The 288358-nt window shown below is 42.1% G+C and overlaps 1 protein-coding gene across 1 annotated transcript; it reads left to right on the top strand.

Annotated features, from left to right (window-relative positions):
* Nucleotides 1-66934: 66934 nt before the first annotated feature.
* On the top strand, nucleotides 66935-281258 carry AKAP6 (A-kinase anchoring protein 6). The gene is made up of 13 exons (XM_035109758.2): nucleotides 66935-66980; nucleotides 70410-70761; nucleotides 105443-105694; nucleotides 111465-113279; nucleotides 119838-119960; nucleotides 128740-128836; nucleotides 130540-130703; nucleotides 188963-189111; nucleotides 199940-200060; nucleotides 234523-234669; nucleotides 240715-240939; nucleotides 252641-252856; nucleotides 274577-281258. Exons 1-13 carry the CDS (start codon nucleotides 66958-66960, stop codon nucleotides 277904-277906), a joined length of 7014 nt encoding a protein of 2337 aa, XP_034965649.2. The 5' UTR covers nucleotides 66935-66957; the 3' UTR covers nucleotides 277907-281258.
* Nucleotides 281259-288358: the final 7100 nt, after the last annotated feature.

The following is a 288358-nucleotide window of genomic DNA, read 5'->3' as shown; positions in this document are numbered from 1 at the left end:
ACTTTCTTCAGCACCGGTAGTTGGTGCATAAACTTGGATTACTGTGATGTTAAAAGGTCTGCCTTGGATTCGTATCGAGATCATTCTGTCATTTTTGAGATTGCATCCCATTACAGCTTTTGCCACTCTTTTGTTGACTATGAGGGCCACTCCATTTCTTCTACAGGATTCTTGCCCACAGTAGTAGATATGATAGTCACCCGAACTGAATTCACCCATTCCCTTCCATTTTAGTTCACTGATGCCCAGGATGTCGATATTTATTCTTGTCATCTCATTTTTGACCACATCCAGCTTACCTCTATTCATGGTTCTTACATTCCAGGTTCCTATGCAATATTTTTCTTTACAGCATCGGACTTTCCTTTCGCTTCCAGGCATATCCGCAACTGAGCGTCCTTTCGGCTTTGGCCCAGCCGCTTCATCAGCTATGAATCTACTTGTACTTGTCCTCCGCTCTTCCTCAGTAGCATGTTGGACGCCTTCCGACCTGAGGGGCTCATCTTCCAGCGTCATAACTTTTATATGCCTGTTGTCTTTGTCCATGGAGTTTTCTTGGCAGGGATACTGGAGTGGCTTGCCAGTTCCTTCTCCAGGTGGATCACGTTTAGTCAAAACTCTCCACTATGACCTGTCCATCTTGGGTGGCCCTGCATGGCATAGCTCATAGCTTCTCTGAGTTATTCAAGCCCCTTCGCCACGACAAGGCATTGATCCATGAAGGGGCCAAGCTGAATAGGCATCATTATTTAAACTTTTGTATGTCATCTTTCTCCCTTATGTTTGCATGGATTCCTTTCATTCTGTTTTCCTGCAGCAAGAAGATATTTGTGTGGGTGTGTTTTCTTTGGAAACCCTGCTGCTAAGCATGTGCCAGTAGTTTTTAAAACAACAACAACAAATGTCACTATCAAAGACTTTACTCCACAAACTACCCCACCCAAATCATGACTGGGGCGCTATTTCAGACACTGATTTTCTGTTTGCTTAATCCTCCCTCTGCTAAGGGCTTGTCTCTTTTTGCCTTTCATTTTTAAAGGGCTTGAAAGCTATGGAAGGTTTAATTTGTGTGCCAATAGACAGGGCTTTTTCACAGGCTTGCTGGCGACGAACCAAATGGCAAACTGAGAATATGTAATGGATTTCCCTTTTCTATCTGCCTGAGAAAGAAAATTACAATTTCTTTTGTAGGAATCCAAACATCCCTACCGTAATTTCTGAAAGGAGCTGGAAGCCTGGAAAAGTGCGTTGATTTAATCCAGTTTCGTGTTCCCCTCCCTGCAATATGCATAGAACACTCATAATAAGGAAATAATGTACTTCGAACCAGCATTTGGCTGGTGTTTCTGGTCAATTTGACATCATGTTGTTACAGTACAAAATGTATATGTTTTGGCACATTTTTGTAGTGGCCGATCTCATTGTGGAAATAACTTTGGTTTTTCTATATGCCAAAGTGGCGAAATTACCTGGAGGCTTTTCCAGTGCTTTGGCTGCCCATTTCCTGCACCTGTTCATTCATTTATTTAATGTTTATTTATGAGTTTTTTGAGAGGTCATTCTGGATGGTACCCTGGGTCCCTTCCAATTCTTGGGATCTTGTATCACACCAGTTCCTATGTCAAGTTAATGGATTTGGTTTATTAGTTAACTACCGTGACAGCATAAGAAAAAGAAGAGTTTAGATTTGATATCCTGCTTTATCACTACCCTAAGGAGTCTCAAAGCGGCTAACATTCTCCTTTCCCTTTCTCCCCTACAACAAACACTCTGTGAGGTGAGTGGGGCTGAGAGACTTCAGAGAAGTGTGACTAGCCCAAGGTCACCCAGCAGCTGCATGTGAAGGAGTGGAGAACTCGGTTCCCCAGATTACGAGTCTACCGCTCTTAACCACTACACCACACTGGCTCTATAATCAAATAAGTTGCTCTGTGCTGTAGTAGAACAAATAGGAGGGCTTTTCACATGTGAGAGAAAATTCCCCTTTAGGGTTCAGTATGGAGGCTCACACCAAATTCCCAATTAGTCAGATTTTTATTCAGCAACGCCTTACTGGAAAGAGTCCAAAAGGGTCTGTGAGAGCATATCCATTAATATACACCCTATATAGGAAATATACCTGCTTCATCCTCTAGGCAGCCACCCCAGCACATCACAATCTCTTCATCCAACCACAGTCCTTAAAAACACTTACTCAACCTACTTTTTGGCTGTGCATACAAAGCCCTCCTTGCTCCTTACCTGGAGTTGTTTTTCATTAGGCCTCCTCCTAAACTGGCCCTTACCAGTTTTGTGGTCAGGCCACACTCTTGCATATGTGACACTGGCCTCATTGATAATGGGTTTTGCAGAATTTCATTCCACTTGCCTCACCAAGTTCATCAGGAGAGAGGGAAATAAGTTGGATTAATATAATTACATTTTTGTGGCATTAAGTGCCAGTGGTGAAGGAACAAGGGTGTTTCCCCAGATTTCTGAGATGGTTCTTGAAGTGAGGACTGAGTTTTGGTTTGCACAAAGCTTCAGAGGAGAAGCTAAGCTTTCTGCCAATTTGCCCCAAATTTGGTGCTCAGCAGAGATGCCTTCAACCCTACAGAATGCAAGATTTCTCAAGCCCCCAATACAGAGGTTTTCAATCTTTTTGAGTCTATGGCTCGCTTGACCAAGCACATTCTTTCTGTGGCACCCCTGTGGGATTCAGGAGCCCAGTTATGTCACCTCTGGTCTGAAGAGCTGGCAGCCTCTCTCTTTTTTGAACACCCGCCTCTTGTGGAGTGTCTCCCCAGCCTCCTCCTCTCCTGCTGCTGCTCCACCACCACCCCAAGAGAGGTTCCTCCCAGAGGCACCATTTGCCTGTGGAGCTTATAGCCAGGGCTGCTACAATAAACAGCTGTGCAAGACTTCGGGAGGCAGAGAAGTGTGAGGGCATCAGAGGCAGGAGGAAAGGAAAGGCAGACAGCAGCTAGTGTTGCCCACGGCACCCCTGACCATCATTCAAGGCACCCCAGGGTGCCACAGCACACTGGTTGAAAACCACTGCCGCAATGTATTCTCCAATACATTTCAGGATTTCACATCAAAGGCCTGCCTTGCCTGAAGCATCAAGTGGATAGACCTCCCCCCATCAAACAAAAGTTCTGGGTGCTCTATCCAGTTCTATGATTCTTGGGTGTATCTCAGTTTAGGTAGACTAGTATGTCTGCTGTTTAGTCTGTGCCTGCTAATTAAGTTCTTATGTCCGTATCCTCCTTGGCCAAAGAAAACCATGCCTCAGTAGCAGTGAGCAGTGTAATGCTTAGAAAGCATTTGATCAAAGCGATTTGCAATACTTGGTTTGTATTTTTAGAAGTGTTTGAGTTTGCTGTCTTCGTTAACTAAACAGATCAGGTCTGTATCTCATTAACAGATGGCTAAAGTTCAAGGTATTAGTGGATTTCAGAGATCCTTCTTCTTGACAGGATGTTGTCCAAGCCTCTTTTGTATGGTATATTTAGCTACTCTTCTAAAGGTCAGCAAATGCATACTGTCCCATAAGGTTAGTTAACAAGCAATTAACTTTTTTCTTTCTCTTTTTTTAGCCAGTGCATTATTGCAATTCTGTTGAATAGATTTTTCTTATTTATCTATTCCATTTAGCATTTCAGACCACAACAGCTAATGAGATAATAGATGAGGTCAGGCAGATTTCATGTGTACTACCAAAATAACTAGCCCACAATTTCTTCTGGAATTTAGTTGACCTCTTCCTCACCCCCAGATGGCAATCCTGCAGTTCAGAAACTATTTCTAATCAAATATAAGGCCATCCATGGCTTCTGCCGGTTATGATGGCTATATACAACCTACAGGATCAAAGGCAGTGGGCTTCTCATAGGCATCTGGTTGGTCATTGCAGCGTCATGAGTTTGGGGGGGGGGTCAGTTTGGATGGAACTGTTGGATCCCTTCCAGGCCTGTGATCCTGTATCTGCTAAGGGTTAGAAACTAGTAAAGGAAGTTGCTGAAGTGATCAAAAAAAGTTTCTTTATAATACAATGGTCTTAGCTGGCTACTTAAGTGTATCTCAGCATCTCAATTAATGAGCTAAGTGATTGTGCTCTCCAGCAAAGGAGTTATGCATTTCGTCTTCTCACCTGGCTGGTGGCTTTGTGATATTAGGCAGAAGAACAATAGGCAGAGATTTTGTGTTGGTATGAACGGAAAAGCTAGATACACAGAGACATGTTTTGCTCTGTTCTGAGCTTATGGTGGACTTTGGAGGATTGTCTGGAAACTTAAAGGGGAAGCAAGATCTATGAAGCTGCTAATGCTAGTTACAGGTAGGTAGCCGTGTTGGTCTGAGTCGAAGCAAAATAGAAAAAAAATCTGAAGAAGTATGCATGCACACGAAAGCTCATACCAAAATAAAAACTTAGTTGGTCTTTAAGCTGCTAATGCTGTGAGCCTCTCCATCCTATGTTCAGGTTGTATATATGTGAATAAAACCGAATAGCTTAAGGACACCCCAGTCTTTACAATTAAGGCACATGAATTCCCTCAAAGGATCTTGGGAACTGTAGTTTACCCTACAGTTACAATTCCCAGAACCCTTAAAAACTCCTCCTTGGGGAAAGCTATGTGCTTTAAATTTATGGTGTGGATGTGATGTCTCTGAGTCTGACCAGCACATTCTTGATGTTCTTAAATATTTGTGAGAGAGAGCAAACAGTGAGTTTTTTATGACAGCAAAGGAAAAACAGTGACATTTGAAACCTTTACCTCATTTCCTTGCAAAGATGGCAATGTACTGTAGATAAAATGTTGACAGGGATGCTTCCATTGGTTGGGGTCTGTCTGTTTCAGGCATGTTTCATTGCAGCTGGGCGCCGTATTGTGCCACTGCAGAAACACCATGGCGTTTCTTCTCTCTATGCTCCTCCCAGTGATCATTCCTTCACTGGTCACTGCTAGGGGTGCACCAGAACTGAGGGGGAAAGTTTATAATTCCTTGTGGCATGCCTATGGTAAATTCATCTTCTTGTGGAATCTAAACTTTATAGGCTGCATTTAGGTTCAAATGGACTGGGTTTGCAAGGCACACATGCTGTCCTCCTGATAGCCATTGGGCATGTGGTTAATCACATAAATATACCTTCTAAAACCTTGCCGACAAAGGTCCGTATAGTTAAAGCTATGGTTTTCCCAGTAGTGATGTATGGAAGTGAGAGCTGGACCATAAAGAAGGCTGATCGCCGAAGAATTGATGCTTTTGAATTATGGTGCTGGAGGAGACTCTTGAGAGTCCCATGGACTGCAAGAAGATCAAACCTATCCATTCTGAAGGAAATCAGCCCTGAGTGCTCCCTGGAAGGACAGATCGTGAAGCTGAGGCTCCAATACTTTGGCCACCTCATGAGAAGAGAAGAATCCTTGGAAAAGACCCTGATGTTGGGAAAGATTGAGGGCACTAGGAGAAGGGGACGACAGAGGACAAGATGGCTGGACAGTGTTCTCGAAGCTACGAACATGAGTTTGACCAAACTGCGGGAGGCAGTGCAAGACAGAAGTGCCTGGCGTGCTATGGTCCATGGGGTCACGAAGAGTCGGACACGACTAAACAACAACAACATACCTTCTAAAACATCACATGAAAATAGAGATGCTATTGTATATTTCTAATACACTATTAACTAAGCTTCCACACCCAAATTAAATAAAGCTGTTTTCCATTGCATTTCTCCTAGTATCCTAGTTTCCTGTTTCCTAGTTCTGCTGGATCTCCCAGCGGCCTTTGATACCATTGACCATAAAATCCTTCTGGACCGTCTAGAGGGGTTGGGAGCTGGGGGCACTGTCATACAGTGGTTCGGCTCCTTCCTCCTGGGCCATGTCCAGAAAGTGGTGTTGGGGGATGAGTGTTCAGACCCCTGGGCTCTCACTTGTGGGGTGCCTCAGGGTTCCGTCCTCTCCCCCATGCTATTCAACATCTACATTAAGCCGCTGGGAGAGATCATGAGGGGGTATGGGCTGGGTATGTAGATGATACCCAGTTCTACCTCTCTTTCAAATCGGAACCAGTGGAGGCGGTTGAAGGTTGGATGGCAGCTAATGGATTGAGGTTGAATCCTGACAACACAGAAGTATTGTTTTGGGGGAAAGGGAGCAGGTAGGTGGGGAGGATTCCCTGGTCCTGAATGGGGTAACTGTGCCCCTGAAGAACCAGGTGCGCAGCCTGGGAGTCATTTTGGATGCATAGCTGTCCATGGAGGCACAGGTCAATTTTGTGTCCAGGCAGCTGTCTACCAGCTCCATCTGGTATGCTGACTGAGACCCTACGTGCCTGCAGACTGTCTTGCCAGACTGGTGCATGCTCTAGTTATCTCCCACTTCGACTACTGCAATATGCTCTACGTGGGGCTAATCCAGAATGCGGCAGCTAGACTGGTGACTGGGAGCAGCCGCCGAGACCACATAACACCAGTCTTGAAATACCTACATGGGCTCCCAGTACATTTCCGAGCACAATTCAAAGTGTTGGTGCTCTTTAAAGCCCTAAACTGCCTCGGTCCAGTATACCTGAAGGAGCATCTCCACCCCCATCATTCAACCCAGACACTGAGGTCCAGCGCCGAGGGTCTTCTGGCGGTTCCCTCACTGTGGGAAGTGAGGTTACAGGGAACCGGCCTTATCGGTAGTGGTGCCTGCCCTGTGGAACACTGTCCCATCAAATGTCAAAGATAATAATAATCATAATCATAATCATAATCATAATAATTTATTTATACCCCGCCCATCTGGCTGGGTTTCCCCAGCCACTCTGGGCGGCTTCCAACAGAAACATTAAAATACACTAATTTCTTAAACATTAAAAGCCTCCCTAAACAGGGCTGCCTTCAGATGTCTTCTAAAAATCTGGTAGCTGTTTTCCTTTTTGACATCTGATGGGAGGGCGTTCCACAGGGCAGGCGCCACCACCGAGAAGGCCCTCTGCCTGGTTCCCTGCAACTTGGCTTCTCGCAATGAGGGAACCGCAAGAAGGCCCTCGGAGCTGGACCTCAGTGTCCGGCCAGAACGATGGGGGTGGAGATGCTCCTTTAGGTATACTGGGCCAAGGCCGTTTAGGGCTTTAAAGGTCAGCACCAACACTTTGAACTGTGCTTGGAAACGTACTGGGAGCCAATGTACATATGTATCTGACACTTAGAAGACATCTGATGGGTGGGGTATAAAATAATAATAATAATAATAATAATAATAATAATAATAATAATAATACCATTGCATTTCTTCTTCCTTTGGGATTTAACATGGATACGTGGCAGAGGAGAGTGGGCTGGAGAGTGGCCATTCTGGTGCATATGCATGCACCCTGTCTTTTTCTTTTAATGGCTGATTACTCCCCCCCCCCCCGGCCTAAAAATGGTTTTAGTTTGGCACTGGGGTCTCTCTCTAACAGTATCTGAACATAGGGATTCACACAACCATCTATTTTCACTTCATGTCACTTTCAGACTATTATTCATTCTATATTAATCTGCAAATCCTTTGTTAAGTTGGCATGGAAATTCACATTTTAATACATTTTAAATGTTTATTTTAATTGTTTTTCTCTCAACGTATGTTTCTAAATGTATTTATAAAAATAGATGTTGGTTGTTGTTGTTTTTAACTGAAAACAAAGCTGCAAACTGCAAAATCAGTCGGGAAAGCTATATTTCAATGTGCCTGTGAGATTCAGCTGGTGTCTGAAGTTACAAATTAATCAAACATCGCTACCTGAAGATTTCTAATCCACGGGTCTGCAGCGATACTAAAAACTTCAGTAGAATAAATGTATTCTGGGTCTGTATCAATGTGATAAAATTGTGCAAGTATTCAAATCAAATAATTCCTAGTTTCTTGTTTTTGTTTCTTTTATTTCAGAATGCCACCGGGACTCTACCTAGAGCCGGTCCTGGATATTTATTCAAGATATACTTGCCTTGTTACAACTATTCCACTACTTCAGAGGACTGCTGAGCTGTGCTACAAATAATGAAAATGTTGATACGTGTTTGAAACTTTGATATACACTGTCTCAATACTTTTATAACAATCCTGTAAGGGAAGCCAGTACTATCCCAACACTGCAATTGAGGAGAGAAGTCTATGGTGGGCCTTTTTGGGATGAGAGGTGGCAGCAGAGGTGATATTTCAATCAGAGACTCCATAATTTTACGGCCTTAAACTGCTACACCAGCTGAACATTTCTGGGTAGGGACGGAAATATGTAAAAGAAGAAGAAGGGGAACGTTTTGATTAAAGGAAAAGTATTATTGAATTAGGCATTGTTTGTTTGACAATGAAACTGGAAGTCTTCAATACTTCTCCATCTCTCTTTCTCTCTGTTAAGAGATGTGTACCAGGAATAAAAAACAGAGACAGCAGTGCACAGGCTTGCTGCTGTCAGGTGCTAATCTGGCACCTTTTAATGCTGGAAGACAAAGGGTTTCTTTAGCTAAAAATAACCACTTCTTTCCTCCTTTTCCTAATCTTCCTCCCTTGCTGCAGATTCATTATGTGTGCTCAGCACCCAGCAGGATTTACTGAAGATTTAATGACATCATAGATTAGAAACCAGCCTCTGTTGCGATGATTCTTGTGTGCTTAGCTCATACCTGCCAAGTTGCTGTCAGAGAAATAAGGGACCGGGCCGGAAATAGCAGACCGGAAGTAGCGCTGCCGCCATTTTGGAACTGGGCAGAGCAGCATCAAAAGTCGCTTCTGAGAATTCTCCACCCAGTTCCAAAATGGCCGCCGCGCCAGAATAAACCGGGAAAAAACAAAAAAAATTCGTTTTTTCAGCTAGGAACAGCTGGAAAAACAGGGATTTCTGGGGGAAAACGGAAGACTTGGCAGCTATGGCTTAGCTGTTCGTTTGTTATCATATGCAGCTAAATAAGGAAATAATGTGTTTTTCACATGTGAATGGCAGAATAAGTGATTGAAGCCTAAAAAAAATACCTCTGTGCATTTTGTGTTAAGTAATGTCTCCCCAGGATATTATATGCTTCACCTATTTGGCTCGAGAGTGCCTGGAATACATTTCCCACAGAGGTCAGAGGTTGAGGGCAAAAATGAGCTGCGAATTGAAAGTAGAAGTTACTGGCAAAAAGTGGGATCTAGATTGGATGTTCTGCAAATGGCACCAGTGGACTTTCCCAGGAACTAAGGTGTTGTTCAACTAATTCCACCTCCTCCTTGCAGCCCCAGGGTCCTAGATACCCCCTATCTTCTTCCTAAAGCTGGAAAAGTGCTAACTAGGCTTTGGGAGGGAGGTGGGAGGACTCTAGGACCCTGTCAGAGCCTACACTGCCTTCCCAAAGCCCAGCTCATCACTTACGTGACTTTGGGAAGGCAGCATGAGGGCTGCAACAACAACAAAGCCTTGAGGGGTGTGGGGGTGTAGGACCACCTTGATGTAGACCATTGCTCCCACAGTCCAGAATACCACTAAATCTTAAACACAAGAAGAGCCCTGGCAAATGCTCATCTAGTTCAGCACTTTATTCTTGCTGTGAATACCGGAAGACTGCAAACAGGCCTTAAGTGCAGCAGCCCTCTTCATTTCACGTATAGTACAGGTTCAGCCTTGAAAAAGCACCTTCATATGAGAAGGGCTTGCTTTCAAAAGCCTGTATGTTTCCTTGCAAAAACATGCGGTTGATTTTCTTCATCTGGAACATGAGAATAAATGCCAGTATTTCAAGGATTTCCCTTTAGGTATTGCCTTTAACAACACACACACACACACATTCCATTTGTTAGGAAGTTGCTGGGCAACAGTAATATACCTGAGAAAGAGAGAGAGAGAATTAGCTTCCCTTCTTCCACTGAGTTCCAAGCAGAGTGGAAGGGTTACTCTGGGACATAGCCTTGATGATCAAATAGCTCAGAAAAGATCAAGTCTCTGAGATTCTTGACAATGATGAACCAGAGTGTTATCCTGAGTAGGTATGATTCTAAATGACAGCTTGCCTTGGCATGAGAGGCGGAGACAGCACAAATATTAATTTCCTTTGCTGAGAGTGGGTGAATTATTTAAGCTAACACTGATATGGAAAATGACGAAACAAGCCTTGAGGGTTCTTTCGCACTTCAGCAGAGTGAGCACATTTTTATCTTTGCTGGAGTCAATCTTTCTGATGCACTTATGCCAATTAGCTATAATACCCCTTCCAGAATATTTCCCATTGTGCATTTTAAAATGCATTCAGTTGAAGATAATGTGCTCGCAGAGAGACTTCCATGGATTATAGAGGATTCTTTAAAGCTTGAGTGAAAAGCCTTCTGCATGCAGAAGGGGCTGGGTTCAGTCCCAGGCATCTTCAGGGGGTAAAATATAAAAGTGTCAGGTATCAGAGATTGGAAGGACAGCATTGGAGAGCTGCTGCCAATCAAGGTAACATAAAAGTAAAGATGATAATGGGCTAGATCAGGGGTATCCAATTCAGGTGCCATCTAGACATTGATGGAGTCCAACTCCCATCATCCCCCATCGTTGGTCATGTTGGTTGGGGCTGATGGGAATTGTGGTCCAACCTACCAAGCCAGGTTCAAGGTCCCTGAATTAATTTACAAAGCTCAGAAGTAATTAGGTCTAGGGAAGTTTAGGGACTGCCTGAACCCTTATAGCCCACCTTGATCACTGAGATAATCTGCAGGGTCTTCTTCTGGTTGTCCGTTGAGCTGGTGAGGCTTATTTGGCAACGACACGAAACCAAGCCTTTACTGTAGTGTCATTGGCCCGGCCCTGCGGAATGCTCTTCGAACTGACTGACCTTTGCTGAAAATGTTTCTTTGCCTCCATGCTTATGCAAATTACAGTGGTACCTTGGTTTGCGAAAGTCTGGTTTGCATACATTTTGGATTACAAACATTTCAAACTCAGAAGCGCATGTCCTGGTTTGTGAACTTTTTTTAGATTACAACCCCCCCCCCTTTTTTGGATTACGAACAAATATTTTTTGGAGGCCCCATTGGCGAAAGCGCGCCTTGGGTTACAACCTGCTTTGGTTTATGAACGGACGTCCGGAATGGATTATAGTTGTTATTATTATTTCCTCTAATAGTTCCCCCCCCTCTCTCTCTCTCGGTGTGTGGGTGTGTGGTGGTGTGTGGTGTGTGTGTGTGTATCTTAGTGGATAGATCATGAGACTTATCTCAGGGTTGTGGGTTCGAGCCTCATGTTGGACAAAAGATTCCTGCAATGGGTTTAGACCCATGTTCCATGTTTGGGTTTTTTTTTTAAATAAAAAAATGACATAGTATTTCTATGAAATAAATATTTTATTCTTTATTCTCTATTATATTTGTATCCTGCCTTTCCTATCAAAGGAACTCAGGGTAGCAAACACCAAGAAGTTAAAGCAATACAAATTAAACGTAAAAAAAATATTTGAAACCCTGTATGACCTCATGATTAATTATTTCAAGGGTGCCAGGTATCTTTCAGCTACCAAATGCCCCAGTAAACAAGGATGTGTTTAGTTTCCTCCTGAACTTTAATAATAAGAGAGAGACACCTTACCAAAGAGGGCATTCCACAAAAGTGCGTAGAGGGCACCAACTGGCTATGCTGGGCCAGATGGGTCTGTTGTCTAACTATGTAACGAATGCTTAATTTTATGTAGGACTTCAAAATCACCTGCAAAAAATTGTGTGTTCCAAGAGACTGCGATCTACTCACAGAGTTAAAAACTGGCAGTGATCTACCCCCTTTGGGGGGGGGGGTTTCGGGTCGAGGTTGTTGAGCTTTTTTTTTTAGGAAGGAAAGCCATCCATGTTTTGGGGGGCTTCAGGGCAAAGATGTAGAGCTTTTTTGGGGAAGCCAAAGTTGCTGAGCTTCTTTGGGGGGAGCCAGTGATCTACCACAGACGTACAGTGATCTATTAGTAGATCATGACCTACCTGTTGGACATGCCTGCTTTATAGCAATGAAGGGGTGCTGGCCCTTTAAGGCTGAAAGAGAAAACGGAGACATCCACCCTTTCTAACACACATCTTTTAAGAGCACATCGCACAGTGGCTGCCCAAACAGCTTGTATGATAAAAGACACAAAGGAGGGAGGACAATTGGGGAAGATATAACGCCATTGCATTCCGTGCCTTCCAAGCCTCCTTATGCAAAACCTCATTATTGCTGGAGGTTTCATTAAACTGATAAAGATCCCCCCTCCCCAAGGACAAGAGTAAAAGATGTGGTGCCGACCATTTGCTACCTGAAACAAGGAAACAAATTGTATCTTAAATACCGGCACAGGAGCTTTGGAAGGCTCGCCCTGTCCAGCCTCCTCTCTGAGAGAGAGAGAGAGAGAGAGAAGGAAAAGGGGGCTTGGGAGAGAAATGGGATAGGCGGGGGTGGGGCAAAAAAGCAACGCTCTTCTCTTCAATCCTTCAGCAGCCTCACATTCTCTCTCTCTCCCCCCCTCCCTCCCACCCACCGCGATCCCTTAGGGGAACATGAGAGTGGGTGTGGTGTTTCTTAATCCACACCCCAGCTCTTCCAATTCTGGTTCTCCATTCCCCCCTCCGTGTTTGCTCTAGGAAGAGCAGCAGCAGAATGAGCTGAACGAGTGAAGGCTGTGGGGAGGCAGCCCTGGCGAGCTCCAGCAGGAGGGTGTTGCGCTCTCTCCCCCCCTCTCCCTCGCTGCGTCCTTGTTTTGCTTCTAGGGAGGGGCAGCTGCCCCCCTGCCCCGTGCTGGGTACGCCCTAGCCTAGTAGTCTGGCACCATTGATGGGGAAATGTCCAGTTGGCAGAGCCTCCGGCTTACAAGATTATGGCTCCCAAGTTGATAGTCATGTGGAAATGTGTGTGATTCTGGTCAGAGAGAATCAAAATGGTGTCAGTCAGGCCTGTCTTCCTGTGCTGCTTCAGACATATGCCTGTACATTCATGTACTTGTTTATGAACAATATATATAAACTTAAAATTTAAAACATAGTCAAAACAAAATTTAAAAAATCCTTCCAGTAGCAAGTGGGGATGTGGGCAGGGCCACGGAGCCCAGGTGAAACTGACTCTGGTCTAATGACACCCAAAGGGGTAAAATCCAGGGAAATAATAAGGCGGATCAGAGAAAGGTCAGGACAAGCAGCTATAAAAAGGGACATTCTCAATGAGCCTGCTGAGGACCAGCTGTGGTTACGCAAGAGCAAGGACAAGGCATATCCCATACGCACATGGGCACTCATATTATGAATGAACAGCATCCTTCGCCAGCCTGGCACCTTCCACGTGCTTTGGACCACAACTGCGCTGCCAGAGGCAGATGGGAATTGTAGTTCAAAGCACATGGAGGGGAATCAGCTTAGCAAAGCCTGCTGTACAGAAATAAATTAAAGTTTGCCTGCTTTTGCCTTATCCCGTCTTTTGCCTTATCCCATTCTGGGCTGCATCAATAGGAGTATAGCATCTAGATCAAGGGAAGTAATAGTACCACTGTATTCTGCTCTGGTCAGACCTCACCTGGAGTACTGTGATTCTATGATTCTATGAAAGGTATTGAGGGAATGGGGGGGCAAACTGCAAGTTTTAATATTGTTCCATGCCACCCCAATATCCACAACAGTGAGATTCCAGGAGCCCAGGCACTTCCCCAGGGTTCATATTTCCACAGTGGAGACAGTGGTGTCTTTAGGATGTATTGCTTATTTACACATATTTATAAGCTGAGCCTACAATACAGGCACTACATAATTATACTTTGTCCATAATAATTTTCACACACCCATCTTAAGAAATCAATCTATGCCTAGGTAAGCCTGTATAGGATAGCAATCTGAAGCACAGAAACTATCTACAGCCACTCCTTTCACTTGAACCCCTCACAGAAGTCCTGTAGAGCTGGCCTGAAAGGGACCCCCAAGGTCATCTAGTCCAACCCCCCGGCAATGCAGGAATCCTGCCCACAGCGAGAACGACCCCTTTCATACGTCCGGGTTCCTATAAGCCTAGCAAGCCGAATACACCAAGGTCCAGACTCTTCTGCCCTGTGAAACGCAACCCAATTGTCTGAATGGCGGACAATGTCAGCAAAACAAAAAGACAAGTTTGAAGACATGGCAAACAGTGACAAAGTTCGTTATGAGAGGGAGATGGAAAGTTATATTCCTCCTAAAGGGGAGAAGAAGAAGTAAAAGGACTCCAATTCCCCCAAAAGTCCACCATCTGCTTTCTTCCTGTTTTGTTCTGAGCATCGCCCAAAGATAAAAAGCGACCACCCAGGTTTTTCTATTGGTGAGACAGCAAAGAAACTAAAAACCGTAATACATAACAACATAAAAAATATCTGTTGCCAATGCCAACATACCATTGCTTCCAGTGAAGCTACATGCAGACTCTTTATAGCAGGGGTGGCCAACTATTTCCCTGGATTTCCCCCCTTTTGGTGTCATTAGACCGGAGTCAGTTTCACCTGGGCTCCGTGGCCCCGCCCACATCCCCACTTTGTGGCCCCTCCCCTCCCGTGCCTTGGCCCTTCCCCTCCCATGCCTTGGGCCCCCCTTGCCCCCCCAGTTTTGATCCTGGGTACGCCCCTGCTACTAGCCATCTCATTCAGAATGGAAGACTCCTCCGAACAAAAGATAGTGATCAACTTTTAGGAGACTGTTAATTTCTCTATGTGTTTAGGAATTCACACCTGGGAGGGGTGAGAGGCGGACTAGGAGAGGTGTCAAAGGTGCTTAGATTTCTACCTTGAACCCTCCCTTTTTGTGAGGTATTGACGTAGCTGTGATGTAGGAATGATGTATTTTGGGGGTGTTTCTTGGTGATGGGAAAACTGATAAAAGTGAGGTTCTCTTTTGTTCTGGGTTCCTTCCTTGTTCTCCTGCGTGAGGGGAAGGACCCTGTTGCAACAGCAAAAATAAAGGCTTTGTTTCTCAAAATTCTCTGGTTGGCCTCTGTTATATTCTCCGACCGATGGAGAACCCAATAAGGGAATAAGAGCAGATTTTTGCTTATTACAACTACGTCAGACCAACACGACTACCTACCTGTATGTAATATAAAGTGTGTGCACTACTCATAAGACAGCAAAGTCTATGCAGATGAAGAGGACATTCCAAGACCTTGCAACTCCTTTAAACTCTTGTTTTATTGCATTTTATTGGAATTCTTTTCCTCGGTTCATCCTTACATTCCATTAATTTTGCAATGGAAAATGGCTTCAAAAGTTTCACAGCACAGATAATTTCTTTACAGACACTTTCTGTAAAGACTGGCTGGCTGCAACAACGATCATTTGCTGACCATGTGGTCTTTCTGCCACCTTGTGGAGAAGTGTCACTTAACTCCTAAAAATTAGCAGGAAATGTAACGAATGATAGCATGAGCTGCTGCTATTCCTGTTGATCCAGTGAACCTCCCTCCCTCGCTGCAAATACATAGTCAACATTCCTTTCTAACAGCTTGTTCCATATGCACACTGGAATTCTTGCAAAGCACAGAATGCTTTTGATCAAAAAAATAAGGAACTTCCCCCCTCTAGCATAGCTGTTTTCCCTCCTTTCAGTGGAAGAGAACAACTACAATGTATATAACGCAAATGAGATTCTCTGTGAGTTGAGTCCCCTCCTCACAGTGTCTTTTCAATGGAGCCTGCAAAGTCATCTGTGCTTTGTCAATGTCAACTGTAATGAAAATCTAATGTAATTGTATGCGCATGTCTGAACCAAAGTAGGCATAGAAAGTGGGGAGTGGTTGTCTAAGGAGCAAAAGGGATTCACAGGTAAGTATTGCAGACTCTCCCCCTGTAGCTACAGCTTATCTCCTTGCAGTTCCTCTGCTCGGGCATTTTAGGCAACCAGGGCTCTGAAGAAGATGTGGAAAAAACAGCCCCTGAGAAGTGCTGAAAAGAGGCGAATCTAGTTCTGCTGGTGTTGAATCCTATTTCTCCCTATTGCAAATGAGTGCTTTCCATGCTGACTGGAGCTGGCTGGAGTTGTTGTCTCAAACATTTGGAGGGCACCAGGTTGGGGAAGCCTGTACTGATGGAAAGCAGTCTTTGATAGCAGCCTTAGTTCCCACTTACAATCAGACTTCTTGTTGAACCCAGCACTTTGTTCTTTCCTGTCACTCAATTTTGGATGATACAAATATTATGTGCGTCTACCATAAAATTTGGTCCTGATTCCATTTCAGTCCTTCAATCTGAATTTACTCAGACCAATCTGGAGGTAACCCGATTTGACTTGGACTTCAAAATGTACTTTATTCCATTGTGTCCCCCCCCCCCCTCATTTGAAAATTTAAAAATAGCTTAATTTTTTTCCCTTTTGGCAGAAGTGGGTGAAATTTGTGGGCCTTGTGGCCTAGAAGATACATTCAGCAAAATCATAGGCAAGCAGGCACAGGGGCTTTTGTGCTGGTCACCTTACAAATATTCATTTGTTTATTTAAAAGAAATATTTTTGGCAGAATTGGATGGATTTGCAGGTAAGAGCATGCTTCCAAAGCATGAATCTTGCCAAAATTCACAAGGTTGGATGCACTGGTTTTCCTGAAAAGGTAGTCATTACCATTTTAGAGTCAGTTATAAAGGAATTATTTAATCTTCCCTAGAGTTTTGTGGGCAATTGGATGGAAATTTCAGAAATGAGAGAAGTGTCCATGGGTAAGAAACTGGCCACATTGCAGACACATAGGTCCAGGGACTTGTGTGGGAGTAAGTAATAGGGATCTGTCTTCCAGGTAAAAATCACTGGATTTCGTTCAATAGTTATCATAAAGCTACCTGATGAGCAAAATTGAGTTCAGTGCCACTGCGTAAATAATGTTTATTGTAAAAGGAGTGCAGGATATGACCTGGGGATGTGTGGTCTGGTTGTTGTTTTTAAATAAAACTTGTTATATACCCAGACGAATCTTGAAAGTTGTTGCAACAAATCTAATGCCTGCAATACAATAAGTGTTTCTCTTTTCATGTTTTGTCTAGTTGTTTTCCTTATAAGGGAGTAGTGCTAGAGAACAAGCAAGATCTACAGGAAAAGGATATTTAAGTGGCCTGTTGTTAACATCTCTGTGCTCTTCTAGATGGATGCACAACGTATCTTCAGGGAATGGAGTGCCCTTTGCTGCTTTTTCCGTCTAGTAGTAAAGAAAAGAGTAGTGTATAGGCATAGATAAAAGAGATAAAAGCTAAGGAGCATCTTAGGATTGGGAACGTAATTGCTACTGAAAATGGTATTATTGTGTCAAGTTCTCCTCCTCCTATAATGCGTAAAACCCCTTTATACTATTCTGGGGTGTTATCAGCCAGTCTCAGCCCCCTTCAGCAGTAACCAACGAGAGGATGCCATTTCCCACTCATTTGCAATCAGGAGGAGAATTGAGTAGCGCAATACAAGGCCTCCTTTCTCAGTTGCATCATGGTCCTTATTTTCTAGGAACCAAATGGCATGTTTTTTGCATCGTCTTTCCAAAACTGTTTGATATGTTTGTGGTTTTTTACTTGATCAGACTTATTTAGAATATTTATGCGTCACTTTTCACTCAGGGAAGAACGTCCCCAAGCAACATAAACCATAAAATACATTTTAAAACCCTGTATAAAACTGTCATAAAGCACGGGGCCTAAACATGTTCATGCAAAAATATTTATTAAATGGCAATCCTGCTAACCCTACTAAAAGATGTGCACTAAAACAGGCTCAACACCCCTCACCCTTATCTCACTACTCTCCAGATTAGTAGCCAAAGGCCTGAATTAGACTGGCACCTAAAAGCAGATGATCATGGCAGTAGGAGGTGTGTTTCTCTAGAGAGAGGATTCCGTAAATGGGGAGCCAGCACTGAGAAGGCCTGTTTTCATGTTCCTATCCCCTACACTTCCCTCAGTGGGGGCACATGGAGAAGGGTCCCTAATGATGAAAGCAGTGTCCAGGTGGGTTGTCATGGTGAGAGGTGGTCCATAAGCTACTAGAGTTTGCAGCTGCAGAAGTAGGGTTGCCATATGTCCAAAATTTCCCGGACATACCCGGAATACTATAGTTGGAAGCAGTGTCTAGGCAGACATTGTCTGGGAAAATGCGGATATATGGCAAGCCATGTTGTCATTTTTGCCAATTTTCCTTTAAAAATAGCTCAAAATAGCTCAAGAGCAGCAAACAGCAACAACTTTCGTGTGTCCGGATTTTCACTTTTTGAAATATGACAACCTTAGCATAAGGCTTTAATGGTCAAGACCAGCACTATGAATTGAGTTTAAAAACTAATTTGTAGGCAGGATATATGTGCCAAAATTGGTGTTATATGCTCAGATTACCTTATCTGGTCACTAAATTCTTGACTACCTGCACTAGGTGAAGAATCTGAACCATCTTCAAAGGCAACCCCATGGATGACACATTGCAGTAAACTGACTTAGAGGTAACCAGAGCACAGGCAACAGAAATTAGGTGATCTCTGTCCAGATTGAATTGCAACTATGCTACCAACCAAAGCTTCTGGAAGGCACTCTATGCTACCAAGGCCACTTGTGGTTTGAACAATAGCAACAGATGCAGAAGTACCCCCAAGACAGGCACCTTTCCATTTATGGGGAGTGTGACCCTTTTCAGAACAGGTTGAACCACATCCCTCTGGTCTAGGAAACCACCTATTATCATCAGATAATGTTTTGTTACTTTTACACTCCTGGTTTTCTCTGATGGCATTAGATTTATATGGATAATGGATTTATTGAGGTGTCTCTCATTTGGCTGCTGCTGCATGTGAGACATATTTCACCCTGTTCTCCTTTTGCCACATTCTTCAAGATTTAATTTGCCATATATGTAAAATACCACCTCCTTATTCTAACCATTATTTATTTTGGTGATTTGGGGGACCAGTTGAGGGTGACTTCCAAATACTCAGCTGCCCCATGTTGGTGGCAGCTGTTAAAGCCACGGAATTGTACTGTCACCGAGAAGGAACACATTGATTGTACATGCAAATGTCAGCAAATCTTCACCCTTAGAAAGGGCTGAGTGTGCAGTTGGCTGTTGCTGCTTGCAAGAACCAAGGATGCTATTGGCCAGCTGGCATTTGTAGAGAGAAAGAGAGAGAAAAGTCGAAACGTATAAATAATTTTATCGGACAGATATGTAAAGTGCCTCTACTTCTAATCATTATCGTTGTTATAATGGTGAATGTATGTAACGAAATATATCATCTTGCCTAGTAATTTTTTATGGCAGTCTAGCAGGGGGCATTGAATATGCTTTCGAAAGCTTTCTGATAAAATGCTTGAATACTTTAAAAGCCAATGTGAATAATGCATTAAAGGCCCCATAAGGACTGGATTTGCCTTGCATACTTTTTGTTGTTGGTTACTTTTTTTCAGGAGGTCCAGTTTCTGAGTTCTCAAAACTCGTCCTTCTCAGTAGTGGCCCCTGATTTTGGAAATTCCCTCCAGGAGTCACATGCAGCTGCTTCACTGTATACGGTAGTTCTAGGTGACCTATCAAAATATTTATGTCCCATGAAGCTTTTGATATTTTTTCTATCGGTTCAGCCTGGCTGTGTCTTTTTCAACTTCTCTGTGTTGCTCCCCGTTAGTGGAGATTGTATATGATTTTGTTTTGAAATCTGAAATATTGTTAACTTGTTGATTTTTAATGGGTTTTTAAAATTGTACTGTACATCACATTGTGTACACTTTGTTGTATGATAAATCACTTTGCAGATTTTTTTTAAAAAAGGTGATCTCTACATTTTAACTAAGAAGTAGTTTTAATACTTGCTATTAACCACAGCCTTGTATCCAGCATTGCTTGGGGACTCTAAAAACACACAAAAAATCAGTGCAGTTCTGAGATCAAGGGTTAAAATCAGTACCGATTTCAAAGGTTCAGTCTGCCATCTTAATTAAAGATGCCACTCAATTGTATCCAAACATAGATGAAAACCTGCTCCTTGATCTCAGGAAGCATCATGACAAATTTGGTTATCATATCTTAATAGGTGTTCAAATGCATAGCAAGCAGGCAAACAGCTTTCCAAAATATAAACTGCACCCCAACAGTTAGGTGCTGCGTAGTAATTCAATGTTCATGTCTTTTTCTCTTTTGTGTTTAAGCATATGGCACAGTTGCCAGTGTTACTCGAAGGGCCTCATTTGAATAGTTTAATAAACAGTTTGCATGGTCTGCTGAGTCAATTAATCTTTGAGACAAGTGGCTGATCTGTAAGAAGGATCAACACTGTTTGCTCAACGGCAATCCCTGAAGGATTCTTGAGTTGTGACTTATTCCTCTCACCCTTCTTGCCATTGTCTGCGGCTGTGGATGCTGATGCTGATTCAGCTGCTTATTGAGCATCTTGAATGAATTCCACATGCTGCCTTTCCTAAGGTCTAGAGAGAAAACACAGCACCAGCAACTGTGCATCGTTCCGTCTGGATGTGCAGGCACTTTGGACAGAAATTGACTACACAGTGGAGCTGCTAAAAGCACGCACTCTGGGTTGGGATACATCCTCAGTTCTCTCCCAATAACTGGGCCTCAAGGAAGACATTGTCAGCAGAGTCCTGCTTCGTATAATGGATAAGCTACTGGACATTTGATACTCTCTCTGTGTGCATGTGCTGCTGCTATTGCAATGCTGTGCATATAGAGCAGGAATGGGGAACCTGACACCCTCCAGATGTTGATGGATTAAAACTTCCATCCTCTCCACCCACTGGCCTTGTTGGCTGGGGCTGATGGGAGTGGGAATCCCACATCTGGAAGGCTCCAAGTTCCTTTCCCTTGATAAATATTGTGAGCTTTCAGCAAGTTATTGGGCTAGCATTCTCTGCCCGCTCCAACTTCCCTTGCTTCCATGTCTCTTTATTTTACATCCAACCTGTGTCTGCATAATGTAAGCAGGAGTGAGGAGCAGAATGCCCTTCTTCTTATTTTCGTTTTTGCAGAACACACACCCTTATTTATGCAAGGAACATTATACAAAAAAGGATAAGCAGATACATTACAAAACAGTAGGTCAAATATCATTTTGTCAGTGAGGCTATCTTTCTCTGTTTCAGATGTTTTTCAGAATTTTACAGGGATCAGTGTTGCCTTGTGTCAAAAGGCATTCAGTTTGTGTTATCTAGATCTCCAATTTTTGGGATGGAGGTTGCAGCCAGCCAAGACCAAGTCTTTGTTCTGCCACTGGTGTCTGCAAAAGTACTGCTTGCCAGTATTGTACCTACTATGGTACAGTACCTGCAAAAGTAATATCCCCTCAAAAATCCACAGTTGGTAAGAGAGTGTTTGCTGTTTCTGTTCAATTCAAGTTTGCACTGGCTCAGCATGCTCCACTTTGAACAGATCTCCTCAAACATGTTCACATTTCAGTGGATGCCAGGATTAGATACCAAGCCTTGCTTCTGTTCTGAACAGTAGCTTGGACTACTGCAATACGCTCTACGTGGGGCCACCTTTGAAGATGACCCAGAAACTACAACTAATCCAGAATGCGGCAGCTAGGCTGGTGACTGGGACGTCAAAGAAATAAACAACTATCTGACTTTTAGGGAACATCTGAAGGCAGCCCTGTTAAGGGAAGTTTTTAATGTTTGATGTTTTGTCGTGTTTTTAATATTCTGTTTGGAGCTGCCCACAATGGCTGGGGAGACCCAGCCTGATGGGCAGGGAATGATTTATTATTATTATTATTAACAACTGCAACAGGGGATAATGTAGCTGTTCTTTTCCCCACTGATGGAAAGAGTGCCATCTGTGGTGTCTTATGCAAGATCCCCCAAAGCAGCCATGTTGTGTCGTGTCACACCCTCACAGCAGCCATTTTGTGTTATACCATAGCCCCATGGCAGCCATTTTGTGACAGGCATCCATAGCATTTTACCTAAATTCCAAATGTGCCCACATATTGGGGACATGGCATTGGGGAAAGGAATTGGACCTTACTCCAGCACTAGGGCCCCAATCTGAGTTAAGACCCCCCTCAGTGGTGGCATTTAGCTATTTAGAAACAATCTTCCATCGACTTGTTGAGTTTGGACATGAGGAAAGGCCAAACAATGGTAACACTCCCATGTAACACTAAATTGTGATTTAGTGCTATACAGATGAGCTAGAATGAGTCTGAGCAAGGTGTTGAGCTTTCACACCTCTCCTTCCCCCCTCTTCTCATGCATTGCTGGGATAAGTTTAGTTTCATTTTCTTTTTCTTTTTTTCTTTTTAAAAATCTATTTATTGTTGTTGTTGTTGTTTAGTCATTTAGTCATGTCCGACTCTTCGTGACCCCATGGACCATAGCACGCCAGGCACTCCTGTCTTGCACTGCCTCCTGCAGCTTGGTCAAACTCATGTTCGTAGCTTCAAGAACACTGTCCAACCATCTCGTCCTCTGTCGTCCCCTTCTCCTAGTGCCCCTTCATGGATCAATGCCTTGTCGTGGCGAAGGGGCTTGAATAACTCAGAGAAGCTATGAGCTATGCCATGCAGGGCCACCCAAGATGGACAGGTCATAGTGGAGAGTTTTGACTAAACGTGATCCACCTGGAGAAGGAACTGGCAAGCCACTCCAGTATCCCTGCCAAGAAAACTCCATGGACAAAGACAACAGGCAAATCTATTTATTAATTTTTCCAATTAAAACACAATTATATCACATCAATTATTTCCATTATTTCAAATTATACAAATACATATCAATTGAACCAAATGTTATGCCGAATCATAATTTTTTTTGGCTTCCCATGCTTCAAAATCTGGGGATTCTAGATAAACGTCTGCACTGCCGTCTTTATTCTGATGTCCAAATCTTCAAACTTGCAGTCCATAATAGTCCCGATCTTTTCCAACAGTCACTCAAAGTCCACAATAATCCCGATCTTTTCCAACAACCCCTCTAGATGTTTTCTTTCTTTCAATTTTGCCACAGCTGGTGAGATAAGCATAAAATGAGATTTAACACATATTCATTCTCCTGTGTGAATTTTATCCAGTCCGACCTCCCCATAAATCTCTCTTTATCTGGAGTGCCTCTCCTGCTGCGTCGGCCGTCCAGCGCAGAAAAGCACCATCTTGCATGACTCAGATCGTTTTCCACCTTCTTCTCAAACTTCTTAAACTGTCCATCTATCGCAAAATTACAGCTTTATCAGGCAAGGCACAGCCGGTTCAAATTATGCACAGTCTCTTAATAGATTTATGGCTCTCCTTGCCCTTTAGCTGCACTTTGCTTCAGACCGCTGTTCAAATTCAATGTGCATCACACCTCGTAAATCCACCCGACAGCTCCAGGCACACTCCAACAACATACCCGATTGGGGAGGTTTTTTCCTCCAACAGCTTTACGCAAACAGCTTCTAAAAACATACTAAATAGCAATCCTCTAATTATATAAAGTCCGATAATCACACAGGTCGTTTCCATTTCTCATTTGTTCCAAATACCAGGGCAGTCCGTCCGGGAAGGTGGTAAGTACCTCTTAAAGTATATATATAAAAATTCACTTCCCTTTTCGTTCCGTCCCAATCAATCTTTCTTCTTGATGAAATACTCCCTCAACTCCTCTCGCTCAGCAGCTGAAAATTCCTTGGCAGTATCTTCTCCCCCTTCTTTTGAAGCATTTCCATGAATTTAATTCCAATTATCCTCTTTAATCATGGAGATCTCGCTCACACAGGGTGGCCTCCGGGAGTTCCAGCCCCCATGGGTGCTCGGCCCAGGCCCCCCCCACCCCTCAAAGAGTCGGGGTGGATTGGGGGGCATCCGCGGGCCAGCGGCCCCCCCGTCAAAACCCGGGGTGGGTGGGGAGCCGCCAAATTCCCCATGAAGGTCGGAGAGGTGGAACAGGGTCAGCCATCTTCCCCCACGAGCGAAACCGGAAGCTCAAGTTTAGTTTCATTTTCAAAGTATCCCAGCCTAGTGTTGCATTAAAACCAGGGATCCTAGTTTGCAACACTCAATGGCTAGTTTAACAAGCCAGCTTCATAACCCATGGTTAGAAATTGGCTTGTTATGAAACTAACCATAGTTTGCAGCCATGATCTCTGGTCTGATTGTGCTAAGTGCTAAGTGAGGATCCTTTAAAGGTGAAACTAAACTCTGCCAAAGCATTTGATACAGATCATGACATAAACCATAGTAGCATTCATAGTGTGTGCGCTAAACCATAGCTTAGTGTTGCATTCAGAGAAGGTCTTTGTCAATGTCCCACTGTTCAGGAAAGCTAGCATGAAGTGGTGATGTGGGATAATCCCTTCACTGTAGGGACACCCTGCATATGATACACATCACAATGCTATTGTTGGGATTAAGGCAGTCATTAAACATACATCACCAGGGTATGTCCTGATGGCAAGTCTGCTACATTAGAAACAGGTGGTTCTACACTTTGATATTAGTTCATGGCAGAGTACAATGAAACTGTACTTGTTGATGGTTCTTACTACAGTGGTACCTCGGTTTAAGTACACAATTGGTTCCGGAAGTCTGTACTTAACCTGAAGCGAACTTCCCCATTGAAAGTACAGTGGAACCTCGGTTTATGAACACCTCGGTTTATGAATTTTCGGTTTATGAACACCGCGGACCCATCTGGAACGGATTAATTCACTTTCCATTACTTTTAATGGGAAAGTTCGCTTCAGTTTATGAACGCTTCAGTTTATGAACAGACTTCCGGAACCAATTACACCCATGTTTCAGTTTATGAACGCTTCAGTTTAAGTACTTCGCGGACCCGTCTGGAACGGATTAATCCACTTTCCATTACTTTCAATGGGAAAGTTCGCTTCAGTTTATGAACGGTTACTCCGTGGACCGTCTGGAACGGATTAATCCACTTTCCATTACTTTCAATGGGAAAGTTTGCTTCAGTTTATGAACGCTTCAGTTTATGAATGGACTTCCGGAACCAATTGTGTTCATAAACCGAGGTACCACTGTAATGGAAAGTGGATTAATCCGTTCCAGACGGGTCCATGGAGTACTTAAACTGAAAGTACTCAATCCGAAGCGTATTTAAACCAAGGTATGACTGTACTATTGTTAACTCTCATGAACTGGCAGGACTTTCGGGAGGGGAAAGAGGAGGAAGAGATCCCCACAAGGGGTATAGCCAGGAATGGAACATACCGGGGCAAGGAAAGAGAGGTTGGTGTTGGAAGTACTCGAGGGGTGAAGGAGGATGGCAAGGAGATGGGGTGTGTGTGTGTGTCAGTGCACAGGAACTGGAGCAGCAGGATCTATCAGCAGAGCCACAAACATGGCAGGCTCTGAGGCATAGGGAGCAGTGGGCAGGGCACTCCAGGAGGCTGAGGCAGGCAAGGGCTCACAGCCCAGTTCATTGGTTGGCCAGGTGGGGCTCGCTAGTTCTGAGGGGGGGGGTATGTGATTCCTCAGTTGCAGTAGGCTTGGATCAGGTGAGGGTCACTTGCCTCATTAAGGCCAGATGCTGCAATCAGCAGGCAAAAGGGCAGCAGGGCTGATGTACTGATATGGTCAACTGCCCATGTTGAAAGACCTCTGTTTGGATGTTCCAAGATATCTGTGGGACTGTGCTTCACTTTGAATTTTGGACCCTGAACTTTGAATTTTGGACTTTTGAATTGGATACATGGATTGATCCTGGACTGGGGGCTTGGCATACCGACTTGCTGCCAGGTAGACCAGGGATTCAGGGCACTCTCGGCTTAACCTACCTCCTGGGGTTGTTTTGAGCATTAAATGAGAATGATGTACACTACCTTGAGCTCTGTGGAGGAAAGGTGGGATATAAATGAAAATACATAAATAATTTTCTTTTGTTCCTGACTTTTACGCAATATTTTATACACAAAATATAGTTCATAGTTCATTTAAAGTAGAGAAGAATCCTTCTGTGTAAATGAAAATTGTTCTTACGTTGTTTGAGTTCTTTGGCTATAACCTTTAAAGGAAGATATAGCCACAAACCAACACCCACACCGTCAATCTGTAAGGAGTTTGGCTACAACATTGCTTTTGGCCATAAAACAGCACCAGAGGTGTCCAGCCTGATTCTGTCAAGATCTTATCTGCTCCCAACAGTTTCTCTTAAACCTTGATAGTGCTCTTAAATGTGTCCTGACTACTAAATGTATCCTAATCTTATACCCCCATTACTTCACAAGTAATGAAAATCCCAGTGAAGTTACTCTTTCAAGCTTATGCTGGAAAATTTGCATTTTAGTTGCAAATTGAGGACACACAGACACACACACAAATTTAGTATGCAGGAGTACAAGTGCTCAAGGGTTGTAGACATTGGTGCATTAACTTATGTGGCATCCTTCAGTCTCAGAGGCTCTCTAGACCTTTTGTTTTCTCTTGGGCATATGCCTATGAAGCCTACAAAATCCAGAGCTTTTCTGTTGTGTTGAAAGGGGGTTTTCATGCATGGGAAAAGCACTTTTGCCAAAAACCTCTCTAATCTAAGTAGCGCTGGCAAAAAGCCAGAAATGTGTCATCTTTGTTTAAGTGTGAATTGTCACACTGCTGTATTTTAATTGTGCCTAACACAGCCAGCATGAGTTGCATTCCCCTCTATGTTCAGATGGAAGATAGACTCCAGGTGCTGAAAGTAATGGGTCTCTCTCGACCCCCCCACCAATCACGAACCACAACAATTAAAAAGGAAGGTCTGTTTACTGTACTCCTGCTTGGCCTGTGGCACTGTGGCCCAGAAGGCACACAGATTGCTTGCAGCCTCCCTTGAATCTTCATTTATGTGTCTGTCTGGTAGACAGATGAAAGGCAGGCTACTCAGCATGCAGATGATATTGCAGGTTAGCTCACAGCTGAGAAATGATGGGGCATTTTTTTTTGTTTTTATCCCTTGACTGGCTAGAAAGCTCTCATCTTGTAGGGGGGGGCAGCTTTCTTCTCCCTCCCCCTGCCCCCATTTTTAAAAGAGCTTCACAAAATTGCTGGCACAGAATAGCTGGCAAATGTATGTTGCAGTTTCCACACAAACACACTCTGCCAAGCAGACACTGGCAAATAGAATTTCTAAGAAGCATCAAAGTTTAGGAACTAATTTTGGTAGGGCAGGATTTAAAAGACCTTGGTTCATGTTAAGGGCCTTCAACACTGTAAAAAGTGTTCCACAAATTGGCTTCCACAACTTATGCACGGTGTGATGTTTAGAAGATGATTTTCATAAGCCATGCTGAATTAATATGTGGATTTTATGTTTTCCTCCATAAAAAAATAATGTGGTGGATTAGTTTGTATAGATCATAAATGCAATTAATGCAATTGAAAACATTTTTATATATAAAAAAATCTGTTGAATATGTATGCATGTACATAGCTTGCGACTGTCACAGAGAGAGAAATGCTCAGGCAATATTTTCCCCGAATAAAAAATATATTGTTACGATACTTAGGTTAAAAATAATAATAGTGACACTGCACTTTCCCAATACTCCCTTGCATTTCCTTTTTCTTATTACTGTCTCTTTAAAAACCTTCAGTATTGTCTTGGGCTCCCCTGGAAATGCAGTAAGGATTCCTATCACATCTCGGTTGCCATGGCAACAGCAGCCTTTCCCATAATGAGCTGCATCATCTGAACTGATGTCACAGCATCATGCAGCAGGTCAAACAAGGCACCTCCTAGTATTGCATCCTACAGATTGTGCTGTAAACATCAAAAGAGGATGGTGTGAGCAGGAGATGGTGAGTGTTAAACATCCGCCTATTCTTATTTGTGTCTGCCGCTTGCCATATCTGTGTGAGGCTCTCCTATTTTTAGAGTGTCTCAGTTTTGCCTCCTGAGGATGGGTTTGGAAGAAAGATGCTGCATGTCTAAATATAATTTTTCAGGCAGAAAGGCTTAGACAAAGGCCTACAAGAGCCTCACGGAGCCCAAAATATTAGTAACTGGCCTTGCTGCTTTCCGGAAGTGGCCCACAATATATGTAAATTGCACACCTAAATTTGTGGTGCACCTTTTCCAATAGGTTTTGTATAAGGAAGCGATAGCTTATTCCTATATTGTGGATTCAAAAATGAGAAAATGCCTGTAAATGAGAAATGAGCATCTACCGGTATATTCTTAATCTTTGGAAATCTTTTGGCATTTTGCAGAATCATTATTTACCTCCGGTGGGCTTTGATAGGAGGAGAGGAGGTTAAAAAAAATGCTAACCAGTGCTGAATAAGCACTTGGCACTGCGCTGGCTTTAAATGGGATTTTCTGCTGCTATTTTTTAATGGCTTATAAACTATAAGGCATGAAAACTCCCCATCCGTGGAGGAGAATGGGGGGGGGTCCCTCCCCCCATCTAAGAATGTTGTTGTGAACCTGTAGAAGGGAATATTTAGTGAATCTTGGGTATACTCCTTAGAGGAAAGAAAGCAAGTCTTCCACTGCAATTGCAGTAAAGGAGTAGCCAGCAAAGCCAGGTCCCCACTTGGTACTGCTGGTCTTACCTAAATACAGTAAGTATACACTATGGTTGTATTAATTGGCTCTTAACCAAGGGTTAAAAAAAATCTCTTTGAATGTCAGTTGTGTGTTTAACATCAGGGTGGTATCAGGGTGGTTTCGAGTCCTTATTGATGGCGTCTAAATGTTTTTGCTTCGTAATCATCCCCCCCCCCTTCCTGGTAGCCAAAACATGGGCTTCATTTAGCTTTCAATAGGACCTGGGTGGGTGAGATACAGCAATTCATTGTCTCCCAATGTTTAGATGAGTCATTGTTTTATCTATTGCTGTTAAAAGTAAAGAAAATACCAGACACGTGTTGGTTTAGCTGACCAATATGTCCACTATGAATTAGGGAGTGGTCTCCATTTCTGCTTTGCTTATTATAGTTCTTATTTATTTTTTTAAAGAATAGACATTGCTGGTAGTTTTGTTGTTTGATCAAACAGCCGAAAGTGCAAGAGGACACTAATATAAAGCTTAAGCGAGAAAACGCAGGAAAGAGCTAATTGTTTTTCATAATCGTCATAAGCACAAAGGCCTCATCTGGCATTATCTGTAATGGAGCTTTTTGATCTTAATTGGGTAGCCTGCACTGTAACCTCCAAGCATTTTATGGCATGGTCTAAGTATACATCTGTCCTTTTAAACCAGGAAAACGACATCAGGGAGTGCTTTATTTACTGTGACAGTTTAAAAGGGACATTGTACTGTCCTAAGAAAGGAAGTCTCTGGAGTCTACCGGGTGATCACCAGCTATGCAAAAAAGGCATGAGTTAGCAAGACAGTGAATGTCTGGCTACTGACTGGGTTATGTACCCCAGGCAAATAAGTTATTATTTGAGATTTGGCTCCTAGAACAGATGCACCTGCTCAGAAGAAGCACTCTTGTTGTCTGGGTCCCACAGCATTTGGCAGCAGTGGATGTGCATCTCTGGGACAGAGGAAAAACATGACACATGCAAGTAGCAGACATTGTCTAGAGAAAAGCAAGCCTGGGTACATCCAGTTTTATGAAGCTTTTTGGTTAAAAGACTGAGAATCATTTCAGGCAAGATGGAACGATTAACTAGGATGCCCAGTGCATGCTACCGGTACTTAGTACTGGAATTCTACTAAGCAAAGTAAGACTAGATGGGGATGGTCAGAAACAGAACATCCCCACAAAATCCCCGCAAGCTGCATTTTCCAGAAATATAAATTTGGTCCCCATAGCAGAGATAGAGTGTGAGAGTACCAGAGTGCATCCATTGTGAAGTACTGTACCTTGTAGCCAAATGGACAGGGGTCATAGGTCAGTGGTAGGGCATGCACTTTGCATTCAGAAGATCCCAGATGCAATCTCTGGCATCTCTAGGCAAGGCAGGAAAGGGTTTCTGTAAACAAGGAGCACACAAGTCAGTGTAGAGAATACTGAACTAGTTGGACCTAGCTTCCTGTATCCCTACTTTGATAGACTCAAAGTAGAGTTGCATGTTTGCATGAAGGACCTTATTGCTACCTAATGCCACTACACTTAGTTATTTGACTCAATTCACTAGAAACTTTATAGAAGACTGTGATAAAATGGCCAACCGTCTTCACTACACATTTTCCAAGCATTATCTTTCTCTTGGCGTTGCTTCCCATTGACAATACCCACCGTTAAAATAACTTCAAGACATCATACCCAGTATTGAGCCAGGTATTTTAATTTCCCTGTCTATTTTAAAACAAACATTTGTTTTTATTTAAACTGATTGCTGACCACTTTCTGCAGAAAGTTTCTAGAAATAACATGATACTGCCTGCTGTTGGGGTGGGGCATAATGACAGGGTCTGAACAATAACTGGCTCTTATTTGGAGCAATTAGCCTGGCATCCATCAAGCAGTCTTACACAATGATCTCAATGATATCCTGTCCTTTCCTATCATTTACTGGTCCTGACGGTAGCACTTTTCTTCTTCATACAGCTGTATTTGATCTTACGCAATTTCTTTTACACATGGAAAGACTCAGGTGGTCAGTAGTAAAGCTTGAGGTGTAGCATAAAAATATTATAGAATGAGTTGCTTTTGTGGCTATTCAAACTTTGCTTTGCAAAGAACGTTATCAGTAATTTTAATTAAAATAAATGTTATGAGTCCTATGGCCAAATAAGAAGAATTCAGATAAGCTCAAGATGAAAGATGTGCTAATTTCTAGAAATGGGAGCCTGTCTTTGTAGGTATTTAGTTAACATATGTTAGCAGATCCAAAAGGACTAATCATCACAATTAGTATTAATCACAAGCTAAAAGTGTGGGTTTTAATTGGAATTTCCTCTGAGCTGGGAGAAGCTATTCTATCCTGATGGAACTATGTGATGCACATCTGTTGACTAAATATATAGAAGATTGTATGTGTCTTCTCTGCCCAAAAAAAGAATTATAAGAGAATTATCTTCTTTAAAAATCATCATCATATCACCTGTATTAAGATATAGCACTGTTTTATTTTAATCATTTTTTTAACCAATTAATTAAAAGGAAAGGAGAAAATTGCCTAAATGCTTTAATCTCTTCATCTGGCAGCTATCAGCATGAAAGCAACACAGTGATGCTCTGAAATACCTGTAAGAGGCCAACTTGCAGCTTCCTCTGTTAACTTTAAAAAAACTTGTTTACTAGGAATTTATTTCTTGGATTACCGGTCCAGAGAACTATCATCTTCTCTAGACTGGGCATGTCCAGCTAGAAACTATTTTCTATTAAATGGAAATCTGCAAGCATATGACTCACCAGAACAAACACAGCCTATTGACCATGCATTTTGTCCTGCCTGGGACATGACTATCCTCCCAGTTTTTTGCATTTCCAGAGTGTTGGCAAAAAGCAGGTGTTTTACGTAAGCAGCCATATATTTTGATGGGCGTCATTTAGCTAGTCAAGTTTTGTAGGCCTTCAGTAATGAAAATTACAATTACAAAAAAAGATGCAAGGATATATAGCAGAACTGGAATTTTCTAGCTCATTCCATTAGCATTCTTTACATAACATCTATTTACTGTTTCCCTTAAAGATACATTGTTCCTTAGGGATGTCCGATGCCTTTACAGTATCTTAGTTTAGCCATAACAGCAAAGCATACTATATTCCTCTGTATCATCCAAGTCAGGTTTAAATAAATACAGTTATGAGAACTAGCAACAGTTCAGTTCACATGTTGCTCTTCAACTTCTTTTTCTTTCATGTACATGGAGGAAATCGTAAGCTTCTGCTTTTAGTTTGTAGCAAACTGTGGTTTGTAGTTTTCAAAGTTTGGTTTGCTCCAAACTAAAGGTGGAACCTGCTACCCCAGGCATCCCCAAACTGCGGCCCTTCAGAGATTTTGGCCTACAACTCCCATGATCCCTAACTAACAGGACCACTGGTCGGGGAAGATGGGAATTGTAGTCCAAAACATCTGGAGTGCCGAAGTTTGGGGATGCCTGTGCTACCCTGTAGATCAGGCTTAGGCAACCTTGGCTCTCCAGATGTTTTGGAACTACAACTTCCACGATCCCTAGCTAACAGGGCCAGTGGTCAGGGATCATGGGAGTTGTAGTTCCAAAACATCTGGAGAGCCAAGGTTGCCTATGGCTGCTGTAGATGCTGTTTAACGTCATCAACCCCAGCCAGCATGCAGAGGAGGCCAGGGCTAGATGGGCATGTTGATGTCAGTGGTGGGAACACAGCATACAATCCTGTACTCCCTTCCAAGCATTGAGAGGGCATCTGAACTGGGCAGTCAACTCATGGTGAAGTGTGTCTTTCATAGGATCTCCTGGCTTGCATTGTATGACCCCCTAACTACTTTCAATCTGCTGAAAGTTGTGGAAAGCCTCTTCCTTTCCCCCCACTCCTGCATTGATTTATGGCCTATGCCAGGCACCCCCAAACTGCGGCCCTCCAGATGTTTTGGCCTACAACTCCCATGATCCCTAGCTAACAGGACCAGTGGTCAGGGAAGATGGGAATTGTAGTCCAAAACATCTGGAGGGCCGAAGTTTGGCGATGCCTGGCCTATGCTGACTTGTGTTTGGATCCAAACTGCTAATTTAAGGCCTACTACAGTTCATTATATGGGACTATAATCTGCCAGATGAGATTAATATACTTAAAACATTTTGCAGTCCCATTTATGGACAGGCTGCTCCTGGCAGAAGAGGCAGATAATTCTCCCCCTCCCCCTGCACCTCTCCTGCTGCTTCGGAGGGTCAATCTCCAAAACAGATTTGGATGAAAGTTACCTATTTTCTTCCACCACCAGCAGCATCACAGGAGCAGAATTCTACTCAGAAGACGGCCTTGCCAACAGCAGCAAACTCAGGATCCCAACAATCAATAAAATCAAAACAAAAGCAAATAAGCAATAAAAGTGAGAATGCATGAAAGGAGATTGGAAGTACATGCTTGTAAGCCCTCGTAACTCCACTGTCAGTTTTGCTCCCAGGGCTTTCGGGCTTCCATCATGTGGAAACTTCCCTATACAGGATTGAATTAAGACAGCTCAGGGGTCGGATAACTCCATACCCTCCAAAATTTATCCAATGAAAACAGGGACATTTTAAGGGAAAGGGGGACATTTTGGGATCAAATCAGAAACTGGTGGCTTCTCTAAACTGGAAAATAGGGACACTTAGAGGGTCTGTCATAGTTACAGGGCCACACCCACACAGCCTCTGAGCAGTGGTAGTTCTGGTATTCAGTTTTCTCTGGATGGCAGGTGATGCTTTGTAATGTTTGTGTTCTTTACAAATTTACAAGTGCAGTGGTACCTTGGTCTACAAACAGTCCTGTTTACGAATGATTCGGTTTACGAACTCCGCAAAACCAGAAATAGTGTCGCAGTTTGCAAACTTTACCTCAGTCTAAGAATGGAATCAGAACAGTGAAAGGGCACCGACGGCGGGAGGCCTCATTAGGGATAGCACGCCTCTGTTCAAGAACGGTTTCAGTTTAAAAATGGACTTCCGGAACGGATTAAGTTCGTAAACCGAGGTACCACTCTAGACCATAATGGGAGCAAACGGGTACTTCTTCACCAGGCAGCAGATCATCTAAAAATTTATGCGCTCCTCCTAAGGTTACAGCCTCAGTGCCAGCTGATTCCAGCCTTTTCTCTGTTCCAAAAGTTGTCACCTACTGTGTTTTCCTCTGTTCTCATTCATACATGTGCATATGCACACACAGAGACACATTAGCAGCAGCTGTGGCTTAGTCTGGCTAATCAACTTCTGGGAGAGAATCCCAAAGTACTTTCCTTGTTCCTCTTTCATGTAATGATGAAATACTTCTCTTTCCTGGACAGTTTCAATCTTAGCAAAGCTGACTCAGCCCTTTATCATTCAAAGGTCCAAGAATGAGCTCGTAAGTTAGAACAAGCTACCCGGCAGACAATGTCTGGATCTTGTCTCTTAGACAAGATGGTTACAAACACTGTCTGTTTTGCATAGATATGGTATGTTTTTCAGACAAAACTCTTCCTCTTTCTCCCTTCCCTATTTTCCCAATTGTGATGTGCTTTAATTCTAAATACAGGACTGGGGGAGAGAACAAAACAGCAATATGGTAATTACATGTTTAATAAAAGTAAAATGTACACGCCCCAAATCTTGCTAATATCACACTGTGTTTCTCCATCATGGCTATCATGGTGATTTTTCATATAGTATTGCAGTGTTTTCTCATGCTTTCAGAAAACTGAAAATTAAAGTTTTGGAATCCCTGTAGACCCAGGGGTTGCCAACCTGGCACCCATGGGTGCCACGATGCCTATGAAGGGTTTTCCTGATTTCCCTGGACAGGTGCCTAAGACACTGAGCTTGCTTCCTCTTTCCTTCCTTCCTTCCTTCCTTCCTTCCTTCCTTCCTTCCTTCCTTAAGCAAGTCTATAGCTCCCCTGCACAGAAAGTTATTGTGCAAAATATGTAAGCATTTCTTTGACACGAGAGTGGGTGTGGCGTGGCCTCCTTGTAAATCCTCCCCCAGCAGGATAATGGGAAACATACATGTTGTTACACACACTGAACGTTTGAGGATAAATGGGGCTTTTTTCCAGCTAGAACTCACTGGAACTCAGTTCCGGCACCCCTCAGGTGGGCGCCATTGGCATTATAAGAGAACAAGGGAGGTGTTCATGGTGAGTTACAATACCTCTTATTCTAGAAAAATCCAGACAAAACATAACTATTCCTCCACACTCACAATTGCACACCTTTGGGAAAATTGAGAATTTATATTGTTCATTTTGACCCCTGGCCCAATGTTTGGCTCAAATTAGGAACACAGGAAGCTGCCTTATACAAAGTCGGACTCTGGGTCCATCCAGCTTAATACTGTCTACAGTGACTGTAACAGGCTCGGCAGGGTTTCAGCAGGCTTCTTTCCCATTCTTGCCTGGAGATGCCAAGGATTAAACCTGGGGCTTTCTTTATGCAGAGCAAATGCTCTGCCACTGAGCTACAGTCCTTTCCCATAAAGATACCCATAGCATTTTGCCTTAAAAGAAACACTAGGTAGATATGCAGTTGAAGTAGGGTCATATGGCTTAGGTTGCTGAAGAAAAGGTGGAGCGGACCTCATACATCCGCTGCCCTGATCATGCATATCTCGTATCTGACTAGTGCACCTAGTAGTTTCCTCCTTTGGCTGGGCTGCAGTTGAGACATTTAAAACATGCAGAAGCAGATGCCTCAGCTATGTAGTCAATCCACTAGAAATTTCTTCAACTCTCTGTCTTTGGTAGCTGAAGGCGCTGGGCTGGGCTCAAAAGAATGCAGCACAGCTGGAACAGCAGCATTAGTGCAGAGCCTGTGTGGAAGTTGCTCCTTCAACTTGCAGCATATTTCTTTTGATCCGTCTGCAGTTGCAATGGTTTCATTTCAAGCTCTTGCTTCAATAGGCCTCCACCCATTCTACTTGGCCTGTGTTCAAAAGGACAGAAAGGCTATATGGTCAAAGGCTTGGAAATGATGCCTTATGAGGAATGGCTTAGAGAGCTGGGTATGTTTAGCCTGGAGAAGAGAAGGTTAAGGGGTGATATGATAGCCATGTTCAAATATATAAAAGGATGTCATACCGTATAGAGGAGGGAGAAAGGTTGTTTTCTGCTGCTCCAGAGAAGCGGACACGGAGCAATGGATTCAAACTTCAAGAAAGAAGATTCCACCTAAACATTAGGAAGAACTTCCTGACAGTAAGAGCTGTTTGACAGTGGAATTTGCTACCAAGGAGTGTGGTGGAGTCTCCTTCTTTGGAGGTCTTTAAGCAGAGGCTTGACAGGCATATGTCAAGAATGCTTTGATGGTGTTTCCTGCTTGGCAGCGGGTTGGACTGGATGGCCCTTGTGGTCTCTTCCAACTCTATGATTCTATGCTTCTTGGAGAACAGTATAATGCTTCACCCATAAAACCATTGTCCTCATTTTAGAAACAGCTGCTGAGTAGTTTTCTCACCTCCCAGGAGCTTAGTGGGAGTTCACAGTCTTTAAAAAGAGGGATTCTGTAGTATCTAATTCTAATGACAATGTTAACATTTGCCTGAAGGAGCTTTTAGCCTAGAGCACTAGCCCAGACTTCCTGTAACCTGATTCTCGACTCTTTACCTGGAAGTGATTCATGCTAATTTCTTACATTTACTCTTCATCCATAGTAGCTTGTTTTACACTGCAAATTAAAAAATATCACAATCTGAACATCTTGAAATTTTCCCTCCTTGGTTATTAATTTGGAGCTCAGTGAGCTATTATTATTATTATTATTATTATTATTATTATTATTATTATTACTATTACTATTTTTATTAGTATTAAATTTATTACTTGTCCTTCACCAGCAGGTCACAACAATTTAAAATTCACAATTTAATACAATTAAAAGAAATTACAAGCACAGGAATAGGCTGGGCCCTGAAGATGCACATCTCAGGTGTCAAAGGCCAGGGTAAAGAGATGCATCTTCAGCATTTGCCAAAAGCTATATAGTGAAGATGCCAGGTGCACCATTGTGGGGAGGAAATTCCAGAGAATTGCTTGCAAAAATATGCACATTAGTAAAAAGCTGTATACAAAAATGTTCATTGGGAGAAGTTAAAGGAAAATGCTTTTCATGAGGATATTTAAAAGGCGCAATCATAGAATTGTTGCAGAAATGTGGAGAAATGAATTTAAGGTTTGAAAAATATGAAACTTGGAGAACTGAAATTGACAAATTTGCCCATCCCAAAGTGAAGCATTAGCAATACAAATGGACATTGCAAAGACCATTGCTTGTAACTGCATTTCGCAAGTGCATCTGGGCACAGTCTAGAAACCACACAGGTAACATACTCCCACAGGGGTGCCAACTTGAATAAAATATTGGTGGGGGAGGGTTAAATAAGTGGGGTGGGCCCCGGACAATTGATCACATGCCATGACACACATACCCCATTTGAATGGTGATGCCCATCAACTTTGGGTGGGGGCGGGCGGCCCCGTCTAATATTTTATTGGGGGGCCTGAAGGGACCTTGGCCCCTAGGAGTTGGCTCCTATGTACTCCCATTAATTCTAGAAGGATTTAAGCGCATTAATTGTACATTAAATTTCATCACTTAAACTTCTTCCCTTTCCTTGAGTTGTTCTGTATTTCTGTTTTGCTCATCTGATCTATAGAATTCTCTAGAAAACCCTTGGGTGACTATCTCTACTCCTGAAACATTCAGTGGTCACACTTGGATCCTTAACATCTACTTTGTTCCTACTTTTGTCTGGTCCATTACCTTGTAAAGCTTTGAATGGGATGAGATTGCATACATTGTCTGAAAGCTGAAACAGAGCGTGGTCCAAGTTTTATTCTGGGAACTTCTCCAGTCCAGGAGTTGAAGCTGCAAATGCTGCTTATTTGCAAAGATGCAAATGAACACATACACTATTGAATACCTCACATGTTCCTGTCTTCTAAACTAGTTCTAGTGGTGAGGATGTAAATGTACACCTTGTCCATCCTAACAATTGGATTCAAGTTTAGCATCATGTCTAGACAGGCACCCTAGACTGGAGTGAGATCCAGATCTACTGTCAGATCACTGGTTGATTTGAAGTAGATCAGCAAGGATTTCTGATTCTCTAGTTGTTTAACAATGACAACAACAAAACATCTTCCTTAATTATACTTCTAAAATGAAGTGTGTGTGGAGGGGTGTGTGTGTTTATGTGGGCAGATAATCAAATTCATGGGCTCCAGATTATTCTAAATGTATGTCTTTTGCTACAGACGCTCTTTGGCGAGTCTCAGTATTCTGATAAACAAGACAAAGTAGATCCCAAAAGACTCAAGTCTGCCTGTCCATGCCCTATACTAGTCTTGTTCTCAAGAGGCTCTCAATTTCTAGTGCTATTACATCAATAGTCAGAAGATTTGACTGAGTGGGTCTCATTTGTGCCAGATGGCTATAAAATGAGAGTCCGAGAATCATCAGTATCAACATCAGCATAGGAACAGATGTAAAGTGCTATTAAGTGCCAATTTTAATGCATATGTGACAGAGAGAACAGGAAAGCAAATGACTTAAAAATAAAACGCAAAAATATATACAGCAAGTTTCACCCTTTGAAAAGTGCAAAAAAGTTTAAATTATGGCATTGTAAAATAAACAAACACACACAGCAACTCCTGAAAACCTGCTACATTAGCAGTTTGCTTTCTTTAAAAGACTATTGTTTCTTAATAAATGGATGGTACATGTATCATACACCCACGAAGCTACATTGACACTAAACAACAGCCACAAATAAAGAGGAAAAAGGAACTGTTCATGCAATGCTACTTGAAAGGTAGATGCAATGTACAGTAGTTTACCATATACCGGTAGTACCAGCTTTGAATGACATAACCTCTGCACTTGTTTATTTGGACTACGGGGGGTTGGTGTCTATTTGATTCAGCATTAACAAATGATAGAGAAAGCAACCAAATTGAATAAAAAATTATCTGTTTCTCCCCCCCCCCCCGCCCTTCAGTAAGCCTTCTCTGTTACATTAGAGAGAGGTTTGAATCAATCCAGATAAGACTGAGGCATTGTTGGTGGGTGGATCCTTAGATTGGATGGAAGGGAGGTTGCCACCTCTTGATGGGGTTACACGCCCTCCAAAGAAGAAGGTGTACTTGGGGGGACTTCTCGATCTTTTGCTGTCATTTGAGGCTCAAGTGGCCTGGAGTACCTTCCATCAGCTTTGGTTGGTGGCCCAAACCAATAATCCAGGGGTGGGGGGAAGCTGGATTTCCAATGATTAGCAATGGAGATTTTAGCTGCTGCTAATAACATAAAAACAAGAGGTTTATCATTGAATCGTAGAGTTGGAAGGGACCACAAGGGTCATCTAGTCAAATCTCTCTCTTTTTGTTTTAAAAATAACCTTCATTTAAGTCATTAAAATACAATACAAAGGAAAAAAAGTACATCATTTAAACAAATATTTGTTAAAAGAAAAATAAAAGATTAACTTCCCAATCACCACACATCACTTGACTTCTTAATTCTCTTTAGTTTGCGTTCCTAACCATTACGTTACATCTCTGATTGAATTTTTCCAATCCCTTATTATTTTATTTTTACTTTCCATTTTCCCATCCTTTTTACAAATTTTCCCATTACAGCTTAATTTAGACAGATCATCAACTCTGTTTTTATATCCTTTTTCTTAAAATACTCCTCCACTACCCCCCATTCCAATTTAGATTTTTGTTTAGAAGTATTCCTGATTGCAGCCGTCATTCTTTCCAAATTCATGAATTCAATTAATTTTATTTGCCAAATTTTTGGCATATCTAGTCAAATCTTTTTGTCCAATGTAGGGATTGAACCCTCAACCCTGAGATTAAGAGTCTCATGCTCTAGCAACTGAGCCAATGCGGAATAGGGTTTGTGGGAGGGAAGGGTTATTGGTTTAGCATTTCTTCATCTTCATGCAGTGGATCAACTTCTTGCTTGTTCTTTCTCTTGCTTCAAACATAGCCAAAGAAACAAAAATAATTTTTAATCTATCTTGTAAGCCTGAAATCATTCTGAGCTTTGATATGCCTGACCTTCTCCCTGCAATTGCTGGGCACTCCTGTATACAATTATTTCACTATTTTCCATTTCTTCAATTTCTTGTACAAGCCCTTCTTAAATGTCAGCTCATATGTAATCTCCTTATGCAGCTATACCGGTTTCTTTAGATGCCTCCCATTTTCTGTTGTTGAAATTGTCTGCATCTGGGCCTTCAATATTTCTGCTATAAGAAACCCCCATCCATTTTGGACTCCCTTTTCTGACCATAGGATCTCACTCAGTAGGTCCTTAGGCTCTTTGAAATAAGAACCAACTACACTCAGCTTTCCCTCTGTATAATAAAAACCGAGATGACATTATCATTATTGCTAGTACTTCCACTTCATCAATCAGTTCCTGCCTATTGGTGAGGACCAGGTCCAGGATAAATGGTCCCCTTGTTACTTATTTCATCTTATGGGAAATGAAATTGTCAATCAGGTAATTGAGGAATTTGTTGGACCTTACATTCTTGTCAGAACTGGAGTTCCAACATGTATTGGGGTAGCTGAAGTCTCTCATGATTACTATATTTCTCCTTTTTGAATGTTTGGTAATCTGCTCTAGGAAGGCATCATTCAAGTGTTTAGTCTGGCTTGGAGGTCTACAGCAGACACCTAAAGTAAGGGTCACTGTTGTTTCCCTCTCCTACAATTTTTACCCATATACACTCAATGTGCCATGCTGCAAGTCATGGATCTATTCACAAGTGTGCATATCCTTTACATATTATACTGCTACTCCTCCTCTCCTGTTTGATCTATTCCTTTTGAATATATTATAACCCTCAGATTCTACATTCCATTCAGGATAAGTAATACATGTTAGATCATATTTGCCACCCTGTATTAAGAGCTCAAATTCATCCTGCTTGTTTCCCACACTCTGTGCATTAGTATAGAGACAACTTAAACTAAGAATAGGTCCTTTCTTTCATACTCCTTTCTGTACTCCATTCAGTAAATTAAAGAATGCACAGAAAGCTTTCCATTTCATTGCAACCTGGTTGCTTAAGGGTAAAATGAGTAAGATAATTCCAGAGTTGTGGTTTTGAACGAAATATTTTTGAAGCAAAGTTACTAGTGCTTAGGAATGCCATTATTTTATTTTAATTTGATTCATTTTTTATACCATAAACTCATATAAAAATATATATCTATGTGGTGTACAAAATGTCTGGGCAAATTGAGTGCCGGTTGTTATAAACAATAAACTAGGCTTAGGTACTGGGTACGCATACAAAAGGAACAGAACCATTTACTTAAAAAGGGGTAAATGACTTTTGAAGCGGGTTGGTAATATGGCTATATTATTATGATATGTGTGTCACACACACACACACTGAAATAAGCAATGCTTATCTATATTGCACTATAATTTTAATTACATCCAAAACACAGACCTTTAAACCTTGCTAGGACGCTTGCAATTTGCAATGGTACCCCTGCATAGTCTTTGTTCTTGCAATGCATAATAATCATAGTACATTTTGAATCCTCTGGTGTCAGTCATTTGCAAAATATATCCTTGGAATCCAGTCCTATTCAGAGAATATGAAATAAAAGATTATTGTCCCTTTGCAAGCACAGCTTACTGCAGGTCATTGTGCCACTTACACATGTTGGAGATAAAATATATTGTTATGGTTCTCTTCCTTACCCTGAGGGCTCTTGTGTGAGGACATTTGACTGCAGTGAAAGAGAATGAAAAAGCAGTAAAAGGGTTCATGATTTTAGTATTTTTATTATTATTTGTGGGGGGGGGGGTTAAGCATAATGGAGGCAATCCATCAAGTTCTGCTTCCAAATGACCTGCTTTCAATCCCATTGAAAAGAATGGAAATAGCAAAGCAGCAATGCTTGGGAGATAATGCCCAATGTGTATACCTGCTTTGTGATAATGAAATGCTAGTATACAAAAAGGGCAATTTAATGTGTGATATAAAATTCACTTGCCTCCAGGAAATAGTACAGCATGTTCTTCAGAGGCCAAAGAATGAATTTTATATATAGTTTGTTGCTTTCATCTGTATACTATTTGCTGTCTGGCTTACAATTTGTACAAGTGGAAATAAATGAACCACCCCACCCGAGCAATGACACTGATTAAGCAGGAGCAGTCAACCAAGTGCCATTGTTGATGCAAACATCATTCATGTTCAGTTAAGCCATACGCAAAGTTCTTTGGTATGGTCGGCAGTTCGAATCCCCGTGACAGGGTGAGCTCCCGTTGTTCGGTCCCTGCTCCTGCCCACCTAGCAGTTCGAATGCACGTCAAAGTGCAAGTAAATAAACAGGTACTGCTCCAGTGGGAAGGTAAACGGCGTTTCCTTGCACTGCTATTGTTTGCCAGAAGCAGCTTAGTCATGCTGGCCACATGACCCGGAAGCTGCCTGCAGACAAACGCCGGCTCCCTTGGCCTATAGAACGAGATGAGTGCGCAACCCCAGAGTCGTCCGCGACTGGACCTAATGGTCAGGGGTACCTTTACCACCTACTTGACCACCTGTCTTTAGAAATGAATTTCACCCCTCTGCTAAAACGTTTTTGGAGGGATGATAATGGGACAAGCTGCATATAGGAACAGCCAATAAACAGGCTTTTATTTGTAAGGAGATGCTTTGGTTTCTGTAATTAATAAGAATGGATAGGCTGCTTAACAAAGAATCCCTAAGCGATACACATACATTGTAACGATTTAAAACAATTATCATCAAACAATTTTTAAAAACCCACAGATGTACAGACAATGCCTGTATGTTCCTGACCCCTGCATATGTTGGTGGAGTGCACATAAGCCCACTTCGCCCCATTGCGCCCCCACAGTACTTCCAGGTGGCTGTGATGCGCACGGTCGTGTTTCAATCGGACATGTGTAAATCGATCATTGCCTGTACATAACTTGTTTACATACATGCATTACATTACAGTACATGCATGTTTATAGGGCATATATTTAGAAGTGAAAACATACAGTATTGTCTTATGAAACTCTATAGAAATTATAAATTCATGGTTGTCACAGAAATGAATTACAACTGATTACTTACTGTAAGCCAAATTTGTCCTTTCTTCTCAATTAATTAACAGCATTCATAAACCACTTAATATTTTATAAATCTCTAAGCAGTGTATAGTCCAAGAATATATATATATATATATATATATATATATATATATATATATATATAACATTAAAACAAGAACGCACAGTCTAAAACAGGCATCCCCAAACTTCGGCCCTCCAGATGTTTTGGACTACAATTCCCATGTTCCCCGGCCACTGGTCCTGTTAGCTAGGGATCATGGGAGTTGATAAAACAGCAATACGTAAATGCATTAAAGTATGTACAAAACAATAAAACAGAATCACAGGATTCAAACATGTAAAACAGGGTTCAGATTTATGGGCTGTATTTAATCTTATTAAAAATTGTGGAAGACCTTTCAGCACACAAAGGGAGAAAATGGAAAATGTTTCATCTTTAAATTATCAATATGGACAAACCTGATGAATCAAAAAAAGAATGAAAGAAAACACTCAGAGAATCATTCTTTTGTGTCCAAAAGGTGTAAATCAGGTTATTTTGAAGCTATCTCATCCATTTCTTTGTAAAAGAGGCTCCCATTTTGCTGCCTTACTCTCAGGGTACCTCAGAATTTTCTTTAGAACGTTAGACACATTTTCAAGTTTACCTTCTTGCTCCGAGGTGGCCAAGCATGCTGTACAGTGGTATCTCGGGATACAAACTTAATTCTTCTAGAGGTCCGTTCTTAACCTAAAACCATTCTTAACCTGAGGTACCACTTTAGCTAATGGGGCCTCCCGCTGCTGCCGGGCCACTGGCACACGATTTCTGTTCTCATCCTGGGGCGAAGTTCTTAACCCGAGGTACTACTTCCGGGTTAGTGGAGTCTGTAACCCAAAGTGTTTGTAACCTGAGGTGCTTGTAACCCGAGGTATCACTGTATGTGGTTTTCCTTCCAGTAAACAATTATCTAGCACTCTGCAGCCTCCACAGCTGACTGCACTTCCTGATCTGAAGAAAGCCCAGTGGGAGGAGTTATCTCATGATGTCTTTCTCTGGGCTTTGATTGACATGTGGGCACCTAGGGAAGCTGCAGAGTGTCACCACTGGTGAGTTACAGGTAGGTAGCTGTGTTGGTCTGACGCAGTGAAAACAAAATAAAAAAATCCTTCCAGTAGCACCTTAGAGACCAACTAAGTTTGTCATAGGTATGAGCTTTCGTGTGTATGAACAAAGAAGTGTGCATGCACACGAAAGCTCATACCTATGACAGGAAGGATTTTTTTAAAAAAAATTTGACCACTGGTGAGATCATTGTACAACGAAAAAAAGGTCAGCACCATCAACCAGCTCAAAAGTAAAGTAAACACATCAGAAACCCTGCACCTCACCAATGAGAACAGTCTCTCTCTCCCATTTAATAATTTTAAGATCCAATTTCTTTTCTATCTTAACTGATGAAGACTGGGGGATTAAAAAAAATAGAGAATACATTTTCAGCATAGCACTAATTTCAAGAGCGTTAAATTAGCCCCAGTGAACGACCTCTGTTTGAAAAGCAAATATTTCTGCCTGTGTATGCTCCAGAACCCTGGGGAGTTTCTGTAGGTGATAAAGGCAAGCCCTGCAATTAGGCAAGTCAGTGGCAGATGGGTCACAGACAAGAAAATCTCACACACCATATGTTCATTCTAACAGGGAAACAGTCAAAAGGCAAGAGGTCTGGCTTAATCCTTGCTACGAACAATTACAGTCAGGCTCAAAGCCAGGGATTCCCCTAATCTTATTCCACAGAGCAGCACCAGCATCTTTGAAGTACTGTATTTTTCAAATGCCGTTTTGGTGTCCTGTCAGTCTTCTAGGATAAAGGATGTAGAAAAAGCAAAATATGGTCTCATGTGCAAGCAAGTGTAACTGTTAAAACAAAGGCAAAGAGTCAGTAGAACAATAGGCATGGAACAATTCAGATTTGGCCTGTGTAAGGCCCTTCCCAGATCTGATTTGGGGACCGACTCCGCAATATAGATCCAGCTCTGATTTGGTTTGGATCAGTTTGGACCCAATGTGATTTGGACCTGGATCCACTTGCATAATTGCATATAATTTGGAGACAAGATTGCCCCCAGGAAGGAATTAACCCCAACAAATTTAAGACAGCCGCATCTAGAGCTTTTTGTGCCACCTTTAAAGTTAGATCCCCCCCATGTCTGTCTCTGTATTTCACCAATATTTGTGTGCAGCTCATGCTGACTGTGCACAATGTAGAGGGCTGCGTACAATGTATTCACCAGATGACACATTACAAATACAGATAGGTACAGAAAGCAGAATGTAGCCTAAATGCTCTGTTCCTTTAATAATGCCCAGTTCTGTTGCAGCATTATTATCTACGACTGGCAAGTGCCTTAGCCATGCCTGCATTAACTGTACCAGCGCTGAATATATGCCTGCCTCATTTTAAGTGCCATTATTGTTGATGTTCAATTTATATGTACAGCATAATGCCAAGATGGCTTCTAATAGGTTTATGAAACTTAAATGACATAGCATACCCTCAAAAGCTATTTGCGTAATACTGTTCTGTGGTGAGCTCAGAACTATTTTTTGTGAAGGTGAAGTATTCTCAAATGTCCTTTGTAATATCTATCAGCTAATGACAATGATATTTACCATCATTATAATAGGGTCCTAAAAAAAACCCTGTAAGTTAGAACAGTAGTATTATTCCCATACTGCAGAATACTGAGTGTGCGGCTTGCCTAAAGCAACCAACTTCATGGCTGAGCTCTGATTTGAATTGGGCTTTCACATTATTTACCAATTCACTGCAGGAGCCCACGACGCAATAGGACTGCAATACCTCAAGGACCGCCTCTTTCCATATGAACCTACCTGGACCCTGAAATCATCTTCTGAGGTCCTCCTTCGTGTGCCTCCTCCGCAAGAGGTCCGGTGGTAACACGAGAACGGGCCTTCTCTGCAGTGGCTCCCCACTTGTGGAATGCTCTCCCCAGGGAGGTTCACCTGACGCCTTCATTATACACCTTTAGGCACCAGAAAAAACCATTCCTTTTTAACCAGGCCTTTGTTTGATCTGGTTTACATCCTATGCTCTTTTAAAATGTGTTTTTTTGGGGGGGGGCATTGGGTTGTTGTTTTTATTTTTATTATGTATTTTTGCTTTTATATCTTGATTTTATTCTGTGAACTGCCCTGAGACAGGTATAGGGCAGTATATAAATTCAATAAATAATAATTCTTAGGTGAGTTCAGTGGTGTCAGATAAGAGTCCCATACTGAGTTTCTTTTTAGCTGATTTTTACTGAACCAAAATGTTCCTTCTTAGCATGAAGACTTTTCTGCTTTAATTTGTTTTTAGTTCAAATGCTATAGTTAACTCACATTTTTTGCAATATAAAGTGGGTTTTTTTGCATTCTCTTAGCAAATGATTGTTTTCAGAGGCTTGAAATCAGTGTCAGGTAGGTCAAACCAATGTGTAGTTAAATGCATGATACATTATGCGGCTGGTAATTTGTGCCAAGTGGAGCACAAATAAAGACCATCTACTAGTAACGATATGGAACTGAGCTACTTGAAAGCCTGCATTTTAGTGCTCAGTTAGAAATGTACGTTGGTGGAACCAGATGATGCAGTGAGTCGCAAGGAGAAAGCAGAGGCGGTTTTAGGTTAGTGTGACCTCTGCAGTCGCCCTGGGCGCCACACTGCAGGGGGTGCCAAAGCAGTTTTGTAGAATGGAGCACGAGAGGTGGGTGGACACTGAATTTTAGCGACACTGGGGAGGTCATTCCACAGCCAGGGTACTGTGCCTGAGAAGGGCGCTGTTGGTAGTGGGAGGCACGGGTAGAATTGAACCAACTAGCTTTTATTCTGGTCCTACTTCTCATTCCCTAGAGCAGGCATCCCCAAACGTCGGCCCTCCAGATGTTTTGGACTACAATTCCCATCATCCCTGACCACTGGTCCTGTTAGCTAGGGATCATGGGAGTTGTAGCCCAAAACATCTGGAGGGCCGCAGTTTGGGGATGCCTGCCCTAGAGTTTGTTCTGTCTTGGCTAGAACAGAATCATAGAATCATCCTTAGGTTCATGTTGACTGTATCAGATATACAGAGGAGACACATTTAATTTGGGTAATTGTATCAAAAATCATATTTCAATGGGACTTCTTTTTTTGAACTGCAAACTGCAGGTGTGGACCCCTCCTAATCTGTTTCTAAAGTGCTTTGCCCCCTGCAACTGCATGCTATCCAGATAGGGTCTCCAACATTGCGGCGAGGGGTGGGGGGGAGAAGCTGCCTTCGAAGGCAGGAGTGAGTTGACTGAGTTCTGCATTCCTTCTGAGGCATTGTTTGTTGCACAAAAAATTGTGATGGAGTAGACACTGTAGAAAACATTGTAGGAAGAGCAGGGCAAAGGATTAAAACGTATTCTATGTGGGAAACTAAATTATTTACTGGTTTTAATTTATTACATAAAAGGCAAAGATAGCAATGTTTTTTTCATAAGAAGAAAACTCCCAAATCCACTGTTAAGCAATACTTTTATCACACAATGAACAAAATGTCACAAAAATATGGCAATATTTATTGTGGTCTAAATTATAGTTATTCTCATTATTTCATTGTACGGTATATCAATCATTTCTCGTCCACGTAAGACTACCAGGCTTAGGCTGTTACATTGTGAAGCATTGCATCTACTGTTCACGGCTAACATGGCAACATGATCCTCCGGTTTAAATATAAATTTCTGAAATGTTTCTTGGAGACGCCAACATTTAAAAATTACTTGTCAGGTTATCTTAAATTGCAATTTTTTAAATGACCCACCACTTTTTTTTAGTTGATTATGAATTTATTTTGGAAGAATAGCCATGCTCTTGGTTCCATTTTGACCATTACTAATTTGTGTCTAGCAAGTGGGGTCTCAAGAAGTTATCCAAAAGAGTCTGACATCACTAAGCAGTAAGTAATGCTACTTAAGCACCATTAAATGCTGCTGGTTTAGTAGCTTTTAGAATAATAATTATTATTATTTATTTATACCCCGCCCATCTGGCTGGGCCTCCCCAGCCACTCTGGGCGGCCTCCAACAGAAAAATAAAACACAGTAATCTATTAAACATTAAAAGCCTCCCTGAATAGGGCTGCCTTCAGATGTCTTCTAAAAGTCTGGTAGTTGTTTTCCTCTTTGACATGTGTTGGGAGGGCGTTCCACAGGGCAGGCACCACCAAGAAGGCCCTCTGCCTAGTTCCCTGCAACTTGGCTTCTCGCAATGAGGGAACCGCCAGAAGGCCCTCGGTGCTGGATCTCAGTGTCCGGGCAGAATGATGGAGGTTTATGGGCCCAGCCCCAAGTCTGCATTTGATATCTTCTGGAAAGGTACATCTCTTTTGCCTGTATCTTCTGTGATGAACCTTACCTTTAAACCTACCAAATCAGTGATGGAGGAATGTGTGGTCCTCAGGATGCTGCTGGGATACAACTCCTGTCATCCCTGATCCTTATCTAGGCCACCACAGCTGCCAGAACACTGTTCTAGAGCCTGTACAGCCACTTCTGATTCAGATGCTGTGGAGAAATAGAGCTGTATGTAATTGGCATATTGATGGTCCTGAATGGGGTAACTGTGCCCCTAAAGGACCAGGTGTGCATCCTGGACTCACAGCTGTCCATGGAGGCACAGGCCAATTCTGTGTCCAGGGCAGCTGTCTACCAGCTCCATCTGGTACGCAGGCTGAGAGCCTATCGGCCTGCAGACTGTCTCACCAGAGTGGTGCATGCTCTAGTTATCTCCTGCTTGGACTACTGCAACACGCTCTATGTGGGGCTACCTTTGATGGTGACCTGGAAACTGCAACTAATCCAGAATGTGACAGCTGGACTTGTGACTGGGGGCGGCCACTGAGACCATATAACACCGGTCCTGAAAGACCTACCTTGGCTCCTGGTACATTTCCGAACACAATTCAAAGTGTTGGTGCTGACCTTTAGAGCTCTAAATGGCATCGGCCCTGAAGGAGCATCTCCACCCCCATTGTTCAGCTCCACTGTGGTCCAGCGCCGAGGGCTTTCTGGCGGTTCCCTCACTGCGAGAAACAAAGCTACAGGGAACCAGGCAGAGGGCCTTCTCGGTAGTGGCGCCCGCCCTGTGGAATGCCCTCCCACCAGCTGTCAAGGAAATAAACAACTATCTGACTTTTAGAAGACACCTGAAGGCAGCCCCATTTAGGGAAGTTTTAAATGTTTGATGTTTTATATTATTATTATTATTATTATTATTCTGGTGGGAGCCGCCCAGAGTGACTGGGGAAACCCAGCCAGATGGGAGGGGTAATAAATAATAATAATAATAATAATAATAATAATAATAATAATAATGCTGTGCTCCAAATTCTCAAATGACCACTCCCAGTGGCTTCATAAAAATGTGAAGCTTTGTAGTCCAAAAATATCTGGAGGGTCACATTCCTTGCACTAAGTGCTGTGAACACTTGAAAGTCTTATCTGCATGCCTGTGTCTTGTTTCGAAGCATTACTGTTTCTACTAGAACAGATCTTGCCTTGCTTTTGGCCAGGAGTAAGACATGACAAACTAAACTTCACTCAAGTTACCTGCTAAGTGGAATTCTGAGATTTCTCATTTTTTAAAGCACTTCCATTTGCCCCCTTGATTATTTCTCCCACCACTCGAGGCTGTCATGCACCTATAATGCCAACTGCTGATCGAATGTTTCTGTCACATCTTTATGTTACTTGCTATTAAATCAAACCATTTTAGCTTCTGTCATCGAAATGCTTTTTAGCTTTTTCCACTTCACTGCTAGCAGAAATTGTTCCTGGTCTTTTCGTCTGCCTGGGTGTTAAAAGACTATTGCTGTAATACCAATTTACTTGTATAGTTTTGTCTGTTTCTGTAGATGGTGGCTGCATTACGTGCAACAAGGCATTGTGACAAATACTTTCAGTCTCCATGGTGAAGACAAAATTAAAACTGACCACAGCATTTGAAATCTGTTTTCGGTATCACTTGGTGTTTCAGGCTGTCTGACTCTCGGTTTCATTGAATGCTATGAAAGCTAGGGTAAATGTTTATTTTCTGATGGCTGGAATACACACTTTTCTGAATATTTACACTCTGCTCCTTAAACATATCAACTACAGTCATACCTTGGAAGTCGAACAGAATCCATTCTGGAAGTCCGTCCGACTTCCAAAACATTCGGAAACCAAAGCGCGGCTTCTGATTGGCTGCAGCCAACTGGAAGCCCCGTCGAACGTTCGGCTTCCAAAAATAGTTCGCAAACCTGAACAGTCACTTCCAGGTTTTCAGCGTTCGGGAGCCAAAATGTTCGAGAACTAAGCTGTTCAAAAACCAAGGTATGACTGTACTGTATTTGTATTTGTCTTTGCTTCACATAACATCTTCTTTTAATTCTTAAAGCATGTTATGGGTCGAATTAAGTTAATGAGTCACTTTAAAGAAAAGGTGGATGATTTGCCTCATGCACAAGGGACAGAACTGATGGCTGATGAAGCAGTCAAGTTGCCGAAATATTTATCTGTGTGCTGCCAGGGTTGGGGGCTGCTAGATGAGATAGTGGTGAAGACCGGCCCTCCTATTAGGCAGAGAGAGGTGGCCACCTCAGGCAGCAAGTGCTGGAGGGCAACGAACAATGGTAGCCAGTTGCTGGAGCTTTGTAAACCATTCACCTTATCCAGTGCTCCCCAAGCTAGCCTTCAGGTGTGGTGCAGAATGCTCCATTGCCAATGGTCCATTCAGCTTTGGAAAATGAAATGGGGGAAGGCACCATGTTGACCTTTGCCTTGGGCAACAAAATAGCTTAGGCTGGCCCTGACAGTGGGATATCTTCACACCTAATATCTTCTTGGGGGAGGGGTGTGGATTAAGATTTTCAGTTTGTGTTGTAAATGTAAAGGTACCCCTGACAGTTGGGTCCAGTTGCGGACGACTGGGGTTGCGGCGCTCATCTCGCTTTACTAGCCGAGGGAGCTGGTGTTTTGTCCGCAGACAGCTTCTGGGTCATGTGGCCAGCATGACTAAGCTGCTTCTGGTGAACCACAGCAGCGCGCAGAAAAGCTGTTGTGTTGTGCTATAGGTACCCTGTACAGTATATCTTTCCCCACAGGGCAAATAGCAGCACCAAGAAGCCAGAACAGAGTAAAGGTTAATTCCGTCACCCAACATTGCAAGCTGCAGCCCCCATCCAAATTAGAGAGGGGGTTTGCTTTGGTATTATGAACTCTTAAGAAAACCAACCAGAGATCCAGTCTCCTGCCCACATGTTGTTGTCTTCTGCCTAGTAGATGCACCTCAGGATCTGTAGGAGTTTGTTGACCCCACGCAATGCTCCTTCCCTGCTGCCATGCACCTCGTTCTACTTCACCTCATTTCCACTTTTATTTGTTGCATCAACTCTGGAGAGGCCACTTACCATGTCCTGTCAAAAAAAAAAGCGAACACAATTTGCTTAAACTTTTGCATATGCTAATTGAGGCATATAAATACAAATTTAGATATAATTACTGGTACCTTGTAGTTTGTTAAGGGTTGCTGCAAATTGTAACTCTGTGAGCTGCGCCCAGAATTCTTAGAGGGAAAGCATGTGCTCTGAATGTGCTGTAAAGATATTGTTGTGTACACAGCCTGAGCCAGGAGTCAGAGGCAGAGCCCCTCTGACATAAGCTGGGTTGCATGAGGAGGACATTTCTGCTGTGTGTTTTTACTCTTGAGAGAAGAAACCAGGATGGGCGGGGAGAGAGGCATATGCAGAAAGAGGAAGAGGATAGCCAGGTGTAAGATTAGAGCTTTCTGCAGTGCAAATGAATTCTAGATAAGTAGTCACTATATGCTGCTATGTAGTATACGGAATACAACTTCTTTCACGCCTGAGGCAGAATTGTAGTCTTTCACTGCCGACATCCTCAGCAACTAGTTATTGCATTGTGAGGCATTGTGAAATGAATCCACAAAGTTGAGAAGCATTGCATGCTGTTTCCTCATCCAGAAATGGAATTGCATCTGGCTTGTGCCAGCCATTCTTTGTCAGCAATCACATGGAAGATGGCTGTAGGTTTACAGTTGAGTGTAGACGCCAGAGCATACAGTACATATATCAGAGAGGCGTTTTTTTGACGTTAACAGCAGGACACGAGAAACAGCTTGGTTAGTGACGGAATCTGCTGTTTATTTCTAGGTCAAATGGACATTTTTCATTCTATCATTTGCCGCCTTCAATGCAATGAAAATGTTCTATGAGAATATCCAGCAATTTAGTCATGTGCAATGCTGTTCTCTCTTTTTTGTTGAAAATATCGAAGTCAGTGCTCCCTGGGCAGTCACATTTAGCAACCCATTTTTAAAGGATAGATTCATTGCTCAGCATGGGATAGAGCTCTTTCAGCGCCAACCTACTTAAAAGTCACAGTTCTCTAATTGTTAAGAGGCCTTTCTTAAAATAATAGATCCTTTATTCTGGAATATTTAATTTTCTCCCCTCTTCCCTTCCCTTTTCATATTTTTATTCTCCAGCATTACATATATTTTCTATGATGTTCATTTTCTGTCAGGTTGCATAGATCTACAAAGGATGTGCCTTAAGGACAAATCCAATCCTGCCACTCTGAATTTGCATTTTGGAAGCAGCAGGGTCTATTTTTACTGACTGGTTGGCTGTGGGCACCTCCAGTGGAGACAATAATTTGCTATGACAGACACCCATAAGGTGGCATTGTGTCTGTTTGAGGCTCCAGGAAACGGGAGAGCACTCTTAAGCAGAATCTAGTCTATAGCAAACTTCAACATGGCTGAAATTGAGATATGTACCATTTACATTCTTTAACATATGCATCAAAAGTTCTTCTAAAACAATCCAGATGATTGCATAGCAAAGAACTGCTGTGTACAATCAACCATGTGCATTCAATATTGGAATTATCCTGGGCAAGTTTTCTACACATCCTGAATAATAAGCAAATGGACATAGAAATCTTCATCAATATAGGTAATGATTAAATGATCATCATTAAAATGTCAAATGGAAGGTTTGTATTATGTGTATATTTAAAATATGATATTTGGGGAAAGCATCATTTCAATATCAATATTTATTACTGCATCTACATGCAGTGCAATCTTGAGCATATTTGCTCATAAGCACTTAATGGGATGCAGGTGGCGCTGTGGGTTAAACCACAGAGCCCTAGGGCTTGCTGATCAGATGGTCGGCGGTTCGAATCCCTGTGACGGGGTGAGCTCCTGTTGCTTGGTCCCAGCTCCTGCCAACCTACGGTAGCAGTTCGAAAGCACGTCAAAGTGCAAGTAGATAAATAGGTACCGCTCCAAGCGGGAAGGTAAACAGCATTTCCATGCGCTGCTCTTGTTCGCCAGAAGCGGCTTTGTCATGCTGGCCACATGACCTGGAAGCTGTACGCTGGCTCCCTCAGCCAATAATGCGAGATGAGCGCCACAACCCCAGAGTCGGTCACGACTGGGCCAAATGGTCAGGGGTCCCTTTACCTTAACCGTTACCTTTACATCTTCCTTAGTTCCCTGGGACTTGCTCTCTACTCCTTGTAACTTTATGGTGCAATCCTAGGCATGCATGCATGCTCAGAAGTAAATCCTATTCAGCTCAGTGGGGCTTACTCCCAGGTTAAACGTGCACACAATTTCTGCTTTAGCAGCTTTAGCTACTTTGGCACTACTAAATTCTTTCCAGGGTGTCACAACTGGATCTACAAATAGCTTTCCTGTCAGATTTGCTGTTGTGATATGAGTTTGTGCCTTTATGGAACTGCCAGCTCCTGTAGACGTCAAGTATGAGACATACGCTTTCTTTCTACCCTGATCCCATTGGCTGGTTAAACCCTGCACAAATAAGCCATTCATGGACCCTAGCAGCACACTTTCATTTTATTTGTCCATCACAAACATTGCTGCAATCTTGTTCGTTTGGGACAGAGGATTTAAACAGTATGATAAACAAAAATATATTTTAAAAATCTTTTCCTTCTGGAGTGCTCCATCTATCCCTGCCTCAACTATGCCTTGCAAAAAAGGAAAAATAATTTCAGATGCAAGTACCGTATGTTATTTGTGGGCAGATAGGTACTGTAGATGGGCAACACTATGTGTTTGAAGACTACAGTGTTCTATCTGGAAGAAAGCAGATCAAATGCCCCACCCCCTGAGAAATGCAATATGGAAGAAACATAGGAGAAATGGCCTCATGGGTCAAAAACTAGGACCTAGGGTTGCCAGTCTTGTTTAATTTCCAAGCAAAGGGTCTGCTGGTTTCTCTTTAAGGTTTCCAGACTCAAAAGGGAGCAGGGCAATTAAAGGCACAGAATTCCTGTCCTCTATTGAGTTTGGCAACCCTACTAGGACATCTGCCAGGCTTAGTTAGGCCCATGGGCCAGAGAGGTTCTCTTCCCTCCAAGTTAGGCCTAAGGGAGCACCGTCTCCCGTTGCTTATTTTTAAAATTAAATTTAGATCTTGTTCTTCTGTGATGACCTCAGTATGGCATAGCTGAAGATTCCAGGCTACAGACCAGACCCAGTTTTGCTAAGTTTCAGCATGGTTGCTGTATCAGGTGCCGTCGCATCCTGCACTAGAATTAAGCTGCAGAGCATGTTGCTCATATGCTTTCACAAGCAGAGGAAGGTTACAGGTGACTTAGAGCAGGGGTTCCAGCACAGTATTTGTGGGCACTGGTGCCCATGAAGGCCTGCATCGGCACCCCGAGGCAGCCTTGCCAGGCTCTGAGCAGGATTTATGCCATTAACAGCTGCATCGCCATAATGAGGACCAGTAGGACCAGTTTGTGCTATGCTGCACCCCCATGGCAGCCTTTTTGGGACTGGCTTTCACAGCATCCTCTCCCAAAATTTGGAATGGACCCCCTGGTCCCAAAAAGTTGGCAACCCCTGGCTTAGAGTGATAGCACAATCCTGTGCTCTAGTTGTTTTGATTTCCATTGCAAGCCTTTCTGTGTCTAGATCCATTCATCAGAAGAAAATTGCTAAATCATTGCATCAGGTGAAATTTATTGCCTGTGAGTAGGTCCAGTATCAACAAACCATCAGTTACTGCCTGCATAGAAAGCCGCATCACACCAAGTAAGACCATTGGTTCTTTTAGCTCAGTGTTGTCTACACTGGAAGTGGTTCTCCAGGGTTTCCGACAGGATCTTTCCCTTACCTAGAGAAGTAAAGGACTGAAGCAATGACCTGTACACAAAGCAGATGCTCTACCAGTGAGCTATGTTTGTTCAGCTAAATGGCTTTCCCTCCCTTATGCAGCTTTGGCTAGAACAAAGTATGTTTTGTAATCTATACATATTTTTTTAGAACTATTTTCTCCTCCTACATAAGAAGCAAAAATAAAATGACCCTCTTCTGCATGATATTTTTCTTCAGCTTTGCCAGATCAAACATCTCACACGTTTTAACAGCAGTATCATCTCTACAGGAGCTTGCTCGTTTAGAGAAAAGCCTTTTCCAAAAACGGCCATGCCATGCTATAAAAATCTAGGACATAAGTTTAATAGAAAATAGCCCTCTAGTGATGTCAGAGTACCTGAATTTCCACCCCCCCCCCCCATTAGCTATCAGAATTGCTGGCATTCTCCTGTCTCAAGAGACTTCTTTGGGGAGAAGTCAAACCACTGTGCTATCAGCACCAAAGTGACCTCACTGGTCAGAGCAAGACCTTTAGGGGCCCTAACTTGCTGGCATCTGTCTGTTTCAAGAGACAATGGAGTGCATCTCCATTGTCAAACTGCTGTGTTAGCAGCACTGAAGTGCCTGCCCCAGGGTGTAAGCCTGGGCAGTGTGTATGGAGGTCCTGGTTGCCCAGACAACAAGACCTACCTCTCGGCCTTGCTTATGTGGTCCAAAGGAAAGAAAACCAATAAGTTTCACACCAGCTTGGTTGCAGGAGCTGCCAGAAGGAGGCGTACAAAGGGCCATCCAACCATCATAGGGATTCCACTCTGGATTTGTGTGGGTTTTATTCCTTAGCCCTTTCTTCTCCTGAGGATATTCCACAAGGCAGCAAGGTTTAGGATCAGAGTTGTCCTTCTCCTAGATGGGCCACCTTCCCAGGTTGACAAGCCCCATCTGCCCCTCCTTTCCCTCTACTGCCTTCTTGACTCTTGGACCCATGATTGATTGGTCTGCTCCCTCATCTGCTCAATCAACCAGAGCCTGTCTTTCCATGTAGGGGAAGTACTGTATCGAGAAAGTAATAAACAAATTAGAACCTGTCACGGTGGCCGGAGTGGACTACTTCAGAGTAACGACGCCACGCAGCTCTGCATTTTATTCTTTTATTGGTGCTGCGTATTTACAGTGCTCAAGTCATTGCTATTTACACGGAGTGATGTGGTCAGTCGGTTTCAGAACCTCCTAATGGCTTTTGGCGCGTCTTTCTCCAACACAAAAGCTTTGGCAGACCCATCCTCTTGCCCCTCCTCTTCCTGCGTAATTCTGGAGTTGGGGGGATGGGTCTTCCCCCCTTGCTTGCCCCTTCCTGTCCCACCTGGGACCCTGGCTCCTCTACCTTGCCTGAGCCTCGGACACGACTTCCTGCTTCCCCACTGGAATCGGAACTCTCCCTGCTTTCCCCTTTGCTCGGGGACGGGCTTGAACTCAGGAGGGGAGGGACTTCGCGATATCCCCTGTCCCTCACATCCACCCCCCTCCCAAGCTCTCCTTCACCCCTCCCCAGGCCCCCCCCCATGTGTCGGTGACGACTGGAAGCCTAAGAACTCAGTGCTCTCCGAGCCTGTTGGTGTGAATACCTCCCCCCAGTCCTGCGAGCCCCCCCCTTCCGCCTGGGCGGACGGGAATCCCAAAAAGTCCGTGGCGTCAGAGCTGGTGGGGGTAAAAACGTTCTGCCAATCTGCTCCTTCCTCTGACTGGGTGGATCTCGGTGACACCCATACCTCATCCTCTGGTTCCTCAAACTCCGCTTCCCAGCGCCATGGTGAGCTGCTCTCCCGTGCCTCCTCCTCCTCCCCCTCCCTTTCCATGTGCCAGGGCTTGGGTCTGTGGGGAAAGAGGGCGTGAAATTCTTCCACCAAGAATTCCTCCTGTATCTGAGTGGCTGGGACCCATTCATTCTGGGACGGTGGAGCATCCTCCCATGCCATGAGGTACTCCAGTCCCCCCACCCCCCACCTTGAATCCAGGATGGCCGTGGCCTCATTGAGTTGCTCCCTGCCTTCCCTCTCCCCCCCTCCCTCGGGGGTTTGTTCGCTGTCTCGGAGCCTGCTGCTTTCCCTGTACGGCGACAGCAGCGATCTATGAAACACTGGATGCACCCTCATGTCCTCTGGCAGTGCCAGCCTGTATGCCACCGGGTTTACCTGTTGCGTGACCGTGAAGGGGCCCAGCCTTTTGGGTGCCAGCTTTTTGCACCTCCCTCTGGTGGGAAGGCCCTCCGAGGACAACCACACCTTGTCCCCCACCCTGATGACCTCCCCTAGTCGCCTGTGGCGATCTGCCCCCTTTTTGTACGCTTCCTTGGCCCTCTCCAAGTGTTCTCTGAGCTGCTGGTGCACCGTCTCCAGTTCCTCTGCCCAATCCTCCGCCTGTGGGCCCTCCTCCTCCTCCTCCCCCTCCCTCTCTGGGAAAGATCTGAGGTCGCGCCCGTAATTGGCCTTAAAGGGCGACACCCCTGTGGAGACGTGCACTGCATTGTTGTAGGCAAATTCTGCTAGTGGCAGGCGATCCACCCAGTCCGTTTGCCTCTGGCTGACGTAACATCTCAGGTACTGCTGCAGAATGGCGTTGACCCTCTCCGCTTGTCCGTTGGTCTGCGGGTGTCTAGCCGTCGACAAGCTGACCTCCACCTGCAGGAGGTTCATGAGCCGCCGCCAGAACCTGGAAACAAATTGGCGGCCACGATCCGAAATAACCCTTAAAGGTAATCCATGCAGTCTGAAAACGTGATCAACAAACAGTTTGGCTGTCTCTTCTGCAGAGACTGCCCTGGCACACGGTATAAAGTGGCACATTTTGGACATGAGGTCCACCACCACCAACACTGCGGTCTTACCCCGGGAAGAAGGCAGATCTGTGATGAAGTCCATGGACAGCACTTCCCACGGCCTGTGTGGCGTGGCTAAGGGCTCCAGCAACCCTGGTGGCGCTGCTCTGACCACCTTTGCCCGCTGGCAGGTGTCACAGCCCCGTACATAGTCTCGAACATCTTCCCTCACCCCTGGCCACCAGAAGTGTCTCATGACTAGGTGAGTGGTCTTGTCCCTTCCAAAATGCCCCGCCGTTGGGTTGTCGTGCATCTGTTTGAGGACCGTACGTCTGAGATGGTGGTGACGTTGAAAGCCAGTGTCTCTGAGTGCCTTCCCACTGTCATTCTCATGGGGGGGGTTTGATGAGTGATGGCCCCTCCCAGCAGCTCTCTGCCGTCAATGGTGGCCACATGCAGGGGAAAATCCAGCTGCAGAAGTTGGATCTGGTGCTCTTCTGCAAAGTTTCTCGAGAAGAAGTTGGCTGAGGCACCACTGTCAATTAAGGCGAGGACTGTCAGGGGATAGCCATTTGGGAGCGTTAGCGTGACTTCTAGAACCACTCCTGCTCTGGGAGGGGTGGGCTGGCTCTGCTCCTCTCTGTGCGGGTGGGTGGGCTGGGGCTGTTGTCTGCTGACTGTGCCTGGCTGCTGCCCCTTGTCTCCTGCAGCCAGGCTTTCCCGTTTCCCTGCTGTGGTGCTGCGTCAGTGGGGGAGGGCACCACCGTTCCCGCCCTGCCTTGCCACTCCCTGCGATGTGGGCAGTCTCTGACGAGATGCTGGGGGGAGTTGCAGAGAAAGCAATTCCCGCCCTTTCCCTCCTTGCGTCTTGGCGCCGCTGGGGTTTGAAAAGCCCGCGCGCGCGCGCTATCAATCTGCATGGGTTCCTGGTCCTGGCTGGCCCCAGGCGTGGCTTGAAAGGGTTGTTGGGGGAGTGGTTTCTCCTGCGACCGTGGGAACCAAGCCCGCTTTGCGCGCGTTGCTTGTTTGTCGCTCCACCAGGATTCCTGTCTCACCCCCACCGCCAGAGCCGCTTTGCTCAGCTGATCCATATCACTGGGCTTTGGACCTCTCGAGAGCTCATCCTTCACCTCCTCATGCAACCCCAAGTAGAACGCCGCTTGCATTGGGGGGGACCCCAGTTCCCACCCCAATCTGTGCACCAGCATGGTGAATTTCGCCCAATACGCGCGAACTGTCATATTTCCTTGGCGTAAATTATGAAGTTCCTCCTTAGTCTGGTCCATATGACTATCGGACGAATACATCGTTTTCAAACCTTCTAGAAATAGTTTGACATTCTTCATGCAAGGATTCCTTGTTGCAATTAACGGTCTTAGCCACTCCCTGGCTGCCCCGGTAAGGTGCTCCACAATAAACGCTACTCTGTGCTCATCATCAGGGAACTCATCGTGGTGCAGCTCAAGAGCATACACAATCTCAGTCTCAAAGCCTTGAAATTCCTTCGGGTCTCCATTGAACTTGCTAACTAGGGTCCCAGCTCTCCTTCCTGGCAGCACTTGGACTTGGGGTGCCCCTCCCGCCTTGTTTTTCTCTGCATCCAGCTTGTTTTGGAGGTCTACCGCCACCGCCCTTAATTGCTGCTCTTTTTCCTGAAGCTCTCTCACCTGTTCCGCAAGTTGTAGCCGGTCGTCCTGGACCTTCTTAGTCTCCTCTTTAGCTGCCTTCAATTCTCCCTGCGCCTGCAGCGACAGCTGCTGCAGTTCTAGCTGGGCTTGCTCCGCGATCTGCCGCCACTTCTCCGCCTCTGACACGCTCATCCCGACAACTCCAAAGTAGCCCAAAAAAAGATTAGGAGGTTGCTGTCACGGTGGCCGGAGTGGACTACTTCAGAGTAACGACGCCACGCAGCTCTGCATTTTATTCTTTTATTGGTGCTGCGTATTTACAGTGCTCAAGTCATTGCTATTTACACGGAGTGATGTGGTCAGTCGGTTTCAGAACCTCCTAATGGCTTTTGGCGCGTCTTTCTCCAACACAAAAGCTTTGGCAGACCCATCCTCTTGCCCCTCCTCTTCCTGCGTAATTCTGGAGTTGGGGGGATGGGTCTTCCCCCCTTGCTTGCCCCTTCCTGTCCCACCTGGGACCCTGGCTCCTCTACCTTGCCTGAGCCTCGGACACGACTTCCTGCTTCCCCACTGGAATCGGAACTCTCCCTGCTTTCCCCTTTGCTCGGGGACGGGCTTGAACTCAGGAGGGGAGGGACTTCGCGATATCCCCTGTCCCTCACAGAACCCTTATAAACAAACAATTAGGGGCATTTCACAGGGGACCGGTGGGGGCTGGCCCATTTGGGCAAATAGGGCACTGCCCTGCCCCCACCAACCTCATTCTGCCTTCAGCCAGCATCCTGGGGAGAAGATGGAAGCAAAACTCAAATGAGTTGGCTTTGGCTCTGGTTCCACCAACTGTTTGAACTCCCGGCATTCTGCCCTTCTGGTCCCATTGGGCACCAGCCATCACTTCATGGGGCACCAACTTTCTACATCCCTACCATCCTGCTCTCTGTGATCAGGGCCGGATTTAGGTTTGATGAGGCCCTAAGCTACTGGAGCTAATGGGGCCCTATCTATGTCCAGCTGTCCTTGGCCAACAACAAATGGTTGCTGTTTTTTTTGTGTGTTGAATATATGCTACAGTGGTACCTCGACTTCCCAATGCCTCGACTTCCAAAGTCCGCTAACCTGGAAGTATTTTTGCCATGTGCGCGTTCTGCGCATGCGCAAAGCGCAAAATCACTCTTTGCACATGCGCAAAATGGACGCTTCAACTTCTGAAGTTTTCAACTTCCGAAGAGCGCCGTGGAATGGATCGCTTTCGTAAGTCGAGGTACTTCTGTATATGGCAGGCTTCCTCAACCTCGGCCCTTCAGATGTTTTTGGCCTACAACTCCCATGATCCCTAGCTAGCAGGACCAGTGGGTCAGGGATGCTGGGAATTGTAGTCGCAAAACATCTGGAGAGCCGAGGTTGAGGAAGCCTGCTATATGGTAATTTATGGACCTAATCTAAAGCCATTTTATTTCTTTTTTATCTTATATTTTGGAAATGTACATCCAGTTTTTTTTCCTTTAATTTTTTTGGGCCCCCCAAGAGAGTGGGGCCCTAAGCTATAGCTTGTTTAGCTTATACGTAAATCCGGCACTGTGTGTGATGCATCATAGGCTGTTTCTTAGCACAATAAAATGCCAAAACAGGGAGGAAAGCTATTATATAGCCCATAAGTTCATGAATACACAAACAGGATTCCTTAATATCTTGGTCATTAAAAGGGGTTTTGTGTGTGTGATAATCCCTTGCCATTGTAAACACAGTGAGAACAGTTTACTGAAAATATTGTTTAATCTAAATTACTGGGGCATTTGAAGTGTACTTGAGATATCTTGTTTAACTAATTAATTATGCAAGGTTGATTAATTTTTCTTGATGTCCTGTCTCTGATGAAGTTCACCCGGATGTCAAGGGAGGAAAAATGTGAATAGGTGCAAGTCAATAGATTGGTTGGTATCATTTATTCAAAGGAAAAAAACCAGAACTGTACAATATCTTGTGGTTAATTATAGTATCGTTTGATGTCCTACAGTGAAAGTAATTTGACTCAAGCCACCCACTGTTACTTTTGTTTAAATAACTTGAGCTATACAGAAGACAGGGAAATTTAACTTGGCCTGATTACATTTAATGCTTTGTATCATTACAGCCATATGGTTCTGTTCCACCAGCTCCTTGAGATGATATACTTAAATTGTTTTAGCTTCATGGAGTGGTGTAGAAACAGTCACAGATTTCTGTACTGGAACAAGAAAACTATTCCATAAAACACTGATTAAATTTTCATGTGTATCAGTAAGCATTTCCTACTTGAAGAAAATACTCATTTTAATTTGGTGATCACATATTCTATTTCTCTGGTGGAAATAGGGATGTCCTATTTAATAATAATAATAATAATAATAATACCACCCACCCATCTGACTGTGTTGCCCCACCCACTCTGTGAGGTTTGCAACATATATAAAAAATCCCAAACATAAAAAAAAACCTATACAGGACTAGTTACAGGTAGGTAGCCGTGTTGGTCTGCTGTAGTTGAAACAAAATAAAAAAAATTCCTTCCAGTAGCACCTTAGAGATCAACTAAGTTTGTCATTGGTATGAGCTTTTGTGTGCATGCACACTGGTATCTGAAATCAGAAACTGGGATGGCTTCTGTAAACCCAGGACTGTCCCTGGAAAAATAGGGACACTTGGAGGGTCTGTGATCACTTGCTGGGATGTGTGTATGGAGGTCCTGGGGCGCCCAGATGACAAAATTACTCACAAACTCATGTATAGATGATGACCCAGGTGGATTTTTCAATTTGAGTGTGCGCAGGAGAGATCCTAAGAGCCAGTTATAGTGTGCAACATCCAGTTCCTGCAGCCTGAAAGTTTAAAAAGATAAAAAGCTGGTTCAGGAAGCAGAGTCTGGTGCTGAGAGGAATCTCACACTCTTGAAACACTTCCTGGAGATTTAGGGTGATGTACTCATTTGTAAAATAAATAAATACATAATAAAAGAGTGTCATCCCACCCTTGGCATAATATATTAACAAGCCACGGCATTAATTGTTTAATTGTTCTCAAGATTTTGGACTGGCAATGTGGACAACACAGCCTCGAAGGTGACAAAGTCAGGGTATAATTAATTAGCTGTTAAAAAATCATGGTGTATTCTTGTCAAATTCACGAGAGGTTGCTAATTTGTCTTTGCTTGCCTAAAGCTGTTCTCTCTCTTTGTGCCATTTCCCAATTGCTCTGTTTTTGAAAGACACAGAGAGTAACAGCAGCTTGTGGTACAAGGGAAAATGGATGGGAAATCCTGTCATCTCAACAGGTCTCTTCTCCTGAGAAATGAATGAGCCCTGATACTTAAAACCTTTTTTGCACAGCAAAGCCTTCCAACAGAGTACACATTCTGTGAAGATCACTTTTTATTACAGCTGTTCCAGTTCCATTGGCTTGTTATAAAATGCGCACACTTTCATCCAACTGTGTATTTTGTAATAGTTGTATTTTCACCAACTATTGCACTTTACATCTGCCTGAGGGGTATGGGAGGCAGCTCAGGCTCCCTGGTCCATTCAGTCTAACTGTCTAGAACTGTGCTTTGTGGCCCTCAAAGGTTTCTCATAGGCAGTCATCAAGGAGAGGTGTAAATCATCAAAATCCCTCCTGGAATAATTGAGCTGGAAGACACCAAAAGGTTACATAGTTTGACCGCGTGCTCTGTTTACAAGGCAATCAAACACACTGCATACCCTCCAACACACTGAGTCCCAAACTGGGATGTGCCACTTCCTGTTTGTGCTCCCATGAAAGACACGTGACACGTGAGAGATCACGGAGCCCACATGACACACTTTGTGCTTTCACTGCATTAAAAAAATGTGCATTATGAGGTGTTGCATGAGATCGCAGCGTGAAATTACGAGATATCATGGTGCCCAAAATGGCTGCTGTGCTCTCATGGGAAAAACGGGATGTCTCAGTTTTTCCGGGACACTTGTGGGGTATTACTTTTGTCCCCTAAAACTCTAGCTCATCCAATCTTGAACTGAGAATGTTCTTCTGCCCAGGTAGATCAAATTGCACTTACTAGCATTTAGCAGTCACCCTCCTCTTCACATGCATACATACATACATACATACATACATACATACATACATAAAACCTACTTTAAAAACAGCCATCATAAGGTCAGAATCAACTCAGAGTAATAATAACGATGATGATGATTTTTAAAAGCCAGTTAAATAAGTCATTGTGCTTGAATGCTTGTGAGGAAGATGAGGATTATCTGAAATAAGTTCTTTAATTCTGAAGCCGCTTCATAAAAATAATAATAAAGTTCTTATTCAACGAATGAGAATTCACTTGAGTATAAAAATTAACAACCCACTCACCACTGCCTCCTGTGTTTATGAATTCCACATCCCGTGATATGCTTAAACTACTCTTATAATGTTTAATATTCTATATGCGATGGAATTTCCTCCTGAAACTGCATATCAAAATACATGGTATTTAATTTGCTTTATATCCAGTTATCTTGTGGTGGTAGTGGTGTTCCTTTGTGTTTGACTATAAATTACAGATAAATAATGCTGCACACACAACCCCAATCTCTGAGCAGTGTGAGATTCCTGGGGTTCCATGCACTTGCCTGGGGTTCGATTTCCTTGGAATGAGGAACAATTGAGACTATGTTGTCTTTAAGATATATGGTTTATTTACACATATATACAACCCGAGCCTAAGATGGAGGGGATAACAGCACTCATACCCCATAAGGTTTTGCTTCTCCCATAGTCCCAGCCTTTGAATCAAACAGGAATCAAGCATGACTCTTCCTCACTGGCTTCTGCCTGCCTCTCGCCAGGTCTCACACACAATTCTCTGGCTATTGTCCTTCTCACTACAACACTATAAACAAAATGTGTATTATTTAATTTAATTGGGGAAATGAAGTTTTATTATCCAGCAGCAGATATAGCAACTCAAGAAGTGGTTTTTGTAGTGGAATGTACATGTCAGTAAATAATATTCTGTACCTGTGGTAGATCCGTACGACTGAGTTTGGATGTTCTTTCCCGGCTTCATTAACCATGGTTTATGAAGCCAGAAACAAGCATAGGGTTTGCCAGCTCCTTCATCACCCCTCCCCACACTTCTCCTCATACATAGGCTTTCAGTTTCCTTTTACACTTGGATTACACCAGAATTACACATCCTGCCCAAACCAAACATAATAATTCAGACTTATTATTGTGGTTAGTTGAGCAAAGATGAAAACAGGGTGAGGTCTTCAACTTTTTTTTAAACTCAGTTTACTCATTGGAATTAATTAACATGACTAAGTTAGGGTCATTTGTTTCAGTAGGTCTGCTTTGAGCAAAACTTATTTGAAAACCATGCAGAGTTCTCTGGTTCAGGTCTAACAGTGACTTAGATTTATGGGCAAGTGAGGAATGCAGTTTCAAAGCCAGCATTTGAGTGAAGGAGGAGAAGGGTGACAGACGAGTACTGAAGCCTGACAGTTATATCTGGCTTCATAAACTATGGCTTGTGAAGCTGGGAAATACCATCCAAGCCTGTATTTCTATATTCTGTATGTTGCATAATGGCCTGGTTTGCATGTCATGCTAAGCCCAAACCATGGGTTAATGTGAACGCATGGACTCTGGGAGAAGAGATCACGGCTGTTCTTCCCTCTCCTGTTGTTCTGGCTGCTGTGCTGACCCAAGCAATAGTTCGACTTAGCATGTTGTCCAAATCCAGGCTTGTGGTTTAGCTCTCTCCATACTAACCAGGAGCTCATGGTTTGTCCAGGGGAGCTAAACCAAAAACCTAGGTTCAGACGCCATGCTAAAGTAAACCATGGCTTAGCTCAGCATTGCACAGCAGCGGACTCACCAAGGAAGAGCACAGTAACCATGATATCATCTCTGGCAGTCTGCATGTTTGTGGCAAGCCATGGCTTGGTTTAGTGTGACATAGGAACCAGACCAATGTTTTGTTTTACCTACCAGTAACAAAGAGAGCAATTTTCTCATTCTCTCCCTCTTTTTACCCAAGTTAGCTGGTTTAGCTTCTTTTTAGATTTTGTAAGGAGGAAAAGAGATTAGTTGCATTGCAGCTGAATGAGGGATAGATGCGATCTGGACAAAAATAGTTTCCTCCAGCACTAGCTGTTATGTAACTTGATTTAAAATTCAGCAAGCGAGTGTGGTTGACAAAATACCTTTCTTCAGCCTTTATTTTTAAAGATCTCTGGAATTGAAACTGAATTGCTTTCATGATAGGCAGATGGCTGCATAATGAATGGAGGCTGGCTTTAACAATATGGGTCAGTGGGGGGGAGGGAATTAAGAGCTTATTAGGAAACACACTATCCTAGGGACACAACATTGATTGATACATGTCCCCTCTCTATACCCTGACATGCTTAATGAGTTTTTGTCTGTCATGAACCAGTTACTGTTACCGATGGGTACCCTGATGGATTGCTGAGTCAGCATAATCGGAGGACCAAGTTCTGTGAGAAGCTCCGAAAGCTTATTGGCTTACGCATTGAGGGTGAGGCACAGATCTCAGACACTGCATGAAAGGGTTTGCATCTAGCCGCACAGAAATCCAGGAGGAAGAAAGAGGCACAGATAAAGCAGTTTTCATCTGTACCATACTTTTGAACAGGATGTGGTTTTGTGAGCACTGTATTAAAGGGACATTTGCCCAGCTGTTTCTTTCATTGTATTTGTGGTGTGCCCATGTTGTGTGGGTATTCAGGCACTGCCAATGTTCCAGGTCAGCTCGGTAGGCGAATAGGCCAGCATGGAACAGCTGTGGCAGGTTGCTATGCTGTAATCCTTTAATTCGATATTTCTGATACCAGAGACTCATGGATTGGACTGTGACCATCTTATGCACAACTAAATATATGATAGATTATGAAGATCCAAAATGCAGGTATAAAAATGCACTGTCAAACTTAATGTGTCTTCTAAGATGTAGAAGGAGAAATGTAGGGTTGCCAGTATTCCAGGTATGTTCAGGAAATTTGGGACGTATGGCAACCCTAAGAAATGCCCACTTTTTCTTTTTCTTTTTCTTTACTCCCCCCCTTTACACTTCTTATATCACACCTCTAACTGTTTTGTTCACTTTTTAAAGGTGCCATGTATTTATGTCATATACAATTCACTTCCAATGCAGCCTTATCATGCAGTTGCAAGTGATACGCGGAAATGCCTTGTTACTGAGTCAGACAAATGGTGAATCAGTCGGCAGAGTTCTGACTCTGGAAACGCAGGCTCTCAGCAGAGCAATATAGATCCTTAAATCCATTTAGCTGCAGGAGATAATAGTGCATTAGGAGAATACCAGAAACGGCTGAATTATCCTGTTGAGTGGTCACTTAGTTTATTAGGGCGTATAGCAGCTGGAACAGTCTGTAGCCTTGACCAAAACACACTCTAGCTCAGACTAAAAAATTTCCTAGCTGGATTTGTTAACCTTTTCTTTTAAACCCTGTGGTGGCATTTTAGCTACTTTTCTGACTTCATCAGAGCAATAACGCTCTCAGCAAGTCTCCTGCCTCTCCCCCCCCCCCTTTGCCACGTGCATCAAGCTCATTTTGTTTCGGCTATCTTGCCTGCCTGGTTTATTGGTTGGTGTAGAGATGACATGACAGTTGCCTTGCTCTGCCAAGCAGGACGCTAGTGGACGAAGAGAAGGACGGGGAGGAGGAGCCTGGCGTTCCTAGATTAGTAGGAAGAATGACAACCCGGGGAGGACACTGCCTGATGATGCCATTTCTCTTGGGAATGTGTGTGAGATCTCTGCTTTCCTTTTGTATCTAGGGAGCTGGATTAGGGCAGCTTTTTGTTCTTCTGGGAAACCATGTAGTGAATTAGGTGCAATTATTCAGTGTTCTACATGCCACAAGCAATGTTGAGCTTTTATGGAATGGGGAGGGAAGGGCTGGAAAGCTCTGGCCTGAGATGTTTTGATTATGTTTGTAAGAAATTTGACAGTGTGGAAATGTGATAGAGTTTCAGCCTTCGTGTGTGTGTGAGAGAGAGAGAGAGAGAGAGAGAGAGAGAGAGAGAGAGAGAGAGAATATGTAGTAATTGGCAGTGATTCACAGTGACTTTGTTATGGGTATTAGGAGAAAGGATTTGTCTTAATTTTAATAGCTGCCAGTATGACAGTGGTAGTATGACAGCGGTAGTATCTGCAGTGCTGGAGAAGTGCTGTGCAGACTCAAGAGCACAATGAGAGGAAGCAGACCAGCAGTTACTCATGCCAATGAGAATCACCAGAATATCTTCCTCCAACATTCTCTTTTCAACCCGGGAGAGGTTTCCTTAATGTGTTTATACAGAAACATGCTCTAAAGGTGTATGTTAGTGGTTAAGTGTTATTTTCCTTGTTTAAACATACACATAGTGCACAGAGAGAGCAGGGTGGGGAGAGAGAGAGAGAGAGAGAAAGAGATCAGCTTAGAGAGTTTCACAAGGAGTCAGTTTTATATACAACAGCCACTGGGCAAATGCTGTGTGTTGTGCTTCCTGGGGTTGTACTAGATAATGATCAGTAGGGAGTAATTAGTTTGCCTTTGAGCGATGCTCAGATTGGCAATGGTGAATTTTGCGGGCCTAATCAGAATCCAGCATTCAGAATGTAATGCTGCTGAGAGTAGTTTAGAAACCGTAATAAAATTCATTGAAATGGCACAGTTAAGACTGGGTTCAAATAATAATTAAGATAGGTGTGTTTCTTTGTTCTCAACTGGGGAAGAACTCTTACACTCAGTGGGGATCTATTTGGCTGCTATTGTTACCATCAGTGGGACATTATGGCATATTTGTCAAAATCACATGTGCGACACAATCCTAAACATGTTTCCTTGTAAGGAAGCCCTGGGTGTGTTCAATGAAACTTTCTTGGAGTAGACGCATGTGCTTAGTATGGCAGACTGATAGTTCAATCCTATGTACGTTTACACAGAAGTAAGTCCCACAGAATCCAATGAGAGTTACTCCTAAGAAAGTGTGTTTAATATTGCAACCATAAAGTACACACACACACACACACACACACACACACACACACACACAAAAATAACTAGTGTTTTGTGTTGGGAGGTGTTGCATTACTACATTAGGAACATGTTAAACCTTTCTAGACTAGCAGTTTTTGGCACAATAAAAAGTGCAGGTGTTTGCTACCTGATTGTTGCATGTTTCCTTTCCTTGAGTTTCAGCTTCTGTTGCAGTATTGATTTTTTGCAGCATGATGCAGTGTATCTTAGACTATTTTTTAAAACCTAACTTCTTCCTCCACAAATGGCACTCATTGCCAAAATGTGGTTGCCCGCATGCCAAAGATAGCAATATCAGTGATGTTCACGAGGATAAGCAATACAACATATAGGTAAAGGTAAAGGGACCCCTGACCATTAGGTCCAGTCGTGACCGACTCTGGGGTTGCGCGCTCATCTCGCATTATTGGCCGAGGGAGCAGGCGTATAGCTTCCAGGTCATGTGGCCAGCATGACAAAGCCGCTTCTGGCGAACCAGAGCAGCACACGGAAACGCCGTTTACCTTCCCGCCGGAGTGGTACCTATTTATCTACTTGCACTTTGACGTGCTTTCGAACTGCTAGGTTGGCAGGAAATACAACATATACACCCATGCTTTTGCGAGATTTTTTAAAAAGTGTTTGTGATTATTGCTATTTATGTATTTATTATAGCTATAAAGTGTTCATTGCAGCATAGAGGTGCTTGGGCATCTAACCTTTAATAAAAGTGATAAGCAAGGCTATTGGGTGAAACAAGGCTATTGTCTCTCCTAGCAGAACCCTGACATGCTATTTCTGTTTGCCATGAATTTATTTAGTGCTTTGAAGGCCCCCCCTCCCCTGCTTTCCACTGCTGAAGCATAAAACTACACTTATTTTTTTTTTAAAGGACCAGATAGAAACATAGCCCATCACAGCAAGGCTATTCAACCCTCTGTCCCAAACATTTATGTGTCAACTGGATATTGCACTGCTGTCTTCGAATGGGGAGAAGAGGGGAGGGTAATCTGTATGACCTTTATCTATAGCTATCACTGGAGCTGTGTGCAAATGGCCCCATAAAATCCCCCCACTGTATTTGTGGGCAGAGAAATTGGGGTCCATTTCATTGAATTTCTTCAAAAGGGAAAAGAAATTCTCCAATGCTTCTGCAGGGTTGGTGATCACCATTAGCAATGGCAGTACCAGCGGGGGTGTTTCCCCTCCTAAAATTTTCTTTCTTTTTTGCTATCAGATTGGCAACCATTTCCCATCCCATTATACTCTTGGTTTTTTTTTTATTCTTTCACTTTTATTTTCCAAAGCCAGCCTTGCATGCTGTCGGTAACTCAACTTATGCTCAAGTTTTTAATAAAACCTCAGTTTTCATTAACTCTATACGTCCCTTGCAAGTTTATGTGTCTTTTGGCAATGAAAATGTGCTTGAAAATGTATAAACAATGAATACTGTAATATCAGGAACTGGAGGGTGGGGTGCTAATGGGAATTTCTAGTGGCCAGAGGCAGTACTGCTGCCTATAAATTCTTACGCCAACTCACAACCAGCAGAAGCAAAATATATTATGGAAACCTACCATAGCTGCCAAGTCTCCCGTATTCCCTGGGAAACCCCCGTTTTTCCAGCTGTCCCCAGCCGAAAAAACGATTTTTTTGTTTTTCCCCAATTTATTCTGGCTGTGGCCATTTTGGAACTGGGCGGAGCATGCTCAGAAGCGACTTTTGATGCTGCTTTGCCCAGTTCCAAAATGGCTGCAGCGCGACTTCTGGTGCGGTGGCCATTTTGGAACAGGGCAGAGCAGCATCAAAAGTCGCTTCTGAGCATGCTCCGCCCAGTTCCAAAATGGTGGCAGCGCTACTTCCGGTCTGCTACTTCCGGTCCAGTCCCTTATTTCTCAGGCCGGAACTTGGCAGGTATGAAACCTACTTAATTTGCAAGGTTCATGCAGATTGCAGCTATCCTCAGAGTTGAATTTGAGTTTATTTTTTAGCTTAGGGTGCACATGGGCTGCTTTTCATGCTTTTGAGGCTAAGGTGCAACCCTTCCTGTGCTTAAGCAGATAACAGGGAAAAATTATTAGCAATCCAAACTGATGTGCATTTGGACGGAACACTTGTAACCCAAGATCTTGCTTTTAAAACAGTTGCCTTTCTTCTCTTTTGTATACACAGCAGGAAGAATTATGGTCTAGAGCTCCCGACGTTAGCCATGGAAGTAGCACTTTCCCCCATCAAGCCTCAGGAACTGGATTCTGTAGCTGCAGATGCATCTCCCATGGTCATTAACATGACTCCCACCACCGAGCAAGATGGCGGAGAAGACGCCACGAAAGATCTTGATTCCGGGCAACAGTATGAAAAGCCCCCTCCCCTTCACACGGGGGCTGACTGGAAAATCGTTCTCCACTTGCCTGAGATTGAGACATGGCTGCGGATGACATCAGAAAGGGTCAGGGATCTGACTTACTCGGTGCAGCAGGACTCGGACAGCAAGCATGTGGATGTGCATTTGGTGCAGCTGAAAGTAAGCAGAAGTATTTCTCTCTACCTGTTGTGTGTGAGGGGATAGGGTACCGCTAGGCATGGGGGAGGGATTTGATTCAGGTCACATTGAAATGCGAGTTTACCCCAGTTCACAAATTTCGAAAAACAATATGCGAACCAAAACACGGTTATCCTCCAAAATTCACATCTCTCTCTGAATTTTGCAATGCGGGACGTAAGGTGTACAAAAATGCATCTGCCAAGGTAAAACAGGCATATAGATGCAAGTACAGTAGTAGTGAAAGTAACATAAGCAAATGCATTAGAAGAGGGAAATGTAATGGATTGGCTGGATGCAAAGGAGTGGTGGAAGGCACCAGCTGGAGACCCCCTCAAGGGACCCCGCAGGGGAAGAAGGCTCAGAGCTAGGAGATTGGTGGTGGAATGATGATGCATTGTCATATATGTAAATCTCAATTTACATGTGGCTCTGCTTTCCGACCCAAAGCGAAGTAGCTATGCTTGATTTTCTGTTCGTTTACATAAATAAATAGAATATGGTCCACCTCCCAGTTTTTCAAGCATCCAACTTACTTTGTTTTAAAAATGAATCATACTTTACCTATGAAAGAAACCACATCTTCACACAAAAGGTTTTAAAATGTGCACTGTGAGAAATAGGAAGATAAAAGGTCAGCATAATGTACCAATAATTACCAGTTGCAAGTGCAAGTAGAAGACCCATTTCCCAGCTCTCAACCTCTCTTTTTTTTGAAGATGTAGTGAAGAAGAAGAAGAGGAGGAGGAGTTTGGATTTGCTATCCCGCTTTATCACTACCCGAAGGAGTCTCAAAGCGGCTAACATTCTCCTTTCCCTTCCTCCCCCACAACAAACACCCTGTGAGGTGGGTGGGGCTGAGAGACTTCAGAGAAGTGTGACTAGCCCAAGGTCACCCAGCAGCTGCATGTGGAGGAGCGGAGCGGAGACGCGAACTCGGTTCCCCAGATTACGAGTCTACCGCTCTTAACCACTACACCACACTGGCTCTCTAGTGAGAGGTTGTCTAGCATCCCGTTACAACAGCTGTTTTTCAATTATGCAACAATGTTTGGAGTTCATTGAAGATTTATGGTTTATTTTCATTCCAGTTGAAGTGTATAAACTGCAGCTGCTTGAGCAGGCTCATTGATTTTAATGGGCATGATCCTGCTTCATCTCCACATGTTCATTGTTTACAGTTGAAAGACCATGTGAGAAAGGCTTATGACATGCCCTCTCCCTCCCTCTTAACACAAGGACTAGGGGCCATCCGATGAAGAAGAATGTTGAAATATTAAGGAAAGACAAAAGAAAATACTTCTTCACACAGCACAAAGTTAAACTGTGGCATTTTCTCCCCCAAGATATAGTTTTCATAGAAGCAAAACAGTAAAAGAGTCATTATATTTCTGCCTAATAGCTGGAGTATTTTATATACCCTGAGAATTCCTCTGTGAACTTTAGAGAAATAAAAGACGATAAGCATCCCCCTGCAGGGAGCTTTGACAATAATTTGTCCAATTATATATTACTTTACAAAGAAAATCAAAAGGGGAATTTAATTTCTAGTACTTGTTTTTAGAGCTCCCTTGCGTGCCATGTTGCCTTCTTACCAGTGATGTGTAATTACTAATGGCCCATTTTTACTGTAGGCAACTTGGATCAGGCAAAGCAACGGAAAAATCCTGTAAATATAGAAGTCCTCATAGATGACTAGAACTAGTGTATTCATCTGAAAGCATTTGGTATCCAAGCTTTGTTTGGATTTGAAGAGATCCTCAAACTTAAATGAGTCAAACTGAAGTCTCTACCCCAGCTCTCTTGTTAACACAGTCTCCCTTAGATTAAAATCAACAATATAATTTTGATGAGCTTTAATTGGGGGGGAAATGTTGGTGCTGATGGTTTTGTGTCAGCAAATTCCGACAAAATACAAAGAGCTATTACTTCAACATTCCAAACAGCCATTAACAGCCCATATTAGACGGGTTAATTAACTTGCACAGTGTTTTAACATAGCGACAAAACTGTCACCATACTTAGAGGTTGTTGCATCCAGAAAACAGTTGTGTTACACAATTAGAGCATGAGAAATGGGTTTGCTCTCCTCAAAGATAAGGGTTGCAGAAATAGTGAGACCTGAGTAATGATGCTCTGCTATTCAACATTTGCAAAGGATTGCAATAGCTTCTGTTAAACTGTTACATACCATAGAAAGTGCTATAGATGTTGAGCAGAACCCAGAAATGAATGTAACTGTATAGTTCCTGCCTTTCTATACTTCTTGGCTGTAAAGTGAAGTCAGACCCACTGCAATGCTGTGAATGTAACCATTCATATAAGGGATGATTTTTGGCATTCACAAGGAAAGGGGGAAAGGGAGTATAGTCCTAGTTGAAGGAAAATTCATTCTGTATTGCATGACAAACAGGGTTTTCTTTTTGTACTAAATAGAATTTAGGGGCCTGAGGGCAGAGAATGGAAGAAGCTACTTGCATACACAGCCATGTAAGCACATGTGTGCATATAAATATATGAATGTATATGCTGGATAGCTAGCTAGTTATGAGATGAAACTTGCAATCCTATGCTTACTTACCAGCAAGTAAGTCCCATTAAACATATGCAGTGCTTTTTTCCTGGGGGGTATGCAGGGGTACGCATACCCCTAAACATTTTGTGAATCTTTGTACTTTTGTCCATTTACTGTACTTATTTTTCTCAATTTGAACTATAAAATGGTGATTTTCTTGAGTCAAAATGAGAGTACCCGTAAACATTTTTTTAGGGAAGAAAAAGCACTGAACATATGGGTGAGCATTTATAGGATTGCACTGTTGGAAAGCTAACATTTAAGTGGTGATGGATATGATCAGCGCATCTTCACAGGGCTTCTTGCAGATTGGATAGTGGGGAAAGGAGCAGTTGAATAGAGTCCAAGCTCTTTCTGTACTCACCTAACAGCTAGGAAGCCCCTTGGAGCAGTGATCTAATTGTGGGTGGGGAGAGACACACAGGGCTTTCCTGCACCACTTTTGAAAATTCACCTTTTCCAAGTCCATTTTGTTCATTGCAGCTTTCCCCGGTCCCATACCAATACTGGTTGTTCACTGTCCCTCACATTCCATTGTAGCAGGACTTCACATCCTGCTTATTTGTTTCTCAGATCTAGTGTCCTGTTGCTAATTTAAATTCTTGCCCAGGGACCCTTCACCATCAGACCATAAACCCAATGACACTCCCTGTTTCTGCCAGAAATAAGGAAACCACATGCACTCTGTTAATTCTCTCTCCCCCCCCCCACTCCAGGTATTTTTGAGGCATTATTAGATTGTTGCTCCAGCGAAACTTCATGTTGCTCCACAGATAGAGAAATGGGCACCATTGGATCTGCCATAGGTTGCTTTCTGGTGGTAATGTTTTTTTTGCCAGATTGGGACACTTAGTCATAGAAGGGGCAATGTCACATTTTGTGTTTCAGGGGGCATTCCCTCACAACAGTCTGCCCTCAGTGAATAAAGGAAAATCCAGCCCGCATTCCTTACTAACACAACATGACCCACTTCTAGGGGGTCAGAAGTAAGCTGTACTGAGTGCAAAGGGACTTTTCCCAGGCAAATGTGTTCGTTTCTTCCTGCACACTTCGCAACTTTGTCTCTTGCAAGCAGGGGTCTGGGCTGCTGGAAAACATGGAGGCTAGTGACACACATTGAAGCAAGAATGAACAGCAAAGCTTTTGCAAGCTGGAGAAGTAGGGAGAGAGGAAGGGGCTTTGGGCTTGGTGTGCTAGCAACTATGTCTCAGGCACTCCTGTTCAAAGGTAAGCTGCATAGAGTGCAAAGGGACTTGCAGGTAAATCCACCTGGAAAGGAAAGAAAGTTGCACCTAGAAATGAACAGTAGCAACAATGAAAAAGAAATGAGGTGAGCACAGGCAGTGGCACACAGGAGGATTAAAGAAACAAGGAAAAATGGAATAAGCAAAAAATTGTGATATATGAAATGCACATTGCATGTCACAGTGCAGTGTAATCATTTTTACAATGAGATCCAGCGCCAAGGGCCTTCTGGCGGTTCCCTCATTGCGAGGAGTGAGGTTATAGGGAACCAGGCAGAGGGCCTTCTCGGTAGCGGCACCCGCCCTGTGGAACACCCTCCCATCAGGGAAATAAGCAGTTATCCTATTTTTAAAAGACATCTGAAGGCAGCCCTGTTTAGGAAAGTTTTTAATATTTAATGCTGCATTGTTTTTAACGCTCGATTGGGAGCTGCCCAGAGTGGCTGGGGAAACTCAGCCAGATGGGCGGGGTATAAATAATTCATTGTTATTATTTGTTGTTGTTGTTGTTGTTGTTGTTGTTGTTGGAAACCTTTTTTCACTATTATTGGTTAGGCAAAAATCTGGTTTTAGTTTCAGAAAGGCTAAGATGAAAACCCAGATGGTGGGAATGTCACCTACCCCACAAATACAGTGTCAGGCAACCTGCAAGGCGGTTTTGGAGACTGTGCAGCTAAGCCCACAGAGTGTGTGCTGAATGTGCATATTTGTTTTAGCACTCTATTTCACCCTGCCTGCAGATCTGCATGCAGCACTCTCCTGTTCTACTGTTCCTGTTGTGCAAGGTTGCAAATTTTCATGGGAAGCTTTGATCCAGCAAGCCAGATGCATAATTTTACAGTAAGACAAATTGAGAGAGGCTTGTCCAGAGTTGCCAAGCAGGTATCTGACAAGGGAGGAAGCCAGATACAGAGTTGTTAAATTTGAAGAGTTTCGGGCACACAGAGCATAAGCCTCAGTATCACCTCTGGAAGGCAAGTCTGAAATCTGATCTGCTTGGCTGGCAGCTCTGTCCTAGACTGCAGGGGAGTCCAAGTCCAAAGCTATCAAGTGAGCAAAGTGAAGCTGAGTCCTGCCAAGTGAGGGTGACACTGCACTTTTAATTGCTACCGTACATGCAGTAACTGGATTTGAATGCATGAGGATGGGATCGCCCTGGAATGTGGAGCCAGCTTCAAGCGCTTGTTCAGACATTGCCATTGCAGCAACTCCTCCTCCTCAGGCCAACAGCATCTTGTGAATTAATCTAGAAGTTTGCAAACTAGTGATTAAGAGCATTATCCTGGCACTCTCTGGTCTGCATCTCATCTCAGCCACGAATTAACCAAGTGGAAAATGCAGGAAGTGGCTTTTTTTAAAATAAAAGGGCAGAGTAACTATCTGCTTCAGGGGGCAGGGCAATTTTGGCAGAAAACCGGCATAGGGGAAAGGGGCAATACCTTGTCCTCTTGTGCTGCAGTCCTGATTCAGATCATGGCTCTCCTTTCCAGTCTTAAACTGGAAAGATGATCACATGAGAAATGTGTTGTCTACCGTGTTTCTCATATTATAAGACATGTCTTATATTTATTTTTTCCTCAAAAAAACACACTATGGCTTATTTTCAAGGGATGTCTTATTTTTTCCTCCTCTTCCTGCCGCGGCCGGCATTGCTGCTGCGCCTATCACTATGTCTTATTTTCGGGGTATGGCTTATATTCCTTGAATGCTTAAAAATCCTGCTATGGCTTATTTTATGGGTATGTCTTAAAATATGAGAAACAGGGTAGTTCCAACCACAGTAGGGTCTTGTCTTCAAGAACAGCCATCTAGGCACTAGCCAGACCCACCTAGTTTCAGCAATGTTGGTATGGCATGTGCCTTCACACCTTCTGACCTTAAATGCACCTAGCCTACAGCCACCTCTCAAAATATGTGTAGCTATGCCATACTGATGCTGGTGGATGAGAACGCAGGAAGTTGGGCTGCTACAGATGCAGTTTTTGTACAGAGAGTGCTTTCAGACACTGCTGTTGTGGGATGTCTAGTGCCCAGCAAATGCAGGGGAGGAGGGAAAGCAATGGCCGTGTTTACATTACAACCTTTAAAGCATATTAGGAGCACATTACAGTGGTACCTCAGTTTTCAAACGTCTCTGTTGACGAACATTTCGGTTTTCGAATGCCATAAACCCGGAAGTAAATGCTTCAGTTTTCCAACATGGCTCGGAAGTCAAACACGCGGCTTCTGCTGAGTGCAAGATCCTGAGTCCTAGCTGTCAGCTATTGAGTTTTTGGTTTCTGAACATTTCCGAACTCGAACGGTCTTCTAGAATGGATTACATTCAAAAACCGAGGTTTTCAGAGCACTCTTTGAGGTGGAGAAATGTGCTTTGAGTATGTTTCAAAGGTATGATCTGTAAGCAGCCAATCTCACTGTATCAGGCTGACTAGTTTCTTTTGGAATTTGTGTTTAGACAGGCAGTTAGCCTTGTGTGATCTAAAATGTTTTTGTTTCCCATCAGCTTTTCCACCTATTTTGTGACTGATTCAGTACCATGGTTCTCAGTGACACAGTCTCAGGGTCTGAAGGGCCAGAGAACAAGCGTATAATTTGCATGTGGGTTGCATGAAAGTAGTGGAACAACATTGGCATCTGTGAAAATGTTGTAACGGTGTGAAATGTGGGACCTCCATTCTCCAAAGGCGATGCATGCAAGTAGTGGCAGAAATGATGTATTCCCATGGTGAAGTCAAGTGATTGCTGGCAGAGCACATGCTTTGGATAAATAGCAAGAGTAGAGCACCTTTAGCCTGTGGGCCAAATATGTTCACTAGACCATTTTGAGCTAACCACACCCATATTTCCACACCCATATATATGACACCAGGTACCAGAAACTGAAAGCAGTGGCTTGAAACTATAAGCTGCAACTAAATTTGGCTGTAGATTAATTGTGTTTCAGATCAGAGAGTGTGAAGGCACCTGATATACTAATCTTGTTGAAACTAAGTTGGTCTGGTCTGTGAATTCAAGCTGGAGATGCAAAGGAAGAATTCGGAGTGCACTTTGTCTAAGGCAGCTTTGTGTGTTCCTAAATATAATTTTAAACAGTGTGTGGTTCACTGATAAGCTTGTCAGAAGTGCTAAGAAATAAATAGATTGCTGTGGGAGGTATCCAGCCAAGTAGTTCCATTGACACAATGACTTCCAGCTGCTCAATGGAATTTCCTATACCCTTCCTCTCACTGCCTGTCCCCTAAATCTGCCTGTCCCTTAAACTTTGGAAATGTTTCATTAGTAGCATATGTCTGTAAGCTCAAATCAATAAATATGTCATTTATGATGTCACTGGGAGCTACTTTTTAAGAAAATCATGAAGCCATGCCAACTCTCCCTCCCACTTTGCTTAAATTAATAGTTGCTATTTTTGCCATCTTTCTCCAGTTTTCCATTCCTTTATGCAGCCTGGTAGCATAACTAACATTTTTGTCTTTTTACATGAATGTCTTTCTGTTTATCCTAGTACTGGTCAATGTTGCCCTAGTTAATCTTTGTGGGTGTTCAAAGTCACAGTTTACTCATATATACCCAAACACACATGGTATAATTTATCTTTCTCCTCCCATAGGCTAATCTAGTTTCCTCAATGGCTTCGAAATCTTAGCCAGCAGTTGAGCTTTTAAGATTAAGGCAGAGATAAATAAGGAAAGTATTCGTGGGCAGATAATCCTTTTTGAGGATGCAAACACTTGCGGCTGAGTGATTACGTACAATGTGGTGACATGTACAATGCAGGAAACAAAGTTTTTAATGCTACCTGTATTGGGAATAATCTTTTTCTTCCACCTTTCTTTCCACCACCTTAGATGTATGGGGAATAATGTCTCTTTTAAAAACCACTTCTTCTGCGTCCTATTTTTGGACTGTTCTTCAAAAGTTCTGGTTTCCTTTTTAATAAATCTAAATGCACTCAGTTTACACTTTTCCTCTCACCTATTTCTAAATTATGTGGACAGGGAAATTCCTTGGGTCATGGAAAGGTCTTTAAAAAAATTATCTATTGCCCATGAGACTCTAAAGCAGGCATGGAGAACTTCTGAAAATAAGTTGTTGGACCACAACTCACCAACCGTTAACCGTTGGCCTTGCTGGGTGGGGCTACTGGGAGTTGGAACAACATGTGGAGGACCACAGTCCACCCTTCCCTCTGTGAAGAACCATGTTCACTGATGGACTTTCAAGAGCAAAGTGTTCCTGGGTGATTAACCAAAGTCTTATCATTCTTTTATAGCAGGCACCTCCAACCTGGTTACCTCAAGATGTTGTTGGGCTCCGACTATGAATTTTAAAAGTAATAATAAATAATAAAATGATCATTTGTAGCCAAGTGTAATGTTGCACAGCTGACTCCATGAGGAGAAAGATGCTGTGGTCTTTACTGCTGCCCCACCATCTACTGCTGCTCCCAGCGTCATCATATGGGACCCCTCTAAGATCTGAAGTCTTTGTTTTCATCCTCAAGGTCCAACTCTAGCTGTACCACTGTCTTCTTTATGTGGTTATCACAGGGAACAAGTAATTTATACCCTTGAAATAGAAGGTGTTTGGCTTTTGAAATGGCACATTCATCTCTTCCTGCTTTTTCCTTATTTCTTACTTCCCTAGTGTTTAAATAACACCTGCGTGTGCAGAGTTTTTAATTGCGCTTCCCTAGTTTCTCTTCCTATTTTTCAGTGGCTAAAAGGTGCCACTTTCATTTTGTGATGCCATGCTGAAAATGCCGCAATGCCCTAGTGAGCTAGTGTAGAACTCTTTGCCACAAGCAGCTATTTAAAGCTTGCCTTTGATCTGCACATTTCTTGACTCTTGATACTTCCTCAAGCCAATTCTCGCCTGCCTCCTCTCCTCCTCTGAGTTTGACCTTTACCAGCGTATGGTGTCTTTGATGTCGATGACTTTCTCGCCATCTCTGCTGACTGGGCCGCTTCACAGAGCAGGTCCTCCCTCCTCCTGTTGGGCCTGTGCCACCTATTGAAGGAGGAACAGTGGGGAGGATGAAGGCTGAGAAGAAAATTTGCTGCAGTGGGAGTGGATGGGAGCAGAAAAAAACAGCCAAGCACAACAGAAAGCGCAGGCTGAGAGGACGTATCATGTTAAACCTCTTCTAGCTTGCTGGTCGGGCGCATGCCAGAATGCAGCAAAATAATGACATGCCTATCCAAACTGCAGAACACCTTTCAGTGTTCCTGTTGTTCAAAACCCAAAGCAGTGGGTTTAATCCTATAAATCTTGTCTGTCAGGGATCAGGGCTTAGATTCCTCTTCACTGATGATGGGGGCAAAGACAAAACCTGAAAGAGAATGGCGTGTAGGACCAGACCCACAAGTGCTCCCATCAGATGAACCTGTGGGGCTGGTGTGTGTCGTCGTCGTCCCCCCACTCACATGCGCCCAGTGTAACACATGAACAAGCCTTTTTGTGTTTCCACAATGGTGCAAATAGGATGGTGTTATTTATATGCCATCCATCTGACTGAGTTTCCCCAGCCACTCTGGCCGGCTCCCAACTGTAGCAATGGTTAGATCCAACAATGAGACATAAGACAAGGCTGAGTTCCACAAAGACCAACCCCAGGCAAAGCTCGGGGGTCTGTATTTATTAGCAGCAGCTTTGACAGGTAAACATTAACTCACGATGTAACTTCCAGCCAATCACAGAACAAACCTCATGCATAAACATGTACAGGTACAGGTCACTTCCTGCCAACACCCTAACTTCTCCACCATAGAGGAAGTGGTGGACTGCACATCCCACACATCAAGTACCTGTCACATGTCCCTCTCATCAAACATCCCCCTCCTCTCAGTCTTGTGATCCTCAGTAACTTTCCAAACTCCCCATAAGGATTCATTGTGCTCTTCTCACCTCAGCATGACCCATTCCGATCTTCCCCTGTCAGGCTAGATCAAACCAGTTTAAACCGAACCTCTCCAGGTCCATCCAGCTTTTCCCAACACAACTGACCCATACCTCACCTTCCTATTCCTAACACTGTACTGGTTTGCCAGTATTACTCTAGCTAAACCTAAGGATTAGCGGGTTTGCCACGCTACTATCATACACCAACCCCACATGTCCCCTTTCTTTTGTTTAAAAATGAACCTAGGCTGACAGGGAGAGAAACAATGTAACGGTACTGAGTGCTTGTGTAGAAACTTTGTTGCTGCTTTTACGAGCACAGGCTGTCAAAGCTTTTAAACATATATAAACTTTGTAACCTTTCAAACCACTTAGCATCGGGTACAAATAGAACAATGTATCAAAACATAAATAAGCATTATAGAAAACAAAGCAACAGTCTCTTCAGGTAGACTTTGTATCAGCGCCATAAGATTACTGAGTCTCTCAAGAAGTGAGGGTCCAATAACTTTAACGTATGTTCCAAACTTTAACTAAATAACCCATTTCCTCAACGGAGGAGAGGTGTCCCTGAAACAGGCAAGCAGTGTCCTTCAGTCCCCTTTTACTGTAGCCGATGGTAGTCATGGTCACGCGGCCTCGCAGAGTTGGATGCCAAACAAGAAAAAGAAGCAAGGAGATGATTCTCAGGTGTCATCGCAACGCCATGAACTCTCAGTATTTCAGTAACCTGCATGGATAAGGCTTTCACTTGGCCCCAGGTGACTCAATGATGCTGTAGTGGCACGCGGTCCCGATCCCTCTGTGGATCCCCCTGCGGCAGTGGATCCTGTATTCGCAGATTCGCTAACTCCTGTAGCAGGCTCGACTCCTGCTGTAACCCTTGATGCCATCGATCCATGGTTTCACCCATCTTGCTATATCTGGATTGGTTTACCTGAGGAAAAAGCACAATTGGAAAACCCCTCCCCCGTATATTTCTAAATATTCAAATGATTTAATTTATTAAATTTAGTAAATGATTTAATTTTAATCATAATTGTAATTATAATGTGACTTAATATAAATAATACTGAAGACCCAAATAATAACGAAGACCCATAGATATTCCTCCTTTTTTGTTTATGTTTGGCAAGAGACTTACTCTAAGGGGCAAAGACTCTGAGACCTTGAATAGTAACAATGGCATTTGATCATATGTTCACATTTGAGATACCAGCCACATCTTCCTATAATGCTCCTGCACTTTTTAGCTCCCACAGAATCTTACGCTAATATGTTGAGATAGAATTTGGATTAATATCATAGTGAACCTCAGTGCTACCTGTTAGAAGATAAAGCTACTATTCTGATTCACACAGGATACAAACCTTATAATGCAAATATACCAGAAAACCTTCAGTCCTGGCGTTCAGCAAGCAAACTGAGATTTAATAATTAAAAATAATAGAATCATATGGAAAAGACAAATTCTTCACATTAATCATGTGGAAAGAAGCTATGAAAAATATAAGCATTCTAAAATGCGGAAAAGACTCCAATTACAGGTTCCTGGCTATAGAATATCAAACTTCCTGTTGGGCACCTTCTTAAAAACAGAGCCAAAGAAATAGGCAGTAAAATACAAAATGTATTTAAATAGAGAGCATCCATGGTTTTGAATGGACCAATATAGGTCAGAGAAATAAGAAAACCATTGCTGGAATGGCACATGCACTCTTTGTAGAAAAATTAAACAATGCTGTTTAATCTTTAATAAAATTTGAGATCTGAGAGAATCCCACAGCAAACTTTTTGGTGACAGAGGGCAAAGAATGGATCACCTCTTAATTATGATCACAAGAGCAAAATACACCATAAACTACTTGTGTAGCCAAGAAAGCCAACTTCAAGAAGTGTTAGAGGAAAGAAAATGCAAACTGAAGAAGGAAATAGCAGCAATAGGACTTAACAATAAGAAAATAGATTGACATACTATATCCAGGAGAGCCAAATACAAAAAGACTAAAATCTTCATAGGAAATAACAGCAATATGAATAAGCATGAGAAATAAAGAATAAGATATCAAGAATTGCAGCCACAACACATTAAATCTAAGGCTAGTAATAGATATAGGATTGTATTCTCTGACAAAGAGACCCAGAAGATCACAGGAAAATCCAAGAATCTAACATTTAAGAGAAAGATAAAACCTAAGCACTATTGCAGAAAGAATCCCAAGAAATTACACAAAAGAGAAATCAAAGAAGAGATCTCATGCCTTCCAAAATGTTGAGAAAATAAAGTATGCAAATAAGACTTGTAAAAAAATGCTAAAATGAAGAAAAAATGCTAATAGACTGCTATGCATTCACATACCCCACAGAAATAAACTAAAAAATACTCTGCAAACTGTTTGGTTAAGCTGCATCTATATACTTCAGCAAATAAGGAAAAGATGAATACTGCCAAGATGGTGTAGCAGCCAACATAGAAAATCCAACTATTTACCAAATTTAGTCCCAAACTACAACTGAATTAAGATTGTTCATGTAAAAACATAGAACCTGCTGTAGCTAAGAAAAATCCACTCATCTTAGAAAGAAGACAACATATAATAGCTAAGTGTTTGAACTTTACCCTATAGCTGATAAAAGAAGAATCATACAATCAAAAAGAAATAAACACTTTAAATCAAGAGACAATGACTCCTGTAGGTAAGGAATATTATTAATCAAACAAGCTTGTTCCTGGAACTTCCTTCAGAGAAAAAAATCACAGTTAATTATTAGTCGCTTGAGCATGTGCAGAGGACAAATCTGTGAAAGGAAAACAATGAGCCAACTCTCACACACAAAGAAGTAGGATTTAAACACTTTTCCAATGCTAAAAGAAAGAATTAAGTCTTGGAGGGAAAAAACATTAATCTAAGAAATACTGGAACTCCTTCTGAAAATGAATTCTAGTCATCGAGTCTGAAAAGGAAAAATTCTATAAAGAGTAATCAGAAGTAAATTTCTTACACAAAAATAGAAATCAGATTTAACCAGACTATATAGAGAAGAGGTAAGACTCCCATGCTCACACCTGTAAATGGGAAATAAAATACACAAAGCAAAAATCAATTGCCAATTCTACAATTGGAGACTCATTTTAATGCAAACAGTGAAATCCTTTGGAGTTGGGCTACTGGCGATGAACTGGGTAGCTCTTGAAAACAAATGTAAACAGTGAGTTTTCCAGCATTCCCCATTCTTTAACCAAATCTAATCCTGTTAATACCTAAGTGGATATAGGACAACCCTGCATTTGAAAAGAAGGGAAAAGAATTTGTAATACAGACAATAAGCAAGCAGAATATTTTCACTGAACCCTTAAGAAAAGACAATAAAGCTGACATGGGGAGAGAAATCATAAACCTTCATTTACATTAGTGAGGAGAAAAAGGTACTTTCTTCAGAAACAATCAGTTGCAGATATTTTAAGTTTTCAGTCTGAACTGGCTATTTTAAGCAGACTGAAAAACTGCCAAATGACAATAGGAAGGTTCCTCTTTTTTTAAGGAAAGCCTTGAGCAACTTGAACAGCCAAAATCTGTTAACCATTTAAACTACCTCAAGGAAAAGAATGCAGATCAAAGCTTCTCACCTTCCTGGGTCAAAAGAAAACATTTACTCAGGCCCTTTAAGCTTAATGCAGTGCTTCTGTGAAGCCTTCGCAAAGCTGAAAAGGAGTAAACTTCAGAGACAGAAAATGCAAAGCACTAGCACTGTTTAAGCTAGGTTTCTGCCCAATGGAAATCTTTTTGTCACTTAAAACAGACCATTCGAGGCTTGACTGCCTGTACTTCTCCTGCAAGACGCACTATACAAAAACAAATAACCAGAAGGGCCAGCAGTGTTTGCAGGACTGTATCTATTGGCAAGGTGTCATTTTCCTCTTCACAATGCTGTGCAGCAGAGAAAGCCACAAGCACCAGGGCAAAAAGTCCAACACCAACCAGCCCTTTCCACAGAGAGGCAGCCACTGCTGTTCGCCTTGTTCCCTCACCTATCAACATTCCTCTCTGTTTTCCTTCTTCCTGCTCCTTCCTAAACCTCATCTGAACTCCCCTTGCCTGAATACGAGGCAATAAAGAGTCAGATAGGCTAGGATATCCCTGGGCATTCAAGCCCTGTGTGACCGGAAAAGAAGCAAGCCCTTCTTCCAGTTCTTCTCTAGTTAACGTTCCTGACTCCAGCTCTCTCTTAAACCCGAGCCGAACAGCACCCCCCACCGTCTTTTTCTGGGACAATGGAGAGGTGGCCAGTAAACCAGAGGATTCCAAAGGCAATGGTAAAGCCAGAGCCTCTGGAACTGAGATTGGGAGGTCTGTAGCAGCAGCCTCCACTGAGCAATGAGATACAGGAAGGGGGGTTGCCTTTTCACTTATATAGACCCCTACCAACTCAATTGCGTCCCTGCACTTCCGCCAAAGCCTTAACAATCTGGCAGGAGCCCGTGGGGAGGAAAGCAACTGCTTCCCTATCCTGTCCCATAATTTTAAATCCAGGGACCCCTCTTGAGAGTACCACGGGCACTGAAACAATATCTCTTCAACCAACTCTTCTAGCTCTGCCAAACTAGCACCTGTCTGACTGAAATCCCTCAGAATTTCTCTCAGTTCCTGCGGGTGTGCACTCCCTTCCTGAACTGACTCAAGAGAACCCATACTCACGAAAAGAGGGCCGTGGCCGGTGGTACCTAGACTGCTTCGAGTCTTCTTATGAGTAGGGCTGGATCACGTCGGGGTCACCATTATGTAGCAATGGTTAGATCCAACAATGAGACATAAGACAAGGCTGAGTTCCACAAAGACCAACCCCAGGCAAAGCTCGGGGGTCTGTATTTATTAGCAGCAGCTTTGACAGGTAAACATTAACTCACGATGTAACTTCCAGCCAATCACAGAACAAACCTCATGCATAAACATGTACAGGTACAGGTCACTTCCTGCCAACACCCTAACTTCTCCACCATAGAGGAAGTGGTGGACTGCACATCCCACACATCAAGTACCTGTCACATGTCCCTCTCATCAAACATCCCCCTCCTCTCAGTCTTGTGATCCTCAGTAACTTTCCAAACTCCCCATAAGGATTCATTGTGCTCTTCTCACCTCAGCATGACCCATTCCGATCTTCCCCTGTCAGGCTAGATCAAACCAGTTTAAACCGAACCTCTCCAGGTCCATCCAGCTTTTCCCAACACAACTGACCCATACCTCACCTTCCTATTCCTAACACTGTACTGGTTTGCCAGTATTACTCTAGCTAAACCTAAGGATTAGCGGGTTTGCCACGCTACTATCATACACCAACCCCACACCCAACAAAATATTTAAAGCACAATGAAACATCAACCATTAAAAACTTCCCTGAAGACAGCCTTCAGATGTCTTCTAAAAGTCAGGTGTTTATTTCCTTGACATCTGATGGGAGGGCGTTCCACAGGGAGAGCAGCACTGCCGAGAAGGCCCTCTCCCTGGTTCCCTGTAACCTCACTTCTCACAATGAGGGAACCGCTAGAAGGCCCTCGGCGCTGGACCTCAGTGTCTGGGCTGAACGATGGGGGTGGAGATTTGGAGGAGTCCCATACGGTCAGAGAATGTGCCATTGTGCCTTGAGTGAGGTAGAATCTACAGAACACATTCTACTGAGTTGTCCCTTTTATAATGATTTAAGGCAATGTCTTATAGCCCCGTATTTATCTCAGTTTAGTTCCCGACTAAGAGAACGGCAGGCAGCATATTTGCTAAACAAGCCCACTGGGAAAATAACCTTCTCTGTGGCTAAATTCCTCTTCCTGGCGCTCAAGTGTCGGAAACGTATAATCGAATGTCTTGATGTGGGTTACCTGTAGGAGGTTTAGTAGTGCATTCATACCCCATTTATGTATCCCGCTGATGCCCTCAGTTTTATATTTTTATATTTTTATGTATCCCGCTGATGTCTTCAGTTTTATATTTTTATGTATCCCCCTGATGCCTTCAGTTTTATATGTTTATCTTTGTATTGAGAAATGTTTTTGTTCTGACTATCGGTCGAATAAAGTGTATATTGATATTGGGGGTGGAGACGCTCCTTCAGGTATACTGGGCCAAGGCTGTTTAGGGCTTTAAAGGTCAGCACCAACACTTTGAACACTTTAAGGCAAACAGCTTGATGAAATTTTTCATATGGAATGAACCAGCTGCTATTGCCTTCTTGTCTCTTTCTACCTTAAAACTACTGACTTGCAGAGAAACCTTAAATTGGAACACAAATGCTTTTGCAGTACTATGCTGGAAATAGCTGGAAATCTCAGGAAGTATATAGGCAGGGTCAGGTCTTCCCCCCCCCCACCTGGAACTCACTGGAACTCAGTTCTGACACCTCTCGGGTGGGCACCAAGGGAGATGTTCATGGTGAGTTCTGTCATCTCTTTTTCTAGAAAAACTTCCATTAGCCCAGCTGTTTTATAGATATAGCCTGACAGTCACCACTGAGAGGACTTCATTTTTCCCTCAAGGTGATTGCAGCACTCCATAGTACCACAAGATGGCCTAAGAGTCCAGTCGAGTTATTAATCTAATTAATTGGTTTGTTATTTCTATTTTGTTTGATTGGTGTAAGTATATTGATAGTGCTGTGTTGTTCACCTCCTTGATATTTTTTTTAAAATACTTGATGTTATAGAAATATTTTCAATAAAATATTGCTCAGCTTATTGGATAATGCATTACATTTACTACCCCTCCAATTCTCTCTCCCCCCCCCCCAAGTTTTCTCAGTAGTTTCAGCAGTTGCTCTGAGTGCCACTGTTATATCATGCAAATAGCTCTTCCTTTAGACTTTGGTATTTTTTGGTAATGAGGAGATAGCAGACCTTTATGGACAAGTGACCACAGTAAATAATCCTTTGTTCACTATGGGCCCTGAAACTGGCTTAGTGAGGTTTTAGCAACAGGCAAAGAGTGTTGAAAAGGAAGCAGTGTAAGAATTTGAGGCAGAGACTAGATGCTACTTTTAGTTAAGTATTTTTATTTGTGTTGTTATTGTTTAGCCGTTTAGCCGTGTCCGACTCTTCCTGACCCCATGGACCAGAGCACGCCAGGCACTCCTGTCTTCCACTGCCTCCTGCAGTTTGGTCAGACTCATGTTCGTAGCTTCGAGAACACTGTCCAACCATCTCGTCCTCTGTCGTCCCCTTCTCCTTGTGCCATTCATCTTTCCCAACATCAGGGTCTTTTCCAGGGAGTCTTCTTTTCTCATGAGGTGGCCAAAGTATTGGAGCCTCAACTTCAGGATGTGTCCTTCCAGTGGGCACTCAGGGCTAATTTCCTTCAGAATGGATAGGTTTGATCTTCTTGCAGTCCATGGGACTCTCAAGAGTCTCCTCCAGCACCATAATTCAAAAGCATCAATTCTTCGGCGTTCAGCCTTCTTTATGGTCCAGCTCTCACTTCCATACATCACTACTGGGAAAACCATAGCTTTAACAAAGTAAAAGTAAATAAAATTTTTATTTACTTCCTTAATTTAGGGGGGGAGCTGACCCCCTGCCCCCTGGCTTTTTCCATGGGGGTGGATGGGAAAATGACACCATAAACCATTTTTAACTTCCCTATGTTTTCTGTCATCTTCTTACCATTGAAAGAGTGATTTACAAGGCTGTAGAAGGGATGAAGTCTCTGCAGCTGTGGATCATAGCTGCCAAGTTATCCCTTTTTTAAAGGGATTTTCCATTATGCTGAATAGGCTTCCTCGCGAGAAAAGGGAAAACTTGGCAGCTATGCTGTGGATGCCCTTAGTGCTTCTCATCCATCTCTTTTTAAGAGGTGCGGTTTTGATATGGGCAGTTTTGATACCCATTTTCCCCCATTCCACGCATAGTCCTGTTGTGTCACTTCTTACTTTCATTTCCCCCCTCAACTAAGACCTCAAGGGCTTTCTCCCTAATCCTTCCTCTTTTACTTCCTGAAGTCAGCTGGGTCAGAGAAACCCCCAGAACAATGCACAAGGGGGTGGGGGAAGGTCGTTCTGCCTGGCAAGCTGAAGTTTTTGCACTGATGCAGCAATTGACATACCGTAGCACAACTTTGGATTCCTCCCAATATTAATAATAGCAAGAAACAGACAAACAAGTTGTTACAGATATATAATAGGCTTTCTGATCAGCAAAGCAGAGTATCTTTGTAGAAGATTCTCTAAACCTTAAGCGTGTGTTTCAGTGTTCCTGTATAACCCTTTGCTCCATGGATTTCAATCAAAGGAGCTACTTCAGAGTCAATGCCCGGAGACTTGCGGTACTAAGTCCATTGCTTCTTAGCTTGCATCGAAAACATGCATCTCGAGTTTTGTCTCTTAGATGCACAGAATTAAGCCTGTTTTATTGGTAATGGAGAAAAAGCAGTTCTCTGTACAGCTATGGACGTAGCAAAGTTTTCCATTGCAACTGTATCACAGCACCATCTAGTGCCTTTAGGAGAGTACAGAGGATTTTCTGTTTCTAGCGAACATCTTGCAAAAGTCATGCCACTGCGCCTTGCCCACTGCATTACCTGTGCAGTGTTCTTATTTTATTAAGTACATTTTTATCTCCCCATTCATCCGTGGAGCTCATGATGCCATATGTGGTTTCCCCCTCTCATTTTAGCTACTACAGCACTCTGACTTCTTCTACTGTAAATGTGAATTCATTAAAAAAAAATTGTTATCTCTCTCCACCACCACAAACATCTTAATCACTTCCTACATAAAACTGTCTCTAGGCAGAGCAGGACATATCTGTTTAGTTGGGGGGGGGGAGTGTGCCATAAGAATAACAAAAAATATTATGACAATTAAATTTCCTTTTTTACTACAGACAGGGAATTTTGTACTTCTGTGAAACATGATAAATAAAGTCCCACCAAACAGCATAAACATTTTCTTTGGAGACACACATTTGGTGTGTCCTGCCCCCCCCCCCAGTGCAGTTAACAGTAGCATGAGAACGGTTGAAGGAATTGGGTATGTTTAGCCTGGTAAAGAGGAGTCTGAGAGGAAATACAATAGCCATCTTCAAATATCATCACATTGAAGATGAAGCAAGCTTGTTTTCTCCTGTTCCGGAAGGTAGGATCTGAACCAATGGATTCAAGTTATAAGAAAGGAGATTCCAAATTAAACACCAGGAAGCACTTTGACAGTAAGAGCTGTTTTAACAGTGGAATGGACTCCCTCAGGAGATGGTGGACTCTCCTTCCCTCAAGGTTTTCAAGCAGAGGTTGGATGGCCATCTGTCATGGATGCTTTAGTTGAGATTCCTATATTGCAGAGGATTGGACTAGAAGACCCTCAGGGTTCCTTCCAACTCTACGATTCTATGTGAACAAGTATAAACTTGTGTTGTGATGTAATGTTTAGAGTGTTGGGTCTAGGGACTAGGGAGATCGTGGTTTAAATCCTCGTTCAAGTAATGAAGCTCATTGGGTGACATTGAGCCAGTCACATTCTCTTAGCCTAGTGTACCTCAGAGTTATTGTGAGACTAAGGGGAGGAGAGGGGGAAACTACATATACTGCCTTGGAAGAATGCAGGATATAATGCAGGATATAAGTATAGTATGTAAAAAAGCAGCCTCCTTTCTAAAATTACAGGTAGGTAGCCATGTTGGTCTGAGTCGAAGCAAAATAAAAAAATTCCTTCAGTAGCACCTTAAAGACCAACTAAGTTTTTATTTTGGTATGAGCTTTCGTGTGCATGCACACTTCTTCAGATACACTTGAAACAGAAGAGTCAGGCCCTTATGTATATACAGAGGGTGGTGGGGTGGGTGGGAATGGGTGATGGGCTGATGGGAGTGGTAAACCTGTAGATGGCTGTTAATGACTGCTGATGACTGCAATTGGTCCTGCGGGGAAAAAGCAAGGGCTGAGGCGCTAAAGAAAAAGCAAGGGCTGAGGCGCTTAAAACCATGGAGCCACCTGGGATGAACAAAGACATTGGATTCTTATCTCATTATGCATGAGCAAGCTTTCTTTAGCGCCTCAGCCCTTGCTTTCCCCCCGCAGGACCAATTGCAGTCATCAGCAGTCGTTAACAGCCATCTACAGGTTTACCACTCCCATCAGCCCACCCCCACCCTCTGTATATACATAAGGGTCTGACTCTTCTGTTTCAAGTGTATCTGAAGAAGTGTGCATGCAAACGAAAGCTCATACCAAAATAAAAACTTAGTTGGTCTTTAAGGTGCTACTGAAGGAATTTTTTTATTTTCCTTTCAAAATGTTCAACTGTTTTTCAAAAGTCCTGAGTGGCCAAGCAGTTGTCACATTTCCCCTATTTAAGATTGGTTGCAAACCCTGGGTATTTTTAATCATACACGAACTCAGATAGTTTGGTCTTTTGGGCTCCATTTCATAGCAACCCAAAGAGTCTGAAAAGGACAGCTGAATAATTTGATCTAGAAAGCCTAAAGGTCACGAATATGGGACATAGCAGCTGTTTTCATATAGGACATTTGGAGTGATGTAACCACAGTGCCTAGAAATGTCTGGAATGTGACCATTGCTTTAAGAAGGATTGGTGGGGAGGAACCAGTTTGAGCCTGTCTCCTCACCTTTTTTTTTTTTTAGGGGACTCCATACTTTAAAGCATTGCTTGATTAAATCCTTAAGGGTAAAAGCTAAACTGCCATATCTGTGTGGCTGTTTAATCTCTCTGAAATGTTAGAAACGAGACTTCAAAATGAAATTTCTTTGCAGCAGGCCTTGCTGAGCTTACTTTGTGCTTTGTTAAAAGGAATGATGAAAATGGTATAGCGCAGGGATCTGGCTTTACTTAATCAATTACAACATACATGTGAAATGTCAGCTCAGATCTTATGATAATAGAACTGAGGAGCTCAAAATGCATAATTCCAAACTTGAAAGCTGCAGATGGAATCTATTCTGTGCTCTGGGTTTCTCTCTCTTTCTGAAAATAAAAAGTAAGCATAGCTGCAGAAATTCTGAATAGTCTTTGTTTAGAATGTTAGATTTGCAGGTTTTCATTTGTCCTTGGTCCCTGCAAGGTTTCTAGTTAAGGCCTTGTGCAAATGATTTTCTTCTCTTTGGCGATCACTCGCAGCCGAGTAAGACTGTCTTACATAAACACGGTTTTAAAAATGAGTCCGTAAGTGACTGTGGAGGCCAATTCTGGATCCACACATCCTTCCACTGTGGGGACATACCCGTTAGGTTTCTGGATGGGAGTTGATCACAATGAGGGTTTGCCAAACATGCCTTCCTCTTAGCACGTTTGTTACAACATTTTATAAGAGCCTTGTTGGGTCACATCAAAGGCTTATCTAATGAAGCATCTTCTTTCCCTCAGTGGTCAACTCGATACTCATGAGAATCCCACAAGCAGAACGTGAATTTGACTAAGCTCCTTTAAAGCCATGTAAATAGGTGGTCACCACATCTTGTGGAAGTGAGTTCCATAGTTAAACTATGTGCTGTGTTTAGAAGTGCTTCTTGTCTGACCTGAATCTCCCTTCATTCACATTTATTGCAATTTTAGTATAGTGAGAAGGAAAGAAAAAACTTTTCTCTCCTTCCACTTTCTCGGCAAAATGCATAATTCTATACACTTCTATCATGTTTCATCTCACTTGCCTTTTCTCTAAACTAAAAAGCTCCAGATATTGTACACTTTGTCTCCCAGGGGAGTTGCTCCATCCCTTTGGTCATTTTGGCTGCCTCTTCCTGAACTTTCCCCAGCTCTATAACATCTTTTTTGAGTACAGGTAGGTAGCCGTGTTGCACACGAAAGCTCATACCAAAATAAAACTTAGTTGGTCTTTAAGGTGCTACTGAAGGAATCTTTTTTGAGGTGAGGAGACCCGAACCATATATAGTACATATAAGTGTGGCTACGTTATAACATCATTATGATACTGCGCCTTGCCTTGAGGGGAACATCATCTGCAGCAAACTTTGGCCAGCCCTGAAATAGATGACTTCCTCTAAGTCTGCTGTGCCCAGCAAAGTCAAGGCATCTCTCACCTCATTTTTATAAAACGAATAATAAATGAAGCTATTAAATGTATTTTAAGCCTATTAATCAATCAAATGTTTTACATTCCTGAAACATACATATGTTTAAATGACAGCCTGTGAATCAGCCTGACAGATTGCCAAGAGCCCAAACTACACGAGGCTAAGTGTATCACCACAGATTTTCCTTTAAAAAAAATGATAAAAAGGTAGTTTGGGCTAGTGGTTTCACACCATGAGAGGAGCCTTGCACCTGGGAGAATTCACTCTTCACTTGTTCAACAATGCTTTGGCAAAAGTCACCTATCACCTCATAGATGTTAATTGGTTTTAACTGATATTATAGTGATGCTTGGCAGTGATGCGTTTAGCACCATATGCAGTCTGGCTTTAAAACTGATGCTGTGCACAGGCTTTCTTCTCATGTGGAGACATGCTAAGCAAGCTCTTCCTCCTCTGCTGCACCTCCTTTGCTAGGCCTATTGCCCTCAAGGCAAGGACAAATGTCAGCAACAGAGACGTTGATGTCCTCATAACCATGCAGAGTTCTGAACTTTGCAGGGAATAGAGGCGGACTTAGGGGAGGGCGAACTGTTTGTCTGCACTGGGCACCAAGCTGAGAGGATGCCGCAGGGGCTATGGCAGCAGTGGAAGGCGAGAGGCAGGGGGCACCAAATTTTGGTGTAGCACAGGGCACCGCTGAAATTTGAAAGCCCCAAGTCCGCCACTGCAGGGAACCTCCACCAGCACAGCAGGGGCCCCTCTAAGTCAGGCAAAGGCAAACGTGGCCCTCCAGATGTTATGAAACTACAATTCCCATCATCCCTGACCACTGGTCCTGTTAGCTAGGGATCATGGGAGATGTAGTCCCAAAACCGCTTTGCCGACGTGAGGATTCAGGGCACAGCCTGACAATGGCTGCACTCCTTTATCTCTGGTCAGGGACAGAGGGTGGTGCTAGGGAGGGAGATGTCACCGCGCCACTTCTCGGTGTGTGGAGTGCCACAGGGTGCAATCCTTTCCCCGATGCTTTTCAACATCTATATGCGCCCCCTTGCCCAGATTGTCCAGAGCTTTGGGCTGGGTTGTCACCAATATGCTGATGATGCTCACCTCTATCTGCTGATGGATTGCCACCCCGAATCGGCCCGGACACAGTGACCAGATGCTTGGAAGCTGTGGCTGGATGGTTTTGTGGGAATCTACTGAAATTAAATCCTTCGAAGACAGAGGTCCTCTGGCTGGGTCGGGATGGCATGGGGATGAGAGACCAACTCCCTTCTCTGGCAGGGGCTCAATTAGTGCCAGAGCCTTCCGTTAAGAGTTTGGGTGTAATCCTTGACGCCTCCCTTTCCATGAAGGCGCAGGTTACAGCAACAGCCAAGGTGACATTTTTCCATCTTCGCCGTATCAAGCAGTTGGTCCCTTACCTTTCCCGCCCCGACCTGGCCACAGTGATCCATGGGACAGTCACCTCCAGGCTTGACTACTGTAACTCGCTCTATGCGGGGCTGCCCTTGAAAATGTCCCAGAAACTCCAGCGGGTGCAGAATGCTGCAGTGAGGTTCTTCACGAGGTCCCTCCCATGGGAGCATATTCACCCAGTGCTCTACCAGCTGCACTGGCTCCTGGTGGAGTATAGGGTCAGGTTTAAGGTGCTGGTTTTGACCTTTAAAGCCCTATGCGGCCTAGGACCCTCGTACTTACAGGACCGCCTCTCTTGGTATGTACTGCAGAGGACCCTAAGGTCCATGAATAATAATAGCACCAGGGCCAGGGCTTTTTCAGTGATGGCTCCGACCTGGTGGAATGCTCTGTCCCACAAGACTAGGGCCCTACAGGACTTGATCTCCTTTTGCAGGGCCTGTAAGACAGAGCTATTCCGCCTGGCCTTCAATTTGAATTAGCCTGATCCTCTATTCCCTTTTCCCTTTCCTCTTCTATGAAGAAACCCTTTCTGGGATCCCACATTTAAATTCTTATTCACACACCTCCTTGCTGGCCCTAGTATGACCAACTTGGCCAGTTAACCCTGGTGATCATTCAGTGTCTGTTGACTTGGGTTGTTTTCCCCCAAAAAATACCCCTAAATTTTTGAATTTTATCGATATTGATGCTGCATTTTATGTTGTATTCTATGCTGTTTTATGCTGTTTTCAAGTCACATTTCAATCAATGTTTTATATTTGCTGTTAGCCGCCGTGAGCCCGGTTTTTAAACCGGGGAGGGTGGGGGTATAAATAAAAATGTATTATTGATTATTGATTATAAAACATCTGGAGGGCCAAGTTTGCCTATGCCTGCTCTAGGCTAATGGTGAGCCTTTCCTCTACCCTCTTACCTAGCTGCTACACAAGAGAACAAAATCCATAGTTATGTGTGAGAGCTGAGCTGGAAGCAGACTAAAAGGCCAAGACATAGAAGCATGCTTGTTCTGCTCTGAATCCCAAGCTGTGAGATCTGTTAATGCTGTGAGCTGCTCCATCTTAAGCTCAGCTTATATATGTGTGTAAATAAAACCATGTATCCTAGAGACACTGCAGACTCTGCCGACCTTCAGTCCAAGAGCGGGGGGGGGGGGGAAGAGAGAGAGCACCGAGAAAGTACTGGAACCTCTCACTGCTTGGAGACTAGGATAGGCATGTAACAATATGTTTTACGTTTTTATTGCTATATATCACTTAGAAGGTTCAGGGTAGAAAAATGCTTGCAATCAAGATGGTGTACAGTATTATGAAACTCGGCCCTGGTTACAGTAACAGTTCTGCTGTAAATCTCAGATTTCAAAACACGTGTGCGCATTCATGCTGAGGTGCTCTGCTGTGTGCAATGCCAGTCACTCTGTTTAGTGCTGCTAGGGTGTGTTTTTTTCTCTCCTTTCGGTTTTGCCTAAAAACCAGTTAATTTCCCAATCAATGAATCATGTTGCATTTCTAGCCGTTTTAACAACAAGATCAGTCCAAGGTTTCTGTATTTCTAGCACCAGTTCAGCCCTGGGAAGGGATGGGCAACCTGTATCCCTTGAGAAGTTACTGGGAGTACAACTCCCATCATTCCTGAATGTTGGCCATCCATAACCATTGCCCGTGCTTGCTGGGGCTAATGGAAGTTGGAGTCCAAGAATGTCTGGAGGTGATTTGATAGTGGTGCCCATAGGGGTCATTTATATGTCTCCTGCAATTTCGCAAATGAGAATTTGGTAAAGGGCTGCTTGTAAATGTGCACATTGTTACAACCCTATGCTTTACCACCACGTGAAAGTGGACCAGGGCCAGTGTCAGAATCCAGCATCCTTGGGTGGCTGCTGGGGGCATCAGTCTTCCGATTCTGACCCATTATCTCTGGACGCATTCTGAGGATTGTACAAACCATCATTAATTAAGAAACCAGGTTCTCAAGCCATGGGACCTGATTGGGTATCCCGGTTGGTTAACTCACAACAGTTTGCACCATTCCCATCTTCAGACAAACCATAATCAGAAGCTAAGGCTGTCCATGGTTACTGACCATATGGTCTGCCTTCCTTGTTCAAGGCAGAATGCTAGGAATTGCAAGTGGGGAGAGTGTTGTTGTACTCAGGTCCTGCTTGCAAGATTCCTATGGGCATCTGGTTGGCCACAGTGAGAATCTCATGCAGGGCAGGAATGGGCCTGACCAAGCAGGGCTCTTATATTCTTAAGATTTTGATTTCCTCCAAGAAAGTATGAAAGAGGAAGAAGGGGAGGGGCAATGTACAGACCCAAAGCTTTGCTGAAGCTTGTATACATAATATGACAAACTACATCTAATTTGAGCTTGTGATATCTTCGGTCACCCTGTTTTTATTACTGTTAGATCGAGGCACAAAAGCTATCCTTTCTGAGAGCTTTCTGAGCCTGGGCATCCAGGAGCAGAAAGAGGGAGAGGTGATTATTGCCTATTCCCCATTTATCCTGCAATGTACTTTTATCTACATTATACCTGCATTCCACCCATGCGCTTCCTCCCATCATAGGGGTGCCAACTCCCTGGGGCCCTGGGTGCCTGAGCATCCACAAAATCCCCATGGAGGGGATGGGCACCCACAAATTCTGGTGCCGGGGCCATGCAAGCTGCATGGCACCCACAGCCCTGGGCACCCACGGTCGCAGAGCCAAGTCAGCACTCCTGCCTCCCATGCTGTTCCCAAGCTCATCCGGCCATCTGGAGCAGACTTGTGGGAGGGCATGTGGGGCTGCAGCTGGAAGGGTGCCCATTCAGCCCTTTCTGTTTCTTGCAGCCTCATCTGGATCAAAAGACATACCATTGGTGACAACCCTATGCTATTTATGTAGGTACAAATAGAATTGTATCACGCTGAAGTTCACTCTGGGGGCACCCACAAGGTTCTCTTGTATTAAAGTTTTAGGAGCTTCTATGCTGAGGATTTCTACAGCAATATGTACCTCCCACTCCTGCCCTGCTCAGAACTCAGCACAGTATTTCATATTGCTGCAAAAGCCAGCAGTCACAAGTGTCCATTTATTATCTGAGTTCCCTCTCGTGAGTCACTGCACTGGGGAAGTCAAGTCTGCTGTGCACAAACTCTTCCGATCTTATGATCGACCGCATCCTGAAACGATCTGATTTTAAGTCTACTGACCTTAGTTTTACATCACTGGAAATTTTAAAGACTTGTAGCCCAATCCTATGCAAGTTGGCTTTTCATGTAAATCCCCGGGTTTTTCAAGAGCACTTTAACCAGAGAGCCAGCGTGGTGCAGTAGTTGGAGTGTAAGACTAAGATGTGGGAGACGGGGGTTCAAATCCCCACTCAGCCATGAAGCTCACTGGGTGAACTTGGGCCAGTCACTGTCTCAGCCTAATCTACTTCACAGGGTTGTTGTGAGGATAAAATGGGAAGGGGGAGGATCATACATGTCTCCTTGGAGGAAAGGTGGATTATAAATATAAGTAGTAGTTGTTGTAATACCACCCCAGGGCATTTAGGATTGCAGCATAATAGCACAAGCTTCTGTACATTTACTCAGAAGCAAGTCCCACTGAGTTCAAAGGGGTTTACTTCCAAGTAAGTGTGCATAGCACTGCAGCCTAAATCATGTTAGTGGGGCTGGGGAGAAAAGAAATGTAGCACTTTGTAGGTCCATAAATATATCCAAATCTGAAACTTTATTATCAGCTTTGTACTGTAACCAAGTGACCGACTTATATTAGATTCCCTTTTGCCATCTTGGTGCTCAGCTAACATTCTGCTGGAACTTATGTCAGTGACTAAAATAACCCGACTAATTTCAAGCGGCAAGTGTCTAGTGAGTTACCAGTCTGAGATCCATATGTCTGTGAAAACATTATTGTAGCTCAGAAACTTCAGGAGAAGCAAAGAGGCCTTAATTTAATCTGGGAAATAACCTTGTGCAGAAACTTTTTCTTTTTTTAATCATTTGCTTTGTTTTAAATTTGTTCGTTGCAAATCAAAAGCAGTTGCCGGAGAACTGAAAATGGATCTGACTGTGACTTGTCTGGATTTTATATTGGCATGTTTCCTGAATTACTAGCTCTGCTTTGACTGAGAGGAAGAAAAAATAGGGGGACTGTGAATTGTCTGCTAAATGGGTGAATGAAAACCCTCCTTTGGAAATAATTAAGGTAGGACGTGATGTAGTGGGAAATAATTAACAAAACATGGGCTTTGGCACAATCTAAGAATGCCAGATTTCAGAGTTTAGCCTCTGCAAATGCTTTTTTCTACTGTACCTTTTAAGTGGGGATCATGTTTCATGTCTTATGAACTTTTACTTTGGTTTGTAAGAGGGCACCTCATTCCTTTGCATGCTGTAATTTCTGCCAAGTCTAGGTGCTTAATTACTCTATATTTAGACTACCTTGTTGAAGGCCAGGTCCCCAACACCATTTGTTGTTTCTGATTTAATAACTTTTACATCAAGCTTCTGTGATAACTCTTCAACGTGCTCTTTGATCATTTGTGTGATTAGGTATGTGTGAAGGGATGGAAGCAGCACTATAATTTACTTAAATGCTTGCTGTCATATTCAAGTGCTGCTTTTGTGTTTTTGATAAGGGTGCTATGCCTTTTTAATTCTAACAGTATTCTTTGGAAAGTTCCAAGTCAGTATACAGTAGTGATCTTTACACTAAATAAGTACATGTCTTGTGAATCTTTACTCTGATGTGTGCAGGCAATAGTCTATATCTGTTCTTTACTGGGCGTAAATTCTGATTCATTTGGAGGGTAGCTGTTATATGACTCTGCATTCATCCTTATTATATTCCCATTCACCATTCATCCATCCCAGACTTTTCAGTGTTCCCTATCACTTTCCTAATTGCAAAAGTCCCTTTTTTTTAAAAAAAAGCAGCAGATTTGTTGTGCTATAGTGACAGAACTCTTTAATCCACTTTCATTGCACAAGCCTACGTTTCCAGTATGCACTTGAATCCCTCCTGCAAAATAGTAACAGTCTGGAGGCAATGGGATGTAAAAAAGAGAGAAATATATATATTCATAATGGCCAATTATTTTAACAGAAGAGTCTGTGTTCCATTGACTTGCACCCTTATTTTATTTTGGGGTAAATTGTATGGTTATTTCTTTGATATCAGTAGGCTTGAGTTTTATAATTAACCATCCTTAGTAGTGCATATTGCAGGCACTGCCTTATCCAGCAGCAGTTTGTCCCACATATGTAGCCATTGGTTACCATTTCACTCAACCTGGATAAGTCAATGGCTTTGCTAGGTGCCCATGTTTTCTTCATGATTTCATTTAAATGCATTCCTATTCACACTTAGGGCCAAACAAGACATGGTGTTAATTGCCTTCATGCAGTTAATGTGCACATTTTTGTTATGAAAACAGCAGCCATGGAGAAGCCTTGAGCAGCCACAGAACCTTTAAGGTGGAAAGGGAAATTTTTAACTCTTTCTCTTCCTACCCATATTCCCAACAACAATTATCTTTCTGAATGTATTTACATTTCAAGGGAAGCTTACATTTCACTAGTGGAAACTTTACTTGGAATACAAGATTTGCATTGGGAGGATCAAATTTATTGGTCAAATTATTTTTCCCTATCTTTTTTGCTTGTAAAATAAGATCATTCTATAGTTGCTTTTCCATATAGTTGTCAAATATGCCATTTAGAGTTGGTCTCATGTGATCCTTTCTCCCTGGACATGTTTGTACTGGAGTAAAGCGTGTTTGTGAACCTATCAAGTGCAGAAAGTGAATAAAATGGATTCTTCTTAAATTTATAACCTGGGGGGGGAAGACTAGGGCAGGTGTAGAATGAATTCAGTAAAGAGACATTGCTGTGCATTAGATACTTTAAAATGCAATATTAATGGAATGCGGGAGCAATCAGGTTTATGTTCAAAATCCATTTGTCTTTTCACAAACCAGAGTTGACCTTAGAAATATAGTTTATGGTTTTAATGCATTCTAAAGACTATAGGATCATATATAACTTAATATGTTGAAGAGTGTTCTCTACCCATTGGAATTAATTTTATATTGATTAGAAAATTGCCAGCCTTGTTGCTGCTTACAATATGTATGTATAGTTTGCTCTTTACTGGTGTGACTATTTATTTTTATTTGAGTAGGTTTTTATTTTCTGTTTGTTACTTGAAACCTCATTATTTCAAGGGCCATAGTTGCCTCACCCGGAAATATCTCTCATTCCACCAACTTGGCACATTTCCTCTTGGGGCAGCTGACATCCAGAGGAATGCCTATCTAGTTCTATTGGATTTACTCATACAGTATAGGAAGATGGCCTGCCCAACCCCTTGGTGGCTCTCCTTTTGGAAATAACACTAACAAACCAGCGACGGAGCAAACACTTAAAAGCTTCTCACAGTTTGTTATGTTGTATGCATCTGATATTATGATCATGCCTGACCAGCAAGTTTATGCACTCTCTATAATTATTTTAGCTTGCAGTCCTAACCCAAGGCTGGATTAAGGTGGTTGGAAACCGCCTGCTGTGGATGCAGAGACCAGTAACTCTGTGTTGTTCCTCTGGGGTGCAAGCCATGTGAATGACACCAAGTGTTTCATTTTCGCAAGAGTCCGTCAGTTCCGATCATGAGAACGCGGTCACAGCGTGTTCATCAAACAACTTGCTCATACACACCAAACCTACTTGTCATCACAGGTTTTACTAACTAGTGGCTGGTCGCAACATGTTTGCCATACACTCACAATGACAAAAGGAAAGCCAAGAGCACATGTAACATCGTGACTCATAGACGGAACTAGGGAAGTCCCTCCTGGCTCAGATCTCCATTCTTTCAACACATACTATGTTACCTTAGTAAGCCACCGTAACTTTTTCCACCCAGCAATCAATAGTGAATAGGTAAGTGGAGGGGGGAAGCGTGTGTTTTTCTGAACACGTGCAGAGAGTCTGCACCCAAACAAACTGTGTGTACTTAGTTCTGTCCGCACACTCTGTTAGCAAGAAAAACCCAGGGCACAGATCGTCCGGTCAGAGCCCTTGTGCATATGGCTTGTGCATTGCTATGTGCATTGCTATGGACGAATGACCCCCTATGCTTGACAATGGGCCTAGCACTTCTCCCCTGGTGTAAATTATGGCTCCTTCTCAGGGTGGAGCCTGATGGCAATATAACCAGTGGGAAAGAATATTTTTGTGTTCGGTCAGAAGGCCACGTGGCCCGTCTGATCTTTGGACAGGTTCAGATGGACACATGGAAAATTAGTGGGCATGATTCTGAATCCCACTACCATCTCCATCCATTTGTTTGCCCTGGGGAAAAGGGCTTATTTCTTGGCTTCAGCCTCCCATTTGCAATATGGGAATAATAACACTGGCCAACTTTACAGGGCTGTTGTAGGGATTATTGACGTAATATTTATGAACTACTTTGAACACCCAGAAGTTGCCTAAGCATTACTCTTGTTATTTTGTGCAAGGAATCAATTCCTTATTATACAGCAACAGCACCAACCCCCTTTGCACTGACAGATAACTGGGTTAATAACTTTTCTCTCTGGGTCAGTAAAGCAACGGTATTATAGCGTTCTAACTCCATCTGAACATGAAAGTGGTTTTTTTAAACCTTCTATGATATCTCTACGTTTAGCCTGGAATTTCAATCCCTAGAGGAATCTATAATATTATTAAAATAAACTTCAACAAGGCAGACACACTCTTAAACCATGAATTTGTTTTGCATGTAAGCTTGTCATAAGCAATGAGTAAAGGCTTATTTCTTGCAGGGGGTTTACCACAAGATCAAAGAACATAAACCAAAGTACATTTGCTTCTGTCACTGTTGTTAACTGTGGCGCACTAGAACCTTTCATCTCCCACTAGACTTCACATATGTCTCAGTCATGTTGTATCTATCTCTAGGGAAAACACTACCAGCATTTCGGTTTAAAACTTGTTAGAAAAAGCTAGATTCGAGCAGACCCTAGGAATGTGTAGCTGCATTCCTATGTGCACTTAACTGAGAGTCAATCCCATTGAATTCATAGAGACTTGCTTCCAAGTAAACACACTTAAGATTGTCAGTCTGCAGGCTGCAGTGTTTATACTGGATTTTTGTTTAATGAACATGGAGGGCTCTGACTTTGGCTGACAGAGAGTAGCAGCTGTAACTTATTGGATCAGCTGTCCTTTGGATGGAGATAAATGGACAGTTGGTTTTGTACAGATGCGGCCTCCACACTCTGAGAAATTCCATGCTCAAAGATGCTTCTGTCCAGCCTATCAACTCAATGCAGGGAACCACATGGTTTTAGAAGCATGTGCCTGACTTAGGTTTTAGATTAAAACAAGTCTACATAGTGCTCAAGTCTTCAGAGCTCTATTTAAAAAAAATAACAACAACCCTGTTCTTGATGGCCCCTCTTGCAATATGATAACAGGGATGACAGCACAAATTGCCTTCCAGACTCTCATATGGCATGCTGGTCTGCCTTATTTCAGAGACATTAATTGCACACACTTTCATTGCCCCTTGTGAAATGGTATGAACAGTGCCAGATTAACAAATAAGCAGAATAGGAACCAGCCTATGGCCCCCTCTCCTTTTAGTGACAACGGATCAAAATAATTTCGATTTGATCTTGAAAGATAATTCCAACCAAGCTTTCTTAGTTCAATGCTATCCCACTGGAGCACATGGACGAGCCCCCCGCCCCCGCTTCGAGATTTCAACTGCCTAGGGGCCTCCACAGGGTTTAATCTGGCACTGGGTATGAAGCTGTAGGGTGTGCCTACCTTCACAGTATATAACCCCATCTGGCGTTAACGTTTCATTGTTTGTTTTTGTGAAAAACATTGCTTTCAGGCCAAGGGAGCCAGCATTTGTTCACAGACAGCTTTCCAGGTAATGTGGCCAGCATGACTAAACCACTTCTGGTGCAACAGAACACTGTGACGGAAACCAGAGCGCATTGAAACACTGTTTACTTTACTGCCACAGCAGTACCTATTTATCTACTTGCACTGGCGTGCTTTCAAACTGCTAGGTTGACAGGAGCTGGGGCAGAGCAATGGGAGCACACCCCGTCGCGGTGATTCGAACTGCCAACCTTCTGATCGGCAAGTCCAAGAGGCTCAGTGGCTTAGACTACAGTGCCACCCACATCCCACGCAATAGAATTACTAGTTGACTGCTGTGAAGGACACTTGTTAAGTACTGGAGGAAGGACAAAATGTCTGCTTAATAGTCAGTGGCTGGGCTTGCCATTACACCTCAGTTGTTGGGGAAATTGTGGGTGAATGTCTCAGGATAGCTGGTTGATATAATTTCTCAATGGAAGTGGTATAGAGATCTTCCTGGGGTAACACACTTCCTGCCTCCTCCCACAGTTAGGATCATGTAAGTCAGAAATGTGTGTGAAGAGAACAGAAGCAGGTTTGGGGACAGTGGCCACATTTCAACACAATTCCAAGCCAAAAACAATGGTTAAGCAAATTAGCTTGTGGATGAAGTGTGCACACACAGCTCAAACTCCCCCACTTTGATCCTATCTGAAGCAAAGGTCTGTTTGTGGTTATCATTCATGGTTTATTTTGGGAGAAACAAACTTCCCCACTCCCTGCTGCTTTCCTTCTGGGTCCCATCTCTCCTTACTGCATCCAAGGATTAGAGAGGCCTGGCACCTACAAACTCATAACAATATAAATATTGTGACAATGACCAGCGGTGGTTAATTCCTCTTTTAAATGTAGTGTATTGGATTAATGCATGTAGAATGATCTCAGGTGTTCCTGAGATTCTCCCTTTAGTTAGATTCCAGTAGTGACTGAGATACAACATGGGCATTGGTTGATTTCTGGAAATAACTGTTGCTTTCTTTGTACTGTATTTGAAATAGATTACCCTTTTGAACCTAAATGGTCTTCCATTAAACACTGCATAGGAAATGTCATAGGAGTTTTGCCTCCTGCTTCCCTCTTTTCATTCTTCAGAATGCTCACTTGGCGTCAGGTCATATTTGAGATATTTGGCATGCCCTCGAAGCAATGAAAGAACTCAAGAGGAGGCAGGCTGAGGCTGAGGCTGTTGATTGTTCTGTTAATGTGTAACACCAGTTGACTCCTGGCCTACAACCAGTAGCAACTGTTACTGTTATTGGAGTACAGTGGTACCTCTACTTACGAATAACTCTACTTACGAATGTTTCTACTTCATAGCTGCCAAGTTATCCCTTTTTTTAAGGGAAATTCCCTTATGCTGAATAGGCTTCCTCGTGAGAAAAGGGAAAACTTGGCAGCTATGTTCTACTTACAAATGGAGCTCCGTCTGCCATCTTGGATGCGGTTTAGATAGGATTTTTTTTCTACTTACGAATTTTAAGATAGGGTTGCTTCTACTTACGAATTTTTTCTCCCAATGCATTCCAATGGGATTCGACTTACAAATTTTTTCTACTTACGAATGTGCATTCGGAACGCATTAAATTCGTAAGTAGAGGTACCACTGTATGTGGTTTTCCAAAGCCTTTCCAATGCCACCCAGACATGCGTACACCTCTGAAGTAATGTCCAAATAACCCTCCAACCAAGTTAATTAACATAAAACACTTCTTTTTCCTGAGAGGTATTTTATTTATCTATAGGATAGATATTCCACTGAATACAGTTCAGAAACTTCAGCTGGACATTACTTTAGAGCTGTGTATGTATTTCAGGGTGACATTCCCAGCCACACCCCTTTCCTCATGACCCCACCCTTTACTAGTACTGCTTTGCACCCTCCTTGTCTGCTTTCCCCTGGGCTGAAATTTGTCCCTGGATTCTCATGATGCCTCTTGTTTTCCTGGACGGAGTGGAGCGACTCAGTGTGTATAGAAACTAGTCTACTGCGTAAAAGCAAAATTCACATTTGTTGTTCTTTTTGCCTCCGTCCCCACCAACCACTGGGATGTGGCCCCTGGAAGGCTGCCCAGAAAGGATTGTGGCCCTCAAGATGGGAAAGTTTCCCCTCCCTGCTCTACTGTATCTGGATCCTAATATGCTGCAGAGTTCAGGTACACAGGGCGAATAGCTACAAATTGTTCAATCAAGTAAGCCAGATTATATGCTTGAAGATGATGCCAAAGATGATAACTTTCTGGAAGTTTGTAGGAGCATCAGAAATGGTCTCGGATGATGTGTGCATCATAAATGCTGTGCACGAGAGAACCAAGGGCTGGGCAGAGGAGGAATGGTGGGGAAGCCTTTCTCTGTAAATGTTGAATAAAAAGCAGATGGTAAGAACTTTTCCTTGTCTTTTCCATTCCTGGCAACCTGCCGTGGGGGCCTGGTTCCCCTGCTGCCTGACAGAGAGACAGAGTGCTATATATAAGCTTTAGATTATGAAAATTAAACCTGTAATTTAAAATGTAAAATCAAATTACTGTATAACTTTGGCTAATATTCTTCCCCTACTTTCTTACAGGATATATGTGAAGATATCTCCGATCACGTTGAACAAATCCATGCTCTTCTGGAGACTGAATTTTCCCTGAAGCTCTTGTCTTACTCTGTCAACGTGATTGTTGACATCCATACAGTACAACTTCTTTGGCACCAGCTTCGAGTTTCTGTCCTGGTTCTGCGAGAGAGAATTCTACAGGGACTCCAGGATGCCAATGGGAATTACACCAGGCAGACTGATATTCTGCAAGCCTTTTCAGAGGAAACAAAGGAGGTATGGCAAGTAAATGTAAGAATTTACTTTTTGAACCCTGTTTCAAGCTCAGTTGAATGAATACAGTTACTTCGGCTACTACTGCAAAATGTGCTTAGTTCAGGCAATTCAAGCTAATTGCTGCCCAGGGTTGTCAATCAATTTTAGTGTGATGCAGTAAATTTTAAATGAACGCTGTAGTCATCCATTCAGAATGACTGAACTAGCAAAAATAAAGTGTAGGTCTGTCTTGTTTGCTTCAAAGCTGCTGTGCCAGGGATAAAATCAAATGAATACAGAGCTAAAGGCAGAAGCCTCTATATAACCCACGTGGCAAAGACACACAGAGCATGTGGATGACTTACAAAGAGACCAAATCCATCCATCATAATATTTTTTTTCCCAGTGGAAAGTTATTGGTTCACTTTAGCACCACTGTGGGAAGAGCCTTTTAGATTTACAGCTAATATTTGGCCCATGATTGCACAAATGTACATGCATTATTGGCAGAATTCTCTTGTAATCCTTTTTTTTAAAAAAGTGTCGTAAGTCTCATTTAAATCAGTATAATCTATTTGGAATGAGTGTGTTTTGTGCCACAGTATTCCATAGCTAAAAAGGTAAAGGGGCCCCTGACCATCAGGTCCAGTCGTGTCCGACTCTGGGGTTGCGGCGCTCATCTCACTCTATAGGCCGAGGGAGCCAGCGTTTGTCCGCAGACAGCTTCCAGGTCATGTGGCCAGCATGACAAAGCTGCTTCTGGTGAACCAGAGCAGCGCACGAAAACACCGTTTACCTTCCCGCTTGGAGCGGTACCTATTTATCTACTTGCACTTTGACGTGCTTTCGAACTTCTAGGTGGGCAGGAGCTGGGACCGAGCAACGGGAGCTCACCCCGTCGCAGGGATTCGAACTGGCAACCTTCTGATCAGCAAGCCCTAGACTCTGTAGTTTAACCCACAGCGCCAGATATGCTTAATTCCTGGAGTGCTTAGGGTCAAGCACAGTCCATTCCTGCCTCTTCACCACCACAATGCATAGTTTGCCACTATTCATGGATTGTGTTGTCTTAGGGCCAGTTTGAGCATGGCAACTGCAGTGTGGAGATGAAGGACGGGGGAGAAACTCAAGCCAATTAGCACTTAAAGGCCAATCTACCTAATTCAAGTTTCCATACAAGTGCAGAAACACTGCCTCCCTTCAAAATGTGCCCTTCACTGAATTTTGCAACAACATTTTCCAGTGATGTGTACAGAAATGCATAAAGTTGGATAAAGTATGCATATAAATGCATGCTAGTGAAAACAACACAAACAAATTCATTATATTAGGAGAAAATTGCTTTGCAAAAAAGAAGTGTGTGTCAGGCAAAATTGCAAAGAAAAGTATGCATGTTAGGAGAAACACACATGCTAAGATGCTGATGAATTTTCATGATAACTTTTAAAAAATATTGTTAAGAGTTTGTGGGGGACGTAGGTTGTACACAGAGACTATAGATCATTGGAAATGTGGCCAAGTAAAGCAGGATTTTAGATGTTATAATGGACATCTGATTCTGTCAGGGCCGGCCCTATGGCCAGGCTGGGTGGCGCAGGGCACCATGGCGCCGGCCCGCCAGGGGGCGCCACGAGCTGCGCCCGCCCGCTGGCCAGCCGGTCTGCCGCGCAGCTGCACCCACAGCAACCGCAATGTGCCTGCCCACCCGCCGCCCTGCAGCGCCTGTGGCAACCGCGCTGCGCCCGCCCACCGCGCTGGGAAACGGGGCGGGTGCGCTGGAGGGATCCGTCGCACCACAGCGCCAGGGGCGCTTAAGACGGCCCTGGATTCTGTACTGGCTCTGGCAGACAAGGGCCACAAGGTGCCCAATGGGAATTAAAGGAGGGCTTCTTGGTGGATTCCTTGTGGCAATCTTCATGTTTAAATTAGCTGGTTGATAGTGCATCTGCTTTACCTGCAGAAGGTCCCAGAGTCGATCCCTGGGATTTCCAGGTAGGACTGAGAATGTCGCCTTTTTGAAATCCTAGGGAGCCACAGCCAACCAATGCAACTATTGCTGAGCTATATGGACCAGTAGGCAGCTTCCTATGTTCCTGTAACCCTTGCATGGTGCTGGCTGGTGTGATGTGTGCAGAAAGCAGAAGGTGCTGCCTCCAAAGATACTACCAAAAGACTTTAGTAAAAATCACCTGAGTAGCAACTAAGGCAGGGATAGGGAACCCTCCAGATGTTGTAGGGGACCTATGGGACAGCTGCATATTCCTGCATTGCAGGGGTTGGACTAGATGACCCATAGGGTCCCTTCCAATGGGGGCTTGAGTCCAAAAGCATCTGAAGGGCTACAGGCCCTTTCCCCCAATCTACTGCCCTTTCTGAGCTCTTAATCAGGGAATTCTAAAAAGATGCACTTTCCCTGCTTGATCCCACCTAACTGAATGCCTTGCTGCAGTGGCAGAATGTGGGCAGGGCCAATTGCTGTTGCCTAAGGCTGCAATCAGAGATTTGGATTTTCCCTGGCATGGAGCAGAACTAGAAGGATGCTGTGGTTTTACAGGATCAACTCCTAAGACAACATCAAAGATGTATCTTGTTCAGTTCCCAAAATTTAAATCCTGTCTCCAGGCAAAAGTTTGGCGAGCTGAGACTCATCTTCAGATTTGCCACTGTATAGTCCATTGACTCGAGAATAAACAAGAACCTGGTTCTATTCCACAGAAACTGTGAGCACAATACTTGCACAAAGTTAAAAGTCCAAGTTGTTTTCACACACTCTTTGTTCTTCTATGCTTCGCAGAAGCCCTTTGTACAATAAGTTTATCCATGGCATAGCTAGTTATGACCCTTGACATTTTTTTTTAATTTACCAGAATGGATTTAGTTGCTGCTGCTATAAGCTACCAGTTTTTAAACCGGTTTCCTTGCAGAGGCTTTGTAAATATGCTAAAAATAACAATGGCTTCTCACTGAAGGTGATCTGAAGAGAGTGGGTGGCTCTGAAATTGAGACCAGCAGACAGGCAGAACCCACTCCTTTCCTCTCCCACCTCCGTTTCCTGTCTACACCTGCCTTTTGCCCACTGCTTCTTCAGATCTTAAAAACAGTTTGCCAGGGAGCATCTCTAAGCCAGTATTGGCAAAGCTGAACCTTCCGAGAGGGATAAAAATTGATCTTCTGTGCCAAGTATGCCCCTAAACCCACACACCTACTTTCCAGATATGAGCAAGATCTGGCAGAGACAAATATTCATTTTTTTCCTAAGTCATTGCATTCTTTGCAAAAGCCATTTGTGAAGATTCTGGGCCTAGCCCAAGGGCAGCAAAGCTCACGAAGGCTTTTGTCTTCCATGAATCCACATGCTGTAGTGCTACAGCTGCTGCAGCCCCTAGTTGAATGCAGGCCCATGCAGCGGTGGGGGGGGGGAGAGCTGGGTACACTTGCCCAGACCTCAGAGGGCTAAGCTGGCACAGTCCCCCCAGTATGCCGGACTTATGCTGTTTGAATTTATAATTCTTTTCTAACAGGACTCCCAGCTTGGGCTTCAGACAAGCCGTTCACATACCTGATTGAATTGCTCCCTTTGGCCATAAGAAGACCTGTTGTGGGAGATTTTTTATTAGCTATGCACTTAGGGACAGAAAATGCATTATGTTAGCTGAGTGTGGGAATGGTTTGCCAGTGGGTGGGTGGGGGTCAGATCCCACACTAAAGCCACAGGGCTGCCACCGTTGCTTTTTAGGAGAGGTAGGAACAAGGCAGCAACAAGGACAGGACTGTGTGAGGTCACTGGGAAGAGCATCCTATCAGCTCTGCTGGTGTGCCTGCAGCACCCTGACCTTACTGCTGCCACGCCCCTCTTCTTCCTGATAAGAGGCAATGATTCCTTTGATGGGACGTTATTGCTGGGGCTGTTTCCTGCCAGGTGAGCCCCCTCCTGGTCATGCGAATGGCGTCTGATCTATCTCCTCGCCACAAATCTCGTCCCACAAATCTCACTGTCTCTCCTTCACATTGCCAGTGATCTGGAATGATGTGGCATGGAGTCACAATGTAATATCTGGGATCCCCACACACAATGAAATGGTACATTGGAGGAAAAGCATAACATGTTCTTTGGCTCTGACATGGGAGCAGCTGGCTTCTTATCTACCTACTGTCTCTTTTTTTTCCATGCCCTGATCCCAGGCCTCAGACAGCAATCTTGTTATGTGTGTTCCAGGTGTTAGGTTCTAAGATCTAGTGCTGTTTTTCTAAAAAGAAATGTTTAGGGGTACTCTCATTTTCCTACTCATATTGAAATAAAGGTAAAGGTAAAGGGACCCCTGACCATTAGGTCCAGTCGTGGCCGACTCTGGGGTTGCGCGCTCATCTCGCATTATTGGCCGAGGGAGCCGGCGTACAGCTTCCAGGTCATGTGGCCAGCATGACAAAGCCACTTCTGGCAAACCAGAGCAGCACATGGAAGCGCCGTTTACCTTCCCGCTATAGCGGCTCCTATTTATCTACTTGCATTTTGATGTGCTTTCAAACTGCTAGGTTGGCAGGAGCTGGGACCAAGCAACGGGAGCTCACCCCGTCACAGGGATTCGAACCGCCGACCTTCTGATCAGCAAGCCCTAGGCTCAGAGGTTTAGCCCACAGCGCCACCTCAATACTGCCCCTCAATAAGGACAAACTTAGATTCACAAATTGTTTAGGCATATGCGTACCCCCAGGAAAAAAAAAACTACTGCTAAGATCCAAGGAAGCCCAAAGGGCAGAAGCAGAGATATGGTCAGACCAAGATCATTCAAATTCTGGGAAATATAAATTAGATCCAAGAAGCCACAAGCCAGGGGTGGATTTAAGGCTTTGTGAGTGGTGTACATACACTGGGCACTGAGATGAGGGGGTGCCTTCTCAAAGCTCAGTGAGCAAGGTGATGGGCTTTGGGAAGGAGGCATGAGGGCTCTGGCAGTGTCTTAGAGTCCTCCCATCTCCTTCCCAAAGCCTGGTTAGCACTTCCCCAGCTTTGGGAAGGTGGTAGAAGTGGTCTAGGACCCTGCTAGAGCCCTTGTGACTCCTTCCCAAAGCCAGGTGAGTCCTTGGCCACCTTTGGGAAGGCAGTGCGAGGGCTGGTGGGGGTGCCAAATTTTCGCCTCATAGGGCACCATAGCAGCCAAGTTCATCACTGTGCAGGCAGAGCTGTGCCAAAGGTTAAGTTGGAAGAATACAGCAAGTGAGGACGAGTGAGGCAAGCTGCCAGGAGTCTCAGTTGCTCCCTTAGATGAGTTGCTCAGAATGAGGAGCTGGTTCTGAGACCCAGCTGACATAGGTAGACCCTGAATGGCTTGTGTGATCAGCTGATAATATTCTCCTCAGAAACCATCTTAGTAGTGTATAGATCAGTTTATGACTACTAGTAATAATAATTATGTAGGTACTGTTTTCCTGATGTAACATTGATGTCCATATCCTGTGAAGTAGACCTGAATCTTGATGTCTAGTAAATTTACATTTTAAAAAATGAAAGCCAGAAACTAAAGTGAAAAAGTTGAATTTCTGCTACAAGTCTAATCCCATTTCACAGCAATGTGACAAGGTTGCTTTCTGTTAACATTCAGTAATGTTCTATTTCTAAAGATTACAGAAGGAAACTGCCCCAGAGTCTGTATTTTTTCATGCTTTGTGGGAAGATGTGTGATTCATGGGATCAGTGCTAAACTCATAGGATTGATGCTATATTTACACACACACATGCATGCATATAGCGCTCACACACGCTAAAAGCTTTCCTATTTCTGTTTTGTCACAGGACCGCCTTGACTCTTTAACAGAAGTGGATGACTCAGGACAGCTAACTATCAAATGTTCTCAGAATTACTTGTCTCTGGATTGTGGAATTACTGCATTTGAACTATCTGACTACAGCCCCAGCGAAGACTTTCTCGGTGCGCTTGGTGACATGACCTCCGGTCAGGCTAAAGTAAAACCATTTGAGTCTTGGAGCTGCAGTGAAATGGAAAAAGATTTCCCAGAGCTTATCAGAAGTGTTGGATTACTGGCAGTAGCAAGTGATTCGATTGCTTCCAAATGCAATGAAACCATTAATGCAAAAGAAATCCATTTACCCATGTCAACAGACCACCAGGAGGAAGGCCAAAGTTACAAACCATCATCGACTCTGTCCCCTGAACTTTCACTCTCTCATATTTCTGGGAACTTGCCTGTTTGTAAAGTATCGGGCCCAGAGGATTCTGCGAACTCACTTGATGGCGAGACTGTCTGTGAATTAGTAAAACAGGAGCTCGATCCATTACCCTCCGACGGTGCAAAAAGCCAACAGCATCCTCATAGCGAAAACTCCACTCCCAAGAGATCAATTAGAGACTGCTTTGACTACAACGAGGATTCTCCTACACAACCCACTGTGCCCAAACGTGGTTTGTTTCTAAAGGAAGACATATTTAGGACAGATATGGTGATCAATGATATAAAAAACCAGATCTCCCTGATGTTTAAGACTGAAATGAGCAGGAGCACACCCTCGCTGTTGGATCCACCAGACAGATCCAAGCTTTGCCTGGCTTTACAAGCGGCATACAAAAACTGCCCCTCTTCCATCAGCCAGTCGTGTGATTGCTTGCACAACATAAGTGATCAGAATCTCAAGTACACAATTCAGAACCACCTGAAGGAAAATTCCATCGGCCTGGGGAAGCCCAGTGACAACACTAGAAGGGAGAAGTTGAGATGCAAAAAGTCGCACGACATTCCCGAGGAGGTGGCATCCTGCAGGATATCGAGGATTGGGTCAAATGCTGCATCGCCGAATCATTTGGCTAAAAGAGGCCTCACTGCATTGCAAAATGGAATTCCCTTTGGTAGCTTGCAGTCCATAGAAGGAACTGAAAGTGATTCGACCTCTGCGTCTTCTGATCCTTGTAAACGGCAAGAACTGAATGGCCAGTATTGCAGTGAAAGAGATCACTCTGCTTCACCTGGTCGTAGCCAAGTAAGTGGCTCTTCAGCTGGTTCAGATTCTGCAGTGTCCTCGTCTCCCGTTCTTCCAAGAAGTCAGGGCAAAAAGGCCCATTCATCTTCACCGAGTTACATCACTACGGACAGCAAAGTTGCTGGTGCCTGGTATGGTTCCGATGAATACTTAGCACTTCCCTCACACCTCAAACAAACTGAAGTGTTAGCTTTGAAATTAGAAAATTTGACAAAACTGCTTCCTCAGAAACCTCAAGCAGAGACCATTCAAAACATCGACGACTGGGAGCTCTCTGAAATGAACTCGGACTCTGAGCTTTACCCGACCTATCAGATCAAAAAGAAGCACAAAAGGTTGGGCAGAGTTTCACCCAGCTCTTCGAGTGACATAATATCCTCCATAGGGGACAGCATTGAATCGGGGCCTCTTAGTGACATTCTGTCTGATGAAGAGCTTTGCACATCTTCACCAAGCATCAAAAAATTCCTGGAAGAGAGGCCGCGAAAGCCACCAGTCACTCAGCCCGCCGATAAGAATGACTTGTCTGCCACAAATAAATCGGCTTTAATTCAACAGCTGATGCAGGATATACAAGATCAGGATAATTATGAAATTATATGGGAAAAAATGGAGGTAAGGAAGAAATTAACAGTGTTTACCTCTATACTGCTTCATTTATATTTTCCCTGCAGCTGGAAAAAAAGGTTGGTGAGGGGTGGGTGGGCAAGTACCAAGAGTGTCAAGAAGTTATAAATGCATTTTGCCTCCTTTTTATACCATTTCAAAATGGAGATGCCCAAAGCAGCTAACAACAATATATATCCAATGATATACATCCCAGAGAATATACATCAAAATATATTAGTTCAAGTGCATTCACAAATTTTCATGCAAATACACACACACATACACACACACACACACACCTTTATACAGGGCAGAACAGTTTTGTGAAGGAACACACATGAAATTGACAGGAACTGGAAGTAAACTGATCCATTCATCCCTGCCATGAAAGAATAAAGTGTTTGTAAACGGTACAGCGCAATGAACAATCTCTGGTGTGATTAGGGATGTAAGAAGGTGCCGTTTTCCATTCTGCTTTGTTTTTGTTGCATGCAGCGCTGCTTCTGTTCCGCTGCAGTTTGTCTTCTGCCAAAAACTGCTTTATTCCTCTTCCTGTCCGCTGTGGTGAAATTACATAACTTATGTAATTAACTATGCAAATGCTGTTGTCCTTACATAATTCCACCCCATTTGTTTCAGTGCAAAGGACACACAATGCAAATGGAGGGGGAAGTGTAATCAATTCTGTATCATTAGTGGGCGAAAAGCTGCAACACAGGAAATACCAATAGCATTCACTGGCTTGATTTCCATTCCAGACATAGGACGAATAAGCAAACACGAGTAGCCTTCTGCTTCTGTTATCTCCAAGAGTAATAGCTGCATATTGAGATATTTAAAGCTGATCCACAAATACTATACATTGTAGGCCATCCCCATCTCACATTTTTCTAATGCTTTTCCATAGTGATGCTTGGGAGTTGATGTAGCAAAACGTAGGGGAGATTGTTTTCTACTTTGTTGCATCTGCTGCTACTGCATTTAATATCCTTCTCAGACATGGCTACTTGGCACCCTCTTGAGGCCAACTGGTGCTACTGCATCTCTTTCACAGATTTGTTCTGTTGTTGGTTTTTTGTTGTTGTTTTTAAATCAGATCCAAATAGCTCAGTTGAGTGCAGTGGGACTAATTTCAATCAGCATGAGAGCATCCTGATTGAAGCAATGAAACACCTTTGAGGAAAAACAGGAAGAACGCCACATGTGAACTCAGGAAATACAGTTAGATTTCGAAAACAGTTTAAACTTCTTCATTCATTCATTCATTCATTTCCCAGCCATAACTGCCCAAACGGTATCCATACCAAATTCCAATTGTGGTTTTGTTGGTTGTAGCTGGCTTCATAGTTCCAGGCTATTTGATTGTTTTTAATTTATCAGATTGAAAACCGTGATTCCATTTCTTCCTCACCACTTTTTTAGCCTCACAGCTATCACGTGGGGTGGATTAAATTGAAAGATAATAACTAGCTCGGAAAAAATCTGTTGAACTTAATGGCTGAGCATTCCTGTGAGTCGGTATGGTCACATAACTATAGACAGAACACAATTGCCTCCTTTTGAAGAGGCAGTTGATGAGCCACTGAAAGGGAGGTTTTTTCACTTTGAAAAAAGGCTTCCTGTTTTTGGCTCAACCCTAACACACACCAAAACATGAAGGAATTCAAGACAGAAAGCTGTTATCAGAACAGTCTCCTCTTAACGGCCTCTTTGGTTAGAATCTAAGGGTCAGTCCAGGCATGCATGTTCATTGCTTATTGGCTTCAGCAGCTAGTTGTTCCCGAGAATAATATGAATCTGAGCACCCTCTGATGTATCTTCCCAGAATCAAGTCTCAAGCAAGCCTTTTCAGGTATTTATTATTATTATTATTATTGGAAGGAATAACCAACAAAAAGCTAGCAAATCATTTAGTATCACAGGGTAGTTCCTATGTCATATTCCTCAGCACAGCATCCCATTCAAATACCATAAAACATTGCTCAGATCTAGTCCAACATAAACATGCTTTGGGACGGGATGGAAGTAAATTTGGAATGTGCAGTCAGAGTGAAAAATGGTAGATACCGCACACAGAGCAGCCTTCTCAGAGCTGGTATACATTTTTATCTATTCTAGAGCTGCTTGTTTCTGGTAATTTTCAAAGGGGTATGAGGGATTGCTCAGTTGGTAAAACATGACACTCTTAATCTTGGGTTCGAGCCTCCTGCATTTCAGGGGGTTGGATTAGATCAGGCACCCCCAAACTGCGGCCCTCCAGATGTTTTGGCCTACAACTCGCATGATCCCTAGCTAGCAGGACCAGTGGTCAGGGAAGATGAGAATTGTAGTCCAAAACATCTGGAGGGCCGAAGTTTGGAGGTGCCTGGATTAGATTGTGAACCACCCTGAGACCTGCGGGTATAGAGCGGTATATAAATCAAATAAATTACATACATTACATACATACATACCCCCATGGTCCCTTCCAACTCTACAGTTCTATGATACCTTCTCACCCACTGTAATATGTAACACTGGCTACCACTGCCTTTGCCAACCTGATGCCCTCCAGATGTTTTGGACTATAACTTCCATCAGCCCCATCCAGCACACCATTGGAGAATCACAGAATCATAGAATCGTAGAGCTTACAGTCTAGAACTAGAGGCAATGCAGAGAGCAGAGGCAGGAAGAGAAGTGAGACAGGGTAAATAAGGGGAAGGGTATGTGGTTATTTCAGCTGTTTCCCACTCCTTGTTTACCATCCGGCAGAGGGCAAAGGCAAATAGGAGTGAAGCCATTGAATCAGTCCCACCACACGCATCTTGTGGGGCTGAACCTCTACATCAAAGAGCCTGCTATACTCCGATATGCTCCCTGCATGATTTAGAACTCTGGTTTTCTAGGGTTCCAAATCATAGGCGAACTTACTGGACTAGAAAAAGCTCTCCACTGCAGCAACCAACCCATGTAGGGCTGTAAGGATGGTAATGGGGATAGGGAGAGGCAACAGACTCATACCCACTGATCACATAGAGTGGGAATATCAAAGAAATAGATTTTAGTTACAATTGGATCATAGAATTGAAGAATGGTAGAGTAGGAAGGGACTACGAGAGGCATCTAATCCCAGTTCCCTGCAATGCAGATTAAAAGTCTCATGCTCTACCGAGTTTGAGCTATCCCAGCCATAACCTAGCCCTATTGGGTAGAGAAGCCATTATTAGGATATACCTGGAAATAAATAGTGCAATTCACCCCCGAAGGTGCACTGTTGCATTGTCTCCCAAGACAGACGGATACTAGCATCCAACAATGCTAGCCCCTTAAATTATGATTATTGTCAGTCCAAGCATGAGCAGAGGTGGGATACCTATTTTGAAACCAATAAGAGCGGTTGCTCCAAATTTACTGTGTTTGCCGAGGTCACGTATTTCTGATGTAGTCTGCATCAGCTGTTGACTCTGACCATACCTGGGCCCAGAACAAGCGAAAGTTAGACTGATGGTGGGGAGGTGGGGTTCTGTTTTGTTTATTAAGGCATTCCTGCAACACCTTTCACATCAAGTGGTGAACAGCAATTTTAGAAGTACAAACATTGACATCAAAATTACAATAAATGAAATGTAGCTGAAAGCCCAGAGCAGGGTTAAAGTCAATAACCAGCCTGTTGAAAATTAAGTACCTGCAGGAGCCTGAGAGCATAGGTATGTTTGTAATAAGTGCCGAAAGGCCATCCATGTTGGCACTAGAAGATCACTAGAAGAATGCTATATCTTGTGTTGAAACACCTTTGTCTGAAATAACTGCTGGCAATACCTGGCATACTGCACTTCTGCCTCCAGGTGGTGCTGTCTGCTTGAATAATGAGATTTAGGAACTGGACAGTGTTATCTATATTCCGACAGTAATTTTCAGTGTCAGGCTTTTAGTATTCTAAATAATTTTCAATCTCTACAGTTGTTTTCTTTTGAACAGTCTCCATAAAATTTTACAGACACCATCTGAAACATAGTGGGATTATAGTGATTCGTGCTTTGCACCAGAAAAGGGCCTTTTTCTGGTAACAGGGCTATAGCCACCTCTTCTTATGCCACTACTTCTAGATTTTATCTTATCCTTGACTGTTGTTTACCAGAAGCACGCCTGCTTTGTAAAGTGTCATTGCAAGGGGAACAATTACAGCTGAGTTCCGCTTATCACCTCTTTATGCCATATTAGTGTATATGTAGATCCCTTTCTCAATATCACAGGTTAAATATTCTCTACCACTGTTTTTCGTTATGTCATTTTGTGGCTATACATATGCAAGAAAATGAGATATAAATTGCTGGTGTTAGGATGCTTTTAAATAAGATCATGTGGTATAAAATATTTATATGCTGAACATAACTATCCTTTTTACTGCTCTTGTTAGGAATAACTTTGCAGGATATTCCAATAGACACAGAGTTTTCACATTCCTAGATTGTGACCGTGCTTCCTTCTCAACACGTGGCCCTGATCTATCTAGAAATCATATGCACCGATGAGAAGCAGCTCTTGGCTCACACATCGAGAGCCATAGACACAAAACAGCTGCTGCATTTTGTGTGATTCTGCCAAGCTGGGACCACATGTGTGTAGCATGGCAAAAGAAGTGACCGTTGCACTGACAAATTATCTGGAAGGGGAAGAAGGGGCTCAGTTCAATCTGTCTGTCCCCTCTTTCAGTTTCCCATCTAAAGTGTTAGTGGGGGCAGCATTGCCGTAGTTCAGTGACAGAGCATGGCCTCGGTCCAGTATACCTGAAGGAGCGTCTCCACCCCCATCGTTCTGCCCGGACACTGAGGTCCAGTATCAAGGGCCTTCTGGCAGTTCCCTTGTTGCGAGAAGCCAAGTTGCAGGGAACCATGCAGAGGGCCTTCTCGGTAGTGGCGCCCACCCTGTGGAACACCCTCCCATCAGATGTCAAAGAGAAAAACAGCTACCGGATTTTTAGAAGACATCTGAAGGACGCCCTGCTTAGGGATGCTTTTAATGTTTAATTGATTGTTTCATTTTATTTTTCTGTTGGAAGCCGCCCAGAGTGGCTGGGGAAACCCAGCCAGATGGACGGGGTATAAATAATAAATTGTTGTTGTTGTTGTTGCACACAGAGAATCCAAGTGCAATCCCTAGCTTCTTCCGGAAGGACTGGGAGAGGGGTGGGCACTATTGTCTCAAGACATGGAGAGCTGATGCCAGTCAGTATACATCAGGGGTGGGAAACCTCTGGCCCTGCAGAGTTTGTTGGACCACAACTCCCCACCATTCCTGACCATTGGGCATACTCATGGCTGTGGCTGATGGGAAATGTAGGCCAATACCTTTGAGGGCCATAGGTTTCCTCCTTGTGGTGTAGACCAGGCATCCCCAACCTTCGTCCCTCCAGATGTTTTGGACTACAATTCCCATCATCCCTGACCACTGATCCTGTTAGCTAGGGATCATGGGAGTTGTAGGCCAAAACATCTGGAGGGCTGTAGTTTGGGGATGCCTGGTGTAGACTGAGGAACCTGGTTCAATGGTCTGACTCAGCATAAGATGGTTCCCTGTGTTTCAGCTGCTGCTTATTTTATAAGGCTGTGCATGTACGGTGATGTTGGCTACACATTATGCCAATAAAGGTTTTGACTGATTGATTGATATTGGCTACACCCATGCAAGTCTGAATCAGGGCAATTGTCTTAAATCTTTTACAAACACAACACTTACCTTGGGAAGTTCAGCAACAAGGACCTCTGCAAAAACTTTCCCTTTGTTCTTCCACTGAAGCTTTTACAATATCTTTATTTGTTTTTGCTAATTTATTTATTATCCTTCAGCTAGAGCAGGCATCCCCAAACTTCGGCCCTCCAGGTGTTTTGGACTACAGTTCCCATCATCCCTGACCACTGGTCCTGTTAGCTAGGGATCATGGGAGTTGTAGGCCAAAACATCTGGAGGGCTGCCGTTTGGGGGTGCCTGAGCTAGAGGAACCTCTAAAGCAACTTGCCACATATTTAAAAGCAAATACAAAAGTATTCTATAAAATCTCTCTCTCACACACACACACAAACCCAGAAGAATGGAAAAACTACAGCAAAGCTAAAAACCAGTTGTACCAGCAGGAAGAAAACTCAAAAGAGGATAAGGGAACCCTGGATAAGGGATGGGGATCCTGTGGCCTGCCAGCTCTCTATTGGTCATGCTGGCTGGGGAAGATGGGGGCTGGAATCCAGCATCTGGGAGAAGGCAGTTCTTGACTGAGAGATGGACAGATCTGCCAGTGTCAGATTTTCAGTTTCTTATTTTTGTGTGTTTGTACTATGCCACGATTTTACTTAGTGTTGATGTGCAAACCAGGCCGGCAGATGCTATGCATTGCCCAACCTTCTCCCATCTTCATAAGCAAGAACTGCCACATTCTTTTAGTGTAGCTAGTTGCCACATTCAGAGCAGTGCCATGTTCCCTTAATTAAAATAAAGACATAAAATTATTGTTTTTACCTGATTGTTATTTTGCATTATTTTACTAACATTCTTGTCATTGTCTCTCCCCCCCCTTTCTTTTTGTGGAAGGGATTTGTAAGCAAGCTAGACGAATTCATCCACTGGTTGAATGAAGCCATGGAAACGACAGAGAACTGGACTCCTCCTAAAGCAGAGACAGACAGCCTTAAGCTCTACCTGGAAACACACTTGGTAAGACAAGATTATTGATTGAAGCTGACAATGACCCCCCCCCTTTATTTAGCTTATTCCCCAGGCCTTCCTTTAGCCAAAGTGTACATATTTTGTTAAAATACATAATGTCTGTAAAACCACAACAACGTAAAAAGAATGAGTAACAGCCCAACATTTGATGAGCAACAATTAGCTTTCTGCCCCCCAAGCTGCCCACCTGCTCCCATGTAGGAGTTCAGCTCCTTCCAGAACAGGTTGAACCCCACCCTTTCAGTCTAGGGAACCACCCACTAACAGTGCTTCAGTCAGCAAGCACACCGCAACATACAGGAAAAGAAACAATTCAAGGAATTCAGGATCTAGGAGACTGGGGTGAGAGCTTTCTCTGTGCTGGTCTTATTCCTCCTGGGTTAAATAATTCCTCAGTTGCCTGTGGAGACTTTTTACCACCCCCTGAAATAAATTCAGACAAGACTCAAATTTTTGGTTTGGTTTTTGGCAGAATTTAGGCCACAACTTTATTGATTAAAATCAAGTGAGTGGTTGCATAGGCTCTGCTTCAACTAGCTCCATGCCGCACTGTAGGCAGCGCTGACTCTGGGCAGCAACCATAATTCAGCCATGGGTGAACACCTGGGACAGTGGCAAGCAGGGGGGTCTGCTAGGCCTCCACCCAGATGTCCCCTAGACTCAGGCTCAGGGCACAACGCCTCAAAGGGAAGGCCAACCATGAGTCCGTGGATTCCTTTTAGAGGAATACCCAACGCATAGGGATGGCTAGGCATCCTGCCACCCCTATCCACCTGAACCAGAGCCTATCCGCAACCTTACAAGTTGTGACGATTTGCTACGTGGCAGGCGAAACCCAAGTGGCACCAGCCAATCAGCCGAGTGGGGGAAATTCCTGCTGTGCCCCTGTCCCAACGACAGGCGACACACGACAGCATAGCAAGGTCAAGCGAGAGCCCTAAATATAGGGAGAGATGGACGGGTGTTCTGATGCACAGAGCCCCAAAGAGGAAGCTCAGGGACATGTGCATCGGCTTAAGTAGAGGTCCCTTGATCGCGTTGACTGGCATCCCTTGCCCAATTGCTCCCCAGATCGAGGGACCACCAATAGGGTGTTGTGGCTACGGAAACGTTCCCACCCACAACACAGGGTCTGGTTGCCAGGTCCCACTGCAACACATGCCCTCTTGTTAGGGAGGACCCGATTTGTCAATACTCTGGAACATCATAGTGGGATCATTCTGAATGTCATTGAGCTAAAGTTGGTGATTGGACGATGCATTAATGTACATTGAAAATCACAGCACTGTTTTGCACCGGTAGAGTAATTGTCAAGGTTGTAGCAGGCAAAGGAGGCTTGTAGTGCAATCAAAATCTCCAAGCTCTACCTGAAGCAAGGTGCACACAGCCTTGTGCATCACAAACAGTGGCCAACCCACCTCTGTTTATGTGGCCAGCTCACATCCATATGTGCATTATAGTCTGCAGAGACTTTCTTCATTCTGCTGGACCTTTGGAACCGAGTTTAATGTTGAGGAATGCCGTCCAAAAAAAGATCAAAGCTAGTTGTTGAAGTGTCACCTGCATGTTTAATCAAGGGATTCATATAATGGGGAGGGGACCTGCAATTTCACTTTGAATGGTGTGCAGGTTTATATATTCCCAAATTACATGCACACACTAAGTTTCTGTCACCTAGCCTTCTGAAACTTACTTCTTGATCACACATACATAGGATTGCACTGTACGTTAATGAAGGGGCATTGCTTTATTGGAAGACAGAACTAGTCATTGCTTTGTGATCTATATTTTATTAATTAGAATGTCAACTTTGCATTTGCTCTTGGCCTGGCAGAAACGCTAATCTGTGTTTAAACAGAAGTCTAAGAAATTAAGTTCCCATTAAGGGCAGTGACAAAATGATCTGGATATCGTATTTGCATTTGGCACTAACTAAAGGAGTGGGAAATGGCAGCTTAGCTGCCCCCTAATCATCTGTCCCACGACACACCTCAGGCAGCTTCTGACAGCAAGCCCTGGGTTTAAGTCTCAAGCTGCCTTGCTGTGGAAAAGGCTCCCGTGTGTGTGCACCTGTTAGGTCCCAGGAGTCAGCAAACCTTTCCAGCAGGGGGCCGGTCCACTGTCCCTCAGACCTTGTGGAGGTCATTGGAGGGGGGAATGAACAAATTCCTATGCCCCATAAATAACCCAGAAATGAATTTTAAATAAAATGACACATTCTACTCACGTAAAAACACACTGATTCCCGGACCGTTTGCGGGCCAGATTTAGAAGGTGATTGGGCCGAATCTGGCCCCCGGGCCTTAGTTTGCCTATCCATGTGTTAGGACTTCCTTCTTTGAGCAAAAAGATGTGCAAATGCCCTCTTCACACTGTTGAGCATCAAACTGGGGATGTGCCGAGGAGGAACATATCAGTGCTCACAGAATGGAAATGTGTGTGTGTGTGTGTGTGTGTGTGTTGTGTGTGCTTCAAACCCAATGTGTGCAGGCTAAATATCTTTAAAGAACAAAAGAGGACTATATCCACAAACACTGTGAGTTTATACACTGTCACAACTTACAAATAATTACTTTTTGCACAATTCAGTTCTGTTTCCAGTGCTTTGCCAAGGCCTGAGTTTAAGCCTTCCGCCTTCTTGGATTCAAACTACAACTTATACCTCTGTTGTGAGTAACCTGTGACTCTCCAGATATTATTGTACTCTGTCTCCCATCATTCCCAGCCAGCATGGCCAATGGTCAAGAATGTAGCGCAGCAACAGATAGAGGGTCAAAAGTTCCCCACTCCTGTTTTTGTCCTATTTTTGTTGCTCTTTTGCCAATGCAAAAGAATTTTCCCATTTCTGTTTCAAAAAATATTTATTTGCATTTTTAAAATGATTCCATACGCATTTATTTATTTGGAGATCTGAAACAACTTTTCCAAACACATTTCTAAAAGAAGGATTTCATTTCACCTTCAGACTGTGTAAAGTATATTGTCGTAGGCAGAAGCTGCTTTGGATAATGCTAACAAAAGAAAAACCCTCAAGGGAAGTCTGCTAAAATGTTTTGTTTTAATAATTATTGTAGAATGGGTTCATGTGTTATTACATGTATGCATGGTAGAACTGATCTATGTTAAGTGGGCGGGGTGGATCATGTTGTTCTGCCCTCCCAGGGCTGGAGCACTTCAGAACACAGGTTTGGGCAAATCACAAGTTTTAAAGCTCATCCACAGTGATGGTGCCGTTTAGTTCCCTTCTGTCATATCAGGGAGAGAAGGCGAGAGATTACAGCTCATATTTCCTATGCATAATCTTTAGACAAGCAGGAATTTTTAAAGGTGAATTTACATGATTCCCCCCCCCCCCCGAATGAGTAGATTTGCTTTGCCTATGTGCTGTGTGTGAGTCAGAGAGAGGGATATAAGTAGATAGTTAGGTGATGGAGAGGAAGGAAAGTATTCATACTATTAGGAAGCAAGAGCTGTACAAGCAATAGGTAAAGGATCACAGCAACAGCAGCAAGCTACAGGTGGAAGTGAATCTGGGGTGCGGAATCGAAATATGAATAATAGCAGCAAATCTGGTGAGGGGACAAGGAATCATAAATCTACATGGAGGGACAATATGCTGCACATATCTGCTGCAGCAGTAGAATTTGTTAATCAACCCAATGATTTTCTAGTCTTCTGGAGATATTGTATTTGCTGGAAGGAATCTAAAGGAGTAGAAATAGAGATGGAAAGGCCTGGGGAAAAACCTGGGAAAATGGGGGTCCCCCCCCCCCGGGTTTTTTCCAAAGCCATTTTCCCCCCAGAAAAATTGGAAAAAACAGTTTTATATAGTTTGATTATTTTCCCCAAGGTTTTTTTTCCAGGCCTTCCCATCTTTAAGTAGGAACATCTCTAAGTACGGATTCCATATACTGGCCTGCCCCACTTCCAGTGATAGACAGACTCCTCACAAAGTACATTTTTGTTGTTTAGTCGCTTAGTCGCGTCCGACTCTTCGTGACCCCGTGGACCAGAGCACGCCAGGCACTCCTGTCTTCCACTGCCTCCCGCAGCTTGGTCAAACTTTTTTTGTTTGTTTGTTTTTAAAAAAACCTTTTATTTTAAATACTAGAAAAAGTGGGTGGTGTGTTTTTGTCTAAAATCCCTGCTTCCCAATGGAAAATAATGCTTGTAATTGTGCACATAAACACAGTTCCTTTGTTGATGCTACAAGTTATCTTTCTCAAAATAAAAGGTTTTTTTTATTGGGGAGGGGGAGGAGAATTAGGTAGCGGCAGACCTTGGTGCCTGAAATTTCAGCGGCTCCATGTGTGACGTCAAAATCTGATACACACACATTTCTCGCCTTCCATTGGACATAATAGTTGCAGCGCCCCCAAGGCTTGGCACCCAGTGCGACCGAACCAGTTGTGTTTTCCTAAATCCGCCATTGAGGGAAGGCTGGCTAGCAATAGAGGCAAACTCAAGCGTGGAAATGTCAGGGCTGTACTCAAAATGGAGCGGGACTTTTTGAATTGGGGGATCTTGCATGGCCGTCATTGCTATCTGCTCCCATCTGACATTTGCACACAGAATATTTACATAGTAGACAACACATGTAGAGACTTGAGCAGCCTTTGCCAACTCCCACGGGGCTGCAGTAGCCTCCCATGACTGCTTTCTGGAGAAAACCCTGGAGGTAGGAGTGGGACCACTGAAGCACAGCTCCCCCAAACCCCTTGAGATGCTCCAGAAGGGTATTGTGGTCAACAGTACGACAGTGTCAAAATCCACTGAGAGTTCAAGGAGAATAAGCAAGGTTTCCCCCATCTCTCTCTCAATAAATGTCATCAGCCATGGCGACCAAGGCAGTTTCAGTCCTGAAGCCGTACAGCAATGGATCCAAGACAGACATGCTTCGTTTCTTCCTATACTTCACTTTGCTGTTTTAGGAACATGACATGCACTGGGTGTAATTCAGAACACAAACAACCGCACATCTATGAGTACTGCAGTATGCAACCATACTGTCTGAAATAGTTTCAAAATATCTTCGTAACCATGTAAAAGGTCTGGATTTTATTAAAACAATAACTGCCAATATACCCAGTGTTAGAGACAGAGATACAGTCAGCTTCACCCAATGCTATATTAAGTATACCTTGGATTTTGCTGGCTCAGAAAAAAAGAACAATGTACATTGGCTTAGAAACCGTAGGCAGTACAGTATTCAACTGCAAAATTGCACCAGCTCAGTGGGTTGTTCCCTGTCTCTTCCACCTGCATGTTCCACCTCCAGATCTGCTCTGGAGGGTTTGGGGGAACAGATTTAGGAGGTGCACAGGGACACAGGGAGAGGAGAGCAGGTGATTGTTCTGTTGCATTGTTCTGCCAGGACACGGAGGTCCAGCGCCGAGGGCCTTTTGGCGGTTCCCTCACTGTGAGAAGTGAAGCTACAGAGAACCAGGCTGAGGGCCTTCTCGGTAGTGGCGCCCACCCTGTGGAACACCCTCCCATCAGATGTCAAAGGAAAAAACAACTACCAGACTTTTAGAAGACATCTGAAGGCAGCCCTGTTTAGGGAAGCTTTTAATATCTGAAGGACTATTGTATTTTAATATTTTGTTGGAAGCCACCCAGAGTGGCTGGGGAAACCCAGCCAGATGGGTGGGGTATAAATATATTTTATTATTATTATTATTATTATTATTATTATTATTATTATTATTATTGCACAAGGAGAAATCCTTGGACTGACAAAACGATCTGCTTAACACTTTGTTGAATATGACATAGGACCTCAGCATGCAGGAACAAAGAGCTTCATATATACACTGCAGTGATATTTAAGAAAAGGCTACACATATTTTTATTTAGCTAGGCATTTGGATTATGAAAGAATTCTCCCTCGGCCTGAAAGCAAGATAAGCGCCGCAACCCCATAGTCGCCTTTGACTGGACTTAACCATTCAGGGGTCCTTTACCTTTTACCTTTACTGCTCCTAGCTGCCCACCTCCCCATGCTCCTACCTGTAAAACTGTGCTGTTGATGCCAGATCTGCCTAGTCTGTCAGCATTGAGTTATTTTCTCTGGGAAGCAGCCAGCTTTAACTCTGCAGAAGAAGTAAAAGGCACACACCTGAATGGAGATAATGTAATGTGCCACTGACTACCATCTATTTTGCTCTTGTTTGCTACGATGCTTGCAGTTAGTGAAAAGAGTTCCCCCCTTAAGACCAATGTGTTATTGGTTAATCTGTTGCCAGATTTCGCTATTTGTGCTTTGCAGCAAATTAAGACGCCGAAGTCTAAATTCTGTGCAACTGTAAAATTGCAAATCAAGCCCCAGAGTTTTGGCCCATCTTTATTCATCATATTTTACTTCTTCAGTCAACATTATTACTGGTTAATAGGTGCACCTGTAAATCAAGCTGCATTGTATACTTGATATGTTATGTTAAATGAATCTTTTCTAGGGCAGCAAGTCTATTTTTTCTAATGAAGAAGAATACCTCATCTTTTCCAATTTTCCTATCAAACGCATCCCCATCATCTTGAGGCTGCGCCACATCCAGCTGCATCGATGCTCCGCTTCAATTACATGAAATTATCCAACCTCCTCTCGGGCCCTTTAGGTTTTCTTTTGCTATGAGGCACTCGCATGGTACATCTCTTGTGAAGTGCATGATTACAAACTATTCAACACAGGCCTGTTTTAAGTAAACAGTAAATTTAATATTGTTTGAGCTCACTTTCATGAAAGGAACTTCTAGAAAAGGTTTCACGGAAAGTGAAGCTTTACGAAAAGGAGCTGCACAAAAAGTAATGTTGTTTTTCTTCTTCTTCTCTTCTGGATGCTTGACCCAGTTTATATTTTTGGCTCCATCTCATTTTCATTCCGGTTTTGGCATTACTTGCCTAATAATATATATAAAAAGTTATTTTTGTCGGCCACCTCAGTTTTTAAATGTGAGCATCTTTGTGGAAAATCAAAATGTTTAAATTGGGTTCCTTAGCTCCCTAAAATATATTTGTTTTTAAAAGAATTCTAGATGACAAACTGAATGCCATAAAAAAAATAGCACAGCATGAATTTGTGTTGGGAGCTTCGGGAGGGGCTTTCTGTGATCATTCATTAGCGGTATCTAAAGATACGAAGACAGAGAGAGGTCTTCCATCTTTAATTTCTTTATAGAAATTGACAGTGCATTTCTCACATGATACAGCAAACTGTAGCCGCTCAGATGCCAACTTCTGTGCTGCTTTTAAAGGCACGAGAGCCTTGTGTGCGGCTCACACCATTCTGCAATTGTGTTTTATTAGCCGACTCCTCACTGACATACCAGGGGACAAGGTGAGCGGGCAGGTTGCTTTCAAAGTTTCATAAGACACCTCTAAATTAAATTCAGTGCTGAATGCAAGCCATGCTGGAATTGGCTGCGCTCGGGATCTCCATCCAGAAGCTCCCAAATGGAGCCAATCGCGGCTGAAAGCAGGCACAGATTCCTCTACTGTATATGACGCCACATGGGCCACCCCACACATCTGCCCAAAGTGGCCTGTGGAGGAGTGGGCACTTTTGGATCCATCTGGCTGGGCCAAAGTGAATCCTCACCCCGGTGTATAGTTGAAATACTGTAGTGAAGAATGAATATGGTGGTTAGATAGCAAGTGGCTTTGTTTGTTTGTTTGTTTGTTTGTTTCCAGTGTTTCTGTGCCACTTTTCAGGGAAAGTCCTTCCACGGCAGCCCAGTGCCCACAATAAAACAGTGACTTAAATTTATACATGCAATGAGACTAACATGCATAGCATTACACCGCAAAATTATATTGCTAGTATTTGTCATTTGACCTTAGCTGTCAGCATATTTTACCATTTTTCTAGCCCCTTCCAAATCATTCCAAAAATGGGCACTCTTTTAGCCATCCACTTCTCCTGGGCCCAGCTGTTTTGAATGTAGGAGCGAGGCAGTGTGCAGGACTTTCTGCCTTGACAGGTGGAGAGATCGTTCCTATCATTTCTAGTGAAGTTAGGAGTAAAGGAAGGGAAAGGGAGAAGTAAGCCCGGGTGTGTGGAGGGGTGAGTGCTGTAAGTGTGCAAGAATGAGTATGTTGTGCTCCGTGTATAAATGTAAGATTCTTTCCATTAAACTTTGCAGGTCTTCCCTTGTAAAGGCTGCTGTGTGACGTACATCAAATACTCAGAGAGGTGCCACAAGTTCACACAGAGTTCCGCGAGTTCCTTTGTTGTTCTTCCTTTGTCTAGTTGTCAAAACAAAATTGATTACCACCAAAATAAATACAATAGTGGACTATCGTGAACCTGAACAACAGAACTAATTTGTTGCAATATTTTGTTTGACTGGATAAAAATATACGCTGCATATATTTATAGAAATCATTTATTCTCCAATATTTGAATTTATTTATTTAGGAAAAAGAGCGTTCATGAACTGATGGCTCCAGTTCAGTGTATTTTATAGGACACTGTTATTCCAGATATTGCCTACAGGTTACATGTTTTCATAAAACTTAATGAATTTCTAGATTTGTCAGCTGTTTCAACACAGATGCACTTTGCTAATCTAATGGAAACATTTTGAGCTCCCTTCTGAAATATCAATAGTTTTCAGTATTGCAAATGTATGTGGCCGTTGAGTAAATGGCACTGCGGTTCTTGATAAAAAATAGCAAGTAATTTAGTACAAATGCTTTATGTTAGAATGCTTCTCTACCATTTCCGTCTATATATAAATATAAATATACATATATATAATTTCCCTTGCAGAGTTTTAAGCTGAATGTAGACAGCCACTGTGCTTTGAAGGAAGCTGTTGTAGAAGAAGGACGCCAACTTCTTGATCTTATAGTATCTCACAAATCAGGTAAATCCTTCTGAATTATTGCAAGTCTTTATGTCTCCAGACTATTAAAGAATAAAGAAGCATTGCTGTAAATTACTGCATATATTCACTTCCTTATGTATTATTAATATTTACATTATCAGTTTGACCTTCAAGATTTATAAATGTTTCATATACTGCATACAATGCTGTGATACTTACAAAATGAAATACTGCCAGCAAATAGTCTGTTCATTTTATTTTGGTCTCAATGCTCAGCTGAGTTTCAATTGAAATTACATCACTGAAAACTTCACGCTGACATATTCTTTGATGTAGGTGCTATGGAAATAACATTAAGATGATAAATTAGGATTTCATATCTATACACACACATATATATTTTACATAGTAAGCATGAGTAATCGCATTGGTAAATGCTCCTTTGCCATTTAAGCTAATTCTTACTGCAATTTTAAAGTATTTATTAGGAAAGATTTTAAGATTAGGAATATTATTTCCTTTAGTTATGCTTGTCCTTTTCAGTAAAAGCCTTAAGTCAGAATGAATAATAACTTTTGTCATGTTTTTGGAACTTTGCATGACTAGTTTAATAGGATGGTTTTAATCAGCACGCTCTACAAGCCTAGAGATTTCAGGCTTTATTTTGGTCTGGTTGGAAAAAGGTATTCCCCCCCCCCCTAAGATGAAGTTGTCATCTGGGTTTTAGTGTGATTATTATTTGAGTTTTTACATCTATTACTTCTCTACCTGCATACACTCTGATAGAACATGAAACAGACTTTTTCTCTCAAAACATTCATGCTATGTTAAGCCAGTTGGCTGATTGGCATAATATCCTGAATGTATCAGTCTCAAAAACAAACAAACCACAACCCCATGATAGATCATTGCATAGCTGTTATGCAATAAATATGGTTTTTTTAAAAAAAGAAAAAGGAAAAAGGAAAATGATATGTGTCTGGAACAGCATTTTGTTCAGTGAACAGGGCTGAAATATGAATTTCTTGCTTGTTTCTTCAACGTAAAAGGTAAAGGACCCCTTAACAATTAAGTCCAGTCACGAATGACTCTGGGGTTGCGGCGCTCATCTTGCTTTACTGGCCGAGGGAGCCGGTGTTTGTGCGCAGACAGTTTATCCGGGTCATGTGGCCAGCATGACAAAGCCGCTTCTAGCGAAACCAGAGCAGCGCACGGAAACGCCGTTTACCTTCCCGCCGGAGCGGTACCTATTTGTCTACTTGCACTTTTGGCGTGCTTTCGAACTGCTAGGTTGGCAGGAGCAGGGACAGAGCAATGGGAGCTCACCCCGTCGCGGGGATCCGAACCGCTGACCTTCCGACCGGCAAGCCCAAGAGGCTCAGTGGTTTCACCACAGCGCCACCCGTGTCCCTTCTTCAACATAGATTGCTTTATTTTTCGGTATTCATTCAGAAATTATAGCAGATCACGTTTTGCCAGGTGTGTCACATTTTGGTCCTATCCAGTCGTTTGCAATAACAATAGGTTAGAATTCCAGATCAGATTTCTCTGTAAAGTGTGATGAAATACTTAAGGTCAAGGGGATTTCATCCCCCCCACCCCCCACCCCACACACCCTGTTCTTTTTGTTCCCCTGGGAAATTCTTTGCTGCCTTTAGTATAAATAATGTTATTAAACGATGAAGTCGAATGCATGACTTAATTTGTTTCTCTCTCGTTTTATTTTATTTTTCTGCGAGAAGGACTGAAGGACATGCTGCAGATGATTGGAAGTCAGTGGAAGGAACTACAGAGGCAAATCAAACGACAACACAGCTGGATTCTGAGGGCTCTGGGTATCATCAAAGCAGAGATACTTGCTACTGATGTGTCTGCAGAGGATGAGGAAGGGACTGAGAGCCCCAAGGTAAAGTGGCTTGAAGTTTGTCTTATTTCCTCTTATTTCCTCCTCCTTTTGAACTAGGCACCACTGAAGTTTTCTTTCCACCCTAAGGCTTTTCATTTCTACTGGGTAAATTTTTCTATAAACAAAATAAAATGTCTTGCTCCGATACAATACCAGAAAGGAAAAAGACAGAAAGAATCCCCAGGCTGAAACTTTTTTAAAAAAAATAAAAATAAAATAAAATTCCCGGAAAGAATTCTTTTGCTCTGCACATGGAAGTCTGCAAGGGGGGGGGGGACAGGAAAAAGGATGTAAAATATTTAGTAAACAAAACATAAACTATCTTTAACATGAATAATCAGAATGGTTTTAAATTGTTTTGTTGCAACTATAAATCACTATAATCAGTGCAATCACTCAGCTCTGACATCCATTAGCCGCTTGGTTACAGCAAATTAACAAAGAAGAGAGAAAGTGATTCATTATCTCATTCCTGTTAATGACTATCAGATGCATTGCCTAATTAGGGGATGGCCATTGTAGTGGGGAGAAGGTCATATGCTTTGCCACAAATCTTTTTTGCTTGGAGTTAAAGCCTTCCATAATGGCGCATGTGTTGAATACGTCAAGCACTTCGCAAATAAAGTATTGATATCCATATCTATTTGCTGAGGACTTTATTTGGAGCAATGAAAGCTGCTTCCCCCTTAGCAGTGTGCTAATGAAGGAAAGAATAGCCTTGCTGCAAAGTGAAGAATGTTGCTGTGGAGAGGAAACATTTTTGTACTCTTTTAAAACACACACACACACACAAACTCAAAAAAAAAATCACAACATGCACTTCAGGTTAACCACCCAGGATTCAAAGAAAGTCAGGAAAAGATGACCAAAATGGCGAGACTATTTCTGCAAAAGTGGCTGGATGGGGACTATTTTTGTTTTCTTTTAGAAAATAAAATACCATGCAAAATTTTGTAATTCATGAACAGTGGTGTCAATAGTTGACCGTGACTGTCATATAGCCCTAACACTAGAGTTGCAAGGATGATGTCCACACTTGGCATCTTGTTTCCATCAGAGGCATGTTACGGTGCCCGCCAGGGACCCTGCTCTCTTACAAGACAGATTGCATACCAAACCACCTCCCTGTTGCTTTGATACGCTCTGACCAAGAGCCCAGCTCCTCATTACCTAGCTGTCACAGAATGCACCCACTCCCTTTCCTTCCGATTGGACAGACTCCACCAACAGGTGCTTAGATTGGTAGGAAGAGAAGGGGGAGATAAAACATCCCATATGTCCATCCCATATGTCCAAATGACAAAGAAAACTTAACAAACTCATATTTCAACCAGACAGACCACCCATTAAAAAAATCTTTGCTGTACCTTCACCCAAACGTTGGGGGATGGGGACCCCCAAATTTAAACAGCTATTGCGACACACCTCAACTCAGCAACATGACAATACCAAACATCTGGAAATAAGGGAACCCAATGGAGCACAATAGAGAACTTGGAGATAGTAATATATAAAAGCAACACCTTAAAAAAAATCTACTCTTTACATTGGCTTGCAAATCCATTCACACAACTTTCAAGATTTGAGCAAAGGGGCAAAGGTTCTAGTCCAAGGCCTCTGTCTCATTATACCATACCCATTTTTCAGAAATAAATATAGAGCCTATAAGATAGATACGTGGAAAGAAAAGCAATGGTATTATTTGAAAGATATTTACAAAGATGGACGACCACTTACCATTAATGAGATGCAAATTCAGTTGGGGAATGTTTGAATATCATGGCCATTAGGCTACCAATTAAGGTCCTTTAAAACAAATTCTGAGGTTAAAACAACAAAGCCACAATGCAATTAAAAACATATGAAAAAATAATAGTGGAAGAAAATATACTCGTAAGAACAAAAGGACTAATACCAACTTCGTATAAATCTACTATAGAGGTACATTTTTGTCCTCAGCAAAATTTGAGAAGGTCGTGGGATCTGAATTGGGATTTAGAAAATGAAGAAGAGGCATGGTAAGGTAATGTATAGGTAAAGGACCCCTGGATGGTAAAGTCCAGTCAAAGGCGACTATGGGGTTGCAGCGCTCATCTTGCTTTTCAGACTGAGGGAGCTGGCGTTTGTCCACAGACAGCTTTCTGGGTCATGTGGCCAGCATGACTAAACCGCTACTGGCACACAGAGGACCATGACGGAAGCCAACATTATGGGGAAAACTGAAACCAAAAAAAGTAGTAAGAGGTCAAAAAAAACACAACAATTTTAATGCAGTCTGGTGTGACTTTATTCATTATACAAATAATGAGGCATATGGTAGAAGAGTACTCTTAGTTTACAGCCCTGCGATCCTATAAATTCCTATAACTTCTATGGTCACCAATCTAAGCAATCTGTAATAACTGTAATAATTTTAACACAACTTTGCTATTCAGAAACGTTTATCTGTGTGCTTATTTTTTATTTTATGTAATTGTGCATGTCTTATGCTCTAATGTACACAAAGCAACTTCTTAATGCAACTATGTTAAACAGTTTAAAGATGAAAATGAATACAAAGTACATTCCAAAAAGAAGCAAACAAAGCTCTCGATACACAGATGAAGGAAAGTCAGGCCCTTGCAGTGGGAAAATCCCATGCCAGGTTTGTAGGTCAGCCCAACTGTAGACCACTGCCTTGAAGCAGACCTGCCCACAAGTTGGTCCTCGTCAAGCTGTCACTTCCCTTAACTGGATGGGGATTTGTTGTTTCATGAATGCCTGACATAAACATGTTAGGCACAGCATCCCTAGCTTACTATAGAAGATAAATCATCCAGTTTTCTCTGGGAAAATGCATGCCGCTATGTGTATTAGTTAGTAGCTGTCTACAGACCCACCAAGTGTACCTATTTTCCAGGGATGTCCCTGATTTAGAGAAGCCGTCCTGGTTCCTGATTTGATCCCATAATGTCCCACTTTTCCTTAGGATGCCCCTATTTTTATTGGAGAAATGTTGGAGGGTATGTGTCTGGTGTAAGGTGGCATTTATATTCCAATTGCTTAGTTGCACTGTAGTGTCCAGAAAACAAAGCTGCTGTGGACTCAGATAAATAGTGGGGGAGAACTCGCTGAAGTCTCAGTGGAATGTGACAAGCCTTTTCTTCCTTGCTCAGATTATGTAAATGTCATCAATACATCTCAGGAAGTTCCAGAAAGATAGTAGATTCTGTTTGACTAGACATTTAAAACACTTGTTTCCAGAGTTAGCACATTCTTCCTCTATGCAGATTGCAATTTGTATGGCAAAGAAGTCTTTTCTTCATCTCTTCTTGATTACTGTACAGAGTGACATGTATTATCCTTTATGGAGGGCATTCAACTTCTCACGTTCAGAGATGGGGGACCTTTTGCAACCCAAGGGCTGTGTTCCCTTCTGGGCAACAGTCCAGGGCTAATAATAAAATAATAATAATAATAATAATAATAATAATAATAATAATAATAATAATAATTTATTATATGTACCCCACCCATCCGGCTGGGTTTCCCCAGCATAGCAATGACATGTATATTTTACTTTTGTACACATAACATTATCCTCCACCCAAGCAGGCAAAAGGCATAATCAGAATTCAAGGACACATTCCAGCTAGGCAAAAACACTCAAGGAGGTTGTGAAGCAGGACTGGTGGGGAGTGCGGCCTAAGGACAGGTGTTGTGACTGGGGAGTGGGTGTGGTTTGTGGAGAGTCCCAAGGGACAAATGGGACCTCATTGGGCCCTTAAGCCTGAGGTAACCCAACCCCCTGTTCTAACTGCAAATATTTCACAACAAGCTTGGTTGTATAAAGCTGTATTGCGAGAATGATGACAACTTACATTGGTGGCTTAATTTTTTTTACATTTTATTATTATTCTTATTTGTTGTTTACACTGAATTTGAGCGCAGCTTTAGCTTTCTTTTTTCAAATTCACATTTTTATGCAAACCTAACAATTTAGCAATGGCCACACTCAGTTCTTTTGTTGTTGGTTGTAGTGAGGAAAGCCTAAGAGCAGAGCAAGTTGTATGAACACATCTGTAAGAGTGAGGCAAGCCGGAATACAATAAGCTTAATGCACATTAATTATCCCTTAAACAGTTCACCCTCAGTGTCCTCTTTCCATTTGAATGCTACTACTATGTTAACTAGGCTCTAAAATATAACATAGTCTCAGAGTCTGGGCAATGTTGAATCATAAACGATGAGGGGGAAAGCAGATGCCAAATCAATTGAACTAGTCAATTTCAAAACACCTAGTTCTAGAAAGTAAAATTCACACACAATTACAGGAAGCAGGAAAAGAAAATCTATTTTTTTAGAGGTGAAACTTCCACATGTCTGTGATGGTATGGTTGAAAAACCTTCAGTTTCTCAGGAACCTAAACAATTTGCAGGTCATCTTCAGTGAGGAGAGGGAAAGTTGTGAGTTGGGTTGGGATTAAAACTTCACACAGGGCAGAGTGAACAATGGCGGCAGGTCCTAAGATGTTGGGAACAAAATGGGAAAGGCAATGATTCAAAACTAAGAATGACTGAGAAAGAGGAACCCGGAGGAAGAATGAACAGTTTGAGTTATTCTGGGCAGCTTCCAACAAAAATTTAAAATACATTGAAATGTCACACATTAAAAACTTCCCTGAACAGAGCCTTGGGCTTGCCGATCAGAAGGTCAGCAGTTTGAATCCCCGCGACGGGGTGAGCTCCTGTTGCTTGGTCCCAGCTCCTCCCACCTAGCAGTTCGGAAGCACGTCAAGTGAAAGTAGATAAAATGGTACCGCTCCGGCAGGAAGGTAAACGCCGTTTCCGTGCGCTCCTCTGGTTCACTGGCCACATGACTCGGAAGCTGTACGCCGGCTCCCTCGGCCAGTAAAGCGAGATGAGCGCCGCAACCCCAGAGTTGTCCGTGACTGGACCTAATGGTCAGGGGTCCCTTTATCTTTACCTTAAGTAAGCTAGCCTTTTCTTTGTAGAATTCTACTATGCTGGTTATCTGGGAAGAGACGAAACTTAGACAAAAGGGTGATTCCATATGTAATTCCCTTCCCTTACTTAATTTAGGAATTCCGTAGGTAATCTCCCTAATTTAATGCAATTCTTCTTTAAGTTTATCATTGTACCTGAGTCGTGACCTTTAAATTGATAATGCCCACAAAAGTGTTTTAAAAATATTAATTCCCTCCCTTTTTGGGAGGTTGAGAAAGTGATCAAAAATAAAGAAGACAATAAAAAAAATAAGACTGACTTCAGAAACTGTATAAAACCTGTGAAGCATAATAGAAAATCTAAGGAATATATCTAGGGGGTATTTTTCTTTTTCTTTTTCTACCTTGTTGAGAGACAGCAGAAGAGAGCTGATTTTACAAACCTCCAAAGGAACCAGAAATAGGAAGGATTTCAAAGTCTCTAGGAAACTTCCCCCCTAGGACTTTTTAAAAGTGTTTTCTACACTACCATGGGGGACTTTTTTATAAGCATACAGGGAGGGCGGAAAACGGCAGTTTTAGAACTATATCGTAAGCATTCACATTCAGGAACTCAGACTTTGCATATGCTATTATGCCTTTTATTATGTGACAGGTGTTTTTGCTTTTTCATAACTAGAAATACAGTGTAGGATGTACTCGGTGTGGAAGATAGGAATTCTTCCAACTAAGTTTAATAGTGAAGCAATAGCAATGCACCCTTGTCCTTGCCCTTTAAATATGAATGTAGACATTGGACTGGGGTGTTAGTTTATGGCTACAAAAGTAGTATCAAGGTTTACTGAAACTGTTCCTTGAATAAACCCCAGTTACTAACACACACACACACAGAGAGAGAGAGAGAGAGAATAATGTTTAGTTCTCCTTGAAATTACACATGTTATTTATTATATTTTAATTTAAGTTATTAGAATTTGTATACCACCCTTCATCCGCAGATCTCAGGATGGTTTACAACATAAAAATACAGTGGATGCTTGGGTTGCGAACGTGATCCGTGCGGGAGGCACCTTCGCAAGCCACAGCATTCGCAACCCACAGCACTGCATCTGCGCACGCGTGGGTCGCAATTCGGCGCTTCTGCGCATGTGCAAAGTGCGATTAAGCATTTCTGCGCATTCGCGAGTGCCGAAACCCAGAAGTAACGCATTCGGGTACTTCCGGGTTCGCGCGGTGTGCAACCCGAAAAGACACAACTTGAAGCGTCTGTAACCCGAGGTATGACTACAAGATAAATAATCCAAAATACATAATAAAAACAAAGCAATAACTCCACTCCCCCATATTTACATTATTATGGGCCAGTCACTGCCTTTCACCCTAACGTACCTCACAGGGTTCTTGTGGTGATAAAATTAGGGAAACAGAAAATCCATGTCTGCCACCTTGAGCTCCTTGAAGGAAAGGTGGGATATAAATGTAATAATTAATAATAACTAAAGCAGGACCAGGGAAACTGTGGTGCTGGACTCCAATTCCCTTGGCCCCAGCCAGGATAGCCAACAATAAGGAATGGTAGACGCTGTCGTCCAGCAACACCTGGAGGGCCAGATGTATTAAGGCAATAGCTATGATTAATTTTATTCTAGGTGTTTAATTTTGTTCCAAGGCAAAAGCTACTGAAAATCTCACATAAGAAAATTGGGGGCAAAGCTCCCATTAACACACCAATGAACTCTCAAATTTTATGATGAGGTGGGCTTGCGCAGTCAAAAACCCACATGGGTTTGTCGCTAAAGAAAATAAAATGGAAGGGTCTATAATACTATGAGAGGTGAAAAACATAATTTGCACCATATAAAGAATTTCCTAATATGTTTACTTGAGAAGTCTAATTTCACAGTACAGTAAAAGTAGGTCCAAAAATACTAATCCCTATTCCTGACACAGAAAAGCAAAACTTGATTGGAAAATCTGAGGAGGCACTTTTGTGAAATGGCTGAGCAAGCCGAAAGGAAAAGAAAGGTTGAATGGTAGCTACGAATTGTAAGTCTATGGTTAGAAATTCTAATGCATCTTGATGGTTCGAGCCACCCTGCTTTTCCTGTAATGTTTAAGATTAGTATTATGATACTGAAAAAGTACAAGTGAATTGATTTGGGTCTTCAGATCAATACAGGGAAATGTCATATACGTGAGCAGATATGTTGCTTTTTCTTAGTTCATTTAAAGGGCTTTTCAGCTCTAGGTTTCTAATCTCTAAAGATTCATATTTTGAATCTGCTGTTGAAAGAAAGTTATTGCAGCAGTGGTTTGCAACTAAAGCTGCAATCCTGTGCACACTTGGCCTGGGAGTAAGTGCCAATGAACTCAGATGGGATTACTTCTGACTAGACACGTATAGGGTTGCACCGTTGATTGTACAATTAAAGAAACAGATATAGCATTTCTCATAATAATCTTTTATCCTACAGTAAAAGGGAACAGTGGCTTAAAATTCATTGTTATGTTTAACATAGCCATCATGGTTTACCAAAAGGTAAAAGGTAGGCAAAGGACAGCTGGATGGTTAAGTCCAGTCAAAGGCGACTGTAGGGTTGCGGAGCTCATCTCACTTTCAGGCTGAGGGAGCCAGTGTTTGTCCACATAAAGCTTTGGCCAGCATGACTAAACCGCTTCTGGCACAACAGAACACTGTGACAGAAAACAGAGCGCATGGAAAACCCGTTTTCTTCCTGCTGCAGCGGTAACTATTTATCTACTGGCACTGGTAATAATTATAATAATTTGCTTTTGAACTGCTAGGTTGGCAGAAGCTGGGACAGAGCAACGGGAGCCCACCCCTTTACCAAGAACAAAAGCTAGGAATGATGGAATTGTAAAAGTTTTCAAACTGCAATTCAGTTATAGCAGTGTGTGTGTGTGAGAGAGAGAGGTGGGGAGAGAGAGAGGGAGAGAGATATTTTATATGACTTGTTTGTTGAGCAGCCATCCTGATTTATTTGCAGGGAAATTAGATGACATTGGCTTTTAATACAGATTCATTGTGATTTGCTTGCAGGGGGGTGAGATGACATTGCTGTCAGTCCATTTCCCCATCATCACGAAAAGATCAATCTTTGGGGAAAGTGGACAAGGGTTGAACCCACAACCTTGAGATTAAGAGTCTTATGCTCTACTGACTGAGCTGGGTGCCTGATGCTTGCCTTTGTACCTTTTCCAAAACAGGATCTATGCCAGGGGTCCCCAAACTAAGGCCCGGGGGCCGGATGCGGCCCAATCACCTTCTAAATCCGGCCCACGGATGGTTCGGGAATCAGCGTGTTTTTACATGAGTAGAATGTGTCCTTTTATTTAAAATGCATCTCTGGGTTATTTGTGTGGTCTGCCTGGTGTTTTTGCATGAGGAGAATGTGTCCTTTTATTTAAAAAGCATCTCTGGGTTATTGTGGGGCATAGGAATTTGTTCATATTTTTTTTCAAAATATAGTCCGGCCCCCCACAAGGTCTGAGGGACAGTGGACCGGCCCACGGCTGAAAAAGTTTGCTGATCCCTGATCTATGCTGTCTATGGTTCAGGGTTTCAGATAAGCTGGAAAACAGTCACACCACAGTTTAATTATATGGGAGCTTCTAAAAAGTGAGGAGTGTGAATATTTTTGAAGTTCCTCACAGTACATACGGTACAATTTGAGAGCAATTCACTGGCTTAGGTACAGATAAATTTATAAAATCAACATCTAGCTTAGAGAATTACCAGTTTTTTGTTTTTTTTTCAGAAAACCCTTGTGAGGTGGAGTGTAATTTTGCTGCTTGTCAGTGTCACAGTATAGAAAATGATCTATGTCACTGTCAGTCAGCCTGTACACAAATTAAGCACCGCATCAACTCCTGACTGATTGCTGTCTAGTGTCAGCAAACTTTGTCCCCTCCCAACTCCACCCCTTATGTCAGGGGAATATGTGTTGCCATGGTGATTGCAATAGATAATTAGATAAGACCAGTATCAATATTTATGTACTTAATTAAAATATCAAATGAGGATTTTAGGGCGGTGTACCAGAAAGCAATAGCAATAGTGAAAGTTTTTTTTGTTGTTGTTCCACAGTTCAGTCTGTTAAGTACAATGACCAGAAAGTTCTGGAAACCAGTTAGATCATTTGGGAGGAAGGGTGGGGTATAAATTTAATAAATAAATTAATAGAGCATCACTGATTTGGTGAGCCCGTGGACTCAGCTACATTGACAAAGAAAAGGCGCTTTTTTGTATTTGTTGTACAGTATATGCATTATAACACTGTGTCACCAGGTGGCGGTGTGGAGTTCTGTTTTTGCCCACCCGATTTCTCAGGTCTGGGCTGAATCATTTAAAACTGTAGGTGTGGGTTCACATGACTGACTATTCATTTAAGGCTACTTTCCCCCCAGTTATCTAGTGGGTGTGAAAGGGTCCCCCACCCCATTATTGTATCAAAGACCATTTAAGTGATGTGGACTCCCACCTGCGGTCTGAAGTGACACAACCCCAACAGCAGTGAAAAGTAGATAGGCATTGGTTAAATATTAGGTTTCCAAACTAACAGTGTGATCTTCTGCGTGTCTACTCAGAAGTCATTCCCACTGAGCACAATAGGGCTTAAATCCCTGGTAAATAAGTATGGGATTGCCATCTTAACGGCAATGTAAAGTTTGTAAAGATGCCTGAACGTTCCTTTCTGGGCCTTTTTTTTTTTATCAGCTTAAGTATTTTGAATTTGTGTAATAGGTGGAATGAAAGCTTCGTAGACTTTTGTACTCCCTCTCTCCTGAGCATCTTATTTTAAAACAGATCTATTTATTTTAAAACAGATCTGCTTTCTCCCACAAATAAACTGGAGACACAATTTTATCCATAGGAATTTACTTCTCTAATGGCTAGCTTCACCCTGGTCACAAATTTATGTGTCTCAATGGGCATTTTTAATCCATTTGTTCATTGTTGTGTTGTGGTTTTTCATGGCTGAGCCAATAACAAAGGGAAATGTTTTGTTCTGAGTAGGCACTGAGTGTTTATTTTTTTTTTAATGGTTCAGGAAATAATCTCTTGAATCAATTCTGTTCCACACCAGTCACTGTGTCTTTATTCAATTAAAAAAAGCATAGAAAAATATTAGCCTTAAAAACTCTTTACATACATATTTATACAGCAGCCATCACCATTTTTGTTTAAAAAAATTAGCTTTCTCTTACAAGCATACATTGTCTGTCATATTATTGAAATAGTATTCTACTTCTGGAAATGAAAAACATTTCTTCATTCCATTGACTATGGTTCACTATTCACTGCTCGATGGTCTCCTCCCCACCCCCACCCCTACGAAAAGCATTTTATACTTTTATTGTATTTGTGTGTTAAATTAAGTGTTCATATCTGCAGAATAAACTAACACCTTATAAATATTACTGTGCTTAATTAGTAGTTCAGTATTTGAATTTTTGCTGTTACGGTTGATGTTGAAGAATTACTATCTATGTAATACAGAACAAAAGGAACGCTGATATGAACAAAGATACTGTTAGATAAAGGCAAATTTTAGGTTCTGCATGTTAGCATTCTCTTTAAACTATTTTAATTACTTTCATACTCTGCTGGGTTGTGTAGCATATTTTCTTCCTTCCTTTCTTTTTTCCCCAGTACTTGCCTGTTTTAGTCTTTCAGCACAACATCTTATAGCAACCTTTTTATCTGTAGAATCTTTTAGTTCTGCTCCCAGCAGAATACATAAAACACAACTATTCTCCACCAGGGTGGGCACAAAGGGGAAAACAGGTAAAACAATGTTTGAAGACAAAATCTATTTGGACATCCTGAATTTTATATCTGGCAGACTTCAAAATGTTTTTGTGCTGTGGCAGAATTGACAAGTAGACTTTGTGGTGAAAGATTTTTTTAATGCTGGAAATGGGAAGGATCCAGGCCTCCATTAATGACAATCCCTTTTCAATATCAGGAATATAATGAGGAAGTACTCTCTCCATGACTTATTTAGCATCCATTTGGCCTCATCTTAAGCTCCAACCATATACAGTGGTACCTCGCTTTTCAAACATCTCCATTGACAAACATTTCAGTTTCCGAACGCCATAAGCCCGGAAGGAAATGCTTCCATATTGAGTTTTCCGTATTGAGTTTTTGGTTTTCGAACGTTTCGGAACTCGAACAGTCTTCCAGAATGCATTACATTTGAAAACTGAGGTACCACTGTATCTCACCAGTTCATTCTTTTACTGTAGACATAAGACATGTCTTGGAAAACTCTGGACTCCAAGCACACACACACAAACACGTGCCTTTCCATATGCCAGGAATTGTATAATGGTAGAATGTCAAGGCTAATAATAACAATAATAATAATATTTATACCCCACCATCTGGCTGGGTTTCCCTAGCCACTCTAGGCAGCTTCCAACAAAATATTAAAAATACAGTAAAACATCAGACATTTAAAACCTCCCTAAACAGGGCTGCCTTCAGATGTCTTCTAAAAGTCAAATCGTTGTTTATTTCTTTGACATCTGATGAGAGGGACCACTACTGAGAAGGCCCTCTGCCTGGTTCCCGGTAGCATCACATCTTGGAGTGAGGGAACAGCCAGAAGGCCCTCGGCGCTGAACCTCAGTGTCCGGGCTGAATGATAGGCATGGAGACGCTCCTTCAGGAATACTGGGCCAAGGCAATTTAGGGCTTTAAAGGTCAGCACCAATACTTTGAATGGTGCTCGGAAACGTACTGGGAGCCAATGTAGGACTTTCAAGACCGGTGTTATGTGGTCTCGGCGACTGCTCCCAGTCACTATGTGCATGACTTAATAAAATAACTGTCCAGCTTAGCACAGACGTACCTACTGGAGATTTCAGCTATTAACGGAACGTTATAAAACAGAGGTTCTAAAAAGTGTTTACCAAGCCACCTGGGCCTATTTAAGCATTCCTTTCTACTCACAACCACCTATTTTTACATCATTCCACTGATATGCATGTTTCCTTTCCAGCTCACAACAGCAATCATCACTTGACACTCACCACCCCACACATTTAGTCTTTCTTGTCTGAATTTAAGATAAAGATTTAGCAGAGCCAGATATTTCTTTCGGCAACAGAACTCCGTAGAAAGCCCAACAGGTCCAGCCTTCCTTTCTTCCTCTCACAGCTTCAATTTCTCCTTCAGGTCAGTCTCATCTAACTTGAAACTACAGTACCATTGTTTCAAACTTAAAAATATCACCACATTGGCAAACAAAAAAAAATGAGACAGGGCAGTAAAATAGCCAAAATAAGATATCAAATGTGTTCACTTTCTCATTAAACAAATTCAGCGAGTAAGATGAATTACTTAGTAATTTAAAATGGAAATATGTATGCAGAAATTGTTTTCCTAGATACCATATTTATGGGCTGTTTTTTTGTACTTCTGGGTTTCCTGCTGCTTCATTTTGCAAAATCAAGTTTAACTATTAATTCACATTTTAAAATATAAATGCTTTAAAAAATAAAATACTCCCCTGCTGCAACTTAGGATGCTTTTAAATTGAATGGATGATATTTTAATGCCCAGGATTTAGGGATGTAATAGACTTTGGCCTTAGTTTTGACCTTACTGCAAGGTTTTCAACATGGCACACCTGCAATGTATTCGGTGAATTTCTTCTTGATTTACTTTGGCATAAGTGCTTTGGAATAGAGAATAATCCTTAATTAAAATAAATTTAAATCACAGTATGAAAATGCTGGGTGTTTTTTTTTTTTGAAAGCAGCAAATACTGTTGCTGCTGTTAGTTTGTTTTTAATTCTTGAAAAGCATATTAAAATTAACTCCCCCCCCATTTGCCTAATGTGTATATAACTAAACTTCCTTCCTACTGTGAGACAGTTTCATTTATTGCTATTTGCAAACAGCTTAAAAAAGATGCATAGTGGATTGGTCTAGAAACTCCTTGAACAGTTTCTTTTGAAATAACACTACATACGTTAGGCTCAATTACACATCCAAACAGCCACAGCACACTTTTGGTAATTTATTCATTGATTTAACATAGTACCCAGAAGAGTCATGCCTGCTGTCAATTTTGTAATATATTATGTTTTAAATATACTCATGCTCAGCCATGCACGCCATTAAGGTGTGCATAAACCTGTGTTTTTCTCTCTTGACAGCTATAAATGTTTGTTATTATTACACAAAACATATGTTCATGTTGTTTTTGTCTAAATTATTCTATCTGGGGCTATAAAGTTTTAATGTTATTAGTTGCCCTTAGAATTTTAATGTTTCACTGCTGTAACCTTCTTAGGGTTTCTGTGCAATTAAATAGGAACTATTTCAGTACAGCCTGAAAGAATAATATATTTTATACAAATAATAAAAAAAACCTTACTTTTTGTTTTGCTTTGTTGGTATAGTACTGAGTTTACTAAATGACATTCTGAATAAAGAAGCCTTTCAAATACTATTTTCCAATGGGGCCATCTGTAAGTTTGGTGATTCTTTTTTCCAGTTTTACTATTTGTCAGAATGGGGTAAAATTAGCTGCAGCCATTTTGAAAAGTTTGCTCTGAAGAGTCAGTTGCAAGTTTAAATTCTCTGTTTGGGGACAAACAATGAATTTTAGGACAGTCTACAAATCATTAGATACACAGTTTCTCTGCATCTAACTCAAAGAGATTTCCCCCCAGGAAAAAAATAGGTGATCAGCCCTTGTATCTGATATCCAGTGTGGTTGCTTCCAGACGACCTGTTTATTGAGCTGTCATAATGATTTGTTTCCACATAGTCTGCAGGCTGCGTGGACAACAGCAACTGTTCACTGAGCATTCATTCTGATATGCTTGCAGGGAGGTTAGGTAACATTGCATCCAACCAGCATTATTCCACATTTTCTAGTGCATTTTCCTATTACTTTCCTGATCACAAAATGTCCGATATTGCAGGGTCGAGGCTGGGATAGATTTGTTGCACAGGAGCACCAAATCAACTTTAACTGTGTAATCGGCAGCAATCTGGAAACACCTTGTGTCTAAATCAGTGCCAGATTTATGTATAAGCTAAACAAGCTATAGCTTAGGGCCCCACTCTCTTACCCCCCCCAAAAAAAAATTTAAAGGGGAAAAAACCCCGGATGTACATTTCCAAAATATTAGATTAAAAAACAAATAAAATAAAACCTACATGCAGCAACAGTGTTTTGTTATGTGCAAATAGCTTTAGATACCTATTAGGTCCATAAATTACCGTATAGCATATATTCAACACAAAAAACAGCGAGAGTTTGTTGTTGACAAAGGACAGTTGGACATAGATAGGGCCCCGTTACCTTCAGTAGCTTAGGGCCTCATCAAACCTAAATCCAGCCCTGGTCTAAATCCATGTTATGTTATGCATACCATTCACACTATTTTTGCGTTTACTTGTACATACTGAATATATGTCATGATGGAGAACGCCCTGCTCAGAAACCACCTTTCAATTTGGAAATTACTTTGGAGTCGAGATAGAGTGCTCTAAGTAGAGTTTCAGTACAAGGATTATGGTGACCACTGAGATCCAAATCAAGCCATATCATTCTGATCCCATAAGTGAAATCAGCTGCAGTTTATAGAGCCTATAAGATTTCTGTGCTAAAACTTAACACATCACATGTGGATTTGCATCCAAATATGTATGACAAGATTAATTGGTTCCCTATTCTAGCTGAATGGTTAAACTGGACCAGCATGACATCTTTCCACCCAATCATCTCAGCTTACATTTTCTCTAAGCAAAAGTTTAGGCTTCCTCTCCCATTCATCTTACCTTCTATTTCTTCCCCACAAAATGTAGCGACTGGAATTCTCACATATGTTTTTTTTGAGATGCTAGTGCATTTAATATTGTATGAAGTTGTGCCAGCTTCATAGGGAACAAAGAAAGTAAGTCTTGGAAATATTCCTTGGGAAATGACAAAGTTATTACATATACATTGCAACGTTTGTTAGAGAATTCAGAAGCTGGGCAAAAGCACTGTGACAGGATACCTGGTTAAACAATAATCTCTTGTAGAGCACTCATTACGGTTAAATAATTGGCTGTACTGGGTGGAAGGTTCCATGTGAAAAGAGGTTCAGGAAGGTCAATTATCTCATGGTAATGACCGTAGCGGTCATTAATGCTATTGGGAACACAACTTTAACTTTTTATTGGAGTTTTTATTAATATTATATTAGCTTTCATTCAACTTTAAATTGAGGTGCAACCATCCAAATTCGTGAGTCAGAAACCAAGAAGCAATGAACATAAAATTACATGTTCTTCTGAAAAGCTGATGGGTCTTTTAATATATTATAATCTTAGGCATATCCTCAGAGCTGTTATTAGTACATATTAGCTGCGATTATAAGCTATTCAGAGACTTTCTATTAAAATTTGGGTTGGGTGGCTGATCAGTGAATGAATCCTAGTCAAAAAGCAGGACATGTGTTTTCTATGCGGGGGGGGGGGGGAGAGATCCTTATTATGTATACAATTAAATATATATTCCTCCTAAACATGGTGGCAGTCAGGATAGAAACCTTAACATGTGTGCAGTATTTAACAAGGCATAAAAGGTATTAATAAAATCCACACTTATTCCAACCCTACTTGTTTTTTAATTGCTCTGGTTCGTTGTGCCTTAGACCAATTTCATAAAAGATGATTTTCTACTAGAGCAGGCATGTCAAACCTGCGGCCCTCCAGATGTTTTGGACTACAATTCCCATCTTCCCCAACCACTGGTCCTGCTAGCTAGGAATCATGGGAGTTGTAGGCCAAAACATCTGGAGGGCCGCAGGTTTGACATGCCTGTACTAGAGGGTTTTCCACTCAAGGGGATAAATGGAAGAGGATGAATAGGGGTCCTTGAGGCTTATTTTGAACTAGCTTGGAAGTCAGGCCAAAATATTGCTGACACTATTGGAACTGTTGTTTATATATATAGTAATCATTCTTGAAACTTGAGTGAAATATACTTCTTTACTTCTGACTGACTTGTATAGTGTGTCCCATATTTCCTTCAGTGTCTCCTTCTCGCCATTGAACCACACAGGCAGAATAGCAACTGAACAGACTCACAGAGCCAATTCTCAGTTGGCTTTCTGGGTACAAAACACACATTCTCCTTGCCGACAGGGCCGGTGCGTCCATTTAGGCGAACTAGGCAGCTGCCTAGGGCACCAAAATGGAGGGGGCGCTGGCCAGCCTGCCCCTGCCCCCTGGTGCTGCCTCCTCCGCACCTGTCACTGTTGAGCGGCTTCAGGGCGCTATCCCGAGGTGCGCGCGTGCCTCCGGAGAGCGGCCTGAAGCCGCTCAACAACAGCTGACAGGCGCAGTGGGGGGGGCGTTTTTTATTTTATTTTTTATTTTTTCTACTTTTTTTCTATTTCTATTTTTATTTTTTCTATTTCTATTCTATTTTTTCTATTTATTTTAATTTTTTTAATTAATTGGGGGGGGGCGCCAGAAGGTGATCTCGCCTAGGGTGCAAAAAACCCTAGCACCGGCCCTGCTTGCTGAGTACGTTTGGCCTATGTGTACACTTCTCCCTGCCTCTTTTTTTGCTTTAACATAAACAATGAAGGATGCCCTGATCCATTCATCCACCATATTTCTTTCAAAGGGGAATAATTTCACACACACAATGGATGCACTGTTCATAATTGAGAAGGTCCGTGTGTGTGTGTGTGTGTGTGTGTGTGTGTGTGGCATGCACACCCAATTTGATGCAGTTTAAAAAAAAAGAATCAGCCTTCGAAGTTTAGGGTACAACAATCTATACATAGTACAAGGTCAGCTTCTGTATCTTACGTAGGGAGGAATTGATTATTTATCATTTATTTATTTCTGGGTGAACTGTGTTTTAAATCCATGGATTTTCTGGCATATGATACAGCATAGCTCTTCTTCTTACGCCAGCCACTCACACAAGCTTGTCATGCTTATAGCTCATGCATGTCTTTATGTAGCTGGATGTGAAACTGCACAGCCATTCTTTCCCCTGTAACAGAGGAATCCCATTATTAATTATAGATGTAAATGTTCAAAGGTACGTATCCAGAAAGCTGGTAACCTGTTCAACTTAAAGTCTGTTCCTTTTCGGAACAAATGCGGAAGAGTTTGGATGGCATGGTTAGAGACAAAGCTGATGGGATGTTTTTATTATAAGTTATCTTACCAATGCCTTCTTTTGGAATGCACGTGATTCTAATTCCCACATACCAAGAGGAAGCACAAACATTCTTTTACTGCTGTCACCAAATTGGATATTTCATGTCAGTGTGCCAAAATGCATTCCCTCCCTGTCAATTTGGCTCCTGGTTTGCAAAGTCTAGTTTCTCAGAGCATGAAAGGCAAGTTGCTGGTTTAGTACTATCACAAAACTCATCACAAAAACAAAGGGTAGATTACTCCTGAACAATCGTGCAACAATCATACACCAGAATTGTTCAGCAAAAGAAATGACAGTTTTAAAGTGATTAAATCCAACTCCTTATGCACTGTGCTGTAGAGATGCAATATGTAGATAACTATTGCATTTCTTGTTGAGCGTGCCTATAGTTTCTTCTACAGGGTAGGGCATAATTTCATGAAAATCTTATCTAACTTCTGTTCCCAACATCCTATGAAATGTCTTTGACTATTATGGCAATATAAAATATCTGTGAATATTTTGTGTTAAATTGATCTGCTTCTATTTCTAACCATGCATATTTGGTATATCAACCGATAATGGCTTTTCTCCTGTGCAAAAAAAAGAGAGATAATGATATAAAAGACTTTACATTTTTTTGTAGAAAGCCTGCTTTTTGCCATTTAGACATGCTGCTTTATTATATATATAAAAATCATGCATCATAGCACAATATAATAATGAGCTTTTTAAAGATGCTGGCTTGGCTATATATATATATATATATATATATATATATATATATATATAACTTGTGTTTCTGTGCAGAAGGTTTCTATGTGGGCGGCTGAAGCAAAAATGAGATTTCATTATTTTAATTCCTGAAAAATGAAAGTAAATTGGGGAAATCAGGCCAATCTGCTCTTTAAACACATTCCAAAAGAACAGTCATCTTAGCCTCTTACAACAAATGATCTTGTGGCCCAGAGAGTACTGGTACCTTAGAAACTTGCAGTTTTAATAAAATAATTCTCAGTTTTTGTTGTTGTGGAGCGTATTGATAATTACAGCCTATGTTTCTGTAAGTTCAATGCTATCTACAAGCAGTACCTAAAACAATACAATCTACTAATAAAAACATTAAACAATAAAATTAAAATAGTAAAACAAATATTTTTTTAAAGCTTGTCACAAGTTAAAAATACAGCCCCATCACCAGCTTGAAGGAAGCACCCGACTTCTTTCTTTTTATGCCTCCTCTGTGTGAGGTATGGAGGGTGGCAACGCAAGAATTGGCCTTTTCTGAAGTGGCTCCTCTCTGTTACATATCTTTAAGCACCGGGCAAAAGCATTCCTTTTCTCTCAGGCCTTGGACTAATTAAACAATCTGCGGCATTTTAAACTGTATATGTTAGAATTAATGCTTTGGTTTGTTATTATAGCTTATATTTTTGTGGTTTTATGTTGTAAGCCACCCAGTGATCTTTGGCTGAAGCACAGTATATAAATTTAGTAAACAACAACAACAACAATAAGTACTAAGTGAAAAAGCCATAGTTAGTGTATGCACTGACATCAACATAACACTTGGCCAACCCCGGGGAATTCAGGTAGCACAGAAGGGGAAATCTAGAACAGAGATGGGGAGCCTGCGGCCTTCCAGGTGTTGCTGGACTACAGTCCCATCATCCCTGACCACTGGCCATGCTGTCTTGGGCTGATGGGAGCTGGAGTGCAGCAACATCTGGTGGGCCACAAAGTTCTTCTGGTTATGTTGCCCTTCTTTGTAGTACCTCTTTATAAGTTCCTTCTCCCTCTTGCCCTCTTCAGCTTCAAGTGTAGGAAGACACTGCCCATTGTGTCAGTCCACTTTTGGGCCCAGCCGCTTTCTTGCCTGACTGCTGAGGAAACACTTTTGTATCATAGTGTGGTGGCGGCCCAAAGGGACACAATAAATGTGATAGTGTGCACCCCTTGGAAATCCCTGAGTGTGGTTCTAATAAAGAAGTTATGGTAACCTGTTGCTTTATGAAACTGATGGTTTTGCAAGTTGCTGCCACCCCCACCCCACCCCATCAACTGGGGCAGGAATACAACTGTATCACGAAGATACAGAAAAAAAAAATCCTTCCAGTAGCACCTTAGAGACCAACTAAGTTTGTAAATATATTTTTTTTGTTTCGACCACGTCAGACCAATACGGCTACCTACCTGTAACAAAGATACAGCTGAAAGCTAGAACAACTGTTGCTACATTGTGCAAATGGCTACACGTAACACAGGTTCCCAACATGCCTACTAACACAATGTAACAGAAGCATGGGAATCAGATCTGAATCAGCAGAAATTGCCCGTGCTTATTGTGCATGATGTACATGATTGGTGAAAATTGGAATCCTTTGTTTGAAACCATATAAATACCACTGCCTGAACCAATGGGCATGGTTGCAGTTTCGCAGATCAATCTGACTGTAACCTATTGCTTTGCAATAAACAATTATGGACTCCTAACTCCTTATGTCTCTGAGTTTTAATGGCATAAACTCAGAAGATAAGCCATTTTTGGCTTACAACAATAGCGCAATTTATTTGCAATTCTTTATTCTTTTTGGAGTAATGTGTTTCCTTTTTTGGGGGATGTGTAAGAAAGAATGGGAAGAAGGGAAGTGAAAGGGGTGGATAGACAGAAGAAGGTATTTCTAAACCAGGATTATATATCAATATATACAAATTATGTTTGTAACTGCCAGCAGATTGTGCAAAAGTCCACCCAAATCTCCCACCATTTTGTGACCGTCTCTGCTTCTTGAATTGTTATTTAGGGTCTGGTAGACCTCAGCAATTTTTTTAACCTCTGGATTTTTTAAACCTGAGGATAGAAAGTGCCTGCCTTATAAGATAGTTAAAAGGATTACAAAATAATGTATCTTGAATGTTTTGAACATGCTACAAGTGCTTTATATATCACCCTCACGATGGCACTTTGAAATGATGTGTGAATTGAGTGTACACACCCATGGACGTTTCCAGATTCACTTTGCTCCTGAAATGCTGTCATCCCTGTTCATAAAACAGGAATAGGGTAGCCTGGCCGTGCAGAAATTCTGAGTGCACACTTCAGTATACGCATAGCTCTGGAGCAGGGCATACAACTATTGCTGTGAGATGGAAATACAGATATTAATGATAGGGCACTGAAGTGCCTAAATTTCAGAGTACCAGAAAATGGTCTTTAACGTTTTGAAATCTTTCCCATTTCTTATGCTTCTTACCCTCACATATTTTATTTTTAAAAAAAAATTAAAAGAGGGGGAAATAAGATTTCTCTCACCCAGCTTGTTTATCCTAATCAGGATTAGCTTTACCCTAATCAACAATCTTAGATTCAGTTTTAATGATATTTCATTAGCTTCTCAGAACTACCTTTCCTGTCTAGATCTAATTATATCTAATGGAATGTATCTCAACTCAATATATTAAATCAGGTTAAAGAACATTTTAAAAATTACCATAAGGCTTTGGGTTTGGAGTTCAGAAGAGGGAAATGACCTGTTCTTTTCTCCCTCGAGGACCAAAGAACTTAATAAATGTAACCACATCAAGAAGTTGTAAATAGGGACAAATTCTTTGCTCCTTCTATCGCATGAAATTTAGCCTAAGGAACATTCATTTTCTATTTCAAGCTGGCATTGAAATTATTATTGACCTGAAATGGTGCATGAAGTATTCCTGACCTTTACACTAATGTATGCTTCTCCAAGTTGATAAGAGAAAGTTTGTCAAAAGGATGGTGGTGTTTGTGCCTGCATTTCACACATTATCTTAAACAGTAGAACAGTGCTACTGAGTGGTACCCACTGCCACCTCGGTAGAAATTAAACTTCTGCTGTCATTGTGTAAGGCAGGCTTCCTCAACCTCTGCCCTCCAGATATTTTTGGCCTACAACTCCCATGATCCCTAGCTAGCAGGACCAGTGGTCAGGGATGATGGGAATTGTAGTCTCAAAACATCTGGAGGGCCGAGGTTGAGGAAGCCTGGTGTAAGGTAATAGGAAGCAAATGGAGAGTCTAAGAACTAAAATATTAAGAGTGTCTATATACAAAACTTATCCTCAACCACTGTGGTATTAGCTTCCACATACTATTGGTGGTGAAGTAGAATGCCATCTCTTGGTGAAGTGCATCTGTCTCCCTCATTATTAACTTTCAAGAAGAACTTACAAGCATTCCTGTTTTGCAAACCATCAGATGGCTGAAAGATAGTCTTCCTGTCAACCTTGTGATTATTACCTGTGAAGCTGCATGATTGTTTTTAAATGTTTTGTTTTTTTAAGTAACTTAAAATGTGTCAATAATATAATAAATTCTATTGTTTTAACATTTTGGTGTTTGCTGCCCTTGACTTCCTTGGGATCTCCTGGCAGAGACACATGCCCGACTGGCATGTTCCCTCCCTCCTGGTCGGTCGATCGTTTGGGAGCTTCAAAAGCTTTCTCCAGCCCAAACATCACATCGACTGATGCCAACTGACATCAGCACACTCAGGGATCCGCAGAGTGTTCGCAATTGTGTAACAGACCTCAGCAACTCAGCATTTGGCTAATCTGTTTTTGTTGTTGTTTAGTCGTTTAGTCGTGTCCGACTCTTCGTGACCCCATGGACCATAGCACGCCAGGCACTCCTGTCTTCCACTACCTCCTGCAGTTTGGTCAATCTCATGTTGGTAGCTTTGAGAACACTGTCCAACCATCTCATCCTCTGTCATCCCCTTCTCCTTGTGCCCTCAATCTTTCCCAACATCAGGGTCTTTTGCAGGGAGTCAAAGTGGCCAAAGTATTGGAGCCTCAGCTTCAGGATCTGTCCTTCCAGTGAGCACTCAGGGCTAATTTCCTTAAGAATGGAGAGGTTTGATCTTCCTGCAGTCCATGGGACTCTCAAGAGTCTCCTCCAGCACCATAATTCAAAAGCATCAATTCTTCGGTGATCAGCCTTTTTTATGGTCCAGCTCTCACTTCCATACATCACTACTGGGAAAACCATAGCTTTAACAATAAATAAATAAGCACTACAATTTTTTTAAAAGGCTTAGAACTCCGACATGAGTACGTAATACACTTTGTTATGGGAACAGATAATGGATTCAGTAACTTGTCATAATTATAGAAATTGTTTTCCTCAGAACAACCACTTCTGTGTGAGTAAATGCTTTGCCCAGAAAGCAACCTGCAGACATCAATTATTTGGCGATCAGCCTTCTTTATGGTCCAGCTCTCACTTCCATACATCACTACTGGGAAAACCATAGCTTTAACTATACGGACCTTTGTCGGCAAGGTGATGTCTCTGCTTTTTAAGATGCTGTCTAGGTTTGTCATTGCTTTTCTCCCAAAAAGCAGGCGTCTTTTAATTTCGTGACTGCTGTCACCATCTGCAGTGATCAAGGAGCCCAAGAAAGTAAAATTTCTCACTGCCTCCATTTCTTCCCCTTCTATTTGCCAGGAGGTGATGGGACCAGTGGCCATGATCTTGGTTTTTTTGATGTTGAGCTTCAGACCATATTTTGCGCTCTCCTCTTTCACCCTCATTAAAAGGTTATTTAATTCCTCCTCACTTTCTGCCATCAAGGTTGTGTCATCTGCATATCTGAGGTTGTTGATATTTCTTCCGGCAATCCGGCAATCTTAATTCCGGCTTGGGATTCATCTAGTCCAGCCTTTCGCATGATGAATTCTGCATATAAGTTAAATAAGCAGGGAGACAATATACAACCTTGTCGTACTCCTTTCCCAATTTTGAACCAATCAGTTGTTCCATATCCAGTTCTAACTGTAGCTTCTTGTCCCACATAGAGATTTCTCAGGAGACAGATTAGGTGATCAGGCACTCCCATTTCTTTAAGAACTTGCCATAGTTTGCTGTGGTCCACACAGTCAAAGGCTTTTGCATAGTCAATGAAGCAGAAGTAGACGTTTTTTCTGGAACTCTCTAGCTTTCTCCATAATCCAGCACATGTTTGCTATTTGGTCTCTGGTTCCTCTGCACCTTCGAAATCCAGCTTGCACTTCTGGGAGTTCTTGGTCCACATACTGCCTAAGCCTGCCTTGTAGAAGGTAGGATATACATTGATGCTGATTATATTTATTTTTGAAAAATTCAAATAAATGAAATTCAAATAAATTCACACAAATGTCCACATATGAGTGCTGTCATCTGCATTAAACAAGCCTACATATGAGCAACAGCTAGTGTATAAGCTTCCACACAATCAGGACACCAGCCCAATTGTGTGTCCCAGTCACATGGATGCAATTGCAAGCACCTGTTAATGTGGTGGCGTCTACTGTACATTGCAGATGCCCTCACTAATCTGTGGACCTCAAGACGCAGAAATGTACCTGACACCAGGAAAACAGTCCATCACCTTCAGTTGAGTAAAGTACTGGTGTCCTTCTGGGATATCTTTAACCAGATCACCTCCTTAACGTGACAGTAATTTGGCTGTGGCAAAATTAATGAATACAATATTCAATGGATCAAGTAGCATCTTCAGTAATGCTCAAGCAGTGATATTTGTTATGAGAATATGGGTGTTATAAATTTGCCTCTGCTTGCCCCTGTGAAATGTTGGAGGGCAGGGATTATCATAATAGGTAATATCTAGACTGCAACTTAAAACTGTTGTCATATCAATGGCAGTCCAGATTTCAGGAGAAAAGAGCCTTATGCATTCCAACACATCCTAAAGGCTGTATTTTGAAACGACATGAATTCACTTGAAGGCCTGTATGAAACTTTTCAGAGGATGGAGCTCTATTAGGTGAAAACGAGCTTTATAATCTGTTTGCATGAACAGATAGAATCCTATTAAGGTACTTAAATGAGGAGATGTGTTTCTGACCTGATAACCTGATAACGGATTAAGATACTTTAAAGAGGAAAAGAAAATGTCAACAATAGTTTTCCAGACACAGGGTATCATTTTCCAAGAACAGAGATGATTAATATAGTCTTTGTCCTCAAGAAACCTATTCTGCAAGGCAAAATTCTAGTAATCTAATAACTAGCATATCTGCATTATTTTGTTTGTTTATTTCCTCTTTGGAAAATAACTTTGGTGCTATCTTGCTGTTTCTGTTATTCTCAGCTAGTTATACAGCTATGATAAGAGTACATAATTAATGTGAAAAATTATATTGCAATTGCTACATCTTGTTCATTTAGTTTTATCTTGTTTGGAGTTCTGCATGTATTTTCCATTTAAATTCAATAACAGGGCAAGTGGCCTGTGTGACTGTGTTTATTCAGGGTGGTGGGTGGATTTTTATTTTTTTATTTTTGGTAAAAAAAAACACCATTTTATCTCTAATCGATGTTTATCTGCATCAGCTGAAAACTTTTGTTTCTACTTAAAAGTTAATATAATTTCATCCTTCCCTATTTCAGGCAATAGCAAAACTTGTGCTGACATTTTTTTGGCATCTGTCTGTTTCTTTCTCTTTTTTTGTATTTTGCAATATTGATTAGATTTAATGAAAATGTGTGTGGGGTGAGTTGCAATGAGTTATATTTTTAATGGGCATTGTGGATGGCAATAAACTGAGATAAAGCCCATCAATGAAACATGGAAATTACTGTCAAAATATTACAATGCCATTTTCAAATATTACCATGGGATTTACTAGTGAACTCTCTAAAGCCTTATAATGTTGTTGTTTAGTCGTTTAGTCGTGTCCGACTCTTCGTGACCCCATGGACCATAGCACGCCAGGCACTCCTGTCTTCCACTGCCTCCCGTAGTTTGGTCAAACTCATGTTCGTAGCTTCGAGAACACTGTCCAACCATCTTGTCCTCTGTCGTCCCCTTCTCCTAGTGCCCTCAATCTTTCCCAACATCAGGGTCTTTTCCAAGGATTCTTCTCTTCTCATGAGGTGGCCAAAGTATTGGAGCCTCAGCTTCACGATCTGTCCTTCCAGGGAGCACTCAGGGCTGATTTCCTTAAGAATGGATAGGTTTGATCTTCTAGCAGTCCATGGGACTCTCAAGAGTCTCCTCCAGCACCATAATTCAAAAGCATCAATTCTTCGGCGATCAGCCTTCTTTATGGTCCAGCTCTCACTTCCATACATCACTACTGGGAAAACCATAGCTTTAACTATACGGACCTTTGTCGGCAAGGTGATGTCTCTGCTTTTTAAGATGCTGTCTAGGTTTGTCATTGCTTTTCTCCCAAGAAGCAGGCGTCTTTTAATTTCGTGACTGCTGTCACCATCTGCAGTGATCAAGGAGCCCAAGAAAGTAAAATCTCTCACTGCCTCCATTTCTTCCCCTTCTATTTGCCAGGAGGTGATGGGACCAGTGGCCATGATCTTGGTTTTTTTGATGTTGAGCTTCAGACCATATTTTGCGCTCTCCTCTTTCACCCTCATTAAAAGGTTCTTTAATTCCTCCTCACTTTCTGCCATCAAGGTTGTGTCATCTGCATATCTGAGGTTGTTGATATTTCTTCCGGCAATCTTAATTCCTGCTTGGGATTCATCTAGTCCAGCCTTTCGCATGATGAATTCTGCATATAAGTTAAATAAGCAGGGAGACAATATACAACCTTGTCGTACTCCTTTCCCAATTTTGAACCAATCCGTTGTTCCATATCCAGTTCTAACTGTAGCTTCTTGTCCCACATAGAGATTTCTCAGGAGACAGATGAGGTGATCAGGCACTCCCATTTCTTTAAGAACTTGCCATAGTTTGCTGTGGTCGACACAGTCAAAGGCTTTTGCAAAGCCTTATAATAAAAAGTCCCAAACAACAAAGCAATGTATTTTTTTCTAATTTACTCTACATTTATTTTCTCTATTAGAAATAAGACTTGTCAAATTTGTTTTAAAGCAAGGCTACTATTTACTCAAATTAGAGTATATCAGCAATACTTTGAAAGGTGCTGATAGAATAGATGAAATATATGGATTTTTCACAATGTTAATAGAAATCTCACCCTCTCATATACAGTATTATATATTTTTAAAGTTGAAGTGGACTTACACATAGGAGCTGAAGTAGAGATTATCAGTTGATGGTGCTGGGCCAGGTCTGGCCATTTGAAACAATGTAAATTTACTGTCCATCTTTTGAAGAAACAGATTTCTGCCCAGTAACTATGATTCCTTGCTTCTGGAACTTTTGAGCAATTACAATGCAACCCTACATAAGTCTATTCAAAAGGAAGCCCTGCTAAGTTCATGGGACTTTCTGCCAGTGTAGTATAGCAAGCATGTCCAACTTCCAAGATGCTGCAATCTACTCCCACTATAAAATAAAAAATAAAAATACTGGCAGTAATCTACCCGTTGGATTGACCAAAATTGTTGAGATTTTTTGGGAGAACCAAAGTTGTTGAGCTATTTTGGAGAGCCGAAATTGTTGAACTTTTTTTTGGGGGGGGTCGCTCAGGATCACAGGATCGACCAGGGACTCCTCACAATCAACCAGTAGATCGCGATTTACCTGTTGGACATGCCTGTAGTATAGGATTGCAGCCTTGGTCTTCATGGCATGTGAGCTGCATAATCAGGTTTCATATCAAGGTCGCAAATCAAGACAGTTTCTAACACTGCAAGACTGTAAACTTTCATTGTTACAGCAACCAATTAGCACACACACCTCAATATGAACACTCAATTATCTCAGTTTTGACAATGTTTGCACCCCAGAGAAGTCACTTCGGTGCTGCTATTGCAGAAAAAACAGCATGGGATGCAGCAATTACAAACTACCAGTCTCTGCAGCCACAGCAGTTGCTGTGATTCTCCAGCGGTTTGAATTCACCCCCGGAGGCACACTCCATTGTCTCTCGATATGGATGGGTGGATGTCAACAACCCAATACCCATCTTGCAAGCTAAAAGGCCTTACTATGGGGGAGAAGAAGCAGGTTGATGGGTGTCTTCTACCATTTTCTACCTGCTTCTTCAAGGTAAGGCCTTTGGGGCTTGCGAGAGAGGTATAGGACAGCAGGGAAGGGGAACAGTGGTTAAATTGGTGTGGGGGTGAGTGGGTGGCTTGAATCCTCTTTATACAGAACACTTGTAAAGCTCACCAAAGCTCATCCCATATATCCCTGTCTGGTGGGGCACTGCTAAGAGTATCTCATGCCCCAGAGGGGTGCTTAGTAACTAGACACCAGACTTTTAGTGTAGGAGCTCCAGTCCCCGGGAATCCTCTATTAGTTGAAATTAGGCAGCTTTTTGTGGCTGTTGAATGGGTTTTTGTTTAAGAAGGCTTTCCTTGAAGTGCGATCCAGCTATATTACGGAATTTTGATTGTGTAATTGTTTCATTGGGTTTTTTTATAATGTAAACTTTCATATTTTTTATCATTTTATCTTATTGTATGCCACTTTGATAGCTTTAAATCTTTAAAATAAATAAAATAAGGATTTCAACTCTTCAATTAAAAACTTGGGGGGAACCCCCATTTTTTATTGTGACAACCAGCATCTCTTGTACCAGTCGTAAGTACAATCCCATAGGAAATCAGAACTTGGACAAATGCAGAATCATAGGCACCCAGAAATATAGGGAAATCTTCATTTTCCACCTCCTGCACATCATCTGCCAATTCCTGCACTTCTTCAGTAGTATCAAATGACAATTGTTGTTGTTGTTGTTGCACAATCTTCTTTGCTCCTCTGCTAGTAATAAATACTCCGAGCTTTGAATGTGATGTTTAGTGAATGTGTTGACATAGACCAAGCATCTCAGTAAAAAGGAAAGGAAAAAAAGATTTGCTTTCTCAGCTGAGAAGTGAACCTAAATCCTATGGTATTGTTATCTTTGCTATAAAATGTTTGTGGCCATATTTGCACAGTGCTCCTGTAAAAGAGAAATGTTTCCTTTAACTAGAAGACCTTTTCTGTTAAAAGGTCAGGCGAAGTCAATACCACCCTGCCTTGATGTGCATACGGAAAATAATTAGATCATAAAAAGCTGTTAATAATTTTTAGACATAAAAGCTGAGCACATTATTGAAAAGTACCAACTGGAGGAGATTTTAAAGCAATGGCAACATCTGGCAAGCTGCGCAGAAATGTCATACTTTATTTAGAGCCTGCTCAGTGATTGTGAGCACTGTATGTATCTCTTCTCCCTGAACACCCCACCCCAGCCAAATGCCAGAAGCCAGAAAGCCCTGGACATAGATATTCCTAACTTCCAGAAAAAATATAGAAAGTCCAGTTCCTTCATATAATTCTTTGGCTTTTTTCCACAACAGATGCTTAAATTTTGTTTATTTGCTTCTCCCACATTTATGTACCAGGACACAATCCTGACTAGGATTGTAAAATGGCATGCCCATTATTTAGTAGTCTGGGAAAATCTATACACCTCAAGTATGAGGTGAGCAGAGTCTGGCTGCTAGATTTCTCGGCGGCAAAAAAGGAAGTAATTGAACACACACTTTCAAGACCCAGCTTCACTGGAAGAAGCAAAATACATTGATAATAATAATAATAATAATAATAATAATAATAATAATAATAATAATAATTTAAATTTATTATTTATACCCCGCCCAGCTGGCTGGGTTTCCCCAGCCACTCTGGGCGGCTTCCAACAGAAACATTAAAATACACTAATTTCTTAAACATTAAAAGCCTCCCTAAACAGGGCTGCCTTCAGATGTCTTCTAAAAATCTGGTAGCTGTTTTCCTTTTTGACATCTGATGGGAGGGCGTTTCACAGGGCGGGTGCCACTACCGAGAAGGTCCTCTGCCTGGTTCCCTGTAACTTGGCTTTTTGCAGCGAAGGAACCACCAGAAGGCCCTTGGCACTGGACCTCAGTGTCCGGGCAGAACAATGGGGATGGAGATGCTCCTTCAGGTATACTGGACCGAGGCCGTTTAGGGCTTTAAAGGTCAGCACCAACACTTTGAACTGTGCTCGGAAATGGACTGGGAGCCAATGTTGATCTTTCAAGACCGGTGTTATGTGGTCTCGGCGGCAGCTCCCAGTCACCACTCTAGCTGCCGCATTCTGGATTAGTTGTCTGGATTAGATCATTCACACTTCGTAGGTTCTTTATAAACTATAGATGCAAATTTAGAAAAAAAAACCTGTATGAGAGGGTAAGGTTTCTATCCTGCACACATGTAGCAGGGTGTGGGTGCCATTGAACTCAGCAACACTTGCTTCTGAGTAGACATACCTTGGATTGCACTGTACAAACATTATTATTCATGAGACAGAACTGTAATATTTATTTATTTATATTTAACCGTAGGCTGCAGAGTGGTGTTCAGGTTTCTGTTGTTATTGTTTCTTTGTTTTTAAAAAAGCTAGTTTTGACACCTACTTTAAAAATCATTAGAGCTTCGGGTGGCCCTAAAAGACTAGCATAACATTTCTGGGCAATTTTGAAGCTAAAATTATCAGGTGGGGAATTAATTACAGTATATGGCTATCATGCAGATGCATTCCCAGATAATATAGGAAAGGGGAGTAGGAGTTGTTTCTTCCCCCAAAACCGGTGAATGCAGATTTTGTTGTTCAAACCTGCTTTATCTGTCCTTTCCTGGAGCCTTTTAACTCAGACCAGAGCATTAATGCCCCATGTATTTACCTCCCATTACCCTATTTAGTGGACCCAGGTGGCGCTGTGGGCTAAACCACTGAGCCTAGGGCTTGCTGATCAGAAGGTCGGCGGTTCAAATCCCTGTGACGGGGTGAGCTCCCGTTGCTCGGTCCCAGCTCCTGCCAACCTAGCAGTTCGAAAGCACGTCAAAATGCAAGTAGATAAATAGGGACCGCTACAGCGGGAAGGTAAACGGCGTTTCCATGTGCTGCTCTGGTTTGCCAGAAGCGGCTTTGTCATGCTGGCCACATGACCTGGAAGCTATACGCCTGCTCCCTCGGCCAATAATGCGAGATGAGCGCGCAACCCCAGAGTCGGTCACGACTGGACCTAATGGTCAGGGGTCCCTTTACCTTCACCTTACCCTATTTAGTAAGTATTCCCATTTCAGGTCCCAACAGAACCTGACTTCACCAGTTTGACTTCACCCCCAGAGGCACACTCCATTGTCTCTGGAGACAGACGGATGTCAACAATAACAACAGCAGCACCCTTGACATTTATACTTTATGTGAAGCCTCCATAAAATGTAGTGATGGCTGCTACATTGGATGGCTTTAAAAGAGGATTAGTCATGGAGGATATGGCTACCAGTGGCTACTATAGTCATGATGGCTATATACTACCCCCCAGTATTAGAGGTGGTGTATCTGACTGTTAGTGGCTGAGGAACATGACTAGGAACTGTGCTGTTGTATTTGAGTCCCTCTTATGGGCTTCCCAGAGGCATCATTCATCCGGTATACTGAGATCCAGCACTGAGGGCCTTCTGGCAGTTCCCTCATTACGAGAAGTGAGGTTGCAGGGAACCAGGCAGAAGGCCTCCTCGGTAGTGGCGCCCACCCTGTGGAACGCCCTCCCACCAGATGTCAAAGAGAAAAACAACTATACATTGTTTAGAAGACATCTGAAGCCAGTCCTGTATTGGGAAGTTTTTAATGTTTGATGCTTTATTATGCTTTTATATTTGTTGACAGCATCCCAGAGTGGCTGGGACAACCCAATCAGATGGGCAGCGTGCAAATAAAATACTACTACTACAACTAGTAGTATCTACTAGTAGTAGTATCAACTAGTAGTATCTAGTAGATCACTAGTAGTATCAACTAGTAGTAGTAGTAGTTATTATCTGGTTGGCCACTGTGAGAACATGATGCTGGACTAGTTGGATCTGTGGTCTGATCCAGCAAGGCTCTTCTTCTGATTCTAAGTTTAAATCTATATTGAGTACTTGGAGCTCTTTATGTGAATGTGTGTATATTTAAAAGCAGAACAGGAAGCCAAGGAAAAGCATTTGTAATTTGAATTAGCATTGTGACCAATTGCATTACAATATAGGCAGTGACCGTTTTAGGTGTGTCTGATATGTTTGCAACCGTGCACATGTGCATTGCGCTGAACCAAGAAGTGACCCAAAAAGTCACAAAAAGAGGCAGAACAGGGTGGGGTGACCTTACATGGGCCCCATCAATGTGCCCTGGGGTCCAGAACATAACCTTTGTGTAATCAGTCGCTGCCTGTAGTAGTTAAGCAAAACTCACTTCAAGGTTCATGTGTGAAAATGCCCTTGATATCGTCTAAATATCCACCTTATCAGGGGTATGGGGTTTTTGAAGAAGGCAGTGGATGATTCAGGAAGCTTACTTGTTTATTTCATCAGGAGTTTCTTGTCACTAAAAGAGATTTGCTGAAATTCAGCCATGTAAAGTCTTGGAAAGGTCCTGTTATTTCCATTATCACCTTCTCCTTTCAGAGGCAGATAACAGTTTTGCTGTGACAAGGAAATATACACCAGATTATCTGAATTATATAGATGGTACAAATGCAACTTTTTTCATGCATCTAGTGCGAAGAAACAAAAATAGAGAATTGACGATGGAATCTCTCTGTAAATTGACCAGTCCAGTCCCCATCAGTGATTTGTGGTATTCCATAAAACTCTAGTTTTACTACTATCAAAAACATGCTAAAGATGCCTGCGGAGAAGCAAGAACAATTTTATGCAAGCCTATTCAGAAGTAGGGCCTTATTGAGTTCAATGGGACTTTCTCCGAAGTTCTTGAGTACAGGATTAGAACCTTAGTAAAGAATTTCTGGTGGCTAAGGCAATAGATATGTTCTCTGCCAGAATAATAATCACAATTGCATTCTGCCATTCCAACTCTAGCACACTGAGAAATGTCCCTTCTTTTGCAACTGTATCACAGAAATCTTTGCACTCTTCCCACCATTGTAATTTCCAGTTTTTGAAATACCATTAGAAGCAAATGTTGATGGTACATGGTACAATAGATTTTAAATCTGTTTCAGTAGAACTTGCCTTAGTGACATGTACTCTTGTTATATCCCAGCTGTTGTTGTTTAGTCATTTAGTCGTGTCCGACTCTTCGTGACCCCACTCTTCGTGACCCATTGCTGTATGTTGGGGCCTGCCTTTAAACACAATTCAGAAACTCACATTGGTACAGAGTGCAGCAGCAAGAATGCTTGCAGGAACTAAGCAATCAGAGGAATTTGCACCTATTTTGTAAAATTTATATCGCCTTCCTGTTTGTTGCCATGCCCAAATTAAAGAGCTAGATTTAGCATTTAAAGCCCTAGATGGTTTGGGATCACATTACCTGAAGGAGCACCTGCACCTGTATGCCTGTCCAAACTCTATAAGCAGCATAAGAAGTTCTGCTATCTGCTCCATTAATAAGAGAGGTGTGGTTTATGGGTAGCTGAGGAAGGGCCTTTTCAGTGGTGACCCTATATACCTATGAAATATGATCCACCACCACTTGCCTAACCTGTGATGGTGGGGACATCTCAAATTTCAGACAGGTTCATGCATGATGGGAGAGTTACAGCGCAGTCATGCACGTATATGCAGAGGTTCATTAATTACAATAGGGCATAGGTGATAGAACTGAACCCTTAGGATTAATCTAACCCATCCCCACTCCAGCCCAACATAAAGGGTGAGTAATGTTTACTTAAGCTAAGGGGTATATCAGTGAAGATGCCTGAATAAGCCATTCTTTGCTAACCTTCACAGGAAGTATTAAAGCTGAAATCAAAACAAAACCAAAGAGTCTTAAAGACTCACAAGTTTTATGGGACAAGCTTTTTCTCCTAGAGATCTCATGTGCCCTGCGATTTCCCTTAAATAAGATTTCAGACTGTGAAGGTAACCAGTGCAGCCAAACAGCTTCTTGATTTAAATGAAACAGTGGAGATGTTAATTCTGTTTACTCTTACACAGGAAGGATCACTGAGCTTCTTGTTTTGATAACTCTCTCTTGAATCCTATGGAAGAACATAGCCGTGACATCATGCTAAGTGGCTTGCTGCTTTAGTTATACCAGCAGCAAGCTCTTCTGCTTTCCTGCTGTGTTGCCTGTCAACTGGAAGTTCAGTATATTGATGGGTGCGCCTGACTTCTTTGTGGCTGAATAGATGCCACACGTGTGTGACATTGCCTTTTCTGACTTGATCTTCCCTCTGCATAGCCTGTCAAAGAATAGCTTTGGTACCACCAGCATATCGCAAGTAGAGATGCCGGCCTTTGTGACCCAGTTGTGCCTGCATTTGTGTTGTGCCGGCATAATCTAGTTGTGGGTCGAAGCTGACACCATCAACAGTGGTGCATCATTGGGCCATAATGGCATAGCCCCAGGCAGGTATACTAGGCAGAGGAGTGATTTGAAGATCAAAGCCCTGTGGCAGGGAAGTGTCTCCCAAGAGTTACATTGTTTTGCATTTTAGCATGTATAAATATAAAGAAATATTACTGGCAAGAATGCCTTACACTGCTTGATAGGGTAACAAATGGCATCAGCATAACTAGTATTGCATAGGAAATGAATGTATATTTCAATTTTTGACTAATTCTAAATCGTTTCAAAATACATTTTTGAAAGCTCAAAGGCAGAGCCTTAGAAAGAGATATATGGTAATCATTACCTAAGAAAAATCCAAGTCTTTTAATATTGTTTTAACTTCAGAATCCATTATTTCCCAAAATGTAATAGCTGAACTAGCAACAATAAAGATGTCCAGGTTTCAATGAAATATATTTCATAAATTAGCTTATCATTGCACTGATTTAGCATGCCTAGCAGGTGAAAGACAAAAACATGTGTTATCTTCCCTAGGGAGCCTTCAATGAATGTCATTCCAGCTTCATATGTCTTTCTTCTTTCCCCTTCTTGAACTGATATAAAATTCTAATGTGTGCCCTCTGGTTCCATCTTCATTGAAATCTAGCAAAACCGCTGAAGGTAAGATAGTGGCAATGGCGCATGCAAAAAGGAAAAAGGAATACAGTGATTCATAGCATACTTGAAGAAAGTTGCCATTGTTAACAGCACTACTTTTATATGTAGACAGGTTAAAATATGTCACATCAGTGTTAAAAAAAAATAACGCTATTCATCTTGGCTAGTTTCTCAAAGTTCAGAGACTTGGCAATAAAAACTCTGCAATGGATACATTTGTAAATTATTTGACATCTCTCCGAAAAACAAATATGTTCAGCATCTCGAACCGAAAGAAATGGGGAAGGTGGCAGATTGTAATGTCTCACCATTAAAACTGCTACAACAACTATTACTACTTAACATTTATTAATGCCAGCAGTGTGTTGGGTGCCAAATTTCCCCGGGTACTTTCAGTAGTTCCCCGCCCCCTCGTTTTACTTTCTCCCCTTTCACATGAGAGGAGTCCAGCATGAAGAAGCAGTCCATGGCCAGCAATTAATTAAGCCTGTGGGAATAGGAGATGGGAGCCAAGCCCTCACCACCCCCATCTGCCAAAATAGGCTTGCCATTCACCAACCCTCCTGCACTTTGGCCATTTTCCTTTCCCTGTTCCTTCCAGAACAGGAGCAGCTACAAAGATGTGTACCAATTCAGTGTGCCAAGCAAGAAAAATGAAGACACCCCTCACCTCCCTTTGCTTTTCCCTTTCGTTTTTGTCTCTGTCTATTTCTCTCTTCCCTTCTTCTCCGCTGCTCCACACCTGAGCTGTTTTAAAAAAACCTACTGTGGAGGGAATTTTATAATCCATGGATTATAAAGCCAGGCAACGCCCCTTTGGATGATAGATTTGATCCAAGGGCTACCGATGGCCAGAATATTAATTTACTAACCTACTTAAAGAACACATCAGGCTTCAATTAAAGGAAGGTGATAAGGTATCCCATTTACAGCATAATTCGGCGAGCCACTCTACCAGCAAATAATTATTTACAACCAAGTGTAGGGAGAGTGATACTGCCCATCGTAAATTTGCATGGCTACATCAAACGAGGGTCCCCCGCCACCACTGATAAACCACTGCAACAATATGTGTCCAAGTTTGCTGTGTCTGACTATACTCAGAAATCTCCTGCTTTGTGGAATGTGGCTGGAGAAAATGCATGGGGCCTAAAATGCAGTGATTCACCGAGACCCAGTGTAGAAACCTAAAAGCCCCAACCAGTGGCAGCTGTACACAGGGAAGCAGTAATATTGAAGTGTGTCTGTCATCTCATCACCAGTATCACTGCAAATCCCACCAATATGCATTTTTAAAAATAAGAAGTAAAGAAAAATACAAGGGAACACATCATGCCTAATCTACCTACACATACCTGTGAGTAACCCCCTTTGAACTCCACAGAGTTTACATCTGAGAAGGAATGCACAAGGCTACACTATCAATGTGTTTTGCCAAATATGTCTTAAAAAAAAAAATTCCATTGTGCTTCCAAGGAGGATAATTTGAAACATTCTAGAGACTGGAACACATTCATGAAGAATCTTCTGCGATTTTGATTTTGTTGTTCTGGTTTCGGTTAATAAACTGTAGCTTATGCAGGACAGTGAGCCCTAACCAAGGACAGTGAGCCCTAACAGTGAGCCCTAACCATGCCTCCTCAAAAGTAAGTCCTATTCCATTCCATGAGGCTTCTGAGTAAGTAGAGGTGTGAACTATTTAATAAACTAGTTTTATAAATACTTAGTGACAACTCTAGATGATATCCAACTAAATTTTACTCAGGGTAGATTTAAGGCCACTGATTTCAGTAGGTCTACTTTGTGTGTGACGAACATTGGATATCTGCCTCTGCGCATTATCTTTACATTCCTGTGTGAGTGCTTAGATATGTGTGTGTGTTGGGTGAGGGGGGAAAATACCTGTGTTGTCTTTCCTGTTATTTCATCGTAACGTCCAATTTAACATCATCAGTTTTGATGGCTGTTGAGACTCTAAAGCAGCTTTTTAAAACAGATCAGATGGACTATGACAGTAATACAAGTTGCATTTGGTTCCCTAATGTAAAAGGCACATTGCCCAAGTAAAAATATATTTGAGCTTGCCAAAGATAGTGATGTGTGTGTTATTAATTTATACAGCATATTTGGAAAAGCCTACTCCATGTTTGTTAGGTTAATGTTTCTGAAAGCATATGGGATGAATTCCAAATGTACAGCCAAATAAACCTGCATTAGTCATAAGCATATGTATTCGCATATTCAAATGTACAAAATCCAATTAAGCTCCAACCTTTCGTACTTCTTCATTCATGAGGCGACATCTTTACGACAAAAGCAAATAAGTAAAAAGTTTCTTTTACCCCAAATACAAAAAATAAAATATAAGTTCGAAGTTAGTCTTCCACAGATACCCAATTTAATTATGCTAAAAATGACATTTTTAATTAAACACCAAGGTAAGCATAAATGGATTTCAAAATAATTAATCAAACATCAAAAAATTGAAACCTTTTTCTGCTTGAGCAGCAGAAATGAAAGAACCAGTCTTCAGGTCTCATAGAGATTCAATCTAATTTAATTCTCTGTCTTCTCTAAATAAACATTCCTAAAACCTTTTTTTCATCTGGGGGAATAAGGATGAGAGGGGTAATCAATATTTCTAGCATTTTAATTAAAACCGTTAGTGGAATAAATCCATTTAATTATCAGTTAATGAAATACAAGGTCATTTACCTGACAGGAACTTTGAAGGTGGATTACTAGCTGGAATAAAGTAGACGCACCCAGTGTCACAGCCATTTAGCTTCTGTCAAATTTAAGGTTAAAATCCTTTTAGACTGTTTAACCTATTCTCTACCATTTTTCTATTATGTATGCAAATTGGGAAGAGGAAATACATGATCAAAACTTATCTTACATTTAATTTGCCTCCAAAGTTTCTGTTAAGTTTCTACAGTTTCATTCCTTGTCTTTCTAAGGGGGAGAAGGAGGAAAAGTAAATGCTGCCATGATAGCGCAGTCCAAATATAGATAGTGCCATTTATTTTAAACAAAACTGACACCAGAAACGATGGTCATATTTCCCTTTATGCAAGGAGAGGGACCATTGCTCAGTGCAGGGGGGGGGGGGATAGAGTTGCATCCAGTGGTGACACCTATGGCAGATGAAAGGTTCTTTGATCCAGTGAGGCCTTATGTCAGCAAACAAGGAAGGAGACCATTTCCCCTGATTTCCCCACTTTCTGAAGGGCCATCCAGTCCTCTGGAGCAGGCACTGCAGGGTGATGGGGAACAACCAGAAATCAGCCCCCCCCCCCCCAATTCTGCCAACAGAAGCCCCTGCTGGATCAAAGTCCCTTCTGTCAGCAGAAGAACATTGTTGGATGCAAGCCATAATAATAATAATAATAATAATAATAATAATAATAATAATAATAATAATAATAATAATTTATTTATACCCCGCCCATCTGGCCGGGTTCCCCCAGCCACTCTGGGCGGCTTCCAACAGAAACATTAAAATACACTAATTTCTTAAACATTAAAAGCCTCCCTAAACAGGGCTGCCTTCAGATGTCCTCTAAAAGTCTGGGAGTTGTTGTTCTCTTTTACCTCTGGTGGGAGGGCATTCCACAGGGCGGGTGCCACTACTGAGAAGGCCCTCTGCCTGGTTCCCTGTAACTTGGCTTCTCGCAGCGAGGGAACCGCTAGAAGACCCTTGGCGCTGGACCTCAGTGTCCGGGCAGAATGATGGGGGTGTGCTCGGAAACATACTGGGAGCCAATGTAGGTCTTTCAGGCCATACTTTACATGAAGATGTTTCCAAGCTGCTTTGCCTCTCAGGTTTAAAAAAAAAATCTCAAGCATTGATTGAATCAAGCACTTGAAAAGCTTTGAGACTTTGGGCGACCTATGTCAATCCCAAGTGGAAAGCGCTAGGCTAAATGAGCCAATAACTGTATCTCAGCTTCATATGCACAACGTGCCCTACAAATATCCAAGACACAAAGCAGAAACTAAAAAGATGATACATTTCTTTCTTTAAATCATTTTGCGTGGGTTGTTTTGAGATGCCAGTTTCCATGGTGCTACTACTTAAAGGTGTTTTCCTCCAATTCAAAAGTATGTGTGTGTGTGTTGTTGTTTTTTAAAAAAGGTGGGGATTGGAAAAGCCTACCACATTGCTAGAATGGTCTAAACACCAGGAAACAAAGGATAAATGTGAGAGGACCATATCGTGAAAGGTTGAAGCAGCTGGATATACTTAACACAAAAGCAGGAGGATATGTAGAGAGCTTTCAAATACTGTGAACATAGCAGAAAGTGACTACTAGGAACAGGCAGTGGGTAGTGATCTGAAGAATTTATTTGGTGATTCAGAAAAATTTGAGGATTTCAGAAGCATGTGCCCCTATAGTTTTAGTAAGGTCAATACAATGTAAATAATGTAGCATGAGAAATGGGATTCATTGTGAAATTTGTGCGCTCGAGCCCAGAGATTCTCAAGCTTCTTAAACATTTGCTTCTCCTCAACATCCAAGTTGTATCATACTCTAAAACTTCCTAAAACCAAAAGCAATTCAGACTTCCAAGGAATAATAGGGTAGACATTTCCCAGGACAGAAATTTTACGTCTTGATCCCTGGTGCACGATTGTGTGTACTTATTTGACTCCTTTTGGGATTTTTAATTTTTTTTTAAAAAAAATGTTTGTTTATATTGAATTGAATTGTTTTGCTATTTGCTCCTGGGCTACTTCAGGACAAAGGACGGGCTGGAAAACAAACTAATACATACATACATTTTGGGAATGACATCACAGACAGGCCATTTCAATAAGACTTGTTTCCAGCAATCAGTCATTTGGCTATTCTGTACCCCACCTCTCAAATTCTGCAGCCAGTGAGATTCAAACTTGGTGCTCAGAAATCCAGTTAGTGCCATCAGAGTAAGAGCAAATGCCTGTATTTTTACATTTTCAGGTTGTTGTTTTTCTGATGAGAACATTTGGATTTTGAAAGAACATAAGAGCAACAACTCATCTCATCCAACATTTTGTCCTCACAAGGTCCTGTGAGAAACCTCAAGCAGGACCCAAGCACAAGAGCACTCTCTCCTGTGGTTTCCACCAGCTGTTGATCAGAATCTTTTTGACCCTAAAATAAAATAAAATAAAATAGAACAATAGAAATAATAGAAAGAGAGATGAGTTTTGAATTCTGAGATACTGTAAGTGGTCTAGAAAGTAGCTTTTTCTTCAGAATGAGGATTGAGATTTGCAGGATACAAAATATCAGGTTCTACAATTGGATTACAATGTCAAAGATGGTCTAGAAAGTAGCTTTTTCTTCAGAATGAGGATTGAGATTTGCAGGATACAAAATATCAGGTTCTACCGTTGGATTACAATTTAAAAGACACATGGCCCACTCATAGCTGCATGGATAATCCCATTCTGGCAATGCTTTACACGTTTAAAGTTTTATTACGGGCAGGTAGCCGTGTTCGTCTGACGTAGTCGAAACAAAAAATAAAAATAAAAATCCTTCCAGTAGCACCTTAGAGACCAACTAAGTTTGTCATAGGTATGAGCTTTCACGTGCATGCACACTTCAGATACACTGAAACAGAAGTCACCAGACCCTTATGTATACTCAGAGGGAAGGATTTTTTTATTTAACGTTTTATGTGAGTGTAGTTTAGGCCAATAACAGAAGCAACTCAACATAATTGCTAGTCTAGCCAACCCTGAATGCCGTATACCTCAGATTTGTCTACTTATCCTATTTTGCCCAAAGCTTGTAGTTATGGGATTGTGGGAGGCTTTACTTATCCTGTCAAAGACTTTATTTGCCTCCCATCAAAGAAAGGAAATCATGCTTGGTTCTGATTTCAGTAAACAAAGAAATCCTAGGAGCAATTTCTGCTGAGAACCAGAAAGTGGTTACAAAATAAAGCCCGTCTTTCATTGAAGAATTTGGTTGGGGAAACTGTTCTGGACAATATTTTCAGTGTTTCATGTTTTGTACGCCGTTTCACAACATCTCACAAAACATCCTGCAGCAACAACACATATACTAACAAACTGCATGTGGGGTTCAGTTTTGGTTTGAAAAACTGACAGTTTTGTAGATCTTACATTGGTGTGCAGGTTTATGCATGTGCATGTGTTTGTGTGCACTGTGAATATGAAATGCAGCAAAAAGCACAGCCCCCAAATAATGTAGAACTTAGCCCGACATACTAATTTCACCATGTGCATTGAAGACATTTTGCCCTGGAGACAATCCTTTTGTTAGTAAATCAGGCCTTTCTTCTTTGCTTCTCTTCTGTGGGTCTCTCTCCCCCCCCCCCCCCCCGGAAATGAGGGGAAATTGACTTGGTACCTCCAGGGACTTAAATCAAAGAGTAGTTCTGCTCTCAGTCCATGCATGTTGTTGCCTTTTACTTAAGCAGGTGCTGTTCCTTCAAGCTCTATATGAAATCTAGCCTCCAGTGTTCCACTTAACTGGATGCAGAATAATCATCTGGTGTCTTTTTCCAAGGGACTGACTTACACGTAACACCAATTTGTGTGTTCCCTTTTCAACTGAGCATGCACTAGGCAGTTGTAATTTGTGGTTACCAGCCAGTTAAATAGCTCAGATGCAGCAGTGGATTTGCACTGGTCTTCTCTAAATTGACATTTTTTATTTATTCATATTTATACACACAGAGATAATTTTATTTGTATACTGCCATTTCATAGTTCGAACCATGCTCAAACCATCTTACAACGTGAAAACATGCATACTGTAATTCCAACACAACAAAAGTAGTCATGGACGAGAGATAAAACATCAAAACCTACACAACTAAAGTGAACAATAAATCCACATAAATCGTAAGATCTAAAGTAAAGATACAAAAAATTTAATATCAATAATAGCAACAGCCCCACAACAAACAGCCCCACAACAAACAATACCCCAGCCAATATATCAACAAAACTATATTTATTTAATGTAAATGTATTACATTTATCATTATATATTGCCTGTCATGCAAGCATCTCTAGGCAGTGTACAGTAATTAAGAATACAAACAAATACAACATATGCAATATGATTACAATAAGAAAACAACAGGTAGTTAGGTAAGTTTAAAACCGTAAAAGGTTTCATGAATCAGCAAAAGCATAAAGGAATGGCACCTTTTGCAGATCCATTGAATGCATTCTTCTAACCTATAAAAGCATCAGTGCAATTGGAAACCTCCAAAGGAACAGCATTTAGAGTTCACAACCTCATAAGAATTACATTTTTCAAAGAAGGTGGTTGTTTCAAGGACTGTGATAACTGTATGTTTTTCTCCATTAGACAAATGGCAATTGTTCATACTATGTGCAAAAATGAGACTGTTTTTTACCTAGGGTTAAATGTCATTATTAGAGCTCAGTGGGTAAAGAGATTGCACACACACCCCTTCCTTTCCAATTGTAGAGTTACTTGAGGTAAATTTGGGGTTGCCATGGTTGTCAAATAATGGTACAGTCAGTTTGGGTTCTTACAAGATGAAATTCAAAACAGCTCTTGTTGTTTGGGAACTATGCAAGCTTTATAGTGACACAGACTTATAGACCAGAAAAAAAAGTAAATATGGCTTAGGATGATTTCTGTATAGCCCAAAAGTTAAATACTGTATTTATGAAAGCATAACTTACACTTTGCCTTATCTTTTTCTTACTGTTTCCAGAACTAATCTCAGGAAACTATTTTTAATATAAAAGTCTGTAATGTACAATTCTTAGTTCAATACTATTTGAAATATTTAAATTTAAAGGATTTCAAGTAACTTATTTATTGAATAAAATGCTTCTTAAAACCGTCAATGTGCTATGTGATTTACAGCCTTGGGGAAAAAAAATAACATAGAAGTCATAACTTTGCGGGTTTTGTGATGCATGAAGATCAGATTTTTTAATGTTGGTTAATGCTTTACTAATTAAAGTGTGCATGTTAATTAAAGCAGAGGCTAATGTTAATTACCTATATTAATGGAATCTCATGTAGCACCTGCCTGAAGCAATGGGTTCAATTTTCAAAATATCTCAATTAAGGCTGAAACTTTTGATTTGCATCTAGTAGGGTTTCAATTAACTGCATTGCAAACTTAAATAACACACTTAAAGGCATAATATCACAAATCACATGCAGCAGCACTGCAGAATTGGTCGGTTCAATTAGTGAGTAGGGCTGTGAAAGCTTTCGCAGTCAGTAGGTGAAGGCCATAATACTGGCATGTGAATATAATCTAGGTCCGTTGCCATCTCAATGGCTGTTTCAAGAGGGGTGTTAAATATTTCATTGGCGTTGATGGTGATGAGAGCTCTACTGCATATATAGCAATGTGAGAGATTTAATGGGGAAGAATAAAATCAATGGACCTTACTTTCACATAAAAGTATATAGGATTGGGGTGCAAAGTCATTTATCAATTCAAAAAGCTTGATCTTTGACAGGGCTCCATGTGCCAGTTTTCCTTTTAGCAAAGCCAAGCGTACAATTACATTCTAGAGCGGGACAGAACTTAAGACCCATGGGCTGATTGCAGCTGCCTCTCTCTGACTATTCGTGGTCACCTGGGAAGATTTTAGACACCTACCATTTGCAGCCCTTTTTTCCATCTCTTTGCGGGAACAGATGAGACCCACCAATGTGGGTGGTAAGGAAAGAAGAAGTACCCCTCTTCTCCCTGGATTCAGGGGCATGTGTCGACGTTGCCACTGGTGTTGCCACACTACACCACCTGCATCTGAGACTGCCTCGATGTGCAAATTGCTCAGAAAATAAAAGCTGTGCTATTGCTACCCCACACAAAGAACTGCAGAGATTAGGTGGGGAACACTGAAACAGAGGGAGGGTGGACTTTGTAGAAAGAAAAAAGAGGTGAGCTTTTTGGGGGTGGGTGGGTAGAGGGGGGGGAGAGTCACACCAGACATCTAAACCACGTTCAAAACTGCAGCTTCCCTCTTACAGAGCTACAGATCCCAGCAGCCTTGACAAAGAGATGGGGTCCTGAGGCCTGTGATGAAACACAATGAATGGAGAATGCTACTAGGTACAGAGAGCAAAAGACAGGCAGAACTGACCAAAGGAGTTCAGGTCTGTGTTAGAGCCAACGGAGAGCGGCGTATAATGGAGTCGAGTAGAGAGATGTGGCCTAGAGAGAGTCCTGTAAACTATGGGGTGCAGAGAGTGAAATATTATTCACTGGATAGAAGATGTACTGTGATTGTCGTATGCGGGAGAGACAACCATAAATATCAATTATAATCAACATTTTTATAAAGCAGTAACGGAGCTGTACTGATTAGCAAAGCAAATAGCAGATGATCATAATTCAGAGAGTTCTATGTGTGCTCTTATGTGTTCACAGACTTTTACTCATGGGTTGCCCCATTTGTTTTAGATAAGGAAGTCTTTTTCTTTGACGATCACTCGTAGCCAAGTAAGATTGTCTTCCATAAACATGGTCTTAGCAGTGAGTCCGTAAGTGACTGTGGAGGCCAATTCTGGATCCATACGTCCTTCCACAGTGGGGACATATGTTTCTGGCAGGAGTTTATCACGGTGAGGGTTTGCCAGACGTGCCTTCCTCTTATCTCATTTCTCCCTTTTGCCCTGAGTTTGTGCTTCTTCAAGTCCATGACACCTTTGGTACAGGCTGTTCTCCAGTTGGAGCGCTCGCAGGCCAGTGTTTCCCAGTTATCCGTGCTTATACTACAATTTTAAAGATTAGCCTTGAGAGCATTTTTAACCTCTTTTGTTGTCCACCAGTATTTCACTTTCCATTCTTAAGTTGGGAATAGAGTAGTTGCTTTGGAAGACTATAATCAGGCATCTGAACCACATGACCAACGAAGTTGATGTTGAAGAATCATTGCTTTGACACTGGTGAACTTTGCTGCTTCTAGTACACTGACGTTTTTTCGCCTACCTTCACATGTGATGTGTAAAAAAAAAAAATGGAGACACCATTGATCAAACAATGCTGCTTCAACAATACAGTAGTACCTTGGGTTACATTACCCTCGGGTAATGTAAACTTCAGGTTGCGAAAGCGGCAAACCCGGAAGTGTTTCGCTGCATGCGCATGCGCAGAAGCGGTCTACCACTGTGCACATGTGTTTAAAAGTGATCCTCAGGTTGCAAAAACCTTGGGATCCATCCTGCTGGACCTCCGGAATGGATTCCATTCACAACCAGAGGTACCACTGTACAGGACTCTGTTATCAACTGTTCCCTCATATTTGTCATAAGACATGGATGTACACTTTATCTTAGTCTTCATGACACATGAGGGGCATGACATCATGTGTTCAGAGTAGCTGAGCATTAGCATTTTAGTGCAAATTACTCCTTATAAACACATTTTATATGCACTTTTTACTAATATACACATTTTTGCAAACAATTTCCCCATATGCAATGCATTTTTGAATGTTGTTTTCACTAATATCTTCATTTTTATGCACAGTTTCACCCAACATATGCATTTTGTAAACATTTGTTGGATAACTGCATTGCAAAATAGAATAAGAGCAAATTTCAAAGGATGGCTTTATTTTGATTCACATGTCATTTTGGAAAGTGCAAATTTGATAAATTCAGTTTTAAATGCTAATATAATTGAATTTCAGCTCCATCCGTAGGAGAAAGTAAATGTCAGGAAGAAAGGAAGGCTGGGGAGATTAGCAACAGAGGAGGAAGAAAGGTAAAAGAAGAGAGTTTGGCAGGCATAGGGACTGGGCTAAGGGGACGATGAGGAGTGGCGGCTGCAGATTTCTTGAAGAATTAATGATTTTGTGATACTAAATAACAATAATTAGGGAATCTCCATTAGCAGCTTTGAGATAAGGAAATATGAATCTGAATTAAAAAAATGAAAGATACATAATTAGGCACAAGAAAAAATAAATATTTGGATTCTTAGTTATTGGGTGTGTTTTTTTAAAAAAGAAAGAGTCCTTTTTACTTGTCTTTACCTCTTAGGAAAAGTGGGAAAGTGTGGGTCAAAATTCACTTAAAGTGAAGCAATAAAAGGTTTTCATTAGATTTGGACTATCTAGAATAATGCAATAAAAGTGTGATCACATAACCATCACTGCTAGACTAAAGTGACTGGCCTATATGAAGGGAGGTAAAAATTGTCAGAATTTTTTTTATTGTTAGCAAAGGACTTATTCACTCAGATTCCTTACATGTATTTTAATTGGTGTGTTCATGTTTGTGTGTGTGTTTTAAAACCAGCCCTAGACTCTTTTTCTGGTGGTGAATACCATCTTAGAACAATATGCAGACATAAAGTAAGGATTTAACAATAAGTTTATATTCTCATCTTTTATTTTACTGCATGTTACAGCCTGTCTCTAGAGGCATAAAGCATTTTTATTTTCAAGTAAATTTATATTAGCTACAGTCTCCAGCTGTTTTAGATATAGCATCATTTCCTGTTGGTTCTGTTTCCAGGACAATCCCCCTCCCCATCTCCAGGTCCCCCTTCCCCCTCCCAAAAGACAGAGAAAGGGGGTGGGGGATGAAAAAATGTAATTTAACAAAGACATTCCATAATTGCCTTTGTATTCAGCAATCTAAATATTTTATTTTATTTAAAACATATGTTTGCATAATATCTCATAACTGTACTAGCACACATCAGCCTTCTGTAAGTCATCTACTGCCACTTTTATTTAATTTATAAGAAGGTACCAACAAAAATGCTGTTTGATTTAAAGCCCTTCTACTGAGTCAGTATAAAATTATTTTGCAAGACCAAAATTGCTTGCATTTACAGTTCTTGTTAAAGCAATCTAGTTCTATTTCAAATGGGGGGGGGGGTTGGTTAAAAAAATGATCCCAGTGGAAACACCGGATCTTGGTAGACTTTAGATGTGCATTTTTTTATTAAAAAAATCCATTATATTAAAAATAAGCATAAATTTCTTATAAAACTCACAGTTGCATCTTAAGTGCCAGGCTTTCTTGGAGCAGCATGCAATTTCATACTCAGTAATGTTACGAAGTCTAAGGGCTTATTATAGCAGTCGGCTAGAATTTGACTGTCATTTTTCAGAAAAATCCATGAAGAAAATGCCTTTTCAAAGCTTTTTGTTTTCTTAGTGTTCCCGGGAATTCTTTAAGTTGAAACGCAACTATAAATTGTCTCTCTCTCTCTCTCTCTCTCTCTCTATATATATATATACCCAAGCATTTAACTTTTAATGGAGAGAATCAGTTCAGGCACACCCTGAAAGGAATACGTACTCTAGCATTCTACAGTACATCTAAATAAGACAACTTTACTTTTTCTAGGGAAGTAAATCAAGCTACTGCTTTCTGGAGCACTAACAGTATGAAAGGGAAATGATTATGGCTCCCTGCTGGCACCCTGTTATGACTGACAGGAAAAACCAACAAGTACGCCACTTGGGATGTCTTGTTCAGGAACTTTCTGGAGGGTAGTAAATTGGTGTTGGCACAAACACAGAAAAAATAAAATGACTTGATTCAGCAGTTTTCATTTTGAAATCCCTGGGCGCTAAAGAAAGAAGTAAATATTCATCAAATGATCAAAATATATATTGATTTTTATTCTGCATTAGCAGCTCAAAGTCAAGATTCTTGACAGGGTAGATGTCGGTTTGAATGATTCTCTTTGAAATAAGGATACAGGCGCTGGGCAGAGTGTTTCTGTGCTTTCCTGAACCACAGGAAAAAGACTATTAGGACCGTAGGAGGCTAAATTTTTTGAAAAGAACTGTATAAAGTCATGCTTGTTCGCTACTGTTTTGATAACTAAATTGTTGTTATTCATATGTAAAGTGATTCTTGTTGTTCCTACCTTGTTCCTTCCGTTCCTCCATTAGCCAGGGGGTGGCTGTTTGACAGAAGCTGCCTTCGGGCTTTCGAGTCATTATTTAAGAGAACATGAAAGCAGGTCTTTACCAAGTACAACCCTGTTGTCCCAATAACCAGTGAAGATCTCTGAAGGGAGCCTTCTCTTGGACAGGCTTCGTTGGATCCCAGATTGTGCGGAAGTCTATACACTTGAAGTCTCCCTCTCTCCATTCAGGCGTTTGCATTGTATGGCTAGATGTCAATGCCAGAGAGAGGGGTTACTCCATTTCCCATTCCCATGTTGTCCTTAAAAAAAAAAAAAAGGTAAAGGACCCCTGACTGTTAAGTCTAGTCGCAAACGACTCTGGGGTTGTGGTGCTCATCTTGCTTTACAGGCTGAGGGAGCCGGCGTTTGTCTGCAGACTGTTTTTCTGGGTCATGTGGCCAGCATGAGTGAGCCGCTTCTGGCAAAACCAGAGCAGCACACAGAAACGCTGTTTACCTTCCCGCTGGAGCAGTACCTATTTATCTACTTGCAATTTTATTTTTTGCGTGCTTTTATTTTTTGCGTGCTTTTGAACTGCTAGGTTGGCAAGAGCTGGGACCAAGCAACGGGAGCTCCCCCCGTCGCGGGGATTCGAACCGCCGACTTTCTGATCGGCAAGCCCAAGAGGCTCAGTGGTTTAGACCACAGCGCCACCCACGTCCCTATGTTGTCCTTAACTGTGAGTAAAATGCCCCAATAGTGCTACAGTTTCTCAGTAATACTGATACAGTAGTATATGGACTGTTGCTTCCAGACATGTTTACTGAGCATTCATCATGATTTGTTTCCACAATGTTTGCGTGGAGGTTAGATGAAGCTGGCTGTTTATTCAGCATTCTTTCTGTTGTCATCGCTGGGAAGTTACACAACATTGCATTAAGAAAGTGTTATCCCACACTTTCCAGTGCATTTCCCTCTCACTTTGCTCATCACAAGAAGTCCATTTTTTGTGGGGTGGGGAGCAGGTTTGCTTCAGGTCACCTTTAATTTCACACCTGGATTTGTTGGTGTGTGAATCCTACAGTCTGGAAGCACCCTGAGCCATTTCCACCATTATGAATCTTATCGTTGACACAGGCAGGCAGTAATCTGGACAGATAAGAGAAGCACGCTTCTATTTCTTCTCATTATACGCCTTTCATTCTTGATTCCTCGTTTTGTACATGACTATATACTGAAGTGATGAGATATTGTAGAAGGGGAATAACACAGTGGTGACCTAGACTCACACATGATAGGTCGAGGAAGAGTAAGAAAAACAATTCAATAAGGAAAATGGTTTTTTGAATTATATCAGAATTGTTTGCTTCCCTTCTTCCATGTATTAACACACAGAAACTGCACCCCCGAGCCAAAAATAAGCAAATAAATGCATAAAAGTGATAACTTAATGGATGGGAAATATTGAAAATAAAAAGACATGCTGCCTTCACTGCATTGCTGTGATAAAAATTGTTGTTGTCTTTAAACACCTCCTCTTGCATTAAAATCTCCTTCATTGTTGTAAAGTGAAAAGGGATTTTGTTTACTGCCTTCCAGACTAAGGCACAAATAGTGTAACTATCAGAGTGTTAACAAATTTCCCAGCTGTCATAGATGCTTACAATTCAGCAAACATCTTTTAACAGCACAGCTTTAAAATTAAATTTTCCAAACATTATGGCTAATGCTTTAATGGTATGCAAATTGCCAGGAATTCAGCAGCAGCAGGGATGCTGACCTCTCAACAATACAAATAGTTTATGTATAGAAAGTTATGTTTTCTAAAATGGGGCTGGATGTTACAAAAAGCTTTGCCCCCACCTGACATGGGTGGGAGTGGTAACAGCCAACAGTATGCAGGACACCACAAGTTCCCACTGTGGGGGAAACCTGAGCACCCACTCCCTGTGGGAGTTTCCTTTGGGTGTTGCAAAAAAAAATGCTGCCCCTTGATTGGACAAGTCACTAGCCTACTGACAGGCAGCACTTCTTGTAGCTCATCTGAAGGTGTGCTGTGAGTTTTCCCCACATCTATTTCTGATCAATGCTTCAGGAAGTGAATACTGTCACCTGAGGCTCAGGTGGCCTCAGCATAGCTGCCAAGCCTCCCGTTTTTTGCGGGAAACCCCTGGATTTTAATCCGTTTCCCGCTGTTATCCCGAATAGAAAAAAATCCCGTAAATCCCCCGATTTCCTACCTGCCAGGGAGGCGCCTTCTGCACATGTCTGGACGTGCACAGAACCGATTTCGGGTGCCGCTCTGCTCATGTCTGGGCACTGGAAATCGGGCAGAGCGGCACCGGAAGTCGCTTCTATGCATCTCCAGACATGTCCGGACATGCGTAGAAGCAGGGCCATCTCAAGCAGGTCAGGCGCCCTGGCGCTGAGGTGTGGAGATCGCTCCGGCGCCCCCGCCCTTGCAGCGCGCAGCATGGCTTCCGTGCGGCTTCGTCGCGCAGCGCCCCCCTGCCGGCCCCCCGCCACCAGGACTACACCTAAAGCCAGGCCTGCGTAGAAGCGACTTCCGGTGCCGTGCCGCTGCTGATCCCGGAATTTTCAGTAGTGCAGAGTACCTTCCATCAGCTTCAGCTGGTATCCCTATCTGGACAGGGATAGCCTAACTTCTGCAGTCTATGCTCTGGTAACCTCTAGGTCAGGCTCCCCCCAAAAAGCTCAACAACTTTGGTCAATCCAATGGGCAGATCACTGCCAGTTTTTTTAAATATATATAATGGGAGTAAATCACAGTCTCTTGGGAGTTGGACATGCCTGCTCTAGGTTCTACCACTTCGGTATGTTACGTATATATAGGGCTGCCTTTGGAGGCAGTTCAGAAACTTCAGCTGGTGCAGAATTCAGTGTCCAGGTTGCTCACCAGGGCAAGACGGTTTGAGCATATAACACCAACCCTGACCCAAATGCACTGGCTGCAATGAGTTTCTGGACTCAGTTCAAAGTGCTGGTTTTAACCTATAAAGCCTTAAATAGCTTGATCACAATACCTCAAGGACTGCATCTCCCCATATGGACTGACCCAGACCCTGCAATCATCATCTGAGGCCCTTCTTTGCGTGCCTCCTTTGTGAGAAGTTCAGAAGGCGGCCTTTTCTGCGGTGGCTCCCTCCTTATGGGCTGCTCTCCTCAAAATCCAGTCTTCATGTTTCTCTCTATCAAAGAACAACATCGAGCAAACAATTTCATTTGTTACTATGCTGATTGCCTAAATATTTTTATTAACCAACCAATACATAGGACTGATGAGTGATCTAAAACATCTTTGCTCTTTTAAAAAAAATAATAATAATGAAAATAATCTTCAGTAGATTTACTCACATCTTTTTTTGGCAGCGCAAATGTTCTTGACTTTTTGAATCTTACAGTGGTCTCTGAAGAATATAGGATTTATTTTTATTTTGAAATTTAAACCAATCAATACCTACTTGAGGTTTTCAAAGCCTCTCTGGAATTGCAATATCAGTAGAACATGAACTGTTGGAGGGGGTGAGGGAAGTCTTATGTACAGCCGCTCTGTGATAGATGACTGCATATAGAAATCAGAAATATCTGTTTGAAGCTCATATCTTCCTGGATTTGTGCATGCTGAAAATGTTTGCAGTAGTTGAACACAAGAGTTACATTTAAAAATAGCTGATGGAGAGAGAGAAAGGGGGGGAAACATACTGTAAAATGATAAAAATGGGACATTTTTCTTAAGGGCAGTTGTGTACTTTCAGTGGAGCTCATAGAGGTGAGTGAAATAAAGATTTGGCATCTATAGGGGAAGCTGGAAAATAACAAGCCACAAAAGTGTATCAAAGCAAGTATGCTTGGACAGTCCTCGGATGCAAAAAAGAAAAATCAGGTTAAGAGCTCCCATATAATAAATATAGAGAATGATATGCTGCATTCAAATTTAGGTATTATGAAAATATCTGGAATTCTGGTGAGTGTAGGTATCTTCTCCCTCCCTTCAATATCTTAAAGGTGTTTTTTTGTTTTGTTTCAGCACCTATAGGCTGAATTCTTAAATTTTTTGGGGGAAATAGCATGTGGTGCAGTGAACAAACAATGGGCTACATTCAATGTCATGTGAACTGACTTCTGTACACATTGTACCTTCCCCCGAATCCCCTTTGGTTTTGAGGGTCCCTCAGCCCTCCTGATGAGGGCTGGATGGGGGAACAAGAGGAAAAACAATTCCCACAGCATGAGCAGAAGTCCATTCTGCTGGTAGACAGGAACCCTTGGATGTCACCCAAAACCACACTTTGCCTGTAATTCCTGAAGGAGCATCAATAAAACTTCAATCATCGTTAAAACAATCAATAAAACACAGACAGAGCAACAACATAAAAATCTGCAAGTTAGAATAGCCGCGATCAGCTGGCTGCAAGTTAGTAAGCAAACAAAGCCTTTGGAAATGCCAGGACTTCACCTGGCAGTCCAAAAACGCTCAATGTGAAGGTCAGGTGAATCTGCAAAGGAAGTCACTTAGAAAGCCTGGCCATACTCCCTTACAGTCTAACATTTGATAAATACAAAGCAGAACATCATCATAAATGGAAGGGAATAGGAAATGTGGGAGGATGGACCCCCCTAAGGCAGCCTTCTCCAACCTGGATGTTTTGGACTACAGTTCCCATCAGCCCCAGGTAGCATTACCAATGGTCAGGCATGATGGCAGCCCAAAGCATCAGAGGGCATCAGGTTAGGGAAAGCTGCCCAAAGGCATGCAGGCTTTAGAGTATTCCAATTTTTCAAAGTCAGCATCAGGACTTTGAACTGGGGCCAGAAGCAACCAGCCAGTGGGTCTGTAGCAGAATGGAAAATTCTAAGACATGATGTATTCTTTCACACTGAGGCCTGGAAACACGTGAAGTCTGCCTTTGAGGCCACCTGGGTCTAGACTACTACTGTGTTAGCCTGCTTTCTGTGAACTTAGAAAGATTGATTGGTTGAGGTGAATTTTCCTTGATGAAGGTTTGGGAGCTACACCTCATACCAAATAAAGCTAGCCAATTTCTGATTGGATTTTCCAGGCCTCACTTCTAGAGTGAGAGAGAGATGTAGAGATTAGGAGGAAAGCTAAAAGGGGAGACATACTGTGTGTACCTTGAAAAGAGAACGGGGATTAAAATGTATAGAAGGTAGTTCTACACCACAGATATGAAATTTCAGACACATACACACAAACACCCAGTCCAAGACACCTTAAATATGAGAAAAATATGAGACATAAATGTGCATATTTTCAGATCATTCAGAATATTGGGGCTGTATATAAGCATGGCCCAAGTCTAATTACTAGAAAATTCTGAAGGAGGGATGTGAAGCTGAAATTTTAATACAAGCCAATCATCCAAACCAGAAGAAGTCAAGCTTCATGCAGGACATAATACTATGGGAGCTAGCTATTGATTGATTGATTGATTGATTGATTGATTGCAAGCGTATGCTACCATGTTGCCAAGATCCCCAAGGCATTTTACAAAATATACTCAAAAGAAGAAATGTTACCAAAAATTTAGAAACACTGTTTTCTCAGGAGCTGAGGACATGAACTCCCTGACTTAGGCTTTTTGTCTTCTGCCTTCCCTGAGGGCATAGTGATGTACATGGACCCAGAGAAGATGGAAGGTAGCTGTTCCAACATTTATCTTGGTCAGGTCTTCTCAGATGCAAATGGCAGCATCAGTCCCCTGTGTCAGACTTACTCTCTCCAGCTGTTTCAGGATGAGGCACTTCCGGCAGCTAAGAAGATGCATTTGTAGAATGCAAGAGCTATTTACTAGCTGCATATTGACAACAGCAATAGAAAGTTTTATTCCAGAAGATACTTAATTTTGGAAAGTTTTCAGCTACTGACAACATGTTAATAATAATGACGATATCTAAAATACAAATGCAGTGAATTGGCTTTCTGACAGGCATAAATCAGAAGTCGCAAAGTATGTTGCGAACGATGCCAGATAGCCAAAACTATCAAACCAATAAACATCGGTGATTTGTGAGACACTTCTTTGAGAAAGAAATTTAATTTGTATTCCACAGATGAGAAATTACCTGGCTCGCTAAGGGAGCTTCTGATTTTCCTTTCTTTGTACTCATTTATGGAGTTTTCTGGAATCTGTAGACATGAGTCTGTTCCAGCCATGGAATGTGCATGTGTGTATTCATATGCACACATGATCTATCTGTAGTCTTACCCCCTTAATTAGTTACATCATTCCTTGACAATGAATGATGCTGCACTAAATTAAAAGTACAGTGGTACCTCGGTTTATGAACACAATTGGTTCCGGAGGTCTGTTCATAAACTGAAGCGTTCATAAACTGAAGCAAACTTTCCCATTGAAAGTAATGGAAAGTGGATTAATCCGTTCCAGACGGGTCCGCGGAGTACTCAACCTGAAGCGTACTTAACCCGAAGCATGGGTGTAATTGGTTCCGGAAGTCTGTTCATAAACTGAAGCAAACTTTCCCATTGAAAATAATGGAAAGTGAATTAATCCGTTCCAGATGGGTCCGCAGCATTCGTAAACCGAAAATTCATAAACCGAGGTGTTCATAAACCGAGGTTCCACTGTATGTTGGAACCCTCATATTATTTGGTTTGATTATTTCTATAGCATACTTCTACAGCAGGAGTCACTCTTTCTTCCGAGTTCCCCACATCATCTATTTATTTAATTTATTTATTTATTTATTTATTACTTAATTGGCTTATTTCTACCCCACTTTTCAGCTCCACAGTGGAGGCCACAAGGCAGGCTAACAACATCAGTTAAACCGCTGAAAAACAAGCAGGCAACCCCAGTGCAGTGAACAAAAGACAAAACACAAGAGTAGTGAGCAGCAGCAACAGCAGCAGCAAATGATTTAAAACAGGCAGCAACCATCAAAGCCACACATGTAAACTTTGGATACATTATTGAAAAGCATACCTGCGCGCCCACACACATGTACATACAGGTTTCAATTGGTGCCTGAAGGAATATCAGGAGGTAGCTAGGAGAATGTCTCGAAGAAACAGATATTCCATAACATGACTGCCAAGAGGGACCTGTCCTCTCTGACCCTCAGTCACACCTTAGATGAAAGGAGGACATGCACACAGTCCAAAGCTGTGGATTTCCCTTTCTCTAGAAATGTGGCATATAATTAAAATCCATGGAGGAAAAGATTGTTGGTTGCTATGCTCTGCCTCCACAGTTGGAGGCAGTAATGCCTCTGACTACTAGCTGCTGGAAACCACTGGAGGTGAGAGTGCTGTTATGCTCAGATCCTGCTTGCAGGTGTCCCACTGGCATGTGGTTGGGCACTGTGAGAATGGGATGCTGAACTAGATGGGCTGTGGGCAGATCCAGTGGGCTGATTCTGGCTCTTCCTGTGTTCACATAGCAGCTCCTCCACCTCTCTGAAGACCAAAGAGTGCAGAAAGGTTCATATGGTGGAGGTGTCCCTTTAGGTAAGGTAAAGGGACCCCTGACCATTAGGTCCAGTTGTGACCGACTCTGGGGTTGCGCGCTCATCTCGCATTATTGGCCGAGGGAGCCGGCATATAGCTTCCAGGTCATGTGGCCAGCATGACAAAGCCGCTTCTGGCAAACCAGAGCAGCGCACGGAAACACCGTTTACCTTCCCGCTGTAGCGGTTCCTATTTATCTACTTGCACTTTGACGTGCTTTCGAACTGCTAGGTTGGCAGGAGCTGGGACCGAGCAACAGGAGCTCACCCCGTCACAGGGATTCGAACCGCCGACCTTCTGATCAGCAAGCCCTAGGCTCAGTGGTTTAACCCACAGCGCCACCTGGGTCCTGTCCCTTTAGGTACAGGGATCCTAAACCATTTAGAGCTTTAGAGAAGAAAACCAGCACTTTGAATTGGGATCAGAAACTGAAAGGGAACTGTGAGGACTGGTGCCTTTTAACCTGTATGGGCCCCGTTCCTAACTGCCGTTACTTCCACTTTATATTACCATCTCTGAACAACTGTAGTTAGGATTGGAGCCTTGGGCATTGCTGCCAATCCTATGTGCACAGGCGTTTCCTTATTATAGAAGAGAAGGCCGCACTCCCTGTGTGCATTGCAGCTGATGGCATAAGTTGTGGCCTTAGAAACAGTGGGATACCAAGTCAGATCATTTATCCATCTAGCTCAGTATCCTTCACTGACTAGCAGCTGTTTTCTAGGGTTTACACTACAGGTAGAAGTCTTCTCCATATTTACCTGGATGTACTAGGGATTGAACCTGGGACCTTTTGCACACAAGGTTTGTGCTCTACCACTAAACTGCAGCAACTTCGACCTGTGTTCCACAAGCTTTGCATGTAACAAACTGTTACTTTGTAGGCAGTGGTGAAGTGGACAGGGAATGCAAAGGAGCCCAACTTCTGGACATTGAGGTCACCTGTCGGAGCATCAGGGTAACTGGGGGGGGGGGACCTTCCATGCCATGGCAAGTGAATCAGGTGCTAATGATGTTTTCAAGTTTGCTTGTGACAGATTAGCATAGATAAAGTCAGAGAATGAGAATAGCAATCAAGTAGAGGTTGAGTCTTTGGGGGGGGGGCGTTCCTTCACACTGTCGGTTTAAATGGAGACACTTCTTTGCACAATTGTTTGCATTTTATAATTAAAATCTAAAGACTGCATTTCAGGTGACTGAAGACCTTTGATTAAAGCTCAATGGGTTTTACATGCTGCAGTCATAAGCAAGCATCACTAAGTTCAGTGGAACTTACTCCCTGGAAACTATACATAGAAAAGTTGATCCTAATAAATTGGTTGTTGTTGTGCTATGTACTGCTTTTCTTTGGTGTGTGTGTGTTTGTGTTCCTGTGCGGCAATAGATCAACATAGCTGCCTGCATTTTTGGAAAGTTTTGGACATTTTTGAATAGTCACGACCCCTTCTCAGTCTGCCTTCTAGCCCATTAGGTTCTCAGTTGGTTCTACAGCTCTGAATCCCTTTATTTATTTATTTGTAGAATTTGTACCTCACTCTTCAGGCTCCTAGAGAGGCTTACATACAATCAATTAAAACAAGACAGTCCCTGTCTACAGGCTTACACTCTTAAAAAAAAACCCACCCCACTACACACAAGGGAAAAGGGACACAGAGTGGGGGGGGGAGTTGAAGCTTGCTGTCATTTTAATTGGCGTGTTTGCATTTTAGTGGAGTGTGTTGTAACAATACCATATTGGCCCCAAAGTACTCTTCAGCTCAACTTCGCTTCTGTAGTCCTCCCAGCAATCCAGGGGCAATTACGGCAAATGGCCAAATCCATCCCCATGTCACCTGGTGCTCTGAGCTCAAGAATCCAACTCATCAACACAGCTGGAATAGATAAAGTACTTTATTCAATAGGTTCTGAAGCCAGATGTTATTCCACATTCTTTTGACCAGGAAATAGTCTAAAAGAAAACACCAGTGCTAATCTACTTCATCTTGCTTAAAGTTCAGGTTGCTGACTGAGTAATCTTTGGGAAGGTTTGATCAGTGCAGTGAGAGTGCTATGCCTTTGTTTTTATTTACAACATTAGTCAAAGAAACACTTGAGCAGAAAGAATGACATATGAAGCATTAGACAAGTGCTAAACAGAACATGAATTCCACAGGTGAATAAGTAAGTCTTGGGAACACAGGCTGAGCATTAGTCTGCATAACTTAATATTGTCTACACTGACTGGCAGCTCTCCAGGGCAGAACAAAATTTATATGTACACTGCCTTCATTGCCTTGAAATGAAGATAAACATTGGCTGTATCTCTACAAATACAGTATGTATTTCCAAGAAGTCATTGGGAAGGACAATTCAAAGCCAAGCCCTTGCTGTAAATCTGCCTCCTTGCTGAGTCCTGATGTGTGTCTTTGTACATTTGGAATATCAGGAATATGTAAACAATGGATGAAGGGGAAAGTGTTTGCCTATGTAGCTGGTTTTGTAGGAGGACAGAGGACAGCGCCCCCCAGTTCAGATCCTCATGTGCTGTCTGATAATACACAGAACTTTTTCATGAATCCTCCTTATTCACTTCAGTAGAGTGAATACACCCCTTTGCAAGTTCAGAGTCTGCCCTCCCTTTGACCCAAATTGGGAAGTACTTGAGGACAAGTGATATTGAGTGTGTGCCAGAAATCCCACAGTGCAAAAATATGTTGGCTCGGGACAAAGGAATCTGAGTAAACCGTAAGCCAGAAATAACTAAAATTTGGATGATACGGCTCAGGATAGCAATACCTCAAGGACTACCTCCCCCCATATACGGTAAACCGACCTGAACTCTGCAATCATCCACTGAGGCTCTTCTTTGTGTGCATGAGATGTCCAGAGGGGGCCTTTTCTTCAATATACAGCTTTCGGTGCCAGGCAAAAACGTTCCTCCTCAACCAGGCCTTAGGCTTATTAATATTCTACAGCAGGCATGTCAAACTTGCGGCCCTCCAGATGTTTTGGCCTACAACTCCCATGATCCCTAGCTAGCAGGACCAGTGGTTGGGGAAGATGGGAATTGTAGTCCAAAACATCTGGAGGGCCGCAAGTTTGACATGCCTGTTCTACAGCCTTTTAAATGTGTTTGCGGGAGGGTGCGTTATTGTTGTGTTTAATTTTTGTTTTTAACTATTTTTTAACTCTTTATTTTTAAAGCTATTTATTTTTGTATGTGTCATTTGAGCAGCAATGACTCTTTATGGTACCATTTCTTTTTTTTTTCAAATTAGTCACCTTCTTCTAAGGAACTGTGACATCGTCATGTACCATGGCTGCTTGATAGCATCACCGTTCCTAGAAAAAACACCACTGTGGTGTAGTGGGGGTTATGCCAAAGCCAATTGCTATTCGTTTGCAAGAATCTTCTTTTAGAAAATAGTCTTGAAGATTTACAATGCAAGGAGATTGGAAATCAAAATATAATATAAGCAATTGTATGAACTTTTGATGATGTTGATGGTGTTGATGATGATTGTGATTTGTGGTTTTTGTAGTTTTTTAAATAAACAATATTGTATTTTAAATTGTTGTAAAACACCCACACACCCACACCTGATTTTAGGGTGAAGGGTGGGTAATTAATAATAATAATAATAATAATAATAATAATAATAATAATAATAATAATTCTAAACAGACCACATCAGATGAACAGGAGTGTTTTGTAGGATATTGCCCTTTTAATTTTACACCAATTTAATGTATAAAGAACCACCTAATCAATATTAGGATAATGTTTAATACCACTATGCATTATAGCTTTGGATTGAGTGCTCTTTGGGCCCCGAAGCAGCGACTTTATACATGTATTCCTTGTGAATTAAAACAAAGGATTTTATTTCTTATTGTTGTCTTTTTCTAGGCTGAGGTTCAGCTATGCTATCTGGAAGCACAAAGAGATGCTGTTGAACAGATGTCCTTAAAGCTGTACAGCGAGCAGTACAACAGCAGTAGCAAGCGAAAGGAAGAGTTTGCGGATATGTCAAAAGTTCACACAGTGGGAAGTAATGGGTAGGGAACTATTCTTTTTGTTGTTTTATTCTCAGTGATCTGTTATCTTTTTTAAAAAGATTATCTTCTCTTCCTTGCTCCTATGTTATTCAGGAGGATTTTTCCTGCTAAGCCAAGATTCTTTCTCTCCCAGACACACACACACACACACACACACACACACACACACACACACACACACAGATCAATGTGTTGTGACTCATTGCCCGACATCAATTGATCACTGTATGGACAGGCTAACCAGAACTGCTCATTATTTCAAGGAGAATCCACAGAATATCCTCAGACTTTCTGCGTATGGTACATACATATACAGCCTTGGCTCTTTATTTCTTTGGATTCCCCAAGGTTCTCTAACAGCATTTTATCAAAGACATTTTAAAAAAAACCCACAAGGATTGCTTTCCTGGATCGCACAAAATGCCTGTCTTCTCCAGAACTTTTTCCTCTATCGGTGGCCAATCTGATGCTCCTGAGAAACCCACATCCAGACATGTTGCTTTGTAGCACCAGGCAATTCACCGGCAACCTAATTTCCTTGCAACTGTGAAGTGAGTGGGGCACTTGAGCCATTCACTTTGGAAGCAAAAGGGGCCCATCCCGAAATAAACAAAGAAAACAGGTTGCTACATAACTCAGCAAACATCCAGAGTATGTGAAAGTGCATTTCCTTTTAAAGTATTCCCCCAGCCCCAAGGGAGCAAGATAATTTTAAAACAAAAACGGAAACTGTGAATGTGTGCCTTCACTTGAGCATTTGCATTTCCTCAGTTTCCGACACACACACTTGCCTCTTTCTCTTTAAATCCTTGGACTCGCAGGTCAGGCCAGCTAACACTCAAAGCTGACAGAGGCTGTTCAGTTGTTTGTTTGTTTGTTTGTTTGTTTGTTTGTTTGTTTGTTTTACCACTGCGTATTCCAACATGAATCTCTAAGTGGTTGACAGATCCCAAACAAAAAGGAATCAATATAACAAATGCAATACAAATTCCACATTCAAAACCAAATACAGCTACTACTACCGTGTTTCTCCAAAAATAAGCCATACCCCGAAAATAAGCCATAGTGACAGGCAGTTTAACCTTGTAGGTTAAACTGTACCATACTTAATAAAAAAATAAGACATCCCCTGAAAATAAGCCACCGTGGGTTTTTGTTTTGTTTTTTTGAGGAAAAATAAATATAAGATGGTGTCTTATTTTTGGAGAAACACGGTACTACAATGACTACTGCTACTGCTGCAATGACTGCTATTCCACATTTTAAGTATATTTTGTTGGCATCTATCTGTTTTGGGAGACAATGGAAGAGTGCTCCTTTGAGAGTGAAGTCAAATCCTTGTGGAGTTACAGCGCCTGCTGTGGCTGTAGAGACCAATATGGGAGAGATTTATTTTGTTGCAGCTGGTGCAAATGAAGGTGTCCTGTTTCCCAACACTGTGAGAGAAGTCCGTGGAGGTGTGTCATGAGGGAGGAGTTGAGGCTTGCTTTTAACAGTGCTGTTGGGATTCTGTCCTGTCCTGGGGCTTTACCACATGACCGAGGTGTTCTTCAGCTTGTCAAGGGAGGGAGGAACATCCAGCTTTTCCAAGACAGGCAGAGTCTGGATGCTGTCAACTGCAGTGTCGGCGACCGTGTTTTCCCGCAAGTACAGTTCTTGATAGTGCTCTTCCCTTCGCTTAATCTGCTTGCTGCAGTCTGTGATAATCTCTCCAGATTAGGTTTTCAGTGGTGCAGTTTTCCTGAAGGCCTTCTTCATGCCTACATACATTTTGTGAAAGTTGCCATTGTCAGCAGCGAGTTGAATGGTTTGGTCCATCTTTAGCCCGTTGTCACTGGATCTGGCAATCCTCTGGGCATTGCTCCTTGCCTTTCTCAGTTCAGCAAGCATCCTCTTGAAAGGTGTACACTTGTAGTTCACAAGGCCCTTGTGCTTTGCAGCAATAACAGGATCCGTGTCCCTAATGCCAGCCTCAAACTAGTCAGGGACCTGCTGCTCTCTTTTGCCAAAGGAGGACATCGCTGTGTTGTAGGTTGCCTCGTTGATGCAGTTCCACCTTACTTCAGTGCTGTCTCTTGGGCAGTTCAGTAGTACCTGTTCGTCGGAATTGGAGAAACATTCACAAAGTTGGCTGTTCTAGCAGTGTTGATTCGTGTCCACACTTCCTGCTTTGTGCTATGGAACCTCTTTCGCTGAAGAAGGATCTTGCTTGTCAACAGGGACTGATCCGTGTTGCAGTCGGCACTGTGGTACCTCCGTGCGAGATGAATACAGTTCAGGGCCTGGTGAGAATCAAGTGCAGCTGGTGTCAGTGGCCTGACCTTGGATACCTCCAGGACATCAGCTGTTTTGCCTTGATAGAGAAGAATGTGCCTAGTTCCTGTAGAATTGGCCTTCGGTCTGTACGTCAGAGCACATAGTGGGAGCCCAGACGCTCAAGATGTTAACCGGACGAGAGGAAAACAAGTGTTCTGAGCCCTTGGTCAGCAGTTTTATCGCAGACATTAATAATAATAATAATAATAATAATAATAATAATAATAATAATAATAATTTATTTATACCCCACCCATCTGGCTGGGTTTCCCCAGCCACTCTGGGTGGCTTCCAACAGAATATTAAAATAATCTATTAAATATTAAAAGCTTCCCTAAACAGGGCTGCCTTCAGATGTCCTCTAAAAGTCTGGTAGTTGTTTTTCTTTTTGACATCTGGTGGGAGGGCGTTCCACAGGGCGGGCGCCACTACCGAGAAGGTCCTCTGCCTGGTTCCCTGTAACTTGGCTTCTCGCAATGAGGGAACTGCCAGAAGGCCCTCGGTGCTGGACCTCAGTGTCCGGGCAGAACGATGGGGGTGGAGACGTTCCTTCAGGTATACTGGACCGAGGCCATTTAGGGCTTTAAAGGTCAGCACCAACACTTTGAATTGTGCTCAGAAATGCACTGGGAGCCAATGTAGGTCTTTCAAGACCGGTGTTATGTGGTCTCGATGGCCGCTCCCAGTCACCAGTCTAGCTGCCGCATTCTGAATTAGTTGTAATTTCCGGGTCACCTTCAAAGGTAGCTCCACATAGAGCACATTACAGGGTTCCTCACTGTGAAGCCTATGGCATGGATGCCCTCCTTGCCAGAAAAGGGAGTAATTTTTCTCTCAGAGGCAGCCATTTGATGTGAGTTTGGTCTCCTGCAGAGCAGCAGTGTCAATGTTGAGTGTTTCCCTCTCACTGTTAATGATGGCTGTGTTCCATTAGTCATTGACCTGTGTGTGGGTCAGCAATTTATTGACCTGGGGCTGCCTGGCTTGAGGCAGGCAGTAGCTGACCAGTGAGACATGCTGACCTCTTCTACCAATGAAGGCAACCCGTAATGCTTGTACCTTACACCAATCGGGTTGAGCTTATAACTCGTAACTGTTGCACCCAGCATTATTTTTCCTGCATTAGCAGCACCAACGTGACCTCTCCAGAGCGCAACCCAGGACTGTGTGTTTGGAGGTCTTGGGCTGCCCAGACAACACAACCTCACCTCCTCCATCTAGCTGATGTAGTCGAAAGGAAAGGAATTCATTTGGCACCAGCTTGGCTGCAGGAGTTGCAGCAAAGTGGCATGCAAGATACCACCCAACTTAGGGACTCCACTCCAGAATTGTGTAGGGTTTTCTTCTTACCCTTTTCTTCTCCCCAAGGTGCCCCACATGGCAGCAAATATGGATTGTTCCTCAGAGTTTACACCCGAAGGCTGCAAGGCAGCAGAGGTTTAAGATCAGATTTTCCCTTCTCCTAGATGGGCTACCTTCCCAGGCTAAGGAGCACCATCTGCCTCTCATTTCCCTCAACAGCACATGCATTATATACACATTAAATTATATGTGCTAATAAATGACGATAGATGGTGCCCAATAAAACATTGGCACTTTTTTAAAACAATAACAACACAACTGCACACCATGTGCTTTAGTGTATCTGGATTTAGTGTGCGAAAGTACAGGGTGCCACTTGGATGAGGAGGCCACAAAAAGACAAGTGGGGGTTTCAGGGGGGTTAAATTTTAAGTAACCTGATTAATAAATATCTCTAAACAATGCACGTAAGTAAAACAATTAAAAACCACAAAAACAAATCATATGGAAAACATCGAACTTTATATAACCCAAAATAATTAGGATGCTATTCAGCTACAATTTACTGTGTGTTGGCCCACTGAAATTTGTAAACATTACTAAGAGCCATTAATTTTAATCTACTCTGAGTAAAACTTAGTTGAATATCAGCTTTCGGTGGTATTCCCAAGCTCCAGTGATTGACTTCAGTGGAGGGAGGTGGGATTATAAATAGCCTCCCTGCTTCTCGCCCCAGACACATTACCATGACAGAGCATATGGTCTCTGTTGCATTACACCACCACCAGGTATAAACTTCACATAGGGATACTACAGGCCAGATGACAAAGCATGCGTTATAGAGTTACATCTCCCTGACCCCATGTCACTCACACTTTTTGCTCACAAGGGGGAACTTTTGGTGAGGGGAAACTGTGAAGAAAGAGCACTTTGGACAAGAACGTCCCTAGGGACTTGCACACAACAGTCATGTTATTGGCCTAGAACCAGAACAGGACCTCACCTCTAGACAAGATGCAAACGCCTGTCAGCAAACTCCACTCCAACAACTGGATGGGCAAGGCAGAGCACCACACTCAGGTGAGCAAGGGAAGGGGGAACATTTGCTGTAATAATTTGTTGTAACTTTCTCACATCTCTTCCTATTGCTTTATGAATACTCTTGTCTCATAGAACTCCCATTCCCTCCACCAACAGAAAGAAAAAGTGTTCCCCGCGCCCAGGAGAGGCACTCAGCCCCACTTACAGGTAAGCCCCACTCTGGGGTACCAGGAGCACCCCCAAACAGGTAAACAAGGGAAGAGGAACAAGGGCGCTACAAAGGATGACTGGCCTGTGATTGCCTCTCATGTATCTCCTGGATTGCTATAAATGAAAACTGGGTCTTGCCTCAACTATATTGCTCCTAGTGCTCTTCCCGTCCAATAGCAGGGAGCAGTGCCTTCCACAGAGGGCTAACACTGCATACAGGTGAGCTCTCGATTGGCCAAGGCCAGGTGCTCTATTCCAAACCCTTTCCACCAATGGGAGGGAAGGTTGAGGTATGAGTGGGGGCACCACCTTCACTGTTTGCTCTGTTACAGCCACCTGTGTGTACCTGTCTCCAGGATCTGTGTTTTCCAGCTGCTGATGATTGTTTTTTGCTTGTTATCTCTTCCACTGCCTTTTTCTCTACACAGCCCAACAGGAACAGTCAATAGGGCCACTCTTTCCTGTGCAGACCACGAGGAGCTCCACCCCATATCCAACAAAACTGACCTGCATGCAGCCATTTGAGAAAAGTCCATCTACTCACACCAGGCAGCCTGAGAAGCTCCATGCTAGACCAGCGATGGGTGTTCCCAACAGGGAGATGAAGCCACAAAGGGCACCACACCTGCTCTTTGCCCCTCTGTCCTCCACAACATCCTCACTAATGTGAATTGTTGCCACCCCTAGTCACCTGTATTCACCACATAGATTGTTTCTGTTCCACTAGGGGCTGTACCTGGGAATCTTCTTCTGATACCTCTTCTGACTCAGTGGAGCTCTCAAAGTGGCATGGGGAAACACATCCCCAGACAGCCCTCCTGCACATAAGCTAAGGGAAGGGAATGCTGGGGCTGTGCAGGAAGCCCTGCTTGTTGGGTAGTCATGGGCAGACATTCACCAAGGAGGATGGGTCAGCATGAAAAGGAGCAATGCAACCAGCCAGGGAAAGGAGGTGGACAGCCATTAACAAAGGGGAAGTGTCAACATGGGACTGGCAGTCAACCAGGACAGCCATAATACATAGTTGCAGGAGCAGCTGGGCCAATGAGCTGCATGTTTGAGAACGTCTGCTTGGACTTTGACATAGCACAGCATGATATTCCCATGGCGACTACATGATTGCATATCTTTCTTCCATTGGAAAAGTGGGAGCAGAAAAGCTTTACCCATGGTGGGATTCATGTCAGCTCATGTGCTGGTGTTTTAGCAGAGCGCACCAAGGGGTTCCATTGGCACCACCTACTGTTCCTACCTAATTGTGTTGGTTCCACATTTGGGGCATGTAGATGTAACAGACATAGTATCTGGTCAGCTTATGTAGATTGACAACAGTGCAACCATGTGACATGTGGAGATGTAATTGGTGGGTTCTGGTGATTTTTCCTGGAATACCTGAATCTTATCTGCTGGCCTTTCTGCTGCCTTTTCATTTTCTGGAGGTGTGTTTCCCCCCCCCCCCACTCTTCCCAGGCATAGCTGGTGTACAATTCACTGGTCATTGTGTAGTAGCAGCATATACAGTATTTCCATAAGGAAAATATATATTGCTCAGGCCAGCTCATCTTTCTGCCATTTTCTCTCTCTTTTGTATTGTTATGTGAAAAACCTTGTTTCAGAACTCTGTATACCTTGAGCTGTTTTGTGGAAAGTTGGAACAAAAATCTAAATAAATGAATCTTGTATACTCTGCCCACTTCTTTATATCTTTTATACAAATGTTCCTGTCTTTCACTTTGTTACTTCCCCCACCCCACAACTATAGATATATATAGATATTTCTTTCTTTCTTTTTGCTCACAGAAATTGTTCTGGAATTTCAGTCATTTCTCTGTTTAAATGTTCTTTCAATATGTTTTCTTCCACCACTGTTTTCTTGATGCCAACACTTTTATTTCTTCTAGTTTTCCTTCCCACTTTTACTCATTTTTTTAATTGATTGCTGCCTTTTCTCTCTTTGTATTATTCTTTTCTTCCCTGTGCAATATTGCCTCCTTTATGCCACTGTTTCCCTTCTTATGATCCAAAGTTGGTCTGTTGTTAATAAGCCGCCCTTTCTTTCACAGAGGCTCAGTTTACAGATAACAGGTAGCAGAGTTAGTAAATGTTAGAAAGTAATAAGTGGAAGAGTTTAGATAATATTTGAAGTATTGAAGGCTAAGCATCTTTTCCAGGCCAAGACCTCACCCGGATAGGGGTCAGAAAGAATGGCAAAAGGTTCTGGAAGCAAGTCATTAACCCATCAATGAAAACCATCATCAGGCCAAGACATTTTTTTTCTGGTGGATCGAGGGAGGAGTTCCCATGGTTACCATGGGAAGAGAAAGGTTTAGGATTTCAGCTTCCATGATGTACAAAAACGGGGCAGGCTGTGCCCACAGGGAAAAAAGTGTTGTTTTACATGAGGCTTGGATTTTTTTTCTGGCAAGGAACCTTGGGTAGGACAAGGGTGGAGCCAGTGCCCCAGGGGTATAACCATCCAGGCTGGGACAGAGGCACAGAGATAATGTGCAAGATTCCTTGGAGTCCAGTCCTGCACCAGTGTGATGGTCGGGTTTCTCTTGAGGTGTGAATACTGTGAAATCTTTCTCCATTGAAAGCTTCCAATGTAAATATGTTTAAATAAGTCATATTTCAAAGACACTGCAGGCAGACTCCACCACACCTCATTTACCCCAAAGAAACACAGACCCTAGTTGAGTGTCAAGACCCCTTGAAACCTCATGCACCACCCGGCAGAGATTGTGATGGCCGCTAACAACAGGTAACGCTAAACCAAACCATGGCTGAGTGCAAGCGAGCAAGTTTTCCGTTTCCCAGAGTGAAGATTGTGCTATGCTCCTCCCTATGTCTTGCTGCTGCTGCTGCTCTACACAGGGCTTAGCATTACATCTGAACTAGAGTTCATGGTTTGTCTCACCAGACAAACCATGAGCATTAAGTCACAAACAAAACACGGTTACAGCTTGCAGTTTGTCTAGAGTGAGTCAAACTACAAGCCCAGGTTCAGACATAAATCTAGGTGCCACCCTGGAAAGGATGGCAACAGGAGGATCATGGGAAAAGCACAGTAACTACTACCTTTGCAAATTGAATCAAAGCCTCTAGTGGCCGTGAATGGGCATACATCCTTAAGACCAACAGCCATTTCCCCCAAGTTCTTAATTTTTGTCCAAAGTCCCCAGCTTATGCATATGACCTTGCACTTTTGCCTTCATTTATCGCTAGAAGTTTAGACCACACATGGCTAATAGTTAACTAATTTCTTGCAACTCTCTTTCATAACAATTTTTTGAAGAACAGCTGGTTGCAGGAATGTTTAGGTAATAAGCATAGCTTATATATACCGTAGTTTTTGCACAGGGCAACTTACCAAAGTGAAGAAAGATCAAAATTTGTGGAATTGAAAGACCTTTGATCATTTTATGAAATCATTCTGGTTAGCTATGTGATGCTGTATGAAGGTTTCAAAAAGGATGGTATATATATATATATACACAGTATAAAAAAGATACAGCAGATGATTACCAGAAAAGGATGGTTTTTTTCTGTCCATGAATGGATTATTTTTGATGGAATGCAGCCTTTCCTTAGTACTTCTAAATAGGATATGCACTTTAACAAAGAAATTATGCAAGCTGAATAACAATACTAGAAATTATGCAGAATGTTAAACTTGAACAATTGGCGGGTGAAAATAATTCCACATTAATTTTTTTGTTTGTTAATGGTACTCACAAGATGATTTTCTCATGAGAAAGACTCTCATGAATTTTCATTTTGTACAGTGAATTAATGTCCACACCTTAAGAAATATGTTTGCATTCAGAGGATTAGGTGTGCAACTCTGCATTTATGATTACCTGTCCACCAAATTAAAATACATTCCTTACAACTCAATCCTGCAATCCGGCTGGTGGAACTAAATAAACTTAAACCACATTTGTTGGCGTCACAGTTTGTATGGTTGCAGTTATTGTTTTTGGAACACAGGGAGTTTTAGGAACACAGGAATTTATACCATGTCTGAATATTGCCACATCTAGCTCAGTAACGTCTACATTGATTGGCAGTGGATCACCCAGGTTTGAGATGGGGTCTTTCCCAGCCCTACCTGGAGGTGCCATATTTTAAACCCAGGACCTTTTGCAGACAACACACCTGCTCTTTCACTGAGTTGCAGTCCTCCCCCTAACATTGATCATTTTAAGTCTGCATTTCAATTTGCTTCGGGTGCAGCTTTCACATCCCATTTGACAACCACTGACATGGTTAAACTGCTTGTAAGGAGTGGCGGAGTTTCACAACAGTGGGTCTGCTATTGAGAATGCTACTCAAAATGCCTTGACTTTATGAGTTTGACCAATAGGGCTCTTTTGTTGCCATCTTCTTGATTGGTCCTAGCTGCTGCGTTCTACAGGAGAATAGTCTTGTGGACAATTTTCGGTGTGTGTGTGTGCTAGTGGTGGATGGCAAAAGTGGGTGGGGCAGCAGGTGTGATTCTTACCTTTGTACTAAGAGGATACTCCAGCTAAGCATCAGGAAGAGCTTTCTGACGTTATCAGCTGTTTGACAATGCAATGGACTTCCTCGGGAGGTGGTGGACTCTCCTCCCTTGGATTTGATTTGCTATTTTGGAATGTCTCGCCCATCTAGCTTGTTCTAGGGCAATCCTGTGACCCGGATGGACCAGGAATCCAGTATCTGGGTTCAACCTTAAACTAGTTGTTTGGATAACTGTGATGCATTCGAAAACAGATTTTACTGTATATACATGGAAGTGGAATCACAAATAATCCCATAGCTTCAATCATTATTGCAGAACTAACCCTAAGTGTCATCGTAATAGAAGAGTTATATGAGTGCTGACTTTGTTTCAATCTGGTTTAGCATCAATTGATGATACCAAATACTCATGTCCCAAGTATTAATATTGCTTTGCTTGCCGGATACACTGATTCCCTTGTGGGCTGCAAATAACATCATTTAAATCTAAATATAATGAGTTAATTAGTTTTGGTAAGCAATATTGCTACACACTATCATATGGTCCTTAGATTCATAATTGTACTTCAAAGCCAAAGGTAAGGGTTTGGAGAGTGACAGCAGTTTAGCAAGTCTAAATGATTTTTTCTTTCTTTTAAGAGTCACTCTTCAGACATTTCTGCAGTTTTTTGTGTGTGTGTGCACCTTCTGTTTCTTTTTTCTTTTCTTTTTTTGTATCACAGTGTTTTACTTATTCACTAGGCTTTCAATAGAGAATAACATTAATCCTTTTAAGCTCCTTATTCTAATGATTTATTTTCTTGGAAACCGTTGTGATCCTCCTTTGAATTTTAATGATTGCTGGCTATTCAAGGATTCATTGTTTTGACTTCCTGTCCTTACCTTTGTTTCTAACATGTCTGTAGGGAACACCTGTCTAATACTGTATCTGGCCTTGGTTCTCACTGGCTTACCATATTCACTCAAGCCTATCTTAAAGTGTTATGTTGAAATGCTAGCTACTCATGCATGAAAATAAACGTAGGATATATATTTGCAGAGATAGGCAGATAGACAGCAGAGGAATGGCTAAATGGATTGAGTCATTTTTTTTCCTGTGAAAGTAGTGTTTTTGGTGCAAATAATAGCACATAATGCTCATCGCGGAGAAGTTTGCTAAATATGTTAGCACTTTAAAAACCATTAAGCAGCCCTGTATGTAATTCCCATTTCTTTTAAAGTTTTTGAAGGAAGAAAAATATGTCTGCTGTTGTTGACAGAATCTAGTATCGTTTGCTGAGATTTAGGTCACAGCTTATACTGGAGTTGAATTCTCATTTATCGTGTTGAAATAAAGAATCTCTTCCACAACAGAGCTAGGGATATCATGCGTTTTTTGAGAATATCTTATATTCTAATACAAGGTCTTAACAGCTATACCCTAGTATGCATAATACATTTTATTCCTTATCTGCAGCCTTTTGGACTTTGATTCAGAATACCAGGAGCTCTGGGATTGGCTGATTGACATGGAATCCATAGTGATAGACAGCCATGACCTGATGATGTCAGAGGAGCAGCAGCTGCATCTTTACAAGGTTAGCGCTTCCGTTACTGCCTTTACCTAGCTATAGAAGATCTGATTAGTTTGACAAGTCTTTCTCTCACAGGATAGCCCTGCGTTCATTGTATATATCATGGTGTCTATTAGAATTCCCTTCCCTGTCCCCAACCTAATTTCCATCCCCTCTGTGCTGACAGCCTGCACCAACATCATAATTGTGAGAAAGTTCCCTTTATCACATCCCATTTGGTGCAATTCTATGGGAGGACAAAGATTTGTCTTTGGTGTGAATAGAAATAGATGAAACTGCATTCATAAGTAGACTGAAACAAAACGAAGGGGGGAATGATAGTAGCATTTAGAAAATGTGTTTTGATTGGAGCTTTCGTCTGGTTTTATCTACCTTTCATGCCACGCTAGTAAAGGCGGGGGTGGGGGTGCCTTGATTTAGCTCATTGTTTCAGGATATAGGATTTTTCCTATTTACTTTGCAGTAGTTATATATAACACAAATATTATTTTATTAATACAATGTGTCCTTAATGAATTAAGTACAGTAATGGTCAACTTGTGCATTGGTTGCAAATCTTGGGTTGCAGCCAATGTTAGCCATACTCAGAGTAGCCCCACTGAAGTGAATGGACATACCGGTAGTTAACTTGTGCCATTAATTCCAATGGGTCTACTCTGAGTAGGATACAGCCCCTTGTGCCTTACAAAGAAAGAAAAAAGGGGGAAAGAGCTATTCCTGTTTCTGATAACTTTTGCTTAACAAAAAAAAATTAAGATAACTTCTTCAAAAGCAGTAATTTCACTTTTAACTCTCATTCTGGATTTTTGTATGTGATGTAGAGATTGGGGGGGGAGTATTTTGGGAGCGGAGGAGGGGCTTTCTACAGACATATCAGGATGTAGTAAATCTTCCTCATTTAGGCAATTTTTATTGGACTAATTTTGACAGTTGTCATCCTTGAATTGCTTTGAGCATATGGCATATCTCGAAGAGCAGATTGTGAATCATAAAAAATAAAATTAATAACTAACAACAGAATCGGCAACAGTATAACGACAAGGAACAACTACCCTCTAGCCTTTTTTTATTTCTTATGCAAGAAATGGTATACTCAAGGTCAAATAGAAGTTGGTTTCTTTCTTCTCTGTTTATTTTTATATATATAATTTAATCAAACGTGAGTGTTTTTTAAAATAAAAAACCACAAGCTTAACAAGAGTCAACAGTGTGATGTACCAGCAAAAAAAGCTAATGCTATTCTAGGCTGCTTCAACAGAAGTATAGTGTCCAGAACAAGGGATGTAATAGTACCTCTTTATTCTGCCTTGGTCAGACCACACCATAGCTGCCAAGTCTCCCGTTTTTTGCAGGAAACCCCCGTATTTTAAACCATTTCCCACTGGCAGCCCGGATTGGAAAAAATCCCGGAAATCCCCCGGATTTCCTACCTGCCAGTTAGGCTCCATTGTGGGTGCCGGCGCCGCCTGATTTCCGGTGCCCAGACATAGAAGTGACTTCCGGTGCCATGCCGCTGCTGATCCTGCATTTTTCAGCAGGAGACTTGGCAGCTATGGACCTCACTTGGAATACTGTGTCCAATTCTGGGCACCACAGTTTAAGAAGGATGTTGACAAGCTGGAATGTATGCAGAGGAGGGCAACCAAGATGATCAAGGGTCTGGAAACTAAGTCTTATGAGGAGCACTTGAAGGAGCTGGGTATGTTTAGCCTGGAAAAGAGGAAACTGAGAGGAGATATGATAGCCATCTTCAAATATCTTAAGGGCTGTCACATGGAGGAGGGAGCATGCTTGTTTTCTTCTGCTCCCGAGGGTAGGATTTTACAACAGTAAAATGGCTTCAAGCTGCAAGAGAGGAGATCCTGATTCTCCTTCCTTGGACATTTTTAAACAGAGGTTGGATGGCCATCTGTCATGGATGCTTTAGCTGAGATTCCTGCATTGCAGGGGGTTGGACTAGATGACCCTTGGAACCCATTCCAACCCTAAGATTCCATGATTTAATCTTTTGTACTTTCTGTAAGAACTTCCTATATAGAATACTTGTACATGCAGGTAATTTGGAAAGCCTGTTCGGATGTGCCAGTTCCTCTCTGGACTTTTTATACAGCGGAGAAAAATTAAAAATCCATGCACAAGCACTTCACTTTCTACATTAGAAAATTCCGAGAAAAGCTTATTTATTCACTTTGATTTGAAAAACCATTGACTGAGCAAATGAGTACATTTGATAGCCCAAAAAGAGTATTGCTTTACTGACACAGGGTATCATAGCAGGATTCATCATACCAGAATTCCTTTCGACACCTGCTGAAGACTTTTTTATTCGGGCAAGCCTGCCCAGAGATGTTTATAAAGTTTGTAGGTGTTTTAATTTGTTTTAGTCTATTATTTTGGAGTTTTAACCTTCTGTATGTTTTAAATTACAGTTGTAAAATCTTCTTCGTGATAATTTTATTGCTTTATCTTTCTTGTAAACCACTTTGAGGTTTTTTCTACAGTCAAGTGGTATATAAAGTTTATTAAATAAATAAATAGCAGTACAGCTTAATATATAGTGCTGAGCACTATATATTACCCCATTGCCTTTTGTAGAATAGGGATTGTGTCCAAGCCCTCTACAAAAGGAGGCAATTGAGAGAAAAGAAAGCAAGATAAGATAGACATATGCGCATAGCTGCCAAGTACCCCGTTTTCCCTGGGAAACCCCTGTTTTTACTTACCTTTTCCCGGTGGTCCCCCGTATCACTTCGTCTCCCATTTTTCTCCATTATTTTCTCCTGCCGGTGGCCATATTTTTTTTCTGATTTGCCCTTCTATGGGCACAAAAAATGGCTGCTGCCGGCTTCAAAAGTAGCTTCTACGCATGACCGGAAGTGCGTCGACGCAACTTCTGGTGTCGGCCTGCCCATCTATGGGCACCAAAATGGCCGCCGCCAACACTGGAAGTCGCGTCGACACACTTCCGGTCATGCGTAGAAGCTACTTTTGAAGCCGGTGGCGGCCATTTTTGGTGCCCATAGAAGGGCAAAGCGACACTGGAAGTTACGTTGACGCAACTTCCGGTGTCACACGGCTGCCGGTCCCGGAGTCTGCAGTCCGGGACTTGGAAGGTAAGCATATGCGTTCTTCAACCATCCACAATAGCTATATCTAAGATAAGGTCGTAAGTGGTTACACTAATTGTATAATAGGATTCCCGTGTTTGCATCCTTCTGACTCGTGTGTATATTTTGTAACCTTGATAGGGTTGCCAGATTCAATAGAGGACGGGACTTCTGTGCCTTTAATTGCCCTGCTCTCTTTTGAGTCTGGAAACCTTAAAGAGAAACCAGCAGACCCTTTGCTTGGAAATTAAACAAAGGGTCTGCTGGTTTCTCTTTAAGGTTTCCAGACTCAAAAGGAGAGCAGGGCAATTAAAGGCACAGAAGTCCTGTCCTCTATTGAGTCTGGCAACCCTAAACCTTGAACAGCTGCTCTTCCTGTTCCATTGTACAAATGGGGAAGCTGACATGGACCTTAACGTTAAATATGCGGTTTTCCACAAATTCTGAAGGCAGACCAGTTTACCTGACACAACACTTAAACCAATAAGCCCCCCCCCAGCATGCAGTACAGCTGCAAAGGCTGTAATCAGCTGTAGAAGAGCAGTGTGTGATTGTGCTTAACCCTTTCCCTCTCTTGTAAGGTTTTTTTTTCTTCTGCTAACAATCCACCCTCAAATTGCCTTTGGGTTGCATATGACCACCCTAACAGCATCATGAAAGCAAGCCATAATGAATGCGCAATGAAAATAATGTCTGCAAGGGCCCTGAGATTTGTAAGCTTTGGACCCACTGTTCATTTAAGTAGTTGTCTCCCATGAGTGAACGAAGTGGCAGAAATTAAAATGTGTGAGCCAGGCGAAAGCAATTCTTCACCCAGGTTTCATTTGGCCCTATAAACATTTCCCCCCTGAACGAAACAACAGACTTTCAACTAGCATTTTAAGAAGCAATGGTGCTAAAAAAGAGTAACAGCCTGTTTTTTTTTTTAAAAAAAAGTTTTCTAATATAATCAGTTTCCCTCGGGAATGACCGTAACTCAGTGACATAACATCTGCTTTGCATGCCTGTCTCAGATCTAACCTGAGGCCTCTCAAGCTTGGGTTGGGAGACACCTCTGTCTGAAACTGGCTGCTGCCAGTCAGTGCATGCAATACTGAGGTCAATGGATTGCTGGTATGACTCAGTATAAGGCATCTTCCTATGTTCCTCAGTATAGGCTTTAAAACAGTTTCAACAAGTTCCCAGGAACATGTGATTGATACCTGAATAAATTTCTTAGGATCATTTCACACATTCTTTGGTAAAGTAGTGATAAAGACACCACGGTATGATTTTATTGTGTCTGTGTCTCATGGTGAATGCTTCTGGTGAAGGCATCCCTATGTAGTGATGGCCCTTATATATCACAATGGGAAGACTGTTCCTTCAGAAGCCTTTTAGTGATGTGGTATATGCTAGCTGCCACCACATGAGGGCTCATTTGAGTTTCCATTTACAGATTGTGTGTAGAATGCATATATTATTGACAGTATAGTGTCATAGTGTTGAACCATATCGACTGAATGCTGAGCTGTTGAATCTGGTCGTTCCTCGTGCAAAAACTACAGGAAATAAATCACTGGAAGATTGGAATCACCTTTCTCTCTTACTTTAATTCATGTTGCTCCACTAACAACTATACTGTACAGACGCCAGTTCATTGCACTTTCTCTTTTCTGGGGGTAGATTTCTTAAATTTCTACAGAATCTTCCTCCTAGTTTTTGAATTGATAAGTAATTGCACCACTGAGCTAGCTCAGCAAACCTCCTCTGCCAGGTTACCTGCTGTGTTTTCACTATTGGCAGCAGTAATCTTTGCCTCTAAAGGAGTCTAAAAGTGGGAAAGATCTATACTAAAAACAAGTACATTGCAAGGAAAGAGCATACATTAAATGCATAATAGCAATATAGCTATGCCAGAACTAGGTATGAGGAAATTATCTGTATATTCACAGTTCAGCATGTATCCCCAGTGACGTTTTTCTCTAATTCCATACCGATTCAAGCCAAGCCTTTCTCCCCCTGATTTTATCCTGATAGATGACGATAGGAGGCCTTGGTAAAATTGACATAGAGCAGAGCTGTAGTTTTTGTTCTCAGTTGGTTCAAGCCTTTAATGTAATCTTATATCGAAGAATAATTCTCCTCCTTCTGCCTCCAGACAAACCTGCAATCATTTTGAAATCTCAGTTTATACAATATTAGGCTAAAGGCTGACGTAGTATGGAAAGTGAGCCACAGGGCTGTCAATACTCCGTCAACCTTCTTTTTATATTGATGTCTTTCTCTTGCGTGCCGGGGAATTGAATGCTGATATGTAATTCTTGACCCTCCCTACTTGCTCAGCTGCCTGATCGATACTGCCTCCTCCTCCTCCTCCTCAGCCTAGGAAACAAAAGCTCCCTGTAGCCTATGGCATTGGAGGCAGAGGGAGGTCATTCAGCTTCCCTCCCAGGCACCTGGATTCAGGACACTTTGCTTGCTGGCAGAGGAGGAGGAGGAGCCTGCATTAATAGCAATTGGGTGGGTGGGCAAGGTAGGAGAGGCAAGAATAATATTTCATCATTCAATATTATGGCATGATGCTAATAATACAAGGGAGCTGTCAGCACATATAGCGTGCTGTGAGCTTACTCCTTTTCTGAAGGCCCACAAGACACCACTATCTTGGTCTCTTTATCTTGCTGAAGCTAGTAGGTCTGGTCAGTGCCTGGATGGGGGACCACTTAGGAACTATAAGTAGGTCTGCTCAGGTTCCATGGTGGAAAGAAGTGTGAAATATTAATGTAAGAAACGTGCCTGTTTTCAGTCTTAAACTCTACTCCTGTTCCATAGTTATCCTCACTCTAGCTAGTCTACTTTTAAGTTACTTTAGGAATAGTGTATCTAGATGATGATGAGAAGAAGAAGAAGAAGAAGAAGAAGAAGAAGAAGAAGAAGAAGAAGAAGAAGAAGAAGAAGAAGAAGAAGAAGAAGAAGAAGAATTTGTTATTTATACCCCACCCATCTGGCTGGGTTTCCCCAGCCACTCTGGGTGGCTTCCAACAAAATATTAAAATACAATAGTCTGTTAAACATTAAAAGCTTCCCTAAACAGGGCTGCCTTCAGATGTCCTCTAAAAGTCTGGTAGTTGTTTTTTCTCTTTGACATCTGGTGGGAGGGTGTTCCACAGGGCGGGTGCCACTCCCGAGAAGTCCCTCTGCCTGGTTCCCTGTAACTTGGCTTCTCGCAGCGAGGGAACCGCCAGAAGGCCCTCGGTGCTGAACCTCAGTGTCTAAGCAGAACGATGGGGGTGGAGACACTCCTTCAGGTATACTGGACCAAGGCCATTTGAATTGTGCTCGGAAACATATTGGGAGCCAATGTAGGTCTTTCAAGACTGGTGTTACGTGGTCTCGGCGGCCCAGTCACCAGTCTAGCTGCTGCATTCTGGATTAGTTGTAGATTCCGGGTCACCTTCAAAGGTAGCTCCACATAGAGCACCTTCCAGTAGTCCAAGCGAGAGATAACTGGAGCATGCACCACTCTGGCAAGACAATCCGCGGGCAGGTCGGGTCTTTTGAGTATGCTTGGTCAGGCTTGGCATCAGCTGTCAGCCAGGTCAAGCATTGGCCAAAGGGCTCAGGAGACTCAGAAAGATCCTTCCCAGCCAAACTTACTTGGGCTGCCACTCAGCGCCATTTCTGTCAGGTGCTCACATGGTGGTGTGTGGTGTTGCTGTCACTGCCATGACACTGGTGGCAGCAGGAAAACAAAATACTGTGTGGGATATTGGGGTATGTGAGTTCGAAGGGACATCAGTGGTACCATGCCAAGGACCCCCTGAAGTTTCTGCCTGGTTCATTTTGGCTTCATCCTCCTTTAGTCATTATAATACCTGATCTCCCAAGCATTCTTTAAAGATCCGCAGATAATTATCCTACATAGGATTTATAGGATCTGGCCCAAGCGTCTAAACTCCTCTCATTAATCCTTTAATAGAAACCTCTGTATTGATGCAAGACTTCTTCCTGGAGTGTTCAAAAATTAAGCAAATCAGGGTTTATTGGAGCTGTGGAGATTAGAAATGAATGTACTAGACAGAGAAAGTTAATGATAATTCCTTACATTTTCCCCAGAAGATTAATTGTGCGTTAGATTAAAACCCCATTAAATTGAGTAAGATATGATTGTTAAAATTGTTAGCATGTAGGGAGTAAAATTAACCAAACATTTCTTTACAAATATAAAAATGTTGGCATCTCCTTTGACATTTGGAGGGTTGATTATAAAAGCATTTAAGGTGCTTGAAATACATACTGCATAAAATGTGCCCTGATTAAATCTTCAACAAGGATGTGTGTGCCATGGCGGGTACAAGAAATACTGATCCTGGCGTAATGATTTGTGAGTAAATGTGTTGATTTAGCAACAGGAAAGCTTAAATACGAGGCTGCCCAATCAAAGATGGGGTAGTACACTTGACTAAATGGCTTTCAAATGTTCATCAGAAGTGAATGCTTCCTAAGGAAAATTGGAGGGGGGGGCAGGACAGGAACCTCCATTTATCCTAGATGGGACTAATAGCAGCTGGGGGGGGGCAGACGGGAAGAGAGATTTAGATCAGGGAAAATATTTTTGAAGCCTTTAAAGCCTTTAAAGCCATTTATAGTTTGAGACTCATATATCCGAAGGAGTGCCTGTTTCCACATATACCTGCCCACCAGCCTGCTTCACAGACTGCATGAACACTACATCTTTAAAGCATATTCAGAGCACATTTCCCCTGCTCAAAGAATTCTGGGCACTGTAGTTTATCCATCAGAGAGTTACAATTCCCAGCAAGCCTTAACAACCTACAGTGCCCAGAATTCTTTAAAGGGGGGGAGGTGTTGTGGTTTGAAAGCTCTATATAGGTGCCTGAGTGGTTTGTGTTGTAAAAGCTAAGAGTTGCAGCTGGTGTTTGTGAGTAAGGGGGAAAGCGGTTTCGTCTCTCCATCCCTGCCTCTAATGATAGTGATTTTCAAAGAGGGAACATGTTTTTAAAAAAACAAAAAACCCAAAAATACATCTGTTGCTTTTTGAAAAATTGAGATCTGTGTAACAAAATGCTCTCAATTCCTGCAATTCTGCTTTCCCTAAGAACCATTTCCCTTGAGGAAGCTCAAGGGTAAACAGAGTAAACATGCATCATGTGTTTCTTGCATTTCTTTTGGAAACTGTCAGAAGCACCCAACAATATGCAGTGTATTAGCTTATAACTTTATCATTTTCCCATTTTTTTAAAAAAATGCACCTGGAATTAGGCAACATTAATTGCAGTCTTACCATCTTAAGCTGCCACAGCCACCCTTAAAATAATTTCTAAGGTGCCTATTTATTGTATACCTTTAACCAAACACAAACTTTTACTAATCCGTACAGGATAGACGATTGCAGAGTTAAATGGTTCATTCAAAGAAGAGCTTTCAGTAGCATGCTATCAAGCTGGTGGGTGGGGCTTAACAGTGGTGATCATTTGTGAGGAAATAGAGTGACTATATTTACACGGGTAAAATGTTGAGGGAAATGGCACTGCTGCACCTCTGAAGATGCCGTTCCTTTCCTCCTCTGGGTGTGCTGGTGCTCCATGAGCTTCTCGCCCTGGCTCTGTGCAGAGCTGCAGCCTCCTGCATCAAACAAACCATGGTGAAAGTTTCCCTCATTTGCATCACTTCTAGACAGCCCTGTCTTACTCTCTGCTGTCAGGAAATCACTGTCTTTGTCACCTTTCTTCAGTGATCTGCTTCTGGCAGAGATAGTCCATGTGACCAGGATTAATCACAACAACAAGAATCCTGGCTCAGGATTCAGTGACATGTTTTGCTCCGAACTCCAATAACAACAGTGTAGGCTGGAGTCAGGAGGAAATGACTACATTAATTTCTGAGTGAAAAGATAATTAACACTTAAAAGACTAATGTTGTAGGCTATGAAGCTATAATTCATATTAATGAAAACGCGCTTAGGGGAGGGAGTAGTACCGGGCTCGTCGTTGTTAAAATAATTTAGGGAAAGTAAAAGGAGGGTGGTGGGGGACGCAAAGTCTGTGCAAAAGGGGAGGGGGGAACCGTCAGCTATAATGTTCTTAAAGGTTTGAAACTGCAAGCTGAAGTGTGTGTAAAGTGCTTACTTAGATGATATGAATAGGATCCTGCCAAACAAAAGCAGTAGTGTGCTCCTAGAATGCTGTGCTTAGAGGAGTTTCCTTGGCAACAGAAATGCAGTTCCAAAAGTAGACAGAACTTTCCTCAGAAAACATGCTATTAATAATAACCTCCCGGAACAACCTGGAACAATTTGACTACTTGGCAGTGATAATGCAAATGAATGTAACACAACAGTTATATGTTTCTCTTGCCCATAATTCTTCTGAAGTTGAAGCGTGAGCTCTGTTTGGTTTGTGGATCTGAGGGCAGGAAGCCATCCCAAATGTTAGCGAAGCGAACGAAAGCGGAAATACCAGCAGCTCAACTAGCGTCGGGCACATTATTTTATCTTGTACATATGACAGATTCGCTTAATTAGATTATTTATTGTAATTGTAGGGATGGAGGGCAAAGTGTAAGTGCAGGGTTAATAATAATTAATAATTTTCCCAGCCACTCTGGGCAGCTTCCAACAAAAGATTAAAAATACATTGAAACATCAGTCATTAAAAACTTCCCTAAATAGGGCTGCCTTCAGATGCCTTCTAAATTTCATATATTTGTTTATTTCTTTGACATCTGATGGTTAGTCGCCATCCCAAGTTACAAACTGTATAGCAAACACTGTATGAAATGGTTAAAATAGTTGAAGGTTGGTGCCTTTGGTGTAGATCCAAATATTCGGTTCTTGGGCTTGATTCATCTCCTGTGCAAACCTATGCAGCCTCCTGAGAAGTCAGTCCCACTGAGTTCAGTGGGGCTAACTTCCAGTTAAGTGGGTAAAGATTGCAACAGAAATTCTGTGTGCTTTTGTGCATTTGAGAGCTCACTGTAGTCATCTCTGTGTATTATGATGCTCCTGTGTGCTGTAATTACATGGGTGGAGGCTTCGGAAATGAGACCACTAACTCACCCTTCATGAAGACCAGCTGAGTGATTGGGTGAACTGGGGAGCCTCCTGTGTTTGTGGGGTCTCTTTGCATTTTAGAACAACCATGTGGGGAGCCAGTGGCATAGCATTGATTACTGGCACCCAGTGTTTCAGCACTGTGGTGCTATACTCCCCACCAGAGCAAAGTGGGGCCACACAGAGCTGCCTGCCCACCCCCACAGTGAGGAGCCCGACCAGCCAGCATGGTTCTTGGTGAACGGAGAACAGCAGCGGGCTGGGGGCACCTGTGGGGGGCACCTGGTTTGTGCCCCCTCAAAAATTGTGTGTCCGGGGCCACAGCCCCCTGGCACCCCTATGCTACACCCCTGTGGGGAGCACTCACAAGTACAGGAGGCTTCCTGCTCTACACAATTACCCATCAGCTGATGGGGGACAATTTCAAAGGGGACAGACCTAGCAGGTTCATCCCAGCAGCCACTCCCTTCAAATGAATGCAGTACATAGAACTTGGGTGCCTGAATAGGGCTAATATGAAGCAGAACTGGGAACCTGTGGCCCTCCAGATGTTGCTGGACTCCAACTCCCATCAGCCCCAACCAGCATGGCCAATGATTTGGGATGGTGGCAGTTATATGCAGCAACATGTGGAGAACCACAGGTTCCCCATCTCTGGTGTAAACTATATACCTGCAAAAGAAAAGAAAAAGAAAAAAAGAATGTTACAAATAAGTGTTCCCCGCACTTATTGTGTTGTTGACTAAGCATGGGTTTAAAACAGTTAACACTAACAGAAGCTGAAATTAATGACATAGCCTCTATATGCTCTCAACAGCTCTGGGGACAGCTCCCAAGAGAGGTGGTGGACTCTCCTTCCTTGGAGGTTTTTAAACAGAGGTTGGATGGCCATCTGTCATGGATGCTTTAGCTGAGATTCCTGCATTGCAGGGGTTGGACTAGATGGCCCTTGGGACCCCTTCCAACTCTAAGATTCTATGGTTCTATGACTTGGCTTGTAACAGAAAGTACAAAATATGCTCTCCACGCAAACTTTTAAAAAATATGTCATAATTTCTGTCTGCCAAGAGAATAAACTAATTTCAGATCTGCCTTGCCAACTAGAATCATTAGAATTCTGTTAAAGGCCATAAGTTTACTAGACAGGAAAGGTAGACTACTCTACTGCCTTGACCTTTCTTGAATCCTTAGATCTAAAGGTTAAAAGTAATCAATATCTCATTGTGCATCCTGGTAATAAGTAATAACCATCATGTTAAAATCTAAATGATTGCATATCGCACTTAAGCATGTTGACCCATTTGGGAGCCTTTTTAATTGCAATCAGGATAGTGATTATGGTTTGCTAATAAACTTTTAGCCTAAATGGCAAAAATTGCAGCCTTCAGCTTTTTGTAAAATATGACTTCAGCTTCTAATGCTGATTGAAAAGGGTGTGCTGCAAGTTAAAAGCACATTTCTCTGGGACAGATTTGAATATCTCTTTTTGCAAAAAAATAAAATAAAATGTTTTTTTAAATTAAGAAATGCTAACAAAGACACTGTTAAATCGTGTTAGTTTTTCTTACATAAACACAGTACATACTTGCATCAAATAATATTTCATACCAAGTGAATGTGGCCATGATTTGTCATAAAAATAAATTATCTAAGACCTTTGGCCAACTCCTCCCATCCTCCCTCAACCATAATAACTGGTGTTGTGCTGCATCCCAAAATCTATGCGCAAGGGTGGACATCTTTTTATGGAGTAGCATAATCCCAAGCACTGTGAGTGATGAACAAAAGTAAGAATGGATGAGTGAGTTGGAAAGACAGGAAATATGCTGGATCCGCCTGTTTTTGCCTAGTGTTGAGATACGTAATAAAGGCACCAGGTGAGCATCCCTGGAGAGAGCATGCCACAAGCGGGGACCCACTGCTACCCTCTAGACCTCTTGCAGAGGAGACACAAAGAAGGCCACGGGGGATGTGATCACATAATCTGGGTCATTCCAAAGAAGGAAAAGCGGTCCTTGAGGTATTGTAATCCTGAGCCATTTAAAGCTTTATAGGTAAAAACCAGCACTTTGAATTGGGTCCAGAAAATTGAGCCCAGTACAGTTGGGCCAGGATTGATGTTCAAGCTGCTTTGTCCCAGTGAGCAACCTGACCACTCTACAGGTCTGAAGAACACTCCCCAAGCAACCACCCAAGTAGGACCGGAACCACTGCAAAGTGGGGCCACCCACCCCTAACTCGGACAGCCGCTCCCGTAGCATATCATGGTCAATGGAAATCAAAAACCAAGGAGAAGTAAGAGGGAAACATTTCCCCTGTCTTTCTCCTGACACAGGTAATCCTGTAGGGTGAACAAAGCAGTTTCTGTGCCAAAACAGGGCCTTAACCCTGATTGAAATGGCTCTAGAAATTCGGTTTTCTCCATGAACACTTGGATCTAGTTCAAGACTAGCCACTAAAATGCTTTGCCCAAGAAGGGACATTGGAAACTCACCATATTTTATTGAAGTGTGGGTCTAATTCCCTCAAACAAACAAGAGGATGCTATAATGGATGGCTATTCCAGCACAGCTTATTTCTTATTTCAGTAGCAGAAAAATGTGCCCCATTTTTCCATCCCCCATCTCTGGGCTGTTGAAAGTAAACTATATTATCCAGGAAAAAAGAAAATGGGTTAACTGCTATCAGTGCGTCTTGCTTAAAACACACACACACACACACACACACACACACACACACACACACACACACACCAAAAACCTCCAAAATACTTTTTTGAGTAATAGGATGAATTGTCTGACCCTCTCCACAACATGTCATTTTCAGCAATGAAGAAGAAAAACCACACATCAGATGTAATTTATCACATCTGTTTTCAAAGATATTTCATTTTCTCAGAAAAACAAAGTAGGGAAAGTGATACCTTCTTATTGAACGAATATTTCTGGTGGCAGATATGCTTTCTGACACATGGTTCAAGAAACTGAGTCATCTACAGCCCTATTCATGTATTCCAGGGGTGAGGATCCTCGAGTCCATGGGCCAATCTTCACCCAACAGCAGGTCAAATCAGGACTGTAAGGCTATTTAAAAAACACACCCACCTGCCAATCAACTGAAATCATTCTGATGAGAGGTGACATCAGCTGGTGGGCAGTGGAGAGCAGGGTTTGATTCTGTTTTGGGTGTGTACACCAGTTCCCCTGCTGGGGCCAATGCAGCCAAACTGAGCACGATGCAGACGGAGGTTCAGTCCTGTTCACTTTGGCTACACACACCTGTTCCTTTCTGGGAATAGCTCCCCAGCAAGGGAACAGACGCACATAGCCAAAGCAATAGGATGCAGCCCTTGGTGCAATTGGTGAATGGGGATTAAATCCTGATCACTTTGGTTGCATATACCAGTTCCCAACGCCTTTTCAAACAGCCCCGTGCTGCTCTTTAAACTTCCAGGCTGCTTGCAAAAGGGCTTTCAAACAACCCAACACAGTGCTTTGAAGTCCCGGCAGCTGGGACTTCAAAGTGCTGTGTCACCAGACATCAGGTGATTGACAGCTGGGTAGCCCTGTCCAGGTGTCAGATTTGGCCCTCTAGAGGTCAGGAGGTAAGGGTCTAGCCCAGGCACCCCCAAACTTCGGCCCTCCAGATGTTTTGGACTACAATTCCCATCTTCCCCAACCACTGGTCCTGTTAGCTAGGGATCATGGGAGTTGTAGGCCAAAACATCTGGAGGGCCACAGTTTGGGGGTGCCTGGGCTAGCCTGTCAAGCAGAACAGGTTACCCACCACTGATATATTACGTGCCTGTGGGTTCCACACCACTTGAAAGGGTTCTCTATAATGCCTAGGCTAGCCCTACTTCTAGTCACAACCATGACCTCCTCCCTAGCTGACAGATGTTTGGGACTTTCACACATTAAAAAGCACATAGACCCCTTTCAGACTGATGTTGTGTCAACTGGAAGGGCCAGTGTGCATATTGATTTCCAGGTACAAGTCTAGGCCACACATTCTACAGCACCAAATCATTTGTTTGAAACCTATAGATACCAAACAAACAAATAGGGCTGAGGTCCTCTGCACATATTTGTAATGCTCCTGGCTCGGTGCTTGCTTTTAGCATTGTGCCAAAAGTGCAAGAAAATGGTCCCTTCACCTGCGCCGAATTCATGGTTCATGATCAGCTATCAACTGAATAATGTTAGCTGAGCATGGACTCTGTGTGTCTTGCAGTGGCATAAAAAGCTCGTGTGCTTTATTTATTTGGATTTACCTTTTGCCTTTCTATGATACAATCAAACTCTAGGTGGCTTATACATAAAAAATATAAATCACAATAAAACTAAAAAGAAATATAACCGTAAAACAAACAGCAGTATCATAAAATATTATCATAAAATTGTCCTCAGTTTCCCCCATTACCTGCAACTAGCATAATACTAGTCTAAGCCATTTTATCTGTTGCTTTCCTCCCTAAATAGAAGTGTATGTTACAGGCAGGAAAAGCTATACAAAATATGTTATCATATTTCTCCCTTTCCTGCTTATACTCTGTGTGTAGGACCACTGGATTTTTCCCACAAGGTATGCATGTATCAATGTTGAGAGAACTGAGACGTCTGAAACTTCATGTGGGTTTTTCCTCAAACTTGCAAGACTACGTATCCTGGGGGGGGGGGAGAGGCAACCTAAGCTGTGGGCTTCATTCTCATCACTTAACAGATTAGATGAGCTGCTTCAACCTGACAGGGTTTTGATCTTGGAAAATATTGCCTTTCTTGAGGTTGAGGTTATGGCTGTGGTTATTGTTATTATAATTATCGAAGCTGCTGTTTCACTGATTAGAACCTTAACTGGTAATGTCAATAACACAAGAGATGATCTTACCCAAAGTTCCTCTAGATCAGGGGTGGTGAAACGGTGGCCCTGTGGGCCAGATCTGGCCTGGCAAACCACTGTAGGCAGGGCTGGCCCTAAGGCAAGGCTGGGTGGCGCAAGGCGCCAGGCCGCCAGGGGAATGCCGCGCAGCTCTGCCCGCACAGCAGCCGCACTCAGAAACGGGTGCCGGAGGGATAGTTTACGCCACGGCACCAGGGCGCCAGCTATGCTTAAAACGGCCCTGACTGTAGGTGGCCAGCAGCCCTTCACAAAATCAGGTCCTCTTCTCCCTCTGCAAAAGTACTTCTCCTTCCTCTTACTTGGTGCCATTGTTAGGCGGTCTTACTGGTTAGGGAACAGAAAGCAACGGGAAGAAGAATGGTGTTGCAGAAGAGAGAAGAAGGGTGCATTTGCAAGGTAAGCAGATGGGAATTTTTTACCATTGCAGGGCTGAACTGGATGGAGAGATTTAAACTAATACGAGATTAGAATTGCCCTTTTGTTTAAACCCCTCCTCTCTTTACAGAGCTCCTGTGGATTTGGTTTCTCAATTGTAGCACCAACAGCTAAGAGGAGAGGTTTAGTCTTCTGAACTCAGCTGTGATGGGGATTATTATTATTATTATTATTATTATTATTATTATTATTATTATTATTATTATTACCCCGCCCATATGGCTGGGTTTCCCCAGCCACTCTGGGTGACTTCCAACAGAATATTAAAATACAATAATCTATTAAACTTTAAAAGCTTCCCTAAACTTTTAATGTGTGGGCTGGGCCACTGTGTGACTGAGTATGGCATGTGTCCACCTGTGTGGGCCCAAGGCCTTTTGACACCTGAGGCGAACCATAAAATAGTGTCACCCTCACTGCAAGGGTAGAAAGGGTGAATGAATATCTACATCAGGAACAGGGGTGGAGTGGGGGGGGATGAGATAAATATCTACATCAGGATATGCTGCCCCTGTGGATCCTGCCACCTGAGCCAGCCACCTCACCTTGCTGCATGGGTGGCATGGCCCTGGAGAGTGTTTTTTTAGTCTCCAAGTGTGTTGTATGTATCATGAATGGGTTTGTGCGGCAGATGAAGGTGATGTGTGCAAAAGGTGGTGTGCATTACCCATTCCCGCTAGTAGCAAGCAACCCTCGGAGGGGTGGCTGACTCTTAGTCCTGCCTCTGGGCCAAAAAGGGGCAGTCACCCCTGCTCTAGACCTCTAGGTGGACTTTGGGTGAGCAATTTCTTTCGGAAAATGATCCCCACCCCTGATCTTTCCAAGGAGCTGATAAGATTTCAGCTTTTTAAAAGAGCAAAACATGGGAGTCTCAGCAGCTGAATTGGGAGGGGGCATTGATTTCCCATTCAGCCAGAGATAAGTATGTGAAAGATGGAGCAGTGTATGTGTGTGTGTGTGTGTGTTTGTTTATATAGGCACACACTCGTACTGTTCATATCAATTCCTCTTCTACAATAGTATCTAGCAGAAGAAAACTGAAAATTTAAGTAGGGTTAGTGTAAATCCCATGAGGATTTATGGTCTGTATAATTTATGTATATCTAGAACTCCCAACATACATTTCCCCCAATAACTAAAAATGTTCAGGTTTTTGTTTTGTTTCATTTTAAATCCTTTCGGAAACTAATAAATACCACACAACAAATTTCAGAAGGTGCACAAAGATGTCTTGTGAATGACAGGAAATAGGTCAGGCTGTACCCTGTAAATGGACACAAATGTAATAAAATTGATGCAAATGACAAAATATTTAATAACTAGCCAACATTAGAAAACTTTGATCAAGTTGTGCTTTTTAAAAACCCAACCGAAAAGTCTGTTCTGTTGCACTTCATTTGTCTTCTTCCATGTTAACATGAGAATTCACAGTATATGGAGTAAAGAAATAAGTAATAGAAAATGACCCAAACTCTATAGACAGCCTTCAGTTACTTCACACTGATTTAAATATCATTCCTGAATTCCGTTGAGTGTATATAGGAGGATGCAACAGCCAGCTTCCACGTTTAATATAACACAAACCTTAAGAAAAAAGCTGCATACATTGTAACAGAGACATTAGATATATCTCATCCAGAAATTCTGAAAACCAATTTTGTTTTTAATTACTGTTAATTTGCATCTGTTACAGTAGATGATATCATGGACACATACTAACAATCATATTACTATGGCAAGTTTTGTTATCTTTTCCACAATATATAATCACCCAGCCAGCATCCAGAAGGATTGGCCTTCAAAGTATTTGGACATCTGAAAGAAATATTTTTGAGATGATGCCTGGAAGGGACCCAGTTGGAAAAAGAGTGGCCCTGATTCAGTAGGGCGTAATTAGTCAAGGGTGAGTCCTACACCTACGCAGGTGGCGCTGTGCCAAATAGTGGCCAGAAGACTGTCGTAATGACAATATGGATGCATGATAAACTGAGCATCTACATCAGTTTGCCATTAGGAAGGCAACCTCACTCTATTGTTTTAGTTGCCTGCAAAAAACTTCCTTATTTTAGCAAGCCCACACAGACATATTATTTACAGAGTGGCAGGGGGGGACCCGGCCAGATGGGCGGGGTATAAATAATAAATTATTATTATTCTTTTCTGTTGTTGTTGTTTTTAATGTTTCACTGCTAGTAATCTTATACATTTTTTTTTAAAAAAAAGTTTTGTGGATTTTAGCTGTGTTTTGTCGGTAATTTTGTAGTGTCTACCACTTAGAGAATTTCATGACTAAGCAGTCTATAAATCTCCCCCCCTCCCCCCCCCAAAAAAGAAAATAAAAATCCAACAGCATTTGCTTGTTTTCTAATCTCACATATAACAAAGATGTATAAAGTGAGCAGAATGGATGTGGTTTGATTATATATCATTCCATGATGACGTGCTTCAACCCGGATGGTGACAACGAGGGTGGTTTACCTTTAATACCTGTGAAGAAATTGAATTTTTGAAAGTGCAGCTTGCCACACGGGGATAAGAAAGGCTACACCTGGTGGAATTCCCTCTTCTATCCCAAAATCAGATCAATGTCACTGCTGTGAAGAGTGTCCACACCTCCTTTGCTTGCTTTGAGCCTTTTGGAAGTGCGGCCAGGTCTAAGAAATTCTGTATTAGCTTTAAATGTGTACCGTATCTGTTTCGTCTGCTGACATATCAGCCAAATGACTGCACAGCCCAAGAAACTCTAATTACTGTATTAGGGATTTGCTTAGCTTATTGTATTAATTGTCCACCAAGCCTGATTTCCTCCTGCTTGAAGGATCTGTTCCTAAGGATAGCTTGTTTCTTATAGTTCCAGTTCACTCCTGAATTCCAGCTGAGGTTATATTTGTATGCTTTTAATTCATCAGCGCTGAACATATTTTGCTCATCTCTCTTTCAAGTTTAATTGATTCCTTTGACCACCAGGTGGCCTCTCATACTTGTATTGTGTATTGCATAATTCTACTCAAATCTTAAAACTTCCATAATGCAACAATATTTATTAAAACATCTGCTGCCTGCTGGAATTTCTTTGTGGGCGTAACATCATGGAATTTGCAATGTTCACTCCAGGCTCTATAGTCCCTTTTGAGCCAGTCTCTGTGTTCCTACTGATGGAATTTATCTGCCTGTTGAGTTAAGGGCTGAAAAACTGATTACAGTTGTAATGTCCTTAAAGATTACTGAATGGTTTCAATATTCTGGCTCCCCCCCCTTAAGTACTTAATTGCTTTACCAAATGACAGCTAACTTCTGCCAATGTTACTTTGTCCAGCCGATTATTTAAAATGCAAAGAGCAAAATCAATATAATGGCAATTCTTCAAATGTCAGTATCTAATGCCAATCACCATTGGCCTGAAAAATTGCATTTAATAGGGTCAGTGTATTACCAGTGTGGCCTATTAATGTATAAAGGACTGTAGATTCTCCTGAAATATTTATATCTTGCTCTCATTTTTTAAATGTATGCCATATTAATACTTTATACTATAACCCTTACTGAAAAATCTAAAATAGTTCAGCTTTATACAGCAATCCTAAGCAGTTACTGGGGTGTGTGCCCCTCTGAACCAATGTATTCATGGTACACAATACACGCATAGGATTGGGATTATGATTTTGTTTTAAGTACAGTGGTACCTCGGTTTATGAACACAATTGGTTCCGGAAGTCTGTTCATAAACTGAAGCATTCATAAACTGAAGCGAACTTTCCCATTGAAAGTAATGGAAAGTGAATTAATCCGTTCCAGATGGGTCCGCAGCGTCCGTAAACCGAAAATTTGTAAACCTAGGTGTTCATAAACCGAGGTTCCACTGTAACTGTCTCTGTTCTGATCCTTATTAGCCAAAACCCAAGCAAAAGGGGGAGGCACCAGCAAGCTCAGGGGAGTCCCAATATTTGCAGTAGTACAAAAATATTTAGCTATTTTAAGGGACTGTTCAGGCAGGGAATGGAAAATGATTGAAGACTGGTGATATTTTGCTTTCTTTGTGAATGGAGTACAATCCTCTGCATGCTCACTCAGAAGTAAGTCCCACTGTTTTCCATAGGGCTTATTCCCTGGGAAGTATTAAGGCTGCAACATTATTGAAAGACTCATAACTGTCAAATTGGAGTAGAAAGCATCATTCTCAGCCTTCCCCCCCCCCTCCCATTGGGGCACTGTGCCGTTAGAATCAAATGCTGTGAAGTCCCATTGATTTCCATTAGAATGTTAATCATGTCCTTAAATTTGTATCATTTGGAATAAATGGGGATGGGGACTTTAAAACGCTTACCAGTAACTTTGGTTGGCTCACGTGCTGTGTTTGTTTTGTGAACTTTATCAATGTTACATGAGCAACTGATGGATGTTCAGATTCTCCTATTTGCCTCCATAGATGTATCTGTTTTCTCTTACCTCTTAAACCTGTCAGAAGCATAACCACAAAGGGCCCAGGTAGTTGAGACTTTAAAGGTGCATTTAACATGCCTGTTATTCTGTTATAACAGCCATCATAGGAGGGAGGAGAGGCTAATGGAAGCTTCCCTCCCAGGGCTAATCACATCTTTGAGTGAGGGATATTTATCAGGACTGCAGTGAGGGGAACAGATTACACCTCCATTCCCCACATACCACATCCCCAATCCTGGCCTTTTATTTTATTTAGAAGAAATAAACTAGATACGGTACATTAAATGCAAACACGTGTTTTATGTCACTGCTTGTTTGGTCCAAACACATACCGCATACTTAAAACAAAGAAACAGGTGTGCCTCCACTAAGATATTCAGATGGCATTAGTATAGCATTAAGACACAAATCATACTGATTTCTAGTTTACCTGTCATCTTAAAATGGCGTGACATATGCAAGTCTAGGCACATTCTGTGTACTGAAATACTACAGAACTGCCTCATGTCAAGTACCATGGGTGAGAGTCCTAATTTAACTAAAATCAGTGTTGTTGCTTGTTTGCAGTACAGCTGCTGGAATCTGAGGGGAGTTTGCTACACAACTATTTCTTCCTCTGCTTGCTGGACTCATCTGGGTCACAATGAGTCTGCTTATATAACAAATATTTAATTTTGGCATACTTCCCTTCCAACCCTACAATTCTATGATTCCAGTTTGAAATATTCTTCCAACCCTTCCTTCCTTCCTTCCTTCCTTCCTTCCTTCCTTCCTTCCTTCCTTCCTTCCTTCCTTCCTTCATTTTGGCCTATAAAGTACTTCTTTCGGCTTCATATCTTGTGAAGCCTTCATGCTTAATCTGTCCTGTCATGAATCTTTCCTGCCATTGTCATCAGCTTGTCATCTTCTTACCTTGAAACTCCTCAATATGAGCTCCTGTGCACCAGTTTCAGCCTTAAGCCCTAATTTTGAGTATCTGCTGCAAATTGAGATTGTGTCCATATGAACTGAGTCCACATCAGGAGTCCAAACTGGTATGCAGATTCCAGACTTGGCAGTTCTTAACTGGACGTAGTAAATTTTAACGGGCAACATTCAGTGTCTCATCAGCCAACTCCCTTTCCTCTCCTCCCTCCTCCAAACACCCACACAAACACCATATGCTCCAAAGGTTCCCCCTGTTGGTGTAATATTGGGGTTCAATACCCAATAACCTGTGGGTTCAGTCTGGATGGATAAAATCCAGATTCCAGAGGTCAGCAAAACAGGTTGTTTACTTAGCATTGCAATGGACGCCACTTAAGCCCACCCCCACTTTAGACAGTGAGGAAGTGCTGTACTGGGTAAAAAAACCCAGTAATATTTATACTTTTGTTGTTGTTCAGTCATTTAGTCGTGTCCGACTCTTCGTGACCCAATGGACCATAGCACGCCAGGCACTCCTGTCTTCCACCGCCTCCCGCAGTTTGGTCAATTTCATGTTGGTAGCTTTGAGAACACTGTCCAACCATCTCATCCTCTGTCGTCCCCCTCTCCTTGTGCCCTCCATCTTTCCCAACATCAGGGTCTTTTCCAGGGAGTCTTCTCTTCTCATGAGGTGGCCAAAGTATTGGAGCCTCAGCTTCAGGATCTGTCCTTTCCGTGAGCACTCAGGGCTGATTTCCTTCAGAATGTTTGATCTTCTTGCAGTCCATACTTTAAGCATTCCTAAACAACAGCTATTCTGTCTGGCTAAGTCATGTGGCATAGCAACGGCCTTCTGACATAGAAGCAGCCTTTATCCTTCCTCCTCATCTCCTTCCTCCTCCAACAGTTTCTCCTGCTTATGGGCTACTTTGTCCTCCTCTCGCGGTTCTCTTGCAAACACAGCATTCACACTCCAGCCTTCATTTGCTCAGCCCTTCTCAATACATGTCAGGTTTTTATTCTATAATTTCTGAAATTTCTCTGACAGGCTAGCCGTCCAGAGCAGATTTTCGGGGCATGTGGGTAACTGCAGAGGAGAGGAAGGGTTCTGTCCTATTTGCACAACAGGAAGCCTGCTGCACAAATGGGATGCAGCAATTGGATATCCACCCATTGTTTCCTATCCTATGGTCTATCTTATGGCACCAAGACTCATCCACTGGGGAGTCAGTTCCTTACAACTTCAGCATGTATGCATACAGTCTTACCCCACCTCTCTATCTGATGGAGGGAAATGCTTTTGTCTTGGGGAGGCAAAGTACGAAACTGATCTGCTTTACAGGCTGTCTTTTCAGGTTGTCATCCCTATTATACCTCTTGCAATAACATTAATGAGCTTGCTTTTTAATCCCCACATTATTATCATCTTCATTTTAGGGTGAGTGGGATGGATGCTGGTTTTCATACAATACTGACTATTGGAAATTTTTATTTTCTTAATGACATAGGTAGAAAAATACGGTCATGAGGAAAGCCTGGTAATGTTCTACAGGTGGATGGAAGACAATATTTATATTTTGCCCTACTGCATTTGTGTTGTAGCAGACTGCACAACCAATCCCACCCCACATGTGAAGAGGCATGCGATGATTGTCTGTGTAACCTATCACACCACCAATGCATGGATAAGAATCTATTGTGTCATCACTTGGGCTGTGGTTGGCTGTCAGCGCCAGGGGAAAATAATATGTTATTGCCCCAAAGTGTTAGGACTCTTGTACCTAATGCTGCTGTTGGAGCTCTTGGGGTCTGTTCCAGCAAGTCAGGAAACCAGACTTTTGGTGCTAAACACTGTGATTATTTTGAAATGTTGATATCTGCATCATATTGTGCCTCACTTTAACATTTTCTTCTTTGGGATAACATATCAGTTCAGTGGTAAAAAGCCACTAATATAATCCATATTGCATGTATTTTCTTTCTCAAAAGTTTCATGTTTCTGCAAATATAAATGTTACTGAAAGCCAAACATCTGGATGCCTAGGCTTGGTACAGAACTTGCAAACATCTTAGTGGTAAGAAAAGGTTCAAGGTGTTTTTTTAAAATTCTAATATTTTAAATAGATGCTACTGTAGCAGAAATATCTCATTCCATAGCATTCCATTGGAACAGGTTGTTTGAAAAACCTACAAGCCTCTCAAGTGAATTGTGGATACAGTGGTTTCCATAGTTAGAAATGATTCCCAAGTGGTCCCTGCATGTGACATAATAGCTTCTTTGGGGAAGGCCTAAATGCTGACTGCTCAGTTGGGTCAGGATGCCCCTATGCAGATATTATTTATTTTATTTCTTATTTAAATCTATTTTCTCTCGCACAGCAGCTAGGTTAAGAAATACATACATTTGCATAAACCATGCAAATGTATGCAGGCAATTTGAATAAGGTATAAGGAATATTGTGTATGTGTTTGAAACATGCAAAAATCTGCCTGTGTAATGGGTGGAAAATAGAGGTGATATTCTTTGGTAGTAATATTTGCAGTGAATTAATACAAAATGCAGAGATTTGTGGAATCTAATGGATCAATCTATGAGAACGTTTTCTTATGGGAGCTTTAAATTGCCTCTGTGCCTTTCCTGTCCTTCCGTGCCCCCCTCACCCCATTTATGTGAATGTGTGACCATTGGTAATGCAAAGGGGAAAAAACAGATTTGTAATGTGAAGGAACAGTTTGGCCAGTATGGGCTTTACATTCGCATTACAAAGCAATAAAAACCTTTTAAACTCATGCGAATACACTCCAAGCCTGTGCCTCTTGTGAAAGCACAACCTGTAGTTTGTGCCACTGCAGGTAAAGTATGAGTCCGTCTCCTCTGATGAAAGTATTATTAAACTGTCTCATGTCTTTGGGCTTGTTCGGGTGATTGAAATTGCTCCATGCAAGTTGCACTGTAGGGGGGAACTGCGTAGAGGAAGTAACCTTTGAACTAGCATATCCATGGTTACAGGTGCTACTTCCTGGCAATGATTCACATGAACATAGAGGCACATTCTTTGTTTAACTGCACATGCATATGTCACTGCCAAGAAGAAGTACTTGCAGTGCTGGGTACAATGAGAGAGCCATCTTGTGCACCAGAGCATCTATAGGGTTGCTCAAGGACCCAAACCAGCCCACTGATCATGATGGTATTTTGGCAAACAGCTTGCCACAACGGTCTTCCTGAAGATCATGAAGCCAAATCGCGGCATAAATTAGCAATCAATTAAAATTCCCACGCACCTAGCCAATTAGAAAATTTATGACTGTTCTGCTGGGATAGATTTCCTCTCCCTCTTACGTTGAACAAACACAGATATCAAAACTAAACCAAGACACTATATCCATTTATACTGTAAATAAAGTTGGTTTATTTGCTTCAAGTGGGCAGCCTCTGGAATAAAGCGGGAGTGTAGATTTGTACAAGTGAATTTGTTTAAAATCTGTATTTATAGTGATAAAGCTGGATGAAAACATTTAAAAAACCTTGTTGCTGAATAACTACCATCAGCCAGTAGGTCTGTGGGGCTTGTTCAGCTAAAAGCCACAATGATGTAATCTTGGCTTTGTGTCATTTATATTCAACCTAAAAAAAACAATTTTCCTGAATAGACAGGCTGACAACAATATTGCTCAGTGTTGGTTTTTATTTGGATTGCTTCCAAATTGCTCACATGCCTCCACAGTAACACATCATGCCTGCTTAAGTTTTTACTCTGAATCCCTGTCCCCTTTCTTGCCTCATATCTTATTTTGCTTTTAAAGTCTCAGTTATGTTTGTGAAACTAACCAGCCTGGCCACAAAATTAGGATGTATCTTGCAGAGTGCATTCATTTTACTTTTTGCATATTTTTCCTGAGGTCATGTCAAGGTTAGTTTGAATTCCATCCTACATTAAGACTTCTTTCACAGCTATTTAGCTCTGCAGCCTACTCCCCGCTGGGGTCTGCCCCTTGGGCACGTCAAAGCTTCAGACCTGACAAATCACACACAGATGAAGCTGTACAGTTTTTTAAACAGTTTCATCACTAACGTTTTTCTATACAATATACTTTTTTAAAAAATATACAGAAGTATATTTTCTTGATTGCAGTATCATGGAAATAGATTTCTGTATGCAAATCACTGTTCCATATTGAACCTGCTAAATTTGAGGCACTGAACAGTATGGCTGGAATTAAATTGCATTTACTCAGAGGCAAGTGCCAGGGGAACAAATGTGGTTTACTCATGTGTAAACATGTTCTAGATTGCGGGAAATGGGGGGGGGGTTCCAGCTCTGTTATGCTTCCCTGTGTCTTAAGGGGGGGGGGAGCTGGATCCCTCCTCAAGTGCCCTGCTAAGATATGCTGCAATCTCCCACCCAGTCTCAGTTTAACCACCACTTTCCATTGATACATGTCTTGCAGGGGTGTTGTAATAATTTCTAAGGTAGTATTTGTGAACTGCTTTGAACACTGAAAATTGTAAATATTAAAAGTACTCCACATGGTGTGTGTTTTTTTAGCAATGATCAGCAGGGCACGACTCCAATGGTCACCCTAATAATATGTGTTAAATGTATAAATATTTGGAACCTAATTAATTGAGTGATTAATGGCATTATTAACACCTATGGGAAAAGAATAGAGCCTAAGTTAATAAAGACAGGTAAATACTCAAAGGTAGTGCCTAGCTTGTGTCATTGTGGTTTGCAGAGGCAATTTTTATTGACCTCATTTGGGCTACTTTAAAGACTAATGGGGTCAAAATGTATCTCTGTGTTAAGAAATGCATATGCCTCCATAAAACTTTAGTGTTGCTTTGCATGTATGTATTTCAAGCTGACACATGAACAAACAGCATGAAAATTTGGAGGGCCTTTTGTGAACAGAAATAGTTTTACAGTTTAAATAGTTTTACAGTTGTGTGGCATGCATTTGGAAATAGTGCATAAACTTTGGGATATCTGTAAATCTAGTTGTACAACTTAATTTCCTGTACGAATAAATGAAGCTGAATTTTTTGGCTTCTAATGAGCATATTAGCTAACAACAATATACCCTTAACAGGCTCAAGCAGTTAAGGATTTTTAAAAAGCGGCTTACTGTCTTTCCCATCTTTTATGGGCCAAAATCTACTGCCTTCTACAAATTACTTGATTGACTGATGAAGTGCCATAATTATAGCTGCGTTGCCATTTTGACAAAGCCGCAATAACAGATTGTAGTTTAGTTCCCACTCCAGGCATACCATCCTTTGCATAACAAAAACCCAGTTTTACTGGTCTAATTCTTATTCAGAACAAAAGGCACCTGGAGATGTTAACTGTATACTAACAAGGAAACTTCAAAGCTAGGGGAAAATAATAACATTGGAGTACAACTGGGTTCTTTTTTCTTTTTTTTTGGTACAGTTATTTCAGGAGGAATGGTATCTAATGAAGAGTTGTCTAAAGGGCTGCTTGTTTGGAACTAATTAAAGACAGATCTCCTAAATAGCAAAAGGATCATGGGAATTACATTAGGTGTCTGGAGACTTGTTATTCTTTTGGCACTCTGAGTGGATTGTTGAAGTTGTTAGTCTAGAAATAAAAGCATCCTAATAAAACTCCTGTCCCTTCTCTCCCTCCCCCCCCCCTTCTCCCTCCCCACACTGCTGTTGGCTAAAATCCACTGTATTTGTGCTGCTGCTGTTGTTGCAATAAGATTCATATCAGTGCTCCAGAGTTCTGAAGAAAACATTTTTTTGCATTAACACATTACGGTGAGAAGAGTCCTGTGCTTTCGCTCCATGCATTTTCAGCCTTCAATTAACGTGAAAGCAGTACAATGCCTGTGCAACTTCTCTTGCCTAGTGGTGCACCATTTATCATTGCAGTTTTACATTGACCTTGACACCCACTTCATTAGAATAAAGATTGTCTACCATTTAGGTTACATTGTTCCTCTGCACAGAGACCCCATGCAAATTTCTGTTCAGATAGAAGAGCTGTGAGCCTGTCAGAGGTCATCTGCATTAAATGATTGCAGCTATTTTCCAACTGCTTCTTTTCATTCTACTCAATTCAGGCTAGGAGGATCAATCAAGCCTTCTGCCTGAAACAGTGGGACTGCTGGGAATATAACTGTTTTTGGTGGTACTGGATATGCCCTAAACAGTATTAAATATTTAATATAAACTCATTAAAGGGCACAAAAGATATTACAGTTACAGTAAAAATTTAAATGGTTGGATCACCTCCTTTCAAAAAAGCAGAATGATTGGTATAAATCTTATATTTTATTATGGATAAAAATGAGTCCATCAAGTTATCAGAAGAGCTTTTCTTCCCTAGAATTATATTGGTGACATAACCGGGGGGGGGGGCTAATATGAAAAAGAGGAAGGATTGGTCTAGAAACAAAATCATTTCTTCTATTTATTTATTTTTGCAATAAATAGCGGGATCACTGAGCTTTGGTTATTTACACAAGGCTGTGGGTTTTTCTTTTTCTTTTCTTTTGTTTTGGCCCTTATTATTATTTGTTCTCAAAAGAGAACCTAAATAGGAATAAGTTACTGGTCTCCTCCTTGAGTTTTCAGAGTGATATAATTGGAATTAAATTATTAATGAGAGATATTTTTTAAAAAGATTGTTTTATGATCTTCTATTAGGGGATTTGCAATTCATTTTAATATCTGTAGTTTGATTTATATTAAAAATAATGCAATCTATGTCCAATTAACAATACATGGCCAAAGTAATGTGATTTTTAGATCATGTGAATGGAATGAACTGGAAGAGGAAAACAAATTCTTAGCCTCAGATGTAATTTGCTGTGTGAGTTCTGGCAATTTTAAATGACATTGCACTTTTTTCTCTCTCAAGGCTCAGCAGCAAATTTATCCCAATCAAGGAAACTTATTATTAATTTACAAGGACAACTGTAGGAGTCTTTATAATTTCCCTGTGCAATTATTTGCCATAAATTGATAGTAAGAGAAGGCAAGAAGTTTGCAAGAACTAATGGCTGCTATTTGTCTAGACGAAACACTAATCCAAGGACCCGAACACCATCCAGACACTCCGCTTGTATTGACTGTGTATGAAATATAACCAAGCCTCCGGACTGTTTGTAAATGTCTCGCTTTGGTATTGCGAAAAAGGTGAATGTCTAAGAGCCGTTGTGAAGGGTAGTCTGGCCTCTAGCAGATTCCTTCACTCTCTGCTTGTATACAGCTGAGCTTTGGACCCTGGACTTTGGAATAAAGGGAGTCTTTGTTCATCAATGAATGGCATTAGGCATGGGCTTCCTAAGGGGCCACCATGAAGCCTAGGCATGAAGAGTACAAACACTAGCCAGAAAGCACAGTATGAGTGTATATGTAGACAGATGACAAGACACAATATCGTGCATGTGTATGCTCTAATGCAATGTACATTTATGACTATAATTAGAGAGAGTATCCACATGGCATCCAAAAATAGGCATTTTTATTGCCAGTAGAGATGAGAGTGGTTTTTGTTTTTTCGTTTTGTTTTTTTGGGGGGGTTGTTTGTTTTTGTTGTTGCAAATAATATGTGCGTGTGTGTTTATGTTTGGCATGTGCTTTCCTGCAGGAGAAACTCTTTAAAAAACTTTCAAAGTATAAAGGACTGAGTGAAACCTAATGCATCTCACTTAATTCCTAAAGTGAGTGTAAAATGCATTGGGTAAATGCATAAAATGTCAAAAAAGAGCGGGCACCACTCAAATAATATATAACCTGCTTCCAGTAATGGAGAAATGGTCACTGGCTTAATTCTTCTATCCGTGTGTTCAGTGTGTCTCGTCTCTTTTCACTATAACCAACAGAAGCACCATACAAAAGTCTTACAATGGATGTCTTAATCTCTGTGTGTGCTTTTAGAGCATTATTTTGAATTCCATCGCGCAGCCTTCCTCTCCCCACCCACCCCCCTTTCCTCTTCTGAAGTTTTATTACAACAGAATTCCCAGGGAGCTTTAGGAGAAAGGGGTGCATAATATTGCCCTAACGTTTCGCTCCAGGGAGGGAATATGTATCCAGGCCCTGAGCATTTTTTTGCGACATTTCTCTTTCAGGAAGCCTATGCAATGAAGTCTTAATATCTTTAGGGAAGGTATAAAGTGGATAATGTATATTATTAATTGTTATTAAAATTAATACCATTTGCCAGGAAGCTGGCACCTCCCAACCTTATGCGATGATTTCTTTCTTTGACCTCTCAGTGACTAGGCATCTCGTTCCTTAACACTGAGGGAGGCAGGGGGAAAAAGCTTTCGTTGCTCAATGAGCGCCTTCTAGGCCAGTTTCAAAATGGCTTATTCTTCTGGTTTCCATGGTGACAATTAATGCTGTTTCAAGGCATTGTTCCAGTCTCTATTTAGACAGAATTTTGGGGTGTGATTTTACACACACACACACACACACACACACACTTTTAAAAAGAGGAACCAGGAAACTTCAGGAAGCAGGCTGTATAAGTTTTTTCTAGATAATCTTTTATAAATTTCTTAATTATATTCTGACACACAGAGTTTCTTTTTTTTTTAAAAAAAAAAAACTTTTTGTGGAGTTAGCCAATATGAATGAGGTACTGTTCTTTAATTAAACTAAAGTATTGGGAGGGGGGAGGGAGAAGTGGAGGCAGAGGTAAGAGAAGGGGGAAGTCGAAATTCCTGAACTCAAATACTGTTGCTGCCTTTTTCTTTCCACACAAATCAATAACAAGTATCTATTTGTGCATAGATACATCCGGTTAACTGCAAAATAAAAAACATTTAAGGCATTAAAATCCCCCCTCAGGCAGGTGTAGTAGAAAATTAAATATTAATCTTTTTTTTTATTGCAGCCATTGTTGGATGGAGTGAGAGGGAAGAAAGGAAAGGGGAAATCCTGTGACTTTTTAAATTCTTAATCTTTTTTTTTAAGCTAGTGAACAGCAATCTATATCATAACATTCACAGCCTGTCACAATGGAGCAGCCTTTGCTCACTTAATGCCGAGGCTAGAATGAACATGAAGATTAAATTATCTTCTCAGCACAGCATAAAGAAGTCCTACTAGACTAGGGTTGTGCAATACTGATAGAGGCTGGGAGGCTAATTTTGCCTGAGTGTGAAGGTGTTTGGGGGTGGCGGGGAGAGGCAACAAGCATTAGCAATGCCACATAGTGCTATCAGAACCTCAGCTCAGCTCAGTGCAGTAACCTCTTCCTCCACATTGTAACAAATAACTTTGCTTTTAATTTCTGTACCTGGAAACAAAATGCTTGCTGTTCTTTTCGTAACCGGTATGTCTTGCAATCAAATGGATTTTTTTCTCTCCAGCTTTTCCTTCCTGCCACTGTATAATACATTTTCTATCAATCACCATCTTTCATCATGCTGTTTATACAGTAGGTTACATAGTGAGGAAGGCTGAAAGCATACAGAAAGCCTAACTTATTTATTTTTTAATGTAATCATCTTTCATAGCATCTGTCACCGAGACTTGCTGTTAACGCTGCATAGCAGAACCAGTTTGTTTAGCAGAAAAATTAAATGATATACGTATTAAGTCTTTAGGATAACTAGAACATTATTGTTAGGAAGCATATGCTAGCCGTTTTGTTCTTTTATTGATCTTCTCCAACTCAAAGAGCGTTGCCAAAAATGTTTTTTTTTAGTCAACAGCACCGGAACCCAGCCTATTGCAGGTGAAAAAATATTAACTAGCCAAGTCCACAACAGTGTCAGACAGCTAGAGGACTCCCTTAGTCTATTAATCCACTTTCAAATAAATAAATAACCACAAAAGAAGCAAAACCAACTGGGTCTCAGTGCCTCACTGACATGGGCTTGGATTTCCCATGATATTATGCATACTTACAGAAATAATTATGTAAATCCTTTTCAGCTATATCATCTTTAAATAGAAATCAGATTACATAAAGCAGATTGTAATCTCCTCTAGTCACCCTTTCCAGCTGAAAAGGCAATCATATAGAGCCAACAAGCATACTTGTTGGCAATTTTAGCCAAGGGAAACGGTTATCTGCTGTGTGATCCAGTCCCATACTGTAATTCCAAACCTGATTGCCTCTTGTTAACGCACCTCATGAGAAACGACATCTCCTTTTCACGTACCAGAAAGACAACTTCCTGGTATAAATCTAGACAATCCCTTGGTTGCTTGCTATGCATATTCATGCTTATTTTGGATACACCAACACCTGATCAGCGTTCATTAATAATGAGTAATGCGTTAAATCACCTCATTTAAAACATTTTGCTCTGTGATCCACAAATGACTAATATTTGAAGTTGGCAAAATATAAATGATGTTCATGTGCAGTGCAAATGAAAGATTAAAATATGAAACTAACAATATGCAAACATATTCATGCAAATGCCGGGGATCTATTAGCTGAAACAGTGATTTCACACCTTTCTTGTTTTCTGCTAAGTACTCTCCAATTGTAGTTTTGTTTTGTTTTGTTTTGTCAGAGTACTGTTCATGGATCTGGCAAAAGCGCCCATGTTTTAAACATTCTTTATTCTAGTCTGACTTTGTTAAGTGTTGGCCTTTTTCAACACCCCTCCCTTGCAACAGCAACAGGAGTAGCTTACTTCAATGAGTTTCAAGGGAAGGAAGCATAATGTTTAGCATGCAATTTGCTAATAGCTACGTGTGATTTATGTAGGCCTTCTAAATGCTTTTGGGATAATTGTGCTTCATACTAGTATTCAAATACATATTGGCACTGTTTCTTGAAGCCCATTTTAAATATAGAACAAGAAGAAGTGTGAGGAAAAGGGGGAGAAAGCGCACACAGGAGTGCTATGAGACAAACTGGCTGTGTGATTAACAGGACTGTTGGCAAAAGCGGAAAACACACACACACACACACACACACACACACACACACACACACACAACATAAAACAAGCCAGCCCCAGGAACAGCCATATCCCAAGGCAGAGCAAGTTGGTCACCCCAGGCAGCTAATTTGGGGTGTCAGAAAAGAGCAGCAAATTGTTATGTTTTTATTCTTCTTGCAAAGTGTTTGCAACTAAATAGTTGCACTAGTGCAAGGATTAGCGCTGGCACAACAGGATTTCCCCCTGCCCCGTGTGACCCCTGTGCCATCACCCCAAATCTACTGCAGAGGGTTGGAGAAAATCCAGGATAGATGTAGGGCTTGCATGGTAGGAGTGGGGAGAACGTTTTCCTTAGTGTGCACTGCATCCAACATTTATATTTTTACTGCCAGGGAGAGGCACTTTCTGCTTCACTTGCCAGAATAATTTACCTAGTCTTGTGATTCTATGCACCTCAGTTGGGGGTGGGGGGTGGGGGTGAGGGGTGGATGCCATTTGCTGTTCCATTCGAGGCAGCAAAAATCTGTTGGGCTGACCCTGCTCAGCCCCTTCAAGCCCAACAGTGTCCCTGCCCCCTGAGTATATACGTTTACTTTCTATCATATAAATAATAGCTTCTACTCAGTACTATGGGGAAAATATTACGTTCTATACTTAATAGGGGATGCAACCTGTTCTCCTCCCAGACCTGGAAAGCTCAGGCCTGGGTGGGTGCAATGTGTTTCTCCACTACTGAGTTATGGCTCTTTCTTGCACTGCCCAGAGGTCCCCTTGCAGTATGCAAGCCTCTTTCTTCACCCATTTCTTACTGTGGTTATGAGTCTGAGATCACCTCTCCTCAGAGATCACACCAAACCCACCTCCTCCCTCACAGATCACCCCAAATCAGCTTTCTTTCCTTGGCCCCAGCAGGTGGACTGCAAATGAGAAGGTTGGGATGGACTTTGCAAGCCTTCCTTCTCTCCCCATGTTCCCACTGCCACTGGGAGCCACAGAAGGAGGGCTGTATTTTTTCCCCTCCCGTCTCTCACAGCAAGCAGCAGCCCCTGACCCTCCTTTGGTTCTATCCATTTCTCCTGTTTGTCCAACTGGAGAATGCCATCTTGGAACCCCTGCTTAGGTTGTGGAACTCCCTCCTGAGAGAAGCTAATCTTGTCCCCTCTTTCCTGGCTTTCCGCCAAATGGCAAACAATTCCTTTCTTAGGAAAGCTTTTGACTCTTAATTACCTTTCATTGTATTGTTTTGTTTCGCAGTTGGTTTTACTGTGAATGTTTTCTGCTGGTGGTTTTTTAATGATGACGTTTTATGTTTTATTTCGTTTTAAAAAATTGCATCTAGGATATTTTCTGCATTTGGCTTTTCTCTCTATTTTGTATTTCCTTTTATTGCTAGCCCTGTAGGAAAGGCAGAGCAAAATGTGCCTTTGTCAGCCTTGTGCCCCCAAATATTGTGGGGCTCCAACATACACCATCCCTATCAGGGATCTGCAATGAAAGGAGCTGTAGTCCAACAAATCTGAGGACTCGATATTGTATAATACTGTGTTAAACAACCAACCAAGCAGTTCCTGGATTCTCCCTCTTTCTCACATTCTAGTGTGACCAAGAAATAGAACCAAGAGCCATTATATGCAGATGATGACGCAGGTCTCGGCTTGGGGGTCACTTGGGGGTCATAGGCTCTTATTGGATTCTCTCAGACAAAAGCTAAGATTGAAATCAGTGCACAGCTAGTTCTTCATAGACTTGTTGAGTTGGAAGGGACCCTGAGGATCATCTAGTCCAACCCAATGCAGTGCAGGAATACGCCACTGTCCCTTATTGGGATTGGCATGATCAGTACCATGATGTAACCAACTTTGGTTTGATTTTCTCAGACAGCAACTGACCCCTCCCGATCCACAGTCTCACTTATCAAACCATTTGTTAATCTCAGAGCACTTCCAAAGGCAGATTCTTATATGAAATGAGATCTATGGGCCAAATGCTTTCCAGAATCTGGTGCCCTCTTGATGTTTTCAACCAGTGCTTTTTTCAGGAGATTTTCAAAGGGTACGAAGTACCGGAACCTCTTTTGTTGTTGTTGTTAAAAAGTGTGGCACTTACTCTTCACAGTGAGTACCAGCACCTATTTTTCTAGGGGAAAAAACACTGTTTTCAACAATGACTTCCATCAGACCAAGCCAGCACAGCCTCAGGGTTGATGGGATTTGTAGTCCAAAATATCTAGAGGGCTACAAGGTTGGGGAATACCACGCTAAAGTCTCTCTTTGGATTCTAGCCAAGGAAACAGATTGCAAACGGAAAGCTTATTAGGGGGCATAGCAAAAACTGCTTTCCCCCAAATACTGGGATTTCAAGGGACTGGAGAACATTCAGGTCCTGTCCCAAAGGGACCCCTCCCTGCACTCGTTTTCTTTCTTTGGTGCAAGTGAACAGTTGCCATTTTCTCCCTGGCATGATTTGAAAGGGAGAAGCTAAAGTGATGCATCCAAGGACACTGTTGAAGCAGATTGTTGATCCCGGTAGGAGACCCTCACTAGCCACCAGTATGACAATGACTGATATTTTGTTAGCCTATTGTTAAAAGTCACTTAGGAGCCATATCAATATACAGTATTAACAGAAGAGTTTGCCACCGTATTTAAGGATCTTGCTTTCTCAGATTACATGCTAATTGACGTTTTCTTTTTCTTTTTCAATAGCTAACTCAAGTTTTTTATTCTCATTTTAGAGGTACAGTGTAGAAATGTCAATCAGACACCCCAAAAAGATGGAATTGCTGAGTAAAGTTGAAGCTTTGAAGAGAAGTGGTGTTTTACTACCCGGCGATCTCCTTGAAAAAGTGGATTCAATTAATGAAAAATGGGAACTGCTTGGGGTATTTGCATTTTTATTACTGTTCGTGGGTTGTGTGTACTTTTTGTGTCTTGAAGTATGCTGTCTGCCTGATTTCTAATTTGAAGCACAAATATCTCTTTCATTCAATTCACTACATACATTTCAAACAAGCCACTCATGCTATTACAAAAAAAACCCCACACATATCGCTTGTCTGTTGATTTTTTTATTCCCTGCTTGTCTCTTGCCTGACTTTAATAATTTTAGTTCTTTAATGCCCCCCAAAATGTAAGTAAAATATGCCATGTATTATGGGTATGCACCAAGTCAACTCTAATACAGTATATCTGATATACACTGACTGTCATGCTTGAGTGAATGTTAATAGAATTTATTCTGAAGGTACATGTTAGAGACATCTACTCTTTAACTATTTACTATACCCTTAAGATGAAAAGTGGGGATGTCACTACATATTTCAGGTCACACTGATGGCTGAAAAACAAATATGCAAATTTAGTACAAATCTGAAGTCCTGGATCTGAGTAAGAATGCAGTCCGGGTAAGTTTCATGCTGCTGTATTCAGCTCGTATTTGAGAAAAGCAACAAAATAAGTTTCCTATATTTCATTTCATGCTATGATGAGTTCAGTCTCAGCCAAACATGAGATACAAGAATCTGGGAAAAGATGCAGTATAGTGATTCTCTTACCCAGACACCAATAATGCATGATGCAAGAAGCATTGTTGTGGATTAGATTATTTCGACTATTCATTTGTTTTCATTCATAATCAAAGGTGCCAAAATTGCTTAAATAATAATCGAGTGTAATAATAATAATAGCGTGATATTTTTAAATAATAAACAATAATGAATCCTGCATAAATAATAAATAATAATAATTCAGGCATAAGGAGTATTTTTAATAGAGGCAATAGATTTGCACGCTATAAAAAGATTGCAACATTTCCCCCTCCAGCTGTTGATGAATTCAGCTTCCATCAAATGAGCCAGCATGGCCAATGATCAGGAATGAGTTGTAGTCATAGTTCAACAACAACCAAAGGGCCATAGGTTCCCCATGTGGTGTAGTGGTGTAGTGTGGTGTCATGGTTAAGAGCGGTAGACTCCTAATCTGGGGAACCGGGTTCACGTCTCCGCTCATACACATGCAGTTGCTGGGTGACCTTGGGCTAGTCACCCTTCTCTGAAGTCTCTCAGCCCCACTCACCTCACAGAGTGTTTGTTGTGGGGGAGGGAGGGAAAGGAGAATGTTGGCCGCTTTGAGACTCCTTAGGGTAGTGATAAAGCGGGATATCAAATCCAAACTCCTCCTCCTCCTCCTCCTCCTCCTCCAATCCCTTCCTTAGTCTAAATATGTGATTTTTAGAAAAATATATTGATTCAGAGAGGGTAATGCATACACAGAAGTGGACTTCCAGCTTGTACATGTATACCCTCAAAAGGAACTGTATGCAAAGAAGCCCTTTCCATTTCAAAAGTGGTTTGCCATGTGACATGGGAGGTTGCTGGTTCCTGAAAGGCTGTGTGTTCATCCACACTTGCCAGAAAAATCCTGACTTTTGTTGCTTAGTGCAGTGGCAGACCTTGGGGTCTCAAATTTCAGTGGCACCCAGTGTGAAGGCAAAATTCAGCACCCCATCACCCTTTGCCTTCCATTCTACATCGTACTTGTGGCAACCCCGAGGTTCCATGCCCAGTGTGATCAAACTACAGTAGCTGTGTTCCCCCCATTCTGCCTGTGTTCAGTGGGCCAATGCCTTGTGCATTTTCTATTTATTTTTTAAATAAACCATTTTGTTAAACAAACATTACATACAAAAGCCAAACAAAAAAACAAACTAATCTTACATTAGATATTTCTAGACTTAAGATCATTATTACAGTATACACAATCAAATTGTCACAAAATCTAGAACAGATGTATGTTAAAGAAAGGAAATAAAGAGAGATAGAAAAAGAAAAAGAAAAGAAAAAGAAAAATGCTCAACAATAAAACTGAAAAATTAACATTTTCTATTTTTTAACTTGGAGCCCTCTGCAGAAAACCCATGTTTCTTTGCCCACTCTTGGCTTGTGCTTTGTCTGATTTTTCTGAGAGTATCTGCCCTGCTCTGCCCTCTGTGCTTCCCAGGGCTCTCAAAGCAGCTATAGCTAAGATGGGTTGCTAAAGATGCTCTAGGCCAGGGGTCAGCAAGGTTTACCTCGCCTGGGCCAGTTCACTCCAGTGGAGATCCTTCCGTGGGCTAGATTGCATGTGCTTGTTAGCACGCGCACCTGTGCTTTCCAGTGTCTGTGCAGATGCAATTTCCAGATGTGAATTTTTCGGCGCCGCAGAAGTGATTCGCCATGCTGTGCCGCGCCGGTTTAAAGCAGCACTATGAACTCCCCCCCCCCACGCAACAGGGTTATTTGGGGAATGATAGCAAAATCCCATGTCCAAGTCAGGCAATATGTGCAGCTCAACAGTCCATAATGAAAAACTGACAGGGGGTGGGTTTGGAGAAAAAGGAGAAGCGAGGAGACTGCCCCCTGCCCACAGATCCTTGTAAACTTTGAAGAAAGCTGTTCACGAGCCCTTCCAAAATTGATTTATCAAGAGGGCTAAATTTCTCTTCAGATTTTCTGTGCCTCTAGCCAGATCGAATTTTTGCAAGAAACTTATGGCAACGCCAGCCATGGACCAGTGTAAAAAGCTCTCAGACATGGGGGAATTAATTGGTGCACAAGCCATTAAAAAATATGGGCCAAGTGAAAGTATGGAAGTGCCCTCAGGCTCAAATCCCCCTGGGCATATAGAATCATCTCTTTTGGTATCTTCTTGAGTGTTTGATCAACTTAACTTCAAGCACAATGCTAAACTTCTGCGTACTGTTGTATCATAGATGATCAGCTGGGTGACCAACTAATCAACTTTTCTTCATAACCCAATAATCAGATTTTTAAAACGCAAATAAAACACTACCCTGACATTTAAAATGGATTTCTTTTCTTTTTTCTTTTTTGCATGTTAAGATCAAGATGCAATTCTATATCACTTTCTCAAATTAATTTCTGCATTTACCAAAAAGTTGTTTTTCCCTCTTAAATGAAATTTCATGTATAATAAGAAGTTTCTGATTGAGTTTTCTTTAATTTAATTTACAAAACTCTGCAGAAACTAACAACACTAGGCATACTGTTTTAATTGGCATGATTACATTTTAATTGGCATGTAAAAAAATTTAAGACAAGGATTTTAACTTCTAACAATGGTAAAATAGAGAGATATGGTTTTTAATATTACTTTCATCTAAGGTGAACAGTGTGGAATGGAAATACATTAGAATGAAATGTCAGTGGTGCGTACAGTTTAATCTGTGAAATTTTGTCCCCTGTGCTGAATATTACTCTGTCTCAATTGCATATTAAACAACCCTATCAAGGCAGGCATTGGCATCTGCTGTGCTGACACAAATTGTGAATTAAATGAAATTGATGTCCTCTGTCGTATATTTATGAAGACGGACCATTCTCTGAAGTATTCTGTTTATGAAGAATTTATGATTGCAAACTGTTCCAGAACAAAAAAGTGGCAATAAATTCTTTTTTGTGACCCTACCCTCCAAGGGCATTGATTTCACCTCCTGCTGCTACTTTTGTTACAGCATAAAAACAATAGCTAAAGCTGGATTCCACTGAGAGCCTTCAAATTATCAATATTTGAACCATCAAAATAGAAGGGTGTTGCCAAGAATATGTTGTTTTCCCCTGTTATGATCTACCCAACACACTGTTTACACAATGCTTTAGAATAGATGAGTATCTGTTGATTTAATTCAGTGTGTGTTTCAAAGCTTATTTTAAGGCTGTAAATTATCAACACACTTAGTCCACAGTCATCCCACTGACTTGAACTGAGCTAATCCTAACCCTGCCATCCTTTAAAGATGTATTGATTAATGTAGCCAGATAAGAATCAACCTCCTTGGCAGACGTAGGTCCTGTTCCAAAGTAATTGCTCACACAGCCCCAACACGTAACAGTCATAACCTCTTCCCTCTGTAGGCAAAGCAAAACAAAGGAAAATTGACCCTTTACCTCATATTCCAGCTATTATCTAAGCTAGCTCCAAGCTAAAGGCAAGCAATTTCATCTGCAAAATAATAACAAATTTATTACAGTAAGCAAAGAAAAAAATTAGTCAATCAGGTGCATAAAATCTGCACTAGACTTCACTTACTCACAACACACAAACAAAAACCTGTGTCAGACTCTGCTTTGCATATGCAATGACAGCAAAGATGAAAGTTTTCTTTTGTAACATCATTGTCTTGACACAGCTGTTTTAAAATGATCCAGGCCACAGTTAGCCAGCTTTGGCACAAGGTTCACTCTGCTTTGCTACACTCCCATGTCCTCCATCTCAACGTCCTCATAAACCAGGGGATCTGTGGCTAGTAGGAGGAGATACCTGCAAAATACGATGACTTGTATCTAATGTGGGGCTAAGTAATCATGCCATTAGCACAAGGATTTCCACGTGTGCGACAGGACTTCCCCCTTCTCCCCCAACCTTCAGGAGCAGATTTGAGGAGTGCGCAAATTGTGTGCAGGAGGAGGAAGAGGAGAGGAGGAAGGCCCTGCTGTTCAAGTGAGAATCATGGCATTAATGAAACAGTTGCTTGGGCTGCGTTGGCAACAAACCTACATTCATATGAGAATGCAGTTGTACCTTGGAAGTCGAACGGAATCCGTTCCAGAAGTCCGTTAGACTTCCAAAACATTCGGAAACCAAATCGCGGCCAATCAGAACCTGCGGAAGCCCCATCGGACATTCAGCTTCTGAAAGAACATTTGCAAACCAGAACAATCACTTCTGGGTTTGCAGCGTTTGGGAGCCGAAACGTCCAAGTTCCAGGGCGTTCGACAACCAAGGTACGACTGTAATAGCATTTCACCTCGATCCGAAATTGCCAGTAACTACCAAAGATTCCAATGATTCTATATGTGCAGAGCTAAGCTACACATTATACTGCAGCTGCATATGATATTAATCCAATGGCAACTTCTCAGTTCCAAAGTGCCCTACAGAAGGAAAGGACTCCTAAAAATTCCTTCTCCCACTTGCTCATATCCCCACCAATTTAAAGCCGAGTGAACCAAGTGAGGTCATCGTCACTAAACAATTTGGAACGTCTTGTTTATATGTGCCGCTAAGAAAATATCGGCTTAAGCAGCCCAATTCCAACCATGTCTACCCAGAAATAAATCCTATTGAATTCAATAGTCTTAGTCCCAGGGGGGTTAGGATTGCAGTCTTAGATACAAAATGCTTTTGCAGGGACAGCAGTTGTGTGGTTTCCCGATTTTTGCCTGTTGTTCCCCTCCTACAGCACATCCCACACCACTTTGGAAGCTCTTCCAGCCCTTGGGAGTGGCTGTTCAGGGGTGACTGGGATCTGCAGTGGGAAGGAGAAAGCAGGAATTCTATGCTGATCCAAGCATAGCTGCCAAGTTATCCCCTTTTTAAAGGGATTTTCCCTTATGCTGAATAGGCTTCCTTGCGAGAAAAGGGAAAACTTGGCAGCTATGGATCCAAGCCAAAGAATCTTACTTACAATCTGCCGGACAAATCCAAATTAAGATAGCAGAGCATGGGTTGCAATGACCATTTGACCACACATATATGGTGCAGAATTCTTGCTAAAACTTGGTCAGGGTAATATACCTGCCCAAACTACCTTTGAGTGAGAGTACTCATCCCAGGTTAATTTAGTTATTTCTATGGACTCATACAACTGGATTATCAAGAGGTTATATATGTTAGCTAAGGGGTTGTCTGTGCCCGCCCAGAATAAGTAAGCTGCTTAAGCTACAATTTTATACCTATTTTCTGTTAAGCACCACTAATCTCCAAAGAACTTACTTTTGAGTAGACACGCATAGGATTGCACTGTAAATAACATATAAAAGCAATTATAATATTGGTTATATGGAGTTAATGATATAGATGGTCAGGTATCAGGTGTGCATGCTTTGGAACGTAAGATTAATCTACGGTTTCTTTCTCTGTTGCATTAGAAAACCCTAGGAGAGAAGATGCAAGACACAATGGTAGGACACAGTGGGCTAGGTGCACGTGACCTGCTTTCGCCTGAAAGCGGGAGCCTGGTAAGGCAGCTGGAGGTCAGGATCAAAGAGCTGAAAGGGTGGCTGAGAGATACCGAGCTTTTTATCTTCAATTCCTGTCTGAGGCAAGAAAGCGAAGGAACAATGAATGCTGAGAAACAACTGCAATACTTTAAGGTAATGAAACACATACAACAACAACAACAACAACACAGCATTAATACAAGGGCTGATTTTTAAAATATTAAGCATATGTATGTATTAAGCACGTGCGTCGTGCACACATTTCTTTCCATTTGTAGCCATGTTAGTCTGTGTTGCAGCAAAAACAACAAAGAATTTTGTGGCACTGTAAAGACTTCCGGCACATTTGTATGGAGACGCTGCTTTTTTCAATCGTAGAACTTAATTTTACAGATAAATGTTTCTGTATATAAGCATTTACAAGGATCGGAGTAATTCCAGCCTTATGTCTTAACTCCTTATAACTGTCTCATTGTATTCATTGCTGAATTCCATATACAAGGTAAAGGTAAAGGGGCCCCTGACCATCAGGTCCAGTCGTGTCCGACTCTGGGGTTGCGGCGCTCATCTCGCTCTATAGGCCGAGGGAGCCGGCGTTTGTCCGCAGACAGCTTCCGGGTCATGTGGCCAGCATGACAAAGCCGCTTCTGGCGAACCAGAGCAGCACACGGAAACGCCGTTTACCTTCCCGCCGGAGCGGTCCCTATTTATCTACTTGCACTTTGATGTGCTTTCGAACTGCTAGGTTGGCAGGAGCTGGGACCGAGCAACGGGAGCTCACCCCGTTGCAGGGATTCGAACCGCCGACCTTCTGATCAGCAAGCCCTAGACTCTGTGCATTAACCCACAGCGCCACCTGGGTCCACAACATCCAGCTTAATGAAGACTCATTGTGTGATTTTAGGAACTAAAGTCATGAATTACTGTTGCATAAGTTTAGCATACATAAGAGGGAAATGGGGGAGGGAGCAAGCAGCTCTGTGTTCCTATGCTTTGGGCTATGGCAACACCTTTTCTCTGATATTTTGATACAGTCGTGTCCTCTTTTTGAGCTGTCAGATCTAGCAAGCAAGCGTTTATTGCCGCGGCTGGTGGGCGGGCGCAGCGCGGCTGCCGCGTGGCTCCGCCATGCAGCGTCCCCCTGGCAGCCCCGTGCCTTGGCGCCCCGCACCACCCAGCCTTCCCCTAGAGCCAGCCCTGAGTCGAGTTGCCTCGTTAACTATTCCAGCACAGATGATGCTTCCTATACCATAGTCAATATGCCAGTGTGGATAGAGTTACAGTAGTCAATCTGCATCTTGATTACAACTGTGGATGATACCCAACATTAGTCATACTCAGAGTAGAACTATTGACATCAACTAAGTCTGCTAATTTCAGTGGGTGTACTCTGAGTATGACTTGGATCATATCCCCCAATATGCCTTGACTTCAAAGAAGGTGACTGAGGTGGAATTTAACTTCATCTGTGGCACATTCATATAACCACCTTTTTCAGACTAATGCATTAACACACATTCTGTTTTAAATCACACAAATCTAATTTTTCAATACAATCAGATATGAATCACTTTAAGGGGGGGGACTCATAACTTGTGACATAATATTAATTTATCTTGCCATCTGAATGTTGGACGCCTTGCTTTGCTAGGTTGACTCTTTGGTGGGGTTTGGTGAATAGGATGAAGGGAGGAAGGACACTAGTTCTGATCTTCACTGATTGGGACCAGGATCAGCGAAGGGCCACTAATTGTTGTTGTTATTATTATTATTATTATTATTATTATTATTATTATTTTATTTATACCCCGCCCTTCCCAGTCAAGACCGGGCTCAGGGCGGCTAACAACAAGAATATCAAAGCAAGCATAAAAGAAACAATTCAATTAAAATACAGATTAAATACAATGTTAAAATTCAATTTTAAAATTGGGAATCTACAAGTGGAACCTCATTTAAATATCTGTAGGATAAAACCTTAGGGGAGGGTAACACCGGGGTCAGACTGAGTCAGTCCAAAGGCCAAGCTGAACAGCTCTGTCTTGCAGGCCCTACGAAAAGATGACAACTCTCCACAGTTATAAACTTATGAAACTCTAAGAGCTACTCAGTGACCAATTTGGTTTTCACTGGCCTCCTGAATTATAAAAGGATTGGTGCCTCCCTTACTTATCGGAAATCATTCATCTGGTATATGAAATGCACAACTTAGACTTAAAGCAGGTTCATTTTTGTTGTTTATTGCCCACCCTTCACTCTGAAGTCTCGGGGTGGGTTACAATAATGTAAAATACAACACTAAAAACTTGACAAGTACAAAAAAAAACGCAGCAGGAAAATATACCAGTAGGTGCATGCATGACTGTCACTCTTGCATATTTGTCTATGGTTTCCCAGACTTCCTTCTTCACTAACACGTAGCATTTGAAGTGGCCCTGAGACTCTTTAAATGAATCACAGCTGGCTGACCACCCAACTGCAAAAGCATCCCTGCACATTCATTTTTAGACCTAATTGTCCCTATGGTCTAACCATATAAACAGATCAAAAGTAAGCAATAAACTAATAAAACAGGATGCAGCAATAATAAACTATATGCTATAAAGTTTCATCATTAAACATTTTTATCACTAAAAGTTTTATCTTTTAGCACTAGCAACAAGAATCAGCGCACATCACAAATAGTTTATATGAGCGTGCAGTGCATGCAAAAAAAAACCCCAACCCCCCCCCCAAAATTCCTATGACATTCTGAAGGTTAAGGCTGCAATGCTAAGGCTCCTGGGAAGGTGCCCCAGGGACCATACAATATATCAGGTCTCCCTCTCCAATATCAGCCGCCCTGAGCCCGGTTTTTGACTGGGGAGGGCGGGGTATAAATAAAAATTTATTATTATTATTATTATTATTATTATTATATATAATGTCGGGTCAGAGAAACCTCCTGATTCCCTGGCCCAACAGATTCCAATGCTGATAGCCAGGGTGGGGGTGGGGGTGGGGCGTGTCAGCAACACATTTGTGGGCAGGTTGAGTTAAAACAGGGAAACAGCTGGGATTCCTTGGATCCAAAGCTATCTCAGCCACCCAAATGTCCCTCTACCCAGGTAATGATTTACCTTTAGATGCTATAACGTGGTGTGGAAATAAAGCAATTATTTAATTAATAAGGCAACTGATGAAGTGAAAGACCCTTCTGCCTGCCACTCATAATACACAGTGCTGGGATAAGTGGTAGCATCTCAGCTCCAGGTGGTTTTGGATGATGCCTATTATTTTGATCCATCCAAGTCTAGTTTTAGGCCTGGTTTTAGGACAGAAGGAGCATTGGTTGCTCTGGTGGATGATGATGGTGATGATGATGATGATGATGATGATGATGATAATAATAATAATAATAATAATAATAATAATAGTTGTTTAGTCATTTAGTCATGTCTGACTCTTTGTAATGCCATTGACCAGAGCACGCCAGGCACTCCTGTCTTCCACTGCCTCCCACAGTTTGGTCAGACTCATGTTCGTAGCTTCGAGAACACTGTCCAACCATCTCGTCCTCTGTCGTCCCCTTCTCCTAGTGCCCTCCATCTTTCCCAACATCAGGGCCATTTTCAGGGAGTCTTGTCTTCTCATGAGGTGGCCAAAGTATTGGAGCCTCAGCTTCAGGATCTGTCCTTCCAGTGAGCACTCAGGGCTGATTTCCTTCAGAATGGATAGGTTTGATCTTCTTGCAGTCCATGGGACACTCAAGAGTCTCCTCCAGCACCATAATTCAAAAGCATCAATTCTTCGGCGATCGGGCCTTCTTTACGGTCCAGCTCTCACTTCCATACATCACTACTGGGAAAACCATAGCTTTAACTATGCCACAGGGGATGGATTTAATTATTTATTATTTCTACCCCACCCATCCGGCTGGGTTTCCCCAGCCACTCTGGGCAGCTCCTAACAGATTAAAAACAGAATAAAACATCAAATATTAAAAATTTCCCTAAGCATGGCTGCCTTCAGATGTCTTCTAAAAGTCAGACAGTTGTTTATTTCCTGGACAAGAGGGCGTTCCACAGGGTGGGCAACACTACCGAGAAGGCCCTCTGCCTGGTTCCCTGTAACCTCACATCTTGCAGTGAGGGAGCCACCAGAAGGCCCTCAGAGCTGGACCTCAGTGTCGGGCAGAACGATGGGGGTGGAGACGCTCCTTCAGTCAGAGGATGGTCATGGGGACTACTACTTTTTTAGTTCTCCTGGACCTCTCAGTGGTTGTCATATTCTTCTGGATCACTTGTCTGGGCTGAGCATAGAAAACTTGGTTTTACAATGATTCTGGTACTTCCTGGACAAGTGTTTTCAGACCATGGTGTGGGAAGGGCAGGACATCTCTCATGGCCACTAGCTTATGGGAAACCACAAGAGTTCATATCCACCCCCCCCCCCGCCATGATTTTTAACACCAACATGGAATCATAAGGAAAAGTCTTCTGGAGATTTGGACTGCAACATCATTGGTATGTTGATGACACCTGACTCTACCCTGCTGAGGGCATCTGGTCCCATTGAGCAGGCAGGTTGAACATCAACACACACAGTTGGAAAGCAGCAGTGAAGGCAGGAGATGCCTCAACCAGCACCAAGTGGTTGTGGACTAGTTAAATGCTGCTGAGAACAATGGGAGTGGCGAACCAGTCAACAGTTGCATGTTTGTTTCTTGATGAAGGTCACATCCTGACATCTCCAAAAGGTTTAGGGTAAGGGAAAGGGTCACTGATCTCTACACAGTAATAGCCTGCAGTTCCTACTAATAAACTCTTTGAATGGAGGCTCCTTTCTCTAGCCCTCTCATGAAAAAGTAGAAACTGTTTAGTGATCTCCATTCTCTTATTTCCAGTTGATTCCCAGAATCAGGGAATCTTGATAACATGCCTGGTGAGTCCAGCTCTCCAACAATATTTTCAAAGCAAGGCTTCTTCTTCTTCTTCTTCTTCTTCTTCTTCTTCTTCTTCTTCTTCGATCACTCGTAGCCGAGTAAGATTGTCTTCCATAAACACAGATTTAACAATAGGTCCGTAAGTGACTGTGGAGGCCAATTCTGGATCCACACGTCCTTCCACAGTGGAGACATTGGTTTCCAGGCAGGAGTTGATCACGGTGTGGATTTGCCAAGCGTGCCTTCCTCTTAGCACGTTTCCCCCTTGTGTCTGAGATCGAGTTTCTTCAAAGCCCACGACACCTTTGGTAAAGGCTGTTCTCCAACTGGAGCGCTCGCAGGCCAGTGTTTCCCAGTTGTCAGTGTTTATACTACATTTTTTAAAGATTTGCCTTGAGACAGTCTTTAAACCTCTTTTGTTGACCTCCAGCATTACACTTTCCATTTTTAAGTTCGGAATAGAGTAGTTGCTTTGGAAGACGATCATCAGGCATCCGCACAATATGACCAGTCCAAGTTGAGGCATTTATGGTCACTTGCAATCCTGCACAAATATTTGAAATAAAATTCACTTCACTCTGAATCAAGAAAATTCAAGCATTTCAAATTTTGAAGTTACTTATTATAGCAATTATGTCAATGTGAGTTTGCTTACTGTGCAACGCCATGGGGTTTAAATATGAGTCAGTTTGTTAAGTAGGGAGTCTAGTCACTAGGCAAGCCATTTGTCTGTATTGTCCTGCCATGTGGTGAGGGGAACATATTTTTATTTTTATTTTTTATTTAACAAGTTTTATAGACTGTTTAATCAAAAAACCTCATAAAACAATAAAAAGTATTCATAAGAACATACTGATAGAGTCAAATTTTAAAAACAAGAAGACACAAATTTTAAAATAGATAAAATCAACAGTTTTAAAGCAAATGTACATAATGAAATTACATGTCTGGGTAGGCTTACTTAAACAAAAAGGGGTTTTTTGCAGACATAAAAAACAGTACAGTGAAGGTGCCTACCTAATATTAATTTTATCCCCCCCCCCCAAAAAAAAAAACTGTGGAGAAAACTGGAATGTTACACCTGGTAGAACAATACATACACAATTTGCTTATCAAGTAGTAAGATGGATCTAAATAGTTGTTGTTTTTTAATCCCTTACCCCAATACTTTCCCATTTTCCTAAAATTTTCTGTATCTGCCAGCTAGTTCCGACTTGGGATAGCAGAAGCTTTAAAAGAATGTCTATGCTTTAAGAGATTATTGCCAAACCCGCATTTTTTATTCCAGGGAGACATAGTGATAGATGCCAGCATTTCAGTAATGATATAAGCAATCTGTAACCTATTATAATTTCCTTTCAGAATAACTTAATTTTCATATTGTTTTATATGACTGGAATTTTAATAGTGTTTTTAATTTAGGAAAAGAAGTATACTATGGATTACTAATTACACAGGAACAGGGATTAAATAGCAGCACCCTGAACTACATTTTTAAAAGAACAAACACTTTTAAAAGTACTTAACCCAGCATAAGGAGTGGCACCAAGAAATTAAAAAATGCCATGCTTAGATAATCATAGCTTTATAGACAAAAAACATGTAAAGAGGCATAAATTCTGTGCTTATTATTTGACTTATTTATTATACTGTACGGCTGGAGTCAAGCTGGAATAAATGCAGGTGCTACTCATTGGCTAGCAATGCGAGAAATTTAATTGTTTTCAAGTAATTTAAAGATAATGTGTTTGTATGTATATTTCAAAGCCCATAATTTGACAGGAGTAGTTATGCCAAAGCCACTCAGGTTGCATACCAATGAGTCAAGCAGAATTTCCTAAACAATCGAAACGTACTTAAAAGAAATTTGTTTGATGGCTCTTGTATTTTTCACATGTAAGTAGAGTGAAAAGGAAAATAAGTTTTGTATTAGAAGTGTGGATATTTTTAATAATAAATGTCACATGCCATTTCCAAACTCGTCAGTGAGATGCCACACTCTTAAAAAGGAATCTTGGCAACGGGAGATGCTCATTGCAGCAATTGGATGGATAATAGTATAAAAGGGATTGTTTTTAAATGAAGGGAACTAGTGCTCTATTTTGAAAGAACTCATAATCTATTTTAAACTGTCACTCTATGTTTCTGACTTGCAATTAGATGATATTTCCAAAATGTCAGTCTCAGAGTTTCCTTCGACCGTCACCCTAATAAAATCTGACGGCAAGTGTATTATACCCAAACTCCCCCCACCCATAATTAGCATCAAAGATCCTCACTAAGGTTAATCAGGAAAGTTGTACAAAGGGTTTCCAATGAATGGCCATGAAAGCAGCAGTATGCCTTTAAAAAAAATCCTTGTAATATAGGCAAGATGGATGACAATCAGGAGACAAATGTATGAGCAAAGCTGTTTGGAGAGAATAGTTTTGTAGTGTATGATGTATGTTACGCAAATGAGCTTATTAGGACTCTCATCTATTTTATTATTGGTGCCCAATTTAATAGAGGCATTTAAAAAACAATATTTCTGCCTGACTCCTCAGAAGGAAGAAGATACATTGATATAATTGAAAGCAAATGATTGCATGTTGTGCCATTTAATCATGTCATTTTTCAGTGGCTGTTTTCAGCACTTCACTGCATGCTTATAGAATATTTAGCTTTATATAGATTAGGCTCCACCACCAGAAACTGAGCTCAGCGATTATTTTAAGCAACGTTTTCTTTTAAGTTTTGAATCAGTTTTTTTAAAAAAGCCAGATTTGTCAGTGTTTTCTTTAGAAGATTATCAGCCATCATTCACTTCTAGTATGTGGCATTTGGTTGCATTATTATTATTAAGAGAGATAACTTATTGCTAGTTGTTCTTTTCAAGTCTATAATGGAAAACTTTATATTTTTTTCATCATTTACAGAGTGCATCTACAATAATTTTTTAATACATGGGGCTCACCAAGCCAGCAGGAAGAATTAGAAACATGCTCAAAAATCTTACAGAAAGCTTTCATTAACAGTCAATTTTATAGATGTAGATGTTATCAAGATAACTGGTCATAAAAAAACATGGAATTAGTTTGGAGCCTATACAACCCAGCTTTCTAACTGCACTGTCCAATCTCCTAAGAAATCGTTTCTAGACTTCGTACAGGGACCAACGTATTAAGAACTATGAAACAGTCTTTGGCTGCAGTCTTATACAAATTTACCTCTATATCTGATCTTCTAATGTCCAGGTGAGAATGCAACTTTTTGACTCAGGCATATCTCTACCTCTCCAGGGTCTATTTCTGAAAAGACTCACAGTAGAAGCTGGTGATGGACAGCATTGGTGGTTGGGACCAGTGCTTTTTTCCCTAAAAATAAATATAAATGTTTAGGGGGATGCGTACCCCCGTGTACCCCCAGAAAAAAGTACTGGTTGGAACCATTTATGAACCACTTCCCCACAATCCCCTCAAGCAGCTTTGTTACAGGTCAGGAGGTCCCAGTCTCAGTATGGCTTTAGTGACATTTCCAGTTCTGAAGTGAACACAGCCCTGTGCAAGGCAGAACAATTAGGAAGAATGGGACAGCCTTGCATGTGTTGATTGGCGAGCTTGGAAGTATCACCAACATTTCATTGGCTGAAGCAACATTTGATTTGCTAGTATGCAAATTTGTGGTGTAAAATGCTGGCAGGGTTTGTGAATGTCGCTTCTAGTTTTGATATTACATCTGTGTTCCCGGAGAATTTTTAGCAATACACTTCAGGAAAGTAAATACAGGCAGGTTTAAGGAACATTAGAAAATGCATTCCAGCTATAAATTGCATAATAAAGTTGGTGGGTATATTTTGGCATAAATAGTGGTTTGGAAATTTGTCATTCAACTTGTTTAAAATTCAGAGATATTAAGGGGAGAGTGTTCCCTCATTAAGAAATAATGGGATTTTGGCTATTGTAAGAGTAAGGCAATTGAAACAGTTATAGGGCGCATTTTATTAATAACTAGAACATCTGTATAAAATGTCCACCTGCTGATAAACTGTGCAGTGTTACTTTACAATGAAATGCACTTAATCATTTTAAGACATCTTCTAATGACGTCTTATTGGGATTAACATTTTGAACACAAATACTTTTAGGCATTAAAACACCCATTTTAAATGAGATTGCATTGTCTTGTTTACCCTTGTTCATTAATAAGCAATCTGTTAACTGCTAGAACACTCAAATTACGGAAGTGCAAGCTGATTAGTAAGCAGCTATATTATGGATATAATCATATTTTTTGTTGAAGACTTTCAGTTTAACAATCAATTTCCCCTTTACCCAAAGGCATAAAAAGGAATGTATACATATAGATATTAGAAATTAACACCATTGCTTTGCTTTAGGAATTCAGCTTTGCACTCGTTAGGAAACAGAAAACTTTCAGAGGGAGAGCTACTTTTCTTATGCAGAAAATGTATTTAAGTGCAATCTTACTATTATTTTTAAACAATGGCAATATTTAGCTTTTCCTCTTGGAAGCAGCAGTTTCGGTTAGGAGGGTGCACCCAAAGAAGTCCATGTTTTTCAGTTACCAGTATCTCTAAACAGCTCAGATATTTTTCACAAGGCTTTTCTTATTAACTGTAATTCCCTACCCCCATCCCGCTGCTACCAAATTTTCCCTAAAAGGAAACCTAAAATGCTTGGGTGATAGCTTAGATTTTTCTCATGGGGTTATGTACTTTCATCTGTAGCATCCTGCAGAGAGAAACAGATGTTTTCACGGTGCACAATTTAAATTGCCTAGTAAGCTCCTGAATGTGAAGAAGTCTTCCGTGCTCTAATATGGTAGAAGATACTAGATCCACAGCAACTCAGTGAAGGAAACGCAGTGTGTGGGAGCAGGGGAGGGGGGGGGCTAGGCTGAAAAATACATCTTCCTAGACACTTGTGGTGGCATTTTCCCCTTGGTGTCTCTCTTCAAAAAGCACTTAACACACTGTAATGTTGACTGCAGATTTGCACAGAACAGCACAGAAACAAAGGAAGCTATAGGGCAGACAGACCAAAATAAAGAGAACTAGCTACTCATCATGATGGCTATGTTCTACCTCCACTGTTGGAGGTGATATGCCTCTGGATACCTGTTGCTGGGGGGTCACAAGTGGGGCAAACACCGCTGAACTAAGGTCCTCCTTTTTGGACTTTCCATAAACATCTGGCTGGTCACTGTGAGAACAGGATTGTCAGGTTCCAAAACGCAACAAACTTGCAAGTAAGAAAGAGATCCTTATTCAGGCTCAGCAGCAAGCATAAGGTCCAAAACATCAAGATTCCAAGGTACATGAGTAGGCAAGAGGTTCATATTTTAATGAAAGCTACAAAAATGTTCCAACAGTTAGCAGGGAGGGCCTTCCACCTCCATCCCTGGTTGCCACCCTTCCAGCCCTCCACCTGCTTCTCCATCGTCTTCATCTTGAGCTGCCAAACCATGCCAGATCCTGATGGAGCCGAAGGGCCCATGACATGGATGATGAACTAGATGCCGTTTTGGGTTGTTCCAGCAGCGCTCTTGTGTTCTTTTTTTTTTTTTTTTTTTTTGCAACACAGGGACACGGGTGTGTGAAAACTGTAAGAAAGAAAGAAAAAATGTTTCCTTGGTTGAATTACAAGTTGAAATGTCTCTGTTATCCCACATCTTTCCAGTGCAATCAACTTCAAAATATTTAAATCTATAACATATGGAACTGTTCAAAAGTTTTGCTGGCCCGTTATACCAAAATTCAGAGAGTTGTGGAAGTGCTGAAATCATACCTTTATTAAAGCCTACAAACACTCAGACCAAGGAAGAGTTTCATGTAACTCAAAAGCTAGTACCCTGCCTTGTGAACCTTGGTTGGGCCTAATAAGGCCCATGTTTTGCCAACCCTTTGTCTTTTCTATATGGCAGTGCTTCAATATTCCTATATGTTTGCGGTGTTAATTTTTTTTAAAAAGGTGTCTTGGTAAATTCTACTGATAGTTTCTAAATTTCAGTACTATATTTGTTTCATATGGAGAGGAGTTATCAGGGGCGGGGAAGACTGTTTGGCCTGGGGCCTCAAGCTCAAAAGGGGCCTCAGATTTTATTTTATTGTTATACACTTGCATTTTTGGCATTCGATGCGTTTGACAACTTGCCTTTTAGAAAGGGGGAGGGGAAGAAGTGCTGGGGCTTCCTCTCGGCTTGCTTTGCTGTCTGCTAGTCTCAAGGAACAAGCAGCAGGCCACCACTTTTGTCATGGATGGGCTTTGGGAAGTTGTGTGTGTGTGTGTGTGTGTGTGTGTGTGTGTGTGTGTGTGTAGTGGTGGTGGTGGTGGAGAAAGAAGCACAAGAGTTAATACATTTGCTGTTGCATTTATTTTGCTGTCTTTTCCTGCTCTGGCATTGGTTGCAGTGTTAACTTCCCTTTGTAGGGAAGGCTAAATGTTGGACATTGTGAGAAAACTAGGAGAGGAGAGGGATGAATAGTTCTCATCCTATTTGTTTGTTTCTTTGTTTGTTTGGGGAAGTGCTGGGGCTCTTGACCGCCTCCCTCATGGAGGGGCTTTGGGGGGGGGAGATAATTTAATTTGTATTTTTATTGCTTCTTTTGATTCTTATGTTGTATCTTATTGCATTACAGTTTGACAACCACAGAATTCAAATTGTAATGCAACAAATGCAGTATAAAAAAAATAAAAATAAGCAGTACAAATACAACTATAAATCAGTATGAATTTGAATGCTCATGCGCTGCGGAGCACCTGAATGAAGTTCATGAACTGGTGCTCCATGGGCCAGTTTGGAACCCCTGCTATAAGGTATGGTGTTGCATAATATCCTTAAAGCAGCAACAACACTGGACTCTGCAAGTGACTGCTGAATTCTTATACTTATAAAGTGCATTAACACTGACCATTCTTCTGTCCACAGTCCCTCTGCTGTGAAATTAAGCAGAGACGCCGAGGCGTGGGCTCAGTGTTGCGTTTGTGCCAGCACCTCCTTAATGACCAGGATACCTGTAATCTCAACGCAGATCACCAGTCAATGCAGCTGATAATTGTAAATCTTGAAAGGAGGTGGGAAGCCATCGTCATGCAAGCTGTCCAGTGGCAAACTAGACTGCAGAAGAAGTTGGCAAAGCATTCCGTAAGTGAAACCTGCCTGATGGTCCTTCCCTTCAAATGCATTCATGTGGGGCATTTTCCCAGCACCTTAAAATCCTTTCCTTAATATCCTCTTGATATCTTCACTGAAGGTGCAACAGCTAGCCAAATAATTAGGCTTCTGAACCTGTCTCCCCAAACATATAATGATCCTGTCAATGGAATCAACTGATTAATGGGCTATGAACACGTTGCACAAACTCGAGTTCTGTTTTTAAACACATAGATTCTGATCCTTTTAAGGCACTGAATGGATTTTGTGGAATTGAAATCAATGGCAGATAAGGGTAGTCAATGGTTTTCTGGATTAGACCAAAACATGTACTGTTGTTTGTAATACAATACACTTCAATCATTTGTCTAGATCTCTATAAAGCAGCCCCTGCGTTTATTCTGAACATCCCGTTTGTCCAGCACTATTCTGCATCTATGTGCTTTATCCCATCAATTCCAACCTTATTGCCAAACTGAGTTAGAGAGCATGGAATAAATACTATGGCAATAAGTGTTTTGTACAGGTTCAAAATATTAAAGTTGGAATTGTTCTACATGTAATCTACTTCAGCCTGTCCTGAGACAAGCTATCCAATATTTAAAGCATCCTCAATACATGCTCGTCCAACCTTTCCTTGAAGACCTGTGGAATTCTGACATTGCTTGCAATGGACAGAATGAAAAGTGTTTCACTTTTTAACAGCGTTTCTAAAGTAGCTCATGACATAAATAGTACACAACAGGGGCAGCTGTGTATTGGAGCCAAAGCAGGACCTTCCTTCTGGTCCTACAGGGTAGTGGTGCAGAGACTGCCCATCTGATCCAGAAGCCTTACTCCTCTTAAAATAGCAGCAGCTGGCAAAAAGCTGTATTGTTTTTGTTGCGTTGTGCTCTCACTTTTTCACCTTCTGGTGCCGACTGTTCTCTTTTGCCTGAAGCAGAGGCAAGCGGCAACTGTGAAAAAGCTCTGCAGGCTGCTGAACACACGTGTAAAAGTGCCGCTGCAGCCAGAGTTACTCTCATCTTTGCCATGCGAGCTGCTGCTGCTGGGTTTAGCTGCAGTTCCTCTAAATAAGCTGCTACGTGCTAATTAAAGGCTAGTGCTGCTCTTGCAGCAGGAGTGAAGTAGTCTTGTGGCTCTATTTGGATAGGAATCGATTGGGAGGTGAGGTAGGGGGAGTGTAAAAGCACTGTGTGCTTTCTTGATGTCAGGATGCCAGAGAACTTCACAAGCTCCACACTGCTTTGTTCCCACTTTGCCTGGGGTAACCTAGACTTCTTTGCTGGACTGAATTACATTTTACCTGGTAGGGAATGCAACTGGTGAGAAATGGCAGCCATTAAGAACTCTCCATATGGGTTTTATTTCTCGTTTTGGGGAGGCCTCTTGCTACTAACATATGCATCTCATATGAAAACAGGGCTAGTTTCAAAATCTACCATTTTCTTAGATGATAAAAAGAGTTCTTAGAATCAGGATGCTGCAGTTGGAACTGAAATTAGTTAGTCTCTCTTGCATTTTTTTTTCTCTCCCTCCCCTGCCATCTCCCAATTCCAAGCTGGCATGCTACAACATTTCCTTTCATTCAGTTCCTGTGTAGTCATTTCTTGGGCTGATCCCAAGATTGCTTTCTCTGCTTTCCCTATCTCTCTGCACTTGATGGTGTGCCAGTCTTGGCACATGAATGGTATCCCCGGGAAACAAGTATATAGTTTTTTTATTTGAGGTTGTCCACAATATACTGTAATATATGAAAACAAATGGGATGTGTTTACATCTCTGATGGCATCAGACTCGGTGTTGGCAAGAGTCATTGACAGTGCAAATGCTGGCCTGGTTGATTAGATGTGTTGCGGAAGTTCAGGAATTGCTTCCATCTTCTGTTCTTTTAATACATCTATCAACATTTTCCTTTGACCGTTTTCCTTTTCATGGTCCCCAATGGCAACCTATTGTTATTGCTTGGGGGTTATGTTGAAATTATTTGTAAAGAGCTTGGAGTTGTTGTTTTTTAGTAGCTTTTTAAAAGATCCTTTTACAATATCCACAGTTTCCCCCAAAACATAAAGTTTCTCTAGGACTGATAGCAAAAGATGGTTTGTTTCTCATATTATCAGTGTATGTCAATATGAAAGTTGGCATTGAAGTGCTGTGGTTTTTCCTTAAAATTCTGGAGCAATCCCCAATACACTTTCCCCATCTAGTCATGTGTCAAGTCTATTTGCATAAAGTTTATTTCATTTAATTAATTCATTTTATTCAGTGAAAAGGATTTGTGAATAATTCAGACTGCCTGCCTATGAAATGGAATTCCAGGAGTGGTTTAACAATCAACCCTTCTTCCCAGGGGACTCTGGGAACTGTAACTCAGAGAGGGAAATAGGGCTCACCTAACAGCTATCAGCACCCTAAACAAACTAAAGTTCCCAGAATTCATTGTGGAAAGACATGGCGGGAAAGTTTTATAATAGTGCTTTAACTGTATGGCGTGGATGTGGTTTTGGTGTAATGTTCTCCTAGTAGCAGCTCTACCGAAATTCTGTCTGAGCAGAAGTGTCCAAACCCTTTTCAAAGGCAGCCCTGTTTAGTGCTTGTTATAGCCATCCAGTTTGGATGTAACCATACTATCAATTGCTGTATTCTTCCCTAGGAACAGAAGCAGTTGGTTAACCAACCTAAGTTAGTAAAAATACACTCATGGTCACAGCTGCCAACAAAAAGATTGACAGCTCGTCCATAGTGCCACTTGTCCCATACACAGGTCCAAGCAGTTTTCCACTTGATCAATGCTGTCTGAGCGGTTTCCCCTGGTCCCGCTCTTTTGCATGTGCAGACCTTTTAACCACCATCCCCACCCCCAAATAAATTCAGACAAGACTCAAATTTTGCTTTGGTTTTTGGCAGAATTTAGGCCACAACTTTATTGATTACAATCAAATGAGTGGTTGCATAGGCTCTGGTTCGACTAGCTCCCTGCACCCTTGCAGGCAGCACTGACCCTGGGCACCAATTATAAGTCAGCATTGGGTGAACACCTGGGGCAGTGGAAAGCAGGAGCCCTGCTAGTCCTCCACCCAGATGTCCCCTAGACTCAGGCTCAGGGAACAACCCCTCACAGGGTTGACCAACCAATGAGTCCATGGATTCCTTTAACGGAATACCCATCACATAGGGATGACCAGACCGCTCTGCCACCCCATCACCTGAACCAGAGCCAATCCGCAACCTTACAAGTTGTGACGATTTGCTACGCGGCAGGCGAAACCCAAATGGCACCAGCCAATCAGCCAAGTGGGGAAAATTCCTGCTGCGCCCCTGTCCCAACGACAGACGGCACATGACGGCATAGCAAGGTCAAGCGCAAGCCCTAAATATAGGCAGAGGTGGGTGGATGTTCTGATGCACAGAACCCAAAAGAGGAAGCTTAGGGACACGTATGTGGGCTTAAATAGAGGTCCCTCGATCGAATTAGCTGGCATCCCATTGGTCAGATTGCATCCAAGATTGAGGGACCGCCAATAGGGTGTTGTGGCTATCCAAACAGTCCCACCCAAAACACAGGGTCTGGTTGCCAGGTCACACCGCAACACATGCCCTCTTGTTAGGGAGGACCCAGTTTCCCAGGAAAAACCTTCTCCTATAGAAGCTGCTCATATAAGCAGAATTGCCAGGGCTACAAATGAGGGTTTAGGCAAAACACCTCTTCCAAAACTGAAGAAGTGTGCATGTATCTGAAGAAGTGTGCATGCACACGAAAGCTCATACCAAAATATAAACTTAGTTGGTCTTTAAGGTGCTACTGAAGGAATTTTCTTATTTTGCTTCGACTCAGACCAACACGGCTACCTACCTGTAACCTCTTCCAAAAGAGAGACTGTTGTTCTTTTCAATTCATTATCTATGATTTCATTGTCCTTGCCTTGAAATGTGTCACATATAAGAGGCCACTATTCTTTTTTCTTTCCTACACAACTGAAGAAGCTGTTAGTTGCCACATTTTGAGTTGGTATCATTTAGGTTTGGGATGCCTGCCTGATTGAAGTCTGTTCCTGGCTCTCTGCAATATTTCTGACTTAAGATTATTCATGTGGATTTGAGAAATGCTTCCTTTCCATCATGCAAATTTTCCTCTGCTGCCGAACGCTTCTGTAAGTACACTGTACTATGTGTCCAGCTCAATTCCCATGTGCATTGGCTTTGAAAGTATGCTGTACATCCAGCCACATAATTGAAAATAATAAGGCCACAATAAATGGGATGGCCTTAGGGTATAACACCCAAGGGATTCAATTGGTGTCACTCTGCATCAATGTCCATGCATCATGGTAATTGAGGTAACATAACCAATTACCACATTTTAATTAGAGTTGTAAGAACTTGGAAAAATCTGCGGTGGTGAGACAGCTCACTTTAAAAAAAACACACACACACACCAAGCATTTGCTTTCCAGAAGCCTTTTTCTTGGATGCTTATTCTTAGGAGTCAAAGAGGTTGCTGAAAGTACCATTTGAGAGGAGGTTGGGAAAAAATCCAGATTCTTTATAATGAATGAAAAGCAAACCTGGAAACAAAAATGTGCTAACATGGTGCATTCCTGCTAAGCTGATATCCTCATCCACTTCTTCTTTTGTGCTTCCCTGACACTTTTAGGAAAAGAAAACAGTTGTTCATAAAGTTGGCCCTAAATGAAGTATCCTTTGGTGAAATGCTTAAAAGAAAATCAATAGCATCATGCTCATTACACATGTTGGAAAATCACCTATAGAAGAATGATGCACAAGTTATGACATTGTTGTTTTGATACACATCACCACTCAATACTAACAGCACTTGGCATCAGAAATGACCTAATTGCGAACTAAATAATTATTTTGTGAGGCAAGAACAAATGGCAAAAGAAGTAGCATAAGAATTTGCTATAGACCTCATTCTGCAAGCTGGTGTGAAAATCAGGAAATAAAACACAGTTACTTGCTCCATTTATGTTCCATTAATACCAGATACTTGATATAAGCCTTCCATGAGCATGTGTGTCCACAGGATTTTTTCAGGGAGGGGCACGGAAAACACTTTAAATATGAGAGAGGGTTTTCTTTCTAACCTCAGAACCCTGTTTTGCCCATAGTAGAGCTGATCCACTATGGGAGTGCCTGATCACCTCATCTGTCTCCTGAGAAATCTCTATGTGGGACAAGAAGCTACAGTTAGAACAGGATATGGAACAACTGATTGGTTCAAAATTGGGAAAGGAGTACGACAAGGCTGTATATTGTCTCCCTGCTTATTTAACTTATATGCAGAATTCATCATGCGAAATGATGATGAATCCCAAACCGGAATTAAGATTGCCGGAAGAAATATCAACAACCTCAGATATGCAGATGACACAACCTTGATGGCAGAAAGTGAGGAGGAATTAAAGAACCTTTTAATGAGGGTGAAAGAGGAGAGTGCAAAACATGGTCTGAAGCTCAACATCAAAATACCCAAGATCATGGCCACTGGTCCCATCACCTCCTGGCAAATAGAAGGGGAAGAAATGGAGGAGTGAGGGATTTTACTTTCTTGGGCTCCTTGATCACCGCAGATGGTGACAGCAGTCACGAAATTAAAAGACGCCTGCTTCTTGGGAGAAAAGCAATGACAAACCTAGACAGCATCTTAAAAAGCAGAGACATCACCTTGCCTACAAAGGTCCGTATAGTTAAAGCTATAGTTTTCCCAGTAGTGATGTATGGAAGTGAGAGCTGGACCATAAAGAAGGCTGATCGCCAAAGAATTGATGCTTTTGAATTATGGTGCTGGAGGAGACTCTTGAGAGTCCCATGGACTGCAAGAAGATCAAACCTATCCATTCTGAAGGAAATCAGCCCTGAGTGCTCACTGGAAGGACAGATCGTGAAGCTGAGGCTCCAATACTTTGGCCACCTTATGAGAAGAGAAGACTCCCTGGAAAAGCCCCTGATGTTGGGAAAGATTGAGGGCACTAGGAGAAGGGGACGACAGAGGATGAGATGCTTGGACAGTGTTCTCGAAGCTACGAACATGAGTTTGACCAAACTGCGGGAGGCAGTACAAGACAGGAGTGCCTGGCGTGCTATGGTCCATGGGGTCACGAAGAGTCGGACACGACTAAATGACTAAACAACAACAACAACAACAACAACAGAGTTGATCCACAAGTAGAAACTTTTTTCTGTTAATTGATATCTCATTCTGGATCAGAATGTTTGTCTATAAAATGTTTGCATTCTTTTCATTTACCTTCTTGGGACCTTATTTTAAGCCTTTGACTATTGCTTCTACTACAATGACTACTATTCCATATTTTAAGTATATTTTGTTGGCATCTGTCTGTCTTGGGAGACAATGGAAGAGTGTGCCTTTCGGGTGAAGTCAAACCATTGGAGAGTTACAGCACCTGCTATGGCTGTAGAAACCAATATGAGACAGACATGTTTTGTTGCAGGTGGGGCAGATTAAGGTGTCCAGTTGTCCTGATACAGGTGTACCAGTGTCACCAGTTACTGTTAATCTTAACTGGATTTAAAATGCTGAATTATCCCATTGGATACCTGTTACATTCAGTTTGTATGGAGAAAAGAGTACAGGATGTTACATTTTTAAATAAGCAGGAAGATAAAATTGATTCAATTTATCTATCTATATATATACACACATATACTAAATTAACAGCACAGTTCTGACCAAGTCTACTCTAAGTCCTATTGAATTCTAATGGATTTACTCCTAGATAAGTGGGGTTAGGATTGCAGCCTAAGTAACAATGACATTTCTCTATAATGCTGACAATGATTTGTTTATAAATGAGACTTCAGTGCATTTATTTAGACTGTAGGAGTCTCTGTTTTTGTAGTCCATTGTTTGTTAATACTGTGAGAGAGTCCGTTAGATAGCAATAGCTGCATAAAAGGACATAGGTTCTAAATTTCAGTTTAACTGTTTTGGATTACAGTTTTGAATGTCTCTGATTTTGAATTTTGCTAGAATAACTGCTACCCTCCCACACACTTGCTTTGGAGTGAGTTCTATTGATCTCAGTGGTATAACTTCACTTTTGATTTTAATCTGTGCCAAGGGGGTATGCTCACAGTATGTTTAAACAGAAACAACAAAATTGAGGATACTTTGAAGCTCTTACTTCTGAAAGTAGATACCAGTGTATTAAAACATGAGTAAATGGTTCCTGTGTTTTCACTTTCAGGACATCTTAGCATCTAGCTAAGTTTGCATCAAGTAAACACTCAGAATTATTGTGACATTATAATATGCCAAAATAGTCCAGCATATGTTAGCTATTTTGATATTTATTTTCTTTGCATTTTAGCATTTGTCTATGGAAAAAATACACTTTTGAGAGAGGATGCCTAAATAAGAATTGTGTATTGTTGCCTAAGTGTGGTGTGTGTGTGTGTGTGTGTGTGTGTGTGTGTGTGTGTGTGTGTAATTAGATGGATGGACTGACATAAGCACATACACAAAAATCTACAGTGTACCTGTTTCCCCATATATATTTTAATGTACCTATGTGTTTCTATATATATTTTACAGTAAAATGTCACTCCCGAGAAAGGTAAATTGATGGTTATGTAGAATTTTTCATTTTCTTTATCTATACAGCATTTGTATCATCACAGGAGTTCTAATCCATATTCAGGTCTCCATATTTGGTGTGCAGTAATATGTAAATTACCTAGCCAGCTGCATTAAGCAGTGTTTGTTTATTCTATTTCTTTTGGCACTGTGTGCACCTGAACCTCTGCCAAAAATAAAAATAAAAAAAAATCCTGGCTGCTTCAGGGAACACTGTTCTGGAGAAGGGAAGTTTTGAAAGGAAACAGGCACATCACAAATGAAACTGCACAGTTTGAAAGCATCAAAATCAAACCAAACTTTCTGTTCCTGGAAATATTGGTGTTTACAATGTAAAAAATGATGTGTTTGTTATAATATAATGAGGACACTGAATCTCTTTAGAAGGCTCTGTTTGCACTGACTCTGTAAACAAAGATGCTCCACTGAGAGGCTGCTACATTTGGCAGTTGGCTTACAACGAGTGAAAGATGAACATGGGAAGTTTAAGGGAAATAATTTCAACACGGCATATTCATTTCTCTGAATGTGTGGCATTTGAATGTGTTTGGACTTGGACAGCTGTGGAGCTTAAGTGTTAAAAAAAATGGCATTAATGATGCATGGAGCAGCTCTCTCTGCTTATGTTGGCAGAGTCCTCCTTCCAGTCTTCCAGTCTGACACTTCCTCTTTTATCCAGCCAGCTAATTTCCCCTCTTTTGTGAGAAGTAACTGTTTTCACACTACTGCTTACCCAGCAAGCCTCCTCATTGTTTCATGCTTAATTATCTTCTTGAGCTTCACCTTCTCAAGTGAAGGGAAAGAGGCTTGGGCCTCCCCATGACTCTAATGAAAGCTCAGTTTTATAGATGCACTGTGTGAATAAATGCAGTGTCTGATCTAGCAACATAATAAATGAGTTCCTAAAGTTTATGGAGTCCTCGCTTATGCAGTCAGTTTACTCAGCAATGTTGAAAGATGCCGAATTTTTGCAGTTCAAAATTGTTAGGAGTACAGTAGTACTGCTATTATTACTAGGGGGTGGGCAGCTGCAATTCATCATGGAACTAGGAGCCATGAACATACCCCCAGAATGCTACAGATTGTACAAAAATACATCACATTTGGTGCACATACAGACCTGATACACTTAGATAATGGGAAATTGTATCAATGCCATTAATACTGATATTTGTCTCCCCTGTTGCTATTAGCTGTTAGTGCCTCATTTGCTGTAGACATATTGCACCTCATAGGCCGTGTGTGTGTGTGTGTGTGTGTGTGTGTGTGTGTGTTTCACTACAATTATAGCATTGGGGGTTGTAGTACTGGAACTGCTGTGCAATTTTGGTCATTTCTATGACCAAAATCACTTGCTTGCAAGCAGAGGGATGTATTCAAGCCCAGGCTCTTGGTGCTCGTCAGTTTTCTTTCATAAGTAGTGTTAGCTCCTGGCCCCTATATTTTGCAGTTCCACACTTAGAGCACACTTAGAGCAATTGCAAGATGGAAGGCAGCCTTTTTAAAAAAATAAAAAATAAAAATACAAGCAGTTTCTACAAGCAATACGGCAAGCACCTGAAACAAGCAATATGGCTCTGCCTTCAGGCTTACAAGGTAATTAAGATAACATGGAAAAGGAAAGAGGCGAAGAACTATGATAACTGGCCTCAGAATACTATCTTAGTCATACAACTGACCCTCTTTTGTTCTGCCAAGGAGATTGGAGTACATAAGCAGGCTCCTTTGTAGATATTTATTTTTTATTTTTATTTTTTTTCTAAAACAAACTTCTATCCTGCCCTTTGTCACAATACCCAGGGTGGGTGCAACCAATAAATACATTAAACTGTCGACCCTTTTACCCCATGTGGCAAGCAGTGTCTCCGGAGCTTCTCAGGGATAAATATTCCAGACTACCCAGGTTGGCCATTGGCTCCCGCGAGCTCCAAAAAGGTGCATCTTCCTGCCTGAGCAGAACTTTGCTTGAAGAACAAGGCCTGTGTATATTGCTGGTTGGTGCTGACTCTTCTTGACTTGTTCTCGAATCTGCCTTCTAGTTTTCCCTCTGACCTGGATTGCTTCTTGGTTGTGATTCTTGGTTTTTTTCTCCAGTTCTGCCTTCTGGTTTGCCCTCTAATTTGGATTGCTCTTTAGTCCGTACTTTAGCTCCTTCATCGCTTCAGACTGCTGTCTATGGAACAGCTCTGGCATGTCCTGAGTGAATGATATTGCCCACAGAGACAGGGGAGGGTGACTTTTGCTGATCCCCTGCTGCAGCCCTCCACACCAAATTCTGCCTGTGAGTTGAGGAGCTAGAGAGGAAGGGTGAATTGACAAAAGTCATCTCCCTTCCAGCAGTGACAGCCTGTCCACGGAAAGCAAAGTCTGAATCCATCCCAGGGTGAGGATATTTACGTGTTGCATTGCTGTTGATAGGATACACATTTGAATAGGATATACCCCCTTCACATTTGAACAATTGCTTGTGCATAAATGTGTTTTTAAGGCACATCTAGCTATCTTGTTTGGTGGTGGTTGTTTTTTGTTGTTGCTTTTTCTTTTTGTGAATATCCTTTATTGTACTTGCTTGGAAGGGGGAATGCATATATTGCACCTGAAGCAATGTTGAGACCAAAATGACATTGAAGCTTGAACACACAAACACATACATAGCTGTCATGTAACCCCTTGACAGATGAAAAGCAAACTATAGAGCAGCAAAAGCAACTTCCAATAAAATGTGCTGTGTTTCCAGATGTTATCAACACAAATAAATCCCCTCTTCCTGTACAATTTGACACGTAAACCAGTGATTGTCACTTAAATTGATTTAAAATGTGATAGAACAGAAAGTAACCACTGTTTCCACAGTCCTTCCTTTTTTGAAGTCAGAGTGTTAACAGTGCTTAAGACCCAGTACTTACTTAAATGGCTACGCCCCACGCAATTTGTGGAAATTGTGAAATTTTCTTTGAATTGTTTAAGTGACCAAAATTTTAAACAGGACATCCATGTGTGTGTGTTTTCTGCAGTAAGTATTTTTGAAAGTTCCTTCCCTTCCCTTGAACATTTGCAAGGGGCTTTAAAGGTTAACCAAATGAGTCTCTGGCATGGGCTAGGATCCAAAAAGGATAGTAGATGGATAAATTGATTTTGTCATCGCGCCACATAATTCCCAGTGCAGACCTTTATGCTTGGAGCCCTGGAATGAATCATTCTGGTGACTAAACTGTTTCTTGCAAGAAATTACTAGTTGGAATCAGAGAAGCATGAGCAGAGTTCTTTTCATGCAAAAAGGGGTTTTCTACCCATACCTTTCTTGTACAGCTCCATGTGCCCCCGAAAAATAAGTTTACAGCAGTATCAAACAAATTCTGTAATCAAACAGGAAGCTTTCTGTTCTTCCATTTTAGCCAAATGGGAGTTGTTGCATTTTAGCCAAATGGGGGTAACAATCAGCGGTGTAGCTAGCTGCTCAGGTGCCCAGTGCGGAGCCTGCCACTTGCAGCTGGGGGAAGGGAGAGCCACCCATGGAGGTGGGGCGTGTTGTGTATTGAGTCAAAGGATTTTATATCTGTATTATTATTGTCTGTATTTGCATTAGGATAAAGTAACTGCCTTTTGGTCCCAGAGGGTACAGCTACCAATGGTTCATTTAAGCTGCTGTATTTGGATCCTCTGTCTTATTGGTTTCCTCCAAAAGGCAGCACTGTGATTGCGTGATATTGTTCCCTCCAAAATGTATCCCTTCCTAGCTAGTCCCCTGTCCCTATAAATGTAGCTTTCCTCTCCTCAGTCTTCAGTCTTGTTCACTTTAATAAAGAGCTGTTACTAGAGAACTGTCTCCAGCATGTTTTGTCAAGAGAGCTGAAATCACAAACCCCACGTCACAACAACTGGCGACGAGGATGGGATCCGGAATGCTGAGGAGCGGTTAAACACAACCCTGCCTCAGAGTCCGGATTGCAGCTGAGAACAAGACTCACTGGCCAGCTGAGAAGACGACCCTGCCCGCTAGGACAATGGAGAGTCCAAGGGTATTGGAGCCCTTCCAGCCATCAGAGCCCCACACCTGGGAAGACTACGTCGAACGCTTTGAGTTCTTCGCAGTGGCTCAAGGGATCACCGATGCCAGCAAAAGAAGGGCCACATTCCTGAGCTACTGTGGGCCCGAGACCTTCAAGCTAGCCAAGGCATTACTTGCTCCAGCTAAGCTGAGTGAGACATCTCTCCAAGATATTCTTGCCTGCCTAACAAGCCACTTGGCGCCTACTGAGACCAAGATGGCCCGGCGGATGGAGTTCCATAAGAGGCAGCAGTGTGCTGGGGAGTCTGTATCCACATTTCTGGCTGAACTCCGGAAGCTCGCTCAGCACTGCGGCTTCCAAAATCTGGAAGAGACTCTCCTGGATCGGTTTATTGGGGGTCTGAGCAGCAAGAAAGCCAGAAGACGCATCGTGGCTAAAGAAGAGGTTACCCTTGCTTCAGCCTTGAAGGAGGCCACCGCCACGGAGAATTATGAAAGAGAGGAACTTGATGCCAGTCGCAAGGCCACTAAGCCACAGATAGAAGTTGTGCATGCCATGGACGAGCTAGAGGCTACTCCAAGCCAGAGCCCAGTCCGTGGGGTTGAGTCGGTGCGTCAGGCCTGCACAGTGCACAGAGATCGCTGAGGCAGTTGCCCAGGTTGTGGCGGAAACCATGAAAGGAAGAGTTGTCGTTTCAGGGATGCTATCTGCTGGACGTGCGGAAAGACGGGTCACATCGCCAGGGTCTGTAGATCGGCGGCGTCGGGAGCGACAGGAGCACCTAGACTGGAGCATCGCAGACCGCCCACAGCAACTCGTTTTCTAAAGGACTGCCACTACGTAACGGAGATCAATGGGAGGGCCGTGCAGTTTCCAGCACAAGGCAAGGCACACGTCAAGGTGAAGATTGAGGGTCAGCAGTGCGACATGGAGGTGGACTCCGGATCTGCATTCACCATCGTGTCAGACCAGACCGCGAAGACATTCTTCCCCAGGGGTAAGTTGCCCCCTCTGGAGCCCTTTCCGGCAACCTTGCAGTCGTACTCGGCAGGCCGCATCCATGTTATGGGAATGTGTGCCGTGAGAGTACAGTTCCGGGACAAACAGGCTGTACTCAAACTGGTGATTGCGAAGGGCAGTCGCCCCAGTCTCCTGGGCACTGACTGGTTCCCTGCCCTGGGACTGAGTATCTCAGGGCTTAATTCAATCCAAACCTGCCCTGAGATGAGCGAGGTATTATGCAAGGAATTTGCTGGTCTCTTTAATGGAAAACTGGGTTGTTATAAAGGGCCCCCAGTTGACTTCGAGTTGGACCCCGGGGTGGCTCCAATCCGACTCAAACCAAGGCGAGTGCCATTTGCACTGCAACCCAAGATCGAGGCAGAGCTGGATAAATTGGTCAAGCAGGGAGTTCTCTCACCCGTGGACTCTGCTAAGTGGGAGACTCCAATCGTCACGCCCCTTAAAGCAAATGGGGAAGTCAGGATATGTGCAGATTACAAATGTACTATCAATAAGGCACTCAGGGGAAACTCATACCCCATTCCAGTTGTATCACATCTGTTGGCTAAACTGGCTGGGGGCAAGGTGTTCGCCAAAATTGACCTGGCACAAGCTTACCAACAGCTGCCAGTAACCCCACAATCAGCGGAAGCACAGACTATTGTCACACATAAAGGGGCGTTCAGAGTTAACAGATTACAGTTCGGAGTTTGTGTGGCCCCAGGGATTTTTCAAGGGCTCATGGAACGCCTGTTAAGAGGTCTGCCGGGGGTCTTGCCATTTTTTGATGACGTTTTGATTGCTGGAAAAGACCCACAGGAACTGGTTGCGCGTGTCCGTGCAGTGTTGCTCAAGTTCAAGGAGGTGGGGTTGCAACTGAAAAAGGAAAAATGCAGTTTTGGGGTGCCAACGGTGGATTTCTTGGGGTTTAAAATTGATGCATCAGGCATCCACCCCACAGATGCTAAGATTAAGGCCATCATCGAGGCACCACGACCACAGAACAAGACGGAGTTGCAGTCATTCCTGGGACTTATTAACTTTTATCATTCGTTCTTACCCCAGAAAGCTTCGGTAGCTGAACCATTACATAGACTATTGCAGAAAAAGAATGTGTGGCGATGGGGGCGGGAGCAGCAGAAGGCTTTTGACTCCTTGCGAGGAATGCTGAGTAGCAGGAGCGTCCTTGCTCATTATGATGAGTCAAAGCCGCTGGTCCTGGCATGTGATGCCTCTCAATACGGTCTGGGGGCTGTGCTGAGTCATAGGGAACCGGATGGGTCGGAAAAGCCCATCTCTTTCTATTCCCGTACGTTGTCGCCCACGGAGCGCAACTATGCTCAAATTGATAAAGAGGCACTGGCTATTGTGTCCGGAATCAAAAGGTTCTATGATTATTTGTACGGTCGCCAATTCTCCATTGAAACGGACCACAAACCACTGTTAGGGTTGTTCAACCCAAACAAACAAACGCCACAAATTCTCTCCCCCAGAATGTTGCGTTGGTCAATATTCCTGAATGGGTTCCAGTACACCTTGACCCATGTGCCGGGGAAACAATTGTGCCATGCTGATGCGCTGAGTCGCTTGCCCCTTCCTGGCGGGAGCAATGAGGATCCTGCTCCGGCGGAGCACATTATGATGCTAGAAACACTTCCGGGGGCTCCTGTAACAGCTACGGATATAGCTGAGAAAACGAGGAAAGATGCTGTTCTCTCCCGTGTGCTCACTTGGGTGGGGAGGGGGTGGCCAGGTGGTCCGCATGAAGAAAAATTCAGGCCTTATGCGACAAGGCAGCACGAATTGTCCATGCATAAGGGTTGTCTCCTATGGGGAGATAGGGTGATCATCCCAGCACCACTGAGAAACAGGGTTCTTGAGACGCTTCACATGGGACACCCGGGAATGGTCAGGATGAAGTCGCTAGCCCGATGTTATGTGTGGTGGCCTGGAATGGACCAGAACATAGAACAATGGGTACGAACATGCAAGGCATGCCAAGAGGTACGGCCAGAAGTGGCCAGAGCACCAGTCCACTGGTGGGAGCAGTCCAGGACTCCCTGGAGCCGGCTGCACATAGATTTTGCAGGGCCATTCCAAGGGAAGGTCTTTTTGGTTATCGTTGATGCATATTCCAAATGGTTAGAAGTGGCGATGGTCCCTAGCATGGCATCAGCTGCCGTAATCAAGGTGTTGAGGCAGCTGTTTGCTACCCACGGGTTACCTGAGACCATTGTATCAGATAATGGGGCAGCTTTTGTATCCCAAGAATTCAGGGCATTCTTGGCTGATAACTTCATAAGAGGGGTCACATCCGCGCCCTTTCACCCATCCTCCAATGGGCAGGCTGAGCGCATGGTAAGAACAGCCAAAGAATCCATTGCACGCTTAATGGAGGGTAACTGGTCGGCTCGCATTGCGCGAATGTTATTTTTGCAGCATGCGACGCCGTGTACTGCGACGGGCAAGTCGCCAGCCGAGCTGCTCTTAGGTAGAAGACTGGTAACGGTGCTGGATTATGTCCACCCAGATAAAATGCCAAACCGTAATTCAAGAGCAACCCCCCAGGCTGAGACTGACACAACAAGGTATCTCGCCCCTGAAGATCTGGTCTGGGTGAGGAACTATTCACGAGGTCCGCGGTGGGTGGCTGGTGTGATCACCCGGGCTAGTGGACCTGTGTCCTATTATGTGACCTTGGAAAATGGGCAAGTTTGGAAGAGACATATAGATCAGCTGAGGCGCCGGGCGCTCAGCAGGGAGGAGTCAGATAATTCATCCCTGGCTAATGACGCACAGCTGCGAGACCAGAGTGAAAATGGTCCAGAGGTGCAGTCACCAGGGGCTTCAGCAAATGAACCAGGGTCTGCTAGTCCTCATGATGACGAGGTACAGGTCGGGGACCCTGAGATGTCTGGGACTCCATCTGTTCCTGATGAAACCCCTATAGCAGCCCCTCCACCACAGGTAACACCCAATCCAGAACCTGCAACACCTGTTGTCAGGAGATCAGGTAGAAGTTGTAGGACCCCACAGTACCTGAGGGATTACGTCTGCTGTGCTCACTAGGGGGGGAGGGGTGTTGTGTATTGAGTCAAAGGATTTTATATCTGTATTATTATTGTCTGTATTTGCATTAGGATAAAGTAACTGCCTTTTGGTCCCAGAGGGTACAGCTACTATTGGTTCATTTAAGCTGCTGTATTTGGATCCTCTGTCTTATTGGTTTCCTCCAAAAGGCAGCACTGTGATTGCGTGATATTGTTCCCTCCAAAATGTATCCCTTCCTAGCTAGTCCCCTGTCCCTATAAATGTAGCTTTCCTCTCCTCAGTCTTCAGTCTTGTTCACTTTAATAAAGAGCTGTTACTAGAGAACTGTCTCCAGCATGTTTTGTCAAGAGAGCTGAAATCACAAACCCCACGTCACAACAGGGCGCATTGCGTGGAGCCTGTCCACCGCCTCCCCCTCAGCTGGAAGGTGGTGGGCAGTCGCAAGCCCCACGCTGCGGAGCCTGCAGGCACCCAAGCCACCACGTCACTCCTGCAGGCCCCACAGTAAGTGCTAGCCCCCGCAGTGTGGTGCCCAGTGAGCCACGTTTCGTTACGTTTGTTGACCGAACTAAAAAGTTTCATGAGCCCAATTTTATTATTACTATTTTTTTTAACTCACATTTTTGTCATTTTGTACCCCCCCCCTCAGTGATGACACCTGGGGTGGACCACACCCCCTTCCTCCACCACTGGTTACAATACTACAAATGGTCTTTGTTTGATGTCCCAGGTTTTCTCTTGATTCATGTGAAAGAAATATAAATTGAAAATTAAGCTGCATTTGCTTTTTCAGCTGTGGATATTGGGGGTGTTGAGGAGTTGGGAAGGGGCAATCAATGGAATAGGGAACCCAGCTAATGGCCCATCAAATTATTTCCAAATAGACAAGGAAATGGGATTTTCTCTTCCTTGAGCTTGCATATTGAACATCACAACATTCCCAGTTGCTGCTCAAATGCCCTTTTATCTTTGTGTTTCTTATTATAAGATGTACCTCAATGCAATGGATGATGGATCACTGTTACCATAGTTGCACAAAATCAGATCCTTTACTGAGATCACATGGCTTGTGGACACCCTGCTGTGGTCGATGATGCTATCCAACCATGTTTGCAGACATCTAACCCTAGCATTCTTAATTGACCTTTCACAAGGATGCGGGTATAATTTAGCAGTGGAACACATACTTAGGATGAAGAAAGCCCAAAGCTTAATCCCTGGACTAGGAAAGACTAGCTGAAACCCAGCTAGTATAGTACAGACAGCACTGAACCTAGACAGACCACTGCCCTGTCTTAAAGCTCAATACAAGGTTGGAGCCATGCTTTGTCAAGAGCTCAAAAGGCTAATTATTTTCAATAAGAAAATTGATTTAGAGAAAAAATGTAGATCATATACCTCATCATCTCTCACAGCATAAAAACGACTCTGCTACTTCCCTCTAAAGCTAGAGTGATTTCCATCATATTTTCTACCAACAAATGCTAGTAAGGACTATGAACAAGTGAAGAAACTAATATAATGACTGAATTATAGTTGTGGGTACCTGCATTCATTAAATTTTTTAAAAAATATATTGTGTGTCTGACTCTAGGATCTTTATTTTCTTTAAAGGAAAGTAAACACAACATTGCTAATTAGCTTCTGCTTTAACTTTAATTACAGTAAGTATATGAATCTAATTGCTCTTGCCTCTAGAGAGCCATAGTAAAGCGCCGTATTTATACACATTTGTGGACCCAAAAATGTTGCAGCATGAATGTCCTTTTACAGTTGCTGTTTATTAATGGTGAGGTGTAGGTGTTGTGCAAAGAGGATAGCTCTCGGTTTGGCTGCAACACAAGGAGACCCATTTAGAACAAAAACACGAGGGCTGCAGAGGTGAAACGGGCACTGTAAACAGGATTACTTCCCTCAGAAGAAGTAACTGGCATGCTGGCATTTTTCAAAAGACAAAATCATTTTTGTTTTTCATTGTGGTTCATACATTCTTAGAAGTGGGGGATGGCTTCTTTCATTCATTTTGCTTCATTTCCACAATGGTTTATCCAGTCGTTCAGAGTTGACAACTAGTGTAAGCGAAAGAAAGGGTGGTTGCTCCAATCACCAAAACTCTTTGTTAATTGTCCTCACCCTGTAAAAGCATATGAGGTGCTTATGCTACAGGTCTGTTCTGTCAAGACATAAAAGCATCTTTATTGGAATATTACATGAATAGGGAGTTTTTACCCATTCCTTGTCCCACCTGCAACCTGCCACACCATTCTGGAAGCCCCTGCTTTGCTCAACACTATGGAGAAAAATTTTATCCAGCTGCAGAAGGAGGAGAACCTTTCTTTCAGCAGATCCTGGGATCTACAGTCCAGTGGGTGGTGTTCAACTAATTTTTACTCAGGGTAGATCTACTGAAATTAATTATTTCCCCATGTAAAAACTTTGAGCAGTTAAGTGACAAAAAGTAAGTTTTGAAATAAGTGATCCCACAATTAAAATAAATGAGTTGAGGTTATGTCATTGTTTCTGTTCTGCTGTGGAATCTGCATGATGTACAGAATAAATGAAGCAGGCAAAAGCTGATTTACAGCAGCAATGTTATCTTCCTTGCCAGAAAGTGACAAGCATTTTATATTTAAGAAGCGGGTGGGTTCTGCAGGTTCACAAAATTATGGAGTCTGTTTTCTGTCCCTTCAAATCTTAAAGAAGACATTTATTACTCGTGGTATGCACCTTGAAATATGGAGAAAACTTCAGTGATGTCTCTGTATGCATGGAAGTTTTATGTAGAAGGTTTAAGAACTTATAGCCCTTCGGAGCTTTGCTTCACTAAACAATAGAATCCCAGTATCCCAGAATTAGAAGACATCTCATGTGTCATGCAGTCCCATCTACTGCAAAGTGTCCAGTTCAAAGGTCAAATAGGCAAATTGGATAGGAGTAATTTCCCATCATTTCTCATTGCACCACATCCTTTGACTTCTTTTATTTCACAGTTGAATATACGTCTTAAAAAAGAGGGGAAGGGTTCATCAGATTAACTTTAAATGTTGCATACATAAAACCAACAATTTCATAGGAAGGCAACAATTTTTTCCCTACCGTCTTGCTTCATTATTCAGCAGTTTCCCAGAGCAATGTCAGCACAGGCAATATATGAAATTAATGTAGTATTTGATTAGACGATTGATGGATTGCTTTTACAACTAAAGTCTTTCACATTCATTAGTCATACTAACCAGTCATTAATACTGCTTTTATCAGCAAGCAAACAAATGGAAATTCAAATAAAAATTCAGCAGAGTTGGGTATACTCTATACAAAGGAGCTGTTATAAGAACTTGTATAACAGATGAACATTAACACCCAGGTTGGGTGTCCCCAGGAATCTCATCCACGCTAAGGTCCCTTGTTGGGAGTGGCTTATGATTTTCATGCCTCCCTGGCAACCACGGGTCTGTCTCAGTTGATATCTGGCCCCACCCACATAATACAGCACACTCTGAATTTGGTGTTTTGTGTTAGAAACCTGGTGTAGTTCCTTTGTCAAGGGCAGATAACAGGATTGTGTGTCAGGCCACAGAGAGCTGCTTATTCTGAGTCAGACAGTTGGTCCATCTAGCTCAGTACTGTCCACACTGACTAGCAGAAGCTCTCCGGGGTTTCAGACAGGCAACATTCCTAGCCCAACCTAGAAATGCCAGGGGTTGAACTGAAGAACTTCCACATGCATTGCAAAGCAGATGCTAAGGTAACTCCAGGTGGTTTCCTGGTAGTTTAGCAGGAAGTTTCTGCTGCCTTGGCTGGCAAATCCCTTGAAGACACCCCTGCAGTGGTGGAGCAAGCCCAGTGGGCGGCGCATGTGCCCTGCCCCCAAGGGCAGGGCGAGCCGGGGCAGGGACAGGACGCTCCCGGGACAGGACGCTCCATGGGGCCTCCAAGGAGTTCTACAGCTGATGGGGAGGCGGTGGGCGGACCGTTCCGGCAGCATGAAACCTGCAGGTGCCCAAACTACCGCGTCACTCCCAAGAGAGATGTGTGGCTCAGGCGTGCTGCAGGCCCCATGGTGAGTGCTGCCTAACATTTTGTCACCCCCCTCAGTGGTGACACCCGGGGCAGACTGCCCCCACCCCCACCCCTTCCTCTTCCTCTGCTCCTGCACCTCTGGAATGGGGAAATAGATCATGCAATTGCTGTGATTACTCCTGAGGGTCATTTCCTGCTGGTTAAGTTCAATGGCTTTCTGTGGAGCTTAGGTGATGTGGAGCAAAGCGAGTTCTCCCCTTAAGCAGAGCTCGGGTTGTGGAAGGGTTAACAAGACATCCCCGGGTTGTTGGGCGGGTCAGTTTGGATGGCCACATGAGTGATTGGTGGTTTTGCTGTTGCTGGGGAAAGTGTTATGTTGCAAGTGTTTTGATTGAAAGCCATAGCAGTATAGATTCTTAGGAAGCAGTTTGTGTTTCACTTTTGCTGCTTACAACGGCTGCTGAAGGGTCTACCCCATGACTGTGATGGCTGCAAAAAAATAAAAATAAAAACCCTTTCTTTTCCACCACCATTGCATACAAAGAGTCTTCTAGTAGAGCTCTTGCATGTGACGAGAGGTCTGTTGCATCTTCCTCGAGGAGGAATGGGTGATCCATAGCGGTGACGAACATCATATTAAGGCAGAAAGTCGGGATATAAGCATTTTCCCTATCAAAAATACTATACACTTTTAAAATATTTACTTTTTTACTTGGCCTCCCATACATTTACAATTCAGATAAGCTTTCACATTCAGATAATAGATAATCTTTTGAATAATTGTTGTTACTAATGCTCAGTGTATTGTACATAACCCAAAGACCATCTTCCAGTTTGGGTTGTGTAGCATTTGGCCTCCAGACTGGAAATTCCCTTGATAAAGCCAGGTTGAAATGTTAGTATTTTATGTTGGGGAAATGGGGGCATCCTAGCAATTCTGTTGCTGGTTACTCTCCTGTTTAAGAAAGACTTCCTGGCTAAACTGACAGAGGTAGCCACATATCTCAGGACATCAGCAATCATGCTGAGACTTCCTGTTTTAGTGTGGTGTTGCTCAGGACATCATGGCTGCCATGAGAAGCATTATACTATTACCACCATATTGTATTACAAACCAAAAACATGTAGGTTATAGTATCTGAGCATGAAGGGGATTGTACAGTCTCCTCTGCCATTGTCAGATCGTTACATGGTTATAGTTATAATAGTCACTCCTCCCTGTCTCTAAAAGCCAAACTACATATGGGACTAAATTTATCACTTTGAAGTATACTGGGTTGTGGAGTGGGCAGGAGGGGCATTCAGTGGGACCACAACACGCAGTAGGGGAAATTTAACCTTGGCTCTCCAGCTGCAATTGTAACAAAAAAAAACCCACCTCATCTTGTCTTCTACACAGATAATCCTAGGCATCCTAAAATTAGCACCAGTTTCCTGAGGAGTTTGTGGTGCTGATCCTGTTTGTGGCTATGGGTGGGGGGACAGACAGTTGAGTCCTTGAAATACACTGCAGATTGGCACCTCACCAGATCCAATACCAGCAGCCTCAACCTTGAGTTTGGGAGCCATTAATTGGACACGGCAGAATAGACTGAAGCTGAGTCTAGACGAGATGGACTTTATGGTGCATGGTGACCCCTAGATTCTAGAGGAAGAAGGAACTGCTGTTTTTAATGTGGTTCATCCTTGGTTAACCAGGTATGAGAGATTCTGTTGAACTCTCCACTGTTGCTAGATTTCTAGTTTAGCAGCCCAATGCCCAGTGAACTTCATAGCTAAGATAGAATTTGAATGAGCTTTTCTATGTCCACACTCTGAATTTTATCTATTGCTCTTTACTGTTATTTATTGTATTTCAGTAATTTATCTCTTGTTTTATGCAGCATAGCAAAACTGATGAGAAATGGGCTTTTTACAAGGAGTAAGGAACTTTGTATTGACTTTCAGTTATGGAGGTGGGATGTACTGTTTGTGATTTAACAGATTATTCTATTCCTCTGTTTTTAACAGGAATCCCTGAATGTTATCGATCCAAGCTTAATGGAGCTGAATGGTACAAATGAAGATGCATTAGAATGGGATGAAATGGATATAAGTAATACGTTGATTAGCGTTAATGAGGAATTCAATGAGCTTGATCAAGAACTGAAGCAAGATGACACAAAACTGAACTCTCCCTATGAAGCATGTGGTAATAATGACCATCCCAAACAGGAGGAAAATCCCACCGTACATGAAAATTGCCTCAGCAGCCCAACCATTACAGCATCTCCAGGTCCACAAGTCTACCAAGTGTACAGCCTTCACAATGTAGAGCTATCAGGGGGAAATCATATATCTCTAATGAAAAAGACATCCAAATCCTCCACACTTACACACTTGGACACTTTAAAGAAGCATGTGAATAAGAACTCTTTGTTGTCACCAACCAAACATTTGCCAGAACTAATGGGCAGCACTACTTTGACAAGCCCACAGAATTATATGTACCACAGTGGAAATGTAAGTAGGCATTCTGACAGTCAGAATAAAACAGTCAATGGAAGTGAGGCAGAAGCTATCCAAAATCTTGATGTCCATTTGCAAAACGATACTGATAGAAAGCAGGATAATTCTGTGACTAGCATTTCACATTCCCAGTTAGGGAATATAGTTGATGTGATAAAACAAAATTTAAAGCAAGAGGATGGGGAGATCCATTTTAATTTCTTAAATACTTCCCAGTCAAAGTCCAGCGACAGGGATAAAAACCTGGGCAGCATCACTCAACAGGGCTCTGAGGGTTCAGAAGAGTCACAACAAGGAAAACACAATGTATTGACATTTTACGACTATTCATACCTTCAGGGTTCCAAATTCCAGCTACCAATGATAATGAAACAATCGAACTCAGAAAAAGCACTTAAGCAGGGTAGCTTGCTTCATGGCTTTTATTTTGATAAAGTCCCCTTGAAATCTGAACATCAACCTTTAGAGTTCAAGCCAGTTGTATCTACAGATGAGATTGCTTTCTCCACCAACTTGGATGATGGAGACCCCAAACGCTGTGAATTTGTGGAGGATTTGAAGAAACTGAGCGACCCAACAAATGCAAAGCTGTGCCCAACTTTATCTCATAGCTCTTCTTTAGACTCCCTTTCAGTGGCAAATGAGTTGTTTGGCTCAACTGTTTTTAGAAGTGGAGATGGGCTTCATCGTAGCACATCCTTGGAGAGTTGTCTAACGCCCTACAAAAGCAATGAAGATCTTTTTAGTTGCAATGGCTCTGGAGACCTAAGTGGAAGTAGTGATTCAGTGGGGGAACTTAGCAAAAGGACCTTAGACCTTTTGAATCGTCTAGAAAATATCCAGAGCCCTTTAGACCAAAAAATAAAGCGTAGCATCTCTGATATCACACTCCAAAGCACTTCTCAAAGAATGTCCTTGGCTGGCCAGTTGTCATTGGATATTGCATCCTCTATTAATGAAGATTCACCGGCTTCTCTCACTGAGCTAAGCAGCAGTGATGACTTGTCTTTGTGCTCTGAAGATATTGTACTGCACAGAAATAAAGCACCAGATTCAAATGCATCATTCAGAAAACACCTCAGTCGGTCGGTAGCTGATGAGAGCGATGTCAACGTTAGCATGATTGTTAATGTTTCCTGTACCTCCGCTTGCACTGATGATGAAGACGATAGTGATTTGCTATCAAGTTCTACTCTCACCTTGACTGAGGAAGAGCTAGGCATTAAAGATGAAGATGATGATTCTAGTATTGCAACTGATGAGGATATTTATGAAGACAGCAATTTAATTTCAGGACTTGACTACATAAAGAATGAACTCTATACTTGGATCAGACCAAAATTTAATCTGACAAAGGAGAAGAGAAAGTGCAATCTGGATGATGAAATCCAGGGCTGTAAGAATTTAAGAAGTAATGAGACTTTGAAAGCAAAAGATTCATTGAACATTGAAAAATTCTTGAATGATTCCATACGCAAGCTTTCAAAAAATAATGGCAACAGTAAGAACACATCGGAGAGCCATGATGAGTCAGGGACAAAAAGGCAAATGAAAAATGATGGCTTTCAAGTTTCCAAAGATCACTTTGTGGATGACATGGAGAATGGAAATGTTACTATTACTCAAGAAAGTCCAAAGGAAGAACATATTCAAAATTCAACTGCTGCCATGAATGTTAGCCCACTTAGTAAAGGAAGTGAAAATGAATGTTGTATATGTGAAGCATTTACTGATAGTTCGGATGATTCACATATGGATGGTAAAGAGCCAGCTCAATTGTCAAAAATATCCAGCTCTCAGAAAGAATATAAAAAACATATTCAATGTGAAGGCCATTCTATTATAAAACCTTTTACAGAATTTGACTCGGATATGAAAAGTTCAGATATGGCATTACCAAAATCACTACCAAATGATCAACAAAGCAGAACAGGAATTAGTGAACATGGTGGAGATTGCTGTGCATCTTTAAAATCAAATGAAGCAGAAGGAAATGCATCAGCTGGCTATAATGATTCATGTTGTAGCTGTGAAACTGCTGCTTTTGATAAAAGAAATGAGGAGGATTGTTCAGTGCACAACTTTGTGATGGAGATAATTGACATGGCCTCAACAGCCTTAAAGAACAAGTCTCAGCCTGAAAGTGAACCAGCTGTTCCACATTCATTAGCCCAGATCAGGGAAAAGGTTCTAGAACATTCTCACAGGCCCATTCAACTTAGAGAGGGTGATTTTTATTCGTACCTCTCACTTTCTTCTCATGACAGTGACTGTGGGGAGGTAACTAAATATGTTGAAGAAAAAACCAGCACTCCAGTCCCTCTAGACTTTGCGGAAAATATTGAATGCTTTTTTGAAGCCTGTCCTGAAGATGAACGAGTGGAACAGCAGGGATATCTTCCTGACAGTGAAGTGGAAGTAAAATACGAAGCCCTGGATTTAATAGATGAACCTAAAACATCTGCTGAATGTAGTGGCTTTTCTTTCTTAAGTGAGGAGATGGACATCAGCATGCCTGGCTCTCTTAGCCAGATGATATCAGATAATTTAAGTTATACTAGTGAATCTTTGAATTTGGACCTCCCTGATGAATGTACAGTCTTAAATTCCTTCCCAAATAACTCTAAAGAAAATCAACCCCGAGAGCCACTTGGGATCGCAAAGTCTGAAGAAGGTTTTGCTTCCTCTATAAAGGCCTCAGCTGAAGCCATTCAATTAACGCCTGATCACTTGAAAGAGAAGGATGTTTTGCACCAGGACACTAAAACTCTTACATGTGAAGAAAACCTCCTGCATCTTCACAAAGAAAGGCACATAAATACACAGAGGTAGAATGTATTCCTCCATGGACACACACATTGTTTCATAAAGAGGTAGGTACTGAACACTACGAGCTTTGCTTATTACTGACATGACTATAATGAAGCAGAAAATGTGTGGCCTTTCAGAGTTTTCGAGTAGATCATAGCATTGTGTCTCTTGAATTAAAAACCATTCCAGGCCACTTCTTTTATGTTTAAGATACAGATACAGTCTCAGATAAACAAGCATCAGCTGAGAATGGCAAATATGCATTCAGATCACTACCTTTATTTGTCAAGATTCACAAAAGCAGGAGCTGATCCCTAGCTGATCACTTCACATATTTCCTTCTCTGTGGAAAGCAGCTAGTTAAATACTATTTTCAGCTGATGTGAGCAGCATTCATTTTGTACTTTCTGTGCTCAAAAAAGAAAGAAAGTAAGAACTAGCCCTTGTGTGATTCAAACTTGTTGGCTGCATTTCCTCAGATGTTTGTACTATGCAAAATTACCCAATGAATCCAAGAGAGAACAGTAGCAATCTTCTTTCTGCAATGCAGCAGTTATCACTGGAAGCAGATTCAAAAGAGATGCTATACTGTCCCACTATGTTGGGGAAAGGAAGATGGGAGAGAAACTGGGTGTTACACCTAGTATATTATGGGCTTTCCTCAACAGCCCTTTGCTTCCTATCTGCTCAGAGACAGCAAATTAGTCCAGACCATGAGGGTGGATATAGCTGATCCTGTCTCTGTTGATGAGGAAGGAAAGTTAAGAGGAGATGATCTCCACTTGCTCTCTTGGTTCTAGGTTACCCAACTCACTACAGCCTTCTGTAGGCATTCAGGAAAAAGGTTTAACACATTTGCGGTGGGCAGGGGACAGCAATGAGTGCACTAGGTCCCCACCCTCATCCCCATCCCCATCTGTGAGTTGGATTGTGGCTGTCTATATTGGAGTGTTTCCTGTAATCTTGGAGGCTTCCTGTGTGGCGTAGATCACTGTAAAAAGCAAGGTTCCAAATCACACAGGAAGCCTACATAAGTGGAAGCACTCTGCAACTCAACAAGTACACTTGTTCCTGTTCTCCGCTCTGCCACACACATTAGATTAGCCAGTTTCTTAAATGCCTGGAGAAAACATGTAAGACAGGAGAAAGGAATAACGCATGTAAATGCACTATCTAAAGCTATTCCTTTCCGGTGATGGCTATATGGGAATGTAAACTGCCCTACTGAAATAGAAAAATTACCCTTCTCTATTGAAGTACAGGCAGCTTGGAAGAGGATAGTGGTATCTTTCACAGGTGCCTGAGAATGATGTGATCCTGCACCCCCATTGCCCTGAGCTGTAGAAACAGCAGGAGGATGTCACAGTTAAGGGAGAAGTTTACCATTACAATGTTTACCATTTATGTGACACGGGATATATACATACACTCTACCACAGTGGAATCAAGTAACACCCTGATCAAATGCAGAGAGGAATATTAATTTCATTGGCCTAACTCTGCAAAGGATTGTGTTGAAAGAGTCTGTGGCAGTTTAAGGACTAGCACCTTTGGGCTACAATCCTATACATGCTTGTTTGGGAATAAGCCTCATTTAACTCAACAGGCTTATTTTTGAGTAGACATATGTAATCTGATTCTATTGTTATTGTGGTTTAATATTTCTTGGACTACAAAAACTTATGTCACAATAAACATAATGATTTTTGAAGTGCCATAGGTCTCTGTGATTCTTTTTTCCCTGCCAAAGACAAACACAGGTTTCTCTTTTTACCATTTGTTTCTGCAAAGATAGACAGTCTTTTGATGATAAATCTATGTTATATGCCCTAGTCCAGTTTTGGAGTTCCCTGTGTGGATTATTTGCTGGTTCAGGAACTCTGAGCATAAACTGCATGTACATGTAAAGGAGGATATTATCTATATGCATTGCATTGCTTTCATTGGGATACACATCCTGATGTGCACCCCCATTTGAATTTAGTATTTTATAAATGCCTTTTAAAGTGCAACTTGAGCTGGATTCTGGGAACATGTCCACAGAAAATTGGTATTTCCAGTGCAACCTCGGTTCCTGTGAACTTATTTCATTTCTTGTGCTATCCAGCATTGACAAAGTACCATCCTATGGGCCCATTTTTCCACCTCACTATCTGTGATCAGAACACTACTATTTATTCACACTGTATTTTAACAACACTTTGTGTAGCGAAAGCAGTTTTGCAGTTTTTACACAAGCACCATTTGTTCTGGAGAAATTCCAACATGGCAACTGCTTGTGAACTCCTGAAATTAAGCTACTACAGCCAGCTCAACCCCTGAAAACACCCACTTGTGTGAATTGTGCAAAGACAGCATAACATTAACATTCAAGTGAACTACCGTTGCCCATTCACCCAGAGTAAGACCCACTGAGTTCAATGGGGCATACTCCCAGGTTAGTCTGTATAGCAAGGGTAGCCAACATGGTGCCCTCCAGATATTGTTGAACTAAAAACCTCATCAGCCCAAGCCATCACTGCCAATGTTCAGGAATACTTGGAGTCATAATCCAACAACACCTGTAGAACACTAAGACTGCCCTTGTGTGTGGGATTACAGCCTCAAGATGGCTTTATGTGTGGAGGTCCAGGTGAATTTTGCTGGGGCTCAGAGTACTGTTTATGTTACAGTGAAAGGAATCTCTCTGCCGAAGGCTCTGGTATCTGTATTTTCAATGGATTCTAGAAGTCCCTTCCCCCCACTGTAAGAGCTTAGTCGATACTTTAACTTCATCTCTCAAGCTATGGGAAATGAATTAGAGGCAATCTATCCTAATTTGTTAACTTATTCAAATAACAGTTATTATACTTAACTATGCTAAAGATTATCTTTTTGGTGGCAGATTGTTTATTTTTTTGATGAGCCTAATTACTGATTTTCCAAAGGTAATTTACATTTATTACTAATACATCTCTTAAAATGTGACAGATAAATGTTGTTCCCATAAGTGTATTATGAAAAAAGTTACTATTTAAAAACACATTATTTAATTTGAAAGATAAATGGCAAACACCATTTTTTTTCCTGGAGCACCTGTGCTGCTAAGCTCATTAAAATGTGTGATTTTATGTGGAGCTGTGATACTTAAGAGAAAAAATTATCTATGGTATATGTGTACCCTAAAAATAAACTCAGTTCGCAAAGGTGACAGTATGCATATTTACCAATGTAGCTCAACTAATTTCACATGATTTTTGCTCCAGCTGCAAGCCAGAATAAAGCTGTTGTGAGCAAATCTATTTTGCCACTGGATGTATCTAAGTTGTAATCTCATTCTTTTAGCACCGTGCTATAAAATTGACCATTAAGCAAAACTAATAGCAGCTTTGAAAAGTTCTATATCAGGAGTGATAATTCTATCCTGTCATCTGGTGTGGTTTAATACTGTACTGCTGTTGCTGTTTTTAATTTCCTCATGGAGGTGAAAGCTTCCAAAGAATAAATATACAAAGCAGATGAGATCTCACACTCTTCTGTTGTTGCGTTGAGTATGACCCATGACCCTCCCCACCTGTATATTTTTTTTAGGAACATAGGAAGATGCCTTATACCGAGTCGGAATAGTTGTTCCCTCTGTCTAGCATGGTTTCCTCTGACTCTGGCAGAAGTCTTTCCCATTGCCTGCTACTTCATCTTTTGAGCTGGAGATGCCACAGATTGAAAGTGGAACCTTCTTACATGCAAGCATGAGCTCTTCCACTGAGCTATCTCCCCTTCCCAGTGGTAGAGACCCCTCTTCAAGCAACAGTGCTAGAACTGGCCACCATTTGTACATATGGAGCACAGTTGTGGAGGCAATGCGTTTGCATAAGCCAGATCCCACTCAAATATCACCCTCCTGGGTGACTGATTCCGGTTCATATGTGTGTGTTTGGGGGGGGGGGTTCCTGTATCCTTCATTATATATCCTCAGACAATCACATATCCCAGCAAATTTGTTCCAGGATGCCTGATTCCAGGCAGTAATACTGCATAGTAGCCAACTGAATTGTACTCAGACCCACTGAAGTTAATTTATGCATGTTAGTCACAACTAGCCAACCAGTTGTTGTTTTTTAATTCCCTAATATAGATGTAAGTTCAGATGCTCGAAATGCATAGAGCACTAGGGTGAGGCTTTTTTAATTGAAAGCCCACTACTACAAGTTTTAAGAACAGGCATGCTACAAACTTCCCAATGATGCATTAGGCTCCAGTTCAAACCACATGCCTGTGCTTTTTTTCCCTTTTACAATTTTGTGCAAACGCCATTTTCTATAAAAATAGAGAGTTACAGCAAATAAGATCAAAGCTGAAGGTACCTGGATAGAAGCAGCTATTTCCACTTAATTTGGAAGGCATATAATGCAAGCCTGGAGTGCCTCCTCGGAAAAGCTTGAGAGAGGTACTTGGTACTAATCTCTTAGCTGTATTCTGACGGTTATTTCTTCATAATCCTCATCATAAGATTTGACTCTTTGTTGCATAGATTAACCCTAAACTCCAGGCCATGAAAGTTCTACCTAATGAAAAAGCACTCATTGCTCTCGCGATATATTAATGCAGCATCTTATATTTACAAACTGTTTGTGTGAGTCCTCTCACTTTGTTAACTTGCTTGTTTTATTCTTCAGGGAACTATAAATGATAACTTAAATAGTTTATGTAACCTACTTACACCCCAAGCCTAAATAGATTACTTGGAAGTAAGTTCCCCTGATTTTAATGGGACTTACTTCTATGTAATGGGTTTAGGACTGGAGATTATTTTGGTTGGTTGGCCTTTATTGAGTCATGCATTCCTATTGATTGGTACACTTGCAAAAGGCAGAGAAGGTAAGTTCACAGGCACCTGAAAGGACAGGATGGAGGGAAAAGGTCAGGCTTGATTATTTCCCCTGTGCCTTTTGAAACTAAATCTTGTTTTATAAAAATCAATGAGGTTTCTACATCAATAAAAAGACACCTCTCTGATAGTGACTTAAACCTCAGGCTGTGAAAAATTGTTTCCTGTCATTTCTTATTTTTTTGCATATAAGTACATTTGCATGAGGTCATAGAATAGTTATTTTTGGTTGGTCTGAAACAGGCTTATGTTTTGTAAATGAAAATGTACTTCATGTAACCTGCTGTTACCTTTTTTCTTTTTCTTTTAGAATCTTGGCTGCATTTCAGGTACAGGTTCATCCTCTAAACTCTGGGGTGACCTCTAATTCCATTGTGTCACTGCCTTTTGTTACACCTGAATCCCAAGATAAATTTTCCTTCCAACTGTGATTTGTCCATGTTGGTTTTGTGACCAGGATGCATATGCTGGTCCTGTTTCAATTTTCACTTTTGCTTTGTAACAAAACCATTTGCTTTCGTATGGATTTATTTCCCAAGCTACCTCTTAACAAGTTACCCTTCTAAATTTGTATGTCTCTGTTTTTACTTTTCATCCACAAAGTTTTTGGGTTTTTTAAATGATTTTGCAGTTCCAAGGAATGTATTATTATTCTGGATCACCATTTCTGAATTGTAAGTGTCAATTATTCTCCTATTTTATGTATTAAATTTGATATTTTATGTGTATAATGCATATTGATTATTGAAAGTATTTTATGTTCTAGAATGGGAATTTTATTTGATTGCAGCGAAAGGAAAAGTCCCTCATGCTCTTGAATCAATACAGTGGAAGTTACGCAAAAGAAATACACATGCATCCTTTCATTTTCATTTTACAAGATTAATCTATGCAACACTTCAAGAAACAACTTCACAGTGTTGTATATTAAGAACTGTTAACATTCTACTGAATTAAGTACAACATTTTGGTTTTCTACAATGCTTCTTGAGGTGGTAAATCAGAAAAAAAAAACACATTTTAAAAAATTGTGCCTTGCTGTATTTCTTATAACATTTATTAAAAAGCTGCTTTCATAGTAAAATTATGTTGGTTTGAAGGAAGGAAATAGCAAGGTGTGAATAATTTCTGTATATATGTATAACCAAGTGTAAACATTGATGTATAATTACAGTATAAAATGCTTTAATGTTTGTGATGCCCAGTGGTGTGGAAAACATAAGCCTTAAAACCACTAGATTGCATGATAATTAGAACTGGCATAATAAATGTAGTTTACTGGGGAAAATTCGGAATTGGCTCTCATTTACCTGAATCCTGTTTAAAAGCAAGCAATGCATACAGTTTCTAATAAGTATCTATTTACTTATACAGTCCCAGTCAGTTCTGTGTAGGCAACATAGGAATGTATAATGAAGACACCTAAGTCTATGTGCAGGGCAAACACTGAAGATTTGCCCAAACATCTTGGCCATTGCATTCAAAAAAAGTTGTCTCATTTATTATTGTTATTGCATTTCTATCCCGCCTTTCCTCCAAGGAGCTCAAGGTGGTATACATGGTTCCCATTCTCCTCCTCCTCCTCATGGTTATCCCAACATCAACCCTGTGAGGTAGGTTAGGCTGAGAGAATGTGACTTGCTCAAGGTCACCTGTCATGGCTGAGTGGGGGTCCGAACCCTAGACTCCCAGGTCCTAGAATTGCTACAACTACTACACCCCACTGGCCTTTAAGATGCAGATATGATGGAGACCAGAGATCTTGCAGCTAGAAAATGAAGAATATATAAATATGTACATCACATTAGGGTTAATGTTCAGTGCTGGAATGTTTATTAGTTGCAGTAGCGTAGAAAATGTACTTTGTTATATAACATCACCCTGTATTGATCCCTTGTTCCAAAATTTCCAAACCCACTTGGAGGAATTTTCAGCCCCATGGAGGAAGATACCTTCTACCAGTGCTGACTAAATAAGATCCTGAAACACATTTTGAGGGTGAAGGAACAGGGGAGGGGCTCCTGAATCCTTTAGGAAACTTCTTTTCTTTTAACCCCTGTGCTGATCAATTAACTAAAACGGGTAGATCCCTCCAGAAATGATGGCCTTAGAAGGCCTGCCTCTCTCTTCTCTCGCCACTTACACCAGTCCCTTCTTTACCCACACCTTAGCATCATTACCTCAAATCTGGTTCAAGTCTGCTGCTTGTTTAACTAAATGGTTTCCTACTGTTGCAACCTTCATGGGTTCAACTAAAACAGAACAGCTCCTTTCTCGCCAAAGTGCCATTTCTGATGCAGGTTGGGCCACTGTTGATGGTAGAAATGTCAGATGTTTCTTATGTCCATGAAAGCAGCCAACAGGGTTTGGCTTGCAAGGGTTTATCATGTTGTAAAAGGGTGAAGTGGAAATAAGTTCTGTGCAACCTCAGATCACCTTTCAGCTTTGTGGTTTAGTTGGCATGGTTCAGGTCTGGCCCCTGGCTTTTACAACAGGTCCCAGAAAGGTGGGATTGAGCCCTGCCTTGTATTGAGCCCTGAGGAAAATAATGTCATCTGGCTTCAAATCCCAGTACAAAGCTTGCTGTTTTAAAAATGTGGTTGGAGGGGGGGGGCAGCTGTGAGCCAGAAAGCATCTATATATGCTTGGAAAATAATATACACCAGGTTGATTTTCTCTGCACATATGATAAATAACTGGCACCACTGGATATTAATCACAAAAATATCCTTGCATCCTAATTGTCCTAATAGTTCAATCAAATGTGTTCTAACTATTGTTTGTATTATGATGATGAGACTATTGCACTTAATCCAAAGTGGATTGCGTTTTAACATGGCAAACAGGACACAAGAGATGCATTTTCCAGCTGCTGACATTGTGGCAAGAATCAAAGAATGCCCCTTAGTCCCCTTAGGTTCTTACATTCATGCCAGTCCCAATTGATTAGTGCTGCGTTTGGCAATATCTCACTAGAAGTCTTTTACAAGTGTTTTCCCCTTATGCACAGGGACTGTTTTCATGTGCTAATCTGATTACAAAAGAATATTTTTTCTCTGTGTTCTGTGCTAGTAAATATCAGTCTGCCCTGATATTTATTTTTATTTTACTTTTAACAGCTTTTTGCAACCACAGTTTACAATGGTACACTTTGCTTCAGGTAGTGCACACCGACTTGTTTGCAACTCTGGATGCAACAGTGAACAACAAATGTGTTCCTCCAAAAGGGAGTCCAACTTCCCCAGTTAGACTTTGTTCTTCTTTCTTTTCCTCATTGTATACAAAGGCAATACCTGGCCCTAAAGTCCCCAGATGACATCTAATGTGTAGATCCAGAGCTCTAGCAATTTGCAGGCACCATTCATTGTGCAGGAGCAAAGTTAAGGAGCAGCAGGTGAGGGGGTCTTGGGATATGTGACATATTGGACCAAACAGGCATAAGAAGAATCTGCTGGATCAGGCCAATTACCCATTTAGTCCAGCATCCTGTTCTCACAATGACTGACTAGATGCTTGCAAACTGGACATGAGTGCAACAGCCCTCTTTCCACTTGTGATTCCCAGCAACTGGAATTCAGAGGCATGATGCCTTTGACAGTGGAGATAGAGGATAGCATTGTGGATAGTAGCCACTGATAGCCTTGTCCTCCATGAATTTGTCTCTTCAAGCCATCAAGTTGCAGGCCATCACAGCCTCCTGTGGGAGCAAAGCCCATAGTTTAACTATGTGCTGTGTGAAAAAAGTATTTTCATTTGTCTCTAACACTCAACTTCACCAGATTTCCATGAGCTCTGGTGTTACGAGAGAGGAAGAAAATTGTTTATCACTTTCTGCATGCCATACATAATTCTATAAACTTCTATCATGTCACCTCTTGCTCAGCTTTTCTCTAAACTAAAAAGTCCCAAATGCGCAACCTTTCCTCATAAGGAAGTTACCCCATTCCCTGAACCATTTTGGTTGCCCTTTCTGAATCTTTTCCAACTCTACTATATCCTTTTTGACACAATAGGGAGATCTGTCATCAAATTTCCCTCATTCAAAGTAGTTTGGAGAAGTGCTTTCTTAATTGGTATAGCACCATTGAGGGAGGAACCATTTAGCTTTTTCTCCCTAATCCTGGCGCTATTTCACCTGACTCAATCACAAACATGCTGAGGCTGCTGTTGGTCCCATTTGTGGGGGGAAATTGCAGGCCCTACGCTCACTCCACATGAACATTATTTGCTGCTGTTGTCATTATAGAATAATGATACGAATGAAGCTCATCATTCATTAACTTACTCAAGAGTGAACTGTCCTACTCGTTCCACTTTTCCAATGTGAAGAATACTGCTTTCTGTTATTGAGTTTCACGTAAAACCATCTGTGATGCATGTACACATCGAGGGACAGGAGGGATAAAGTTTGGAGGTGGAATATTGGGTTCATACCAGACATCATTCTTTCTCCTACTTTGAATGTCAGCTACACAAATGTACTGCAAAATGTATCATGGGGATTTTGATTTTGGCATAAGCTCCTGGAGAGTAAAGAAGATGACAGATTTCCTCACAAGGGCCAAGTATTTGAGTAAACTGTAAGATTGACCATGCAAGATGAACTCTCACTGGAGTCATTCTTAAAATATGTTTATGCCTGTATTAATGTGGTATTCGTTTTAGTATAGGATGCTTGACTAGGCCCTGGACTGGAAGCTTGCAGAATTTGATCTATTTAGAACAGTGTTAGAAAATGGGGGTGTGGAGGATCTTCCAAAGAGACACTTTTGTGGAAAAAAGATTTTGGTGAGAGAGAGCCTTTTTTCCTATCATAACGTGATAGATATGAAAAGGTATTGAAATTAATGAAAGGTTACTTAAGGCTGATCTGTCATTCACCATTTTTTCATAGCCCCATTGCCGCGAAATGGACTAGAAGGGATGAACAAAGATACTGCAGTCCTTTCCATGACATGTAATAATCTGTGGGTTTTCACTGCTATGGAGAATGACAGGATCAGAAAGCCTGGTGGGACTGGCAGGAACTACATACATAAGCAGCTGAGCTATGAAAGCAGCCAAAAGTGTGGCATTGGAAACCAACTCTCTTTTTCAACAATATGGCCACATAAGAAAACAAGGAGGTTGTCATGTAAAAAGTCAGACTATTTCTCCATTTAGACCAGTATTGCCTGTTCTGTAGTAGCATCTGGTAGGGCGGAACAGGTGGTGCAGCATTACTTAACTGGCTTACCCACACAGAGGTCACTGCTGGTAACTGAGAGGGATGAGACAGTTGGGAAGGTTGGCACAGTGTGGGTGCAGAGTCTGGGGTGCCAGGTTGGCTCCACCACAGCGCCCACACCATGCTGACCTGCCCACCATTCTTCTCCCTCTCAGCACCCTTAGCATACATGGACCCAGGGGCGTAGGAAGATAGGGGCGGTAGGGGCGGGCCGCCCCGACTGGCGGGCTCCAAGGAGTGCCATCGCGGGCGCCCGCCCCGCCCCCCCACACCTGCACCCTGCCCCGGAACGCGTGTTGCACTCCTCCGGGAGGCACGCCATGCCCCCAGAATGTGTGCCCCTCCCCTCCGGGAGGTGTGCCCCACCCCTCCGAGAGGC

This window comes from Zootoca vivipara, chromosome 1 (assembly GCF_963506605.1).
Source record: "Zootoca vivipara chromosome 1, rZooViv1.1, whole genome shotgun sequence".
In the NCBI taxonomy this organism is placed as follows: domain Eukaryota; kingdom Metazoa; phylum Chordata; class Lepidosauria; order Squamata; family Lacertidae; genus Zootoca; species Zootoca vivipara.
Note: the sequence above shows the minus strand (reverse complement) of the source record. Positions and strands in the feature narration are given on the sequence as shown.

Bases quoted from the DNA above. Each gene is read 5' to 3' on its own strand.
- AKAP6 (XM_035109758.2), top strand. From the start codon at position 66,958: ATGATGCCATTTCTCTTGGGAAT. The intron at 128,837-130,539 runs GTAAATCCTTCT...TTCTGCGAGAAG, and splicing joins TATAGTATCTCACAAATCAG to GACTGAAGGACATGCTGCAG. The intron at 130,704-188,962 runs GTAAAGTGGCTT...GTCTTTTTCTAG, and splicing joins AAGGGACTGAGAGCCCCAAG to GCTGAGGTTCAGCTATGCTA.